This window comes from Electrophorus electricus, chromosome 7, assembly GCF_013358815.1.
Source record: "Electrophorus electricus isolate fEleEle1 chromosome 7, fEleEle1.pri, whole genome shotgun sequence".
Lineage (NCBI taxonomy): Eukaryota > Metazoa > Chordata > Actinopteri > Gymnotiformes > Gymnotidae > Electrophorus > Electrophorus electricus.
In genome coordinates this window covers 15,991,526-16,257,299 of record NC_049541.1, presented here as the reverse complement: position 1 = coordinate 16,257,299, position 265,774 = coordinate 15,991,526, and the positions used below count along the sequence as shown (strand labels likewise).

General features: G+C 40.7%; 12 protein-coding genes and 1 long non-coding RNA gene across 20 annotated transcripts in view; 6 read left to right on the top strand and 7 right to left on the bottom strand.

Annotated features, from left to right (window-relative positions):
• Nucleotides 1-11,032, top strand: part of btbd11a (BTB (POZ) domain containing 11a) — a 108,319-nt gene extending 97,287 nt beyond the window's left edge. Inside the window, exons 7-17 of one of the 2 annotated variants that reach the window (XM_027002218.2) lie at nucleotides 1,070-1,171; nucleotides 2,002-2,095; nucleotides 3,778-3,913; nucleotides 5,399-5,625; nucleotides 5,853-6,031; nucleotides 6,336-6,441; nucleotides 7,457-7,559; nucleotides 7,749-7,830; nucleotides 7,950-8,018; nucleotides 8,445-8,558; nucleotides 9,220-11,032. In XM_027002218.2, coding sequence (XP_026858019.1) covers nucleotides 1,070-1,171; nucleotides 2,002-2,095; nucleotides 3,778-3,913; nucleotides 5,399-5,625; nucleotides 5,853-6,031; nucleotides 6,336-6,441; nucleotides 7,457-7,559; nucleotides 7,749-7,830; nucleotides 7,950-8,018; nucleotides 8,445-8,558; nucleotides 9,220-9,441 — 1,434 coding nt within the window. In that variant the 3' untranslated portion in view covers nucleotides 9,442-11,032. The remainder of the gene's footprint in view (nucleotides 1-1,069; nucleotides 1,172-2,001; nucleotides 2,096-3,777; nucleotides 3,914-5,398; nucleotides 5,626-5,852; nucleotides 6,032-6,335; nucleotides 6,442-7,456; nucleotides 7,560-7,748; nucleotides 7,831-7,949; nucleotides 8,019-8,444; nucleotides 8,559-9,219) is intronic. The other variant, XM_027002219.2, reaches the window with a different exon arrangement.
• Nucleotides 11,033-24,015: 12,983 nt separating this feature from the next.
• Nucleotides 24,016-28,218, top strand: LOC113572533. The gene is made up of 2 exons (XM_027002197.2): nucleotides 24,016-24,027; nucleotides 25,811-28,218. Exon 2 carries the CDS (start codon nucleotides 25,819-25,821, stop codon nucleotides 27,616-27,618), a length of 1,800 nt encoding a protein of 599 aa, XP_026857998.2. The 5' UTR covers nucleotides 24,016-24,027; nucleotides 25,811-25,818; the 3' UTR covers nucleotides 27,619-28,218.
• A 608-nt stretch (nucleotides 28,219-28,826) lies between these two features.
• On the bottom strand, nucleotides 28,827-45,983 carry braf (B-Raf proto-oncogene, serine/threonine kinase). The gene is given in 24 exon segments (XM_027002195.2): nucleotides 28,827-31,872; nucleotides 32,036-32,189; nucleotides 33,180-33,314; nucleotides 34,660-34,791; nucleotides 35,294-35,412; nucleotides 35,776-35,822; nucleotides 35,971-36,147; nucleotides 36,802-36,886; nucleotides 37,374-37,491; nucleotides 37,955-38,012; nucleotides 38,014-38,074; nucleotides 38,077-38,088; nucleotides 38,867-38,986; nucleotides 39,473-39,482; nucleotides 39,484-39,513; nucleotides 39,723-39,743; nucleotides 39,746-39,884; nucleotides 39,989-40,108; nucleotides 40,401-40,549; nucleotides 41,802-41,904; nucleotides 42,413-42,516; nucleotides 42,795-43,055; nucleotides 43,487-43,588; nucleotides 45,807-45,983. Coding segments are annotated over 24 exon segments (2,442 nt in total). The 5' UTR covers nucleotides 45,969-45,983; the 3' UTR covers nucleotides 28,827-31,849.
• A 1,386-nt stretch (nucleotides 45,984-47,369) lies between these two features.
• Nucleotides 47,370-48,358, bottom strand: mrps33 (mitochondrial ribosomal protein S33). Its single transcript, XM_027002167.2, has 3 exons — nucleotides 48,150-48,358; nucleotides 47,767-47,983; nucleotides 47,370-47,686 (listed from the first exon to the last, which is right to left on the bottom strand). Exons 1-3 carry the CDS (start codon nucleotides 48,244-48,246, stop codon nucleotides 47,581-47,583), a joined length of 420 nt encoding a protein of 139 aa, XP_026857968.2. The 5' UTR covers nucleotides 48,247-48,358; the 3' UTR covers nucleotides 47,370-47,580.
• Nucleotides 48,359-48,482: 124 nt separating this feature from the next.
• Nucleotides 48,483-50,481, top strand: LOC113572515. The gene is made up of 3 exons (XR_003410121.2): nucleotides 48,483-48,626; nucleotides 50,131-50,267; nucleotides 50,441-50,481. It is a non-coding gene; the product is annotated as an uncharacterized LOC113572515 (long non-coding RNA).
• A 2,046-nt stretch (nucleotides 50,482-52,527) lies between these two features.
• On the top strand, nucleotides 52,528-118,807 carry tmem178b (transmembrane protein 178B). 3 transcript variants are annotated; one of them, XM_035528032.1, is made up of 5 exons: nucleotides 52,528-52,608; nucleotides 55,019-55,707; nucleotides 89,282-89,395; nucleotides 111,495-111,632; nucleotides 113,092-118,807. In XM_035528032.1, exons 2-5 carry the CDS (start codon nucleotides 55,326-55,328, stop codon nucleotides 113,340-113,342), a joined length of 885 nt encoding a protein of 294 aa, XP_035383925.1. In that variant the 5' UTR covers nucleotides 52,528-52,608; nucleotides 55,019-55,325; the 3' UTR covers nucleotides 113,343-118,807. The 3 variants fall into 3 exon arrangements, with proteins under 3 accessions (XP_035383925.1, XP_026858028.2, XP_026858026.2); XM_027002227.2 differs by lacking the exon at nucleotides 52,528-52,608 and adding an exon at nucleotides 53,815-53,914; XM_027002225.2 differs by lacking the exon at nucleotides 52,528-52,608 and adding an exon at nucleotides 53,986-54,283.
• cnot4b (CCR4-NOT transcription complex, subunit 4b) lies at nucleotides 118,298-145,606 on the bottom strand. 3 transcript variants are annotated; one of them, XM_027002184.2, is made up of 15 exons: nucleotides 145,419-145,606; nucleotides 139,256-139,315; nucleotides 138,949-139,132; nucleotides 136,901-137,075; nucleotides 134,213-134,410; nucleotides 131,939-132,025; nucleotides 131,658-131,759; nucleotides 131,432-131,557; nucleotides 131,220-131,344; nucleotides 130,846-131,049; nucleotides 129,160-129,217; nucleotides 128,788-129,043; nucleotides 126,840-127,358; nucleotides 121,876-122,100; nucleotides 118,298-120,418 (listed from the first exon to the last, which is right to left on the bottom strand). In XM_027002184.2, exons 3-15 carry the CDS (start codon nucleotides 139,002-139,004, stop codon nucleotides 120,102-120,104), a joined length of 2,448 nt encoding a protein of 815 aa, XP_026857985.2. In that variant the 5' UTR covers nucleotides 139,005-139,132; nucleotides 139,256-139,315; nucleotides 145,419-145,606; the 3' UTR covers nucleotides 118,298-120,101. The 3 variants fall into 3 exon arrangements, with proteins under 3 accessions (XP_026857985.2, XP_035383924.1, XP_026857986.2); XM_035528031.1 differs by lacking the exons at nucleotides 138,949-139,132; nucleotides 139,256-139,315; nucleotides 145,419-145,606 and adding exons at nucleotides 142,521-142,605; nucleotides 142,874-142,935; XM_027002185.2 differs by lacking the exons at nucleotides 138,949-139,132; nucleotides 139,256-139,315.
• A 398-nt stretch (nucleotides 145,607-146,004) lies between these two features.
• On the bottom strand, nucleotides 146,005-149,600 carry LOC113572559 (toll-like receptor 1). The gene is made up of 2 exons (XM_027002240.2): nucleotides 149,502-149,600; nucleotides 146,005-149,176 (listed from the first exon to the last, which is right to left on the bottom strand). The coding sequence occupies exon 2, from the start codon at nucleotides 149,173-149,175 to the stop codon at nucleotides 146,707-146,709; it is 2,469 nt and encodes an 822-aa protein (XP_026858041.2). The 5' UTR covers nucleotide 149,176; nucleotides 149,502-149,600; the 3' UTR covers nucleotides 146,005-146,706.
• Nucleotides 149,601-152,965: 3,365 nt separating this feature from the next.
• Nucleotides 152,966-162,217, top strand: mkrn1 (makorin, ring finger protein, 1). The gene is made up of 8 exons (XM_027002172.2): nucleotides 152,966-153,054; nucleotides 153,810-153,938; nucleotides 157,247-157,452; nucleotides 159,102-159,322; nucleotides 159,453-159,667; nucleotides 159,800-159,910; nucleotides 160,166-160,316; nucleotides 160,886-162,217. Exons 1-8 carry the CDS (start codon nucleotides 152,981-152,983, stop codon nucleotides 161,096-161,098), a joined length of 1,320 nt encoding a protein of 439 aa, XP_026857973.2. The 5' UTR covers nucleotides 152,966-152,980; the 3' UTR covers nucleotides 161,099-162,217.
• A 562-nt stretch (nucleotides 162,218-162,779) lies between these two features.
• Nucleotides 162,780-164,255, top strand: tmem121b (transmembrane protein 121B). The gene is made up of 2 exons (XM_027002173.2): nucleotides 162,780-164,059; nucleotides 164,172-164,255. The coding sequence occupies exons 1-2, from the start codon at nucleotides 163,088-163,090 to the stop codon at nucleotides 164,172-164,174; spliced, it is 975 nt and encodes a 324-aa protein (XP_026857974.1). The 5' UTR covers nucleotides 162,780-163,087; the 3' UTR covers nucleotides 164,175-164,255.
• A 2,449-nt stretch (nucleotides 164,256-166,704) lies between these two features.
• il17ra1a (interleukin 17 receptor A1a) lies at nucleotides 166,705-172,158 on the bottom strand. The gene is made up of 11 exons (XM_027002171.2): nucleotides 171,946-172,158; nucleotides 171,557-171,581; nucleotides 171,231-171,377; nucleotides 170,666-170,790; nucleotides 170,456-170,582; nucleotides 170,261-170,308; nucleotides 169,482-169,630; nucleotides 169,128-169,202; nucleotides 168,946-169,015; nucleotides 168,739-168,852; nucleotides 166,705-168,294 (listed from the first exon to the last, which is right to left on the bottom strand). The coding sequence occupies exons 1-11, from the start codon at nucleotides 172,045-172,047 to the stop codon at nucleotides 166,859-166,861; spliced, it is 2,418 nt and encodes an 805-aa protein (XP_026857972.2). The 5' UTR covers nucleotides 172,048-172,158; the 3' UTR covers nucleotides 166,705-166,858.
• A 14,193-nt stretch (nucleotides 172,159-186,351) lies between these two features.
• Nucleotides 186,352-189,841, bottom strand: rergla (RERG/RAS-like a). The gene is made up of 5 exons (XM_027002221.2): nucleotides 189,560-189,841; nucleotides 189,389-189,445; nucleotides 188,846-188,919; nucleotides 188,073-188,221; nucleotides 186,352-187,330 (listed from the first exon to the last, which is right to left on the bottom strand). The coding sequence occupies exons 1-5, from the start codon at nucleotides 189,609-189,611 to the stop codon at nucleotides 187,048-187,050; spliced, it is 615 nt and encodes a 204-aa protein (XP_026858022.1). The 5' UTR covers nucleotides 189,612-189,841; the 3' UTR covers nucleotides 186,352-187,047.
• A 10,685-nt stretch (nucleotides 189,842-200,526) lies between these two features.
• On the bottom strand, nucleotides 200,527-229,553 carry arhgef39 (Rho guanine nucleotide exchange factor (GEF) 39). 3 transcript variants are annotated; one of them, XM_027002222.2, is made up of 12 exons: nucleotides 229,498-229,553; nucleotides 226,872-227,064; nucleotides 226,097-226,191; nucleotides 222,464-222,584; nucleotides 219,944-220,062; nucleotides 213,295-213,365; nucleotides 209,799-209,927; nucleotides 206,595-206,824; nucleotides 203,548-203,636; nucleotides 201,886-202,015; nucleotides 201,609-201,733; nucleotides 200,527-201,517 (listed from the first exon to the last, which is right to left on the bottom strand). In XM_027002222.2, the coding sequence occupies exons 2-12, from the start codon at nucleotides 227,019-227,021 to the stop codon at nucleotides 201,478-201,480; spliced, it is 1,299 nt and encodes a 432-aa protein (XP_026858023.1). In that variant the 5' UTR covers nucleotides 227,022-227,064; nucleotides 229,498-229,553; the 3' UTR covers nucleotides 200,527-201,477. The 3 variants fall into 3 exon arrangements, with proteins under 3 accessions (XP_026858023.1, XP_026858024.1, XP_026858025.1); XM_027002223.2 differs by lacking the exon at nucleotides 229,498-229,553 and adding an exon at nucleotides 229,378-229,399; XM_027002224.2 differs by lacking the exons at nucleotides 226,872-227,064; nucleotides 229,498-229,553 and having other exon boundaries at nucleotides 222,464-222,603; nucleotides 226,097-226,151.
• Nucleotides 229,554-265,774: the final 36,221 nt, after the last annotated feature.

The window sequence follows — 265,774 nt, the reverse complement described above, 5'->3', positions numbered from 1 at the left end:
ATTCGAAGCACACAGGAATATTTGGAAAAGAATCACCCCTTTATCAGCAGCAGTGGTTTGAAGTAGATGCAATTATTGTGTCTCATTTAGGTCAAAAGCATGAAGTGTCCATATAAACTGAATTTACCTGAATTTACTTTCTTAAGATAAACATGAGAGTGAACTTTGATAACAAGAATGTCATTACAACTAATATGGTGGTGGATCAAGCTTCATGTTATTTGACTGATGTTCATATCTATACTTTGTTGCAGTTCATGTCTTCTAGTAGAGACAGTGATTCTTGAACAAAACACCAATTGCCTGTTCATTGCTATGAACCTTTGTAGTTTACAATTTAAATATACATGATATTGTACGAACAGAAATAGCAAACTCTGAATTGGCATAGATATTCTAAGATTGACATCTAAAAGAATCTTCTTAGGCTGTCAGCTTCAATGAATGTAGACTTTTCTAAAAGGTCACATCTGTCCAGCTGTTCACAGACAGCCACCTAATTTAATAGTGCTCAACATCCATGGCAGGTTCTGCCTGCACATAGAGCTCAGCAGGCAAGGCAGAAGGGGGCTACGCAAGGCCAGACGAGCCATTCCGAAGCGTTTGGTGCTTTGCTCAGGAGTCACCGCTTGCACAGCGCTCCAGCGTTTGTGCTCCCTGCCAATTATCTCTCCTGCAGTCTGTCAGATGCTACGATTAAAACTTCAAAGACCCCAGCAGGGTTTCCTCCGATTATGGTCAGGTCTTAGAGTAAACTGGCAAGATATGTGGAAGTCACCAGAGGGAGAGCAAGGAAAGGGACTGTCTATCGGCATTTTGGGTGGGTTTTTGAAAAGTAAAAGTTTTGGGAGAAAACTAAGCATCTCCACTTTTTAAATATCTGGGGTTAGCAGAAGGGGCAGATGGAAAAGAAGCAGGCTCCAGCTTTCTGCTCAAACACTCCACTCACTCATTCCGTCCTCTTTTTTTCCTGCTTCTCTTTTTCTTCCTCCTCCAACTGAAGTCTAGTGTACTCATTAATGGCTGAATGCTATTTCTCTCCCTGAACCTCCCCTATATGACTTCCCAGGTGCCCAGCTCAGTACACAGGCACCCCTCAGTTTACCCCGACACCAGGCAGGGGACTCCACTCACTTTCGCCGTGTTGCACGGACACATCCCTGTCGTGCAGGTAGTGACGACGTGAATGATTCGATGCCTTCCACCTCTGCACTCTCCCTCAATTATTATTATGCTTTAACATAATAATAATGGCAAATTACAAGGCCTGGTTAGGCGGCTGTGAACTGGATACTCCTCTTCAGGGTAGACTGAATGGGTCAGTCAACATGACTCACTTTAGGGTGTGAGGGAAAGGAGTCAGACACAAGGCAGGGAATATTATTTATTATACAACTTCCAGCAATATCAGTAAAAAAAATTGTTTGTGTGGGCCAAAATAGAGAATAGTTCTAACTGTAAATTTTCTTTACTTTCCCACTGTGATGAAAGATCACATGTTAAACTGCTCTCAACAACTATGAGTGTTCATTGTAATGAACCATCAGCAAGCTATTTTAGTCCTCCCACATAAAGACATAGTACGGAAGGCTTTCTTCTGAAAGCACTTGGATCTGAAGAACAAATACTTGGGAGTGCTTGATTTCCCAAGAACACCAGAACCCAGGAGATGCATTGTCATTGAAATGAAATCTTCCTTCTTGGTTCCATCAAACTTAAGCCATTTGCTTTTTTACAGGTAATTGCTTTTTTCAGGGGTTTGGGGGGGCGGGGATTGTTGGCTTTGTTTTTTTGGTTGGTTGGTTGGTTGGTTGTTGTTTTTTCACCCTTGCTTTCTCCCCTTCAAGCCCTGAGAATCATAGAAAGTAGTCAGATCACTTAGCTAGCTCTAGATTAGTGCAAGGCATAGGTGATCAGTTAGAGCCACAGTGATCTTAGCGTTGGTGTTTTGATTTATGCCATAATTCACGTGTTTTCTCTGTTATGTCCTGCTCGTCTTAGCTGCTGCTGGACGCTCAGGCCAATGTAGAGGGAGCACTGCAGGATGGAGCAGAGAACTATGCAGAGACACCCCTCCAGTTAGCCTCTGCTGCAGGTAGCATGCCCCACCACCGAGCCCACCTTTAGACAACATCAAAATGGAGGAGCTCTGCTTAGTGACTCAACATCAGTCCTCTTATGACACACTTTACAGACCTCTTATGGTCTATTTTTTTAATGGCTACAATTAGTTTCAAATGTCTTTGAGGCCACCCTCATTCAAGAAGGTGAATTTTGATTTAGTTATTTATTTGTTTATTTATTTGAGACTCATAAAGTCAACAAGTAATGCTATCCACAAATTTGCCCTGGTGAAAAATATATTGGCTTTATTATGGACCTATGCAATTAACACAGTAAATATTTAATATATTTATATCAGTATATCAGCCCGCAAGCTCTTAGTCAGATGGTGTGTTCTCAATGCAATGCTCACACCAAAATTTCCATTATCTGCCCTCATCACTTCTAAACAACAGCAAACATACAAAGAGTGTTATCCAGAAACTTCCTTTGGCATACTAAAAAGTGTGCCGATGTGCCTGGATGGAAAGGCTCAGTGTTGGGCGTGTATTTTGGAGGCTCATCACATTCCGAGCTCATCAAGCCCCCTTCCTCATGCACCATTTGCACTACTGCGAGTCAATTACCCCCAGTGCTCGAGTCTGCAGGCTTTTCACTGCTAATGCAGAAACACTTAGCTCCCCATTATTCTGTGTGGATGTGCACCAGACGAGCCACCGTTTCACATTAGCAAAACATCCAGTGGGAGGCTTCAGGAGGTTCACAGGGATGCTAAACTGAGCTCAGGGACCGGCAGAATCAGCTGCATGAATCTGGCAGCATGGATAGTCTTATCTAACTATTAGCATTGTTGCTGTACCAATAAACTCTTCTGACCCCTGACTTTAACAATAGCCTTTGAGCCTTTGAACCTTTCATCTTAACTTTAGCCTTTGAACATAACGGAACATAATAGTGTAGTTTTCAGGACGCAGCCTGAACCTGCAGTTAGTATTCAAAGGTTTTAATGGAAGCATCTCAGTGGCAATATAGGTATATTTAAGGTCAGAATGAATCAGTCAGTAGTCATGGCGATGGATTATTCTCCTTGGGCCTTCTGTGGGCAGATTTTGTAAATATGTACATTTACAAAATGTGATGTAAAATATCTTACATTTCTTACATTTCTTTTAGAAAGAAGTGTACACTCTGCAAACAAAAAGATACATATATCCCAAAAACATGAAACAAGTGCTGGATGAAGACTTGCAACATTTTGTCCAACATAAAACCTTTTTTTTTGCATTACTCACACTTGCATTACTCACACATATATGTAACGAAAGGCTATTGAACTAATGTCCAGATGCATCCACACCAGTGTCTTGGGCTCCTTGTCTGGGCTTCTGGCTTCTGAATGATATGTACTGTACATGCAAGATAGGAGAAATAATGAAGAGAGGAAAATTGTCTTGCTTTTAGTGGAAATCAAAACTGCCACTACAGTCTCTTGTCACATACAAAAACTATTTAGTTGAATTTGCTTTTTTAATTGAATTACTTTGTTTAATTGTATTTTACAAGTCAATTACTGTTGGTTTTAGATTTTGTCTAAAAATTTATTTTGAGCTTTTATCTTTAGAAATGTAAAAGAAATGCTATTTTCATTAAACTGAGTAAATTTAGAAATGATTACAGATAAAAATATTGTTTCTTGTTATTGGATGTTTGCAGGCAATTTTGAGCTGGTCAGCCTGCTTTTGGAGAGGGGAGCAGACCCCCTGATTGGCACCACATACCGCAACGGTATTACATCTGCACCCTTAGGGGATCTGAACTCATACAGCCTTGCTGCAGCACATGGACACAGGTAAAATGTGTGCACACTGATAGGCCATACCTAAGCACACATACAAGCATATGGGCTACACCTACATAAACCTGTACACAAACAGGTTACACCTACATTCATGCAAACATACAGGCTACACCTACACAGATGCACACATACATGCTACACCTACACAAACATGCACACATACAGGCTACACCTACACACAGATGCACACATATATGCTACACCTATACTCTCATGCATACATACAGGCTATATCTACACAGATGCACACATACAGAATCCAGCTACATATACATGCACACATATAGCCTACATCTACACAGGCATGCACATGCAGAAGCTACGTCTGCATACTGATACACACATACAGGCTACACCTACACAGACATACACAAGCATGCAAACAGCTACAGCTACATGCTTATGCACACACCTACACATGCATTTATGCTACCAGTGCAACAGTGTACAGTGTATTTCAGAGAGCAACCACCATTTTATTTTTCAATAAAGTCAGATTTTATCTCTTTCAACAGTTTTTCTGCTGTTTACCATAATTGTCAAAGTCCCATTCCAGAAATCTGAACTTCTGACCTGACGTTGTTGCCAGATATAAAAGACCAGCTGGTGTTTTTCTCTGGAGGAAACTGTATGAAATGCACCTCCATAACTTCAGCACTATCATTCCTCATGGCAGGGGAACTGTACACCACAAGTGTTGGCTGCCCACATGTTCACTCACGCTCATACTCAGCACTGCATAATGAGCGCTTATTGAAATTCACAGTGTATGCATTCTGACTGAGAATCCAGTGCATTAGGCAGCCAGTTCCCTCAGTGCTGCAATATTAAGGCAATCCGTTATGGAGGCAGGCAGGATTGGAGAAGCATTGCAGTTTGAACCAGACTTGCAAAAGCTGCTTCGTTGCTCCTCCAGCCCCTGAGACATTGGATTGTAGCTTGCACAAATCAAGCCAGTCATTCTCCAAGTGTACTCAGTCTTGAGTTATAATGAATTTACACTCCCTAATACCCATGCCCAAGAGCAAGGGGCAGTAATATGTGGAAAAATTATTTTCATGCATTGATAAATGAGAGTAATAAATATCAAAGCACTTGGGGTGTTTTAAGAATACATGCTATATTTGAAACAATTCCAAGCTCTGACTCATCTTTGTGTTGGCACAAATACAGGGCCGGTGTTATGTTAACAATCTTTAAATCGATAGCTGAACAAAATAGAGGAAGTTATGAAATACTTTGAATGCACACAAATAATGGCACATCACTGTGCCATTAACTAAATGGCTCTTAGAAGTCAGTGCTAATAGATTAATCATTTGCATTGTCCAAAATTGCATTTCAACGCCATGTGGCATTACTGCTGTCAATACTGTGTGTTTGAGGCTGGCTGAGCTATCGGTAGCTTCATAAGCAGTTGAGCGCTTGAATGTGAAAAATTAATTAATTAATTAGTTAATTAATGTGCTCTTCCAGGAATGTGTTCCGGAGACTTCTCTCCCAGGTGGATAAGGACAAGGCTGATGTGCTCTCTCTTGAGGAAATCCTGGCGGAGGGCTCAGAGGCCGGAGCAGAGAAGCGAGCGTCCCACTTGGAGGGCACCCTGCGGACAGGCAAGGCCAAACTGAGGGCCCTACGAGAGGCCATGTACCACAGCGCCGAGCACGGCCATGTGGACATTACCATAGACATCCGCAGCCTGGGTTAGTAGTCACACTGCACGCCTGCCGTCCACACTAGGGGGGCTTTTAGCACTGACTCCTTCCCACATCCACAGACATCCACTGCCTGGCTCAGCACAGTCACTGCATGGGCTAGCACTGACACACTGCAGCCAGCTATGGCTAGGGTTGGCTTAGACTATTACGCTGGAGGCACAGAGCAATAAGCAGCACGGATTGGCTGACGGTTGGACTGGTGGTGTGCACAGGTGTACCGTGGACTCTGCACACATGGCTGGAGTCTCTGCGGACATGTTTCGTTCAGCAGCGGAGGCCACTGATTCAAGGCCTACTGAAGGACTTCAGTTGCATCCAGGAGGAGGAGTACACAGAGGAGCTCATCACACATGGCCTGCCGCTTATGTTCCAGATCCTCCGAGCCAGCAAGGTTCGCCCTCCTCCCACCATCCTCGAACATGCGCCTTACTAGCTAGCTTTAAGAAATGTTTTCACATGATAGCCATCACGAGTCAGTACAACTTGTGCATTAATTAATAACCAAATTAAATATTCCTTTCCTATTTAAAAGCCAAATACATAGGATTTATGAAAATATTTGGCTTCATTTAGGCAGGCAGTAAAAGCTTGGAAATGTTTGATGTCATATATCTTTGAAGACATGCTGTTTTACATCTGTGCAAAACTTTGTGTGCATGTGTGGGTGTATTTTTGTTTGTGTTTATAATCTGCAGAATGAAGTAATCAGCCAGCAGTTAGCTGTAATATTTACCCAGTGCTATGGGCCTTTTCCAATCCCCAAGCTGACAGAGATCAAAAAGAAGCAGACTTCCCGCCTGGGTAAGTATAAATCTATCTCCAGAAAACTCTAATGCAGAGCTTTGCTTGTATCATTTACAACTACCTTGAGTTCTGTGCAACAGTAAGTTTGGGGCTCATACATCTGTGGGTTTCCCATAGGATGATGCAGTCATGAGTGCTTTTGTGTATTTTAACTGTCAAATATTAACAATAAACAGTGAAATATAAACAATAAAAAATTAAAAATTAAACAAAAGAGTGAAGACATTTTTTGGTACGTGGGAGTGGCTCAAACCACAGTATTTTCATCATCTGAGATAGAAGCATGAAGTGCAATAAAAAGCATTTTCTGTTCAGTTGAATTATCACTGACTGTGCTTTGGAGGAACGATACTGCCATCAATTGATCAAATAAGGTATTACTTATTAGAGCTGGAGACGCTACGTTCACATATTAAGTCTAATGACCTCATATTAATCTCGGTCTTGTCATGCATTTTTGCTCATCTTAACTTGTGTCTTGTACAGTGTGTTGAACACTGTATTCTTGAACTTTTTCCAAGACCATAGAACATCAGATCCAAGGACAAAATAATATATTATGTTTTTATTCAGAATTGTGGAATTAAAGAATTAAGTTATTGTTCCTTGGATAACTTGATGTAAAGGCAATATTCCAAAGTGACAATACACAATAAATGTTTATGTTGTTAGGAAAGAAAAACTGTAAGATTTATGTTTAATATATTATTTAAACATTAAAATTGAGATATTTCTAAAAAGTCTAAAAGTCAAAGCCAGTTCATAGCTGGAATTTGAACTGAGATTCATGGTCTTGAAGTGACCTCACATTGTTCTGGTATCTGTTGTGTCTCATTCTCGCCCCCTATTGATCGTGGTCTTGACTCAGTCTCCTTAAGTGGTCACAAACACAACTCTAAATACACCTTGCTCACTGATTAGCTTGTGCTTTTCTCCACCTTCAGGGCAGTGAAATTGATGAAATTACTACTGAACCTGGAATTTCAATCTGTTATCTCTTGTGCTCCTTCAGATCCACACTTTCTGAATAATAAAGAGATGTCTGATGTGACATTTCTGGTGGAAGCAAAACCCTTTTATGCTCACAAAGTGCTGCTCTTCACAGCCTCATCCAGGTAAGATGGATACATGGTTAAAGGTTGCATGTACCACTTAACCAAAATTAATGATTTATTTACTAAATGCTAAACAAATAATTATTTACATATATTTAATCAATAAAGAGACTGATAAAAAAGTAAGTGCCCTGTCTCAGCAATAATGTTTGTTTTAAAGAATCTACGGTCTTTCCCTTTACCCCCTAGGTTTAAGTCTCTACTTTCCAACAGACCTGCTGCTGAGAACACTTGCATCGAAATCAGTCATGTCAAGTACAATATCTTTCAGGTTGGAGTGTTTTGGGGCTTTAGACATACACATACATGCATGCAGGAAAGTGGTAATGCATTATGTGAAGTTTTCTAGGTGTGTGGCATGTTGTGTACTAAGTGTGTGGTGTGTTTCAGCTGGTAATGCAGTACCTGTACTGTGGAGGAACTGAGTCTCTGCACATCAGAAACACTGAGGTCATGGAGGTATTGCAGCAGTGTCTCACTTTCTCACTTCTCTCTTCTCCAGTCTCTTCATCCTCTGGTTCATTCCCTATATAGCTACTGAAATGTCTTATATATGTTGTGTCTAGCTGACTCTAAAGTTATGCCAGCTAAGCGTTATAAGTGTCTGTCCACTGTATCCAGCATGTGTCTCATAAAGATGTTTTACTTTAACTGGGATGTGCAAAGACACATATCAAAGTGTAACCATAATGGAAGGGCAAAAGTACTCTGTATTAAAATAAACACATGCATTTTCCCTCTACTTCCACATGGTGGCTGCTCCACTATAAATATTGCTCAAGGGGCCTTTTTTATCCTCGTCAGTTCATTTTCATTCTTACTGACCATTTCTTTTGTGGTATGTAAAGTCTGATAATTTCTCCCCTGTTTCCTTCTCTTCCATAGCTCCTGTCTGCAGCAAAGTTCTTCCAGCTTGAGGCCCTCCAACGACACTGTGAGATCATCTGCTCCAAGAACATTACTATAGACACATGTGTGGACATTTATAAACATGCCAAGGTAACACAGCATATCTGTCTACATACAGTGCTGGGTGTAGACACCCCTGCTGCAGTACATATCTAATAGCTCCATTGCTGGTTCTGACTATAACCCATAGTCATCCTAGCTATGGGTTATGGACAGATGAGGAGTTTGATTATTTTGTATGCACTCAGGATGATGAAAAGGTTTAGCACAAAAAGGCAAATTGCCCACGGCTTGTTGTAAGATCAGTTTAGTCTAAATAAGTTGTTTTTAAATGAAATTGCGCTCAGCATAAACAGAAACATATTTACAGTATAATGGCTTTTTAATTTTTTTTTTACTTAACAATAACAATAAACTTAACAATAACTGCATCTAATAAATAACAATTTAATGTTTATCTAATAGGTAGTTGTTCAATGATTATTTGTTTTATGCTCATTGTGAGCGAGTCAGAGTTGGAATAGAGAACTTCCAAGCATCTGAGTGCTTCTGAGTGGCATGAATTTTTTTTCATTTATTAATGCTTGCAAAATTATTAACAATTGAATTTCGTTGTTTATTAGCACCATTAATTCTAAGGTGTTACTAAGAGTTTCTGCTTTAAACATTTAATGAGTATCAGATCGGTAATCAGATTAAATTTAGCAGACTAATTTGGGAGTTTGATTCGTATGATTTGATTCCTTTTCAGTTCCTGGGGGCCAGCGAGCTCTCTGCCTTCATTGAGGGTTACTTCCTGAAGAACTTGGTGCTCCTGATCGAGCTTGAGAACTTTAAGCAGCTTCTGTATGAGCAGCACGCCGACAGCCCTGGCCCAGGCCCCTCTTCTGACATCCTCCATGACCTGGAGCGCACTCTAGCCGCACGCATCCACTCCATCCACCTCTCGTCCTCCAAGGGCTCTGTTGTCTAATACCACGCGTCTAAGGTTTATACCCACTGGGATCTGCTGTACGGCCATGGACTCCGCGTGGGCCCCTTTTTGTGTCACAGTTCAGGGGGGGTTTTGATAGCAGTTTGATACCTGCCGAGCCGTGGGCAAGTGGGACATGCGTTGGCCCACTCATATTGTTCTCCTTTCCCAAGCCAATGTCTGTGTACTGTTACTGCAAGGTTAACCTGCTGTTACCCCATGCCATTTCAAGGGCTGCATCGTATGTCTTTCTCCTAACATCCTCAGCATCACAGCATCCTGGCAAGGTAACCCCTCCCAAACAGTACAAACACCAAGGTTTTGGCATTCCCACCCCAGTCATGCTCTTGAGCAGGTCTTGCGGACAATGCAGTCTGTTCCAGATGCAAGAGCCCGTGCTACCTGTTCTTTGAACAGGGTTTTAGTAGCTATTTCTAGCACATCAAAATACTTTAATTTCTATTTCCTCTACCATTTATATAAAGCATTTATTAGCCTGGTCATCTGATTTCTATCTATTTGCCCAGTCTTAAATGTATATGGAACCAGATGAGCGAGTGTTGTTAGGTAGGTAATACCCAATATCCTCTATGGCTCCTTCCACCATTCACATCCCAGGTGTATACAGCTTCTCGAAAAATGCTCTAGTCATAGATGCGTAATGGTCAAAACATTATGCTATTATTTTTGTGGTGTTCAGCAATTATATTGAATATATTATTTAAATAATGTGTATGGTTTTACATTGTTTGTAGCAATGAATAATGAGTAGTTGCCAAACTTCAAACTATGTGAAAACAATTTTCACAGCAAATTATAGTGTGTATTTTGTACAATAAAATATGTCTCATTTGGCATCTAATCACATTTAATGGTGATTTTGATCTGTAGTTGATAAGTGAACTGTCTTACTGGATTGGCTAACTGTGCTCTCCTAGGCAACCAATTATTTGCTATCTTGTGGGAGATCAAGTCCTCAATGTCCCAGTTATAGCCCAAAACTTTTAATGACCCATGAAACTACCACTGTGCGTAGTACACTGAAAACTGAGCAGCTGATCCTTGCCTTGAGGGTTGTGTAAAATCAGCATTCTCTGTCAATAATCTGCATGGGCCCTTTGCAGCCTACGTATGACTTTTGTAATAAAACACAGAAAGGGAAAAAAGCAGTGCTCTTCACCTTCACAATGACCTGATTTAGGGATAGAGTGCTCTACTTGCATTCCAAACTGTGGGCACAAAGTTCATGCCAGTGTGGAACTCACCAAGAAGGGATCTACTGTGCAAGACATGGCAGCAAATCTGTCTAATAGTGTTTACAAGAAGATGATGCCAATACACTGGTCGCCACCACTATGACCAAATGTATATATTCCAGATCACTATCTTCCCCTCTGCTTATATGTGATGCCAGCATTACAAGTATTGCTGTTTAAATTGTGCAGTTCTGTTACTACAAACAAGCATGTTCTGTGTTGTTTTGGTTTTCATTTGTTTTTATTTTCTATAAGTATGTCTATAATGTTTGGGATGTATGTTTGTATAAAACTGTCCTGGGAGTGTAATATCTGTGTGTGTGTGTGTGTGTGTGTGTGTGTGTGTGTGTGTGTGTGTGTGTGTGTGTGTGTGTGTATGTGCGTGTGTGTGTGTGTGTGTGTGTGTGTGTGTGTGTGTGTGTGTGTGTGTGTGTGTTTGTGTTTGTCCAGGGCTAAACCCAAAGTAACTGATGTTTAAGAGAAATAACAGTTCATCCAAAGAACATCTGAAGTTACTGTTAGCATCAGAAAACGCTTACCACCACCACCCGCTTGTCCATTTTAAAGTCAGTCATTTTGATAAATTGCACCCGTGATGGCAATCCACAAAGAATTTGCTTATAGCATCTATCATATATTTTCTACAGAGTACACATACTAATATACAAATTTATAACTAAGGCTAAGTATGCGATGTACTGAAAGAGTCATTGAAGAATCGTTTTATGGTTCACATTTTGTATTGGGAGTTGTGCAGAATGGAATGTTTAATTAGATGACAAGGATGGTTTATCTTCCTGTTTCTAAAGTGTAATAACAGATTTTAAAGCAGAGGTTATTCATATGTAGCTAACAATAGAATGATCATGATGCAAATAATTTCAAACTGTGAAGACAATTTTATTTGAAATCATGGTATGGTAGCTTTATTTTCTTACAGTATATGTTTTGTTTTGTTACACTCCACTCAGCTATTTTGTGTAGCTAAGACAAAGATAATCTTTTTTTTTTTTTCTTCAAATGTTCACACTTGCCTGTCGGATGTCATTGCTTCAAGTCCTTCCACATGTGTGCGTTCCAAAACTGAAGTGGAACATTTGCAGCTGAGTCAAGTCCATGCCAGTGTGTTTTTAACCAATAGATTGCTTAAGGAGCCCATGGTGTAACTCCTTTACAAAACCCTCTGTTGACTTTTTTTCATTACACCTGTAAAGCCCACAGAACTGCTAGAACTGAATTGTGAAAGCAATATGACACATTTAGGCAACTGTTAAAGATGCAATCTTTGTATTCTACTGCATATATTTCACAAGTGGTGGATACTGGGAAGGGTTGTCTGTGTAGGTCTTTGTTAATTAGTAAAGTAGTCCTGTAGTTCAATACTACCTGAATTAAGAATTCACTAAGGACCAATAAAAACTAGAGGCCATTGTGTTGTAAATGGATCCTTAAAGGCACCTTCTTCAGAGTATAAAAAGAAAAGAAAAAAAAGACTCGCTCAGTGTGTCTTGGCTTTGACTTTATCTGCTTTGGCTGCTACTAAGACATGCTTACAGACAACTCAACTCCAGTCCGTGATTTCCTTTGATGTCTTTATTAGACAAAATTTGCATGCTTTGGTGGAATCTAATTTTGGGGGAATTTGTTTGCTATCTTTATTTCACTTGATTGTAACACTGTACATTGTACAAAAGATGCATATATAGAAATATATTAAACCTAGTGTAAATATAAGGGATGTTGTTGACTTTACCAATGAAAAAACGAATGTCACACTTGTGCTACAGTGCAATTGTTCAATGACATGCATTTGTGTACAGCCAATAAAACAATGATAATTTAAGCATCATTGAATTGTTATTTTGTTTTGCTTAAGAAAGCCAAATAGAGGCAAAGATGTTGTAGCTGAAATGAAATATTTATCACTTCAGCAACCCCTAAGCTTGAGAGAGTTTCATTCTACTTAACAGCGAAGAAAATAAGTAAAATAAGTCTACAGAAGGAAAACATCTATTAGGCTATGACCTCTAGGGTCATATTATCACTGCCTTTAAGAGCTGTGTCCCCTCCTCTATGTTAATGTATTCTAGATCCTGGTAATGTGTATACCAAAGTCTGCCATTTTGTTGTTTGTTTCTTTTCCTTTTTCTCTGGACTAGCTAACATATTTTAAAGTTACTTTTATATTCTTTGCATTGTATCAATCATTAATCTTTATGGACAGTAGTCACCAATGTTAGTCTGTGAGCCTATAGCATTTTGGTAGTGAATCTCACCAGAGTTTTCATAGTTGAAATGATTCATTTAGTCTTAGATTCCATCACCCTGACAACTATGAGAGAAACCGCACCAATACTCATAAGCTGTAACAAAAGAATTACAAATAAAAGAATAAAATGAAACTCTCACTCTACAACATAAAATAGACCAAAAAAACACCTTCTAAGTAAATATACACAGAAGTGGTAATATATTTTGCATTTTACCACTGTGTGAACATTAGTTGAAGGACTAACGCAGCCAAGCTCTTAGCCTCCTAGAGCTGTGGAATGTTAGCCGCACTAAAACTGCAAACAAAGGCTGCAGAAGAGACAATAGGTTGCTGCAGGGATATAGATGGGTAGCCAAGCCCGTGTTTCCACTATTACACAAATCACTGCCTAAGACAGCAATAGCAAAACAAAAAAAAAAGGCAACACTTGAATCCAACTGCAACAGCAAAGGGTATTTGGACAGATTTTCATTCTATTCAAGTAAAAGCAAAAGTTTCAAAGAAGAATACTGTTCTGATTTGCAAACACTAATTTGTGAGTTACACAAAGGGAAGATATCTGAGGGAGTTGTCCAAGGTGGAGAGGTTCCTCTCGCTCCACAAATGGAGGCATGTGGTAGACCCTGGATTGACCATCGTCAGAGCAGGTGGCTGGCAGTGGGCGGCAGTACATGGTCCACAGGCCTGGAGTGAAGCCCCGTGTTAGGGAGTCAGCCAGCCTCAGCCGCAGGTTGCAACTGGAGCACACGATGTGGTTGGGGCAGCACAGCTGGACAGGTGGTTGCCTGTGGTGCTGGAGAGGGATGAGACCGATGGGGTTGGCTGGGGGAGGGGCTGGAGGTGGGGCCAGAGCAGGACGCACTGAAGGCCCAAGACAGCTCAGGCGCTCCAAGGCTCTGCATACTCTTGCTAGCTCCCGCTGGTGCTGCAGGCCCAACACATGCAGCCTCCGGCACAGATGCACACTCTCGTGCCATACAGCATTGGTCAACCAGCGCTCTTGGGAACATAGAAGATTATAATTACAGCATCATTAGGAACTTTCATCATGACATTCATCGCAATGATAGTTTTTACACTGCATTATCAAGAGGTGCTAGAACTTAAACTAATTAAACCTCTATGGCTAGATAAATATGTGCATATGTGCTTTTTATTTTGTTATTAATGCTTTATGTTTCATTGCATTTGGCACTGGTGCTGAATTAGACTCTCTCTAGTGGAATTACTGATGCTTAGGTATGGCTACTATATCTACTGGTTGATAATGACTTTGTAAATCAACATATTTTTACCTAGGGCATGGCAGTGTGGTTTATCAGTTTTAATTTGTAAAAGTACCATTGTCATGTCTGCTATTCCATGCAAACAGAGCTGTAAAATCAGGCATACTCGGTATAGGTGAGTTTAAGATAGATTTTCCAGAGTAAACCTCTTCATAAGTTCTTTTGTGATCCAAACCTCACAATCTATTTTAAACCCAGCTCAAATCCTAGATCAGAATCCACTGTCCTTCCTTTGCAAATAATCACAAAAATAGTTACAGAACAATGCATATATACAATTCGTTTCTTCATTTTAAGAAAGTTTGACATACATCTCAGAAATGCAAATGCTGGAATCACATTTAAGGTGATTTTTAGGAAGCTGATTTTTTCAGTTCACTGAAAAACCACTCAGAGAACATTTGGAGTATTTCAAAGTTCATACTGGAGCTGTATTACCAAATATCACCTAAACAGAACAGTATTTAAAAAAAACTGGATTGTTAAAGACACCTGCTTATGTGATATTACTTACTTCCAAATGAAACAGTTCTTCTACTTTGCGATTAAGCCAGCTGTTTAAAAGTAATAAAAATTCCTTGCTAGGAGTCTGGCTACGTACACACTGGTTAATAGTTTCCCAGAGTTCTGGCTAGACTGAACACATTCTCCTCTTCCTTTTACAATACAACTGGAAGTCTTCCATGAGTTGTCACCAAGGGGAGCTAGAGTAGTCATCATGCCATAAATTTTTGCAGGGGCAGTAACCTATCATGATCTCAGGAGGAGGGGAGGGGGACCCCAGTCTTTTGCCTCATACTATTTGGTAATGCTTGCGATTCTTGCCCATAATAGCTATCCACTATATTCCTCCCAGGTTAAACACAAACTACTTTTCATTTTGTTCCATAGTGGGAATGTGGTCACTGGCCTTTGTCTGGCCATTGCATTTCATCCTCACCTTGTATTTCTTCTTTTATTTGTAATCCTAAACTTCACTGTTGGGTTGCCATCCAAAGCCATCCATTATCAGAAACTATTAGAAAAAACAAAGGTCTTTCTTAAGGGGGCTCATTTCACTTCATAAAGACATTTAAAGGTTTAAGCCAGGCTGTAGCTATTAATAAAACCTGGAACACAGACCTAAAGGTTTCTATTAACTGGTACACAGCAGGAGAAATATCACCCAATCATCATATAACCCTAGTCATGATATCTACTTGATATGAAACACCCCAAAGACTTGAATTTTAACTCTGTCACTCACTTTTTTATTCATATTTAGCAGAAATTCTCCACAAGGGGCTTGCTACTGGTACTTTAGTAACTCTAGTAACACTCTAGTAATTTGCAGTCACAAATAAATATTTACTGCATTATATTAAGCTATAGGACCTAATCAACCCTTAAATAAGTAGCAAACCCTTTGTAGTACCGAAACCCTTGCAGTATCAAAAACAAAAGTCTTCATATCTACATCGGAAACTCAAGGAGTCTAGCATATAAGGACATAAAGGTATCTGCTCGACTGGCAACAAAAGGCATGTTGAAATCTTAAATTTTCAATTTTGTAATTACAATATGCTTGTTCACACCTGAAAAAATTCAGCAACAGAGTACTATATCATTGACACTGTGTGCTTATTTTATAGCTGATATCAATTTTAAATTTATCCATATATTTTTTAAATGACAAGATATGTGTATTATTGAAGCTTGGTCACCTTCTTCTGGCTATGTCTTATCTGCCCCAAACCCAGAAGGTATATTATATTGCCAAAGGTATGTGGAAAACTGACCATTACACCTGTACAAGATAATTAGATATGCCAAAACTATGGACATTATTATAGAATTGCTCCCCACATTTGTGGCTATTACAGGCTCTACTCTTCAGGGAAGACTTTCCACAAGACTTTGGAGTATGTCTATGGGAATTATGAGTCCCTTCAGACAAAAGAATATTTGTGAGGTCAGGCACAGGGATGGACGAGAAGGCCTGTCTTACAATCCATGCTCCAATTCAAGGTGTACATTTGGGTTGAAGTCAGGGCTCTGTGCAGACCACCAGAGTTGCTCGACACCAAGCTCATCAAATTGACGTAATAAAAAGAGTGTTAACAGGAAAAAGAGGTTTAAACACTTAATTAAAAATATTAATAACATAAAACATAAGGATCATAGAGATTTCCTTAAAAAAGGTTCTGTGTACAGAGCAAGGGCCTCTGCAGAGGCCTCTGCAGGCTTCAGCAAAGGATTCTTTGTAAGCCCCTGCAGACCTCTGTTTAAGGCAGATCATCCCTCCACCAAGTATAGGATGGTACAGAAAACAACCTTATATTGAAGATGGAAGAGTCATTAAAAAATTCTCTTGGAATCCAATGGTACAAAGCTCCAAGTGGTTTAGGTACTGAATATCAATTTGCATAAGGTAAATAATGGATAAGTTGGACATAACGGTGGAAATTGTAACGAGCAATATGTAAAAAAAAAAAATTATATAATTGCCCTTGAGAAAGTGTATAAAAATTAAAACTCTTGTGTACCTCTCAGACTTTTTCTGGAGGATGCCTCAAATACATATTACCCTTAACATGCAATAAAGGACTAGACCAGCTATTCTCTTCAACTAATTTTGTAATCTGCATGTTTTGTTTTGTTTTTGTTTGCTTGTTTGTTTGTTTGGGGGTTTTTTTTAATTAACAACTTTAAAACCAGCAAACTGGGAACTTAGGAACAACAAAACCGTGTCTTTGCTTTGTGCACAGGGACACAGTCATGCCATTGAAGAATGTTTTAACTGCTTCAGAGTCAATTGGTGACATGCTTTTATTACTTCAGCACTTGCTACTGACCAGGGCAAATATCGCAGGGCAGACATTTCACAAACTGTGACAAAGTTAGCATTATATTACATTGCCACATTTAAAGACCAATCTTTGTCTATGCATGGCTATGTGTATGATTTTAAACATTAAAGCAATGGGTATGGCTCAAACACCTGAACTCAATAATTAGGATGTCTGCATACTTAGGGTCATATAATGTACTTTCTTAGATATTACAGGAATGTCTAACAATTTAACTTTTTTAACACAAAGTTAACTTTTTTCGCTTCAAATATCATATGTACTGATATACCTTGCTCTCCTAAAATAATGTTAAATGACGATATCTAGACGAACCTTGCTGTTAATCAAAAATGGATTTGCCTATCATCGTATGCACCTAAGGTATGTTAGCCTGTAGGACAAGGGACAGAATAGAACTTTCTGTTGTCATAATTACTGGCTAAACAGAAGACAGCTAACATCTAGTATAACACTCTTTAGGCTGTTAAAAATAGCCAGGAATTTCTGAAATGATCTTTTAATTTTTTGTTTGGAAGTTCTAGTTTTGTTTATGCTTTTAAACATTTTAAATGCTACAATTTAAGAAAATCCTATATAGATTCAACAGGGCCATTCGGGATTTACATTGATCAGCCATAATATTAAAACCTCCTGCCAAATACTGTGTAGATCCCCCTCATGCTGCCAAAACAGTTCTGACCCATCAAGGCATAGATTCCAGAAGACCTTTGAAGAGGTCATGTGGTACATGGATTCCACAAGACCTCTGAAAGTGTTCTGTGGTATCTGGCACCAAGACGCTAGTAGCAGATCCTTTAAGTCCAGTAAGTTGCAAGGTCGAAAGAGGCCACTGCCTCTTTACCGGTTGCCATAAACAGGAGTACATGGTCTGCAGCAATGATTAGGTACATGCTACATATCAAAGTAGCATCCACATGAATGCCAGGACCCATGGTTCCACTGCCCAAGGCATCACTCTGCCTGTGCTGGCTTGCATTCTTCCCATAGTGCATCCTGGTGCTATCCATTCCCCAGATAATGGATTCACATGCTCCCAGCCATGATGTAAAAGACAACATGATTCATCAAACCAGGCTACTTTCTCCCATTGCTCCATGGTCCAGTACTGTTGCTCATATGTCTATTGTAGATACTGTGAACAGGGCTTAGCATGGGCACTCTGACCAATCTGCTGCTTTCCAGCTTCATATACAGCAAGCTGTATGTGGGTCACCTGACACCTTTCCAACATAGCCAACATTAGCTTTTTCAACAATTTGTACTACAGTGGCTCTTCTATGGGATCAGACCAGAAGGGCTATCCTTTGCTCCCTGTGCACATCAGTGAGCCTTGGGTTCCCATGATCCTGAGACTTTCCGCATAATATTCCTAGTACAGTACATCTATAACATCTTTCCAAGTCCCTCTAACATCTTTCCAAGTCCCTCTAACCTCTTCAGATGGGGAAAGGTGAACTCACTCTTATGCCCTTTGTGCCTCAGGAAAGCAACACTCAAACAGATTCTTAGTTGCTGCGCCAAGGTATAAAGATGAAGGTTGTTACTGCTGGTGGCATGTCCAGATAATGAAGGCTATTGATGATACCATATGCAGTGCCAAAGACCAAGCCAAGCACATACAACCATCAGGGCAGGCAAAGCAGTGGAAAAGCACCAGACCTAGATGAAGGCAACACTGGTGCTTTTTGGAACATGACTAGCAGATGATGTAAATTTGGTAACTAGATGTATTTTAAAACTACAGTCATGACCAACTGTATTGAGACTAGCACAAATTTTGGTTTTCACAAAGTTGGCTGCTTCGGTTTTTATGGTTGCATTCTGCATTAAGAGTGATCAGATGAATTGCAATTGCAAGGCTGCAAGTCATTCTTTCTATGAAAATTAAAACAAAATCACAAAAATTACTGCATTCCAGCCACTGCGTTTCAGCCCTGCCACAAAATGGCCTGCTAACATCATTTCAGTTTTGCTGCACTACAAATTTTCTGCTTTGCTAGACCTGCAATTATTGTGAACAGGAAACATGTTGGCACAACAACAAGTCAGCCACAAAGCATTAAAAAATGCAAACTCACATAGCACATAAAAATTGTCCATCGTGTGTTGAACCACACTGAGTTCCAAAATGACTCTGAAAGCATTATCAGCACAAGAATGTGCATTAAAAATTTTTTGAAAATGGTCTTCAGCAGCTGAATATAAGCCTAAGATCACTATGTGCAATGCCAAGTGTTAGTTGGAGTGGTGTAAACCCTATGTCACCATTTGACTCTGCATTAGTGGAGAGGCACTTTTTGGACTGGTGAATCCTGCATCAGAATCTGGTAGTCTGATGTATGACTCTAGGTTTGGTGTATGCCAGGAGAATGCAACTTACTGAAATGCATGCTACCAAGAGTAAAGTATGATGGAGGAGGGATAACTGTCTAGAACAGTCTTTTTATGATTTAGGCTAGGTCCTATAGTTCCACTGAATGATAATATTAATGCCACAGCTTTCACAGACATTTTAGACAATTATATCCTTTCAATATCTTGGCAGTTTGGGGAAGGCCCTTTCCAATTTCACCATGGCTGTGCTCCTGTGCAAAAAGCAAGGTCCATAAACTTTTATTGAGTTTGGTTTGGAGGAACGTCCATGGCCTAAACAAAGTTCTAACCTCAGCCCCACTGAACACCTTTGAGATTAATTGGAACATGACCGAGGGCAGGCCTTCTCATGAAACAACAATGCCCAGCCACAAATGGCATGGTTTTGGAATGGGATGTCCAATAATATCATATATGTGTGATGGTGAGGAGTCCACTCCAACTGAAGACTTTAATGAAACAAACGAAAGCTAACATAAAAATGCACTGAAGAAACAACAAAAGAAAGCCAATGTAACAGGATTAATGACTGACAAAGGTCATGCAAACAAAACAGGCTTTTAAAATAACAAACATAATAACATAAGAACACACGGGTGGTTCTGCAAATGAGGCAACATTTCTCACGCTTCAGAATAACAGAAACTGAAAGATATAGTAAGGCCCGTAAAATTAAATGCAATTTTGCAAGCCAGAAAACTGAAAGACAGAATACAAACAAAGAAAAGCAAACATTTAAAGTATGATTTTAATATAGAATATTTAAGCTACTAAATGTTCAATATGACTTTTACACATTTTTAAGAAAAAGCTACAAGAACAGATGTAATAAGATTTCTTTTTTTCTCTTTTTTGTTAATCACAGTAATTGCTTCATTCTATATTCATAGTTTGTCTGTAGTTTTTATGTAGCCTAATAAATAATGCATTACAATAGTTCAGGCAAAAGAAAGGAAAAATTCAGTTTAGCTTGTTAGTAGTTTAGGGTCTGAGTTCAGTTATATTTATGTTTTACCCAAGTTGTCATATAGATTATATTCACTTGTCCTTGCACATTAGTCACTGTTCAAAGTTTTAAAAGTTTTTTTTTTTATTCAAGATGCTGTTATGTTGGGAAAAAAACAGGGATATTACAGCAGTCAAATTTACTATAAAGTGAGTTTGAATATGTGGTATATGAGATACATATAGATCTAAAGGAATACCAAACATTAGAAACCTTGTGAAACACATTTTAAAACAATAGTTGCACTCATTACACTTCCATATATGGTAGAGTAACTACCATATATGAACTATGGACCCAAGAATATTTTCTGAGCATGTGAGGAGTCTACAGAGAATGGTTTTAGAGTATATATTTATGTTCTAATACATTAAATGTAAACAAAATTGCATTAAAAAAGAAAATGAGTAACTTAAGTATAATAGTATAGCATAAGTAAAATTGCAAGCAATGGATTTGGGGATTCACCAATGATACTTTAATATAGATCATTCAAAAACAAGTGAGCATTACACACATGCTAGTGAATGTTCTTCAGTTGTAAAACAATACAATGCTGTCTGGGGATTGCATCAAATATTTAGAAACTAAGCACAGAGGCAGTTAGAAACAGAGGCAGAGGCAGTTAGAAAACCACATATTTATTTTTCTTTGTTTATTCTGTCACAAGGTATCCATCCCCAGATATTTTGCTCCAGTCCTATTGCCCTGAGTAGAGTTCTCATTTACATTACAGCTCAACTTGTCATATCATTATGTAAATATATTTGGGGGTTTTCTACATTTCAGTAATAATGTAGCAAAATCATGATTCGGTTCTTGCATTTGGTTCTTGCATTTAAAGCTATATTTATTATTTGGTCACATAATTCAAATTGTTTCCTTCATTTTATGAGAGTTCTTTAGTATGAGAGAAATATCTGAATTGAATAAATATAAAGAGGAATCATTTTCAGTGTCTCTCACATTAAAAAAAGAGTAAGCATAATTACTTCTACTATTACTTCAACATCTCTGGTGTTTTGTGCATACTCTGCAGCAAAATTAATGCTGTGAAAAGTAACATTTGTTCATTAATAAGTGTGATATGTTTTGTTTGCGAAAGCACATACGCAGTGGTTTCACTGATATGTGTGGTTAACACTGGCATTTCTTTTCCTGAACAAAATGCATGCAAAGCATCAACTGAGGAATTGGGCAATGGAGGTGTCTGTTATGAGGTCTCCATTTTGAGGAACTTTTTATGTCCTCTTTATTCTTTTTGTCACATTACTGATCCCTTTATGTCCCAATATATTAGTTGCAATTTTATTATTGATTGCAAATGTACTTATGCTATACTGTTATACTGAAGTCACTCTCTTCTTTTTAAAGTAATTTTGTTTGCATCTAATGTGTTGGAATATAAAAGTATAAAATAATATATAATATAATTCTCTGTAAATTACTCACAAGCTCACAATATCCTTAGGTCCTTATAAATTAATATATAATAGTTATTATTTTTAAAATGGAAGTGTAATGAGTGTAGCTATTGTATTGAACTCAGACCTTAAACTAAACTTTTAAAGATCCCAAGAAGCTTTATTGCATTTCTTCATTCTCTTGCCAGAACTATTGTAATACATTAATCATTTGGCTAGCTAAACATTAAAAACTCGGATACTGTGATACACAAAAAAAAAAATCATATTTTAAATGCTGATTTAAATTCTTTCCTTCAGTTTTTTGGCTTTCGAAATTGTATAGCTATTTAGATGAACTCTTCAATGGCAGCAGTATCACTAGGCACAGTTACAGCCTGCAGTTTTATGTACTGCACCTGCATATTTGTGATGAGACTTTTCATGCCCTCATCATAGAGAAGGCGATCTTCTCTAACAGTTTCAGCCAACTTTATGAGGTTCTGCAGCAACTTTATCATTGCTTGTAATAACACAAATAAGCGTGTTTGCAACTCTGCCACATTGGCTATCCCTACGAGACAGCCAAGGTAACTGAGCGAATTCCTTATCTTAGCCTGGAAATCAGCAAAAAACTTTTTTTGTATTAGGATATCATCAATGTTTTGGGCTATCTGATGCAGCTTCCATTCTGTCCGAGATATTTCACTGCGTGTGTCCTCAATCATTCTTCCACAGTCAGACACTTTCCAGGAGAACTTGCTGACCTGCCACTCAAATCCTTGTACCAATTTCGCAGCCTCGCTGGCTTTGTAATTTGCTTCATTTATGTCATTTTCAGCTGCACTGATCATTAATGGACCTGTTTCAATGAAAAGTGTACAAAAAAAACCCAGCAATATAATTAGGCTATTTCTTTCTTCAGTTTTCTATTGCAGTTCATGAGAAGAACTATAAGCATGGACTATTACTCTACAATGGGACTATTGCTTAAAATTAGAGGACAGAACTAACATCACCTTAGCTGCACAGGACCAGACATTTCCTAAATAAAAGATGAAAGGTTAAAGTATTTTAGTAAAAACCAAAAAAAATAATTACCAGCAATCCAACCAAAAATAGGAATAAATGTTATTCCAATTCCCACATTCATTTGCTCCTCTGCCTCTTGCTTCTGCCTCTCCAGATCCCAAAGTACTTGTTGCATTGTGTTACGATTCTGTACTGCAATATCTAATGACATTTTGAACATGTCTAAAGTAGATTTGTTTGTTTTCTGCTGATTTTTCAAATTCTGCAGTTTGAGGGATTTGCTTTGTTGCTCTACACTGAGATTGCTTCTTTTAACTGTGAGCTCCACATAGAATTTATCCACAGTTTTGAGCTGTGAGGATGCTGCCAGTTCTGCTCCCTGCAGGTTTTGTTGTGCAGCAAGTATTGCACTCCGAATGTTTTCAAATCTGCTGTCACTTCTAGTCACAAAGTCTACATCTACATTTAAGAGGATTATGGATAAGTCACTGAGAGCACTAAATCCATTTTTAAGATAAGAGTTCACTGCCTTTATAAATTCTCGCCCAAGATTTTCTACTTGGATTGACATGTTGACTCAAAGCCTGTGGGGGGAAAAAAATAAAAAAAAATAAAAAAAATAATAGAAGAAACTTCACTACTCACTTTTCATATATTTTCAAAATTGTATTTATTTATTTATTTATTTATTTATTTTTGGTTATCTGACTAATTTTTCAGCATTCATCAGAGCTGATTTATTTTGCTTAATAGACTATTTCAGTCATTGCATGCTATTAATAATGATATAAGTGATTTCATACAATTCAGAAGAACAAATGGGATAGTATGTAATAAAATAGACTGCGAAGAACATTTGCACTTGAATGTTAAATTAAGGTATATTGAAAAAAATATGTCTCATATAAAGGTCTACTCATACCTGCTATAGTCAGCTCAGTGTCTAGTAGAGTACAGACATCCTTTTTTAAACTTCTAAGCTTATATATGCAAGTGTTTTCACACTTATCTTACTGAGATTGCAAAAAGATGTACATAAAAACAGCAGTTCAAAAGTGTGTTGCTTGCACCAGATATCAGTACATGTGCTGAAACTTCACACAAAGGTAAGGGTATCACACTTACTTTTAAGAGAGTATGCAAACAAAATGCTTACCATTTGTAGAACTGTGTAAAAAACAATAATAATAAAAAAATAGTAGAATGTAAAATCTCATGAGCCAACTTTTCTTACCACTCTTTCATATAGGATACAATGGTATATTTTTCTGTTTATACAAATTTCAGTGCTTTTAATTAATTAATAATTGTATTTCAAGTATAATTAACCAGTTAAATGTAATTATTTAAACTGCTGTACCATTATTAAATTAAATTTTAGAACAGATTTTAAATTGCTTCCATGTGCAGCCAGTTATATCACTTGCTTCTCTGTGGGAATATTCATTTGTTCTTTTACACGGTGTTTAAAAACATTTGTTTAAATGAAACATTTAAAAGGCTACAATGAGAATATGGTTTGGAATTTATTTAATCTCGCTACAGATATCTCTCTAGAATAGTGCAATGTACAGATATAGCTGTCACTGAACACTCGCCTCCCGCGAGTCACGTGGTTTGGCCAGCCACGTGTAGTGAGAGGATCTGTTTGTGGCCACGCCTGCGCACAGCTGCACCTTTTTTCTTTATATGTATTTAAGCTCGTGTCGAAGTGTGTAGAGTGTTGGTCGTTGTTGTTAATGGCAATGTTAAATGTTATACTCGTCGTTGTTAGATGTATTCGTGTTTGTTTAATATTAATCGTTTTATGTTAATGCTCTTTGTAACACGTGTGAGTGCCATTGTCTATGTTTTTGAATAAATATTCGTCCACGTCGTTGGAGCCTGTGCGTCCTGCCCTTCCGCACTCGGGCCACCCCGCGTTACAATAGCCAATAAATAGTTCATTTGAAAGTAAATTTACATTTATGATCTTACATTCATGTAAAACATGTACATGCTTTTATATATATATATATATATATATATATATATATATATATATATATATATATATATATATATATATATATATATATATATATATACATATACATACATTCATACATTTGTTTTCACAATTTCAGCATAACTGGCCCAGCTCATTGAGAAGTAATACACAATTATACTGAAAAGAAAAATAGCCCAATCTAGAAAAGTCATCTGTTTTTCAATCCTTTAAAATGTTTATGATAGGGATAAGGGATTACAAAATATAAAAACACACACAAACGAGATATTTTGCTTTCTACACAACTATCAGTGTTGATGTACATCTATTAGGTTTACAGATATGGATAATGCAGAGATGGTCATCTTTTGTTGAATATTATGAATTGTTGAAAAATAGTAGTAAACATCTTTTAGGTACAGTTTATTTTTTCGGTACTATTTGTTCTGAAAACACCTTGAAACTAGCTCATGTAGACCAAAACTGAAACCATATTCAGAACAAGGGTCCCAGGTACAGCTTTGATATGGATCTGGTTCAGAACGAGTGCACCCATGCCAGGTCATAACCAGACCTATTCCAGAATCTTCTTATTTCTTTGAGACATCCTTAGAGGCTTCAGTACCATGGTTTTTCTCATTGCTGCTATAAACTCTTCTGAATCCTCACTTCTCACTGAACCATTTGTAATATTTTGAATAATCAATTAATTCCCCCTTTAAGAATATTTTTTAAGATGTGTGCAAAATTTAGAAATACCCAATTACAACCTTTGGTCAGGCGCTATATTTTTTTTTTTATAAATTATGAATTTATACTTTATCAATTCTATAAGATTATAGTATCAGAGTATGTTCCTGTTAAATTAAACATTTTTAATGTTATTCACTCTTCAATAGGTCAAACCATGACTTCTGCAGACATTATCAAAGCTACAAAAAATATCACTAAGGCATCAAGTTGCAGAGATGACACCAAAATGATAATGCAGCCATATGCAAACTGGGAGGAGTACTTGACACCAGGTCCAATTTCCATTGCCATCTTGGGAGAACTAGTCTTCATTTCATCCAAGGTGGACTTCTCCATCAATAAAAATCCACCAAAAGATGGATTCAAATTCATCAAGTACCCAGAATCTTTCAGAGCTTGTCTTATGCAAATTTGCAATTCTGGATGGCGTGCTTTCAATGAGGCCCATAAGAACATGGATCAGATTCGCCTCCACACTGGCAACATTCCTGAATACATAAAAATGTGTGTGAAAATTCTTCTTCAAGATAAAGATGAACTTGTCCAAAGCTTTCTCCCTTCTCAACTCCAAAACATTGACAGTATAGCCACTGACTGTTTGGAACTGGCAGCATCAACTGAGAGGAAGTTCATGGAAGTCATTGAGCTGATCCAGGAGGTTCTGGAGGCTTGCCTAAATGCCAAACAAAGCTACACACAGGAGCTCAAGGAAGTCAAGCAAAAGCTGGAAGCAGCAAAACTTAAGAAGGAGATATTAAAGGAAATAAATGAACAGGCTGAAAAATCTGTAAATCAATTTAGTAGTCAACTTAAAGAGGCCCAGACTATGTTTAAGCAGTCAATGGACTCTTTACCAAATGGATGGGAAATGATTGGAATGGATTTTGTTGAGGGTATGACAGGCTCAGTGAATTCCCTTTTGTCTGGAATAACCTCTATTTGCACAGGGGCATTTATTACAGATTTTTTAAAAACAGAATCAAATACAAGCGTCAGTGGGGAAGGCATGAACCAGAAGCAAAGTGCAAAATCTGACCCAGTAGCCCTAAATGACATATTCTCCAGTTCAAGTCACATTTTAATGTTGAGTCAAGCTTTTAACCAGGTCATTGCTAATGATAAAATCAGCTTGACAGAGATAAGAGATGAGAGCAGTGGAACCATAAAATCAGATTTCCAGAAACATAACTTTGAGGCAATTAAAGAATACATCAGCAAGAGGGCAGAGTGTGAACCAAAACAAGAAGTCCTCTCAATCTGTGAAAATGGCATTTTGATTTGCAATGATTTGGCCAAGTATGCAGAGAAGGGGGAATTTGACCAAGAGAAGAACAACAAGCTGGTTTCTGACATGCGCAGTCTAATTAAATTGGCACAAATATTTGATTCAAAGAGTAAGGCTGTAACCAGAACTCCAGCATTCGCTGCAAAACCTCCCCAACTTCTTCAAATACAGTCTAGCAGCTCAAAGAAAACTGCTAGCCAGACAGCTACAGAAAATGCTCGTTTCAAAATAGAACAGAGTCGGGCTCAACTGGAACATGTGAGAGCAACTTATGATAAGTATGTGGATGAAATGAAGAAAAAGAAGGAGGAGCTAAATAAGGTCCTTCAAGACATGAGAAAATGCGAAGTTCAAAAGATTGATTTTGACACCACAATCATGTTTTTGGTCAAGGGTCTTGATGCCATGGGACGAGTGAAAGAACAGTGGGAGAAATTGGTGCGTTTCTTCCAAATGGTATCAAATATCATCAAGACGTGTTTGAGCACCTCCCTAAATGATTTCACCAAGACTGTTAATGCAGCATCCAAACTCAAATATTCACCAATAATGTTTATCAAAGACATGATCTACACTCAAGCTTTCTATTGCTCCAACATTTCCAGTTTGGTGAACATGATTGCAGGCACCTACACTGAGGTGTCCAAAAATATCTTATGGATAGAATAAGTAGTCTTGGAAAGCTTATGGCCTTGGACCCCAACAACCCAGATTTCAATGTTCAGCGCCAGCAACTGCAAAACTCCTGTGAGGAGGCTCAAGAAGGCATACTAATACTCATCGAGAAAAACAAACTTAACTTTGAAAGCCAAACTCATGCAAGGCTGGCAAAAATTGAAGGGGAACTGAAGGCAGTCATGCCACCACCATCTTTAGAGGAAACAGAAAAGCTCCAGGAGATTGTCAAAGCTGGATTTAAAGAAAAACAGCAGGATCTTGAGGACCAGTTTGATTAAATCTTCATAGAAACATCCATCATGGCTTTTCTTTATATAACAATAATGAGCTTTTTATTAATATGCTTTTTTTTTGCTACATATTCCTAAGATTTACCAATTTTAAAGCTTTTTTTCCAAATAAATTAATATAGAGTATTGATGCTTTATAATCAGGTTTTACTGTTCTCAAATGCTTAGAAAGCACAGTAAACAGCTAATTTGAGTGAATGATACTTGTGGGTTTCAGGTGGTTTGAAATAAAATTCTATAAATGTTCATGTTCACTTTTTAATGAACTGTCCTTTTTTGATTTTAATGCTAACAAATATGTGGAAACAGATTGTCGTATACTGATTTACTTACCCTAATGCAAACAAACATTTGCTTTTGACTTAAAATTTGTTTTAAGTGATATAATTCATTTTAAATTAAATGAGGTCCTTTGATGTAATAATCCCCCTATAAATGTGTGGAATGGTAATTACTGTTAAGTGATGACTTTATTAATACACCTACTCTATGGCTGTATTTAATTCTAAGACATATTACTTATATTATGCATTTATACAGCCATGCAATGCACAGCATATACATATCACCTGCTCATTTATTCATTCCTGAAAAATATAATTTATAAAAGAAGCAACTGAAAACATAGCAGTTAGCATAAATCAACGTGCTTCAGAGTTCATAGACCGAACAAAAACAGACCTGGTATCTTGTAAGAGTATATGATCTTTGCCATTATTATGAGCTATAGGGCCAGTTGATTTCATTTTTCAAACCAGATAGTTTGGGATTAAATATTTCATTTTAAGTGGATCTTGTTAAAAGTAAAATTTCATTGTGTTCTCTTCATGCCTGTTACTTAGCTGCTTATATGTTGTAAAAATATAAGATATGAGCTTTTAATGATAATAAAAAGCCAATAAAATGACATTTTTCATGCACATCTTTAATATATCAGTTTTTCATATTCACAACAAATACATTAAGCTCTTTCCCCTCTTATATTATAGTCTTAAATATTTTTACACTTTTTTTTCAGAATTTCATCTATCAAAATGTCTTTTCTTAACCTTTATTTCTTTATTGGAAACATCTGTATAACTCATTTTATTGGTTTTTTAAACTCCATGCCTCCTAGCAAACAGACAATATTTTCTTTGTACAGCTATTTACAGGTGAAAAGAGTCTCCCAAAAGCTTTAATGATGGTTCTCATGTGAATGAACTGCTAGGGCTTTAAGGTGCAGGCAAGGCAAAGGAAGGAAGGTGCCTGGGGGGTATATAAAGGAGACACAAAACAGGAAAACTAAGAAATAAGTGGGAGTTGAGAAAGGCATGTGGGGGAAAATTAAGTTTTAAAAAAAGGTCCCCAAATATTTCATAGTCAAGTGAGAACAATCCTTCAAAAAGATAAACCTCTTTAGTAACATTCTCGTATAAAATAAGAAAATCTTGCAAATAAATACAGCACTCCTAAAAACGTGCCATCTCTTTCTGTCCTATTTTAGGTATGCCAACTAAAATGATTGGGAGTCAACAGCATGTGGGCAAGAATCAGTATAGTCTCAAAAATGGATGCTAAAGGGCACCACGCATAATCATATACACCATAATCCCCTCAACACCCGCTTGTTCTTCCTTCGGAATTATATGTTTAATTGATTCAAACTACAATATTGATATTCCTGGGGGAAAAACAAGACACAAGCAACTGGGTAAAACTCCTTGTATGTATTAGAGTGGAAGGGACAAAGAAACCGAGAAGCCTCTAATCTCTCGAATAAGCATTTGGGGGATCTGAAGGTTTAATAAGACAAACATGTGTTGTCCTTTACATGAGAAATCATGGACATTTTTACGTTGGGAACATAACGGCAGATATTTGCCAAAAAAAGGCACCTGCAATCTGTTTAAGTGTGCAATTTGTGTTATATCAGAAAAATCCAACAAGGGTTCTTTACCGTCAACACAGTGTCACAAATGGTGTTATGGTCCATTTTTACCTAAAGCTTTGGCTTTTATAACCCATGGCCATATCGTATAACACACAAGTTATTTAAATCACATTGTGATACTGAGTTTTAGTCATGCTTTGAACACTCTGACAAAATGTTTTGTCTATAGAAAGGCAAATTGCTTGTTTGCATCAATCCATTTTACAAAAAGTGCAAAGGACACACAGCTTAACGCCCATTTACTCAATCACAGAAAACAACTAGCTAAAAAAAATAAACCTCTCCTAGAGGCAAGGAAAAAAATGCAATAAAATTAAAGCTACATAAATAAATTTAATTGTGCAGGCCTGCCTGTCCATGAAAAAACAACACAATGTAAAATTCTCTTAAGTCAATATACCGCAATGAATGACTCAAAGGGCAATGGAACAAATGGCATGACCCTCGCTGCACCAAACCTTACAAACCTCAAAGATGTGGTCTCTAAGGAAGGTCTATTTTCATCAGGTCTGAGACAAAGAACATGGCCTAGCTTTTGTGTAGGGGCATGTATAGAAGCATGACATTTCACACGGCCACTTCACAGTGAGCATGGCAGCAGCACTGAGGAAGTACTCCACTAACGCAACATAAAAGATACTTGTGGATTGCAGGGCACATGAGTATCAGTTGTCCAAGTAAAACTGCTGAGCTAGGGGTAACCTGCATTCGTTTAGGATGTTACACATGAACTGATCCCATATCAGCACTTAAGTAATTTTGATACACAACCTTAATTTTTGTAACTAGCAGAACTCCCTGAAGGTTTGGTGAATCCTACAATACAATAAATCAGACCTTAATCTTACTTATGTTACTGAAGCTATAGCATTACAAAAAAGTTGAGTTTTCTTTCATCTCTCTCATAGCACACCACATTCATATGTAACTCAGACATAAAAAAGGGAGAAAAAATTCCTTGGGAGTTCATCTTATGAGAACATGTATACTCCTACTCAATGCTGATCACAGGAGAACAATAATCTTGACCACTGGAAAGGAGCATTATGTGCTTGGGCAACATTGGACATCTGTAAAAGTGTAGAATATCTCATCATCTAAAAAGAGCCTGATAGGTGGTAAATTAGTTCTCCTCTTGATGCATAATTTACCTCTTTCCACAAACAGATGTGTGCTAGCAGGAATGTACTGGACCCATGTTGATGTCCTTAAAAGGCAAAGGAAAAAAAAACAAAACAAAACTGTACAATACCAAAGAAAACAGAAAAAAAGAATGAAAAATAAGGGTAAAGGAAAAACATTTATCAGCAGCTCCGGCCATAGGCAACATTGAAATGTAACAAACATAGTACAAGAAAAAGAAATGTCTGTAAATGTCATTCAAGTCATCTTTCAGCATCCTCTCCATGACTGATGACCTAACTTCAGTCCCACACATTATCCAATTAACTACTGCTGACCAGGCAGTTCTACTGCAGAAAACAAACCATTGGTCAAGGTGTGGCTCCTGTGCTCTGGTTGACCAGTACTGCATAGTGCCCCCAGCAGGGGAGCAGCAAGGCAGGACATTGCTCAGCTCCATCTGTCAGACGCTTCCATCATACAGTCTGTAACCCAGCAGTCCATGCTCGCTTGCTAAGACTTCTTGCCAACTTCCTGGATTTATTCCTCTTTCATATAGCAGCCACCTTCAAGGGTTTGCAACTCATTTCACTGTCAATTGTACTTTATGTGCATCATTTCAAGTTTTGTTTTTGGGTTGTTTTTTTTTTTTTTTTTTTTCCTTTTTCGTATCACCAAATGGTGGTCAGCTGTAGGTTTTTAATAGGTTTGTGTGGTGTTTTTTTTGTTTGTTTTTTTAAGTGATTCCATCAACATCTTTGCTCTTCAGGTAAAGAGGAAGAAAAGTAGCACATTCTTTGAAACTAGCTGTTTTTTCTGTGTTATGGATGAACCCACTGTAGGAACATGAGACATCTTAAAGGTGACAAGGGCAGCACTACTTAAATGCTGAAAATTCCCCTACAAGGGCAGAGAAAGAAAATAAAAATAAAAATTTAGTACTGATATTTTAATTTTAAAAAAGTATACACACACACACACACACACACACACACACATACATACGTGCACACACAAATGTTTATACATATACATATATATGTATATATGTATAAACACTTACCATAGCCCCCAGCTTGAATGGGAGTTTTGGGAGAGGCACAAGCATACAGACTGAAGTCTTCCGTCTGGAAGCCAGCCCGATTGAGGGATGGCTCCGACGCACTCCGATGGATCTTGGGTAATGAGCGGGCCAACAGCTCAATGGATGCCAGGATCTGGGATAAAGGACAAATTAACTTAATTGACCACTTGTCCATTTCTAATATGGATAACAGAACATTCTTATAACACATGTATAGAGTATATGCAAAAGGATGATTATCAAAATCACACAACACAACATGCACTCACCAGCTGCTTAGAAACTTAAATGCCTTGTAGGTATACATTCAAAACTGCTAATTTATATCTGTTGCCATCTACTTCACCAGGAGTCAGGTTCTCCCAGGTGGGAGAAGGTTTTTGAGGGACAGCTCTCTCCCAGACCAGCAGTGATGCTGAACGTAAACACTGCAGTATTATTACTGGGTCTGATGAGATTTTAGCATCAACACCCATACCGACACAATCACCATGTAAATGCTGTTGAATGAGGAACAGAATGGAACAAAGATTTGATAAACTTTGGTGTCATCTGACTTTTTCCAATCAGATTCAAGACCAGTTTCAGGTCCAATTCAAAAAGCTTTTTTGCCTTTTTTTGGTCAGATAGGATTGTGCATGTTCCAGCCCCAACCTCAGTCCTAATTTGGTGAGCAGTACTTATTTATGTCAGAATTCTGACAAGGTCTTAAACAATATTGAGGAAACCCTGCATGGACAAATATCTCACACCTAACCATTTTACCAATTATGACAACAATAAACTTGGTGTGTGCCATACTTTTCTCTGCTGTTGCCTATGCCAATAAAATCAGAGGAATGACTAATGTCTTGTTAAACCAAGGCAAACTCCATGTTGGTAGCTAGCTTGCTAGCTTTAGCTGCCCCATACTACTCTGTGTTAAGCATGCCTGTCATGGTAAACTATGACAACCAATGTTGATATGTGAGCAAACATGATCACAGTCCAAACAAGCAAATTGGATCTACTACTTGTAACTTGCAATCTGGACACAAGAAAATTGACCAAATAAATCTGATTTACTGCTGGCTTCAAAACAAACTAACACAAAAAAAAAACGCCCAGGTATGTCATTGTTTACCTGAGGAAAGAGGGGTCGCTCCTCTCTTTTCTTCTTCAGGCAGTCAGCCATGAGCCTCTTCATGGCCTTGGGGCAGTTGCTGCGCACCTTGCTCAGGTCAGGGGACAGGTAACCCCGGCCCACCATGAAGATGATCTACAGCGCAACAAAGACAGAGAGAGAGCCCTTCTCAGCAGTAGGTTTACACACAGACCAACTCCGAGGTCTTAACCGTACAGACACTCCAGTGTGTAGGTCCTGAGTTTCCTTTGTGTATACTGGTGCAGTTTATTCAGTCTGCTGTCTTTGCTGAACAACTGAACAAAAAAACAAAAAAACAAAAACACAAAACAAACAAACAAACAAACAAAAAAAACACATGGGAGAACAGCATAGAGCGTCTCTGGGTAGTTCTTTGGGTTTTATTGCTTTATTTACTTTGAATGACTAACACTTTAAAAAAAATAAAATAAAATTTACAGCAAAGTATGGCATTACATTACTAAAGGTAAACTTCTGCTTAGAACCAAAAGAAATATTTAGTAAAACAAAAAACCAACAAAAAAAAACAAAACAAAAAAAACCAAACAAAAAAACAAAAACAAAAACAAATGAAGGCTCACAAAAGGTCTGTGAGCTTAAAAAAAGTCCTTTTCACGATGATGGTCAGAAAGTTGATTCTTCTACAGGACTGCTTCTTTATAATGCAGAACAGCCATACAAAGTCTGCAAACTTACCTTTAGTGTTAGTGGGGACACACCAACATGAACAGCTATCTATAAAAACATATATATCCAATTTGGCTATTGAAAGAAAATAACTTCTATTTGTAACACTGAGCATGATAAATGCTAAAGATAATAAATAAATAAATAAAAAGGAGGACAGTTTTTTTGTTTTTTTGTTTTTTTTTACTTCAGCAATAATCAGATAAAAGTTAATGCAAAACAGCCATTACCATCTCTAACCTCCAGAGGGGAGGGATAATTTACCGTTAGTAAAATATTTTGATAGCCAAATTGTAAAGGTCACACATTAAAGTGCAAATTCCCCTTATTACCAAAAAAAGTACAGGTCATAACTCCCTGCATAGTGATAAAATGATGTGAAGAAAAACAAGCACACGAACACAAAATAGCAGATTCATAGTATACATATTGATATCTAATATAGTAGAGATAGCATAGCAGTCTCTAGATCATCATTATACGTAATGCAGCTAAAGCAATTACTTCAGAAGTGTGCTGAATCATCTCATCTTCCAATTTCCAATTAAATGCCTCCAGACTCAATGGTCAGCACTTCACTGTACAGAAAGACAATGACTCAAAATACACTGCCAAGGTAATCAGGGAAACTCTTCTTTCCCTTGCCAGCCTGCCATGTTCCTCCACCCACTGCATCCAAGTTTCTTCAATTTGAGTTTTATGGCTCCAGAGTTTCCTGATGCTCTGGATGGAACAATATGGACACCAACTTGGACTTCCAGAGGACTCTCACCTGGTCTCTGTTGTTGATGTTGGAATAAGGCAATGTCCCCGACATGAGCTCATACAGCACGATGCCAAAAGCATAGACATCAGACTGGAAACTGTACGGGTTCTTATCCTGCAGCCGGATCACCTCTGGAGCCTGAGTAAAGTGAACAAGTTCCAAGTGAATCTGCATTCAGTAGCAGTAATACTGCTTCACTGCCGCAAAGATCAAACGCAAATGGGGGTCACTGAGTTGGATTTGCAGTTAAAGGAGCCAACAACTGGTCTAGCTCAGCGCTGCTGGATTTGGCTCTGAAAGCCCGGTAGACTTTTTTAAACTAGGTTACTTTGGGACCACCTTAAAACAAAATGCAAAAGTATGCACTTTAAAAAGGTTGAACATTCTGAAACCTCAAGTGAGTGTTCTCCACCACTCCTGTAGTCCATATTAGGCTTTTGTCTACTATTACCACTTAACCGTACGTAAACTAGAAAATTACAAATCAAAAAAGTAAAAATGTAGATACAAGCATGTTCTCAAGAAAAAAAAAAAAAAAAAAAAAAAAAAAAAAGCCTAAAAAATATTCTAAAATGCACTCCACATAACTCAGGCAGACTTGGAAAAGAGCAATGTGAATGGAACTTGCAGTTGCACCCACCATCCACAGAATGGAGCCAGAAAGCTGCTCGAACTGGTGTGACCCACTCCAGCGGGACTTCACAGTAGCGAGACCGAAATCCCCGATCTTTACTGTCAAGTCCTCGTGCAAGAAGATATCTGAAGAGTGGTGCAGTTAAGACTCGTCTCCACTACAATACATGTATCCTAAAGATCATAACTAGGATGCATTATAGGGATAAATCACAATACCTTTTAAAATAGAGTACAATTACAGTGTCATGGAGATATACTTTGCAATATATTAACACTCACAGGTGATCCCTTGATGTCACATGGAAACACCCACTTGAAATGTCTGGGATTGGTTGGAATCCTCACAGCACGCAGTAAAATCTTTTGTGATTTGTTACATGGTGTATTTTAAATAAATAAATAAATAAATAAATAAATAAATATAATAATAATAACAATAATAATAATTCATTATGTACCAATGCAAGGCAAATGTAGAAAGGATACTGTTGCTCTTGAGGTCTCTGTGAATGATAGACTTGGCATGCAGATAGCTGAGAGGATAAAAAAACACAATTAAGAGTTATAAACCTAAACGAAATTTACACATATCAGCAGTTATTCTGAGACAAGAAAACCTCTATCAGATTGGCCAGAACCTCTTTAAATGAAAAAAAGGAGCCCTTGTTCCTGAAAACTCACTCCATGCCCTGGGCCGTCTGCCGGGCGATGTCGATCAGTTTGATCATCTCAAACTTGGTCTCGATGATGTGCAGGTGGTGGTAGAGGCTGGAGCCTTCGCACCACTGTGTGACAATGGCCAGCTGTGGCTTGGTAGTGTAGCCCATGAAGAGCAGGATATTGACATGCCGGGTTTTTCTGCAAGAAAGACAGAATTCACATGAAAGGGAACTGCTGTACAGACACACGGTATAAACAAAGTGTCCTTTCAGCACCAGCAGAAACTAGGCAGAACCTGAGCCCAAGCTCTGAGTTCTAGCCCTTCAAATGAAAGGAAGATCTGCACCAAATTATTAGGATTTTTCTTTTTTTTTGGACAAAATGTCACTGCGTGGATTAGTCACAGCTGTTTCACCTAAATCAAAGACTATACATATGGTGCTCCCTGTAATTTAACAGGCATGATTGACCCTGTAATCTAGCAATCGAGCATCAGATCACTCATGAACCAGTTAATCGGTATGAAAATTCATGCACCAACAAGAGGAGATGAGTAGTTGTATTAGCATGGACGAAGGGCAGAGCTTGCAACAGACAACCTCGATGGACACATGCATCCACAATGATCCACTTATTAGCATAAGAGCCATAAATTAATCTGAAGTTGATGTTAAGGGTCTCCAACATAACAGCAACCCATAGGCCCAACTGAAGCACCTGCAGAGAAATGCCCCCATCTCTTCTTCATACAGCAGCACCATCAGGTTTTTCAGGTGTCAAAGTTAGATCCATAATGACAGACAGACAGCAACTTGGGATGAGGTCATAGAATAGGAGCAGATCTGTCCTTACCTGAGGACCCCAACTTCATTCTTGAAGGCCTGTAGTTGTTGAGGAGTGGGAGCAGTCACATTCAACATCTTTACTGCCACATCACCTGTGAAGGTAATAACAAAACAAAACAAAAACAAAATGCTTGAATAGCAAATGTAGTCAGCCAGATCTGAGGGATTAGCATAACCGGAATGGTGCATACATTGCAGCAGAGGTTATGATGTCAGTTGGTAACTGGATTCACTGCACCAGGGAAACAGACTCAGGCCTTCCCCTTTTTGGATGAAGAAGGCATGTTAAGGCCAATGTCCATTACTTCTTTGAGAAGTACAGAGATATCTGAGATCTTAAATCCCACTTTAGTATGTTTCACTGAAACACATCAGACATCATAACTAATGATGTCTGAAGTAGAAATGTCAGGCAGCGGGGAATATTTAAGAGTTCCTGCATGAGAGTAGTGCTGAGATTCCACTTAACGTGTTCCCACAGTGGAATTCCTTCCCATCCATCCCATGCCATCCTATCGCTGTGTACCTCTGCAGAAATGAAAGGCAGGCGGAAACCATGCAAGGTTTCTGAAGACGTACCGTGCCACTTCCCCTTGTAGACAGTTCCAAAAGAACCTGATCCTATCCGCTGGCCCAGAGTGATCTGACCTTCTGGAATCTCCCAATCATCACTAGAGTCCCGCCTGCCCAGAGTTTTCTTCCAGATAGCAATGCCATTATATATATATATAATATATATATATATATAATATATATATATATATATATATAAAATATATATATATATAGAACAAACAAACAAACAAAACAAAAAAACAAACAAACACACACACACACACAACATGGATTATTGTCATAAATAAAATGTCTTTGCAACCTAAACATGGTGCAATGCCTGGATAGCATATAAAACAACAATGTCTTTTGGGAGTTCATTAAGGTGTACCCATGCAAACAACACAGCTCCTGACTTCACTGAGCAGACTCAGTGAAAGGTGCAAGAATGTGCTGTGTTTGAGCTAAACAAAATAAAATCAGCCAAATGCATGGGGGTTTAGCATCCCACCGAAGACCTATGCTGAACTCTGGTTATCTGCAGGATCAAACTGATCCGGGTACAGCAGGAAGTAAAGAGCAGGGTCACAGCAGCACCCCCTCACCATTTTACTGCGGTCCTCAGATGAGGATGACGACTTGCGCTCTCTCTGTTGGCACGGGACTTCTGCGCATCTTCACATTAGTCAGGGAACCAGGCAGGGAAGCAGGGGGTGTGGCTGACAGCCAGTGGTGGAGCCTGGAAAGGATTTTATTTATATATTTAAACACCTAATTTATTGTGTTTTGAAGATATTAAGGACAGAGAAAGAGAAAAGGTTATGTTAATGACAAACAACAGTGTGAGAGGCAAGAAGAATAAAGAGTGACAGACACAGAGAGACTGAAATAAAAGTGTCTGAACATGTGTAGTGGAGGAGTCATATCACACAGATCATGCAGTTTGATGTGAGGATAGAGATCAATGAGTTCTGGAAATGTAGTTTATAATGTGAGTCCAACTAAACTCTCTCTTTTTTTAGAAGGGTCTGTCTAGCAGAACTATTAGAAACCCAGCTCAAACCCCCAGTCTACCTTAAACCAATCCAATTTCACAACTGTATTGAGTGTACTTTGATACACTCACATGTATCCAGGCTTTTACAATCGAAAGGTGAGCTGCAGAGGTTAGTGCGTGACTTAAAATGATTGAGATTATTCTGTGTCATATAGGTATCCCCATGTATATGTATGTGCATGTGCATGTAAGCAACTCCACTTCTCCCTTCAGCAACAATTATTATATGATCAGACTTGCATTATTATTGTGCAAGAGAGCAATGGACCACATAAGATCCAAATTGAGAGCAAGCATCTCCAGCCTTTGACAAGACACTGCAGGAGAAGTGCATGCACAAGAAAAATTCACACTATAGCAAAAATGCGGAAAAACACTGGAGGCATTGATCACCTGTACAGATAGATACGCACGCATGCAAGCAGACATGGGGCACAGTGAAGCACAAAGGCCTAGCTACCTTGGAAAATAGGCTCGGGCTCAAAATCAAACACAATGGCATTGGGGTAGGAGTACAGGATGGGGCTAGAGGTCCGTGTTCGGTGCTTCCTTGAGCAGCGACCTGGGTGGGTCAAGGGGGCTGCAGGGGAAGACAGACACACACAATGACTGCCCCCAAACACCCCTCGCCAATCATCAACTATCCTGTGTCTGTGCTATAAGGTCACATTGAAAGGTTTTTGCTGGGGGCAGTTTGTGCCACTATTTACATACTGAGGACAGGGGCAGGTGTGCTGATGTTCACTTTAAAGCAAGCTGAAGTGCTGATGGTCACTTTAAAGCAAGCTAGGGCAGTTTTATGGCAAAGCTTTTGTTAAAGACCCAGAATGGAGAGGGAAGCAGGGCTCCATGTGTTTAGCATCTTAACTGTAGGGAGAAACAGGAGGTATGGAATGGTCTAGCATGAAGGTTTTAATGCCAATGACACAGCAAAAAAAGTGTGATATGAGGGAGAAGCTTTTGAACCTCTGTGAGGAAATGAGCAAAATATGAGCAAAGTCTTGCTCATATTTTCAAACCTCTGTGATGTGAGTGTTTATGCTGCATTTTATAAAGAACTCTATACCTCCATCTGACCCTCTGTGAACCTTGATCACGAATCAAGTCCTAAAACAGAATGTGATGAAGATTTACAGTCTTTAAAAAATAAAAACACTGATTCTACACAATACTGAGAACAAATTTTAATAATAACTATCAGCATCCACTGCTACACATCTGCAAACACTCCAAGTTTCTTAGAAACTCTGCTAAGTTTATTTTCTCACCACAAAAGAGAGATTAAATTAGTGCGTGTGTGCCTTTTAATCACTCACATCAATATTAACTGGCTGCGATCCGTGTTGATATGAACATTGGGGGCTGAGGAAGAACGGTCTCTCTGGCCAAACTGGTTACGGTGGTCCTCCTCTCCGGGCCGGAAACTTTGTGGGATGGGGATAGATTTGGATGGGGACACGGCCGAGTGGCAAAGTGACCTGGAGGAGTCAGATGCATGCTCATCAGCATGATGACATGAGTGTAACAGCATGAGCATGGCGGTTCGACAGCACTGCAGCTCAGGCTCAGTGGCTGCTCTTACCCCGCAGAGTCAGATGGCAGGATGGATGGACACACCTCTGACACGGGTGTAGTGCCCTCTGATGACACCTCCTCTTGGGTAATGGGGTGGTGCACCAAAAACTTGGACGCTAGTAATAAACTGCATAAAGAGAAAAATAAGACATGTCAGATTATTTATATAATAATATTGCACATTAGCGCCTGGTAACAGTGCCATCAGTCTGTAGAGCTGCTGCTGTCACAACCCATGATGGGATAAATCATGGATAATTCTTAAAACTGCAATTTTGAATGAAAAAGATGACAAATGTTCACACCATTACCCAATATCTGAGTATGCGAATAAAACGAACAACTGTGCAAATTCAAACAAACTATGAGAACTAATACTCTATGACAGGCCTCAGACTACATTTCCCATGAGCACTCACTCCAGTTGGTCGTAGTTGACACACATGAGTGGGACTTCTGTACTGCACCGTTGGTGGAACTTGTAGCCACATGTCTGACAGCGGAAGCCCTGGAACAGGAGCTTCCGGCAGAAGTCACAGAAGGCCAAGGTGAAGAACGTCTTCCTCACCTGGCAACAGCAACCATGGCAACAGTTAATAGTTCAGATCTGTGCTAGGCACCTTAGTCACAAGTGCCACCTAAGCATCACCTTAGAACTTGTATGGTAATAAACAAGACCCAACTGGGAAATCTACCTAGATGGTCACCCTTTTATGCCTCAGAATTTGAGGGTCACAAGAAGTAAATATGCTAGTCCTCAAAAGCAAAATAGAGATGCATCATATTAAAAGACCAGAAGGTCAAAGGCCAGACAGTCTGGAAACATGCCAAACAAAAAGCAGCTTCCATCTTCATTTAAGAGATTGACATTAGCAAAATAAGGTTCTTCAAAATCTTTGGGTAAATCCTTATATGGTAAAAAGCATTGCTTCATTTAAAAAAAAACAAAAAAACAAAAAAAAACCACCACCCACAACAAACAAACACCACCACACACACAGTCAAGGTGACTTGAATATGTGACCCGCCCTCTAGAGGAAAAGTTGACCTTTTCCCCATAGAGCTTCCCTATTATGGACAGGCCTAAGGTAAGCAGATCTCACGTTTTAAAAATGAACATGCTTAGACCTTTAACAGACACAAAGCATACATCTGTAGATCTCACTCACTCACTCACTCACTCTCACTCACAGCAGGATAGACAAGCACTCCAGAGGGTGGTGCGTTCAGCAGAGCGCATCACTCATACAGAACTTCCTGACCTGCAGACCATCTATTACAAGACCAAGGCCAGGAGGATTGTGAAGGACCCACCCATCCCAACACTAGGCTCTTCTCTCTGTTGAGGTCAGGGAAGCGCTTTTGCTCCCTGAAGACCAATACATAGAGACTAAGGAGAAGCTTCATCCCACAGGCCATTTGGGCCCTGAATCAGGGCAACTGATAAACTAGGGGGACCACCATCATGATGTCAATAATATCATGACTGTAAATTGTAAACTGGAATTGCACATTGTGTACATACACATATATGCATTGCGTGTATATATGCACACATTATACATGTATTGTTATATATTTTTGATCTTTTGTATATATTTCTATATACACTCCTGTATCTTTCCTCAGGTTGGACACTCACAAAAACCATTTCACTGCGAATTATATCATGTATGACGATGTACGTGACAAATAAAACAAACTTACACACACACACACACGAACACACACACACACGATTCATCTTTGTCCCTAACCTCAGCAGGATCCATGTTTAGATTCATTTGCACAATTTTCCAAAGCGTTGATGTCATACTCACAAAATTATGGGTTGTCAGGGGCACATTCTCTAGAACCTCCACATGGAGCTCCTCCCCTGTCAACCAGGAAATGTCTGTGTCCCAGCCAATGGGCTTCTTCTCCCTGGAGAGAAAAGAGAGAGGTTATGCATGGCTTGATTATAAACAATCGTCAGTGTATTTAATGCTTCTTTAAAATGATCACACACAGCATATCCCTTAAAGCAGTGGTTCCCAACTCATTAAAAACAATTGTTAAGAACTAATTTCCTACTGATTTAAAGCTAGCAGGCAGGGCTGGTACATTACTGGTTATTAGCAAGTGTGTGTAGATTAAATATCACCTCACAAGATTTCTTCCCCACCCTGCTTAATACTCTGCAATGCTGATAAACACAGTAGTTATGTACTCAGATTTCCAGAACCACACCACCCCAAGCTTGACAGAACACTTCTTCAGAATTCATAATGTATCTGTAGGACATGTTCTTCAGTATTTACTATGCTGTTATCACAGGCTTCTGAGTCAGGTATCCTATGGAACTGCCTTTTGAGAACCACTACCCTTGGAGAAGAAGCAGAGCATTATTTGAGTCAGCTGAGGCAGATGAATGTGTGCTATATGCCATTACCCATCCTGAATCCTGTAGACAGCACAGCATTCTGGAATCAAGCCTCGCATCATCAGCGCCTTCTTCAAGGAGTCCCTCACAGTCATCCCGCAACGCGCTGGGACCTAAGACAAAGGAAAACAGGAGATCAGTGAGACCCCGCGGCAACTCCCCTGAGAACTCACTCAGCTCTACAATTTGAACGTAGTAGAAAACCAGTTCATAGTCCTTTCCTTGAGTTTCCTTTTGAGCTCAAAACATCAATACCAAAGTATGAAAAATTCCAAAGACTTTCTCAGTTCAACCCTTGACCAAAAAAGAGCCACCCTAATTCCAAACTAATGGAACCCATTTCAAGGATGGGGTAGAACTCTTCCCTGTGCAGCATGCAGCTGCAACTCACCACTGTCCTCTGCTTGTTGGGCAGAAAGACTCTGACGATGGGCTTCTGAGGTGAGCGAGGGTTGACCCGGGCAGCGTCGCTAGGGGTTTGCAGCATGGTCAGGGTGTTGGGTGCAGCTGGGCCAGCCTGGAGACCCAGCTTCACCTGCAGTGGGGTGGGGGTGGGAGAGGAGCAGAACTCCGAGCTGTTCCCAATGGCCTCCAGGAGCTGCTGCTCTCTCTGCTGCAGGGCATCCAACTTGCTGGTGTACTCTTCATAGGCCTGGAAGGGACAGGTGAGCACTGAGCTGTGGACATGTGCTTCACTCAACCTTTACATCCACTCACGCCTACTTCCAAATGACAGCTTCAACAGTCTGTGGCATCCCATTTGAAAGTGTACACAATTTTGTGTTATTCAGAATCCATTTAAAACATGAACATGCTCTTAAGGTAGGGCTACCTACAGTATGCTGCTCAGAGTTAAGTCTCATATGTTCCCCAGTACTTCCTTGGGTTCAGAAATGTTTTAATTATAGGTCTTAGTCACTGCACTTTGGTCAGAATCTTTTTATAAAGACAAATTAGTGCTCTGGGCAATAATGACTATCTGCCAGTCCTCATTGCAGTCTTCCATTTTACCAGTGCTTCACCATATGTCATCTCTCTCACCACAGCTGAGGAGTGGCACTTTTGCATATCTTGTCTACTTACCTCCAGGTATATAGACGGGGGGTTGTGTTCACCACCAAACTTGTCCAGAAGTGCTTCTATATGCTCTTGAGTCAACTTAATCATCTGTTTGATGTTCCATATCTGTACAAAACAAGAAACATAACTCTACTTTAGCAAATCTAAAGTGTCTCATTCACATCCTGGTTACTGCATCTTTAGCCTTAGCATGAATGCCTGTAGATAATGCATATACTTTACGTTTAGACTTGCAAACCAAAACTTATTGCAGACTCTTTTCACTGAGGTGTAAAAGTTGATCCAGAATACTCCATCTCTGGCCCTACCCAGGGGAGCCACAGCAGCAGTGCTTAGCTGGATGCTGCGATAACTTCCAGGCTTCCCAGCCAAATATGACCTGAGCTCTGAGACTCATGCCCTGACAAGACAATGCCATCTCTCCAGTAGAGTCACAAAATGGTCATGCATTCAGGGGCTGGTCAGATATAAAAGTCAGCAGCCTGAACAGGAACACCTTAGCTAAGATGCTAAATATATGACAAAACCTGAATATAACTTAGGTCAACACTGAATTTTAATATACATAGTAATGCCACATTTAATGGAAATATTTATACCACACAGAGAGGACATTTAATTTCTGACAATAAATATTATTTTACACCCCCCCCCCCAATATGGATAAATAAGTTCCAATATCCTACAGCCTACCAATATGCCCCTTTGCACATTGGTCATATGCAAGACACAAGGTCATAGGAGAAAACAAAACACAGCTAAAACCATCACAGTTGCTTTAAAAGCTCACTGAAAATACTGGAATGCTTCACAGATTAATTGTCTTATCAGAGGTTAGGCCTAACGAACCAGTCTGTCTAAAGAACTGTAATAGTCACAGTGTTCATGGGCAACAATTTGGCACTTGATCATAATCTTTGTATATAAAATGGCTTTGTTTTAAATTAAGAGGAAAGCCCCCTTCCTCTTTCAAGAGACTAAATACATAACTAATAGGAAAACCAGTTTACCTTTACTTTGTATTCTTGCTAGTACAAATAACTGTGACAAAGCTGACCTGACTTATTTTTTAATTTTTTTATTTTTTTAAATAAAGGCAGCTCCACATTATTGTCATTTGCAACATGCACCTTGTGACAGCAGGCTGCATGTGCCTAATATGGTCACAAACCAGTAAGAGAACTATTGCAAAACTAGCTGTGACCAACTCCATCTGCAGTATCTGCAAATGTGTGAGTAGGCCTAGCATCAAGCAAATCACGGGCAGGCTAAAAGTGGAGTTAAAATATTTTAAAGTAAGTCTTGTTTTAAATTAAGACAAGATCCCCGGGCTCCATATGAGGCCAGTAAGGGATCAAATTAATTACTTATTATTTATTAAGAGGTCTATTTGGATTTACCTTCCTCGCTTGTATTAGTAAGAACGGTTTTCATAAGGGTAACAGTAGCACTAGCATGCCTGGTTCCAACGTCAAAAAAAAGGGCCAATTAAATTTGGTATACATGTAGTCACCAGTAATAATATAGTATATACGTACCAGGTACCCATAATAATGTAGCTAGCTAATGCAAAGATAAGTAATGCCACAGAAGGCCCTCACTTTAACATAAGGCTGTCAGCTGGTTGGGAAATTAAACCCTCATGATGCCAGCAGAGCCACCACCTTACAATTTTATTTCAGAATGTTAATGTATTATTCCAAATAAGACATGGCATCAATAATTACAATCACATAATAAAATCATGTACGGTTAGCAAGCTACAGAAAGCAGGGTTTCACAAGAAGGATGACAACACAAGAGATTTGACACACGCACAAAAATGCCTGCGATAACTGTCGCGCGGGTTCGAGACTGCAGTTTAGAACATAAAGAAGACAAACAAGGCACGCGCAGAATGAGGAGCTAGAAGTCATTAGAATGATTTCAACGCAGAGCGCTAATGAACTAGCGCGGGTGCTAACGAGCTAGCCTTCGCGAGCTGTTGGCTACAGCTGCAGTAGTCTCAGGAAAAAAAAAATAATAACGCGAATGAAATATGGGCAGGCCCTGTAATAAACATTGGGTCAGAGAACTGCAGTAAAAATGGAAGAAAATAATGATTGCCTTTGCTCGACAATGCACCTTGCGAATATATATTTGCATATTTATCCACGCACGACATTAATTTCAGTCAAACAGATTTTTGTGCATCATCTCGCCCCCCTGCAATGCATCCCCACGATCCATATTACAGCCGGTGTTTCCTGAAGATCTACATCCACCAAGCTCCACTCAGCACCCGACTCCCTAGCTCTTCTCTACCCTGTCACACGCCGCGTACCTCCTCGGGAATGTCCTGCTGACACTCACGAAGCCCCCCGGAGCAGGTGGACCCAAGCCCCGCGCCAAGCTCGTGTAGTCCCGGCTCCCGATCCGGATCACGGTCCATGGTGTCTCCGTTGAACACAGGCGGTGGGGACTCGGCGCTGCTCAACGCCGCCATTTTAAACTGCGAGAAATAGTGGAAAAAAAAAATAGAAGAAAGAGAGAACAAGACAGGAGGTGGAGACAGATTTCAAGAACTGTAAACCCTTTCAGGAGCAAATGGGGATAGCAGAAATCTGGGCATTTTAATTGCAATTTTAATATGGGTTTATTGTTAATATTAGCAATATAAACAGCTAAATAAAAATAACAACGATTAGGAAGTATTATTCTACGAATGTTTAGTTTACATATAAAGTGTTACTTCCTCTTGTAATTTACTACTCGCGTTTTTTTTAAAAAACTGCTATAAAAGTTATACATCTGTTCAAATTTTCTTTACTTGCATGGTACATTTTTAATAATTGTCCTCTTGTAAATCAAACTATGGGGAGTACTACTAAGTAAGCAGTACACCCGAAACCTTACTGGCGTGCAGACTTTAAGCTATATTGAGGACAATAACAACAATGATATTAGTTCGATTATTGAATTAAATTATTAGCTCTAAGGCAACAGCTGAGAGGACAGGTCAAAACATCTAGGAATGGTGAGTTAGCTGCAGGGCAGGAATATGATAAACGGAGTAAATTGACCAGACGCTTTGGTTTTCATTCCCTTGGCCAGTGCACAGCCAGCACTAACTTGTGCATGCTTGGGATCAGTCAACATGTTCTACTTGATCTCATTTTTGTAATACAGCAAGGCTTTAAAAAAGCAAAAACACACTGGATAAGCATCTGGTACTTCACCACAGGTAATTTAAAGCCTACAATGAACCACTCTTCCTTAGAACAAAGCAATACCTGATAGGTTAAAATATGAGCACTCCTTACCACGTTCTTTAAGCACAAACAGATTAAGCATAGTAATTAAAGCATTATTTAATACTTAGATTAAATATGGTAAAAATTTAAATTAAGATTTCTTATTATTGGACTAGGTTTGCCCATGTTACACCATAAATAGCCATTTATATATGCCTATATAGTACAAAGAAATCAACAGCTAGGTAGAAAGTTATGTTGTGTAGAAAACACAAAATGGCTAAAAATGCTATCAAAAGGAGTGTCCTGCAAGATGTTTACCTATTTTGTAGTTATTCTAAATCCTGCAGTAGCGATTTTCTTCCCCTTAGAATGAGACCTGTAAAGTCTGACTTGTTTTTATAAATAAAAATATGCTTTTATTACATGCTAAGCATTTCTTCCCTTCACCGGTATAAAATTAAAACAATTAAGGCTTAAAAATGATAGTGACATAGGGTGAAGATCTTAGCCCAAGTGGTCAAGATCTTTCTAAACTTGCACCCTCAACTTAGGTTACATCAGGATCACTGCTAACCTGCAAACATGAGAGAACTACTGACAAGTAGTAGGAAACTAGCTCCTACTGATCAGATCAATTGGCAAGTACAAACTTGAATGATAGTGAATATTTAATCCAAAAAAGATACAAGCCAAGGATAATTAAAATCTTCAGACACATGTACTGAACATGTACAGAGAATTCAGCAACACAGAAGTCACTACATTCAAAAGGAATGTGCTGCAATCCATTTCCATACAGTTCATCTTCCAGATGGCTGACGTTTTCTCCTATGAAAAGGTCCTTGTATACTAGGATTTTGCCTATTTCTTCTTTAATGCTCTCTTTCCTTCTCCTTTCTTGGGTTTTCCTTTCCCACGCAGCTTCTTGAGACGTCGCATTTCGTCCTTGAAGTCTTCATGCTCATCTCTACAGCAAAACAGGGCATGCGTCAATATCACCACTAATCACCTATATCATCACAACGTCACTTAAGTAACACAGCGTACCTGAACAGTCCCATGAATCGAAGCTTCTGTGCTAAGGAATAGTAAATATTGTGCTGGGGATACCAGTCATACACCTCCTTCCTCTGGGCCAAGGGGGGCTCTTTAAACAGCTGCACCACCTTCATGGATTTGGAATCCGTAGTACGCACAACGTCTCCAAATATGCGTGCACTAAGTCGCGCCATGCGACTGGCGTAATTTGACAAATTAGCCATGACTAGATAATGAGAAGATGTTTATGTTAGTTTATACTGAGGTCGGGGGTCATACATTATATTCTATCCAAGTGTAATTTAGCATCGAGCATCTATAACGTTGGTTAAATTTACAACAACGTGAGGGTCATTCAGACTGTCCGCTGGCCGAAAGACAAAATGGCTTACCTTTCACCGAAACCACGAAAGTCACTCCGAAACTTAAAAAAAACCAAATTGACAAATGAAACAATTTTACAGTAAAAGCATAATACTGCGTGATCATACAGCTATGTTACGCTCGTAGAAAGACTTACTAATTGCTAAATTAACTTAACAAGAGGCAAGCTAATCGTCCTGCATGCTAAAACATGTGAGCTGCGCAAGCGCCCGTGGGTGCTTCTGATTGGTGAATTGGCGACCAAAAACTTCCTCTATTTTTTTTAAATAACCAAAGCTTGTCAGTGAGAGCTCAAGATGTGGCATTAATCTACCATCTTTTTTGAAATCCGATAAATCGACTAAAATTTCTTAGTGTCGCGAGAGGGACGGGATATTCATTCCCATTGTGCAGACAAGTCAGTTACAATAATTTCTACAAGATTCTCAGGTTTTCATCAAACATTATCAGTCCCTTTAATCTGCACTGATCCGTGAGCGCATGAGGTAATTTTTATGATTACTAAAATGTTAAGATAATTTGAGTATAAACTACAATTTTACTAATGAGCTGACTTAAAGAAATACAACTGAAATACAATTGGTTCAGGTGTGTGCCGCTAGAAGTCATAACTGTTTGCAACGTAAACCCAGAAATGAAAACAATAACCGCGAGATGCATTAATTAAATAAAAGAAAGGTCTATGCTCCATCTTTCTCCCTCTTTGCTGTAATCTTGCCAAATCAGCCCTTTCTGGAATGATCCTATTTCTAAAATCCCAAACACTGTATATATTTGTTAGATATTTCCTCGATATTGTGTTATATCTGAGTATGTACAGTATGTATTTAACTCATTTTGAAAGCGATCACAAATTTTTAAGTTTGCAAAAAAACAAAAAAAACAAAACAAAACAAAAAAATGCTTGTCAAGATTTGAGCCTGGCCTGGGGAACGTTAAAAATCTTTCACTATCATCTTTCCATCCTTCTCTGTGTTTCGTGGAGATTTGTGTGGGTCTACCACACAGCTGGACGTTTATTATTTAATATATTGCGGTTAATTTGTTTACTTAAAGTATTAGTCTAATAGCCTAACGTTTTATGTAATAATTAAGCCTATCTGATGACGTCATGAAAAAGTACGTCTTTGTATTGACTCCGTGAATCCCACAGGCTCCGAACGTAGTTCCGAATTGATTTCGTCAAAAAACAAACAAACAAACAAACAAACAAACAAACAACAACAAAAAAAACCAACCCTCAGCCTTCAAACCTTTAGCTACAATTTTCACATTAGACACATCACATCACATTCAATGATCATATTTATAATGACCAAAATATCATTAACTGACTCTGTAACTAATAACCCCTACAAGCAAATAATTTGTTTGGAGAAAGCGTCTTTCAACATAAAAAGACTAAATTGCTCTCTCCATAGTATTCCTATGTAATCTGTCTGACTTGCCAAGTCTAAACTATAGGACTGCAGAACCGTTTTCTCCGTCTCACGGACACCGGACATTGGAACGTTCACCGACCTTTATCTAAGTGGTAATGTCATGAAGCTGAATACACGAGACTGCGTGGCGGCCAGCGTGTACAAAGTGCTGTGAGACTTCAGCTCGACTCCTTTCTATGGTTAACAAAATATGATGCCAAGATGTACAAAACCATCACTGTTGATGTTTACGTTACTGTGCATTTAATAACCCCAACTGGCGCTCAGAGGCAGAACGGTTTATTGTTGTTATACGTGATCCAATTGTTTAGGCTCTTACCACCCAGGGCTATGTAATATATCTTAGTAAAGGTTACAAAATATGTTACACTGTCATAACCAGTGGACCTATTGTTATCGAAGATCAGCAGATATACTAAAATTTAAAACAGTTACATTGTAATACCCCTATCAACAAGGAAGTTCGTAAAGCTAAAATCTAGATGAAGTAGACTTTAGATAAATTACACAGCCCTTCAGCCCAGTTGACTATCTCGGGAACTTGCAGGTTAAGCCCACGAGTCTGCAATTCCGGAGAACCGAAAATCCAGGCACCTGTCCATCCATCAATCCGTCCATCCATCCATCCATCCATTCATCCGTCCTTTCATCAGCTGGTTTCACAAGAATAAGACAACAGCTATGGTATATGCAATGCAAAATATGATGTGTTGTTTGCAGATACAGTTATACACAAATTATATATGCCCAACAAAGAGTTTAATTTAAAAAATGCCGTGTGTTTAAGTCATGGGCTACTGAGATATTGAGATCTGGCACATTTTTAAACTTTTGTCATGTGTTTGTTTATCCACTAGATGGGGATATGCCCATGAAATCAAAATCCGCCTAAACTAATATTAATACAAAACTGATAGATGTCGCTTCTCATTGGTAAGTGAATCACGTTTTTCGTCCTCCCACAGAGGATGTATCTATTAACACAATTCTGGGGATAAAAAAAAAAGAAAAAGAAACCGCATCCAAGATAACGCATCCTTACACCGCACAAGACAAATTGCTCTGGTGTATCTGCTGCAGTTGCAGATTACATTGTCTGGCACCCCAAAGTGCTACAAATAAGTTCCAGCCTTGCCGGAAATATAATTAAAATCTGGCTGTCAAGCTGTCATTCATACTGTCCTAAAGAAAATTACTGTTGCATACTCAGAATTCAGTGTAAAGTGGAAAAATAAAAACTGTCCAGGTGGCTTGGGAGTGATGGTGGACAGACAGACAAACAATGAAACCTTGGAAGGTAAAGATTAGAAGAATGTTCTGTACTCCTTTTTAACTGCCACACTAAATATATAACTATTTTATCACCCTATGTGGAATAACAATATTCTACCATTCCAGCTATAATATTCTGACACTCTAGTTCTCTTCGAGGTAAATAAGCAGTCTTGCTGCTTTAAAGTCAAGTAATACAAATTTGTCCTCTCTCCTCTGAGAGAGTAAAATCACAAAGACATGACAACTGTCACTGATATGACATTTTTTTACATTATGTGAAAAATGCTCATTCATTGTGCCACTGAATATCCTTAAAACTTTTAAAGGCATTCAGTTCAGTAAACTTTACTGGTCCGGTTGCATTATTTAAGTGCTGGGCATACTCAAAGATTTATTATAAGTTTGACAAATTTGTATGGAGAAAAGAAAAAACAACAGCTAAAGGTTGTGAATGGGATGTAAATAATGTAAATAAACCTCTCTTCCATTGAGACACATTTGAAGATATCTCCCTTTGGATCATCTAGCCCCATACCCAAAGGGCCCTCTTTCAGACAAAGTGAGGTGGTTGGACTTGGCCATCATCATGGTGTCAAGTATGTTCTCAGGGTGGACCCAGTAACAACTGGCCAACTCTGTGGCATGAATTCAGGATGGCATGAAGTGCACATCCAGGCTGTCTTTGCATGATGATGGAAGGACAAGTTTCTTCTTGGGCTGCCATCTCTTGCAAGTGATCAGGAACCACTGGCATGAGGAGAGACTCTAGGTAACTGAAGCATATAAGTAAGCTGCTTGAGTATCATAAATGGACAATTGAATAGAGAAGAGTGTTGGGTTTTTTTGGGTTTTTTTTTTTGGTAACTGGAGATTGATATTCTGGGGAGGACAGTCATATTTGACATCCTGGGCCAGTATTTTAATGATTCTCTGTGGTATTGATTTGCTTGCTGTCTGGTCCTTCACATGGTTCATTGTAGCTGTCATGTGCTTACCAAAATTTCTAACTATTGTGGAACCACTCAGATACTACTGGTATGTCCTGACTGATCAGTTTCCAGAAGAATATTTTGGTAGATGCACTAGACAAGGGTTAGTCCTGATAAAGAGTTATCAAGTGAATTCAGGGTAACCTGCATCAAACTCACTATCTGTCACTGCAGTAGCTGCACTAAAAATGATCTCCTGGTTTAGTTGCCACATTTGGCCGAATTGATGTCTGCCATCCCCAACCTCTCTATAGAGTAACACCAAACATGTGAGTTAAGTTTTAGTATTCTGTCAGTGATGGTATCCTTAGATGTGAATCAAAACCTTGGTGTTTTGAAACATGGGTATTCAGTCTGAGTACTGGCATCATACAGTACACCTTTAAAAAAGAAGTTCACCTCCACGTGGATTGTGGTGTTGCCTCCAGAGATTGTGAGTATAAACACATGAATCCAAGGACAATGAGAGATAGATAAGGGTTTTAATTTACCTGCTGGCAGGTGTCAAGGTATCTTAGCCTCGGGAGAGAGTGTGAGGATGTAGCCATGTATGTCACTGTTCATGGGAGGCTACCTGTATGGGGCAGAGATGAGCTGGTGCATACAAATGGTCTGGGGCAGTTGGGAGTTCGTGTAAGAGGATGTGTGCAGCCAGATGATAAGCCATGCTGCAGGAGCCTGTGAGTTTTTCCACTGGTCTGGAGTCTGTGCCACCTGACTGCAGTATTTCTTGAAAATAGAAAATGGGAGCAACCAAGAAGGTAAGCATTTTCCTTGGACCCTGGGAAGACTTAGATCAGAACAAACCAATTGTAGAAGCTTGCATGAAGAACATCATGAATGTCTGTTTGTCTTTCAATAACAGATGTTTCAGAGTTGGCCACTTGCGATTCTGCCCTCACATGGTGGATATGTTCTTACAGGGATGGGAAATACACCATAGTGTGTAATATTAGCATGTTATTGATGCAGGCTATTATGAAACACTGCACATAATTGCTTTAACAGGTGTTTTTAAACAACAAAGTGTTGAATGCTTCTAGAAGGTGAGACCCGGTGTTGAAGCTTGTGTGCCAGTGCAAATTTACCAGCATTGAAAATAACTAAGTCTGCATCAGATTTAATAGATTTTATTCTGTGGCACTGTGGCTGTTTATTCTGCATTGTGGCTAGTAATTACCTTTAAAATTACAATGATCTATCAGAGTAAACTCGATACATGCAGTAGCAAAATGTGTTCAGAATTGTCATTCCATATAAAGACATTTAAGTCAAAATACTGTATGAGCATGTGAAACTCTCAAAACAGTCTATAGTGGCTGCAAAGTAAGGCAAATTAATAAGTGCAGTGGTGTGATGTCCATAACATAACCATTCATAAAGTTCACATAAACTTTCTTATGAACAAATGCTGAAAGTTTGCGCTATGTGCGCATGTTTCATGTTTACCATTCTTAAGAGTGACATTACAAGTGATTTTAAAATAAATAAACCACTTAAAAGTGAAAATAATTTGAAAGTAACTATCTGAAGTTATAAATAACTTGCATGATTTGAAATTAGATGTGAAATTAGGATGACATTACAGATGTTTGGTTGCCATAAAGTAGTGAAACAGCTACAAAATAACTTGAATAATTTTAAAACTCTACTGATAGATTTCCTATACGGCAGGAAAGCCTGGAGTTACAGTTGGCATTAAAATAATTTCTGAATGGTATTAAAAACATTAGCCTAACCCATAGATACGCTGACACACCATTTCAGTATCTGACAGATGACTACTAGACTAATAAATTATTGAGCAATACACTGCAAGAAGATATACTGCAAGATGTGGACGGTACAATAGATGCATAATGGATCTGTTGTGGGGAGAGGAATTTGCTTAGTCGTATCCTATCACCGCACGTTAAACTGCAATATAGGCTAACGCCTTGTCTGGACAGCAACCTGAGCATGAAGCAGCTACGTGTATAGGTTCTCCTCCGATGAGAGATGTGACTGGAAAATACTACAACTGTCTGCCTGGTTCAGAGCCATAAGCGGCACTATTCCTTTAAGAAGGTGCGTTAATAAACAATGAACGTCTTCCATTGACAGCATGACATCACCGCTGTATTTTCTGGAGACAGAAACATGCACAGAGAATGTCGAGGCCATATTAGTCTATCCGCGGAGTCTGCAGCAGCCGACTTGTAATACATAGGCCTATAAATATATGTATAATTTTTCGGATTTTTTTCCACGAGGTTTTTGGAGATGTTGCGTCTGATAACAATTAACCTACGTGTTTGAGTGTGTTGCGTTGTCCAAGATTTACACTGATATCACGTTTCGTTCAGCTTTACACTATACATTACATTATAGTGGACCGATAAGGAATTAGGGAAATGGCCTGAACCCATAGCTCGGGACCAGAATTATTACTGGACGGTGAGTAGGAACGACTGCGATGAATCAATAGCCTAACTACTAGAAATCAGGCCCGTTGATTTTTGATGTGTGTGCAAGCGCTGAAAAACGCACGCTTTTCTTATGCCCAAGCATTCCTTTACAGTAGTCTGCAAAACGTTTTTATTTAATGAATGGAGATCTACGTAGACGTATAAAATGTTAATGATTCCCTTGAATTCCCTGTGTTCATCTTAGCTTACATTTACAATGAAAACCCGTTGTCTTGTTGATCTATCTTAGCCTTACGGAAATAATCAAAACACGAGAAAAACAATAATTGCTTACAACTCTGATACTGTCTACAGTAAGAAGATCAGAGTCCACGTAACGATACAGTAGCCTGCTACTCGGGAGCAAAGATGCGGTGTGTCATAGATGTGAAGGGGTGGGGTGTATGGGCACACCGACAACAAAACATTTAATTAATTATGCGAAACCCTTTTTTTTTCTTTTTCAAAACATTTATCATCACACCATAGTGCGATTATGCTGTTATTTGTATTATTATTTCATTTAATTACACTGGTATAGGTATAGCATGTGTTCAATTTGTTTGTTGTATATATGTAAATATAAAAGCTAATAGAATGTTCTCGTACATGTTTGAAAATTCTGTGGTCGTCTGACTTTTCCCCCTTAATAGAACAAACGTGTTCATGGACAGGCTTTAGTGCTCTAAATCCCTTACCCCCTCCCCTGTCTTGTTTCATTCAGACGAATTACAAGGACTACGGATGGACATTAAAGCCGGGATACGATAGGAATCTTTTCTTTCGTCAGGCAGCCGCACAACCGCTTCAGTTCCCTACACTTCTCTGCGCAAGAAAAACAAATTCCGGAGCACCGACGAATATCAGTCATTTCTGTCCGTGTATTTAGGGTAGACTGCATCCTACTTCCCCGATGATGGTCTTGCTATTGGTACCGCGAGGTGATGTAAGCTGAACAAGTCGATGCGTGTGCACGCCAAGGAGCTGTCCGAGCTGTTTGTGGTGCTGATGCGGCTTTGAGGAATGCGAGTATGGCTGCCGGAAAGTTACTACTCTACGCCGGTCTTTCTCTTTCCCTGTGTGCGCTTGGTATGTTGGCTGTGGCTATCTGCTCTGACCACTGGTACGAAACGGATGCCCGAAGGTACCGGGAACGGTGCCGAAGTTTCTCTAGTCGCCGGAAAGACCCGGGCTTTATTTACATTCCCAACAACAGCCTCCCGCTGCGCGCTAGCCGCTCGCGTCTGGACCGCTGGGAAGAAAAGCTCCTCCTGGCCCGAAATCGACGGCAGCTGTTCGCCATGAGCGCCGCGGACGAGTGCAGCAGGCAGTATAATTCCACTAACATGGGTCTGTGGAGCAAATGTCACCGTCTTGGATTCGACCAAGATATCGAGGACCGCATTCGGAAAGGTAAGGCTTACTGTGATGCTGTGTTTGGTTGTAATTTACACTCGTCATTTAGAAAGCCTTAAATTATTTTTATTGTAAACTGACAGTGTTTTAGCAATTAAGCATTTAGGGTTGCCTTGTCTGTTGTGTAAGTAGTTCACAAAATACTAAATTGCAGTTGATGTAACTTTCACTGCGTTGCACTGTATGTGTGAGCTACCTGAGCTATTACGACGTCGACCTAAACCTTTAACATAACTGACGTAAGCGCTTACGAGGCCATTTATGGTGACTCTGAGACTGACAGATAACAAGACAAGGTAGTCTACCGTTTTCATTTTTATACCGTGTAGCCAGGCAAAATCTTGGGGTTAAGCAAGGTTATCCTGCTGAGTAAATATCATTCTCCTGACAAGGTTAATTAACTTCCCACACCCAGAGTTCCCACATATTTTGCATGTACATTGGTTGGTTCTTCTGGTCACATTACTCTACCACTATAGTTACTAACAGCAGCATGCATTGGTTATATATTCATCATAATAAAACTGAACAGGCCAAAGTATGGCCTGTGGGATGCTCCTCTATAAAAAATCAGCATGCCAAGATGACACGGCCAGTTCTCACAAACAACAGACAACATTGCCAAAGCTACCCTCCGGCTCTGTCTGCCAAGGTGAACATGTTTTTATCTGCAGGTGGCAGCACAAAATGGACTCTGTGAATCTCTCTCTCTCTCTCTCTCTCTCTCTCTCTCACACACACACACACACACACACACACACACACACACACACACACATTTAAAAACACAAAGCACATAAACAAGTGTGTATGTGCAGGATTATGTAATTGGTTATCTGTGGTGAGGAGGCATCGACTTTCTTGTCGTTGGGTATGCTACAAGACTGCATAGCACGAGCTGCTTGTGTTCTGTTTGATCAGCAAATGCTCTTCTCCTCTCACATGGGGTCCCTGTCAGCTACATTCAGAATCTCACACCATGATTGGCAGTCTAATTCAGGCACATCACCATCATTTCAAACCACATACTCGACGGTGAAACAAACAATATTTGACCAAGTTGTACTGTATATATGTCAGTTACAATGTACATTATGTAGTATAATTTGTAAGTCAGAATCTGTTGCAATATGTGCATTGTAGAGGTAACTAGCTGTCAGACACTGCTTGAAATGTGATGAAAATACATCAGTGTATGTGGGGGGTGTTGAATGTGTGTAAGTGACTGGTGCCTGGCAGAATTTCATTATATGTTATTATCCTGACAAGCGATAGGTCTTGAAATCTGCTGACTATACTCAACTTAGCAATGTCCTTACCCATAAGAAATTCTGTTCCTCTGATCCTACACTGCAAAAAAATTCTGTGGGGTGGGGGGTCAATGAGTGATAGATGAGGCAGAGAAATAGCAGGGGAGAGTGGACTAATGAACAGTGAATGCATTGAATAACATGAAGAGGTTTAAAAAAGAGGTTCATATTTTACATGAGTGAAAAATGAAGGCGCATTAAGAGGGATTCTGCTTATCCATCACTGTTTATTAGTCCTTACAATTTGTACCATCAGAAGCCAATACCAAATACCAATACTCTCTTTCATAAAGCCAGTAAGTTATTATAAGAAACAGAGTTAGTCAACACTGTAGCATAACAGAATAAAACAATGTCACATTTATAAAAGCACCAGTTAGAAGTGACCTTTATTTGAAATATTGAGATTCTTCATCCTGCACTGCCCCTATGAAGGAAGTTATAGAATCATTCAGAAAGAGTAAATAAACACAATCATAATCAGGTTTTGTTGGCCAAGTATGTTTGCACATAGAAATATTTTGTCTTTGATTACACGGCAGAATTTGCAATTATGTAAGCATCCATTCCTAAATCTTCCACACACAAAATAAATTAAGAATATTAATAACATTAGGAAAATTCAGACTAGTCAGTAGTTATCACTCTAGATGTATGTGCAGGTAATGTATTGATATTGGGATAATGGTAGAAGGAAAAAATAGCTGATAAATGAGTAAAAGGGAAATGATGACAGTGAGTAACTGTGATGGATAGGGAAAAGAAGAAGGTAAAGGTACAGGGGAAATGATGCACGAGGTACGGGCATCTGGAAGAGACTGAAAAAGAGAAAAAAAGAAAGAGAGAAATCATGCAGGGAAAGCCAACCCCTTACATCGTCCACCATCTGTCCCCAGTTCCCCGCAGGAAACCCATCAGGAGATGATGAAGACATTTAGACCATAGAGCTCAATCACAGGGAGCAAGAGCCAGAGTGCGAGACAGTCAACCCCCTACCTAAACCACATAGCCTGTCCTCTAATCTAATGCATGAGACAGAAGACAGACAGAAAGGAGAGTGAGAGAGAGAGAGAGAGAGAGAGAGAGAGAGGAGAATAGTTAGATGAGATGAGGATAGGATTACCTTCCAGTTCCCCAGGGACATTCCTTTTCTTTGGGCATCTAAATTGGACCCCATGGGCAAAGGATGTTCTGCCGTCCTGGTCCGGTGCCTGAAGCCCTGATGGGACAGGAACAATGACACTAATCAAATGAAAGGCCACTGGGCTGCATCTCCAATGCACCTGGAATTTCTAATGAGATACAAGTTATAGTGTTTTGAATTTCACTTGGAAATTCCCATAGGAAAGTTTTATGGTGAAAATCATTTTGCTAAGTTCGGTTTATGAGTGCCTGACTGGGTTGAAATGTCTGAATGAAAAGTGTTAAGGCAGGAGATACCATTTCTACAAAAAGCCTAAACTAAATCCATTTTAGGGTTCTTTAGGTGTTAAATAAAACTTTTTTGTGCAGACTATATAAAATATTTTAAAATGGTCCTAGCTTGGCTTGTGGAGTTCTGAGTAACCAAAAAGAAGAAACTTTTTTTTTTTTTATCACTTTATGTCACATCTTTTTCTGGTATTCGGTCTCTTTCTATTATTACACGGAGAAGGGATTTAACTTTAAAATCTTGTCCGTTTTTTTGAAGAAGCCTACCATTGTGCCACTATCATTGCTCAGGCAACAGATACCAGAATTCATAAAATATTATCATTGCTATCTTGCCTCTTTCATATAGCATGGAACCTTAAGCATTAAGGAGGCAAAGTTGTTTCATATATTTAAACTGATGCATCCAGAACTCCACAACTCTACTGAGAACCCTTTCTTGAGGATTTTCAGTCAGAGCAGGGCAGCAACCTTACTTCTTAAGACACAATAATGAGAAATCAACATTGGACAATAAAAGCCAAAATAATACTAAAATAATTGTTTCACATGCTTATGTGATGACTTGGCTCATTGTCTGTGGTATCATTCATATATATATATATATATAATTTAGGCTGCTGACTACAGTGGTATACAATGGTACATATATATATATATATATATATATATATATATATACACAATGGTGTATGTATATGTATATATATATATATATATATATATATATATGTATATGTATATATATATATATATATATATATATATATATATATATATATATATATATATATATATATATAATTTAGGCTGCTGACTACAGTGGTATACAATGGTACATATATATATATATATATATATATATATATATATATATATATATATATATATATATATATATATATATATATACACACACACACAATAGTGTATGTATATTTATATATATATATATATATATATATATAAACATGTAAATGCATGATGATGTTTTCCTTTTATTTTGAAATACAATATATTAAGCATTAATTTAGCAATTGGGATAATGAGTTCTGAAGGCTTTAAGATGAGTATTTTAAAATCTGAATCTAAATATGGCTGTAGTCAGCAGCCTAAATTATGTTTATTTTCACTAATCTAACAGTTTAACAGTCCCATCTGTGCTTAACTATCCACCTTGAAAGTTAAAATTCCTGAAACACTCACTGCAAACCACAACAATGGATTCAAATGAATGGATTTTCATGACATTTTAGTGTCACAGTCATTTATGGGCAAAATCTTGTGTCTGTATTGCGCCAAGGGCATGTATAGCTCTTCCAACTCAGCTGTGTAAAGGAAAAGGCCTGTGTGATTTTAAATGAGCAGTGTGGGCAGAAGTCATGATAAATGTTGTTATTTCATATGGCCAGGAGCCAGAGAGCAGGCATCAGTGTTTCATGACCTGAAGTTGTTCCACTCTTTTTTCCTTGCCTTCCCCGGTGAGGCCCATCATACCTCTGTCCTCAGAAGAAACCTTGCATGGTAAACGCTACACTGTTGAGGAGTGGGACAGAAAATAATTGAGAGGGGACATTGACTAGAGACAATGTTAATGCCTACTCGCATTATAGGACCCGGCTTGTTTTTTGCATTTACAAGTAGACATGGAGGGAAAAGTAAGGACAGATAAACTGGAGGTGGTGACCCAACGGCACCTCTATTGATCAGCTGGAGCAAAGTTAGATTAAAAATGTATTTTGTGTCTGATGCACACCTACACCCTGCTTTTCCTCTTTCCCATTCACATCTCTGAATAGAAACAAAACTGAAAAAACACATCATTGGCGCATAAAGCATCATTCTCTATTCTCAAGGCTGTCCCTCTCACAATGATGTGCACCTTTATGTATGGCATTTCCATGGCGACAAGTTGCCAAGAGATTGAAAGTATGGGCAGCAAAGACATTTTAAGTGTCTCATTTTAAACTGTTATAAACAGTGAAACAGAAACTCAGCTGATGATTGGCTTGTCTTGAGTTTTGAAATAATGGTAGGGACAACATGAGTTTCATTTGAGATTTAGATCTTCTGATCACTGTATCATGAGGAGACAATTGTGCGAAACTGGAGATGGGAAACAGACACGAAGGAATGTAAGACTGCAGGGGAGATATCTGGGCAAATGTGAAAATGACCAGGCAATCTGAATATCTGAAGACCTGAAACAATATATCAGTGGTACAACTGGATGGACCAGGGCTGCAAAGCTAAATCCCAAGTAAAACTACACATAAGGGCACCCATGTGAGCTTTGACTGACTAGATAATGTTGGGGCACAAGCAATAACATTGTTGTATTCCGATCCTAAATTTGTCACACTTTTGATATAATGTGAATTCCTTTGGCTCTGCCATATCACATTCAGCAAAGGCTCTGTTCATATAAGAGCATGCATTCCTGCAAACTGTGAATTAGCATATTTGATGCCAAAAAATACCTTATAAGGCTAAGCACCTTGGCTGATTTGTCTGGACATCAAAAAAATGCTATCTGCAGGTACAAAAGAGAAATATTTCTGTTTCCAGAGATCAGTAAATGAAAACATACAGCTACAACAGTATCACTTTTTTTTTCAATCATATTAAGAGCTGACAAATCCAAGAAATGGGAAACATATGTTACTTGAATTGTTCATGCTGGCTCTTAAGATGCCTACCATCACATAAACATGATATAATAGATAAATTCAATTGTGTAAGGGAGTGTCTCTTAGGCAGTTTAGTTCTTACCAGAACATTCTCAATATTCAGAACCTTCATACATTCAGAACATACAGAACATGGTGAATATTGGTAACTTTTTCCCTTCTCTGCCCACACAACCTGTGGTGTTCCACAAGGGTCTATTTTAGGGCCTGTCCTGTTTTCACATGCTCCCATAAAGGCAAATAATCAGAAAGCATAATGTCAGTTTTCACTGTTATGAGGACAGCATACATCTTTATCTCCTCATGAAATCTAAAGAAAACTGTTTCAAAGGCATTAAAAGGTGGATGGCTGTCAATTTCCTTCAGTAAAAATGAAGGCAAATCAGAGGCCATTTTATTTGGCTCCACTTATTCTCATTAAAAGCTGATCCAATAACCTTGGTCATTTGTCCTAATGTGCAAAGTTTCTAGTGAGAAATCTGTGGTGAGAAGCAGTTTCTTTCAGCTTAGAAACATTTCTAAACTTGAGCCTTTTCTTTTTCTGACATAGAAAAAATCATCCATGCATTTGTTTCCTCTCAAATTGATTACTGTAATTATTTATACATTGGGATTATATAGTCCCTGTTGTACCATTTACTGAATACTGCTGCTAGGTTACTTACTAGCACAAAGAAAATAGACCATATTATATCAGTTCTTACTTCCCTTAATTGGCTTCCAGTTGAATTTAAGATATATTTTAAAGTGATTTTATTTGTTTTTTAAAGATCTCAATGGTTTATCTCCATCTTATATTTGTAATTTGAAACTTTTAAAAAAAATTTCTGTACCTTTAATTTAGAATTTCCATCTAACCTGTTTATTTTCTATGCCTTTATTTTAGAATTTCCATTGAACCTTGCATTTCCATTTACTTTGTGTACAGCACTAGATTCAACACAAGTTGTTTTAAATATGGTGTGTAAATAAATCTTACTAATATAAAATAAGATTAAAAAAAGTCTAGCCAGAGCTGTACAAGACTAAAACAGGAGGAGGTCAAGGAAAAGATAGATGAGAGAATATGTGTAAATTATAGGGTAATTTTTGCACTGTCATGCACTGTAACAGAAGTTATGAAGGTCCTCTGGACAGCAACTCACAATATCATCATCGGGAACTATTAAATGATGGCAATGAGTTTTAGTTGATAGCTATTATTTTTTTTAAATATAAAGCCAATGGGCAGTATGAACAATGTGCAGGTCAAATGAATGTCTATTGCAATATAAAATGTCTGTTGCAATATAAAAATTAATTAGTGAAGTTAAATACTACAAGAATTAGAAAATTATTATTCATCAAGTTTAATATTTTTATTTAAACACAAATTTCTTCAGGCTAATGAAATAAATATCTAAAAGCAAAATAGTTTATTATTCCATGCAATTCGTGAATGTGAAAAGTCCTCTTTCGTCACTCATGTGAATAGCAAATCTGTTTGTAGATGTTGCATGAAACACATTGAATTGCTTGCTCATCACCTAACAAATGCAGAAGGCTAAAAGCATTTTTATTTCGAAATAAAATGAGAATTCATTGTTTTGCGCGCACACACACACACACACACACACACACACACACACACACACACACACACACATAAAAAAGAGGAACTTTCATCTTTATCCCATCCACACTTCCTGTACCCTTGACCAGGCCTCAATAGAGCTGATTGAGCCACTGGCTGGGATCATGACCAGCTCTGATCTCTGCTGTATGACCTCTCACTTTTCCAGGTGGGCATTCACCCAGCTCCCTTCATTCCTCCCCCCCTCCCTTTTGATCAGTGGTTCATCAGAAGGGCTGGACTTGGCTGAGGCCAAGCACACAGGGATTTGACACCAATCAGCTTCCTATTCAGGGGAGGGGAAAGATGAGTTGCTTGTTGAAGGCAATACAGAGCGGCAGAGCTGGCCTCTCTTAATGATAGCCACGTCCACTGCAGCTGCCCTGCTGAATGGGGACCTTTCAGATGGTCCACAAAGCAAGAATTATGCCAAAGAGAGGAGCCATACAGCTGCTCAGGCTTCTTAGCACCAAAAGCGCTTAACAGACTGGACTAGTGTAGTCTAGAGTCAAGGCAATACTGTCACCTGGGGAAACTGAGTTGTAGCTGCTGAATCAGGCCTCCTATTTGTGGAGATTAGGTGAGTTTCAGACACAAGTCACTAATTTTCTTCCTGAGAATCACATAACAACAGAGGCACAATGGGCCATTGAAGTGGTGCCATTTTTCCTCTGTGCATGGTACATGCAATTAAACAGTGTATGGCCCTCTGCACTTCCATAGCTACATTCTAATGACTCTAGTTGTCATCACAGCTGTCTGCAGCAGGGGTAGGCCTAGCCTACAGACTTTGTGTGGTAGAGAGAACCACAGCGATGTTTCAAAGTGGCCTGAGGGTTGTTCCCTGCTGCTCAGTGAAACAAGCATGCCTAGCCTGAGCCAAGCTGACGTCATGCATTAGGAACAGAAAGAAAAAGTGTAATCATTCTTCTGCTTCTGTTGTCATGGCAACATGAGGACACTGACAGATGTTATTTCTGCACTCTGAAGCAGGCGTTCATCCCCCCCCCCCCTCCCCAAGCTTTTTAATTGCTTTGGTATTTGCAGAGCAGAACTGAAGAGAGACAGGAAGCATGAAATGTGTGTGTGTGTGTGTGTGTGTGTGTGTGTGTGTGTGTGTGTGTGTGTGTGTGTGTGTGTGTGTGTGCGTGTGTGTGCATGCAATTAACATAGATGTAAACATTGCTTAACTATAAGTATCACATGATGATGAACAAGCCTGTATGGAAATCTAAATGACTAAACTGTATCATCAACAAAGGTGTCCTTGTTATACAAGCATCTGTGAAGGTGTGTATGGTAATGATCCAAACTGCATATGTGTTGTGTTGGCATTGTATTGACTAGTGTGGTTCAGAGAAATTGTGCAAGAGATTCTAAATGTTAATATAAAAAGACAAAGTGTTAAGTGAAGAAAAACCTTTACAGGGATTAAGTGGTGTAGCTTTGTTTCTTTTTGCACTGACATTAAATGGGTGCAGGTACATTTGCCATATCTAAAGTATTTAATCAAAGAATGATTCACATTCACACTGAGCCACTGATTTTAAAATCAGCAGTGTGAACAAGCAAGTCTTCTTTGTTCATATACATCATTCACTTTGCAAAACTCCCATAGACAAAATGTGCTAGTCTCATGCACACAATAAAAATGAGTTTAATTAAGAAAATGGCTATGAAATTTGAGTGACATCTATTTCCCAACAAATAATTGCATCAGTCCCTGCCACTGATGATAATGAAATAGATATTGGCTTCCTCACTACTATATAGTCCATCTGGAGCTGCAAAGTCGCCAATAGTGTCACAGTAAAGAATAAAGAGATGAAAGAAACAATCCCATACTAGATAATGATTGTTATCATAAAATAAAGACAGAATGCTGTGCTGGCTGTTTCTGAAAGTCTTTGTCCAATATTGATTATCTTCTAGTTTTAAGACCACATTTTCTCATTCACTGCCACACAGACTCTGACTCTGGATGTGTCTACAGATGTCTGCTATTGTTGGAGAGGTGCACTGATATTTATTTAGCTTGTAATGTAAAGTCTAGCTTTTATTGAATAAGCTGCTACTATCTGCATCATATTCAGTTTTGATGCATTTTTTACTATGTAAGTTTTAAGTTAGCCCAATTCACAAAGGCATAATCGAAAGCTATTGCTCAGGTTGCCTTAAGATTGCATTTAGTAGGATTTATGTGTTGCTTTTCAGCAGAAGTAAGGCGTTCTGTGTTATCTTAACTGGAAATCCTAGATGGGTAAAAATGTAGGAAATTATATTGGTCTATTATTTCACAAATACATTTTCAAATATCATCTGTGGTTGGAGAGTTCCTGGTTGGAGAGTTTGTGATGGAGAAACAACTCATTAAAAATAGGTTTGTGGTCTGCTCCTGTCATGTCCACTGAAAGAACGTAAACTGAACCTGCTAAAATGCAAAATCTCTACACACACCTCTGGAGACTTAAATGTTATGCACCAAAGGTTTAGAGTGACACTGCTTATTTTGCAGCAGGCTATTTGGCTGATTAGTTTGCTAATGACCAAGCTAGGTTCAAAAGGCCAAAACTAGGCAAGAGAAATACGCAGGAAAGCCTTCCTCCACAACACTACTCAGCACGTTAATGCCCTAAAGTGCAGTTCTATTAAGGAGTGCCTATTCTGAGAAACTAAGAAAGGCAAAAATGTGAAGGTACTCATTTATAAGATGACCATAATATGTAATGTTAATTAACTGAAAAATAGATTTATTTAAACTTTCATTAAACTTCATTTTAAATAACTAGATTTGATGCTTCATAATGGTGGAATGTTGAATTTGTTGGCTTTGGTGAAGTGATGTTGTTAAGGACTATTCTCATAGCAGTGAACAATACCAAGCTGCTGGACAAGCTTTTTTAAAAAACAAACCCTTGTGCATTTCCTAGAAATTCCTCTACACATTATGTGTAGTACCAAGTTACTCTCTACCTGTAGTGCATGGAATGAACAGAAATATACAGGGCTTCTGAGCAATTAGCAAAAGAAAATCCTGGACAGTTTTAGGAACTTTATCAATCCTGGTTGGATGGAAATTTTAGCCTTCATAATGAGGGATTGCTTAGAGAAAAGGCTCATTTACAGTTCGGCCTTTCATTTGTAAATATACAGTATCGCATACCAGAATGCATAGCAAAGACAGTGATACTTCATACTCAAATTCTTCATTTTTCAAAACATTTGCAGTGGAAACTAGGGTACTTTATAGAATTGAAGCATTTCTAGTTTTTCCTCCAGTATGTAATGGGTCACAGTGTTCATCTCTAAATGCAGCCTGACTTTAGATGACAGCTGATGTTTGACATTGACACAGTATAACATCTCTTATATGAAACCTGGGAAATTCTTACATAATTGTCATTAGATGTGCTCAGAGCAGACATTTTAGATCCCTTCAAAACCGCCTTCCTCTTCCTCTAGGTTTTGGCGTTGGGCTTTGAAGGTTTTTTATCTGTATGTATTCAGAAGAATAAAGCAAGAAAATAGTGCCAGGGGGCAAATTCGCCTACAGGTCAATCATTTTTGCTCACTAATGTGCATTTAAGGTCCCTTGCAATATGAACATGTTTGCGTAAGCTAATCTAGGCAGATCATATTGAATGTGGAATTCTACCACCCACAATGTGCATACAGTGTATAGTAATGATTATTCAAGTATTCTTATAGTGTACTCTGTCCAAGAGCAAACTGTGTTGTGCATTTGAATGTGAAAATCATTTGATTTGTGTGAGACAACACATTTCTTTAAGAAACAGGCAAAAAAAGTGTTCCTAAGTATCAAAAAATAAATAAATTAAAACATCTATCAAGGTTTGAGAGAATAATTTTTATCATTTAGCCATTATTGTAATGATAGGTGATGTTAGCAATTATAATTACATGAAGCCCCAGTATAACTGGTAATATCTGTGTGAAAGAGAATGACCTTGATTGTTAGCAGTGGCAGTGTCAAAAGGTGGGCATTGAGTTTTAAGAGTCTTGCTGGGACTAAGTTAGTGTGTTACCTGAGTGATAGTAAAATAAAGCCGAGTCTTCTCTGATTGTGGCTAAGAATGTTGTGTCGTTGTTTTTGTGGCCAAGAATGCATCTATAAAAAAGAAGAACACTATGATTATACTGTGATTTATGGTAAATTAAAAACATTTAGATGGTATCATATTTGAATGCCTCATTTTACACATCCCTTGAGCCCTACTGTGAGTCAACATAGTGGAGTTTTATGAAATGCAAATATAGACCAACCACTTGGTCTGAAATTGCTGATTAAGCAAAGCAATGCTATACTTATAGAAGAGCCAGTTACAGGATAAAGCATGAGCAACATGCATTAAATGATGAAACAGATTCATTAGAGCTATAGATGGTGAATCGGAGCTAGTTTCTGGATGATTGCCTCAGCCTTTCACTAGAGAGAGATCCTCGGGCTATGCACAGACCATTCAATAGGGCAGTGCTTGGCAGATGGAGAAGTCAGGAGACTCCTGTCAAGACTAGAACAAATTGATGGACAAAAGGAGGAAGAAAAATAAGAAGGTACACCAAATAAAAAATATGTTTTCTGAATCTACATTGAAAATGGGGCAATGAAAGAATGGACAACCACTGAGAAGCGTGGTCTAAGATAACAAAAGACATATTTTAAAAGAGAAAGAGAAAAGACTGGCATCAAGTTTCCATTTACATCCCCAGTGATGGAGCAGGGCCTGACTGTTCTCACGCAGAGAGAGGAGATAAAATTCTCTCTTGCCCGAAGGAAGTGCCACTAACATGGCATACAGTGATGGGCAAGAGACCATGATGTGCAGAGCTCTCTTTCCCTCTCTGTCTTTTTCTCCTCACAGAATAAGACTCCTGTGTCATCTGTCCCCTACAATATCTATTATTTTCTATGTCTTTAGTGGAACCTGTGAGAATGATTCTTTTGGGTTTCACTTTGCACCCCAAATGGACACTGACCTTATTCTGTTTTCAGTTTTACAACTAGTGCTCATATCCCATTCAAAATGCATAACACCAAAACTACTTTCAATCATCCCCACCTAGGCTACACAACCATCATCAAATATTTCAGACATGATGTTTAAACAGTGAAAAAACATTGGGTCCTGCTTATTTGTACAAAGAGATTAATAAGAACTGAATTGACCTGTAAGGTAGGTTAAGGTTACATTTGACTGCATCTTGACCCAAGGTTAGTGATTCAGCAAATAAACAACTTTAGTTACAGCTGCATTCAGGACAAATATCTAGGTATTTTTGTCTGTTCTGCATGAGATATACTATATATTGCAGAAATGTGCACAAAATACATGCGCACACATGCATGTACATATGTACGTACACACACACACACACACACACACACAGAGGGCAGATAATCAGAGCAAACATTCTTCTCACTAATTTGATCTCTAAATTATGCAACTGTTGCATAATTGCACACTTGATAAAGTTATAACTAGAAGGGCAAACAGTGTCAGGGCCGCCTCCACACAGCACTCTCAAGGGAAAAGAAAGATCTCTTCCTCATCACTGCTTATTTGCAACCTGCCAGTTATCTGCAGTGAGTGCCCAAGAGATATTACCAGTGTAAAGAGCTTTGAAAAGCACTTGCAGGGCAAGGCATGTTTATTTGCGTAGCACATTTCATACACAACAGCAATTCAACGTGCTTTACACAAACATATCAAAACACTGAAAAAAGTATTAAACAAAATAATTACAAAACAATTATTACAAAATAATTAAAGTACGATAAAATTATAAATGGAGTTTTGAGATAAAAGATAAAAATAAATCAAATAATTTTTTAAAAAGTAAGTGCTACAAGGGCTACAAGAGACCTAAAATGTAAATAAAAATGGAAAATAATTAAAAAAAACAACAACAACTAAAGACTAACTAAATTAAGATGTTATAGAAATGAAAGTGCATTTTATTGGTGGCAGCCAGTGGCCTTTTGGCTTTTACCAACACCCAGATTAAAATGGGAATTCAGGTAACACAGATAACAATTAACATGTTATGATATGCAAATTTGTTTGCCTGATTGTGCCAATCATATAATAACATTAAGACTAATTTTTCCTAGAGGTGCTCAACGTTTTAAGAAAATTCTGCAACAAACTGAGCTTGGGCAAGTTACTGGCATACCACGTGTCTCACTGAAAGGTCTTTCACGTGCTCTACCCATTTGAGTATAATTAAGAGACCCAGCCTCCTTCCTTAGTCCTTCCAATGAACCAGCAGTCATCAATCTGCCTCCATCCATCCTCACTGACTTGTTCAGGAGTGGCAGCTATAAAAGTAAATTTGCCATGCCATTCCATTCTCATGCCATTCCGTGCCAACCTGCTGCTGTGACAGCTGTAAATCAAACTGTGCAGTCAGAAAGAAAAACCCCATCAGTTATAAAGGAAATGGCGGGGGGGGGGGGGGGGGGGGTGAAAATGTGTGAAGGGAGAGTCTGAGAGAGGTGATGTGTAGCTGAAGAAAGAGAGACTGGTGAAAGCTTAGTGGATAAACAGAGATAGAGAAAGATGTTTTGTAAGCATTTTCATTCTAGCTCTCTTGCACTCTGCTGATAATGAAGGTGAGGCTGATAACTGTCTGTCTAGCTGTATCTTCAGTCGACCAGCAGTGAGGAGCTTGCTGGATAATTGCCTTTTCCTGCGGCTATCTGGACCTCTGGTATGGCTCTCTCTCCTCATCCTGCTCCACTCTCTTTTCCCCATGTGCACACACCTGCACACTGCCATGTGAGATCGCCTCATAATAGCACCCTGCTTCCTCATCTGTGAATGTGCCTTGGACTCTCTCAACTTTGACATTCCTGACCATGCCCTCTCAGATCTATGCTACATTACAGGTATGGTTAAGCATTGCACTATATTCACAAGCATGCACAAACCCACAAAGACTAGTTATTTTTGGTTTTCCTGGAATATTCTTACATGCAGACATCATCACAGGCATGCACCTATAAACATTTCAAGGTCAGGTCCTAAAGCAATGCAGCCAAAAGCTTTTAAACAAATGTGAACTCTCTTTTCTTAACTTTATTTCCACCCACTGGGAAATCAAAGTAGAGATCAAAATGGCAGACTTGGGCCATTCTCCCTAATTAGCTTCCAGCTGCTTTCAGCCAGCTGAGTTTACATCCAATCTGCAATAACTTAAGAGCCCAGGCCTGGCCTACACTGGCCAAGGTAGAGTACCATGAAAATGACAACTGGCCAGCACTCAGTTAATTAAATCTGATTGCTTGTTTTGCTTCCATCATGTGCTTTTTCCAAAAGTAAAAAAATGACCGTGTTTGTTTTTCCTGAGGGAACACTTTCAAAATGAAACCGAATGCTAATGCTAGGCCTGTAATTATCAGCAATCAGGCATTATTCACCCATCTAATTCATCTGATATTTACGGCCTCCTGTTAGGAGTCCTGCAGTGTGTGGACTGCAGTGCAATGCTGTGACGTTAGATCAATCAACTTGGCGACTTTTCAACTCGACAAGGTCTCCACTCTGCTAATGACACATTACAAACCCGATTACAGGCTAGAGATTCGCTGGCTGTGCCTAAGGGAGCCCCAGAGGGACACAATTATCTGCAGAGAAATTACCTGAAGGGGAGGAGTGGATGGGGGTTGAGGAAAATCTCGGATTGAGGCAGGCTATTGATTTTCTCTCAGCTCCTCTCCTCTAGACTAGGAAGGGATGTGTATAATTGGCATCTCTGTCCAATGTTCACATACACCTACTAACATATTAATGTGAAAATGAAAGCTAAAACAAGAGTCTGTGAGATTGTGATTTATGGTCACAACCAGCACTTAATTTGTGCCGGAGCTTTCTCTTGCACTTCTGATTTTAAACTATGTTCCACGACATGCTGCTGCATTCTGAGGTCTTGAAGTTTACATACGTCACTTTTAATTCTTTTAATTTTCTCTGTCTTCTGCACCCACTAGTAGTTACTATGAGCTTAAGCACCTTTTGATTTACAAATTAAGCACTGGCCACAACTGTTTTTTTTCATGTGTAAGATAAAGGCTGTGTAATCCAGACCTTGAATGCATTATTGTTAATGCAGTCCAGTAAACATACCCACATGGGTTTTCTGTGAATAGTGTGGGCTAGAGCACACCAAAGTGATCATGCACAAGATGTCCAAGACACTGTGGATTAACCTTTGGTGAACTTCCTACACTTACCACACATATGAGCAATGGTGGGCTTTCTATGGGCATTGTAGGGCAAACCCAGAAACATTCTACACATGTACACAATTGAAATATGCAGTGCCTTTTGGTCAATGGGGGCCCTTTTTGACTAAATGTAATGTTGTGTATGAATCAGAATTAGAACCACTTTATTTGCCACATGTACTCAGTACATACATAGTAATGTAACTTTACAGAACAGTGAAGAACATATTGTGCAACAAGCAAATGTGCAAACCCACAAAAGTGCTTAAAAAATAGAATCAGTACAATACAACAAAATAGTACGCAGATGCCAAGATCACATACAACACTATATATAAAGCAAAGGGTAACCACCATTGAGGAAAAACTGTTCCGGTACCATGTGGTTCTGGTTTTGATGGAGCAGTACTGTTTATCTGAAGTGGGTTTCTGAAACAGGTGTTGGGGGCACATGGCGATGTTTTTAGCTCACTTGCTGGTCCTGATGTCATGCAGCTCTTGAATTAAGAGCTGCTGCTAACCAGTCAGCCTTTCTGCTGTGCTGATGATCTGCTGCAGTCAGCAGGAGGAGGCGGACCCGAACCACACTGTTATGAGTGAGGTTATGATGCTTTTGAGAGTGGATCGGTAGAACTGAGACAGGAATGGTTAAGAGATGTTGAATTTCTGCAGCTTCCTCAAAAAGATCATGAGATGAGTTTTTTTGATGATGGTTGGTGTGTTAATCTCCTTGAAATCAGTGCCAATGGTGGTGCTAGGAATTTGAAGTTCATATTCAAAATCACTGCTCAAAACTGTCCTGAATGCAGCTCTGCCATTGAGTCAGAATGAACATGATTGGTTAATAGTCAACAGGCTAAGAATAAACATATTGTTCAGGTACAACAAAAACAAAATTTTATAGTTATTAAGACATTGTTACAAACATTAATATCGAGCTCAAATTACTCTCTAGGATAGAAACGTGGCTAATATCAATACATGAGCATAAATAGCACAAGTAAAAACAGTGGATTGATTAAACAAAAAAACAAAAAACAAAAAACAACAAAAACAGCAAAAACATGCCCTCTCTCACACACTGCACAACATTAAGACTGCCAGCATGATGTCAAGTTGCCATTTAGCTAGCATTCCTAGCAGTTAATGTTAGTTTACCTGCACAACACCTTGCTTGCAAACAACAAACAAGCGAGTAAAGAAGATGCTTTAGAATCTAGCTAGGTTGCCAGGTAACTTTCCACGAAACTAAACCCATATAAAAGGATTGATTAAAACAAAAGGAAAAACCACAATTAAAATAGTGTACATTTCATATAGTGCACATAAAACTTAGTTACAGAGGAAGCACATCGTTTTACAAGGATAAGATCTGCCTACAGGCTATTTTGAATGACATTGGTTTTGGTCTGAACCAATTAGGTTTGTTCTCCCTCCAAGGCAGAGTCACTTTCAGAAGTTTTAAGTAGTGATTTTGCACATGAGCAAATTTGAACTATATCTCACTGCACTATAGGTAGAAGGATGGATTCCTTCTGGAAATCTATCACCATCACTACTGTTTTCTTTGTTGGGCTCCATGTTGTTTGCAGCACATTACTTAGCAAAATGAGCTCCTTCACTCCTGTAAGTGATTTCATTCTTGTTACTAGGGTTGTGTCAGTAGCCAATTTTATCAGTATGATGGTCACTGGAAATGCACTCATTGGTGTCCCAGGAATAGAGTGGTGAGAGTATAAAGGTTTAAGGAGCCCCAGTGCTGATAGCCAGACCATCACGACCTCCATTATCTCTCCTGATAGACAGTGTTTAGATATTTCCTATGTGCACACTGGCTAGAAATACTAATTGGTTCTCTCAAAATAGTCTTAATACCGCTGTCAAATATTATTCATTTAAGTCTTATAAGCTACACTTATAAGTTTAAAGCAAGTTAAATGTAAAAGCAAAAGGCAGCATTATTATGTTTTGTCAGACTGCAATCCAGTGCGGACCAGAGAAGGGAGGGTTGCTATTGTAAGGTTTTTACTTCATGCTCTCAGGGAGTTTTTTCTGGCTGTCACCTTGGCTTGTTTATTAGGGGCCTGGAGCCGAATTCTCTGTATAGATGATTTCTTTGTGACAACAGGTGTTGTAAAAATGTGCTGTACAAATTTGAATTGAATTGACTAGGGGCTCTGACAGGTAAGGTCTCAGGCACACAAGTTGTCTCCTGTCTGACAGGAAGTCGACAGTTCACTGGCAGATGGACAGATCCACCCTCAGTGATAGCAGTTTATCATGGCACCATTCTGGCACAAATGTGTTCAAAGTAGAGCTAGGAGCCTGGAATGTGCAGATAAACAAAGGTTGACTGCATCAGCTGCTGAGAAGTTACTTTATAGGTGAACATTAATAGACTCAGCTGTTTGAAGCTTTTCATGACTATTAATTTTAAAGCTATTGGCATGTAGTTATTTAGGCAGCTTATATTGGCCTTAATTGATTCAAGGTTGGCAATGGAGGTCTTGAAACATGGATACTTTACATAGTGCAAAGGACTGGTTACAATATGTGCTAATTAATGGAAATCTTGCCTAGGCCCAGTATATACTTGAAATTGTACCTCATGTGGGCCCCATGTGATCAATTAGAAAATCGAACATTGGCCCAAGTGTGGGCAGCCTACAGTGGACTCCTTTCGATTTGGAATTTGGGCTTCTTAAGCACTCCATAATATAGAGTGTCCCATAGTGGACCATGCTGTGCCTGAATGGGGGAACATCATGGGCCTGTCACTGTGAGCTCCATGTGGGCAAGCATAGGGATGGAGCCCTTTGGACTTACAAAATGGGCTTTGTGTGGCCTCCTTACTGTTCACCCCTTTTGGCATGGAAAGCATAGACACTGTGGTATCTATGGCAAGGGCCATATGTGGGCAGACCATATTATGCAGGCCCAGTGAAAGCCTAGTGTGCTTTCGAAAATTGGTCCACTGTAGGTTGCTGATTGGGAAACATGGGTCCTTTATGGAGTGCCCACAGTGGACAAAGACACAGATGTGGTACGCTGTGCTGCAGACATATAATTGTTTTTCATTGTTTTCAAATACTACCCTGAATACCAGTGCCAAACTTACAAGCACTGCAGTGCTGATCCAGGATAGATTTTAATTCAGGTTTATGTTTGTCAGTGATGATAAAGCAAAACAAAACATTGGTAAATAGCAAAGAAAGGGGTAGACTTGTGTGCCAATTAATAATAAACAGCTCATGTTCTTGCTAGCAAAAGCATAATTTATAACATTGAATTAGGCCCATGTACTATGTAAATGTATATATTTTTAAGCACATCAGCTTCAGTGGAATGTGAAGAAGTGCATGACTACTGTGTGAGATCAAACTACATTATTACTTGGAATGTGTTGCCACTGCAGTTACTGTGCTGGTGTGTGGCTGGCTTAAAACATCCACATACACTATTTCCTGGAATGTGGGAACACTATGAGTCTTATATTGTGAAATGACCATGATGGACACCATTAGGCTGGTAAGTGGGAAGACCAAGGGCCCCACAATGTGGAACCTTATCTGGGTTCAACAATGTGCAGTCCTTGTGCAATTATTGACTCACCAGTTTCATCTAAAGCTCTGCACTTCAGACCTTTCTAAAGCCTGTAATGTAATGACACTGTTAAGTCCTCTTTAGAACAATTAAAATCTTAAGTCTGAAAAGTAGTCAGTATGTATGAATGTTAATCTAGGATTAGTTTTAATGTTCATTCCTTTAAAATTCATTCTATATTAAGTGAGAGCAACCAAGCCTAGATTATCACCATATTTAATATGCATGGGTCACTGCATCTAAATAAATGCTGCATACTCATCAGTTGTCCTAAAACACATGCCGGTAAATCCTGAATCATAAGCAACAGCCTTGGGGCCATAGTGCCAATTTAAGACTCCAGTCACACAGTTCTCAGACATTCTGGTCAGCTGCAGTTTATATCACCAACGGAAACATGACTTTAGTGACATTTACATCAAATCACCAATTAGTTTTCATGCCTGCATGAACAAGTTGAGAATATTAAGACTTTAACAATCGCAGTGTCTCCAAAAGCAGGCTTCATTAAGTTCAGTCTGTTATGATGAGAGAAGGAGTCTCGACAGCCTTACACATCACACCACCAGCTCTGGAATTGAATTGCTCTGCCTAGCATCAAGTGTAGGGTCATTTTAATGTGGTATCCATGACCAGCCGAAGGACTGAAGGTGAGCTACAGAATACCAAAATCTAAAATCTACCACAAACATGGCAGAGAACAGAAAATTGTTACCAAGTTGCAAATACATTATATTATTTTGTACTATTTTGTACTTTTGTATTACACCAGAAAAGGTTTTGTATCAAAATACCATTAAAATTAAACTCATGCATGTGGAATAACTCTTTCCAAGTGTACAGAATAGTTAATGTAATCATCTGGCTAGCTAGTGTTGGCCTAACAAAGTGTACCAATGAAATGTGCATCAAGATGTGCATCTATTGTGAAAGTCTACTGTGATATGAATTAAATGAAACTAGTCTTAAGGTAGAGAATGTTACCATCCTGGCCTGACACATATGAATATTAAGTGGTATGTGTCTGCATTTTGATAGCGCAGACATGGGGAGTATCTTTTGCATCCAAGATTTAATTTGCAACAAGGAAGGACATTGAGAGAACTGCAAGCCCTCTTTAATGAGATGCTAATTCAGAATGTAGTTCTGGTTTACAAATGTGCTGACAGTCCTGTAGTAACCTCACCCATCTGGAAGGTGACACAGAGTAAAGAGGCTGTCTCGGCAGTCTGCAGTCAAAGATGGCACCCGCCACAGTGTACGCCTACCCAGTGTCTGTATTTACGGACGCTTTCCTGCCTGTTTGCTAGTCCGGCCCACGCCTCCTACCCAGACGAGCTGAGACACAAAAGCAAGAAAACGCTGGGGCAAAGTGGCAAACAGTGAACATATCACAGCATGTGTAATTACCAGGGGCTTTCGGTCACCGTCAGAATTTGAACATCTGAGCCAGGTGCTGAGCAAGAGAATAGAAAAGAAAAAAGTTCAAGACCTCGCATTGTATCATGACTACATATAAAAGTTCAAAAGAGAATTTTGTTAATGAAAATATGCAATCCAAACTATCTTTTTTTTTCTTTAAACTGAGCTAATTAATTTTTTTTTCAGAACATAAATATTTGACTGAGATTTAGTACACTTACCTCCAGCACACCCCTGAGATCCTATTTCCCCTGTCTCAGCCATGTGCCATTTATTTTATAAAGAAAGTGGTAGAACAAGATATGGAAAAAACCCAAGAAGGGACACCACATTTCATGTCAACTAGTCATCTACCTGACATGTGGAACACTATAAAAAAGAAAATAATCTCTTTTCGATAAAATACAGCCAAGATAGGCAGTCTTTCATTTCATGCTCTTTTCTATTGGCAAAAGAAAATGTTTTCTGCCTTTTTTTTACTTGGCATGTAGGTCGTGCTGGATTGACCATGGAGTGTAGACTTGCAAGAGATCCCTCTGAGGAGCAGGGGTAAACACAAACATTTAAAGATATGTCCACAGTTAGTGTTGTGACAGTGTCCTGAAATATACTTTGCCATGTCTGTTTGGAGAGTGTTAGGGGTGTGTTTACACAGGTGGTCAAGAGGGATAACCCAGTCTGAAATTGCTTTACTAATCCATGGATCTGCTGCCTGTTTTGGCCCCTGAGCCATGCAGTATTCAAGCAAGCCTCTTCTGTTTTTTTTTAAGCTTGCAGAACCCACAGACAGCCACTGGCTTTGTGGATATATACCTTTCACTGACAGAAACAAAAGCAAAAATCTCCCAGGTTTATCACCCTCAAGAGGTCATCCCAAATCCTCTGAGGCTTCAGGGGTAATAACCATTGCCAGGGCTACATAGTGCTGAACAGATGGAGTCTAAAATGACAAGCCTTTTTGGAGTATTTATACAGTACCTATTTTAAGGTTACCACCTAGCAGAACAGTGAAAGACATCAATCGTTCTATAAATGAATGAAGCCTTACTTCTTCAATCCTCACCTTTCTTTAGGGGATAGAGCAAGCTCTATAGTTGCTACAGAGGCATCATTACAGATGGTAATTCAGACACTTGGTTGCTCTTATTTAATGATGAGGTTTGCTTCAGGAAAGCATGGAGACAGCATATCATTAAAATCTAGCACAAGGCAAGCCAGAAAAAGGCAGATGAGGAAAGCAACATTCTGTTCGCGTCAGTCGAGCAGTTGGCCCAAGTGGCTGAGCAGCAGTGGTGAGACATGGAGAAGTGAGGAGATAAATATAGAGGGAGTTAATGGCTGGGAGCTCTTGTAGACAGGAGAGAAGTTTTGAGACTTGCCATGTGAAAAGCAGATTTGCAAACAGCTCTAGGTTTGCATGTAACAGCGAATGCAATATATTAAGTGAAGGCAAGCCTGATCTGAGAGCATTTCTTGAGAATGCGAGTTGGTGGAATATCAGTAGGTGGTACCGTTGCCTTGTGTGTGTGAATTAGAATTATAATGGACATATGCAACCTGGAGATAAGTCCATGCTCATGTTCCTTGCTGTATCAAGACTGTCATGGGGACTGACTAACCCAGGACCAGGCCTCTTGCTATGAAACTTGCAATCCTATCAATCAATTAAGGCACACTCTGTGGATGGACAGGTCCCATTTAGAGTCTGAGGGCAAGTGCAAGTGTGTGTGCTCCGCATCTACTAGAATGGGCAGAGGAGTGTATTAAGGACACTTGAATAGGAGATTTGCAGTAGATAGTTATCTCTCCGTGGCTGTGGAGTAATGGATAATCTTTTTTTCATCTGCTCTGCTTACAGCTTTCTTAGGAATACAGAGTTCTTGAAGTGGACTCCTTGTAATTCAAAACCTGCAGAGAGAAAGGCTATATGCCTCCCAAATCCTTTCCCCAAGCTCTCCCTCTCTCTATCTCTCTCTATCTCCCCATCTCTATCAGTCCTGCAATGGTATCCAAGTATTTCTGCATGAATGCGTGGCAATGCTGGAGCATGTACATGACGTGCTTGGATAGAGATGGCATACATTAGTGCACAGGGGGAGCATGTCATCCTAGGAGCAGAGCCATGGGGCCAAATGCAACCGCATGTGACAACATAGTCTGAGCTTGACTCAATGCCACTCTGTTTTCTAACCTCTCAGTCTGCTTATGTATGGGTGAAAGAGACACTTTGACCTATATCTTAATATACCATCAGGGAGCATTTCCAGGCAGTGGAGACTGTTACAGTAGAAAGCGCAGCACTGAGAACTGTGATGAAAATAATGTCCCTTTGTCATTTTTCCCCCTTTTTTTGTATGTAGTGATCTTGCACTGTCTCCCAAACTAGATTGACATTAGATGTCCACTGGGGTCGTCTGGTGAAGGGGATACCAACAGTTATTTCACCTCACTAATGAAACTTACTTTTCAGGCCTGCATTGTGAAGTCGATGTGAAATCAATGGGATTAACATAGAATGTGGGCCGCTGGAAGGAGACAGGGTAAGAATCCAGTGGAATATGTGTCTCATGGAATGAATAGCGTTCTGCTCTGACCATACAATAAAACAATGAAAACTGTCTTGTCTCATCTGTAGACTATGACTGCACTGTTCTCCAGCCCAAGAGTGCTCAACTTGCTCTATTAATGGCTACAGTGTCTGCAGATAGTTATTCCAAATGTACAAAATAGCCTTCAGAAAAAATAACTAGATTTACTCAAGATGAACTTTTGAAGTGTTTGCTTTAACAGTGCCAGATGCATTTGTGTTGTTTCAGCAACTCTACAGTCCAACAATAATTTATTAAATTGAGCCTCTGATTTGGTCTAGTACATCCAATGATTCCTCATTCCATTTTCTGAGTGTATGTGATTCCACTAATGAGTTCTTATTCCTAACTAAAAAGGAAACCTATTTAGTAAAATAAGTGAAACAAATACCCAGGTCTCTACATGAATCAAGTTGTGGACACAGACACTTGCAGTTTGGCTTCAAATAAATCAACATGCTCTTTTTTCCATATGCAATGTGTCATTTTAAGATAAAGAATCAGTTGGAAGCATAAAATCAAAAGCGCGTTTCATGACAGCGGCATTGCCCACATTTCTACCCTGGTTCCCTCTCTCCTAAATCTCTAATGGCAAATGATCAGTCAGATCCTCACATTAGTCCTTCTGTGGCTGAAAGCTTCCATAATTCTTGCCAACTCCAACCCCAAAAGAGGAGACACAGACATGGCCTGGAGCAGAGAGGGTGCTTCTGGGAGATTTAGCACAGTGGCAATTTCTCTGAAATGACTAGTGAAATGGAGAAGGGTTCTGAGGTGCTGGAGTCTTTTTACTATCCTCTTCAGCAGTTGGAGTTATAGGGAAGGGCAAGTATCATGGTAAAGGGAACACTCAGGCTTATGACGAACCAAATCTTCTTGGCATGGATTTTCATCATGCAGCTTGACTTGCCATGGGTTAAGTGGAAGCATTTTTATTAAATTTTCTACACTTAAATATAAATAAATATTCCCTTTCTTTGCTAGATGCCCACATATCACAACTCAACTCTGGGGGGGGGGTGGTAACTTGAATTTTCTGATACATGATTTGTATTTGGGGCAACTGTGCCAGGCAAGGCCATTCAGATCCTGAGGGACTGTAGTTTCTCTCTTCACTTACAGGGCTTCAGCATTCAATATTCCATCTCACATGCACCCCTGTGGTGCTCCTAGTGCATCCATATTTCCATGTACTTTTCATGGCATCTCCGTCAGTGCAAAATGGAATGTGTTTGCTCACCGACTCCATCACATTATCATTCTCTGGATATTTGAGCCTGGAACAGTCACCCAGCATGCATAAACACACACCCCCACCCCCCATCTTTCTGTCTCACTCTTGCTTTCTCTCAGTCTAACTGTGTCCCTCCAATAGCAGTTTGACTGCATGTGGCAGCTTGGATGTTCAGCTACATTAGCATATATTTGTATGTGCACATATTTGTGACACATATATGTATCTTGTGCTGAGGAAACAGCAGAGATGAAGCAGCTATGAACTTCAAAGTATATTTATATATTTATTATCTCTAGCATCATTACTTATAAGGGAATTCCCTTAGTTTTGAGAACTGAAGCATCATCACTTACCAGAGAATTTCTTGAATTTTGAAAACGTGGGTGGAAGCTCACAGCATCAAATTCATTCCTTTTTGGGTCGTTTGATCTGTTCTCATAAACCTCACACAGGAGGTTTGGGACCAACTTTTTACAGATTCAGAGTTGGAAACAAAAAAGGTTACCTCTGCCTAATGGCAAGGTTTTGTACCCAAAAACAAGGAATCATTCCCTTTGTTTGTGCTCAATTTATTTTGATGAGTAGTTGGTGTGCAGAGTATATTATGATATGTTGAGATGCAAGCTTATAAAATTTGACTTCTTGTTATCCTTCTTTAGCCCAGTCAAACAACATGGGAACAATCAATTGGGTTATTGCCAGGCATTTTCAAGGAATTGGCAATTGAAAAAGTTTACAATATATCACACTGAACTGAGGAGCAGTATGAGTTAATTGTACAACTGATTAAACTCATCTATGAAATAGCACAACCCTGAAGAGTTTATTGCGTATCCATATCAAACTACGTTTTGATGCCACACCTACCAACCAGGCGAGAGGATCCCGGAGTTCAAAGGAGATTAGTTACTTTTCACATTAAGAACTGAAAAAAGTGAGACAACAAAAAAGGGAGACATAAAATCTCTTAAATTTGCCAACTAGCCTTATTCTTCCTTCACTTTGCCCTTTCCCAGCAACACAGAGAATGTTATTTCTGATCACTCTTACCTCTAAGCCTTGAAGAGAGCTTTAAGAATGTTTGGTAATGTCTCAGTTATATGAAGAACATGTCATATAATTTGATTGTTGAGCAGAGAGTGACAGGGATAATCACCTAAACTGCAACCTGGGGTATTTGACTATGCCAATCTCAGCAATTTGGGATTATATCTCTAGTAATAGCAAAAAATGACTGCCTTTTTCCACCTGCTTCTTTAGCTGGTCTCCAAAAGTCAGCTGACCACATAATTTATTATTACCTAAATAAATCTTTGATTTCTAAATTATGGACATCTGTTCCATAATACTTAGTGTAAACTATTTAAAGAGCATCATATATACCCTTCTTACAAAGCACTACCTCAACCACAACTTTAGCAGCTTCTGATTGCATTGTATGTCAAACTTACATTTACTATAAGTCAGTCTATCCAGTTCCTATGAGCATCAGTAAAATAGTAGTGTGCTGCTTATGCCTTTCAGACAGATGGACAGTCAAGTGGCAGTAGTTTTCTGACCTTTAATTAACCATCTCTCCCCCAGTGGCAAGATAGCATCAGCCAGTAATGGCTTCCTTTAGCTCTACGAACGGTTTACTACAGATAACAATAATGTGTCTATAATTATCTCATCCTCTCACTGTGCTATACTGTTAACTAATAGAAGCAAAGGAAACATCTGAATAATGTACAGACCCTAGAACGGTGTGTGTCTAAAATGTTATTTTAAAATGAACTTTAAAGGATTCTAAATAAATGAGAGAAATTGGAGTATAGTTATGAAATTGTAGCTCTAGGATTGCATCACAGTGAAATTGTTACCGAGCACTGCAGGTGAAGGATGAGCCTTACTGCCCACCCACTGCGTTTAATGAGTGAGTAGAATGGCTTTTTAATTGATCCCCTTTTTTAATGTGGTCTGGTTGTGCTCCTCCTAAACTCTCACTGCATGAAGCTGAAACAAAACAGTAGGATGATCAAGTCTACATGCCAGCTGTGACATTCATCTGTCCTGTGGTAACACTGTCACATAGAGATATAAACTTATCAGAAAAGGTTCTTTGTGGGTCTGTGGTGTTCTGGGCACCACCCTTCATATATAAAAAGCCATTTTGCCTCCTTATTGATTACATAGAGCACCTTGCTGTGTTGCTTTTGATAAAATGACTCATGGCCAGACAGCATACAATTGAAATGAGATGAAATGTTAATGGCAAAGTCCTACAGCCAAGGGAAAGATCATGATGTAAAGCTCAGCACTTCATGATCAAGGCTTTGAAAAGCCCTTGGCATCACGTTTCTATCAGGTAGAAACATTTTTTGTTGAGTCTTTAGAGTGAATCTTTAAATGTTCCACTTGAACTGAAGATCTATAAAACATTTTTTTTTTCATGTATACTATTGTTTAATATGATTAATCAGTTACTTGAGAGTCTTCTCCATGGAAAGGCACCATGTCTTTTTGCCAGGTGGTTATGAAGTGATCTATAGCATAGGCTGTATATAAATGCCCTCACAAGGGAGCATGAAGATTAATGTATATTAATGTTCTTACTCACTTGGTGAACATGAAAGAAGACTCTCAGTCAAGGTCAATGTTTCTATGTGGGTCCATCAATCATGAACTGTTCCTCCAGGGTGGGCTGGTGTGTAATCATTCACTGCATCTTTTTCCCAACACAGGTTTGCCTGCTATATATATGCACTAGACAGGGTTAAACTACGTTATTATATTTATTATACATATGAAGTGAAGTTGTTGATGGAAGAAGTGTGAATGTGAGAAATGTCCAACAGACAACCATTTACTGTCACTTGAAGAAGATATATGTTAACATAGGGGAGTGACCATAAAGCACTGTTCTTTTGACCACACCAGTAGATCTGATGCTGTTTCTAGAAATGTACTGAAAGATGCAATGTGAGTTCCAATCAAGCATCAGGACACAGGCAGTCAAATCCAAGTGGATGGGTTTCAAAAAATGTCATGATATATGAGTTATCAATATTATAAATATTAGCAATGCAATGTATTTGATGGTGGGTAGAATCCATTTTGAGTCATTTTCCAGTAAACCATCAATTTCTATTCACTGACTGGCTGAAGTGTCCATGGTATTTTCTCTGAGGTGTTGTGGTATAATGAACTAGACAGGGTGAGGGACACAACAGTGCACTGCATGAACATAAAACACTCAGAAACAGTAAACACCAGGAGTGGTGTTTATTTACACTCACAAGTGTTCGAAAGTGGAGAGATATGATGTGTTTAAGTGCTCCAGGTCAAAGGTGTACCAGAGCTCTAGGTCTCCTTCTGAGCCTCCAGCCATGTGTAAGCAGTTCCTTCTGCCTAATTGGGACAGATGCTGTTCTTCACTGTGGCTGGTTGCTCTCCATGGTCCTAAAGCGAAGGCTGAGGTGTGGAGGTGGCAGCATGAGTGGGTCAAGCGGGATTCTGGCCCTGTCCAGTATCACACCAGACCAAAACACCAGCTGGGCTAGAGCATTTGCTGGTTGTTGTGACATGCCTGCTCACCCACTGAACAGTTGCATCTCAATACATTAATCTCGCCTGCCATTGCTTGGGCTCAGGCTGAGGGTCACCAGTAATGAGGCCAGGCCACATGCCATGTCATAGTGTCCATCTGCCAGCAACACGTGCCCATCTCAGCCAGAGGCATAGTGGGCTAGAAAAGAAACAGGGCAGGAGAGAAAGCTTTTTGGTCCATCCACAACCACACATGTACTGGGATTTGTATACAAGGTGAGACAGATTCCACTATATGTGCTTTCACCAGCTCTCTGTGCTGTTGAAAGGATTACTGCTACTGACACTTATTGCCGATCCTATTCACCTGTCTTCCTATGATGTAACTAATTATTATTTCAAAAAAAGAAAATGGCAAAGCAAGAAGAGGACTCTCTTTTGTGCATGATCAGTATATTCTGAGGAATGATAAGTGGCTTCAAGAAGATTTTCTCTTTGCACTATGAAATATGATTTGAATAGATAATGAATTAATGTGCTAACCAAGATTTCCCTCACTTTTCATGAATTTGGAATTCAATTTGAAATCCGCATTTCTTATACAATTTTTGTGGGGTGTAGGGAGATGGCTTCGATAATTCTATAGACACATATGTAGGTCAAACTCTGGTCTGTGAAGTTGTATTCTCATCTAGCCCCACTGCTATGTATATCTGTAGTTTCTCATAGACATTAGGATACTCAAATCTCATTGGTCACTGACACATCCAAAATGGTTAGTTGTTATTTCTGTGTGATACATAATGGATGTCTTACAGTGGGGGATTTCACCAGTATGCGGTTACTTTTAAATGGTCAGTGGGAGGCAAACTCTGTACTTGGTCAAGATAAGACTGCAAGAATTCTGAGTCTTTGGGAGTGAAGCTGAGAGTGCAGCGGGGGCAGAGTATAACTAAATATATAACTAAAAGGCTTGTAAAGTATGCAATCTCTCCTGCACGCATTTACTAGCTTGAAACATAAATTATGATAGCCAAATGGTAAACATCTGATTGGTTTAACAATAAGAGTTAGTTTTGCATATTCTTGTAACTTACAGTAGGCTATACAATAGACAATGCTCTTCTGAACATAATTTTTGCTCGCACCTATTATCCAGTGGTTATTATTATTATTATTATTATTATTATTATTAGTTGCATATATATAGCACCTTTCTGAAACTCAAGAACGGTTTACAAATATCGCTTTTTTCTTTTGTAGGTAAGTAGTACAGTAACAAACCCCCCTATAGTTTACATTAATGCTTATGTGTATTATAAATCTAGTACTTAAGCTATGCCCAGAACATGATTTATCAGCCAATTCAGCCTGAAGTCTTGTGCAGTAACAGCTTGTGCTGTATGCTAGGCAATGACAGTGATCTATGATGCCCATATGGGCACTGGTGACAGGATAAAGTGGCTCTAAACACAGTCTTGACTCGTGCACTCGAAAAGTCTCCCACTATCTTTATCATCTCCATTACAAGGACACCTATCACTAGAGGCATTTTCATAATTAGGCCATGGAGCGCAGGTCAAGCACTGCCAGGCCGTTGGATCAGACTTGAGCTCAGAAACAGCTAGGGACTGCCAGGCTTGATTATGCAGCTACACTCTGACACTCATTCACTATCCCAGAAAGGCTGAGGTGCAGGCTCCTTGAATCACAAGGATCTAAATATGGATGAAATATAAATGCTAATTGTTACATTAATATCAATTCTTTAAAAAATTATATTCAAAGTAATTCAAAGGGTTTTTAATGCTTTTACCATTGAAAGTTGTTAGAAAGATCTTGGTACAGCAGTTGTCAGCATTACAAAGGTCTAAGGGTGAGTACTTATGACTTCATGATAAATCAATTATTTTAAATTAATTTTATTTGCAGTTAAACATTAAATCTGATGCTTTGCTATTTTAAGATTAAAGAATATTGTAAATATTCTTTGTAATTTTAAGTTTTTGACTATGACTATGACTTTTCATTCATCTATAAACGCACCAGCCACCCAACCATTTACATACTTCTATCCTCAGCTTGGATAGGAGAGCTACTGCAGACACAGCTGTACAGTCCAACCCCACTAGCTCCTGTACTGAGCAGCAGAGTTTCATGATTGATTAGGAGATGAATGAAAAGCACCACCTTGACTGCAGCTTCTGATTACTCCTGCTGTCAACACCATATCTCTGTGTGGCAAGCACTCTGCATCACCAGAATGAATGACTGTGCACAGGACACTCAGTGGAAGCAGCAGTAATAATGCAAAACATTTACCTACAGAGAGATCTTTCCAAAAGGAAGGAATATGAGGTTTGATGCCTACCTATGTTAAAATGTCATCTGATATTGAGTTTTCGCTAATGGATCATATTCAATAATGCAAAAGTTAAAGGGTCATTTTGCAGACACTAAAATGATTCCTAGCTGTAATCTGCAGCCAGAATTTTGATTGAGAATACACAGTGAACGTTTCAGTTTATGCTTCTGCAAATCTGTCCTGTAGTTCTGAGGAACACAATCCCTGCTTTCGATGAGGATCATACTTTCAGAAACAAATGGATAAGACTACAGAAATCATTGATCCCCTTTCCTATTCAATATAGGATACAAGTGATGAAACACTGTCAGTCTAACCACCAGTGCCTTTGACAGAGAATACGTAGATGAATGTGTAATTGGCTGTGCTTGTATAAATATTTGAAAAGGAGAGAACATTGTGCTCCTGGTACCAAGTTTGCAGCAAGATTGTTTCCAAATGCAGAGGTGACCGAAAGTTCTTTTATAAATATTTAAATGAGAAGACTAACATGATTTTACAGAAGCGAGAGCTGTGTTTTATAAAAGAGACCTCTGTGAATTAATAATGCATGCACATGCATGTGTTCATAAGAGATCTTTTAGAAAATACTGTAGAGTTGCATGATTGACACTTGACCCACATGTCTGCTGTTCAGCTACACATAAAATCTATTTTAAAAAAATTTCATGCGCTGTTTATATTCATATTCAAATGAGATGTCTATAAGGTCGATGACAAATCCAAAATCTGAATAACTGGTTATAATAATGGATTAATATTTTTTTTACATAAGCTTGATGTTTTGAAATTAAAACAAAATACAGCATTTTTTACCTTTAGATTTCAGTAGAATTTCTGATGCTAAATGTGATCTGGACTCCCTGCTTCCTTTTGGATGTTAAGTTAGAGGAGCTAAAGACACAATGGTCAGGCTTACATATAATAGGAACACTAGACAGACTCCATCAAATGCAGCTGCAAGCAGAAATCAGCCAACTGTTTATGTGACTTTTTATCTACAGACATGCACTACTCAGCGTACTTTGCAATATCACACTATGTAGCACATTGTGAGCTTATACCATTGCAACTGTTTTGTTTGGCTCAGCAGAAGATGTGCATTGGCCAAAGTGATTTCAAAAATTCAGATGGATATAGCTTAAGGATGTCTATTAAAATTGGCCAAAGTCACATTACAAAATCACAATGCAGAGGATCAATGGGAAACTCAAGGATAATTAATTCTGCAGTTGTGACTCTGTGACAAATTTGGAATCTGATATGAGGAAAACAAGGTCGTTTAATTTGGGTTTTGGTTGACCAGTGCCAACAACTGCAAAAGACTCCCATTTTATTTCAGAAAAGCAGGTGAAAATGCCCTTGTGATAAGAGAGAAGCACGTATCAAATCCACCCTTCAGAAGAAAGGTTAAAAGAATTACACTCGATAATACCTGACATGTGGGATGGACTGCAGTAGATTAATGACTAGAAGAGAGCCTCTGCAAACTTTTCGAACCCCTTCCTAGGAACATGGGAGTTGTAACACAAGCAGGGGCACGTAAGGGCTGTCTTCTGGGCTGTTGCACTTTGAAACAGGCTCACACAGCCAGGTACTTCACTGGGACAAACATAACATAGAAATGAGAGATCCTATTTGAGAGACCCAGGGCTGAAAGTAGGAGGCACTGTGCCAGGGCTGCGACAGACCCACATGGCCTTCAGCTGGACCGAGCGGCGTGACCTGTCCCAGTGGCAGGCTACAGATGGCTTGAGAATGCTAACTATCAGCACTGCTGTGGCGTTATGGGCAAAAAACGTAGAAGGATGTTGCAGGAGCAGCTGGGATGAATCCACCAGTGAAAGAAATTGCTGCCCATTACAACAATGATCGTTTGAAGAAGCTGCTAATTCTATTATTCCACTCTCCCTTCCTTAGATAACTTTTCTAATCATTATTTAATGGGCCTCATTTAAAGAGGACTATTAAAGAATAAGCGCATTACCAGCCTAAGTCAACCTCAGTCACCATTCCGAGCTTTTTAGAGAACCCATCCAGTATCTCAGGCCCATCAGCTGAGGCAAAGAAAAGGAATACTCTCGGTTTACACTCCATGCACATTAGCTGCTGTTCCACAAAAACCGGCCACTCTGACCATAATGTTGGGTGAGTAGAGGGCTGTGTAATGAGAGATGCCTTCAGAGACACTTGTTCTTTCCCACATAAGCCACATCTAAAGAGATGAGTGTGGAGCATCTAGTTATTTTAAAACTCATTTTTGAAATGATCTAGTTATTCACAACCCAAAACGTACATTGTGTTCCCCATTCCTGCATCACTGTAAGACATTTATATGAGTCTATAACTTGAAAAAGCCCAAATGGGCCCTTACAGAATTGAGACAACAATTTTCAAACCATAACACTAATCACTAGTTAATCAGTGTGACACTGGAATAGTCCTCTCAAGTACTATATACAGTAAATTAGAACTGAGGCACATGTTCCTGGAACAGCAGGCCAAGTACTGTAATTCCCTACTCAGGATGAAAGGAAGTGCTTGTGCCCAATCTGCATAGCATTATAATTAACAGGAAATGATATCTTAGATTGTGATGCAAGCTAGGATGATTCCTGGCATATACAGTAGCAAGGATTCAGCAGATAATAATTACCTTTTTCATTATCCATATTCCTGGGTGTGTGTGTGTGTGTGTGTGTGTGTGTGTGTGTGGGTGTGTGTGTGTGTGTGTGTGTGTGTGTCTTTTGGACAAGCAAGAGTATTGCCCTGCTGCCTACAGTGAAGGCAGTGGGTAGTTTTCATATTCATGCAGCAGAAGATTCAAATGGTTTGTTCTCTATTGAAATCACTTTAGCCTTGAAGAAATATGTATAGTATCTCTCCCTCTTATCCAAGGACAGGCACGTCAGTGTTCACAAAATGGTCACTTATGGTTGGAAACCTGGCAGAGGCTGCAAGAACCTGCTGTCAGATCATGATCAGCAATGCAACTGTCTTACTGTCCAAAAGAGAGAAAAATTGAATTATAATGCTTTTTGAGTTTGATGTCTGGGAAATAACTTCAGGAGAACACTAATGCTAGTATGGAGGTGCTTAGGGCAAAAAGAAACAGAAAGGTAAACAGACACACAAACAGGCAGACAAACAGGCAGAAAACAGGTAGAACAAAAGAAAGAAAGAAGGAAAGAATGAATGAAAGAATAGCATATACTGTTACTTATTCAGATTTTGAGAAAAAACAATAAGATAAAATCACTGAAAGAATTATGTATCAAAACAGGTGATGGTTTCACAACAAATTCACCAAAGTGGGCAACCATTTACAGTCAGATGTGCTGTAAATCAGAAACTGACTTCATTTGGATAAAGCAGAAAATATCTGTTCATCCACAGCATGTGTTGCTGCAGCCTTCCACACCTGGTACTGTTTGTAATGGAGTGTTTTGTTTTTTTTTGTTTGCTTTAACCTGCAGAATATGGTTACATGTGGCTGACAGGTGGTCTCTTAACTGTTTGATCTCTTTTTGGTTATAGGTGCTATTGCAAGATGCTCCTATATCAAATACCACTATTCCTCAGCCACAGTTCCTAAGAATCTGTCCTATAACATTACCAAGACCATCCGGCAAGATGAGTGGCACTCCTTGCGTAAGTAACAGAGTTTCTTTTTACTCAAGCTCATGATAATTTTGTTGGATTGTAGCATGTACTTCATTTGACTTGCTGCCACTATCCTTGCGAGAGAGCCCTCCACAAACTGTTTTGTCCTCCAAAGAAGGCAATTATGTTAGAAACAGTGCTAAAGTCTGGCAGAGACACCCTCATGACTCACTTTCTCAGAACGCTGCGATTCAGGTTAACAAAAACAAAATCAAAACCAAAAAAGGGAGCTAGGGAAAGTTGTGGAACTGTGGGTTAGCATTGTGTAGTCAATCATTTGCTACTGAGCTCCCAATGGAACCAACTAATTCAATATAGTCATGGCAGTCTGTTGTTCTTTCTAAATAGGATGCTAGTTCCCAGTCCTGATGCCACAGGTCTTATACAGTAAAGTTAAAATTGCTTATACAGTAAAGGTCCTACTGCTTTTAAATGTTTTGGTAAATTAAAAGTGATGCAAAAGCTGTCATTCATATTTTATAAAACATGCACAGAAGCATTCAAAAGCCTTTCCTGGCAGCTGTGAGTATAACAGAACTGAGCTGGTTTTGAAGACTGCAGAGAAGAAAGAACAGAGTAACTATATGACAAGCCAGCCCAACTCTCCTCTGGGCTAAAGGCCATGGTCACGCAAAAGTCAGATTTTTCTTCACCGAGTAACGGTAAGCTTTTTTGGGAACAATTTGGTCTACCATTTTGAAAGCTGCCATTGAGCAGAAGTGTGAATGAGAGTGCTGGAGTAGGGCTCATCCTCCGAGGGTGCTGGCCTGTCAGAGATCATTGTAAAGGGCAAGTTCGTGGCCGGGGTCCACACGGCAACAGGACAAACGGAGACGGTGGAGGGATTAGAATGTGCTATACCCTCAAACTGTCAGGATGTCACACTTCACCGCGCCGCAAAGATCGGCCTCTGTCAGGTGACAGGAGAGATGACATTCCTTTACCCCCCAAGCCTCCTGTGGCTGTATCTCTTCCAGTCTGATGGAGACCCAGTGCTCAGTGCGGTCAAGTGCTACCAATGAAAAATGCATGTGTTCTGCAGTGGGATGCTTTTCCTATGGTTTGCTTTTTCCCCCCGTATTGCTCCGAACTATCACTGTGTTCAACGTGAATCAGTGTGTGGTGAAGCCCAGCTCCAGACAGCTTTAGTCCTGTCACCACTCACGTAACTCACTCCTTTCTAGAGCATCTCTTCCTAAAGAATCTCTCTTCTGATCAAGCTTACATTCATAAAACATTGCCAAAAGCAGCTCAGCGCCATAGAAAAATAATTTGCCTATTTTCAAAGCCTTCCTTTAAACGCATCTTTTGTCTGTTGAGTCAGAAACCCTCTTGACAGTCGTTTAGAGTCAAGTATAGGACAAGAGGGGCACAGACATTGTTCAGTCAGCAGGGTGTTGGATCTAAGAATGTTGAGCTATCCAGTGGAGAAACATACTGCCCTCAAAAGAGAAGGTCAGTCTCATGGTCATGGTAGTGTTAGGCTGAGAGATTTAACACCCTCATTACTAGCCATGCTGGCATGTCATTTGCTCATCTGAAAGGGCCAAACTGCCACCATTGTAAAAATAAAAGTAATAAAATATAAAATAAAAAAGGCCAAATAAAGAAAAACAAACCGCTTCTATGAATCCCACATCACTCAGCACATCAGAGTGAAAATCACTTCATTACAGAGATGAGGAGAAGAGGAAAGAAAGATAGAATGACACAGAGATAGTGGCCCACAGTTAGGACACTGCAACCGGTGTCCACTCATGGCTGGCAGAGTGGTATGCAACAGGTAGTATCATATCACGCCTGGTCACTTTCAAACTCTGTTCTTCTTGGTTGACAGGCTTAGACTTGACTTTCTTGAAGGGAGTGAAACCGCACGATGGCAGGTTTGATTTTTTTTTTTTTTTTTCAGTTCTGTAATATGTATTTGAAGCAACCCTCGAGTGACATCAGCTGAGCTTCAAAGCTTGTGAAATGTACACAGAACTTATTTGTACATGTCAGTCAGACTTCTGGAAGCAGCCATGGCAGCAATAAAGTCACAAATGAAGATGCTTTTTCTATTACAGCTGAATATCAAAGCAACAGATGAGAACACTCTATCTGCATGCACACACATGCCTACATCTTTTGTTTCCAGCCATGGACAGCATTGGCTATTTATTATTTAAACCTACTCGATGCCTTTGGGTTTTTTCCTTTTTTTTCCTCCTCTTTGTCTCCAAGAGAGATGGCCTTGCTCCGTAAATATGGCATCTTAGGGATTTTGTAACATCAAAAGGATGCACACAAAATGAGCTGTCAATGAACATGACAGGGTATAATCAGAGAGGATGGGTAAAGGTGTTAGACTAGACTAATTATTCCCCTGGAAGCAAAATCGCCCCCATCTCAGCATACTGATCACAGACAGGACTGTTTGCTGATGATAAATGCACACTGAGCACAAAGACAAACCCTACTTTTATTTTGGTCAGCAAGGATAATAAATTCACACCTTTAGATAGATTTACCATTCTGAAGCCTAAAATCATATTCTACAATATATGGCAGTTTGAGACAGTTAAAGGAATGGAAGTCATTACAGAAGGTTTTTACATTAATTAATTGCTAACTTACATCATACATCTAAAGAAGAGTAGGAGAGTATATGCTTGGCTGTTCGGTCTGTTGAAGTCAATTGCCCTTATCATGTATGTATAAAAATGTTGTTACTACATTAGGAACATATCATACAATTGGCAAGAGGGTACTGCTACTGTTTGGCTTATAAACAGGCTATGTAACAGAGAGTTTGTCTTGGTCTTAAACATGTTCTGAATTTTCAGCAGAACAAAATTTATCTTGGAGAATGTGCCAAGAGAGCAGCAGGCAGGCCATGAAGTTATGGTTACAACTTTGGACATTATGTGTGGACATAAGCAATATCTAGAGACACTTAGCTATAGTAATAATGAGATCAAAGGTGACCTTGATCAAGCCTTACTTTAGGATACCTTGTGGACTAAAACAAATCCAGACAGTAGTACAACCCACAGAATGAAATGTCCATTGCATACAACTTGTTTGCGGTGTACATTACATACACCCTGTCCTTCAGCTCACTCCATCAGTACGGTGGTACATTACATTTATGGCATTTTAGCTGACACTTTTATCCAAAGCAACTTACAGTTATGACTGAGTACAACTGAGCAATTGTGCATTCCAACAGTGGCAACTTGCAAGTGGTAGGGCTTCCCATTACAAGTCTAGTACCTTAACCACTGAGCTACCACTGCCCCAATGTCCTGATATTACAAATCCAATATGACACTTGATCAGTAGAAATGATGCTAGAACCACAGGCCATCTCTACACAATAGGGAAGCAGCAAACATCACATTCCCCAACCTTAAGACCATACAATTACACTTTTACCTTCCATTAAAAATGCATTTGGTGGTTTCATTGTTATTGTCTTTGGGCTCTATTACCATCTGATTACTCAGCATTGTAATTTAGTACGCCCATCTGTAATGGCAACATTCCAAGCTGTAATTTAATCTCCTTACCCCAGATTGTGTTACTCAGAGGAAATAGGATGTTAAGAATAATTAACTGTCACTGGTACAATCAGCTACTGTTAAGGTGGGGTAAAGTAATTAATGTAACTGTACTGACTAAAGAGAATTGCAGTATTAACTCATTCAGTACAGAAAATCAGGAAAGAAGTGTAAATTCATCATTCTCTATTGATCTACTATTATAAATTTAAGGGTTTTGCCATATTAAAGCTATCGTTCAGTGCTCCTATTTGATTAAATTTCCTTCAAACAAGATATTTCAACAAGCTTTTTTGCATCAATAGGTAATGAAAATGAAAATAGACTCAGGAGACAAGTGGGACCATCTGGGGCTGACATCAGTGTAGCTGCCAGTGTAGTAGGTATGAGTCAGAGAGAGGCAACAAGAGAAGGAAGCGAAATTTCAGCTGTGACTGGCCATTTTGACATTTCTGATCATGACAAACACCCCCCCCCCCCCTCCAAAAAAGAGGCATGAGACCTTTTTCATTTTTCCATGTTACGTCTGTTTGAAGCCCTCAACCTTTCCAATGGCCAATTCATGACAGTAAGTGGGGGGATCTTAGAGACAGAACCTGCTTCTACAATTTATCCCCAATCACAAAAAGATGTGATGCAAAAAAGGCAGGCAAAATGTTTTGCATACATGACCACACATCACTATTTAAGATCTTTAGCTGAATGAGACTGTCTCTCTGTATTATCCCTTGTCTTTCTCTAAACTGTGTGATGGAGATTGCCACGCAGGAATGTAACATGGGTGCTCTGGCTGCTGTGTTAGTGAGCCAGGTCTTTGTTCCTGTGGTTAGCACACGTTTATTGTCTACAAGACCTGGGTTTGAGACCAGGTGTGGTTGTTCCCATCAATCTTTGCTACAAGCTGGTACAGCCATTTGGAGTGAGACTACTGTATTGGTTGTCTGTATTTAGTTTTCTTTGCTGACTGAACACCTGAGGTTTCTGTAATTTGAATATAAACCTCAGTAATGCAGCACAAGTGACATTGGTGCCTTTGAGAAGCATGGTTTCCTAACAGTGGACAGAAGATTACTACAAAGATAAAAAAATATATTCCCAAACCAAGATAATATTGTCTTAATGGTGTTTGAGTGCAATAATATGATCATTTATTTTGCTCATTTAAAATGCTTATCAATCTGCTGGAGCAGCTCTTTGATAACAGAAAATTAAGTTCTTCAAAAAATGTTCAGTTTAGCATTACACCCCCAATTACACCAAACAATCTTGTCAAAAAATGCACATTTTCAGAACTATAACAACAGACTAAGTTAATTATGCTGAGCACACAGCTGCTAATCACTTTGCAATTCAGTTCAATGAAATCAGTTGCTGACTGATCTTCCATTTTCAGGTGCAACATTTTTTTTTTTAGATTGGCAGTTACCAGCACTCATTCACAGTGAGACAAATGGACTAGAGAACAGCAGACCTTGCACGCATTTAAATCTCACTTGTTTGCAAATGATGGCTAGGAAATGTAATCAAGAGTAATTAGCATGGGGGGTAGGGAGGTCCAACATAGCAGTGGTGCACACCGATCATTCGGTCCCAGATCGATACACCTCATTACACACGCGCACTCTATGCATTTTGGATTCACCAGAATCCCTTTTAGTTTGACCAGTGGCAGCCCAGCCAGAAGCGACTCATGGCCAAAGAGATCAGAGATGTCCTGGATCCCCATACCCATGTGGAAAAATATGAAAGGCATAAAGAATGGTCTTAGCATGGCGAGTGCTGCGGTTGCTTGGTCTGGCTTTTTGATTCATGCTAACATCATGGGTACCCACTGTGTCTGTGATACCAAGTTGGAATTAAATTGCATCTTTACTGATGTCTTTTATGGCAAGGTCATGTTAATATGATGGGTATTTCTGATTTGCCCTATTATTTTGAGCTGCTTTTGTTTGCATTTTGACCACAGAACAAAATTAGCAGTTTTTTATATGTTGCTGTAAAGTGGAAAGTCTATATCTATATCTATATCTATATCTATATATATATATATATATATATATATAATCTCTCTCTCTCTCTCTCTCTCTATATATATATATATATATATATAAATATATATAAATATATATATCTATCTCTCTCTCTTTCTCTCTCTCTCTCTCTATATTATATATATATATATATATATATATATATATATATATATATATAATATATATATATATATATATATTTATTTATTTTTGTGTTCCACATATCAATGTGATAGCTTAGCCATTTCTTTCATCCTTAAATTGCATGAATCCTTTACTCTTTGCAGTGTTTATATAACACCATGCAACAACTTTTTGAGTACAACTTTAGACTGAATATGGTTGTAATAGTTGGTATGTAATTTATATTTTTCCATTAATATTTCTGCAATGTACTGAGAAGTGCAACTGTTTGGAGCATAACTCAGGGGTCAAGCCTGTTCTTATTCACTGCTGCCTGAAGTGTGTGCTGACTAGCCAATTCTGAACCCTGTTGTGCTCCAGCATATCTTCTGATTAAATTAAGCCAGGAACTCTCCATGAAGCCCTGTGGCAGCAAACGTGACAGGAGAAAGCAAGGTCACACTGCCAGCCCTGCCCCCCCCCCCCTCTTTTTTATTGCATTGTTAGTGCAGGTTGCCAAGGTCAGCAGCTTTGACCTATTGCTACAATAGTGAATAGCCCAGTACTTCTATTGAGTGTACCTTACCATGCAGCAATTTGAATATGAACTGCAAATATCCTCAGGGACATAATTTCAGTATTTAACAACTGTTTAACTAATGAGGGATCAGGCTGAGGCAGAAGGCAAGAGTGACATGGCGTGAACAACCCAGATCTAGTCCTGTGTGGATGAAAGGAGTGTAAAGGGGATCTCAAATGACTGGCCTCCCAGTGGGATTTTGGGAGAACTGCATAACAGCTAAGTAATGAGGGGGGAGGGAGCCACTTGTGCACAAGACTTTGTCACCTCCATCCCCAAAGGAGAGCAAGCAGAGGCTTCGTTGCCATTGGCTACCGCATCCTCAGAGACTCTCCTGGATTAGCCGAATTGCTCGACTGCAGCTGTGGCTTCCCGAGTTCATTAATCGCTTGAGTGGGGGCAGCCTAATGACTGCCATCCTAATGACTCATCTGTTTGGGGTTTTTTTTGTGTGTGTGTTTTGTTTAGTGAAGACTAAGCACTCCTCAAGATGCAATTCAGTCCAATTCAATTTTATGTGTATAGCACTTTTTACAACAGACATTGTCACAAAGCAGCTTTATAGAAGTCTGGGTGTAGACCCCTAGTGAGAATGCCGAAGGCACCAGTGGCAGTGAAAAAATATCCCTGCACAGCCATATGGAAAAAAAACTTAAGAGGAGACGGTGTCAAAAGAATGCACTTTCCTCTGGGCAGCATCAAACAGTGGGATGTTTGTATGACATTAACAGAACTAGGACTAAAGACAGTTAGTAGTGGATGACCATATATCTATTGGCAAATCATGAAACTCTGACTGTCCTCCCCTACAATTATGCTTCTCTAAAATCAGGCAATTACAAAAGCACATTGGATTTTGGATTGGATTTTTATATGCTCTTAAAGTCAAGGGATTTATTCATCTGATGCTAAGATCTCATGAGAAATCCTAAATGTACTTTTTGTGGTCATACTGGATTGTACAGTAAGTGTCTAAAATTCCCAGAAATTCTACTTGTTCATGCTCTTGGGATTTTGTTGTTTTCTCTCTGTAATGTAGCAAGCAATCTCTCATGAGAGCAGAATCAATAGGCTGTCTTTGAGTGAGCTTGGGTTGCATTTCACCAGGTGTAGCCATTACCCATTGCACATGCATTACATTAGCAAATGACCAGTGATATATTTGAGTCCTTTTCAGAGACATCGTCCTATAGGCATAATCAATGCATGACCCTGCCATGATATATGGCTCTGAAGCCATACAGGGCCATGTACCATCACTGATCATGTCTGACTTTACTCTTGAGAACATCCATTATTGATTTTTTTTAAATGCTATGCGAAATCAGATATCAGAAAAATGTGACCTTGATGATTTTATGACATTTTCAGTTTCTGCATGAGTTCTGTGTATTTGGAATTTATTTTCACTTGAGGGAATGAACTCATTGCGTAAACAAACAAGCTAAATAATAAATAGGCAAAGTAATGTAGCATGCTTTTGGAAGACAAAACAGACACAACCGGCGATGACTAAATCTGCACAACAGAATGGCTGCAATGCATGTGAAGCATAATTGCTTTCTACTGTTAATCCACTCATCACTGCTCTATATTTACCCATATGGATAATCTCTTTTCTGCAGTGCATCCCTCAGGCACAAAAATAGCTTAGACTGTCCTGTATGGATAATTGAGAATTCCACTACATTTCTCTATGAGCTATAAAGCGATGATGACTCACATGCCCCACCATCCAATTTGTAAAGCCTTTATAAGATCAGCACTTCAAATAGTCCAGCATGTCTTTCCTTATGTATGTGCCCCCTTTTTATCTAGTGATCTGATGAATTACAGGTTAGTATTAAATGGTATTCTGTAGCTCTCTCTTGTTGCGCATAAACACCCATGGCTCACAGACTATATTCATCAGTGGGAATTAGCTCTGCATAGACACCCAAATGAATAATTCAGTATTCAGCTCACAAGGGACTAGAAACAACTAAATGTATCTGTCCTGTCATGAGGGACATAATGTTTAGTTCCTTAAATAGAGTCATGTTTCCTAGCATCGAGTTTACTTCTACTGCACCAGAGGACCAGACTGGCTAAGTCTAAGTCTGAGGTGCAGAAACTGGGATTTACAGCAGGGTTGATTGCAGGGGTCTCTTACACCGGCTTCTGTTCCCGTCTGGGTGACACATTCAACAGCTCCCTCCCATTATTCATGGACCCTCAATAGCCTAATCCATAATTACTAATTTATTTAAAAATGCCACTAGCAAAACTGTAGTTTTAGGGCTGTCAGCAGTGAATAACATGTTTGGAATTTAGCTGTTGCACTGTGATCACTGGGAATTTTCAGCACAGCAGTGGTAAGGTCTCCCACATCATCCTCTCAGGGGAACAGATGTTATTTCCATGTGATAGGAAGGGCAGGAATTGTTGTGGTATTTGTGGTGTTTGTGGTCTGTGTGTGTGTGTGTGTTTTGCTCTGCCTGAAACTGCATGAGTAAGAGCTGGAGGTTGGAGGTGTGCCATGTGTTTGCTCAGCATTCAAACACTGGTGCTCCTCTTAAGGCACTGGGGAGAGAGGATATCCAAACAGTACTAACCCTGGCAACTCCAGCAGACAGAGATATGAGCTGCTCGCAGACAGCTGAATCCTGCTGGGCTTTACACAACTCATTAATCAACCATTAATCACTCCATGTTTTTTTCTTCTTTTTTTTTGTCAGAAAGAAACATGTCATTACTGTGTGCAATATCAATCAAATGCTAATCTTTTGACAACCCAAAATATAATGCATAAAATGGCTTATTTAAACTCAGACATGCCTCAACTGTTCTTATGAACAATTCCTGGTTGTTAGCATAACTGTTTTATGAGTGTAGTAATAAACCTTTCATTTACTGCATGGCAAATGCATACAAAAAAAGGATGCATAAAATTAACCGCTTATCACACAAGCCACTGGAGCAAACAAAAGCGCACTCAAACATATCAGTGCCAAGTGGAATCCTTTCGATATGATGAAAGTAAATACAAATGCCCAAAACATTGGCTAACTAAAAAATGTAGAGCACTTGGAGCTTAAGTGAATGGAGCCCTCAGTGGAATCAGGCAGATGCCCATGTTCTACATCAGTGGCAGTGATGACTAGGAGCAGGCGATGTAGACAGACTGTACAAAAAATAAAATAGGGACATAGACAAACCCCTCCCTGATACACTGAGCGCAAGGAACTCACCGTTTGCCTAACTCCATGTGGATTCCCTTTTGGTCCCAACATGAGCTACTGCTCTGGGCACTCTATCCCTCCACACAGCCACTGCCTCCATGGCTACTTCCTCCGCCCCGAAGGTAATCTGGTTAGTTACATTGCAGGGCCCTGAGTGTCCACTGACTGGCAAATCCCAAACTAATTTAGACTTTGGAGAGGAGGATGGGACTTGTGGCACTTTTGCTGTGTGCCACATTGAATTTCACACTGCTCCATTCGGTAACACTCCTCTTTTTGCTGTCCTTAGATTAAAGCTCTCCTCCAAGAACCACCCCATCACTGAATGGTTTAGCTGAGCACCCACCTCAGAAATACACCTAATCTGACATTAATGCTGATTAAAATTCAGCAACCCGCATCTTTAGAATTGCGGCCATATACTTGATAATAGGCACTCTGTGCAATCAATGCATGTGCTTCTTTATGAATATTAATAGGATGGCCTAACACATTGTTCAAATCAGTATGTTTTCCACATGAAGAGAAGTGTCTGTCTGGCTATAATGGTATTATATTACTGGAAATGCATATCTACAGTATGGAGAATTTATTCTTAAAAACATAAAACTTGAATTGCAGGAGTATTTTTTTACCCTGATTTTCCATAATAAAGCTGCACTGTTCTACCTCATAAAGGCATATTTAACATAGAGAGCAGAGAGGCTGTTTAACGTGGCATATGCTAAGAACTGGATCCATCCTTTGAGACAAGTATGACAATATTTCCCAACGCCAGCAGTCCAAGGTCACCCAGCGCTAAGTCTTTTAGCACCCTATAGGAGGTGGAGGAAACTGACAGGTAGCAGCCAGGGTTGCTAAGTGAAAGGCCTATTGATTTACAGCAAGGTTTTGGACCCTTGTCTTGCTGAGTTCAGCCGAGGGACATATATGTGATCCAGGGTACACCTGGAGCAGAGTGCGTGGGGCAGGTGACAGCATTGGAGGAGCTTTGCCCAACATACACTTTTTCATATCCCTCGCCATCTGTTTGTAATTTCCACTCTAGGGAAATGGGTCACCGAGCCCTCCTCAGATCCTTTTTTTAGATAGCGGAGGTAGGCATCTCCTGAGCTGTGATGTGTTGTCAGGAGATCAATATACAAACATCTTATGTGAGCCAAAACATTTTTTAAGTTAATGTTTTGAAGACTAGATAGCATAGCTGTTTACATTTTTTTAACCTTATAAGCGATTCATTTTTGGCATCAGACCACAACAAAACATTTCAAGTGCATAAATAAACACTTGCAGAGGACAACCAAATTCCAAACAAACAAACCCAAGGCATATCAGATTTTTTGTGCTTTCAATTCAGTTGTTTGTTTCTTCTTTGTTTTAAAGAAAACACCACATAAAAGCCATTCTCAAGGGGATCAATTAAAGCAGTTTCCATTTTGATTCATGGATACATTTTATCTCCTGATAACTACAAAACCATTTATGCACTGTATGCAGGCTTCATGATCTCACAATTGCAGAGTTCAACTCAACTTGTTGGGTCTCTTATTCAGATCTTTTCTTACAACGTTGCTCATACAGAAGCCAACAATAAATATCATTTTGGAAGGGATCACATTCTCTTGTTTACATGGGTGGGGGAGGAAAGACAAAGGTCTTTGTTCAAGCCTTTATGATTTTGTATCTTGCTGTGGGCAACTTATGATCCATGGTGGTTGGGCAGCTTATGGTCCATAGTGGTTGACAGTGGGTCTTTGTGAACATGTTTCCATCGATGCAGATTCTTTGCCCTGTGAACATATCAATAGGATCACCACCACTTACAACAAAAACACTGCCCCACTTTGCTGTATACGTAATACAGTTGTAATACAGTTACATAATACAGTTGTCTCGCCACTATAGTTGGCAGGATGTTGTGTGTGGATTAGAGATTAGGCCTGATTTATGGCATCAAGGCATGAGTCTGTATTAAATGGTACTACACTATAGAGTGGTGTAGCAGACAAAACCTTGTAAGAGTATCATCATCTGGTTGTTTCATACACATATCGACCTTCTCAGTCATGAGTCAATAACACATGATCTAAAACAAAACCAGTGAGCATGTTCACGTCTACTTGGTGAAGGCAGCATCATAGGATTGTAGTGTAGAGCTGCTTCCTCTGGGGATCTGACTACAAGCATCAATTTTTCAGTCATCAGATAGACACACTTCGCCAATGTAACTGAATCAAATTGAAGTTAGATGGGAAAATGGAAACAACATTCCTCTGAAATGATTTCAAAAGCAACTCAAATTTCCAATAATCCATTTAACAGCACCATAACAATCTTTGGCCTGATAAATCGAACATTTCTAACCTACTTGTTCCAACGTACATTGAAATTTTAAGTGATGTCAGTGATAGATATGTTTTTAGGTTGTAAGTGGGTGGTTGAAATTACATTTAAATGGTTCTGGATCCAAATGTTGTTGCAAATAAAGGCTCTAGGAGGAGAGTGAAAGAAACCTGAATTCAGTTTCAATAAGGATAAATGTATGATGAAATCTACACTTTCCTATAGTCTTCAGTCTACAGACAAGGCCTTGAACAATTGAGGAATGCATTCTTTAGACTAACAACACACAAGCCATGTTCTTTGAGCCTATGACATAGTATCTTCTCCCAAACGTTTCCTAGAAGAAGCATATATTTTCAAAGTCCAAACCCCCTCAAACAAAAAATGACAAGGTATGTAAACATTACCACATGTACTGATAGAAGCTGTTCAAGGCCCAGAAACAGAAGTAAGATAAGAGCTGCTTCCCCAGAGAGTGACTGAAGAAAGTCCTTCAACAAGACCTTGTCAGTCTGGTCTGTGTCTGCAACGGCTCTGCGAGGAGCTGTGCAGCATCATCACCCTCCTCTGGCTCTTTGCCCACCTGTGATGCAAATGGTCCTTGTGTCTGTGCACTGCCCTGACACAGCTCCTGACCGGTGTTTGGAGAGGGGGCAAGCATCAGTGGCCACAGCCTTATCTCCTCGGTGCACAGCGCTGAAGGAGGGTCAGGAACACTCAAGGTCATCTATATCGCGCTCCCTCGCTCTCTCTCTGTTGAAAGTAGAGACTATTTGAAACTCGGATGATGATGCATTCCAAACAAAGGAGCTGGCAATGTTAGGATTCTTTAAATTTCTTTTAAACTCTGCACTACCTGCCACCTGATTCCACTTTTACTATGTGTGCGTGCTGAATTAGAATCTACTTCCCCTTATAAATACTCAACTGCTAAAAACCTTTAATACCAAGAATCAGTTATAAAAGAGAGAAGGCCATTTGGAGGCCGAGAGTGTTGTGCCACAGGACAACAGTGGGCTTCACACCATCACAGCTGGTGACAAATCAACTGTGCAAATGTCAGCGTCTCTCAGCCCATCATGCTGTGTGACAAGTGGAGTTCCCCTACAGTTGCCTATGCATATCCCAGAGTGCTTCAGTGGTTTAGCAGGATCCAGCGCTGGCAATGTAGAGCATGCCTTGCATGCTTTCGCCAATCAGCAGAACCAATGAAGTGAGACACAGTCTATAGCAAGCATGGCAAAAGGTGAACCTGAAAGCGAATGGAAGCAATGGACTATGGTCAATGAGCAAGTGTCCTCTGTTTCACAGCTGCTGGGTCTCCCAGCTGTAGCTGTGTCAAAACAACCACTCATAAAACCCAGGCCATTAAATAAAACAGAGCAGTCGCTATGACCAAATAGTAGCTGAAAATTTTGCCTGTCCACATACCGTGGACTCTGTGGGTTTATATATGCAACACTTACAATTCCTCATGTTTATTAGCATTCATGATTTGCTTATTGCCATCTAAGTGAGAGGCAGAAGCAATTAAAGGCCATCTTTTTAATGGCTGATAATAATGGTTATTACATATCATGAAGAAATTATGAGCTTTTTGCTGTTCTTGTACAGAGATATTAATACTTAAAGCAAAGCAAAAGTATTACCGCATCCAGCAGTCACATCTTGACAGAATGCAACACCCTTCAATCCATTGAAACATTTAAAGGGTCTGTAAAAATCCAAACGATTGCAAAGTCACTAAGTATGAGTGTTTGGATTCAAGTGGGCTTGAAAGAAAAAGAGAAAGAGAATCAATGAATGGGAAGTAGAGTTAGTGAGTGTCTCTTCTTTCGAAAGGACCATTCTACTCTTTCCCAATTGCTGTCCTACTTTTCCTCAGGCACAAAAACCCACTTGAGGAAACCTGGTGTCAAACTTTTGACACAAATTCTTGTGAGAGCCGTTTGGGAACTGCTGGCCAAGGAATGCATTTTTTTTTACTTAGATCCTGAGGAAGTTCAACAGACAGACCAAATCACGTATAGTCTATGAATCCACATCTTCACCCTAGATTGGACATACTGCTATGAAAACTTTCCAGAAATTGTGTGTGCCCACAGTGCTGTTCACAGCAAAGCTGACATTTTCACTGGTACATCAAAGGTATACATTTCTCTGTTTCAGTTTCTGGCCAGCAGGCAAGACACTTCTCTGGATTATCTGGGGGACCTAACGCTCCTCGCTCTTTGTGGTGTGTTTATCAGCTAGCCTTGCAGCTCTTGTCTGTTACCCAGATTCAACCCAGCCACCCATGTAAATTTGTGTATAACTGTCCGGAAAGCTGTCACACAGTGTAGGAGAGTCAGAGGGCCCACCCAGTCCCTTAAGTTTTAATGTTCCTCACAGAACTCAAAAAGAGCATAATTACTTTCCTGTCCTTCCCTCTCCATCTCATCTTCTTGTGTTCTGCTTCCATTAGCTTGAGCTGCTTGGTTTGTCCAGTAAGGTGAGGGAGAATCTCAGTGGGCCCAGCAGGTAATTTGAAGCTCAGTCGGCTGCTGGAAGGACAGGAGAGGTAGGTTCAGATGGATTAATGGAAGAGAAAGGGCACAGTAATTGAATAGAGGGCACAAACGCTTCCTGGGGGTGGTGGCCCCCTCTTAATCAAACAGCTGTTGACCTTAGTGGGACACTGGTGGCATCTAGAAAGCCCTTTGCATTTCAAAACATTTACATTTACAGCATTTGGCATTATCCAGAGCGACTTCCAAAAGTGCTTTGTCATTTACTCATAGAATACATCCTAGCCAGTACAGTAGGTTAGAGTCCAAGATACCAATGCTCATGCCTAGAAGTGCAAAATACATAACCTCTATCTCAAACATCAATCAATGCAATAAACAATAAGTACTAGAGTTTCAGTTAGTCAACATAGGAACAGCTAACATCATTCAATGAATGCAATAAGTGCAATAAAGAATGGAATAAACAATACCCTAAACAAGACATGTGCAGCTCTTAAAGTGAATTTTGATAAAACAAAGTAAGGACATACCCATTTTATGCTTCTTGTTTCTAGGTGAGGTAGACTCGCACATCTGCAAAGGTGTGGTCATGCTGATGCAGCATACTGTTTAATGTACCATCCTGAAAGAAGGGGTTGATGAACCACCTGACAGCTGGGTGTCGGCGCACAAACACACGGGGCTTTTAGGATAATTTGGTTGCGAAGCGACCAGTTTGGCAAGTGGAGTCGGATACCCTGCTCCAAACAAAGAGCAGGGTGTGGGTCAGCCCGTGAAAGAGGCACTGTCCCACCGACCACAAGCCTCTCTCTCTTGCTCTCTCTCTCCCTGTCAGCCTCCTGTGAGCTCCGCATGGCTGTCCCACTCTGAAGTGGCACAGGGCCTGTCTGGCTCATGCTCCAGTGCCAAGGCCCCTGCCAAGTGGTGGTGGTACGAGGTGTGTGTGATGGTTTAACACACAGAGGGAGATGGGTTAAGCCCACAGCAGGACAGTGACGTCCAAGCCCGCGGCAGGAAAGTGCCATCCAAGCACAGGACAGTACTGTCAAAGGACATGACAGGACAGTGCCACCCAAGCACAGGACAGTGAAGTCCAAATATGTGGCAGGACAATACCATTCAAGCACAGGACAGTGCTGACCAAGCACATGACAGGACAGTGCCTTCCAAGCACACAAAATGAAAGTGATGCCCAAGCACGCAGAAGCACAGTGCCTCCACCACATGTTCTTGTGGGCTACGCTTGCACACCTTTGCGCACTGCCGTGAGCTTCAGTAGCAGGAAGTGCCACTTGACGGACGCTATATTTGCACTACCACTTCGTGCCAAGACTTAAACAGCAGGTCGACATTCTAATGGTTTTCCTGCACTCCACCATTGTTCGATGCCTTACACACACTGTCAGATTTGTCTGGTGTAGTAAAGAATAAAAAGGTGCCCATGGTGAAAAGCACTTAGCCCGCACATAAAAAGTTACATCAGTGTCATGGAGGTAATGAAACATAGCATGTTGTTCAATATACAGACAAATGTATTGTAATAATCCACAACCACGATACAACATATAGGATCATATATGATTTCTGAAACAGCATTATATCATGGCTTTTCTGCTTTGCTCTGTGTTCAGTCCTTTTCTCCCTCCACCCTCATAAGTCCTCACCTCCTCAAAAATGTACACATTTCCATGCTTGGATCCAGGTCAATTATCAGTGCGCTCTGAGCTTTCAGTGGCTCCTCTCAGTGTCTCTTTTCCTTTCCATCACTTGCCTTCACAGTCTCAGTCACTCATGTTGGTCCATTGCTCAGTATGGAAATCCATGACTGGTCTAGCATGCTCTCACACCAAGTCTGCTGACAGCAGCATGTCAAACTCCCCCAATAATCCCCTCCTACATTGGTCTGACATGCCAGTCTTGACCTTTGGCCCCTCCATGCCTGTGACCAGCAGCAGTGACTGGCATTAAGTGGAGAGGGGACCCAAGCCACCAAGATGGCTTCACCTTCAAACGCTGTGGGGGCACGGAACAATTTTGCAGCGTGTATGCAAGTGTTACCACACACCCGTCCCCCTACACCCGACCGTCTGCCGGCCTCTGAGTAAACAATGTCAAGCGGCTGTCACTGTGAAGCACAGCCCCCTTGCCCAATTTGGCCGCAGCTTCGTGCCTGCGATGTCTGCTCCAAGCAGCTGATGAAGAGTGGATAAAGTGATTGACATCTGGCTCCAGTGCCAAGGCCCCTGCTGTGTTCCAGTCAGCACTTTCTGGAGATGCCAGCAAGTCCCAGGTCACTGCCAAGAACATTAATAGGGAGGCTCATCCAAGTGAGATACAAAAACATTGGAGCAGTGTGCCTATATTTACCATGACATGCCTTGCTAGATTTCATGTCCAGCAAAGCATAAAATAGATGCTGTTGGGGAGTTTTCCTCTGAATTAATAACAACGCCTGGTGTGGACCTGTACACAGTATAGCCACAAATGCAAAGTGTGTAAGTGAGGGAAATTCAATGGAGAAGCGCTGCCAGCAACAGCGCTGAAACACATCCGGTGTCTTCACCAGCCGGCAGCCAATGACCCCGGTGCTGAGAAGGGTTCCCTTATTTCTGACCAGACACCCCTTAATGCAAATTGATATTTCAGTGAGGTAATGTATGGAGACTGCAGCACAGTCTGAGTGATTAACTGTCTACCAATTCCTTCCAACCCCCCACCTCCATCAGCACTCCCCCAGCCAAGCATGACCTCATAAAACCACTAGACCTCGAAGCTTCATTAAAAAAAATTATTAATCCCCCACTCCCACACTCCACTATGCAGAAGATGAGGACAATGAGATAATGCACAGAGGTGAGTTATTCTGAATTTTTCTAGAAACATCCTCAGCAAAAGTGATTTTTCCCCCCATGTTTTATAGGCCGATAAATAAATGGCATTTTTTTTTGAGTCATTTAAGTAGAGTGCTGTGTAAGTACTTGGTTCTGAATTGGATTTTCATGTCTACATGAACAGCACAGATGACACCAATGAAGGATCTGTAAGTGACAAGAGATATGGAATACAATGGATTTTTAAAGACCTTCCGCAGTTGTTCAGTATGGCCTTTGGGAGTTGATTCTTTATTAATCAATCAAAACCTGGTGCACAAAGCTTATGTTTAGGTGTACTTGTCCTGCAATTTCCTTGAAACAGATAGTCACCGATTACGAGCTATAGCTCTTATGATGCCATTATTTCCTATTGCAGAACTGAGCAATATTTCAAAGCCTGACACTTAACATCGATTGCAATCATTGCACTCCATGGTTGCAATCACTACAATTTAGACTAATTAAATGGGTGGTGGAAAGGTTTGGTCTGCTGCTTAATAGTCTTCTCTACAATCTGGCTGTGAGACAGAACAGGTCAAGACATGCATGCTCAGCTGCTAAATGGTAGACGCTAACCCCACTATCCGATGAAGCTGGGTGTAGGCTTCCCACTAGAACAAGCCTGTCTTCTCCCCTCAACATCCCAATGTCAGTGTGTCACCACAGAAGACAACCAGAAGGCCAGGTGTGCTGTTACTCAACACTTTCCCAGTGGGTTTCTCCTTGAGCTTTGGATTGAAAGCCCCATGTCCCACTTTGCTTTTCTTGAAGTGATGGATCTGACTTTAGCATTGACCTGCACCCACATGGATTTGTACTCTCTGACTGGCATATTCCAATGGACTGGCCAAACTGCTCTCTAAGGATCTTTTAGCGCTTACTCTAAAGTGGGTGTTTTGGTCCTGGGTATGACACCTCAGCCTCCCTTTCCTAGGAGAAGGAGGGGCCAATATGCAAGTGGGCCCCAACCCTGGGCAGTGCTGCGACCCCTCACCCCATGAACCGTCATACCAGCACTCCGCCGGAGGCTACAGTGTGCAAAGACGGCTGCCACTTCTACCGTCTCCTGGGTAATTCAATTCCAGGACTGCAACTGTTCTCTCCCTGGTGGCTCTTGACATGGGGTAATAAAATTAATCTCTATTATCCTCCCAGCGAGTCAAGGTGGGGCTGGCCTCTGTGGCAGTCAAAGCAGATGAAACCAAACACACCAATAAAGTAAGTCAGCAGCTCTTTGTATGAGCACTGCAAGGCTGCGCTGAGTGCCACCCTCGAATGTGTCGAGTTGTTCCAAATCCATTCCTGCAACCGCAAGACATGATGGCTCATAGAAGTAGCCAATCAGTCAGAGTTGTTAATTTATAAGAGTGCCAATCTGGATGAGGGACTAAGGGCAGTCTGGTCTCCAATCTGGTCTCCAAGTCTCCAATCTGCTGGAAGATATGAATGGAAAGTAAAATCCACTTGAGGTTTAGGAAAGCCACTGGCAAACCAAGTTAACTTTTTAGTTATGGCACACAGAGTGCCATCGTTTGAAACTTCCTTGAGGCACATCATTATGCACATCTATTGTGTGCAGAAGCACCACAAAAAGAGAGTCCCCTTATCTAGACATGCACCCACTAATCAGCAGCAAAAGAAACCAAATTTCCATTTTGCCCCTAAGAGCTTTTCATTTGCAGAGTCAACTTTGAGCACAGCAATATAATTAATTAAAAAAAAAAAGCATTAAAGACGACAGCGGTGCAGGCTCAAACAGTGTAGGCTAACAAGCCAGATAGGACCAACAAATGCTCTGCAGCCTGTCAACAGCTGATACTGTAAATAAATGAACAAGACTGCACTAAGCTAGGGCTTACTGGGCCAGTACTGGAGGAACAGGCCAGGGCTGTCAGCCTAAGCAAAGCAGTCCAAAGCCGAATTACAGGAGCCGGCTGAACGGTGCAGTCAAAATACCATCTCTCTCATTCTCATTCAGCCCACAGGGCACTGCCCGCACATCTCCATGTAATGCATCTCATGCCTCTTCATGACAATGATGAGTCTTTGCGCTGTGTCATGTTAGAAATGTCAGGAGGAAATGGCAGGGTTGCATTTTCTGGCTCTGCTTCTACTTTGTGCAGTACTTCTATATGCACATATGTACACACACAGTGGTGCCTGAATGGAGTATGTCCAAGAAAAGCAACGGCTGTCTCAGCAAAGAGTGGCCCAGGGAAGAGAGTGATTTTCACATCAAGCATTGGCCATGCTCTCCAGCTAAGAGCCTAATGAGGATAATTGTAAGTGCACAGGCATTAAGGAAGGAAGCTCTGGTTGCTAACTCCCACTTTACCATACATCTTCTTCCATAAAAGGGTGTGTACGGGAAGCAGGTGTGTGCTTTTGATCAAGTGCAGACACAATTATACGTTTCTGCTTCCTTAGTTCTGCTTCATTTGGCCTGCTTGAATGGTGCTGTTAATTACCACCAAGTGTATTTCTTATGGAAGAATGGCTAGGCACAAGTGGGAATCTCATACATTTGTTCCTTTATCCTCATCTCTGAGTTTACTCATGAGCAGTGTTTGATGCCTCCAATTGGGCAGGGTGGCATAAAAGATACAGCCCTCTTCCTAAACAAACTCAGTGTTCCAGAAGAGGAATAGCAGTGATCATACACATGAGACAACATAGGTTTTGGCAAAGCCAATGGGCCACTGTAGAGCCTTTGGCAGTAACCTGAGCATGGCCCCATCAAGCCTGCTACCGATCAATGCGAGGAGATGCATGAGCCCCAATCGATGCCCTGTTTAAAGGATCACATTTTTGGCTAGCATTATTGACCAGATTCCTGGGCATCTGTGGTTTCTCAAATATACAGCATATTCCAAGAATTCCCAGGTACCACACAACATACTCCAAGAATTCCCAGGGTCCCCACAGCAGGATCATGTGGAGCTGACATATTGGATTGCAGGGATTGTGATTTAAAAAAAGCTCCTGCATCAACTAATAGTGGAAAGAACATATTTATCTCCCTGCCTTATTCACACTCTCACTTGTTCCATATTCATGGGAGTTCTAATTGCTGGATCTTTCCACACACATAATTACACAGCTCTGCCTTAGAGGGTTTGAGTGCCATTCTTCACGCACAGGAGAGCAGCCATTATTATCTCATCCTAACTCACTTTTTAAGAATTAAAAAAAAAAAGAACAGACAGACACATCAGCTCAAGAAGACTGGCTATAGAGATTCCTGGTAGCTTGTTTCCAGAATTGTAACAGACTAGGACATTTCCGTTTCCTCCCCACTTTCCTCTTATTTTTCTCTTGCATAACCTACGGCACAGTCCATCAGAAAGATGCTGATGCCACTTTGGTTGGCCTCCAGAATGAACCTTCCTCCACAAGCTGTCGCCAGCAGGCCTGTGATCTCTGTATGCTCTGGGCTGATATGCGCTTTCTCAGAGAGCACTGCAGGGACACCTCCATGCAGTCACAGAAAAGACCATTAGATGCCTCCTACCAGGTCAGGCAGCCATCACTCACAAAACACTCATCACTTCAGCAGTGAAGAGTCAGAAGACTGTGTTGATCCTAAAATACTCATTGTTTATTTGCACATGTAGGAAGAGAGACAGGAGGAGAGAAGGGGCAATAGGGGGTGGCAGGAGGAGAGTGGAGGGGTAGGGAGAGAGACAGGAGGAGGAGAGAAGGGGGGGGGATAGGGAGAGGGGTGGGTGGGGCCTGTCATGGTATCACCTCCTGACTTTGCTGGCTGCTTAGATGCACAAGGAGCAGAAAACAGTAACAGAGACACTCAGAAAAATTATAGAAGTACAAATGTAACATAAAATAGAATCCAAAACAATCACAAAATCAAACAATATAAGGAATATCAATTCCTTCACCTCCCAAAAAGAATCATACAAGTTATTCATATCGCACTACTTCTTTAATTCTGTTTTATTTTAGGCAAACTCCTCTTCATTCAGAAGTCAACTTTATTTCAAACACCAGCACCTTGCTAGAATGGGGTGAATATGGTTTTCCAGTATTTGGTTCTTGGTTTTGTCCACTGGTGACTGATCTTCGCCATAGGGGAAATTCTGTAACCTTTTCACAGTTGGCTAACTTAGGCCTCTGTCCCAGGCATTTTGGACCAAATGCCTTTTCCATACTGAAAGAACTCAACTTTAATATTAGAAAGAACAAGCGAACATGGAAGCTGTGTGACCTGCCCTGTATCTGGCCCTCCTACATACCCAGCCTGTGCTCTTAGATTACTGCTTTACACATATGCATACACATGCAAACACACGTGGGCACTCGCATATGAGCACGTGCATGCAAACACATGCAAGCCTTGGATTGCTCTACTTTGCTTAGGGTTGAAAAAGTTCCTCACACAAAACAAAACTCATAGTGGACTTTAAAATTAAAGCAGTTCAAACCTAATCTGCATTTACTGTGTCCTATGGTGAGCTATTTTTTGAGAAAATATGTAGCCCTTTAAAATTGCTTCCTATTAATTGTTTCAAACTAAATTGCTCTCATTTCCATAAAACCATAGTGTGATTTACATAGTGTGATTAGCATAACAGTGTTCGAATATTGAACAATGTTCAAGGCTAATCTGAATGTTAAGTCAATAAAAGTTGACATTTCATTTGAAAAACCACTGAAAATCCATAATTCCCCCAGACCATGAAGACGAACAGGAAATTCTTATAATCACTGACTTCTCGCACACCGTCGTATGCTCCTGACCTCAGCCCCATGACCTTCTGTATATTTTTTTGTGTGTGTGTGTGTGTGTGTGTGTGTGTGTGTGTGTGTGTGTGTGTGTGTGTGTGTGTGTGTTCGTGCCCATGCAGACCTGCGCAGGATGACAGCAGGCTTCATGGGCATGGCTGTGGCCATCATCCTCTTCGGCTGGATCGTGGGCATGCTTGGCTGCTGCTGGGACCGTGGCCTCATGCAGTACGTGGCAGGCCTCCTCTTTCTCATGGGTGGTAAGTGCAGCAACACAAACACGCATGCATGCACACACGCTGCTCTTCACAAAATGGTAACTGCTACCAATAGACACTGTATATGAGGGATGGTGGTGTAAGGTGTAAACACGGCATAAACTTCATTACATATGCACTATAAAGAAACTTTAGAACTATATACAATATTGCACTGCCAGTCCTAGCACGTCAAACAACAAGTCACCATTTATAGTGACAACATTCTCAATATATTTAGAAAGAGAACATTTGTGCACACAATGGTGTAAAGTCTCACCTCGGTGCGGTTGGTAAGTGTTTAAATTTCCACCCCTATTCATAAGGAAACTGTGTTTTGAGACATTTTTTGCCCGTCACCCATTGAAGCATTTTAATTGCAGATTAGAGTGGCGAGTGGCGTGGGCGTGCACTGCTGTTGATTTCACGTTTTTTTTTTAAGTTGACAGCATTCTAGCACATCTCACCCCTTGCTGCAGCTCACTGGCGCTTACAGAGAGGTGTGCCAGTGTACATTTCCTTTCTTTGCCGCTGCTCTAAGTGCACCACAACAAGCTACTCATCCCACTTGTTATAGTATGCAGCACTAGGCACTAGGACTAGAGAGTGAATGAATAAATTATGACACAGGTGTTGAAAACACCTCCAACACTGTTTTTTAACATATGAATAAAACAGTGGCAGGAAGCATGCAGATCCCTGGGCCACACAAGGTTAGACAGTCTCATGTGTGTGTGTGTGTGTGTGTGTGTAGTTTCATAAACTCAGAGAAACTCTTGTTGCAGAAATTCAAGAAAATTAAGGCAAGTGCCTTGGATATGTTATAGCACAGAGCAAAATAAAAGAACTTCATTTATGGGTTGAGGATGCGAAAAATATCCTAAATTCTATAATAAATCAAAAGTCAAATAAATAAATTAAATAAATCGAAAATCCCAAATGAAAGCATGTTGAGCTGTGAAGGATTTGCCCTCCTAGAGTAGCTTTCTCTCACAGCTACAGTGAAGCCTTGTGTCAGGCCGTTTCTCCCACGTGTAATATGCGACTCCAGCACTGCACAGAGAAAAGCGAAGACGCAATTAAGATGCGCAGGATTAATGCAGCGTCTTGCTCTCAAATAATGAGAAGGCAATTAAAAAGCCAATTAAGATGCTAAGTCATAAAAGCAGAAGGAGCGTTGAGGGTCAGATTACGGGCGAGCTGAGTTCCAGCTAAATGCTTGCTCAGTCACACCACGTGGAAAATGAGTCCCCAATTAGAGGTGGAGTCCTTTCTCCACTAATGTGTGACAACAGTGTTATCTGTGAACCCAGCAAGCAGAACAGATTTTGCGTGTAGGACGTGGTTTGAATGCACCTTCTGAAGAGGCATGAATCATCAGTGAAAAGGATATGTTAAAAGAATAACAGCAGTTACAATTTGTCCTTATTGAAATGTTCTCTCTTTTTTGTGGTCTTTACAGGTACATTCTGTATCATCTCGCTGTGTACCTGCGTAGCAGGAATCAATTTTGAGCTGTCCCGCTACCCGCGCTACCTGTATGGTCTCCCGGATGACATCAGCCATGGTTACGGCTGGTCCATGTTTTGTGCCTGGGGCGGACTGGGCCTATCGCTAATCGCTGGCTTCTTCTGCACATTAGCGCCTTCCATCCAACCAATCCCTCGCTCCACCTGCCCCAAGTCTCGGCAAGAAAACGGCACGGTATGTTAGATGGAAGCCTCCCAGACAGGTCTCCCACAAAGCCTCTGTGGTGAGCGAGGAACATATATATAAGACATCTGATTATCAAAACTATACGTCCATTTAGAGTCATTTCTAATCACACCAACAAGGCCACAGATGCCATTTTTGTGTGACTTTGCAAATGAGTGTCTTGATTGTTCAATGAAAAATAAAATGAAAATTAAACGTAAAAACGTACTACTGTAAGCCAATATGTTCGTGAACTTCGCCGTTACTGAGAAGCCGAAGTGGGGACAGAAAAACTTTCCTTTCATGATTATAATCCTTGGCCACTAGAACTTGGGAAGACAGATGGCGACAGAGACTTGTCCATCAGTACAAAGTCCAGCAGCATAGGATTTGAAAGGTGTGCACCAGAAGTTTCCTAGATGGTTTTTGTTGTCGATGTAATTGGTGCTCGGGACTGAAAAATGAGCACCAAGAAGGGGCGTGGAATGGGAACAGTGCCAATGTGTAAAGTCAGCAGGTCATGATGGTTGACTGTGGAGAAGAGCGGAAACGCTTCGGAAACAAGTACTGAATTCTGTGATAACTGATTCTATTACGCATGAAGTGACAAAAGCAACCATGGACACTGGAGATACCACATGAACTTCAGGGTGCAGCTACCGGTACAGTAAAAGTTGACGTTTCTGACAGAATATTTTGAGGAATGGGATCCATCTGCTGGTGCCAGTATCTCTCAACTGCTGTACACTATAAAACTGTAAAAAAAAAAAAAAAAATCCAGAAAAAAAAAAAAAAAAAAATACAATGAGGACATATTTTGGATCATTTACTTTTCCATGCGAGAGTTTCATTCATCCATCCTGAAATGGGATCAAACATTTTTAACATGGTGGTTTTTCCATGTGGTTTTGTTTTCTAATACTGAAAAGCATCATGAATGAATGTGTGCATGTCTGTCCTCTCATCGATAAATGTTTGTGTGGCAGGGTGGATGTTCATGATCTATACATAAAAAAAAAAAAGGAAAAAACAATTCTGTCATAAAAAATATACTTTATACTCAAAACCTGCCTTGGGAGAACAGTAGGGAGGTTCTTTGATGAATAGAAAGCTACTAAAAATGAAAGATGCCATATCCTGTTTAGGAGAACTAAGCAGAGAATCTCTGGAAGTCACCCCTCTAGGCAGCACTGGCAGAAATGGAAAGAAGACTCAGCATCGCACCGTCGCTGCCTTGAGCTTGTCTGTGAGGTGGCACTTATTCCATTTGATAGGAACACATGCTGACTCTCATTTGAGAGTGCCTGCAAAAGCAGCACTCATTTGATGTTGGCTTCCTCTGCAGTTATTGTGACGGCCCATACCGAAGGGGCTCTCTGAAAGGACACGGTATTTTTGTGCTTGACGATTACATGAGATAGCAGTGATCAAGAAATTGCAGAAAGTGTGCAAAAAAAAAGCCTCGAAATGGAGGATAAGAGCTCCCATTAAATAAAGCACAAGCTTAGTGCAATCAGCTAAACCCATAACACTGTTGGGCTCCTCTGATCCCACATCAAGGTGCAAAGCTTACAATGATATAAAAGCATTATTCCTACCCTGATCACAGCATTCATTTTACAATCAGATGCTTCTCATTAATGTTCAGGATTCTTGAACACTCTTTTTTTTGGGGGGGGGGGGGGACGGACATTTCTACCCTTGACAAAGAATACATAGCAATTGGGCTGGGGTAGCTCTCTTCCACAGGTACTTCCCTCCACTACCATGTGCTACTTCTTGGCTAATTAACACTCCCTTCAGGTGGCTCAGTGGGTGTGTCAGAGCACTGTAGAATGTTCAGGGCAGGACTGCTGCCTGACCAAAATAGAGAAATACTGCTCCAGCCTAATCATAGTCTGAGCTGCTATTGTAATTGGGTCACTATATGCATCTATAAAATGTACATGCCCATCGCTGCCAAAATTACACATTTGCACAGCTGAAATGAACACTCCTCTCTCTACAAGCCATCAGGACAGCAGGATTGCTTTACGAAAGTGTCTCCCTCAATCTCTGGGTAGGGTAGTTTTCTTTGGGGTGGACTCTACAAGTGCTGGCGTTCATCCATTTGCACTCTGTAGTTGCAGTTTTTTGGGGGTTTTTTTTGTTTGTTTTTTTTTTTTTTTTTTTGGAAAAGCTGTTCCTTGGAATGCTAGCTAATAATGCAATTGGCCATGAAATTACATTAGCTCAACTGGCTACACTTCAACAGCCCCTCCCCCACCGAACATTTATCAGAAAAGGCATTACTGAAAATCTGCTGTATCTGACAGAAAATTCTACAACCAGTCCCACATGGACAACACTGTCTCTGACTAGTGTATTTTCCCAACAGGAAGCATCAGGGTCATGAGCACTGTAAATAAAGAAACCGTCTGCTCACAGAGGCTCCCTGAATTAAGCCCATCTGGCTTTATATAAGAGAGTGTTCCTTGACACACTTAAGATGGAAAATATTTTAGTCTGCAAGGATTACATAACCATGCATAAATGTAAACGGGGTCAGCAGCTGCCTGCATACAACATTTGCCTCCGTTCCTTGCAGCTATATAGTAGCTCAGAAGCTGCAGGCCAAAACCGTGTCTGCCTATTCATAGTATTGCAGAGGGGTGGACTTTGACTTCATTAAGTCAACATACTTTATTCATTTGCTCTTCTCCTCACTTTCATTCACTTACTTTGCAAAAAAGGTCTGTATGGGAACAGATTGAACTGATGTACTTGGGTCAGGCATTTGCTTTCATTGCTAAAGCACATTTCTGCTGTTTTAAGATGGTTAACATCTATTGCTGGCAGATTAGCTGAGCAGCACATTACACTGCATTCCAAGAGCTTAACACAAAATCAGGGTGAGGTCATTTTTGGTAACCTTTTATGCATTGGGTCAGGAACCCAAGGCCAAGAATGCTCAGTAAGACACTATTTCAAGTACTGTATATCTAATACTACAAAATAAAAAGTGACAAGTTCTAGAATATGAACGCTGTATTATTGGCATTAGAAATAAATAGCGGTTCTCATCTATAAAAGATTGGCAAAAGAAACTGTCATGTCATACCATCACCACATGAGATCTATGTGTTTACATGAAAACAGCCAAACATTAGTATTGTATAATTTTTGTTTAATGGAAATTTGGGGATAAGTGTTTGAATGAGTGGGAATATTCTTTTCAAATATGATGTAAAATAGCAGAATCACAGAACCTGCAACTCTCATTTTTATGGGACAGTTAAAAATCTAAAGATTTATCAAATCTTTTTCATCAGTAATGTGTCTGTTGCGTAAATATAAAAATGTACAAAAGTTTTAAAAAATCCTGGAAATGTTAAAACTGTGGAATGTAAAACCATAAAATAAAATCTCATTGATGTGTTTATTTGTATGCCATGTTAAATCATCTTACACCCTGCAGAAAACAAATGCACACATAAAACTGATAATTCCCATTTGTTGTGGAGAAAGATCCAAATGTGCTTATTAATTTACCATTAAATCAAAGTTAATTGATTTTGGGGATCCCCCCCCCCCCACATTCTGTGAAAAAGCGCCATAAACGGACACCATACGGTAAAGGGCAGACAGATGAACCTGAATTCTGCATATGACCTTAACTGGAAAACAGACTGTGTGGCTCTGAATGCTCTGCAAAAGTGTAGAGGCACTAAGAGGCCCATTTAAAGAGATGAAAAGCTCATGTTTAAGCGTTAATGAATTCTTCATGAAAGTATTAAAATGGGTACGTGCTTATGAATACCTGCTGCTAATTAGAAAGGGCCAGCTCTTGAAGTGTGCTCTAGAAGGCCAAGAAGTTGCAGGCTTCTCCTGACTCATAGATCCCATCCCACATTTGATTACCTATTTATTGCACTCTGAAAGATTACTTTGGCTCTAAAATGTCATTAAGGTAATTCTTCTCATGGTCCAAAAGTGGAAAAATTATTATTATAATACTAATAGTATATTTAATCCTAATACTAGGTTTGGACTATGCAAACCCTGATGTAGTTCAAACTTAAAACTAGTGTGTGGTAACTTTATAAAGAGCATTTAGGTCACTGGTGTCTTATGTGTTTCACCACCTAATGGGCCAAACAACTAGTTTAAAAAGTTTCTTGCAATGACAAAACATGATCTCCCTACCAGCTCTGACATTAAAGTCTGTACAACATTCCTCAAATCAAAGTTTCATCATATGAAAAAAAGAACAAGTCAAAAATCTTTACAGCAAGCTCAAAGTCTGTGTTTAACCTCTGGGTTGTCACCAACTAGAAGCCGAGAAAAATACTTATTATAAGCATGATTTCAAAAATACATATGTGCTTGTTAGGCATAGTACTCTCGTACAGTACTCCAGTAATTTCTGGAGTATGAGAGAAGCGGCTAAGACTCGTGCCAAGGGTTGAGTGCTGGGAGAAGCTCATCACAAGGTTCTAATGCATGTGCTGGGCTCTGCTGCTTCCTCACTCAGATACAGCTAATTGCCCAGACTGAAAGCATTTGAAGCCCTGTTCGGAGGTTGGTAGGGACGCCCACTAGAGCAAATGGCATTTAAAAACAAAAACAAAAAAAAAAACAACAACAAAAAAAACCCCCACCCATGTCAGTTATAGGCTCCAAAAAGCCTGAGAGCGCAAGGTTTCAAAAGGATGAATGCAGGCACATGAAAACCTAATGCTGATACAAACGAGAACATGTGCACATGTTTGCTTAAGAGCGTGAACATGTGATAAACCTCTCAACTGCACGATGACGGATGGTCATCCTCTCTGTCCATCATGCACTGATGAATTAATGGGGCTCAATATATGCAAAGCACTGTTAGCCTAGAAAGGTTTTGGCAGACATTCAATGCTAAATGTGTTGTTTCGTAAATGTCCAGTGAGAAGTGTGCTATGCAGAGATTAAAAGATGGGAAAATGCTCAACATCTTCATAATTCCTCTTTTATTTAAGATTGTTTTCTTCCAGACCTGCAGAGAGGTACAATGCCTTTAACTCATTTTTTTTTTTAAACGTCCTTATTGTTTAGCATCAAATAAAACCCGAAGTTAAACTGTAATGTTTTTTCCTTGGAATTTCAGTTCAATCATTTCTCTTGAATACTGTTGAATACTGAACAGTTGGCAAGACCCTACACAGCTGATACAGGATTAAGACCATTAAAAGAGGAAGATAATTTGCAGTGGGAGGAGAGAGTTGGTTGTTACATGGCCCTTGGCAAGACCCTGCTTTCAAAGAATGATTGATGCCTACCAGTACTGCTATCCCAGCTTCCACCATCAGTGTGGCCAGCTCATCACTTTGCTCAGGTATTCAAGAGTGGGAGGAACAAAAGTAAGATGATCATTCTCCAGTACTTTTCAGACAGTGTTAACTCACCTTTAAAACAGACATTTTTTAATGAATAAAGGAACAGTCAGTCATTTTCTCTTGCACTACATCATTCAATCAAAACTTGTACCCATGATTTGTTTGTTTCGGTCAGACACCCACCAGTTCAAAGAATGCAAAATTAAGAGCTTTCCTCACTGATGTTACAAGCAGAACAAAAACAATGGCTTTGGGTTTGTCTCATGTGTCTCCTCAAAACAAGTCCCCTATCTGAGTGTGGACACAGCACACCCAGCAATATCTCCTACAGCCCTTCACCATGTTGCAGCCATCGTTTCCTGAGGGAATCTAACCCTGTAGCACACACAGCACTTTCTGCATGTCCTCTTCAGGTATGGGCAGCTATTAAAATACACCACACAGTGGTGCCCTACCTGCTGCACCTACCCTTTGCTTGAAGAGATTTTACAGTTTCGCTGCTCTTCCAAACTGAGGCATCTGTCTTATTTTTGCAAGGCACCACCCTCTGATACAGAGGTTAAGTGCAGTGTTGCAGTTAAAAAGCTCCCTGACCTACCTAGTACCAGTCATATGGGTTGGAAATACACTCCCCAAAAGGCTGTGCCAATAAAATGGGGCGCGGTCCAGGGCAGATCCTGTTCGATTTTATTTTAAAGGCTTGGCTCATAAGAGTCATAACCACATTCTAAGAGGGGAGTGCACTTAGAACCCCCACAAAGCCTTACTGCTGCAACCAGAACAGAACAGTGTTAAAGTCCAAACATACAGAGGGAAAGATTTTTTGCATTCTTTTGCTTTCCAATAAACCTCTATAGCAGAATGCCAAGTAAGTATGATTTTTTTTAAAAAGGAGGATTTTTTGGATATTGATTTGAATGACTTGGCCTTAAAGATTTGTGGAAAGGAGCATATTCTCTGTGCAGGCAGGTGTTAAATGGGTACTAATCTTTTTGGTATAGCTTTAAAGGCAGAACTACTTGTTTCAGACCAAGTTGCATTGCTTCAATGGAGTCTTCTCCAGTACTCTAATCCATTCCTTTTACAACACTAATTTCTATACAACACATTTCACTGGAATTACCACTTTCCAATTTCCCCATGCTAAAAATCCTCAAATATTTAAATCTCTTCTTAAATATGATGTGTTAGAGAACTCAGTTGCTTATGATCACTGAGGCCTGGAATGCTGGGATAGAGCACCTGGTGAATACAAAGACTGAACCAAGAAGACATGAAACTAAGAAAGATGTAATAAGACAGGAGGAAGAAAAAAATACATAATCTTATTTTTGTTAATTGTTTTGTATTTTTGAATTGATTTGGCTTGCTGTGTTTGTTGGGCTTTTTCAAAGTAAAGGAAGAGGTGTTAGTTTCACATTCCCTAGTGGCGGTCCATGGCAGCACTCTGGAGCAGGTCTGTGGGGGCCTGGGCTGAGGGTCTGAATGCTGTCTGGAACCCTGGTGGAGGAGAGTGGAACTGGCTGGCAGGGTTGGCTGAGGGTGGGGGTGGATAAGGGGCCCAGCTGGCTCTGTGAAGGGGGACCTGGGGCCCAAAGGATGTGCTGTGCGGGGGTTGGGGGGGTACTGTGGAGCCAGATGGGACGTCCATCTCTGTGAGGGCCTGCAGGGACTTAAGCCAGTGTGGAGGATTGTCATCCTGAAGAGAGTCCAGACTCTTACCCGAGGATGCTGGGATACCTGCAGCACAGAGGTGAACAGCAAGTCAGTCAAGTGGTTCGAGTAAACCATACCTCCCTGGTTAAAATAGTTAGAGTCCATTTTCTTCTCAAGACCTCTTAGAATGCAGGGTACCAGGCACTCCTACCAAGGTTCTATTAAGAGATTAATTACCATGGAAACTGAACATTTCTAGATACCTTTATGTTACATTTAAGGAAGTTGAAAATGTTCCCAGCTCAAAGGTTTCGCTGCAAATCATTAATTTCAAACCTCCTGGAGATGACAGATGTCGCCCGGCAGCCACCAAAAACACCCAGACAACAGACGTGACTTACAGGCAGATCAACCTCTGCTAGCTGCTGCCGTGTTTATGTTTATGACAGAAAGCCGGATCAACTCGCTTAAAACCAATGCCTACTCGCAGCTTAGATTCTACACTTGAAAAGAGCCTCTATCTTTGATCAGAAAGGTATCTTCATAACTTCACTGAAGCACAGATGAAAACAGACTCAAGATGGCAGAGATTCTAATGGATTTTCTAACACATTCTCACGGAGTGCCACAGGGTCTGCTCTGAGGATCAGCAAAGCTGGTGTGGTATTACATGCCATAGGAGCATGCCAGCTTCAGTTCTCATGGCTGCATTTGTACACCGCGTAGTCTGTTTAAAACTTGCAAGAAGGAAAATTAATCTAGAACAGGTGCCCTCCTCTCTGACCCATATAACACCATTACATATGACATTTTTAGTGAAAAGGTTACAGAAAAAAAAAAACTGCTAAATGCATTATTTCTACTTCCTTGCAAGGCAATTTTAATGCATCATTTGTTTGTTAAGAATAGGCTAAATATTTTGTTTTACAAAATGTCAGCCCAAGTCCCTGTTACATGGAAGGATAACAGTGTTTGAGAACTGAGGACAGAGATATCAGCGTAAAAACAGTGATTGATCAAAACTCTGAAAATCTGGATAAAGAGCAAGGAAAACAGAAGCTCATTTGCCCTTCTCTTCATGACTGCACAAACTCTAGGCAGAGTCAACATGCCATAGATAACTTCCGCAGTGACATGCGCACATGCAAAAAACTCAACACATAACAGGGACTGGCCATTTCTGTCAAGCTCAGAAACGCTACAGGTAGCTGGAGTTCCACTTGATATAAAAAGGCTGTAAATTTGTGCACATTTTTTTTTAAACTAACCGAACACACACTATTCTGGAATCTGGAAAGTAAGCATTACAGTTACTATGACACTCATCTCTCTGCAAAATTAGTTAGAATTAATTAAAATTAGACAGACCATCACCCTGATATTGACAAAAAAAATTCACATTCGCAACTGCAAAATTCAGACTGAAAAGCAAAGAATTCCCCTGGTGGACTATGTATGTCATGTTCTAAAACACTGGCGGTGCTGAATCTTCGTGCCCTGCCAGCAATGGACACTTGCCTGTGACCCTGGAGGTAGCCTACCTGTGATGATGGCAGGATCCATCCAGCTGGCTGTGCCATCCCAGCTCAAGCTGTGTGTGATGCCCCCTGTGTGGTTCACGCTGCACGAGGACGAGGAGGAGGAGGAAGAAGAGGAGGATGAGGAGTTGGGCAGCCCTCCAAAATTTATGTTGATGTTGGGTAAAAGTGCTCGGAGGCCGTCCTGCCACTCTTTCACATTTATACTCTCTACTGAACTGCAATTTTCTGTAAAAAAAAAAGGTGAAGACAGGCAAAAATGGGGTAGCACATGAGGAACAGATCTAGGTTGGAGCACATCAGTTAATTCCATACTAGATTTGCCAATATAGAATCAATACTCAATTACATCTAAGCAAGCAAACACACTATTACAATAACATAAGAAAAGTCTTCTTCCATAACACAACTCTCTGCCAGGACTCAGGACAAAACAAACATGGAGCCTGTTTGTGTCCCCCCCTAGAACCAGCACTGTCTGCCAAAAGCAGAAAGAAAACCCACTACAATACACACTGGGAGGCTAGTTAGAAAGCACTGTGTGGAAAGATCTTCAAACTGTAATAAACTTTCCTGCAAAGACAGCGCCAGACGACAAATGGAGCCGACGTGATGAACACGTGTGACAACAGGCAACATGTTTGTAGCAGTATATCCAGCAGAAGCTCAGACCTTCTCTTACACACTTGCTGAAACAGAATAAACCATGGTTGCATGAATATTAGCATAATCTGAACACTGCATGAATACTCAGATGAAGAACTGTCAGACAGATTCAATGGCCCAATCCAAAATTTCAGAAAGTCAGTTTAGGAAATTGTTTCAGTCAAGCTTAGTGACTTACACATGGATCCTATCACCCAGTTGAGCACTTTAAAGCTGATGAAGCAATAATGTTCACTTTTTCAGTAGTTTATATGCCCTCGCTCTTATGTTTTCCATTGAAATTAATGAAGGAAACTGTTATAAGATCAATTACTCAATCTAGAGTGCACGTTTAATAAAGGAAGAAACATTAAAACTGACCAATTTTTAGCACAGAAAATCGCCAGTTAATGAAACTAAGCAACCAATTCCTGAACCCAGGAAATTGGAGATTTATGATACAAAAAGTCCTCTTTTAATTAATTATGTCAAATGGACAAGCTATTCTGTAGGTCGCCAAGTGTGATGGTTTTGTCACTTCAGAGTAATTTGCATAAGGCCCTCTCAAATGACCCTGAACTAAAAGAGCAGCAGCTTGGTCACACTGATGAGGGTAGAGGTGAGAGACTGACTCTCCAGAGTAGAAAAATGGGAGCATCTTAAACCAGCATTAAAACAGTCAAAATGAACATTCATTTTAAGCGCAAAGCAGTTAACAATATCTGTTTTGTATTTGTTTTTATTATCCATTTCCTGTGTTGTCTAGTGTGCTGTGTCTTGAATTATTTAATTCTATTAATAAAGTCACAATCCTTTCTAAAAATGCTGTAAACAGGGTTTTTTCAAAGAGAAAATGTGTAGCTGAAGACACTGCTCATTATGAAGGTTGTCAGAATGACCTCACTTCTGTGAGCAATGGTTAAAAACTAAGCAGGCAACCTAAAACAAAAAGGTAACAAAACACAAAGTTAAGGATTCAGCATTACCACCAAATCTCTCCCCAAAACATCCTGCTTTTCATTTGAATGTTCTTGAGAGTGGAGTGCAGCAAGCAATAACACAATCACCCGTCTGGCTATTTGCATGCACAGATAACAAGTGGTGTAAATGTTTAATTCATGTAAAATGAGATGATGGATGGACTTAGAAAGTCTATTCCAAGTTTAGAAGCCAGAATGTTTCACTGTGCCTGAAGAAAATCAAGCATTCGATTCTGCAGGTTCCTTCCAATAATACTGTTTTTGTGGAGAGTCCATTTGCCCACGTGGGCTTCTGCTTCGCTGTAATTGCCTTGTGCTCCCCCAATTTCTCTAGTTTGAAGCGTGTTGACTTCAAAGTGCTAAATTGTGCTGGTGGCTTCAAAGTGAAGCCAAATATACTGCAAGATGTCTAATTTGATCTCTGCTACCCACTTCAAGCAACACTGTCAATTTATACATTTGTTTTGCTGCCAGGATTTTCTCGGCTTCTATTACTCTTAGTGGCCATGTTAGCGATTCAGGTTCATAGATTTATTAATATGAACAATGAACAAAAAAACATTCGAGACCAGATGGTGTAAAATGCATTTCTATGATATCAGGATATTGGATGTTTAGTTTCTCCAAGAGGGTGAGCATGAGCAATATTACAAACAGAAAAAAAACTGACCACTGCTGTAGTCAGTGAAAATTCTGTAATGCTGCTAGTCATGAAATGCAACACTAAACTTAGGATGTCTATATTCACTGAATTTTCCATTCATCCACTTGAACGAAAAGGCAGGCATTTAACAAACAGCATTTTAACAAATGAAATACCCCAAAGGCAGCAGCATTGAATTAAGTGGATAAACTACTAGTTCACAGAACATGTCTGGGAGCTAGCGTGAAAGAAAACGCAAACATCATTAAACGAGGTGAATTCAAGTCATTGATTTATATGAATTAATTGCTATGGCTGCACAGGAAGATCCGGGGACGAGGAAATTCTTCTCTGGAAGCCCTGCCACATATATGACATGCCTTCAGAAACAATAGTTTTAGATGCGAGGCACCTTCTAGACCTAGCCTGAACTCACTCACTTCTGCATGCTTAACAAGCTGAAGATTCCTCACTAAATGGAGGTCAAGGTACTCGAGCTGCTTCCATGCATCTCATTGAAAAGAAGAAAACAGACACGAGTCCACAGCAGCAGGACCCCACACACATGCACGCACTGTCTAGCTGGTTCTGTATGACAAAGATTAGACAAAAATCTTACATTTTCTACATTTTTTGCTAAGAAAGAAGTATCATTCACCATTTAGGCATCATACATTTAATTTCCAGATCTTACGAAATGTCATGTTCTGAATGCAATTTTGCACTCGTAACTATTACACCCTTGGGTCAGAAAAGAAATTCAGTTATCATATGTAGAAATCAGTTCAGCATTGAGGCTGATGAACTATGTTCATCATAGTGCACCCTATGTTCGTCAGCTAGACTGTGGTTATAAGCACATGGAGGAAGCACAGGCACCAAGGGTGTTTACATGAGGGGAACTCCGCATGAATGACGGTGCGTGTCCTTGTGATCGGCTGACATTAAGCATGGAGCTTCAATACTGGTATGTGGTATTTCAGATTTTATTCTCTGAAGTGTTGCTAGCTATGGGGTCAGGTTAGGGCTTGAATAAAAATGTAGCACTGTGCCCTCCTGAGGGAGACCGCATCTCTACCACAGAACAGTTCAACTCAGCAGTGGTTGGGAATTCAGGTAGTGTCCTGCATAAAAGGTCTGAACAAACATTTTAAAGACTCTAACACATGGTATTAAGATGAGAACTGTATGAGCATATGGTATTTAGATAACAAGGATTGCATGTTAACAACATCCATTAATGAATGCAAGATAAACTGTTTAGAATCTAATGAGGGAAACAGTGCCACCCTCCAAAGGTGCATAGGAATACACAGTACTTGGATGTACTTGGAAGTTAAACATTTAAGACATCCCTAGTGCTGCAATTTCCCTGCAGTTTCCCCCAGGATCAATAGAGTTCCATCTATCTGTGGGTTTACCGAAGATCATTCACTGAATAGCATGAACATTGTTCTTAAAAAATGACCTGCTGTGGTGGACTTTGGGATGACCTATCACAGGGCATATTTGTAAAATGCCAGAGAAAAGTAATAGTGTAACTGAACGCAGTTAATGATTACACTACAATACGTTTGTAACAAATGTTTGATATATTATCCATCTTTTTCTCTCTTTATATTATAGATAGATAGATAGATAGATAGATAGGTAGAGAGAGAGAGAGAGAGAGAGAGAGAGAGAGAGAGAGAGAGAGAGAGAGAGAGAGAGAGAGAGAGAGAGAGAGAGTTATATGCCCAATAGTTTAATATCAGTGAATCTCTAATGAAATCACAAAACACAAGGCATAACTACACCACACTGCATAAGAACACACCACAGTAATGTATGGGGCAGATGATCCTAACTATTCAAAAGTTACTGCCACATAGTCTAGGCAGTGAGATGATGATCTTGGGGCAAATCTACATAATGCACAACTGAACTGTGACATTTTTAAGAATTCAGTGGGATACACTGCTTACTAAAGCAGTTCTGAAAGAAGAGGACTGCTAATGATGCACATGTGTGACAAGCAAGGACTGGGGGAACCATGTGTCCTTTTCTAAAACTTATATCGCTGAGCTATTACACCTTTCCACCACTGTAGAGCTTGATCAAGAAAATTCTGGTAAATATAATCCTAATGAGGACAACTGATGCAGTCTACATGTACAAGCTATATCCTATTACCAACAAAGCAACACACTGCCACCTAGTGAATAACAGTGCCCCATAAGAAATGCATTCACCAGACATAAAATCCCTTTTTTTTAAAGCACATCATATTAATATTTACCTTACTACGGAATTCTCAAAGCTTGGAAAAAATACATAATGCATGAAATTTCAGCATAATACCCAAAGAAGAAAAGGTACCTGTAACAACTAAAAACATTAACTTTACTGGCCTTTACACAACACTGATACCATAGATATGCAGCACCATTAAGTGATTTTACATTATTAAAAAAAATAATAATAATAAAATAAAAAAAACAAAAACAAAAAAAAAAACCCCACACTTAGTCAAAATCAAGCTTTGCATTCCAAGCTTATTGCTTGACCAGTGGCCAGCACTCACTCTCACCAGTCCTTAAAACCATTTTTCCCAGAAGCCTGTGAACCTCTCACGGCCAAAAGGCTTCTGTGTGCCATCTCACAAATGTCAGGAAATGACAGCCTTTCCCACAAGCCCTCTAGCCACCCGCTAAACTCACCTGTGATGGGTATTCCTCCTAGCCCCGTGCTGTGCTGCTGTGGGAAAGTCAAGTCCAAGAAGCTGCTGTGCTGTGTGGCGGAGGGGGCAGCGGGAGCGCTGTGGTTCAGGTGCGGAACTGCCCCACGCACCGACATAGCCAGCCAGCTGTGGCGCAAGGCCTGTGACTGGCCTGGAAAGCTGAACGAGCTGTAGACGGCCCGCTGGGGGAGATGTGAGAAGCCGCGTGGAGGCAATGCAGAGTTTGGTGGGAAGTGTGCATGGGAGGTGGGCAGTAGCGGGCCCTTGCCGCGGAAAGGGCTGTGTGCAGGCCCATGGGGCAGTCCCAGCGAAGGGGTCATGTGGCCCATGGACAGTGAGGATTTGTCCTGCACCGACAGCTCCTTCTCGATGAGGTCAGCCAGTGCCTTGCGGGTGATGTCGAAGGGGTCAAACCCGAGGTCGTCCTCTTGCTGCTTGGTGGACGAGCCGAAACCGAATGCTGCTTGCCAGTCTGTAGAGGATGATACTGGTATGGTATCTGCCAAAGAATATGAAGCATGGTCTTGAAAAAAGCCGGATTAAATCAATATACTCTTTTAGACTCTCAAAAAAAAAGCTTGATCAATATGTGTAAATCAGTGAGAACACTAAAATGGGGCTATTTGGTACTGTAATCTCTGATCAATTTCCATGAGTTGTTCAAACATGGATGCAATAATGTTTTGTACCATTTTACAAACTATGTTAACCAAAGTCAATCCTATGTGGAGTGTTTTTTGGGGGGTGGGGTGGGAGGGGGAGAGGGAATACATGACAATGTGGCACTAAATAATTAAAAAAAGAAAAGTCAATATCCATAATTAAATTTGACAATTTATGCATTTAATAATTCATGTAACTAATTATGTATGTATATATTTCTTTAATTATTTATTTCAAAAGTTGCTTCCAGGAACATGAAACAAGCTGTCACTTTCACCCTTCAACTCTAGGAAGACAGAGTGGCAAATTCATTAAACACTGCACTTGGTATTTTAGTAGTATTGTAGTCACCTAGACAGACTGAGGGTAACTGAAGCAATGTACCAGACTTGGAGAAGGTGTTCACCTTGCCTGCCTTAGAGGCCTCCTGGTATTGCTGGAGCACCAGTATGGTCCAGATTACAATACTTCTGCTAGGAATTTCTAACAAAATATGCAGGGATATAACTAGTCAGCTAAATAACTAGTTAATGTTAGGTAAGCTAGCTAAACAGATCAGTCTGCTGCTGCATACCACTAAACTGCAACAACTTACATTTTATATAAAGCTGTTTGCTTTCAATAATCTTATCTAAATAAATGAAAAAGATAAAAATCTGATTCTTTACAAAATATGAATACATATCAAAGGGTAACAGTTACAGAATACAAAAGGGCATGTACATCTATGATAGCTGCCTAGCTATGTGGGGCCACCAAAATGACCCTGAACAGGAGTTACGTTAGAATTAGGAATCAGGGTGGATATACGTGCTTGTCTCACATGTTTCAGGTCCAAACTCATGCAATGATGTATTTAGCACCTGTTGTATAAAAGGTAACTATTCTCTGAGTGATTCTGGGCAGCTATTCCCAGCAGTCTCCATGTACGCTTTTGCTCATCCTGGGGCTCACTGTTACACTGCTGCACACTGCAGCTGCTAAAGGCAGGACTTTCTAAAATATCCAACCACTCAATGTATGTTGATTTGACCAAAGGGGACAGCTCAAATTTTAAAGCTTATTTCATGCAAGTCTGTAGTGTCACTGAAATATAATTACATAAATTATATTATTTAAACTCAATTTGTGTGTCACATTACACCAATTATTTAATTATTTATTATAATCTGACCAGAAAACCCTCTACATTCCTCATGTAATTAGATAGAGAGATATATACACTGGGCTAATTAAATAGAGATATATACACTGAGTCTGCTAACCTGAGGTGAAGAGGCTTTGTGGTTCGGGAGCAGTGGGCCAGTCCGTGTTGCTGTTTGTGGAGCTGGGGAAGGCTGCGAGGCTGCTGGGGATAGGGTTAGGGTGCCGGAAGTTACTGTTATCAGAGAAGAGAGACTGTGACTCAGCGGCTGCCCCCTCGAAGGGCGAGCGTGCCGTCAAGCCTGCTACACTGATGGGCACCACCAGACATGGCTTGGGCAAGCCAGGAGGTGGCGATGGAGAGTCACTGCAGGGGATCTGAGGGGAGAATGAGCAAGCAGGTGTGTGTAAGCAGAAGGAATATCACAAATTTTTATTTACTATATTAAATATTTCCAAAATGAAGCCTGGAGTTGTACTTGTCTAGAAATTACCTGTGATAATGTTTCTCCGTTCCCTAAACTGATGGCTTCTGGAGGTTTGTCACTAGGGCTGAGTAGGAAGAGACATGATCATTCTATGAGAACTGACACAGTCCAACTTGCGAATCCATATGCAAAGGCAACTGCCAACAAGATAATTTGGTGTAATGAACTATAAATTTTTTGAGAGTCCATCAGCTGCAAAAAGCTGCTTGCTATATATACACATGTGGTCCAATTACAGAGGTTCATGGTATGATATCCTGTGTAACCAAAGTTATGGTACTGTTTGACAGTACATGGATACAATTAATAACCTTTACAGACAAACAGTTGTCATAAAGGATGATAAACTGCACCATTCTCTTACTTTCTATATAAGAATAGGGTAAGAGAGGTGTAAACAGGCAGTGTTCGACAATAGCAATGGTTCAATTAACCAGAGCCATAAGGAAGAAGGAGGGGAAAAACATTTTTTTAAAAAGGTTGTGCAAATTGATTGAATTGTAAGTGCTAGTGATGGTGTTTCCACCAATCACAGTCAAGAGTCAATTCATCAGTGAAGCTAACTGGTTGAAGCTAGTTATCAAAGCATAGCTACATTTCATGGCATTTATTAAAGAACAATTAAATGTTACACAGCTAGACAGCTAGGACAGTTACTGACCCTTGGCAGAGCAGCCTGCAATGCTAAGCTATTAGCCTACCTTAATGGTGGAATAGTAAGCACTGAACATCGGGAGACAGCGCTAGGCTTCATTCTCTCTCACTTGTCCCAATTTTGATATGTCTCTCTACGCAACATAGAATTTAATAGCCAGTGCCATGCTAAGATTAGTTTAGCAAGATGCTGGAGCCTTAAACAACTTCCAAAACCTCAGCAATGTTTGTAATTCCAACTAAAAAGTTTGTCAAAACCAGGAATGTCTGTGTTTATTAAATGGAAATCTACATCAGAAATCAAAAGGTTACCTTGTGCAGGTCAAAAATGTGCAACAATGTGATTTGCTTGACAAACCTCTTCATAGCATATCTGATTTTTTCCCCCTCCATATCAAACTACAACAGGCCAGTAAAATGCTGATCTAATGACCTGATCAAATATTCCAAGTTGTGTCAAATAATGTAATTAAATTATGTAAGAGATGTGCTGTTTGTGAGATGCATCCGTGTGCTCATTGCAGCTGTTTAGAAGCCAAGATGATTAATGACTGGCTGAGGAAGTACTAACTGATCACCACAGCCTACTCTATAGACTGCCTTTCACAACATCCTTTGCACATACCGTTCAAAGATGCACCTGTGCTTATATAAACAAAAATTGTACCTGCCTTCTAGATACACCTTCATTTATGCAATTCCGTACGCCATTGTGACACAGGGTTCTGTGTCTAACGTTACATTAGGATATATTACATTATGGTCAGCCTAAAGGACAAAGAAACTTCGACTTCCTCATTTTGGACACTGGACAAACAGAATTTAAAAATTAATTAATTAATTAATTAATTAATTAATTAGTGTCTGTGCAGTAGATAAACTACAACTAGAGCTCATCAACATTACCAAAACAGGAAATGAGCAAAGGAATACCCACTCCTATTAAAGTTTTTTTTTTGCTCAGTCTGCTAATGAGCTTTCTAAAAATACTAATTTAGCACTGTGTAAATGATGAAAACAGTGTGTTGGTATGTCTACCTGGAAAGTTCACAGTTTGAGGAGTAGGAGGAGAGGGCAGGGAGGGGACCGAGGCCCAGCTCAGAGTCAAGCCCATCTGGAGTCAGCTGCTCACAGTCTGAGCCTCCATCCAGAGGTGGGCTCTTGCGATGTTCTAAAAGCCCATTGGTCGTTTTTTCCATGGGTTGTAATGATGGCCACGCCTCTTTGTTGCTACTGTTGGAACTGTGCATAAAAAGGGGGACAGAACATCAATTTATGGTACCCTCTGCTCCTTCCGATAAGCACAGAAAAATACAGAGCACAGGAGTCAAATATTAGTCCATGACTCCCAATTATGAAATAATATACAAGGTAAACTGTAAGATCTACACAGGAATCAGGAAAATGCAAACCTCTGTACAGAGCCTGATTTGCCCTTTGTCTTTTCTCCAGGACCTGTAGAACTCTGTAGGAAGTTGGGGTTCATTTTGTAGAGCTCCTGTAAAAGTTTTTGTTCATATTCCTGATGTTTTCCTGCCTGAAAATGAGACACACAACCTGCTTTAGATTCAGGCCTGGCATATATCAGACAAGACGAGGCCAAAAATGTCCAGGCCTAATGTACCTGCATCTCCTCTTTTGTGAAACTAGCCGCCTCATCGCCCAGCTCATGCAGATACATGCAGTCCGGTTTGGGACACTGCATGCTTTTTAGAAAGTAGCTGCAGTACTTTGTTGTACCTAAAGACGCCTGCAATAAAACTGGTAATGTCAGTTGCCTGGACCATAAGATGACATCTTTTATTACAATACATTATAAACACGATCAGATAACCTTTACATTATATTACCTTTAGTGTTCTGCCATCTACTACTACGTTGTTAACACACTGTATAGCTCTGAGAGCATCCTCTGAACGAATGTAAGTGACATAGGCGCTTGCGCTGGGACCCTAAGGAAGAAAGTGGAGTGAATTGTACAAAGTCATGCAAAAAAAAAAAAAAACTGCTTCAAGCTTCTGCCAGTAACAGACAGTATAAAAAGACTGCCAGTAACAGACATTTTAAAAAGACAACAAAGGTAGGCTTTTAGGGACATTGAAAGCTGTGAAGACGACACTTCATGGTTCACCTGTGAGCCAGCATAGGAGGTGCTGTTGTTGATGACCACTTTATGGATCTTCCCAAACTTCCCAAAATATTCTGGTCTCTTCAGGACCTGGGACACAGTATGGAAGCTACATTTAAAGGAGCAATAATGTAAAAATACTGTGCTCAAAAGGGAAGAGAGAAACAAATAATTCAAGTTATTTTTCCCACCAAAAAGTAGCAAATCAATTCTAGAAGTGATTATTTTTTACAGATGAATAATCAAATCACTTTGAAATCCTCAAATGAACCAGTTTATGCTCCATAAAGCGGCGCCCAACGAGGAGGTGGCCATGTTTAAAATAGATTTATAAAAAATTATCCATTGTACGTTTTAATGCTCTTTATATGGCCAAAGAGTAATAATCAGGAAATGATAATCAAGATGATCAAACTTCATACAGTAAAAAACAGAACATGACATGTGGTAAAGCACAAAGAAATTACCAAAAAAGAACAAAAGAATAAAACACAAAGGTACGATTTGAATAAGAGTGTTATTTTGGAGGGCATTTTATAATTGAACAATTTTAATCTTAAATCCAATAACCATGTTTCTGGAGATATCAAACCCATAGTAAACAAATAATTCTGGAGGCTGCACATAAAAAGAATGCTACACCCACAGCCATGCGAATAAGAAATAAGAATAATAAGAAAAACTGGGTCTGTGGAGTGGACAAATTGCATTCAGAATTGAGGACCTAAACATCAACAGGATGTTTACAATGTGAGCCATATCAACACTGTTAAAGGAATAAAACTGTGGGTGAGCCTCCCAGAATGAGACACCACCGAGCCTGTGGGCTTTGAATGTTGTTTCATTGGCAAAACGATTCGGTTTGACAGAGCAATGCTTTTGAGATTCTAGTCACTCTTAAAGCAGAACCCAGGAGCCGGAGCTTTCTTTGTGGCCTTTGTTTGGCCAAGGCCACCCGCTTCTCTCGCCATTTCCCCCCCCCCCCCCCCCCCAAATCTTCCTTCAAACATGAAGGGAGAAATAAAACATGAACAGAACAGAAGAACTAATAAAGTGAATAAATTAATTAGAATTCATAAAGTGTGCAAAAGCACAAAAGCCTGAAGGCATCAAACTCTGAGAAAGAGGACAGAAAATAGAGAAACTTTCAGCACTTAAAGCTGAGCTTTGCTCTTAGTCCCCTAACGCCTTGCATGCCTCCCTCCGTCTGAGGGTCTCAGCTTTGTGGAGCTAATCTCATTCAGACTCTCTTGGAAGAGGCATACATATTTGTGCTCTGCCTTTCCACTTTTCGCCGTGAATAATTTGTTCTGTGCCGGGAGCTATTCAGGGCACATGACGTCAGCAGCGATCGTAGAGAGAGATGGAAAGAAGAACGTCAGAGAGAGAGCGAGAGAAAACCGGCAGTAAGAGAACACGAGAGGGAGAGCGAGAGAGACTGTAAGAGAAAGCAATAGAGAGAGAATATGTGAGAGTGTGAGAGAGACCGATGTCCGTGAGCACGCTGCCAACAGAGTCTGAGAAGAGCTGGTGGGCAGTTCTTTTCCAATTTGTCAGAGAGCAAATCCACAGAATATTCTTGTCATGACATATGGAGTAAATCATATCTCGAAATATAATTAAAAATGTGTTTTTTAACAAAAAACCTCCATCACACTTGTACACTGTATATTACCATCAAGAGATGTGTAATATTGCATAATATGATCAATAGTTATCAAAACTGATAGCTATGACAAAATAAATGAATGAAAATGTACAAATTACATTCAGCCTGAAGTCAACATTACTTGGCATTCATAAAAAAGACTTCAAATCTTAAACATTCTAAAATGTCTGAAGTCATTCGTAACCGTGAATATTTTATTCTGATGACCATCATTATTACAACAACCTTATTATATTTTTATTCGCACATAACTGTGCAATGACTGTTGCACGTTTTCCATTTTTAAAGAGCTGTTTTTTCACGAACTGAATAGCTTTGCTGCTTGATGTGATGTCACACTGAGCAAATGCCCCACCATGTTTGAACAATCACTCCCACACTGTGGTCATGATTTCAGTTCACTTCTGTAAATATTGCAATGATCTGCAATACAGCTCAATATGAAGCCTATTGCAAGAGCATAAAGGAAGCGACTAGTGATTGCATGTTCTCCTCGATTTCTACTGTGTTCTGTGCCTCTTCTCAAAACTTGTTAAACAGCGAGTTTCTCTCCTGATTATTATTCAAATGGTCTGTGTGTAGGCCATGTGTGTGCTGTGTTAAATCACCTCTGGGTCAGCGAGTCTCTGTGACAGGCCCACGACGAACACCAGGTTCCTCTGGACGACACGCACACTGCCTAGGTGCTTGCGGTTCTCTGTGATCTTATGCTTGCGCTCGTTCTGCTTCTGCTTCTTCTCGTTCTTGATCCTCTGCAGCTCCTCCTGGGACAAGGGCTTATACACAGCCGGGTCCTCTGGGTAGGGCTGGAGCAGAGTGATCACATCGTTAATAGTGCACGTCTTTAAACTCTGTCAGAAGGTACGTCTTTAAACCTTGTCAGGTTGTCCATGTCACCAAGCAGTCACCTGCTGGACTTACAAAAGGCAGGACTGGAGCAAAATGCCTGAGATTTGTCCTCTATAGAAGCATTATGTGCTAGAGCAGTTTCATTAAAGTGAGGCACAGTAAAGTCTGTGTGTAGGACGAATACTGGGGAATGTCTTATTGATTACTGAACAAGGAAGATGTGTTTATGACTAAAAGAGTGAAAGGAGAGTGTTCAGTTTGTTACGTTTCCCAAGACAGCTGCAAAGCACCACATCAGTGAAACTCAAACACTGAGGCAATGGGGCAAGTGTGAATTTTTCTATCAACGTTTGCCATGATGTTGAACACCAGTCAAGGGGAGCAATTTCCTAAAAATAAAGTGCTGCTCCACAAAAGACCCATATGGATATCCTCTGACTAAGACAATTCTAAAAACATATTAAGAGAAAGTGTTCTGAATGTGATCAAATCTGGATCACATCTATGCTTTTCAGAAATGCCCAATTGATGTCCGACAATCTATGTAATGGAATCTAAAGATTAGGTGAGAACCAATTCAACACTTCTTAAATTAAATCTCCATGATTAGCAAGCAACCAACAACAAACAAAATAGAGCAGTGATTGTATTAGATGTTAAAATCAACATAATACAGCAAAGCTCAAAATGAGAACTTTTCCTCCTCAATTTCAAACTCTGCTGGTCTTTCAGACAAATCATCTGTATCATCACAGGAATAGAAAGGACATGCATTTCATAATTTTAAAATATTCTACATCAACATATAAAAAACTTAAATGTGAAATTTGAATAATCTGGCTATTTCCTTACTGATCTGACCTTTTTATTTGGCTGCTGTTTTTATCTGGCAACAGGTGCCATCATTTTACAAGCAAGGTGCCATCATTTTATGAGCTGCTCCAAGGGGTCTGAAACCCTGTGAAAGGATGACCCTTTCAGCCACTGCAAGATAAGTTGGTCATTCCAAGAGCAATAGTTCCATATTTCTGAAGCTTTAAAATGACATTCAAGTAATTAATTCAAGTCCCCAAAACATCCTGGGTGCCCACATAAGACAAACGCACAAGAGCTGAATGATGTAGAATCAGCTGGAATCGCTCCCCAGTTCAGTGAGGTTCTGCCTCAGCATGCAGTATCTTGCCATCTGAAAAAATTCAAACTAAAAGGCCCACTCCACAGTAAGAAGAGAGAAGCAAAAGGCTAGACTAACCTTTGCTGATAAGCATACTGTGGATAGAGAAGAATTTGTCCAAAGTTCACTTTAGTGAGGACAGCAAGTTTAAATATAGTTGGGTTATATGGGAGACATTATGTTTGGGGGAAACACTGAATTCAAAGTGTGAAGAAGTCAGTTAAGATTGGAGGAGGAAGTGTCATGTTTTGGGGGATGTTTTCTGCAGCAGCAGGAGTTGGGTCTCTTATACATGTGAATTTTACTCAAACTTCCTTCAGCAGCACAGTTTCGTCCCTACAAACTTCTGCCAATTAGCAAGCAATTTTTATGCAAGTCACTGACCTGTGTCACAGTACAAATAAGGTAAAGCGAATAATTAAAGGACTGGCCCCGTATACTGATCTGAACCTGATCGAGACTCTCTGGAAGATCACTGGTTAGAAAATTATGGCTAAGAAACTTGCTAAGGTTACCAAACTGTGGAAGAGACTGGAAGAAAAGTGGAACAAGATCAAGTCTGAGCAGTGTGAGAAATTAGTGATGTCCTATGAGTACAGATATGCTTAGTCATTCAAAGCAAGGGCCTCTACAATTCCTACCAATTCCTGAAAGCTGTAGCCATCAAAAAATTCAATTGTAAGATTATTTTCTTGGTGGTTAGAGTTCTCTGAGTTTGATTGCCTTGGTTACTTTCAATAACATGTAGGGATAAGATTAGGCTAACCTCACCCATAACCCTAGGTGCACACTGGTATAATCATAGCTGATATTCCTTCATATTTAGAGGAGTGAAGAAGCTCACCAAACTATAGTAAGAAATATAGTATTCATAAATCATTCTCCAATCCATCTCTGCTGTAGGACACATCATGGCATTTAATGTGTGCTTTAACACTCAGAAAAACATGAAAATCTTTTTTTTTTATAGTACATTTTATAGTACATTAAATGATGCTCAAACTTAACTGAACTGTTTTTTTTATGTTAATAGATAAAACCATGTTTCTCCAAATCTTGTCTAAAAAGCAGGCAAATAAGATTCCTAAGCTTTTTTGACACTTTCACAACGAATAAACCAAGAATTCTGCGATGGGTAATACCAGACATGGATCACATTTAAAGAAACAGCTTAATTACACAAAATAGCTAGCTGCTAGCTTTCAGTCTCTGCGCACTTCAGTGAACTCTTTTCCCTTTTAAGAGTGGTGGCACGGGGCAGACCCGCATCTACCTTCCTGCAGGCGGGGCACAGGCCGTTCTCGTCCGTGCGGATGCGGTGCCAACAGAAGCGGCAGATCTGGTAGCCACAGGTGCAGGGGAAGAAGTTGATGTCATCGATCTCCAGAGGCTCCATGCACAGGGGACACTCCATGGGGTCCTCCTTGACCTCAGGGCTACGGGACATCCTATGGCACAAGGTGGTAAGAAGCAACATTGTAACAGGAGTAGAGGGCAAGGCAGGCACGAGACTGCAGAGGGACAAAGAAGGAATATTTTTATTCACTTCAAAATGGTGCACAAATTCAACAGTAGCACTGGGTATTCAAAGATAGCCCGTGGAATTGGGCTATTACTCATAGAAATCAGGGTGTGGAAAGTTTATAAACTTGATTGAATAAATCTAAAATGTAGCCGTATCTTATTTCTAATAAAAGGGAAAGCATTTGAATGTAACAAGAAATCTAATTAAAATTGGGTATGGATTGGCGACAAAACCACAGTTACAACTTATTCAAATTGGGACCAATGTATGTGTGACTTGGATTAAATTATATTGGGGTAATGAGGTGGTGCTGGTTCCCTATATAAAGCCAACTGGGCAGCACTTTCCTTCCCGGCACATTTGAGCACAGTATCAACAATTCATCAAGTGTCTCAATCAGAAAGTCTGACGGTGGATGGGTCTGCACATATATGCGACTCAGAGAAAAGGCATAAATGTCCCAGGATAAACCGAAATATCGGTGCCAATCCAGGGACATTCTAATGGATCTGGATTTGCTATTTTAAGTATGGTCCTTGTCTGATCCATTGTTACCGTTGTCAGTGTGTCATTTACCTAACTAGCGTGATGTACACAACTTGCGGTACTGAAGCACAATATCAGGACCTCACAAGCAGGGCAATGTGTCAAGTGTGGAATTATTTCGAAATAGAAGCTGAAAACAGCACAACAACCACTTGGACTGGATGAAATACCAGTATTTCATGTGGTGGTAGCAACAAGGGAGCTTTCAAAACAATCAATATAATAAAGCATCTAAAAAGAAAACACTCAAAAACATACATAGAATACAGTTTTATGCTGTACACTCAAGAAAACAGTGATCAACAAATACTTTAGATTGTTTTCAAATATTAAGGAAACCAGTGACAAGGTATGAAAATTAAGAGTTCAGATGAATTCACTACTTTAGATGACTAGCCAGTGTCTGAAATAGAGAATGTAGGTTTTCATTGGCTTCTGGGGTTTTTCCATGGTACATCACTCCCTCTTCAACATTAATAAGATTTCAGATACTGCCATGCCAGAGCTTTACAGTAATGTTTAAACACAGAGACTCCAGTTTTTCTTTAAAATGTGCAGTGTTGCATGCTAGTCAATCTCATGGTTCTCATTCAGCCAAGCAGGCAATCAAGCAGTTCTTGAATATGTGAGACATGGACAAAAAACAGGTTCACATTATTTTGAGGGACAATGTAAAAGAAAAGAAAAGAAAAAAAGCAGTGAATGGTATGGTGGTGCTTGTGCCGTATGTATGGAACACCAGGTGTAGTTGGTTGAGAAAGCAGATGCTCATGTACAGTACAGTACCACATACAATTGCTAACAAAAGAAAAATACTTGGGCTTTTACTGGTTTTAGTATACTACATTACTCTGTGCAATACAGAGTGCTATTAAGACTACTTTTAAGCACAATTTTGCATGAACTGGTATTCTCAGATTGTTCTATAAATTTTTATTGTTTTAAGGCATTATATATATAAAGCAGTTATTTCAGTTCAAGCATGATGCATTTTGCTTTATTTGGATTGGTTTTACTAACAATTGGTGTGCAAAAGTATATTACCAATGAAAATATAAGTATTGGATTGGACTCAGTACCATCATATACTCACTATTAAAATACTCGAATGAGGATCGGGGGCAAAAGAAGTAGATTGGGACATCCCTGAGATAGCCAAGATGAGCAGGAAAGCAACACAAAGAGAAACCTTTATGGGTAAACAGGAGAGTTCATAACATGCTCAGGTCACACACCAGACTATAACTCACACGGAGTGACGTCTAGAGTGCAAGAGGGCTTTAGTTGTGTCTTTAGTACAATTCATCCCTCCATCTTTAGAAGCAACCTTAGCATTGAGCACTTCCCTGTGTATGTGGATCTTCAACTTTCCTCACAGGGGAGACTACAGACAGTGAGCGTTGACAGTCATCTCTTCAACTCTCATCCCGAACACTAGTACAGGACACAGAAGTCGTCTGCTCTGTAAGACTTCCCACAAACAGCACCAACAATAATGTCAAATTTGCTGACAATGCTGCTGTAGTAGGACTCATCAACACTGATGAGCAGGCCTACCTGGAGGAGGGAGAAAGCCAAACACGGTGGTGTCAGGACAACAACCTGCAACTTGTACATCTGCAAATAAAAAAAACTGCTGGTGGACTTGGGAAAGAAGCAGAGGTTAGGAGCTACAAACCTCTCATTACCAATAGGACCCCAGAAGAGGGAGTAAGCACCATAGCAAACATCCTGACAGGAAACATGTGGTATGGAAAGCAGCACGTGTCCTGTGTAAGGTCCAATGTAGGGTTGTGTAGTCTGCTGAATGCATTACAGGAGGAGCTCTACCAGTTACAGGACATTTACTCAAGACTTTGCAGGAACAAAGCACAATGGGTCATTGCAGACTCCAGACAACCATATTGCAGCAACCTCTGTCTGATGCCATCAGTAAACAAACACAAACATTGACCGTTTTACAAAGAGCCATTTCCCAAACACTATTCAGCTTCACAATGCAGTACATACAGTCTAAATGTTATTTTCTATGCACACAACAGTTATGCACATTGCACTTGTAATACTTCAGATAAACTGGATTCTCATTTCTATTTATACAAAACATTCCAAAGAGTTTCTTTAAACCAAATGTCTATTGCTCAAACCATATTGTCTTGGGTTGCATATCAGTGTAGTTGAGTTTTGCTGTCTATTGTATACCGTCTACTGAGATTTGTGACAGGTATTGCATTGCTTACATTCATGCACTGCTAGAGAGCTTGTAGCCAAGCTTTTCACTGCAAGGAATGTACAGTGTGATGTTTCTTGGGTGTGAGAAATAAATTTTAAACTAGAATCATGCAGCACTGGAATGAAAAAAATTTTTTTAAAAAGCATACGTCTCCCCATCAGAGCACCAACCTGTCTAACAGAATAAGGACAGCGAAACAGAACCATAACAGATGCCTGTAATAGGGAGAGAGGGGTAATTAAACCTTTGTTAATATCCTAAAGAAGTAATCCACTTTAATTGAGGAATTAATATACATTTTAAAGAGCAAATGAGAACCGGCCATCTGTTTACATCTGTCTTGTATGTCCTGATGATCTTCTGTTATTAAAGATGATTCCTCCTCCTCCTCCAATCTGGGCCAGTGTCATCTGTAGGTTTTGTTTCTGTATACAGGCTTAAATCTCATTTTAAACAAGTTACTAAAATGAGCCAGCATAGCTGATACACTAATGTTTGGTCACGCAAGGAAAGGCCCTCTTGCTCATCTTTACTATGACCACGGAGGCACAGAACAAATGTACAGCTTGGGGTGAGGCATTTCCTCTTCTAAGCTCTCAAACACGCCACACCATTTCCTCATGACGACCATAGTTTGTCACTTACTGAACAAAGCTTTCAGTGGCACTTGTGAGAAAACAAAGCTACCCATCAGTAAAGAGCACATTGAACCAACATTTTGCATAGGGCTTTCATTCAGATAGCCTTTACCCTGCACTATATATGAGGACAGCATGACTCAGCCTTGCCAAACATCCGACAAATGTGCTGCATCACACAAGCACAACAGGTCACTCTGACCAGAGTACAGAGAAGCTTTATGTTGCACTGAAAAAAAAGTGGATGCTCCTGCTCCTAACATGGGATTAATTCCTCACCATTGCCATTCTATGACCTAGGTGTATCTTTCTATTCTCTGCCCAAGGCAGTGTAAGGTGCAATGTAGTGTGCACAGTGCATCTGCAGGGGGAGCACCAGGGGTGAGTGACAAGATGGGGGTGGGGGTGGGGTTTAGTAAGCTAAAAATACCTTGCTGAAGGCAAACTGGCTGTCGAGAAAGATGCCAGCACCTCTTGTTCACTCTTTAAAAGGGAAGTGGCGATGGAAAGCTAGGAAAGGGCTTGGCGGGCCCTCCCTGTGTCCTGCTGCTTTACATGTAGGGACATGAGTGTTTCTCCAGGCCTAAGAGGTCATGAGCAGGCAAGAAGGGCCCACAAGCTTATTGAAATAAACCATCTCCTGAGATCCTGGATTGTCTTAGCAGCATGTGGATGTTTTTTTAAACCCCTGAGGCAGCACGGAGTCCACGCAGAGACCCATCCTGTATAGCCCACACGAGGGCTTTAAGATGCAATATTGTTTTCATCAAAACTTCAAGCAGTTTGTCAACTCCTATTTGCATTATCACAATAACTCACTCCTACACCAGCTCTAAACTAAATTAAGCACAAACTACAAGGACACTTCCCCCAACAAACACATACTGCAGGGCAAACAATTATGCTGTCAAAATAGTCTCAGAGAGGGTTTTAGCCCAGCAGGAGACAAAAGCCTATTGTCAACACACAGAGGTCATCACTCTCTGACAAATCATTATTGATGAAATATTATGATTGGAACTTTACGTCAATTTGCTCAAGGTCTAGTTGAGCATATTATTCAATTATTTAAACAATTGTCTGCAGCTTCCCTAAAAAAATGAGGTCCAGCACCAAACCAAAAACATGTTCTTTAAATCTTGTGACTGTACTTCTTGCTGTGTCTGAGAGAACAATGAGAATAAAGGTTAACTGAATCTTATTTGAGTAATAAGTGTATAATAAAATTAATATAGTTTGCTTTATTAGTTCTTTATCATCTAACTTTGGAAAGTCTCATCAGATCAGATTCCTAAAAATATTCAGCAAAAACTAATTTAGCAGGTAATTGTGTAATTTCAGATCAGTGAGAAAAGACCTTTTCTCCAAAGTGGCCAAGACTCAGGGAAAACAAACTCTCACTGATAAGCCTTTTTCCAGATAAGCCTATGCATTGTGTAAGCCAAGAGGATGTACATTCTTCTGTTATCGTAAACCTCTTTGAAGCATGAGGGAACATCTTGCACAATAGAAAATACAAGGAATGGTTGTCATTACAACCATTGGTTGTAATACAAGAAACGGTTATCATTATTGTGGTGTTGACATTTCGTGCAACAAATATATACAGTCACCAGGAGATTGAGCCGAAATTAGAGTAAGCCATCACCATTTGCTATTCATGTTTACATAGTGGCCATATTTTGCTTGTTTATTACAAAAGTAAAAGTCTCCATCTAAGAGGCCTATTCGTCCTTAATCTGTTTTTGGGATGAATTAATGCTCAAAGTATATTTCTGCTAGTATTTGGTATAAGTATTAAGCCATAAGACATAAGCCGCAGTAATTTACAAACAAGGTTGTGTGGTTACCAATTAATTTGTCTGTTTGATATTATAAACAGCTAATGCACTGACAATTCTGACAAAACAGTAATGTGATATGACTGAGGATATTTTGATTGCTAGCCTACCTGAGTAATTGAGCCAGTGCAGATAATTGAGCTGTGAGTCAATAGGGACATGGAGACCCAGTGGAAAAAAGGCTTTCATTAGAATCTGGAATGTTTTGCAAACAATAAGCAAGGTTATTGATGAAAATGCCAACCAGACAACAGATTCCATTTCCAATGAATGCTGCATTCTTTCTAAGACAAACAAGCAAAAGGAAAGAGTTTTGGTAGCTACACAAAATAACAACAGTTCAACACCAAAATAAAAGAACTGCAGATCAATTACAAAGCTCTGTTACCACTGAGCTACAACACAGACATCAAATTGTTATGAGAAATAAGGCTAAATTATTATATGTAGTAGTTACACTTACATTATACAGCCCATGGTGCTCAAAAATGCATCTGAAAGGGTCTCAGTTTCCACATCTGTGATATCAGACATTCAGTCTTCTCTTTATATATATATATATATATATATATATATATATATATATATATATATATATATATACACACACACACACACACACACACATATATACACACACACATATATACACACACACATATATACACACACACATATATACACACACACACCTCCTAGCAAATTAAATGTTTAAAGACGACGAGTAAAAAGCTGTCAGACACTTCATGTGTAGAAACAGAGCACATTCCATGTTTACATGGAAAATCCATTTTCATTGTGTGTTCATTTTTATTTTCATATGATTGGTCAATAACAAAGACTATGCATCCACGTCATGTTGCTGCCACAATATAAACATCCTATAACAGCAGGCTAGAAAATACACTAACATGTAGGAAAAAGATTATTGCTGACCTAAGGATTTGGACAGGCCTGCCTTTCAATAAAAGCCAAATATGGTTGGGAACAACTGGCAGGTTGCTGAACAAGCAGTCCATCCTGTGATGCTGATGCTGTTCTCCCTTGCAACTACATTTTATTAGGATTTCTAACTTATGAATCATTTTTCTACCAAGAGGTGCCATCCTAAAGCAGAAGTCACTAATTGTAAGAGTAACAATATGAAAAGACAGCAAAAGCTAGCTTACTTCCAGAATAGTTCTGTATTGAAGTATCTCCTAAACAAATATTACAGCTGCCTACTGATCATAAGCAATGAACAATGCTGAATTGAGCTTTCATTTTAGATGAAAGTTTTACAGATATGCATAACTGATACGTCAGACATTTAGGAAAGGCAACCAATTGTTGCCAACTTATTTTAATTAGGACTATTCAGACTAAAGAACTAAACCTTTAAAACCCAAGATGCTCACATAAGTCTAGATGTTATGATTAAACTATCAGAAAGCACATACTTGACTTCAAGAATCTGATGTCTTTGGGAACACAAATGTATGGCTTTAGAAATAAATAGTTCACTATTGGATATTACTGTATAGAAGAATAAGCACGTTTTCAAAAGGTTCAGAAAGCTTAATAATAATAATAATAAATTATTATTGTTATTATTATTAATTTATCAAGCTTGTTTTAAATAAGTTATTTATGCACAACACTGCTGGCATAAAATACACTTAATTTTGAAAAAGGAAATGTTACATGTTATACAAAAATGTTATAAATAGCTTTTATCATAGGAAAAATAGCTTTCAATACAACACCACATACACTTCAGAGTCTGCATGTTATGATCCCATTAGAATGAGCCAAACAAACGGTAAGCATAAAAAGTGCATTGCCAACAAACTGAAGGTTCAATTTCACAGTTAGCCGCATCGGCGAGTGCAAACTCAGAGTATCTGACAATACTGATTAAGCCATTGCTAGTCAACCACATACATACACACAGATATAAACACGCACGCCATTTATAAAGCTTTCATTGGACAGAACTGGCTAGAGGCAGCTGACCAAACAATTTATCATCAAGCTAGCCAACTACTAACAACCTATATGACCGATAACACGCCCACGGCTACTAGAATGAAAATATGAACTAAGTCATTGTCTAATTTCACTGAACGAGGAACCAAATCATATCTAGTACTACTGTTGCCCTTTAGCCATTTGGTTAGCTAAATTAAGCGATGGGCGGGGACAGCTTGCTAACCTAGCATGCTAGCAATTAGAACAAGTTCTCAAAAGGACCTAAATTCGCAGAAATTGCAATATACTGATCATGAGTAATCAACTAACACTTAAACACACTTGTAAGTAATATTTATGTTGCTCTGCCCAACAGTGTGAACACAAGCCGGTGAGTGGTTGCAGCGAGCTATTAAAGCTAGCTAGGTAGGTGGGTGGGTGGGTTAAGTTAATTGACATGGTTGTTGTTTATAGCTAGCTAGCCGACAGACAACCAAAGTTAGAATGGCAGGCAAGCCACTTTACCAGCTAGCCAACTGGCAACACGTCACCTATCTAGTCAGACAAAACATCAGACTTACACATTTACAATTCAGAGACAGAGTTCAGAGAAACAGGCAGACAAAGCACAAGACTTGCACAAAGTAAACTAGCTAACAACACGACTACGGTGGAGGCGGCAAACAAGCTAAGATGGCTAAAGCTACTTAGCTTAGCTTGCAAGGTTTGCTGGCTAACTGTGCCAAATGCTAATCAGTAGAGTCGCTCTGATCTCATTATTTTAGTAGTGAGGCCTGTACTATCCCGGCAAAGCCTGACAATCTCTCAAGATGAATATAAGACTTTGAAAACTAAAATTTAAGATTTTTTAATCAAACAAAACACAGAACAACAAATAGATAATAATGAGAAGGGTGTCTGTTTGGTTTGGCTTAAAACAAACACTTACATAAAGTGCACACCAAACTTTTGTCATTCCATTGGCTAGCTAGCTAGTGGTACGGTATCTGACGAGTACTATTTGCTAGCTAGCTAGCCTTAGCTTTTGGGATACTCACCCTGTCTAAATCTGTTCTTCTTAAGATTTATTCACAGCAGCTGAGACGTGCTTGTTAAGAAATCTTTATGATTTCCGAAGTTTTAGCAAACAGGGACCTGACCTCTTTAGGGAACTATTTCTCTGCTGTTAAGTGAAAATATCAAGCCTTTCTCACAGCCACTATGAACATATACAGCAGCTGCACCTTCCCACCACCATCTTATGTGAAATGGGGAGGAGGGAGTGAAGGAGGGTGAGGGCGACAAGTATAAACTCAGAGCGCATGCGTCAGTTGAAGGTTTTGTGGGTTATGTAGTATCAAGAGTAAACGTCCTCCCTATTATCTTTCTTGAGTTTAGGGAAATAACTAGCTTGAATTAATGCAATTAATGGCCAGAATTTGTTTTTATATCAACGATGGAAAGTTTATACATATATTGTTCAATTATCCTTGATTAAATAAAATGTTAATAGAATTCAATAAATTGTAGAAAGCCATATATATTATTATAGGCAGTTTAATATTCATTCTTCTTAACCATTTTAATGAAAAATTAAATTTATTGTTGTTTAGGTAATAGATCCTATATTTCCTTAACATTTCACCTTCAGTGTACAATATTTTCAGTAAAACTTTGTCCCACTGGTGTGTCTGTGGTATAATGATATTCAATACAATCAGACAAACGTCTTCTAGTTAATTAGAGATTGGATCATGATTTCCTTCCTAGCAGAATGTTAAAGCCCATACTGGAATAGGACACAAAGTTACATGTGACTAGGAGAGATACATTACAAATATCTACTACATTTCCTCTATTAAAGTACTTTATTAAGATAAAGTACAGAATTAAGCTTTTCAGTTTTATTCTGTAAGCATTTTAAATAGCTTTCATTTTTTAATTTAAAGGCATAATAATTAATGATATCAACATCAAAATAAGTAATAATGATATTTTCCGTTCAAAAGGTTAAACAGAAAGTACTCTGTGTGCAATACTATGTGCTACAGACATTTAACAGCAGGTGGAGACATTGTCAAACCATTAGGCATATAAACTGTTCATGATGGACAGTAAATATGCTGAATACCTGAATAACCAGAGTAGTTTATGGACAAATAGGCTTATAAACAAAAAGAGAGTATTTACAAAATAAAATAAATCACACAATTTCGTTTTTGTTACATTTATCTAACTAATGTAATTTGTAACATGTTCAAATATGTTCTTTTTTAACTATAGCTATAATTAATGCAAAAATGTGCTCATAAAATCACAAATTCCATTTCCAATTTGAAGGGAAAATTACCCTTGAGTACTCAGTAAAGGACAAGTTTCAGTCATGTCTAAAGCAGCTTCCTTCAGGATAATGCTTTTGTCTGCAGCCCGAAGAATGGCCTTAAGACTAGACCAAAAAAATGTTTTCTTGTGTTCATCCTTTGGCCACTCCAGATAGGTTTGTTTTCTTAGCAAAGTTCTCAGCTTCAGAAACTTCTTGGGCAGAGAGTCAGTCGGGATGGGCTCCAACAGAATAAAGACTAATGAGTCCTCGTTTACACTAATGGCTCTGTGTTGAGCAAAGAAGAGCTCATAGTTACACCATTCACTCTGAACAAAGCTATTTGAAAGAACAAACAGGGTTTTGTAGCTACCTTCCACACAGCTAATAATATTGTCGATGATCCACTGGCCAGGTACAAAGTCTCGCTCATGAATGCAGATGGACAAACCTGAGCCCTCTAATCCTGGCACTAGCTGGGTGTCCACCCACGCTGAGTCATGCTGGCTGTATGAAATGAATGCATGGTAACGAAAAGAGGCATTCATCAATCGGTCTGCCCGTTTGCTGCTACACCTTTTCACCCTTATCCATACCCAAAGCATTTTAGTGTACCAGATGCCATCAAAGGCATAAAATATGATGCCCAAGGCAACTGTAATGACAATAACTACTGGCAGAGCCACTGCTGCCTGGAGTCCTGGCATACAAGAAAACTTGTCCTGCTGGTAACTCTCCAAGTACTTTCCTGCTTGTGATTGTGGAGTGCTGCAAGTGTAGTCTAAAGGCCAGTCAGGGAGAAGGGACTTGTTGAACACTGTGACAAACCAAAAAGAGTCACAGTTACAGACAAATGGATTATTGCCTGCTTTTAGAGTCTCCAGGCTGGTGAGGCCCTTCAGCTCATCCTGGCCAATAGATGTCATAGCATTCTGATCAACATAGAGTGTTTGCAGTGCATGTGCATGGAGATTGAAGGAGATGCATTGTATGCTGTTAAAGCTTAGGAAGAGATGAGTTAGTCTTGGGAACTGAGAGAGGACATCTTGAGAAATGGCACTTATGCCTGTTTTGGAGAGATCAATCTTCTTGAATTGAGGAGAAAGGTAGTTAAATATTGTGTTGCCCAAATTGTTATGGCTAAGATTAAGTTCAGTCAGGTGAGAGGGCCAGTAGCATGGTTCCCCAATGTAAATTGAGTTGAAACTTAAATCAAGGGATGTTAATACCTTCATTTCATAAGTCTTTTTAGAAATGAATGCTAGGTCATAAAAACGGTTGTGACTCAGTGATAGATGCCTCAAAGCAGGAAACACATCTTCATATGAGCAAGAAAACCACCAAAACCCAGTATCATCTAAGAGATTATCTGACAGGTCTAAAATTTGAAGCGATGGTATAACTGAAATTAATTTGCATGGAAGGATATTCATACCAGTACCAGAGAACTTCATGTAAGTCAGTTGAGAAATGAGGTCCATGCTCATGTTGACGGTAGGATACTGGTACTGATAGTGTTTCACACCATCAAAAACAATTGCTCGTAAATTTGTTGTGTGGTTTTGACTGGGGAATTGAAATCCATGAGGAGTATCCTCATTGTAAGTTATGTTTAGAAATACAAGTTCCTCAAAAGATGATTTCCAGATATTTTGAATTAGTTTGACCATGATGGAGCTGTTTATCCAAGTGTCTACAATAGTTATGTTACTAAGGATACGGAGCTCCTTAAAGATTTCAAAAGGATCACTTAAGATAGTACATTTATCTGGGAAGAGTTTGTGTAGCTTGACTTTCTTTGTATGCACTTGGTCAAGGTCCATGATCATTTTTGTGAATATATCGAAGCTTTTACAAAGTGTCACTCTCAGAGCCACTTCCTGTAATGACTTGAGCTGGGCAAAAGATCCATTTTCATATTTTTGCAAATCAGAACCACATCCAAAACTAAACCATTTTAAGCTTGTGTTCTGAAGAGGTGTCAAATCCTTAATGTCGACTGAAGTTGCTTTTGTACTTCCTATTGCAAAGGTGGTAAGATGTGTTAAGTTCCTAAAAAAGCCTGGAAGGGCATAGCTATCAAAACGATTGCAGGAGAGGTCTAGGATCCTAAGCTGTGGCAAAGGCAAATATGAAATGATGGTCAAGTGGTTATAGGACATGTTGAGAACCTTGAGTTGTGAGTTATTATAAAAGGCATCAGCAGAGATTAATTGAAGACCACAGTGAGTGATCTTCAAAGAGCACAGGCGGCTTAGCCTACACAGATCTGCCCGGACAATACTGGAAATATTGTTATGGGATATGTCTAAGTATTCAGTGCCATCTGGTAGGTCTTGTGGTATCCCTGTCAGGTTGTGGTAGGACAGGTCCTTTGAATTTTCCCTCATAGAGGAGCAAAGCTGAAATGTTTTATCTTCATTGATCAGAACAGTGGGTCTGAACATAAGAAGTAAGAGTGATGGAACTGCAATCACCCATAAATTGGTTGGCATACTGTGAAAAAAACAAGGATGACATAAAACTTTTGCGTCTGAAAAAAATGAATGTTAAATGAAAAAAAATAATGAAAAGACTATGTTAAAATTTACTATAAAACCTAAAGTTTAAGTGAGTATATTTATCAGCTTTAGGATGTACATATTTCTGAATGTGTATAGATTGTATTGTTTTCACTATAGGGTGATGAGTTTCTAATTGTAAATGTAAATTTAGTTGTCAACACAATGCAGTTTTATATCAACTCTCAGGAACACTAAAACTCTAACATGTAAATATAGTTACTTTTAAAAGATAAATCTGTACTAAAACAATCATTTACCTTAATGCCTTTTTTTCCGAAGGGTCTGAAATCAATCTTAATCTCTATAACAAACAACAGAGAGGTTGTTTCTTATTTCCTTATGCTCCAGTGGTTGAAAACTTCTTTTCTCAGAAGCTTATATAAAGCACAATGGCAAATGACCAGTATTTCATCTTCCCTTTTTTGAAAATGTGTGTGTTCATATGTGTGTGAGGCCTATGAAATCAGGAAGTGCTCATACATTTGAAACCTTTTCTTCATGATGTAGTACATTGGAAACCGTGATTATAAATATAAAACCACACATGTATAGAATGTTCAAATTTGTTTCTCTCAGAAAATAGGTTATATAAATATTATGTTCTTAAAATCAACAACAGGAAAAATGCATAGATGTGACAATGGAAGTAGCATTTTTAAAACAATACTTTTAGAAACATTTCACAAAATTTTCAGTCAGAAGTTACAAAACAAGGATTTCCCAGCATTACACTTAGTAGGAATGGTCAGTAATGCAGAAAAAGGGCATGGACAGGAACCTTCTGAATTATCTTTGATACATTCCAAATTATTTTAATCTCATTCATCAACATTATATAAAAGACATTTTATTTTGTTTCTGCTTTTATGGAATATGGTAGTTCTTTCAGACTTTTTCCAGGTTTTTAAGGAATCCACCTGTAGCAACAATAAATATAAAATAACCAATTATTTAATAATCAAAACCATCACAGCATAGTTACATCAGAAATGAAATGAGCAAATTTATACTAGCCCATGTAGGATTTTAAACTGAAGGATTTAATTAGCAAAATTTTAATGTATTTTAATATGCTGCACATATGAAATATTTTGTTGACATTATTGTGATGCATGTGCTATAGAGATGTTGACCCACTGGGAGAGTGTGAAAATCCCTTTAGTTTGCACTTGCGGACAGAGGCTTTACAGGAATACAGACCCAGACAACCAGCACAGTTTCATAGTTTAGTACACCTTCGTGACTCAATTCCATTGCAACCAGACTGTAATAAATGAGAAAACGAGAGAGAGATACATATGATGCAAACATCTAAAAGTGATCCTGAAATGTATCATATACGAAACTTTTGAATTTATCAACACAAATTACTCAAAAATACACAGATAGATTAAATGTTTTATATGCAGTGAATTGATCTGACGGTTGCTTTTAATTGAATCATACTTTCACACGTGCTGTACAATACAAGCCTTACCATGTCAGAGTTGAACTGACCATATTGCTCACTGCAAACATCATTACAAAGTCCTGAGCCAACACCTTCAAAATATTCAGAATCAATTCTGTAGATTGTCCCTCCACTAACTTTAAAATCACTCAACATGTGCTCTAATTAATCCAATCTGCGCCCCATCTGCCTTCTTCTAAGCAATGCAAACCTTCCACCACGTGCCATGGACATCCCATCCTGACCACTTTTCTTCACTCTAACACCCAACTCAAAAGTGATAAATACTTGTATTGAGAGCAGGAAAAGAACGTAACTGAATTTCATTCTTGGATTTTATAAACTTCTGCACGTCATACTCTTGCTCAAATCTTGGCAAATGCAGCAGTACTGTCTGAAACAGAGTCTTTTACATGCTAACTAGCACCACACCTTCCTACCATAAGCCTAGATGAGCAAGTTGTCAATGCACTGAAAACAAGAGACAGTTGCTTGATGAAAGTTATTAGTTACCATGAATAAATAAAGAAGAAGGGAATGGGAAAATATTGCAAACTGTACAGCACACTTACATAGGATTAAAAAATAACTGAGAACTGAGAATTACTATGTCTTCCTTTATTTGCTATGGAATCAATCTCACATCTCTTTTTAGAAATTGCCATATATATACACAGTTCTTGTGTTGTATAATTTTGTGAGCCCATGGCTGGTGTATATTTTGGTAACCAAGCATAGGGTTTTGGTCTTTAATCCATTTTCTAAGTGATAAAACGAACAATGCAGATTGTGGGTACTAAGTGACTGAAATGAAAGATCTGTAACAGGTATGTTCACTCTACAACATTCTTTAAGCCACTGATGCAACAAACCAAACAGGGATAAGAGATGTTATTGGACAGATGTTATTTGAACAATTCTCATTCCCATGACTAGCAAAGTTAAACATAGATTTTCAGTGGAAGAAGCTGAATAACAATGAAATTGTCATTTGCACAAAGCCAAAAGTCTAAAGTTATGAAGAGCACAGTTTGGAAGGCAAGAATTCCTGTACCCAATGACTTGCAGAACCATACACATCTGACTAAAATGACTGGAACCAATTCCAGGCAAAACTATTCTGGAGCTTTTCAGCTTGTCTATCTCGGCATCCAGGGAAGCATTTTGTTGTATGGTGGAACCCTTTCAAAAGAGGTCATGTAAAGAACCACCTGGTTCTATCTGACACTAGAGCACATCAAAGATATAAATTATATGTAGGACCAGCAGCCACATACCACCTGTGATGGAAAACTTCCCTTGGGCACATAGCCTACTATAGCAGCTCCCAAACCTCTTCATTCAATCTTCAATCCCAAAGAGTTGATCTCTTAATAAGATACATTTGTCTACCTCTCATATTTTCTAATGCCCAAATAAAACTAAAGCCTTTTTTCTCTATATGGGTGTCCAGAGTCAAATTCAGGTGCATGCTACAGATCCCCAATGTTTTGTTCAAGCACATCACTCATGTCCTAGATTTCTCGTACTTCTGAAAACAAGTTTTCTCTATATTATGAATGAAAATCATTATCTTATCTAAAAAAGGGTATTATATTTGCAAAGTAATGGTAGACATGATTTACTGTGAAGATGTGCATTATTTGAAATACTAATTAAATGATGACTTGTTATAAAAATTAACAAACACTATACTATACAATAAACAATAATAATGAATTGCTGTTTCTGGCAGTATAAATTTAAATAGTCATTTTTACTGATACAGAACTTTACAACATCTGACCTTTGTCACATATTTAATTAACCACATAGCAACATAACACAAATGACATTAATTAATTCGTTAATATATGTATATCTTCTTGAATTCATAGTTGGATCAGTCTACAAAGATTGGTGGACTTGGCTAAAGGTGTTGGTGATTTAAGAGTCATTGCACTTTTGGCCTTATTTGCTTGAACCTTGAAGGATCATTGATAGCGGCTATATTCTTCTTCTTCTTCTTCTTCTTCTTCTTCTTCTTCTTCTTCTTCTTCTTCTTATTATTATTATTATTATATGCTGTTGTAAATATTATTGTTATTATTGTTAACATTATTTGAAATGTCAGTGTAGAAGTATATACTGGTTTATTTAAAATTGCGTATACAAGCGTGTTAAAACACTTGCGTGCCTCCTGACGGTGGTCACTGGCGTTAGCTAGCGTGTCGGTTTTCCGAAAACACCCGACACGGAGCGCAGCTTGCCGGAAGATCCGGGTGCTGGGCTTCAACATAAACAGCAATGGCGGAGGCAGCGGCTGCATCTACAGCGGCTCCAACAACAACAGGAGGCTGGACGAAACACGTAACCTGCAGGTTAGTTCAAATCCGCGATGTGTTTGTCCTTTTTCCCCCATTTAAAAATGCTCATATGTTTTAAACCGATATGTCGTCTCTTTGCCGTACACATAGGCTGACAAGACCGTCTTTTGTAGTTAAGAAGTAGATGTGTTTCTTGTGATATGTGGTAGCGAGGTCGGTTCACTTAAGTATAGTATCGAGCTGAGCGGTTCACTCAACGCTTTGAAGTAAACAATGCTTCCGCAATGTGTTTGCGAAACGACTGTTTTTGAACATGGCTGGGTGCTGTTTCACTATCAGTATTACCACCAGTGAGCAGTAGGTAATGAGTTACGTTCAAACCCATTTTCCTAGTTAGTCGTCTTGGCCATTTCCTTTATAAATCACAATCAGATTTATATGCGTCTAGCTTTCAACATCAAGTTTCTCTGCTTAATCTTGGTTTACAAGCCCCTATTGTTTTGTGCTATTATTACCACCAGCTAACACTGGGAACAATGGTCTCAACGATGGAAATGCTGGAAAATGTTAAGCCCATAAAACATTCATTGTTTAGTAAAAAGATTTTCTTTGTACACATCTCTTTACCCAGGAACATGCTGTACTTGTATAAAAACAAACTACTTTCACTTAGGCAAGTGACTTGCCAAAAAATGTGCTATAGCAAAATTGTGCTATGCAGACAGTTGTGTGATCCATAATATCAAAAACATACCAGAAGAAACCAAAAAATGTGGATCCAGACAAACACCTCTTGTTTATTTATTAAGGTATTTCATGCATGGTCTTTGCAAAGAGGGGAACAACTGTCGATACTCCCATGACCGTAGCAGCAGCAAACCAGCCATGATCTGCAAGTTCTTTCAGAAGGGTTGTTGTGCATTTGGAGACCGTTGCAGGTAAGACGTAGTATTGTTTGGAAATGTGTATGTGTGTGATGTATAGTAACATTTCAGAATGTTAGAATCTCTTCTTTGTGTTAAGAAATAGACGTGCTTTGTCAAATATACATTTTTATGAAGTTAACCTGTAAGGAAGTTATCAGGTTCCAAGCATGTTAGAATATGTTAATTGGGCAGTTAGCCTACTGTCTTATATCCATTTACAGAATTTTATATTGGTGTCATCTTCAAAACAATATATATACTTTTTAAAAAATTTTTTTTGTTTTAAACAGAATAAGCTTTGTCCTGGCTCCAGATGTTTACAGAGTTTTTGCTAAACTCATTTGAAACGGATCAGATGGCACTGATGTCATGTACTTTATTCTGTGTATTATCCTGTCCTAAAATGTTTTTTTTAAAAAGGTTTGCCAAACTGCATTCAAATGTTTAACAGACTGCATTAGCTCAGTAACAGCACATCATGTGAATGTGCAGGAATGAATTAGTCGCTGAATGAAGTCTATTTGAATTGTTATTGTGGTGTATGATGTGCTCCATTGCACGTGAAATCTAAAGTTTTTACTGTCAAAACGTTGGAAGTTTCGTGTCCATCTCTGCTGCTAGACTGCCTGTACAATTTATCCAGTTACTATAGACAACCCTAATAAAAGATCTGCTTTCTTAATTTTGTAGTTCTGTCTAGATAGTTATCCTTTATTTTGAAGGGTATCGGCCTTGGTTTAAACTGTAAGATATCACTGTACTATTCTATTTCTGACAAAATAAACCCAGTGACAAAGCATTAGGCTACATCCACTATTTTTCAGAGACACAGATCATCTTGCTTTCGACAGGGTTCTTGCTCACTTGCTGAAAACCCTGTGGAAGCAGCGATGCTGAAGTGTAGGGACGGTCTTTCTGTGCTGTCTAAGAATTGGCTTCCCAGCCAGACAGAACCGACAGTGTTTGCCTCATGTCTGTCTGCGGTCAAGTGCATCCCCATAGTAACTGCTCCTACCAGCTCTGCAGCATGGGAATGCCTTTGTGTGCTGCAGCCCTGCTTTATGACAGCATTGCATAATGTCGGGCGAATCATGCCCCCCACCCCACCCCCACCCCCACCCCACGCTTGAATGGTGACTTTTGGGTCTGGGTCTACAAAGACGCCTGTATATGTCTGATGGGGTTTGCTGTCAGGGTAGGTAGTCAGGCATTCCTTCACTAGGCAGCACTACATGCAGTCATGCTCGTCTCCTCATACGCTTCTTTCCTGGACTTTGTCCTCATTATTGTCTTTGTGGGAGTGCGTCCTCCAGCTTCTTAATAAGGGGGCCATACAAGCAGCACCCATGTACGCCTGACTTAATTGTGGATGAATTCTGCCTTTTATGTTGTCTTTTGTTTGTGTCTCTCCCCCGCTCCCCTCCCCTGTCTCCCCCTTCAAAACCCTCTGGGCCAGACAGAGCATACTGCAGCCTGCATCACAATTACATAATCCTGTGTGTTAAAATGTTTTTTCTCTCTCTCGTTCTGTGTCTGTCTCTGCCCCCTCCCATTCCTTCAATTCTGCTGCTGCTGGGTTCACCCAGTTCATGCTGCCATTCTGCAGAAGCTGCAACCACCAGGCCATCACTTCTTTTGCATAAATGAAGACACACACCACACATACAGGGATGCAGTTTCTTTAGAGGCTCCAGAGAAACATTTCTGCCATTGTGAAATGAGGAACAAGGAACGAACAAGCATGACTTTTGCATATATTGGTGAAGTTACAGTTGCCAGCTTTCATCATGTCAGCTTGTTATTCTATATCGTCTTTCTGAATAGTTTTAGTTTTCTCCCCTCGAATGGAAATGTATGTGTGTCTGCCGCCATACGTTTTTATGGTGTTTCCTGAATTCGAAATCTAAAATTCCTTTGGCAGTGCGACGGTGAGATTAATTGTGATCAGTTGCATGTTTTAGAATAGAAACGCATACAACGAAATGAGACTGACTTGCGTGCATCCTTTGACAGAATGCGAATTCTGTAGTTTGAATGGAAATATATTCTTCATTCAAACTGTTGTAAATTCTATGAATTAATGTACTTTTGATATTAAATAAAGCAACAGGTAGTCGATAAGACGTTTCAGTGATTATCGGTTGACGTTTTAAAGTCAAGGCAAACTGTTAAACGGAACTAGTGTGGGCTGTTTAAATCTTGCGCTTCTCTAAACCCTACTGGATACAATTCCAAAGAAATGCAAGATTATTCAGATCCATTTAGAACTCCCGCGGGTCCACAAACAAATTAGCGTAAACAAATTTTCTTTCTTTCTTTTTGCAAAAATAAATTATTTTAGGAAACTTTCACGAAGGCGTCATAGTAACGTTATTTTCGTTTATGGTTTATATTACGTTGGTGGTTTTGTCGCTCAGCGCGCTTGATGGATATGTGTACGGTACGTGTGTATACGTGATTGAAATGGTGGCCGTGAACAGCTAAACCTAAGTTTTGTCACTGACGCAGTGTTATGAAAACTGAGGCGTGGCACCATGGGCAGGAAGCTGGAGACGATGCAGTTAAAGAAATCCACGACTCCAAAATCGTTCAAATTAGTAGTCACTGAAAGTACAGGTGACCATTGTGATTCTGATTGCCGAGTTCTAGCCCCTGCAGTTTAGGGGTTTTGCTTGGTTTAGGCTCTAAGACCGCCTTATCACTGTCTAATCTTGCAGCAAACATTGTAGCGCTAAGAAATGTGTCATCTTTGCAGTGTAGGAAGTCAGTGATTGTGTATTATCAGGAATTCATTCCTTTTAGATTTTTTAAATAAAAAGATTGCTGTGTCTGATGTAATGACTGAAGAAATTGTTCTTTGATATTACATATGACCTCATTATGGTGGATTGTATACATGGCTATAATCTTTAATTTTAGGGGACTAGAAGGTGTCATTTAGGTGGCTAGAAGCAAATTAGCAACACTGTTTGAATCTTGACTCTTAAAGATTTCATTAATGTACAGTCATTTACTATTCATATGTACTGTGCAAAAATGTATGAAATGTGAAAATTTCCTATTGGTGGTGGAGACGAAATAATGGTCTGCACTGTGGTATGGGTTTCCATCCTCACTCCAAACAAAATCTTTGTCATTTCACCAAGCTGCCTGTGTCACCTGATTTGCAAAAGGCTTCCCCAATGTAAGCCTCTGGAAAACCTGCCTGCTTGTCCTAATCGTGCCACCCCCCCCGCCACCAATTATAGCCCACATCTGGCACAGATGTATCTATCTATCTATCCTTTAGCTATAGTCTTTTCTTAATATTTTTGATGTAGGTATGAACACACCAAGCCATCCAAACAAGAACTCCCAGGGATGATGCCGCTTCCCACTGCTCTCCTAGCTCTTGCTGGTACCCCTGACTCCGTGCCCAGTGGGCCAGGTGGTACAGCCGATGATCAGGAAAGGCCCCACAGCTCCGGGGCAGTGGACTGGATCAATGCTGCAGAGTTTGTGCCAGGCCAGCCATACTGCGGGAGGGGTGAGTGTGACATCGGCAGACCCGTAATCACTTGCAGGGTACTGCAAGTTAAGCGCACGTGTTGCAGGGTTTACTACTTCTTCTTCTTCATTTACAGTCTGCTGTGTTATGTGGACAGAGTGCAACACTGCAGTTTGGGAAGTGGGAGTACAGTATAAATACAAGCCAGTGCAAGTCAGCCAGAGCCAGAGATATCCAACTGTGTTTTCATCCATTCTCTTTACTGTACTTTATGCAGAAATTGCAACTTCAGAAAAGCATGCATCCTGCTACTGGCAGTGGCCCTGCTCTTCATGTGAAGGAGCACATGACCTTCTTTGATTATTATAACCCTAGGCACTGGCCAGTGTAAGCCAGTGCCAGGAAATATGCAGTATCCAAAGTAAATGTTTGTTAAACGTGAATGAGCACGTCACATGGGCTGTAGAAATTAGAAATACCGAAATGTTGGTTTAGTGAGGATGCTCATAAAGGCTTCCACTGTGCACTATAGCTGAGTCTGTCAGATTCTGCAGTATGTTACCCATAATTTAAATAAATCCTAAACTCTATTGCTACCCTCTGCAAATTGTTTATTGCACCATTTGAGTTGGCACTCCATGTTCAGGAGCAAGAACTGAAATCTGAAACATCTTTCAGCATTTTGGTTTCTGAAGTGCACATCCCACCCCCAGTCAAAAAAAAAAAAAAAAAGAAGAAAAAAAACTGATTTATGATTTACTGTTCTTTGCTGTGTGTGTTTTAAACCCATAGTGACCCACAGACTGGCTATATGGTAATTGCAATTGAGAATTAGGAAAACAAACACATGCATGTCAACTATATCTGAAATAATTTCTAGGAAGATGATTACTCGTTTAGCCAGATACAGTTTTTATATGTTAAATCTTAAACATATGTTCTCGCTGGCCTAGACCAGAGTTCTCCCTCTTCATGCTGTGGCCTTTTTGGCAGAGAGCTGAGAGCGCAGCGCTGTTCCCCTTTCATGCATTGGGTGGTAGCCACATGCTCAGTTAGGAAAAGCAGGTGCAATTTTCTCAGGTTGGCAGACTTAGAACACAGTGAACTCACAGAATATTTGCAGGCACAGGAAAACAATATGAACCAATTTCAGTCACTGCTGTAACTGTCAGGAGCTACTCATTCTGCCAGTTGAACCTCATTTTTGGGATTACAGCTGGATTGTCTCATCCATAATCCGTATTAAACATTACATTTTCTTCATGCCAAGTAAAAAGCATGATCCTTGACTTGGTGGTTACCCAATTTTCCTCAAAATAACAAGCACTGCACATTGCTTGCTTGGGGTTTCTTATTCATTTTTTTTTAGAGTTTATCTTGATGTTGATTTTAATTTGTTAATCTCAATATTTGTTTTTAGACGTTTTTTGTTTTTGTTTTTTTCCCCGAATGTGACTTTTTTTAAAGAAGGATATTGTAAAGAATTTAAATCTATAGCTGTTTTGTTGGTCATGCTTTCCTCTGCTTACTTTAGGATGCAGGCCTATGACTATTTGTGCTCAAATGGCTTTAAAGTACCAAAAAAAAAAATCTATATATATATAATATAAAACTGCAAATGCTGAGTTTGCCTTCTTTGGTTTTATGAATATCACACATTAAACCACCCCCACCCCCCACTCCCTCAGTTGAGCCTGTGTTTGTGGAGGGCCCAGGACCTATCATTGAGGATGAGTATGAGAAGGAGCGAGCCAGCAGCCAGCTGAAGAAGCAGCTGTGCCCTTACGCCGCTGTGGGTGAGTGCCGCTATGGCCTCAATTGTGCCTATCTCCACGGCGATGCATGCGACATGTGCGGCCTGCAGGTGCTCCACCCAACCGACACATCCCAGCGCTCCCAGCATATCAGGGTGAGTGTGTCCTTCAGCTCTTCCTGCTGCTTTAGCAGCTTCTGCTTGGGAGTATCCTGCCCTTTCATTGTTTTTTCCCCCCCTAAATTCCTCTAAAGTATTTGGGATTCTCGTTAAATATCAACGGCAGGCGTGCATAGAGGCCCATGAGAAAGACATGGAGATCTCGTTCGCCATCCAGCGCAGTAAGGACATGATGTGTGGCGTGTGCATGGAGGTGGTGTTTGAGAAGGCCAACCCCAGTGAGCGCCGCTTTGGCATCCTCTCCAACTGCAGCCACTGCTACTGCCTCAAGTGCATCCGCAAGTGGAGGAGTGCTAAGCAATTTGAGAGCAAGATTATAAAGTAAGCCTTAGACTGATGGACCTTGTACAATTTGTATGCCCTTGCTCTGGACTTGTGCATCTGTGGTTTAAGAAGTCAGTGATAATCCCTCGTCCAAAAGAGTTCTGATTTGAGTTCTTCATCCTGTGCCAGGTCCTGCCCAGAGTGTCGAATCACGTCCAACTTTGTCATCCCAAGCGAGTACTGGGTGGAAGACAAGGAAGAGAAGCAGAATCTTATCCAGAAGTACAAGGATGGCATGGGGTACAGACACAGTCCACCTGCACTGTTTGATTGTTGGTAGCTGACCAGCTCATGAGTACCACAATATTCCTAAAATCATAACCAAAATGAGCCTCAGTCAGGTGCATGTCATCAGTTCATCATGATCATTCATGATTTGTTCTCTTAGAGGTCTTTGTCCGGTTATAAGAATTAACAAGACAAATATAGAGGTCATCTTTTTTAACTATATTTCTTGTTCAAGGTTAGGTTGGCCTTATGCTCATGTTTCAACAGGAGTAAACCATGTCGATATTTTGATGAGGGACGTGGAACTTGTCCATTTGGAGCCAACTGCTTCTATAAGCACGCCTTCCCTGATGGGCATCTAGAGGAGTCTTCGGCACCGCCCCAGCGAAGGCAGACTGCCTCCAATGGGAGGAACAGGGTAAGAGCTCTCCTGTCAGTGACTTGCCTTTGTAGTCGAATGCAGTCCAGTTTTCCAAATGCTATTTGCTCACCCATTCTGGAGAGGAAAACCTATTCTTGCTTTCAGCTGTGTAAAAATGGTTTTGTTTTTGTTTTTTTGTTTGTTTTTTTTGCAATTTTACCACCTTAATGAATCATACTGTTCTTGGATAAGTAACTATTGTCCATGTTTGTGATGTCTTTAAAAAGTATTACATTATAAATCATCTAAAAATATAGCAATAAAATATTGAACTTTAAATCTTGACTTTTAATAAAATATAATGGAAAGCGGTTGGTCCATGACTCCCTGCTTGCTGCTGCAGGCTGTGTAGTGACAGGGTCACAGATGTTACACAGAGCTCTGTTATTGATCATCTCTATTGCCACCATATTAGTTGAAATCAGTAGTCAGTGACTGGTGTAGGGAGCTGGGCCACCTCTTAAATGAAAGAGTCAACGGGGTTAACATCCTGCTCCTCTTGTCTCAATACTGATAAGTGCATTTTTTTGCCAAACAAAATCTGTGTTTTGACATCTGCTCTGCAGAACTCTAGACGCACTCCCCTCTGGGATTTGTTGGACGAGCGGGAGAGCAGCGACTCCATGGACAATGAGGACGAAGAAATGGTGACGTTCGAGCTGAGCGAGATGCTTCTCATGCTCCTGGCCGCGGGAACAGACGACGACGTCACCGACTCCGAAGACGAGTGGGACTTGTTTCATGAAGAGTTGGACGATTACTACGAGCTCTACCTATAGCGTCCCTCTGTTAATCCCACATTTCCTCTCTCCCTCACTAATCTTCCCTGGTAATCCTTCCCCTGCCCTCCATCCCAGAAACAAGGCAAGATTGTCTCGTGTGAGTGAGTTAGCGGTAGAGTCTTTCCCCATGTGTCATGGCAGTGCCTTTTAAGCAGGCCATTAAAATCATGACTTCAGTCCAGAGTGGAAATGAAATATATAAAAGATCAGATGAGACAGAAAAAGAGGGGGGAAAAGAGGAAGGAAAAACAGGTCTGTGTGCTCATGCTAAAACCTTTTTCTAGAAAACCTCTGTACTGCGGGTCTGTCTGTGTCCACTTTATGTACTAAAGAGAGATTTAAAAAAAAAAAAAAAAAAAAAAAATTTACAAAGTTCAAAAATTACAAAAAGACACTAAGTTATACATTTAAAAAATGAAATGATATTGCTAATAAATCTTAATGGTTTTATTCTAAAGTGTAGGTTTGACTTATCATGTACCCAGGTATGGTCCTGCTTAAATGGGACTTGGTGCATACTGCAGCTTTGTAAGGTTTCACTGTAACTGATTTCTGGATTATTCCTCTCTCCTCATGCACTGACTATGAATGGGTGGGGTCATGGAGATTAACTTTCTTGATGTCAAATGCACACATGCACTCTTAACGTTCATAAAGATTACTTCTCACTGAACATTAATTCCCCCTCCCTTTTCTCTCTCTAATTCTCTTTAATTGGCCTAGGGGTCAGTTGTGGTGTTTTTTTTGTTTTGGTTTTTTTTTTTAAATCTAGTTGACCTTTACAGGTTCAGGAACACCTGTGGTATCAAATGGAAAGTCTCTCCTCAGTGTAGCGATACATTTGTGAATTTGGACTCCAGAAAGCAGACTTAAATGCATTCAAATATGAAGCTGGGTGTTTCATCACTTTAACTGTCAATTACTTGTAAAATTTATGATTTGCTTCAGTATTGCATATTAAGCTCAGCTGTCAGTAGCCAATCCACAAACACACAATTGTTATTTGGTTCTTGTCGAACTTGGTTGAAATACATATGTTTATACTGAAATGTGCTTGTTTTCTATGGTCCAGAACCATCCAGCATAACTTGAAAATTAAAGTTTATTATCAAAGTATCAGTTTATCTTGTCACTTTAATGCATAAATTATAAAATATTCAAAGCTGCTCTTAATGAATACCTTTTCAAGATGACTTTTTGTGACAGTCACAGTTCTGAAGAATGGATTGCAGGGAAGAATCCTCTGTGCTCCGAACAAATGAGGTGGCCTTAAATTTAGTTAACAACAAATGATCTGCCATCATTTCACCCACAGTATTGTTATATTGGGCCATCGAAGAATTTTGCTTCATTGACTAAAAGCTAGGTTGTCATAACTATACTCACATTAGCTTTGCAAGGCTTAGGGTATCTCAATTTAAGAAACTTTATTTCTTGAGATAGTTAAAACTGCTGCTAACGCCAGGCCGTATCAGGTGGATTAAATAAGTGTTCATCAGTTTAATTCAGTTGAGCCATGACGCCCTACACGTTCCGATACACAGCGATGCGAGCATGTACATCAGCTAAATCAAGGACGTTTGGATGCCGTGTTGTTTGGCAGACCGCAATACACGCTTAGCAGTTTTGAATTGCTTATTCAGACGGTTATATATTTAGATTGGATATTCTGGTTGGCCTTGTGCCTTATTTTAACATCACAGCAAAAGGGTAAATAGATTTAAACCTCGGAGAAGGGAATGGCAAGGATCTCTGTTAAATGTTTTAAGGTTGCAGGTTAAGTTATACTATTTAGATTTGAATTCTCTTTGTATTTTATTTTCCTTTTCCAAAAAAGCGCTTCATTTTCTTTTCGCATCATTTTCTCACAAAAGCACACTCCATTCCAATGCGCTCCATCACGGGATTTACGCGCCCCTGCTTGTCTCCCCCTTAAAGCATCTGTCACTACGCGGGCAGAGACAAAACAAGTGAAGAAGAAAAGGCATGAATACCATGATTGCAGAAATTAGAAAAAACAATACGGTAGCTAGCTATCCTCAAGCCGAAGTGGCGATTTACCCTGACTCACCCGTCTCCTCAGCACCGGAAAACGGGCAGCTCTTCATACGAAGTGTCGCGTCCAGGAGGGACACACAGACGACCACCGGTAGTGCCAACCCGGAGGAAGGCAGCACCCAACCCCTGGTATCTTCAGCCACTGCTGCCCCGTCTTGCACCATGACATCGGGCGAATTCATGCAATCTACTCCCCTCTTTGTCCCGAGATCTAAGAAGAACCTATTTTATAAGATATTGTGTTTCATGTTGCTCGTTCTCCAGGGTGGCATCTTGGATTTCTACCTCATTATATTCACTGATTTGTACTGGTGCTCCTGGATAGCAACGGACCTTGTAGTTATATCAGGCTGGGGGATTTTCTTCATTAAAAACGCAAGGAGTAAGCGAGAGCGGGCTTGTGGTTTTCATCAGAAGAGCTCGATTTTTGGCTGCAATCTTGGGGAGTTCACGTTCGCCTATTTGGCATGGCTCATTTACGTGATTGCGTGCACTCCGAAAGTGGTACTCATCTTGGAGACCTCCATTCTAGATCTGATTGTGCTCAAAGTGCCATTTGGCATCACCGGATTCAAGATAACCATGTTGCTCACGGCGCCTTTGCTTTTCTGTCTCATCAATTCAGTTATAGAGGATCCAAATGGCGCGATTCGGTACCATTCCCAAAGTTGCTTTATGACCACATGTATAGACGTGCTGGACAGTTTCACCCTCGTCGAGTTGCTCCTTAAAAACGAGATTCCCAACGTATATTTGAAATATACCGTGATATCCGTGTATTTCGTCGCACTAGGCGTACCAGTTCTATGGCTTTACGAGCTAACGGCCTCAAGGATGCACTGCCGCTGGATTTGGGCGAGGTTCTTCACAAGCGTTGTGGTCAATGCACCGTTGTTGGTGGTAAGATGTTTCTTTGTGTTTCTTTACAAGATGCCCATATCTGTTTTTATGCTAAAAAACATATTCATCTTGGGGTGCAAGTTCCTGGAATTAATTGAGCAATGCGTGACAGTGAGAACTGTCCGGAGATTCGCACGTGGAGGCAACCCAGCCCAATTCTCCCACTGCGTCTCGGAGAACGACATGTGCCCACACGGCTATGTCAACACGCTGGCTGTCAATACTCAGTCGTAGATCCTGCGATGGGACGCACATTTGTTCAGAGGTCACACTGCATCAGCCTTACGAACAACGCCGGACGCTAACATCTTCAACAGGTGCTACAACCAAACGACACGACGTGCCAGTGAAAAGCCCACTCCCCTTCCCACGCCCTCGCCGGTAAAGCTTCTGGGGTGTGTTCGTGAACCAATGGTCATTAGTGATACGTGACGCGCAGTTTTTTTTTTATTTGCACTTGTATTGTGAGGCACTTTAATTAATTGATTAAGAATTGAATTAATGGAATGTCACAAGTGTGTTGTTAAGAAGCCAGTGATTTATTTTCTATACTGAAAATGTGTAACATTTCATGGATCTCAATTAACATTTTATACTAGTAATGTAAAGTGTCGTCTCTCAGTTGTTAAACTGTCAGACACATTGTCTGTGGATGTTTTTAAATGCACTGAGGTGTAAACATATCTTATCTAAACTAAATGTATAGACAATTTCAGATAGTGAACGCAGTGCAATCTTTATTCTGCAAATATGTCAGTAGAAGACATGATAAGGCTGGTTCTTGTGAATGAAAAACTGTATTAAGGTGTACAATAGGGGCTTGTGATGATTGCTAATACCTTGTGAATCTCATTACTTATGTGGAAAGATTACTCATCTTTTAATTATCTGTTGAACCCTAACTACTGGCCACTGCAAAATAGTGTTTTCTTATCATTTTTACAGCAAACGAGGCTACCTCTCTATGTGTACCTATTATTCATATTTCAATGTGTTAATCAATTTATTTATCTATTAGTGTACATTGCATAAATTTTCAGCAGCTAAAGGATGGTTTGGTTACCATAACTACATTTTGTATACTTTGTGTCTAAATAATAAATCAGATAAAAATGTACATGGACCATGGTAGGTCACTCACAGGAAACCAGAGTAGGCCTGCACAGAGAGTAAATGTAAGCAAATCTAGTTCAAATGGAAAGCCCCTGTTTTTTCTGACTCTTTATAACTTGTCTGTGGTTACTGACAGGCAGTCTTATGTACAACAGGGTGCTTTAAAAACTTGCCTGGTGACTACAGGTCCAACTAGACTAAGATAAAATGTCAAGGCAGATGATTGGACTGTGAGCACAAACAGCTCTGCAACTCTGATTCAGATTAAAGGAGAGGGCACGGAGTTACATATGCAGGCCAAAAGTGCATTATCAAAAATGGGAGTTTTGTGCCTCATTGTGCAGTGCAAACATGTTTAAAATGACAATTTATTATGTTGTTGCATACATGTAAATTAAATGTTCAGTTGCAAGCGTATACATTATTTTTCGCAAACTGATGTTATTTCTATCTGCAGTGTATACACCATCAAATAATTACAAAAGACTGCCACAAGGGCTTTAAATTTGTTTATTTATATGGTGTTTTCATGGGAAATTCTTTTGCACTATAAAAGTCATGGCAATTTCTTGCTAAACATGGAATAGTCAAATGTGCCTTTTCTTAAACCCAGAATAAAGGAAAAGTGCAAATAGTTTTCAGATGTCTACAGTAGATCCTAGAAAAATGGAACAAAAGCATACACACACACACACACACACACACACACACACACACACACACACACACACACACAAACCCTAAACAACCAAAGAATTCTGCTTTTGAGTTTCCAGTTATTAGTAATGTACTACTGTAATTTTACATTCAATCCCCATGTGAAGCATATAGTATTGATATAATGAAACTAACTGCATGAGGAGCAAAAAACTCCACCATCTCATAGATTTACTTTTGCATTAAAAGCTAATATCTGTTGTCTGCAGAGAAATACCTGCAATAGGATAGAAATCATCATTGTAAATTAAACCTATTATGTACCGTGTGATGATAAAGGTACCAAAAATAAATCCTGTGTTGTAATCTTCTAACCAAACACTCCTTGTGCAATATTTATTAAAAATATTTCACAGATTATTATGAGCATAAAATATCAGATTTGTTCCATTAACATTTTACTTTTTTTCTTTTGTTATTAGATGTTAAAACACTGTGAACAGCATTATTTAGTCCAGAAGAGATTGCAAGGTAACCATAAACGTACATAACACCTATGAAAGTCCTGTTCGGGCAATCCCCTGTTTATGAGATGAAAATGTAATACAGTGTTTGACTCTTGATGGGATGCGATAACAAAGGGAGAGTGAAAAATCCCACTGGAATGCAAGTAATCCTAAAATTAACTCTACATTAGCATGCTAAACATTACACTTCTAAGCAGATATATCTAAAGCAATAGATAATAAATACTTCCATAAACAGTAGCAGGCAGGTAGACTGTAGAAAGCTATAAATAATTAATTACTTTGTGTTCAAAGTAATAAATGCTACCAGGACAATCCCAATGGCTTTAACAAAGGACAAAAACAGTATCACATTCAAATAAATGTTTTAGTGTAAAACACATTTTCACTAAATACAACAAAATTAGATTTTCCAAAGAACAGCAGTGGCCAGCAGTTCTAGGTACCACACAAGATGGGTGTAAAAATGTGTAAAAAACCTATCTAGAATCCAATCAAAACATCAACTGTCCATTGTCTCTGTGCAAAAGCCAGAGGAGATGGGACTGTTCAAGTAGAGAGCTTCCTGTAACTTGGCCAGTGCAGCGAGAGAAGACGATGAAGGCTCCTCCCTTACGATAGAGTCTCTGGAACTATATCCCTGATCTGACCATCTAGATGGTCTTTCCCCTGAAGCTGCTTCCCTCTCATTTTCATCCATCTCCATTGGCTGGGAGGGGTGCATATCCCAAGATTCCTGGTTGGAATCATCCAGAGAGGGTGGAGGAGCTGGTACCTCCAAGGACGCCAGAGAAAGCTGGAGGTCGAGCAGTTGGTGCAAGGCCAGCTCATTGTCTTCTACTGAGCAACCATCTGCTAGTGATCCCCCCTTCACAACCACCTCATTCCTGCTTGGTGGGACATGGTCCTGTAGTGCAGGTTCAGCCAAGGAGCAGGCATGGCTGTCTGAGCCATTGTGGGCCACACCAGCTGTGTGTAAGCCAGGTGGTAGCTCCACAGCTGGACACAGGGAGTAAACTTGGTTGTGGGCTGGCTGGATACTCAGCACAGAAGGCTCCTCAAATTCCAGGTTAAGATGGGGTATTTCAGAAGTCCATACACACCGAGTCTTGTCCTCGTGTATTTCTACTTCATACTCACATATGGGGGGACCATGGTTTAGCACAGGCTTACACTGATGAATTGGAGGGGTGCACTGGTTAAGAAAAGGGCTGATCTCTGATACCAGACCCTCATCATCATTGTTTAGGCACTCCTTCTCAAACCAGTCTGGATTTTCTAACTGATATGCCTGGAAGGTTTCTATTGCATTCCTCAAGGCTTTTCCTGATGGGCAGCTGAAATACTCATCTATGCCAATGCCCTCAACTGTGTGAACCATCCCCCGCTGATATTTCTCCAGATCCAGGATTCTAAAGTAAAGCTCTTCAAAGTGCTTCATAAGCTTGTACTTGACTGCTAGGTCAAACAAGGAAGGGACATCTTGTTCACCACTTATATCTTCAAAATACGCCACCAGGTACTTGCCGTAAGAGGCGGGGCGCTGCATGTCGGGTGTGATGAGCTGCAGGGCAAGGGTAAGCATGTCCCCCATTGGTGAGCAGACGTCCTCCCTCAAGAGAACGCGGGGCTGCCCACACATTGCCCCCCACTTGGCCTGAACCCCCCGTGAACACAGTACCAGCACCTTGTCTGAAGACCTCTCTATTCGTCGCTTCTGTAGCTCCGTCCACTGCAGGCGGCCCATGACTCCGACGGAGGTCGTGTCCAGGAGGTCCAGGTAAACCTGCGTGCCACACTTGGCCCTCAGGAAGGCACAGAGCTTCAGTACTATATCAGTGTATTGAGGGTGGTCTCGGGAGTAGATGATCAGCACAGACCGCTCATCAGGTAGAACAGGCTCTGGGAGAAGGGACTCACTAGGTGTTTTTTCTACATCTGTAACCCAATGCATAATATTAAAATATTTTCTATACACATACACACACACTCGCACACACACTCACACAAACACACACACACACACACACACACATATATAATGCTAAATATATAGACATGGAAAGGTGGACGTTGATCAGATTGAACAGTTTTCAGAATGGTTAAAGTTATCAGGGTTTAAATTCTGCATATGGATTTTAATAGTGACATTTGACTGAGATACTAAAAATTATCCAGTCAGTTTAGATCTACTTTAGCTCCAGTATTAACTAAACAATTAATCCCCACTTTCTATGTTACATGAACTTTTATTCAAAAATTACAGACCTTGAATAAACAGCATCTTTGGTTTAATTTGGCTAGAGTCAACCAATAGGCAAATGTAACTTTTCTCCCATGCAGCATAAATGATAGCAACTAAGAATACCCTACACTGCTTACCATTTTGCTTCTTCTGCAAACAGATGGCGCAAACAGCCAGACTACAGAGCAGGAGAAACACCACAGCTAGAACAATCCACCAGATCTGGAGCTTTGGAGGTGGCGCAGGTGGCTCTGTTTATGAACACGAATTTTACGAAAAAGCAACATACAACTACTCATTTTAACAACACTGAAGAAAACAGAATTATGGTGTTCGTTCCATACCTGGACATATGTTAAAACTGCGGCTCTTTCGATGGCAGTCATTTCCACACATAATAAAAAAAGGCTGGATCTAAATGTAAAGACATTTACAATGTATATTTCACTGCTCAATCACTATGTCAGCATGTGCATAATAATACAGACCATATACAGTCTTACAGTATGCATATATACAAACACACCTGGACATTAAAAATGCAGCACGTGTGTGGCCAAGCCTCGAGGTCAAATGTAACATTTACAAATGAACTGTTGTTCTGTTAAGGGAAAAACACAAACATTTCAATTTCAAAAGCAATGACATTTCCCAAGTATTTACTAAGTATAGTGTTGCTGTAGTTACCTATGTGAACTGCTCTAAAAATAGCTTGCCAATTACTGTTGTTTTCTTATTGATGCTATGTTGCTATTTCTATTGAGTTAAAAGTACAAGAACAATAATACATAATAAAAACAAAACAAATACAAATTATAGTAATGATACTCCAGTGGACAGCTACATGAAGTGTCAAATAATTAAAAATGCAATGTCATACCTTTTTAAGACTCTTACTTTCCTTGACATCCTTACACTTCACAAAGACTTTATAGTTTTCAGAAAGCTCTGTGTTACTGAAGGTAACAAAGAGGGTCCTGCCATCTAGGTGAGTGGAATCCATGGTAATGTTGGGCTGCCATAGTGCCCCTTGGAACATGGATTAAAACATAAACCCACTGTGTGAGTTACAGTGGAAATCTTAAGCAAAGTTCATATGGCAATGAGGTTTGTTGAAGTATATTAATAAAATAAATATGATTGAAAAAGCATTACAACAAATTATGTAATCTAAAAGAAAACAATAACTCCATAAACTATGAATAAGCCAGTCTAATTAACCAGACCTTAGGAGCTATTGTAAATAAAAGCTCTTCTACCAATTAGGTTGCAAGCAATTCTAGAGATTAGCTGTATGGAGGGTTCAAAATATCACTCAGTTCTTAGATGTTGCCCTCATTATGTACTTTCACAAATTTTCCCATGGTCTAGCTACTCTACCCCCAATCAAAGCAACAACATGAGTTAATAAATAATGATAGATTCCGTTAATGGTGTACTGTTCATGAACTCGTTGCTCACATAGTCTCATAACAACCAAACAAAATTATCAAGGAAATCTATGGAAAGCAAGATGCTATATTATTTATACAGTAGTACATGAATTACATCACACAAATACTAGTAAGCCTAGCTCAGCTGAGCTCAGTGGTGGGTCTTGGAATGCTGTTGTTGCTTTTCTGAGGGTAGGTAAGATTGCTGTACCAGATGTTCTCTCACCTGTTTCTAGGCAGAATTTGGTCCGTTGTATAGCAGGGTCTTTACAACCTGTGGTCACATATATAAGCAATTACATTCCAAACTAAATGTCACTGTTGTATTAGTAATATGTGCTCAGGTACAGAAAAAATAGGAAGAGTGTGATTCATGCAAATTGTTCTTATTGGTACTTAACATAGAGTCTCATTAACATACCAGGCACAACAACAATTTTGGTGATGTTGTAGTTAGTATGGTATAGGTTTGGCTTGGGGAGGTTGGTGACAGACACAAAATATGTCTCCTCTGGCTTAACAGCCACTTTATCCAGAGAAAATGACCACTGGAAATAAAAACACAACAGATGTTAATACAAAAGAACATTTTTGCTTTATGAGTTTTCCTTTATTGTTTGCTGTGTTTTACCTGTTGACCATTGGGATTTCTCATGGATTGAAACTTCTGAAGAAATATGTAATGAACACACAGGTGCTGCCCGCTGGCTGCCTTGGACACTTGAAGCTCTGTTCCATTCAAAAAGGAAATGCTTCCTGAAAAAAAAATAAAAAAAATAAAAACTATACTTCACCTTTATTATTTATTCTACACTACACTCTACATGATTAGTTTAAATGAGATTAAATGCATTTGTTTTATGACATAAAATCTACTAAATGTAAACATATACAGATCATTGTCCAATTCCGTAAGACACACTGTCTTTACTTACCATCTGAATTTTATAGTTAATAGATAACCAACCATAAACTAATAAGTCTATAAAGGTGATCATACTGATATTGTAGATTTGGGATTGAAACAGAGCAAGAAAAATATTTTGTTAGATAAAAAACAACAGCACATTGGCTCAGTACTAAAGAGAATAAAGTATTTTTATATGTCAAGAGGAAATATGTTATCAGAAACCTAAATAATAATGATCTATTTTGTTCTCCTATGCCAATATAAAACACGAATTTAATATACCCACCATCGTCTCTTGCTTTCCACCGAGCAACAATTACAGGTACCAAGTCTCCATTCTCATCCTTCCTCACGTCTGTGTGCACCTCCAGATCTACAGGACCACTGGGGGTGAACTGCCACTCCTGCAGCCATCCTCTGTATAAACAGTTATCTGAAGGACAAACACGAGAATGTGCACTCCTTTACTGACCTGCGTGAAGTTCTGTGTTCTGACGTCTGCTCCTCTTATCTGTGTTAGGTAGTTTTTGTTGTTATGGTGATGGTGGTAGTGGTCTGTGAGTGTATGTACATTTGTGTGGATGGGTGAGTTGATAACTTGAAGACACTTACTTATGTGAACTTCACATGGCATTGCCTTTGAAGAAAAAAAGCACAACAAAAAGTTTAATCCTAATGCCATCCCAAGTTATATCCTCAGCACCATACACTGTACAACAGTACAGCAATTGTAATATTATCTTAATTACAACAGCGTAACATGGAATACACATAGCATTTAGAGTTGCAATGTATTTTAGAAATAATACACCGTAGATGACTAAACTAAAAAGATAACAACAATAATAATAAACCATCACCCCTCCTAAAGTCATTCAAGCTTTCTCTGTGTAATTTATGTTCTTTACTATATATCCTACATTTTAGGTTACCAGAGGAAGGTTATCAAATCAGATTCTCAAATGTCATATTTCCTTGTGATTACACGACACGATGCCTACCTCCGTTGTACAGTTCAGGGAAGGAGCATGTAAAACATGAAGACTTGATACTTGACATGAAAAAAACAAAATTAAGGCCGCTCTCAAGCCCATGAAATTCATTGTCCTCGCGTCATATAACTATGATTAATAGAAAATGATCAAATTTTCAAGATGTTTTTTCTTCTCGAGAACAATCCGTGTTCCGTGTGTCTAAACGAGACGTGCGACATAAACTTCCTGGTCTTTATGCAAATATACAGCAAACTGCAATCAGATGACTTTACTGGAAAGACTGCCTACGTTTCCTTAGAAGTGGGGCGTTGAAAATGAAAGTAGGTCTGACGTCTGTATTATCTTGGTGTTTTATCTACAGGTTTTCATCAAGCAGATATTTTGTAGGCAGATATTTTGTAGATCTGCTGATAAGCATTTTGTCTTTATAGAGCTCAGTGACATACTTTCGGGTTTTCCGCGACGTGTTACGTAGGCAGTATTGTAAACAATTGTAAGATAATATCGTAATTAATTAATATCTTAATTGCAATAAAAACACCAAAATGAATTAGTAAAAAAAGACGATTTAGGTCATTAAGTGATAACCGCAATGTATGTTTAGTACCGCAAGATGTCAGTGTTTTCTTTCTTTTTGTTTCCTCGTATTTTAACAGAAATGATTTGCTGGTATCGGTGCCCAATATTTTGAGATTATATGAATTTTTACATGAAGTGACATGCATCAGTAGTACTGGTGAAAGCTACTAGATTACATCTTCACTCATTAAGGTGAAGTGAACGGGGGGGATGTCAACTGAATGTAAACTGAGTGATGATTTTTCTTACTGTTTAGCGCAGGGGTATCAAACTCAGTCATTTAAATGGCCAAATTAAAACTCTCAACAAATCCGAGGGCTGGATTTTATTTCCTTTTTAAATAACATTTTGCCATGATTGTAACTGTTTGTTTATACAAAATATGCCAAAATTGCAAAAGCAAAATATAGGAACTTGAAATAGACTTTGAAGTATTTCTTAACTACGCCACGTTATCTCCGCAAACGAGACAGATATATTTATTCATATTAAGGTAAAAAGGCATTCGGGTTTCCACCTGCCTCGAAAACTCACTTTCCTTTCGGTCATTTTTAGCTAGCTAGGTGTTTTAGCTAGCTAGGTCATTTTTAGCTAGCTAGGTCATTTTTAGCTAGCTAGGTGTTTTTAGCTAGCTAGGTTAGGTTGGACTGCTGGTGAAATGCATTTGGTGAAATACTGTCACGCTCCCTAGCCCGAACTCCATCTCCCAGCATTCACCTGTTGCCAGCTCCCCTGTCACTCAATTCAGTTCCTCCAATTATCACTCTTACCAGATCTGCCTCCCCTGATTACTGGCCGTTTTCACTTGTTTATAATCACGTACTTGTCTGTTTAAACTTGCCAGTTTCCCCCTGTTCATTGCGAAGTATTGTAATGAGTATCACATGCGTCTCATCTGGCTCTCCGGTTTTCGTTTTGTTGCCCGATTCTTGCCTGTGCCTTACTCCTACCCGGTTAGTTTGCCCTGTTGGAGTGCCCTCTGGTTTTGCACACTCTAGACTGTTTTCCCGTTTATCTTTTTGCGTATTCCCTAAATTGTGGCTGCCAGCCTCTGCTTGTTGTACGACTCTGAATCCGGATGACCCTTTTGGAAATAAAGCAAATCCCGTTCTTCACCTCTGCGAGTGTCTGATAATCATCTGATTTGTGACAAATACATAAAACAAAGCATAAATCAGTTCTAATGAACGCAAACCATTTGTTCATTGTTGTCCTCGGTAAAACGATCGATAACATTTTAAATCCGATATTCTTTTTTAGTTGCTGTCGATTGACGTGGCTTACTCGTGGAAGGCTGTTCTCAGCAAATAATACAAATAATTTAAATATATTTCCCGACACGTCCCTACAACTCTGTTTAAACCCTTTCTTTACATTTAATGGTTCTTAATTAATTAATTAATTAATATTATTTTTTTACGGTTACTACTGTGTGTTAAATGCTACAGGGTGCAGGAGCCACAAGGGGTTGAGCAGTACTGTTTCCGGCACTAATACCTAAAGTAAGATATTTTAAACTAAATAGTCTTTTAATGTGAAATATCACACACAAATATAATGCCACAGTGGAAAACCGCTTGCATGACATAAATTCAAACATATTCTTTAAAATGAATATGGCCTGCACAAACATAATATCAAGCAATGTAACTGTCACCCACATCACATTTCATTCAGCAGTCATACACATTATGATTAATTGCTTATTTCCTATGCATGCACAAGCACTTCATGCAGAATGTTTCCACATTCCTCTATCTTTGTACATCGGGACATGATCTCAAGCATGGATCATGAAAAATGCATCCAGTGACCTGAGCAAGCACATACGATATGAGAAAACAGTAATAGTTGAGGGTCACTTAACTGTACAGCCCACTGACACAAACCCTCAGTGCACTCATCACAGACCATGAAGGCAAAGACACCACATAATCCCAATATGAAAACCCAATATGAAAACCCTGAGCCTGGCTGTGTGATCACTATAAGGGCTACCCACACCTAGCCCAGGTGTTCATCATCATGTTTTTATACCTTGTTTAAACATTAGATGGATTAGGGGGTGCGGTGCTAAAATCTTGCATCCTTGGTTTAAATTGAATTGTTTCGGCACCATTCAAAGAGGGTGTGGAGAGATAGAAAAAGACCCTGATAAATCAAAGAGCAACCCTTCACTAGCTCAGACTTCAGCTAATATCTTTTTTGAGATTTGGGATCTATCATGCCTGAACCTCCCAGTGAAGAAGGGGCTTTATTTGGTTGGGTAAAGGGTTAGCTTGGCAAATGGGGAGGAGCGGTTTGTATGGTTGTACCTGTTGTGATGGGGATAATACGCTCCCTAGGCCTGACCCTGTGTGTTTGTCAGTGTATGCAGGCTGTGGTGTCCCTGTAGGTTGAGTGACTTGTTTCAGTATCTGAGTATTTAAGCAGCAATGTGATATACTATTAAAGCTGACCCTTGAACTGCCCGCGATAATGAGGTGTTTAGAGATAAAAGGTTTCCTAAATTGTTTCCTTTTCTAGATAAATATGATCACTCCATTGAGGAAACTTCTGGTTGCATCGGAATTTGATAACTTGGAAGATATGTGTGGGAAACAATGTGTAACAATGTTTCTTAATGTACTCAGTATTAACAGATTCTCTTAGAGTTCACATTTATGGTTTGCTTGGCTGCATAACAAGAAATGATAACAATACCACATGACTAGTGTATTATAATAATGTCATCAAGATATAAAAGAGTAGCATCAGTAGCACTAGTAACTCTTTGTAACTCTGCTTTAGCAACAAAGAGGCCCTGCTTGCCAGAAGAGGATGCCCTCCCCGCCAACCCCTTTGAGTCTTGGTTTCTCTCAAGGTTTCTTCGTCATATTTTAGGGAGTTTTTCATTGCCACTGTTGACTTTGTCTTGCTCACTGGGGACTTGGACTCGGACATGTGTAAAGCTGCCTTGTTGTTGTAAAAAGCGCTATATAAATGAATAAATTTGACTTTGACTTTGACTTTGTCAGAGGGAAAGAAGGAGTTTAAAGGTGGTGACATCAGTATGTGGTTCTAAAGGAAGTATGTACTGTGTCTGCAGCAGAGAAGTGCTGCCTGCTGTGTGGTCTAGCAACTCGGCTCCCCAATCCGGGACTGTTAAATAAACAACCTTTGCTCACTCCAGTGTGGTGTATGTCCTTCCCAAACTGGGAATCAGGGATTTGGGGAATAATTTCTCCAACACAGGAGATCAGCAAAAGCGGGGGAAAAGGTAAAAGCAGTTCTGTACACGTGTGTCATGGCTTGAAGGTACTTAACACTTCAGTGTAACTTCCACAGCATTGAATGAGCCTTATTTCAGATGCCAGTTCAGAAAAGGAAGCATCCCTGTAGTTTAGTCCAGCCTAGTGCGTTTTTGTGATCAAATCAGCAAAAGACACCTAAATCTCAAATGAGACCATGATTGCAATCGCAGAATATGTGGAATGCTGCATGTGTTAACTCAACAGGGCCCACCATTTTAAGAGGTCGAACCATGGTTGGAAGTAATGACATCAGCTACTGTGGTAGATGAAAGGAGCCGGTGTGGATGTACTGAGCCATACAGGGTGGCAAGTGATGAGGTGCTCCGTTAGAGACGGCTGGCCACTGTCTTCACCAGTGGGGTAGTTTCCTGCAGAGCCACTCATATCCAGGTGTATGGTCTACATGCCAGCATTTGACAGAGTTGTAGCTAAGAAATGTCAAACATTTGCCCAAACTATTACAACCTTATCAGTGTAAATGTGCCTGGCATGAGTTTCTGTTGATTGTAGTTGGGATATATAGGGAGCTGTTGGTTAGAAATTGTGACGAAGTTCAAGCTGTCCATGTACTGTAGAAAGTTGCCTTCCAAGCATCGAGTTTCATTTCATGTTGAATGATGAGTACCCTGCTTGTATTTTGAAATGCAGACAAACTGAATTGCAAACTTCAGGAAACCTTCAGTCAAACTCGTTCATGTGTGAGGAGAGGGAGCAAGCTTCTTATATGACAAACTGCTCACTTCTCATCTCTGACACAGACTATCATGCATCTGGGCTTCGGCTCTTTAATCTCCTTATTATAATCAAATAGGACAACATGGCAGTTTTAGACATTTGAAAACATATATTTATATGACAAATTATGAGGAATGGCTTTTTTCTGTGTATGGAGTAAATTTACTTAAACACACACAGGAATAACACAAGATTCTCTATTTCTGGCATTAGGGGTTTAATGACTTACCTTGATGTTTCCCTGGTCTAATTCAAGTCATCGTGTTGTGCTTTTTCATCTCAACATTTTTTGACACAGCGGTTGTAAGTTTAGTGTCTGATCTTTAGACCAGTCTTACAGAAACACTGAAACTCTGTCTGATTGTTAGTTTTGAGAGTACCCTACTGTCAGCAATGTCTGATCAACTAATACCATGTCTATTCATCTTATGGCTTCCTTTGTGCTTTCCTGCTGACTGTCTGCTCTCCAACACTCTCTGTTCCCCACTGCATCCTCCATACTGCGCCCTCCATACTGCATCCTCCATACTGCGCCCTCCATACTGCATCCTCCATACTGCGCCCTCCATACTGCATCCTCCATACTGCGCCCTCCATACTGCATCCTCCATACTGCGCCTTCCATACTGCATCCTCCATACTGCGTCCTCCATACTGCATCCTCCATACTGCGCCCTCCATACTGCATCCTCCATACTGCGCCCTCCATACTGCATCCTCCATACTGCGCCCTCCATACTGCATCCTCCATACTGCATCCTCCATACTGCGCCCTCCATACTGCGCCCTCCATACTGCATCCTCCATACTGCATCCTCCATACTGCATCCTCCACACTACATGAATGAAATACTTCTGATCTAGGAATAATAAATATGTGGATAGGAAATGTAATGCTTGTTGTTGGTAATGCTCCAGTTGTGTATCACTGCCATCACAGAGTAGATACAACAGCTATACTGTCGAAGAGTAAACACACTGGAAAGTGGATAGAGAAGTGTACTATTTAAATCCAAGCAGGTGGGGGAATGATGTGGAATAGTCTAGCTCTCCCAAACAGTAATTCCTCAATACTGCCAGAAGTGCAGTTAAGCTCTTCAGTGGGAAGGCCAGCAGCATTCTTCTTGGTAACCCAAAGCACTGTGAATATTGCCAAAAATACATCTTGTATAATCTAAAAGATATGGAAGAACCTTAACTAATGTTGATGTAATCATTTTTTTTTAATGTATATGCCATCGGCTCATTTATATCAGTAAAGATAAGGCATAATACACAAAAAGCGTGATTATTAAGAAAAAATGGAGATGATAAAGTACATAACATGATGAAATTGAAAAAAATGATTAAACTAATCTGATTTACTGTACATTGTTGTGAGCATAGACGGTTACATAAGTCAGATAAAGAATGATTCTAACTAACACTAGAATTATCATTTATAAACTATTAATAAGGTAAACAAAATTTCCCATTTTTACATGATTAGTACATACATTAAATGTAAATACATAGGTGTAAATCATGTTAATGTCATGTGAGTCTGTATCTGTCAAACCATAGATTCTGTACAGGATAAAATTTGAAAAGTTACTGGCCTTTCATAATTTAATATAATCCATTTGATTTCACTAATTAATTCTACCTGCTGTTATGAGTTATGGAACAAGATCCTCATGGAGGACTTTTACTGAATCAATGTCAGTGCATAGATCTTTCTATTTTAACCATTCTAGTGTTATTGGTGGAAATGTTTCTCTTATGTAAAAGAAATGTCTAATATGTGGACCAAATGAATTGATGGAAATGTACTAACACTCACACCAACCAGTCCCCCCAAGGCAAACATATACAGCTCTGTTATTTAAGAAGCTAGACAAGGATCCACAATTCTTTCCAAAATGTGACAATTAGATGTCTTGGAGCAGTGTCAGGTTGTGGGAAGCCAAAACTAGTCTCCAGATTTCAATTGGTACAGGACAGAGAGGACAGACACCAGGATAATTTTCATACACTTGATTCGCTGTATTGCCACAGAACCAGGCAAGCAACATTTCAGCAATATAAGACATATGCATTCCTCAAATATAAGAATAATAAAAATAAATGAAAACAACAATGAATAAATAATACCATATAATAAAACTAAAATAATGTTCAGGTCAAACAGCTTGGCTTAATGTGACACATCATAATATACTGTAATGTTTTTCATTATGTGTGTTGTCCCTGCTAAATTAATTAATTAAACCTTCAATCAGTGAAAAATTTACTCAGGAGCCATTCAAATTGCATGAAGGCATAGGGGCGGAGCTAATCCTGATGTCCCTGGGCCAACATGCAAAATTCTGCTAATGTGCAAATTTAATTTCGTCTAAACGCTTATGAACACATGTTCACACGTGACACAGTTATCTTTTCCGAGCTGTGTTTTATAAACACTATTTCCTGGTGTTCATCAAACGTTGTATTTCATTCTCATGTTTGTCAGGCATAAAGTCACAGAATACGGCCCTGGATGCGGCTAGCAAGCAAGCAAAAACACAGACTAATCAAGAGATTGTAATGTACGGAGGCTTAAGCAGGATGCGGGGATGAGTAACGCTGAAAAACATTTATTTATACACTTAAATGAGACGTAGCACACAGGCTATGGTTATCAAACACCGACAATGATCCACAATAAGACAAGGTACTTATACACGCACGACAATGACACAACAAGGATCAGGTGAGAAACACGAGAGGGCGTGGCAACAAAAACGAACACAGACACGTGACAGAGCCACCCCAATGTCACAACTCCCGCTGCGCCAGCCTATCGGGCTGCGGCCCCAAGACCCACGCCCAATGGCAAGAGGACTGGATAACCCGATGTGGGCCAGCGCGAGCAGGACAGCATCGGACAGGGACCAGGACGATGACAGACAAAGGGACGCACACACTAACGGGGACAGGCACAGACACAAAGGAGAACAAAGGGAAAAGGGGGAAGGAACCCCAGTCATTCCCCCAGTCATCGGCTGGGTTGGAGACTGACCAGCCTGGGGGGATTGTCCTTCGCCGGCTTGGGTAGCAGCGGCTGTTCTGGTTTTGGTGCATGCGCATCGGAAAGCGCATCGACTGTATTGACCGTTTCCGGTGTAGGCACTGGTGCTGCTGTCTTTTTGCCTCTACGAGGCTTAGGAGTAGGCGCATGTGCCCTGGGGCTCTTTGCCTTAGAGGGAGGAGTGTCCTCCTCTGACAACGACACCTCCTTACAAGTCACCTGGGGCAGCTTGTTTGCTCCGGGGCGGCGTGCCCTGGGCAGAGCCTTGGGTGCTGCGGGCTCATCATTCTCACAGTCTGTAATGTCGCTGTGAGAGGGAAGATCCCCATGAGGGTCCTCCTCATGATCAGACCCCATGTCCGACCTCAGACTGACATCACTATATTCCCCTTTCTCTCCACACTCAACGTAGCCCTTATATCCTTATATTCTTCCATGTAGGGATCATAGGACCCAGTGGAGCCAACCTCCAAGTGCTGGTTCTCGTAGTCCGGCTGGTCTCCGTAGGACTCCGCAGAGTCCAACCCTGGACCATACACAGGGCTCCCCCAAAATCGTCAAGTCGGTTCCTCCCCCATTGTGGACCCATGGAGTGAGGCCAGGATGAGTGAAGGTCTCTCTGCAGGAGGAGTCCACGGAGTCCGAGTCTGAGGACTGGAAATCATTATACCAGTCCCAGTAGCCAGATGTGGCTCCACACGACTTCCCCGCTTCCACACGACTTCCCCTGTCTGTGTGTAGCAATAAAACATACATTTCAACATGACTCGTCCCTGCATCCTGCTTGAGCCTCCGTACGTTACAGAAACACTCTCTCCTTTTGTGGGTGTCAGGAGGGTGACTCAGAACACAGGGGGCTTCCCTGCAAGGGCTGTTGGACGGCGTTTATTTCCCTTCTTTTCCTCCTTCTTTTTACCTTTCCCAGGCATCCTTCATCGATCGCTGTTTCTGTAACGTACGGAGGCTCAAGCAGGATGCGGGGACGAGTCATGTTGAAATGTATGTTTTATTGCTACACACAGACAACACATCTATCACAGCACATATGCTGTGCACACCTCAAACACCAACAAACACATTACGACACGACGTATATACACTAAAGACGATTACACATAATGCAAAACAGGTGGACAACACGAGAGGGCGTGACAACATGGACGAACACACACACACACACGCACACCAAGACGTTTGAGGAGGTGACACGTGACGTGACAGAACCCCCCCCTTAATGGCACGATTCCCGGCACGCCAGCCTAACGGGCTGAGGCCAGAGGACCAGGCAGTCCAGCCACAGGCTAGTGCGAGCAGGACCGTGGGGGGGAACACCGGGACTAACACAACGACAGACACAGGAATGCATACACTGAGGGGGACTGACAGACACAGAGGAGAACAAAGGGACAGGCACGTTTATGGTAACGGGGAGAGACACGGTGACAGGGACAAGCACAACACCACACATATTAAACAGTCTGGGGAAGAGTGAGGAAACCCCAGCCAGCCCTCCGATTGTCAGCTGGGTCGGAGGCCAACCAGCCTGGGGAGGAGTGTCTCTCGCCTGCTCGGTGGTCGAGGCTGTCCAGACTCTGGGTTCTGCGCGTCAGGATGCGCAACGGTTGTGTTGTCTGGTGGCGGAGCAGGTCCCGGTGCCGCTGCCTTTTTGCCTCCCTGAGGCTTAGGCAGTGTGTTTGTTGGTGTTTGAGGTGTGCACAGCGTATGTGCTGTGATAGATGTGTCGTCTGTGTGTAGCAATAAAAGTATGTTTGAATGTGCCCCTTCTCCGCATCCTGTTTGCCTCATCACGTCACACATTGTTATTCATTTATCACTGAATTAGCTTAATGCATCTAGTCCCTTAAATAACTTGAGTCCCCCAAGATGAAGGAATTGCTTATGGTGCCACCTCTGTTCTCTCTGTAGGCTCTTTAAGCAGCTGGAAGCAGCTCTCTCCGCCTGTTTAAGCAGCTCTCTCCGCCTGTTGTTTGCGTTCTCATTTTGCCCTGGAATGGAAGCTGAATTCTTACGTGATGGGTATGAGAGGCTTGCTGTAATCAGTGTGCTACACCTCCCTCCCCTTCCTTGCTCCACACAGTCAGAGAAGAATAGATGCCCTCAAGGTCTGCTGAAAGTAAACTGTTTTTCTGGAGGAGAGTTGGCAGCATTAGGGAGAACTGGTTAGGGCAGTTAACACTACAGATCAGTGAGGCCTGTTGCCCACAGCAACATACAGAAGTGCAAATACATTTATGTATACTCAGACACACACTCTCTCTCTCTTTCTCTCTCTCTCTCTCTCGCTCTCTCTCTCTCTCACACACACACACACACACACACACACACACACACACACACACACACACAAACAGACAAAGCTATGTAAGCTTGGTCTGATTATTGCCCCCACTTTCCTAGCTAGATACTGTTCCTGAAACCTCACTATGATACTAAAAAGCACAATAAAGAAGCAGGCTAGAAGGCAAGACTTTAGAATGAGAGCCCATGGCTAATTCTGTGTGTAAAAGTAAGGTTATGGTTAATGCAATAAAACTGAGGATGTTTCTTGCTATTTGGCTGAAGGATTAGGTACATTTACTCAGAGGTTTGTTTTTCCTGCTCATCCACAGCAGTACACATCGCAGTTCAGTATGCCTCTGTCCTCAGGAGCATTAACAAGGCTTTTCCTTCGTCTACTTTCAGCCGATCAGGTATCCCCCTGACCAGGTGGATGCTGCAATCCCACCCTTACCACCTCCCCCTTCCCCATTTTCCACAGCACACTGTGTCCATGGTTGCCTCGTCCAGATGCCTGAGATGTTTGGGCTGCCTTCCCGAGTCTCCCCACTCTGCAGTGCAGCGGGTGCATTCCGGGAATAGCAGACGCGCACTGTCCCCTGCACTCACGCTGGAAGAGCAGCTGCTCATAACAGTGCCCTCATACCCCTGCACCTTTGTCCACTCGTTCCCTCGCTCCCTCCTTGCCAGGCCTTACTGGAGGGCTAGGTGCCAGGACCCCCTCTTTTTCACTTGGATCCCTGGAAGAAACTCCTTCAGGATGTAAGCTCAAGCTTAAGCTCCTCTTGAGTGAGAACAGCAGTAATGCTTGATTGCTTTGTCAAACACATGCACACTCAGCACAGCACAGATTAGTTACAGAGCACTTGTTTGCTTACTAATGAAAAGTGTAGGTTGTGAAAACAAGTTACACTTTTATTACTTTATTACAGGTTCTTAAAGTATGTAGCATGCTTGAAACTCCTCTGTGTATTATACCAGATACCATAAATAAACACAGGCAGTGAAATAAAAGTGCCTCTTACTCAAGTGGAATATTATGTGCAAAACGGTTCCTAGAAGAGGACAGCACTCAGGAAAGGAGGAGATCCTAATAGCCTTAGATAGTGTCTAATGTTCCTGAGTTTATATTCACAATTAGCACGGTAGACCCACTCACATGCTAAAAGCAGTCCAGATACACAAAGCCCTGCTATTGTGAAGGAGTCCATTAGTATGACCATACCAGACACAGGGAGGCACATTTCAGACACCTCGTCTCCCGGTGTGATGCAAAGGGCCCAAACAGGTCTGTGGTTATCAGTGAAGAGGGTCAGATCAAGATGACATCATCCTTTGGTCTCAATCCTAATTTGTGATGGTGTAATCACCTCCATCTACTATGTCAGGGATTCGCTGGAGACATACAGGAACCCTGCAAGCACCCCAAGGCTTTGACCGACCATGGTACAGGGTTTTACTACCGATTTGCAGCCTAGGATGTATAAAGTGAACAAACTTATGAGCTCTCTTCCTGGACTCCAGCTTCATGCATGACAGCACGTACTCTCTGCCTTAATGTCTTTTCCTCAGGCTGTCTCATCACTACATTAGAATCTATCACACCCACAATGACTCACGTCCGATATTGCCTGGCTCCCGAACTGTGTGTCTATCCCATAATCCAGATGGCTTTCCATTTGAAAGGTCAACGCCCCTATTGGCAATTGCAATGGCATTTTTTTACTTCTTTGTTTTTGTTTTGCTATATTGGAGTATCACTTTTATTTTTTATTATTAACTATTATTTTTTACCCACTGTGTTCCTGTAATACCTGCTGATAAAGAAGATTCAGCCAAAAAGAGACATTTTGAAGGACTAATGCAGCTTTTAAACAGATTGAAACTTCACTTGAGGAAAGTGGGCCCATGGTGAATGTGAATCACCAGCCCCATACCTTAACTGCTAGTCCACCTTGGGAAACATCTCACACCTGGCATCCCTGGTCCCATTCAGAATGCTCTCCGAGACATTCGTAGCACGTGACATTCGCCTCCCACGTGACGAGGGAGCAGGAGCCATGTGATGTTGGAGGCCATGGCTGGGAGTATGAGGGCTGCCCAGCTCATCCCACAGCCCGTGGTGTGTCTCCGTCATGTGGGGATTGCTGTCCCAGACCAGGCTCTCTCCAGTAGCAGCCTACATACACCACCTTATGTGACAGGTCTCAGCTGTCCTCATTATCGACTCAACAGCACCCTGCTGCAGTTTCATTTGCATATCTGGCCGACACAGTTAATGAGGCATTTGAGCCTCACGTCTCTGCACTGAGATGATTCAGTATCTCATTAAATGAGTTTGCCTCTCTGGCTTAATAATACATTACATATATTTGTCTTCTGTGGCATAATGTAGAAAATCTTTAAACATGGAAGCAAATATGATGTTATTAAAACTATTGGCATAATAACAGAGTTTCAATAATAAACTCATTCTAATAGCATTTCTGTGTAAATACAGTCAGTACCCATGATGTCAGTCTATATCTGTCCGTTGCTTTGCAACTCTAGATTGCATCCACACACCTGTTCTTTCTCCATATTCCCCCACATGTGAGGGTGATACCCAATTTCATCTCGAATGTAAACCTGTCACTCTGTGGTCAGGTAGTCCTGCATGAGACCATAACAACAGGGCATTCTCAGTGGCCATGATGAGATTGGCTGGAAGCCAGTGTTCGCCATGGCCTGCTGGAGATCCTTCCCACTTGAGTTCACATCTGGAACTGGACCCCCCCTCGCACAAAAACCCACCTGCCCATCTGAGCTTGTTTGCTCCCTGACAACACAAGAACATTGCCATTCTCTTGGAAAACAACAACAAATAAGCAAACATATGTGCTCATGCTCGCACATACCCATATGGACAAACACACCAACAAGCACTTCTTAGTGCTTTCATACCTTGCCCCCACACTGGTGGAAGTTATTCAACACCTCTTCTATGTTTGGGCAGGAAAAAATCCCAAAAAACCCAATATTATTAATTCTGCCTGATGGCCATATTTGACAAAAAGCACATGATAACCATGATACCTCACACCTCTAAATATAGATTTAGCATAACCAACAAGAGAAGAAATTGCCTGCAGATACAAGGGCCAATGTTTGAGGTGGAAGCATGACCCAAACCGTCTGTGTTGATCCTGGACAAGACAAATGTTGACAAGGCCTCTATAAGAAATGTTGATTATTTTTCTTCATATCTCCCTGAGAATCAACAGGCATGTTTATGACCTCCCATTAACATACTTCTTTTCACTTGTCCCTTTTTCCCAGGTATCCCTCTGCAGGTATGAAAAATAAAGCCACTCCATCTGCCCACACCCACCAGTACATATACTTAACAAGTACTGACTTCAGCTTGCTCTCAATGGGACCACAAATGCTGGATGCTGTCGAGAGAGGCCTGGTCTAGGGGAGGAGATAATCTCAGCTCTGTCAGCCTGAATTAACAGCTCTACATTCACCCTTCATATTTACACAGTCAACATGCCTTATCACTTTGGGTTTGAGTTGGTGGATGTTTTAAAGACCTTTATAGGTGGGTTCAGTGGTTCTTCCTGCTATTTGCACAAAATGTTAAAAAACAAATTAAAAAGTGATTTAAAAAAAAAATTAAAAGCCCATATGAAATATATTATAATTGTTCTATGAATAATTAGGTTATTCACTCATTGCAGGTAGGTGCTCTCAGTAAAAAAGTAATGATTTGCATAATGCAAATTATCAGGGTCAATGATTAGCATATCAAAGAAGATGCATGGTATAAATCTATTCCTTTACACCATTAATTCATGAGCAAGTGGGTGATATTACAGTGGATAATAAATACATTATCTACAACCTCACACTAAATCAAACAAAGTCTGATTTATGAGACAAGATATGAACAATGCCTGAGACAAATAGCTTATCTGCATTTGCTCTGTCTTTTGCTCACCTGTAAGTTATCATATCTCAGTGAATATGTCAATTTAACTTTGTAATGGTAGCTAAAGGATTTTCAGAAACGAAAGCAATCAAAAGCCAGACCCATCCAGCACAGGATCTCACCTTTTACTCTCGGTGGCTTTGAACAGCTCAGCTGTGTTCATTCTTCAGCATTTATCACTGTTCCTGCCTGCAGTATTTGAATTAGTAAACACTTGTCTATTCTCCATGGAAGTGGGATCATTTTTAACATCCCATTTCACTCCAGTGGCTTTCTCGACAATGCTCCTCACCTCTCATTATAGCACTGTGAAAGATTTAATGAGTGTCTTGTTCAGTATTATTTGCTAAGTCCCTCTGCTCTGCCTAGCTGCACTTCACTCTGCAGTTAACTCATAGAGGTTTACACATTAAGCCCATTAAAAGCCGTCAAAACATGGCTGACTAGTCCAAACACGTGTGAGAGGAATCACTGGCACACGCAGGTTAGAGAGAAAAGCTGGTTTCATTTTATTCTAGGAAGGGGAAAACATTTCAATCCTGCAGAAGAGTTTCCACACCGACAACCTATTGTTACACACCATTAAACCCATATTTTTTTCACAACACTGATGACTGGTCAAAACATGTCAGTGGAGAACAATTCTAGTTCAGTGAACCAACAAAGAAGAAACCTTTCTGAATGCTGCTTTAGTCATTATGTAGTAACACTAAAGGAGTATAGCACATACTGTAAAAATGACATGCAGCAGTTTACGGGGGGGGGGGGGGGGGGGGGTGAGTATTTCTATCTAATCTTTATGTGACATGTTTAAAGTTTGAACTTGGTTTACAGCAGTCTCTGACATTCCTCAAGTGTATAAATCAAAATGTAGAATGTTTGCCCTTTTTGTTATGTCCAACATTGTATATATGGTCAAAGAAACATTGAGAGTGCAGGACTGGGACATATATGGCAAAAAGCAGGGACCATCACCTGAGTTGCACTGCATAGAAAAGCTGCAGCACACGTGGACCTTCAGGAACACTCTACTGCTGTGTCTCGGCTGTGGCATCTTTAAAGAAAATGGCATGCTTTAGCCAGAAACATAACTATTCTGCTCTTGGTCTTTATCTTGTCCATCTCCCTTCCCAACAATGACAGCGCCATCAATCCGTGTCTCTATCTCTAGCAGTGCACCGTCACACGGATTTCCGCCGCTTGCCGAAGACATTGGTGATGAGTTTGGCCATGGATTTGGAGCCGCTGGGCCGTCTCCGCTCCTTGGCTTTGCCGCCCAGACCAGCGTTGCGCACAATCTTGGTGAACATGAGCGCCACCTCCTGGTAGTGCTCGGCAGCAGAGAGCTCATAGAACTGACAGTGGCCGTCAGACGCCAGCGCCTGGCCCTCTTCCTTGCCCACCTCGCGCATGTGGCATAGGTCCTGTTTATTGCCCACCAAGAAGACCACCGAGTCAGAATCCCTAGACAGGGGTTAACAAATCATGCAAAAAGACTGAAGGAGACTCACAGTGTAACTAGTCATAAGGGTTTTCTCTAAAAGTTGAATGAGTATAAAACATATAGTGGCATAGACCTTGCAATAAATTAAGGCATAAAAAACTTTTTTCTTTTTCCAACACAGGCAGTTCAATATTTATGATGTTTATTGGAATGGTTGGGCAATCCATCAGCAAATTAATTTTGATACACTAAGAACCAGCCTCAACCTCTGGAGCATAAGGGAAAGTTCCCATTGGTTAGATTAAGTCAGTTCGACTGGGTGTTTACATTTCTGCTTCAGTTTGTCCTTTTAGAACAATATTTGTAATGCTTTACAACAACCAAACTAAACAGTTCCTACAAGTTCCCCGTCTATGCCCATGAGGAGAAATCATTAATAGTAAACTGCCAAATTTGACAATTCACAAATTCATTGTCAGTGCTTTCAATCTTGGACCCACCGGCACAAAGTTCCTATTTTCAAGGCAAACAAGATGATTAAAAGCATTGCTGGCTTTCGCCATTGAAGATAATTGATGGCTGTGCTAAGCTGTCATTTCTTAAGTTAACCATTGAACCCACTAATCCCCTACCTAAGCACCTACAGTCATTTTTCTGTTCTCCATAACGAAAACATGGTCAGTTCATAGAGGACTTGTGAATGGGGGACAGAAATAGTGCCCTCCCCAGCAGCCCCACACTTGCCCTGGGGCGGAGCGCTACCTTTTAGCCACTCCCAGGTTCAGCTCTCGAATCAGGTGCACGATGGTTGTAGCTGTGAGGAATGAGGAGCGGTCACTGATGTCATACACTACCACAAAGCCGTCGGCCCAGTGTATCTGTTCATTCAGAGTGGACTTGCCATCACAGGGCTGGAAGAAACACCAACAGACCAAACAGATTTAGAGACAAACTTGATATCAGAATGTCACTCAAAGGATAATGAGGGCAACAGATAAACATTGTACACTAATTTAAAAGTACACTCTGCTGTCTGAGTCTTCTGGTTGGTGGAGCGATTACATAAAGGCCTCACAGTGTGTAAGTTTTCAAAGCTGGGAAAATATAAAGAGACCGTATTTGAACTCGTTGTGTACAGTAAGGCCAAACCAATCCTTAACTCTGGGCCAGATTTCATAGAATGAGGCTTGAAGAAAAATTCTGTAAACGGGAGAGCTGGCGGAGGAGGTCACTCCCCCTGTGCACCACTATGAGATGAAAGCGACAGACTCTGCTTTCTGCAGTCTGTACAAGGCTGAGTTATTGCCCACACACCCCTTCCCACCCCTTCAAACTCCCTCATATTACGCAAGTAATGCAAATCAACTGGTGTTATATCGCTTTTCATTACAGTATTTTAAGTGGATATCATATTCACAACCTTGTTTTCCTGCATGCATCTATTAAGCTTTACGAAGGTGTTTTGTTCCATAGCTTTCAGACCCTATTTTATTATAATGGTTATTGCCAGTTTCACAACTTCTGTAAACACGTACCTGAGAGCAGGGGTCATAAAGCTCCAGATTCAGTTGCCTTCCATCAACAGACATGCGCTTTCTGTATATACATTCTGAGGACAAGTTCCACAGAGTCAGGCAATTTAATCAGCGTCAATGAGCAATTTTCCACATTTTATTGCCACACTAAATAACTCAGTGTACTTAGTACTTGGCAGAGCTCCAGTTGTACTCTACCATATAAAATATAGCCTAGCTGCTCGTTTCCCTGACATCAGGTTATCATAAGGTTTTTTCACTTCTGAGTATTTATTTCTGCTAAGTATATATATTAACTACTCTACTGTCTTGTGCCCTAAAAGCTATACACTATCATTAACTATAGAATAACAATTCGTTGCGCTAAATGGGTCAGTTTCATAATTAATCTATCAGTTTTATCATTATTAATTAGGCACACTAAGCATCCGAGAGATCTTTAATTTAAAACTTTGTATACATAAACTCTCAAATATCATAATAGCCACATAAGGGCTGTGCAGAAATATATGTGTAACCATACAGTGATTTAAATTGAGGTACCTGAAGATGACGCGTACTCGCCAATAAATCTTCTGGTTAGGAATCTAACAATGAGTGCTATTGAAACAGAACAGGATGGATGAATCGAAACATATTTCATATCAAATCAATGCAAACAAACAACCAAAACAAAACAAACAAACAAAAAACAATTATCAGACAATAACCTACCTGATTTTCCGACACCCTCACCCCCTAAGACAGCCACTTTGATGTCATTCATTTTGCCAGCTTCGCTTTGTTAACAACTACCAAAACTTTGCACTGTTAAAATATAGACGTCTTTAAGTCCCTTAATATGCGCTCCGAGAAAGTACCTGATACAGAAATCTAGCGATTTGAGAGAATGAACAAACTTGAACTGACATCCTGTCTCGGTGTGCCCATTTGTAATCGTTTCCCAAAAACACTACTGAGCAAACGCAACACTGCCCAATCACTTGAGCTCAGTTGCTTTTCAGCTAGACCGTCTATGGCGCGTGTCGTCATGATGACGAAAATCTCAATTGGACTGAAAACACACACGGTCAGATCTAAGTGACTTATGTAATTCATATTTACGAGCATGTCTTTTTTAATCTGCCTCACACGTGCTAACACCACTGAACGACAAACAGGAGGGAGTTTTAACGTTTTGGTTTTATTTCATTTCTATACCTAGCTGTATGTATGCTGATAAAGCTAATCAAAAATACCTTTTGTCATAGAAAGCATGAAATTCGTATTAGCAGATTATTAGTAATAGGCTGACATGTCTACTGCAGTAAACTTAATATGGTCTACTATCAGCGCTGCTTCTAAAAACGAAACGTCTTCGCAAGGCATCTGTTCTTTATGCAGTAATCATGTGTTTTCTGTCGAAAACAAATAGTGCGTATTTTGTGTATTCTGTTAACTAATCGTGAGTACATAAATCAACTGTATACAATGCAAATTGTAGTGAGGAAAATAAACAACATAATGTTTCCTGTATCGTAATATATATTGATGTCTACAGAGATTAAATGTTGGCACAGATGTTGCTCATTGTATTAGAAAGAGGCATGATTAGCTAGCAGTAATGAAAGATCTTTATCTGGATCCATTATACAGCGTCTTTTATCATGCTTCACAATAATGATGGCAAATGCACTGAGAAAAGCTGTACCAAAGCCTGATGATGATCTCAGTAGAGAAGCCACAGTGCACAGTGGAGACAATTTTCACCAACAAGCAGAGTGGTGATATTCAAACAGTCACCACAGGGCAGTGGGTTGGGTCATTTTGTGCTGGAAATTCACTCTCTGTCACCCAGAGATGAGCAAGGCCTTCTTAAAGGCCACAGATGCGTTACTTTAAGGAGTACCATGCCAAGCTAGTCACAAGCCACATGAAGACACACCAATAAATTCCAACTGTAGGCTAAACATGTATGTTTCATTACATAAATCACATTATTGTATAGCTACTCCACACTAGTAAATGTTTAATTAGTGGGATTGCATGTTATTTCTCCCAGACCTGCCTTTAAATCCTATAGATTTTTCTACTTTTTTTCTCTATTTTCAACCCTACAGATTTCTGTGTTCCCCCCTTAGACAATACTTCTTTTAATTTGGGGCCACAGGAAGAGTTGCCAAGGTCTGCTCCTATTGCTAGCTTAGTACTGATCTCAGAAAAGGATGACCTTTTTCTTGTCCCATCGTTTATCTTTCATATATCTTAACAAATATTCCTATAGGAAGCTTTAGGAAGCTTTACCAACTATATATTTTTTTGCAATGAAACTAAGCCAGCTATGACTGTATAAATCCTTTGTTATGAGGTCTCTAGTAGAGAGTTTTCCACATTTTGAGACACCATGCTTATTTTTAATAAAAATATGAATTTTGGAGAAAGACACGAATATTCTATGACCAGTCTCTTCCAAGTCCCTCTTAATGTTTTGAACTTTAATTTTGTTACATAATTTTCTTGCTAATGACATTTGGCAGTTGTTGTGGTGTAATTGAAAGAGATTTATTGCTTGATGTGAGAGAACACATGGGTTTAAACAATAATCATCAGTAGGTGAAGATAAGTTTGCTACTCAGTCACATGTATTTCTTCTTCATAAACATGGCTATGCAATATTGTTGGATGAATGTACTCAGAAGTAGGTTTGCTGGGGTTTTTGTTTGCCTTGTCTGGCACCTTAAAGTACATCTCCAAATTGAAAATAGCTGTGAGAAAAAGACCTCACAATATTTCTCTGACTAATCCATGAAGACAGCAAAGCATGAAAAATCCCAGTGAGTGTGAACGAGTGGGAAGACCAAGCTCTGAGCCTTGTTTCTCCACTCTATCTCCCATTTGCTTTTGATCACCACACTGCTTGTGAAGGGAGCTCAGGCTGAGGTGCTGCTCCATCTCCAGCCTAGTGAGAGTGCCAGAATTATGCTTCCCCCTTACAATCCATATCCCATTTGAACAAAAACATCCTATCAATAATACACTCTCAGGAACATTGTGACCTAGCCAACGATTATCGTCATTGAGTGTGTATGAAGATGTTCTCCACTTCCACTTTGGAGCTTGCAGTGATCAGTTCACCTATCCAACAAGTGGGCATTATCTGAACATTCAAAACCACCAGGCCATGCTTCGCTCATTCAAGCCTTCAAAACCTGACTTTTGCCTAAAATTCCTTTAAATATATTTCTTTCATTTCCTACTAGATCATAATGTTCAAATTTAGACAATGAATGATGTGGTTGTGAATAAAACAACATCTTGTAGGAAATGAAAGAAAAACATTTTTGTATGCTTCAGAAAGGAAAGTTACAGAGTTCATGCAATTTCCTTTTATTAGATAAACCTTTCTGTGGGCTCATCCAATGAATTTAAAAGGAGTGTTGCCCATAGTAACAAGCTAATGTTTCGCAAATGGTACTGTGTTTTCAGTACACCCATATCTCTAATATTTTCCAGTTGGCCCAGACTCTGGCACTAACCGGGCCCTTTGAATTGCATTTCATCAAGATCAAACAATGTCACAGGATTATTTATGTCACAAAGCCATTTTTATTTTCTATTTGAGCTTTTCTTTTTCAGCAAAGACCCCATCATTTACTCCTTAAGTCAGTTGCTGTGCTGTCAGGTACCCAAACCACTTGTCCCCAGCATTTGGACCTTCCATTCAAAACAGAGCTAGAAGATTCAAGTAAAGGATCAGTAAAGGATCAGTAAAGTTCTATCTACCTCTAATACCTTGTAACATAAAGATGTGGGACAAAGATCAAAGGACAATGATAATGACAGCTACTTTTCCAACACACACACACACACACACACACACACACACACACACACACACACACTGAGCAGAGTACCACTCAAACATGAAGTTCTATTGCATTTGGCTGAAATGTCACGTCTCTAATGGCTCCGCCCCCTCCCCTGCAGTTCTGGTGAAAGTAAGGTCAAGCATGTCTCATGCCTGCACTTATGCAAAACAAGCATGACATGAAGTATGGTGCAGTAATCAGATTGCTTTTAACTATTGTTGGAAAAGTTATTTTTATACTCTAGAAACATTCTGACCTTTTGTCCCTGTGCAATCTCCCGTCTCTAGCTCCCGGTGCTATCAACAACAATGACAAAAGCAATGAAAACCACAAAAACATCCCAAAGCATCTTATTTTGTCAATTGGTGGACAATGCCAACTAAAATTCAGTCCACTGTTTTTAAATAAGATTGGAATTCACAAACCCTCAATCCACTGTAATATACAGGCGAACACGAAAACACCACCAGGTGTTGTGCAGTGCGTAATTATGCAAACGCTACCACAAGACATGATTCAGCTTCAACATAGAGGGGTGGGGGTGGTTAGGCAAAGGCCATTCTCTGCCTGTGGATGGACATTAACACTGCGGGCTTTCAGCATGGTCTCTGCTCACTCTCACAGGCCTGAATATTGTGCCACAGACAACAGCTACACGTGACTGTGCTGCCATGAAATGAGAGGAAACACTAATTTTTACACACAGTGTAAGCCACCTAGGATGAAATTCAATACATTACAGAAGTAATACTTACAGTTTTGACAGGTCATTATGGAGGGGGGTAGATTGAATAGCTTGAAGGTTTACACTGGCCGTGAGTGTTTGGGCTAGTGGCGAGATATTCCAGACAGACTAAGTGCTGTACTCTTTTAACGTGTTACATTTGTAATCAAGACGTTTCTAGTCGGCCAAAATATGGCATCAGTTCCTTATAAAGTAGCAATGGAGGGTATGGGTACCATTCGATTAGTTAGCACAGTGAAACACACACCATATTGCATCACAAAGGAAAACTTGAATTTCAGCAATAACAAGCCAATCCATCAAAGCCTGATGAGCTAGACACTGAATTCTGTGATGAGATAATCCACTGGGTTTTTTTTTAATCAGTACATACACACCACCCTGCACTCTATATTACTAGTGCGTGTTTCTGTGTCTGTGTTCCTGTGATGCTCACTGTGGGGTAAAACAGAATACTGTGCTTTATTGATGCAGATGTTTATTGCTTGTTGTCCTTTCGTAGGACAAGTGGCTCTTGTAACGGTGTTTGCTGTGAAACCCTCCTGGAGGCAACACCAGCAATACAGAGATAAAGTGGCTCTTTTAGTGTCCGTGTGCTGAACACTAGAGCTTGTTTCCTCAGGCTGAGTGAGGATCCATGGTATCATACAATATCTTGTGAAGGCAGGGCAAACTGCCAGGGGAACCTGACTTTAAGCCCCATTCGTCAGACGCGTCTTTGAACAGAACTACCCCCCTTACTTGAGCCTCTCATTGTCCTCCCTCTCAAAGCATACATTTCATGTTTAAACAGGTACAAATTATTTTTTTCCTAGGAAATGTTTTAAGCACCTAGAATTGTCCCATGTGAAGTTGTATAGCATTAAAAAAGAACAGTGAAGTAAGGTTTAAACCTTTCTACCTGGTTCTAAATACATTCATGAAAACAGGTACAGAGAACAGAACAATTCTCATTAATATGCCATTAATCTGTATATATACAATTTATTTTGTAACTTAACCACACACTGTCCAAATTCAGAATATAAATCAGATAAAATTATCTTATTAATGTATTTTTTAGGACTATTATTAAAAGGAAAAAGAGAAAAGAAACAATAAATGTAGTTAACTGACAAAAGCAATGCTGGAGATGATGTTCCAGTCCCAGGTGTGCCATGTGCTCTCTGTGAAAGGTTCTCGAGTCACGCTGTCATTACAAAAGGAGGGTGTTACTTTCATGTTTCCCCCTCCAAAAGATCTACCAGGCACTCAGCATGTTTCTGTGTGGTTGAAAAGAACAAAACATCGCAACTGCAAAAATAATACATGAAAAAGCAATAAAATAGCCCTGTAGGAGACATCAACCCTCATAGTTGCCCAAACCACACTACGTCTTTAGGGGTTTTTTTGGAAAGAGGTCACATAAATGTCACATGAATTGAAAGGCACCAGGAGTTGAGTGCAAAGCAGCCAGAGCAGGCTGTAAGTAGGCAGGTGAACAGAGCTTGGCACTGACACACTGAAGCTGACGTGGGGTCCAATCCTCGCCACGATGTTTGATCTATCCCATCAAGTCTGGAGCCAGAGGGGGAGTCATAGCACTGGGGTCCTACTGACTTACGTCACCACACACTCCATGTAAAGGTCACAGAGTATGAGTGTCCACAGGAGGTTGGGCCACTGGTTTCAAGCTGCCAGGTGACATAAGGAAAAGATAACTGAAGATTAAGGTCACACAGCAGCCATACTGTAACTCCAAAAGTGGTTGAGCGGTTCAAAAATAACTAAAAAAAATTAAATACAGCCATGCAAACAGTTTTTTAGGTTTTGAAGTTAAAGTCAGGAATATTTCATTAAATGCAATTAACTGGCACCTATCTATGTCCAGTGCTGTTGCAGACTATTTAGTAAACCTCAGAAAGTTTCAGTATAAAATAACATGGGAGATGTAATTGGAACATGTAAGCATGCTTAAAATATTCTTTGTGTTCATGTTAAAGTCTCCGCTGAGCCATATGCTGCCTGTTAAGTGTTCTCAGGGAATACATGGGGGTATCTTTGCAACATGTAGCACAGAATCAGTGTAGAACATAAACATGACATTACTGTACCACTGTGTGTAATTGGCCAAATGGATCTTAAGCAAGCATGCACCAAAGAATACACAAAATAACAAGTGGCAATACAACCTTTGAGATCATAGGGAGAGTGTTGTTTTTCCATAAAAGCATATCAGTATGCTTGAGTACTCTCACACTGGCATGCGATGAAGGCCCACAGGAAGCAGTGCATGACAAGTAAAGAGGAAGACGAAGACAAGGGCCACACAGAAGACATCATCCCTGATCGGCTGTTGAGGTATTCTGGTTTTTTTACTATCACAGAAACAAAATGTTCCACCAGTGTGAGTAGTTTAGGTGAGCAGAAGCCAGAGGACTGAAAGAAACACCTGCCAAAGTGCTTATGTAACTCACAAACTCTTCCATGTGCTACCGAAATGAAAATATCCACCAGGAACAGCGGCACATCTGGACAAACAGCACTGTGCTTATATTTAGCTGCAAAACACGCTGGAGCAGCAGTGTTCTAGTAGGTTGTGGTCTCCAGGATCTGAATCTCAGGCACAGTGCCAAACAAAGCTAACTGCTGGGTTTACTGGTCATTGGGCTATGTGCTTAACCTAAAGGTGCTCCAGAAATGCTGCAACCTTACATGGATCTCAGCACACTTCCAGCCTCCCTGAGTTAAATAAAGCTCCCCTGGTCAAATAAGAGAACACAAAAAAACAAAAGAATTCATCAAGATTTCAGATTGCATGTGATGTGACTCCAGCATGGCCTCTCCGAAAGATAGACATCTTCTCCAAGCATGCCTTCAGTGTATGGGAACATGAAAACAAAGTACAAAAAATATAGTGTTCTTGAGATATAGTGTGATTCAGTGAAAAGTACTAATACTTCTACTAGGAACTGCATGAGAGTTATGAAAACACTACTCCTGATCATCCTAAATGGATCCAAACAAGAACCATCGAAGGAGTGTGCACTATCAAATGCAAAAAAACCAAAAAAAAAAAAACCCTCATGCCTCAAAAACACTGCAGTAAAAATTGTCAACAATCTTCTTAGCTGTGGTTCAAAGGAAGGCATTGCAAGTAAGTTACCAGTTTATTCAACAATTCTTGCATTTCATATGTCCCAAATACTGAGAGAATGTCCCATGCCTGTGTTACAGCATGTAAGCACATGCATACAGTGAATGTGGATCTCTCTCAGAGGTACAGAATTAGGGGCTTAACCTGAGGGCTATGGGTCCCGACGACACAGTGTAATGCCCAACCTAAGGGGCACCACCCATACAGCTGAACTGTATAGTCAAAAAGGAATGAATTGGAATGTGGAAAGGAAGAGTAAACCCTTCAAGACGTTTGGGGGAAGGCTCCTGCTAAAGCAGCCTTTCCCAAACCTGTGCCTTAGCTGCATTTGTGCAATGCATAGACATATTCTTCAGACATTGTCACTGCAACAGTTAGAACATAAGGCCTATATGCTACAATGCCTAAGTTGTACATGTGTTAGAAAGACATGATGATGTTCTTCATGATGTTCTTAGCACCACCAATTCATTCTAAATATAGTTATTTATTGCAAATGTAAAATGAAGTATCCTTTACTTCAGTCTAGATGAGTTCCTGAAGTATTTTTCTATCAAACTTTGCCCATTTTACTTTTTGGAAAAACAATCAATTCTTGGTTCTTTAGAATAACTAAACAATGATACTTGAATGCCCCATTGAACATGCAATGTAGGGAACTCAGAGTAGGCCCTGCTTGTGTCAAGGGAGTAGGCTGTCTCAGCAATCAACAGCATGATGTAGAGGAACTGCTGAATGTGTTGCAATTTAAATGTAAGTCATATAAAGGCTGTAAGGTTTTTTTTTCTGTTTTTATGGCCTTGTGCTTAGTTTCACAAAGGAGAGAGCTTGTGCCACTCTCAAAGTAAGGATTTGAAAGGAGCCCCATGGAACCTGGCCTGATTCCAATGTGAAAAATAAAACCTCCCTCGTTTACTTCCGCTCAGAAAAATCCATGAGGTGGAGATAAAGAGTTTCTGTTCATTCCAGCTAATTCTAAATAACTCATTTAGTGAATGAGATGTAACCCTGATTTCCTAGAAGTTACTAAGGGGAAACATTACATTAGCATTATATAATATGAACAGAAATTTGTTTATTTCTATTTGCTATGTTAAATGTGATATGAGAGATAAATCTTAATTTCTTTTGGTCACAATAGGACCTCGACAAAGTCATGCTGAAGTCAGAAATTAAGAGAAAGGCGACATTTGTTCATGCTATTTAAAAAAATGAGAGCAAAATATTAAATGGTCTGACACCACTTGCCAACATTTCTAACTAGTGCAGTAACCCAAGTACGTGGCACGTTTGATTTTCCCACAAAATATGAAACTTCCTTAACCCCTCGAGAACAAAAATCCAGGAGCTGCACTCTTATCTGTCTGCACTGCAGCCCTTTAACTGCTGCCTGAGTTTAGCTTCCTTAAGCCTGTGAGGATTGCTTCTTTTGCAGAGCAATGAGCCACAGTCCCTGACTACCATTCTGCATGGTGCAACCACTCATTGACGTGGACATATGAAAGACGTGTGACACAAGTGCTCAAAAGCACATAAGGAAGGTAGGAGTATGTGAACACTGCTTGCCGGTTTGTCTCCAGTGACCATCCTCACTGAGCCGTTATGCAACTAGAGGATTTCTGACTTGTACATTTGGAGCAGCACACAGTGGGATAAAGCCAGGATATGTGCAGATGAGGGATTCTCTGTGATCCTGGGGATGATTTATTTAAGCCTTCCATCAACATGCTTTGATGCCAACACTTGGATTGTCTGGCCAAACAAGGGAGCATTTCCCTTTCAGAAGCAGAGTGACAGATTTAGGTAAGATGTGATTTTACAGTGCAGGAGTAGGGCAAAGGATGGGCATGGAAAAATCACAAAATCTATCTGGCTTATCTTCTTAGTCCTAGATATAAATCTACATATGGAAAATGTACATATGGACAAATTGCATGCAAAAAGCTACCCAATCCATTACTAAGCACAGCCAGTGACTGGAACCTCACCAAAAATGTACTGCTTGGTTTCAGTTGTGAGTCATAAATGTGTATGTTCATAAGTATGCATATTTAGCACAGTTCAGTTTCTGTTGAGAAGTGGTGCATTGCTGGGACTCTGCATTTCCTGGTGGTGGTGATTTAAAAGGCCACAAGCCCACACAGGCACATACTGCACTGCATCCCTGTATGAATCCTTCTGTTATAAGGTTGGACACAGTAGTCCCAGTACAGGAATAGATCAAAGATACTAGCACTATCTATACAACATCACGGTTACAGTACACTATGACCATGCACTGGGGGGGGGGGGGGGGGGGGGGGGGGGGAGTGAGAATATGCTATAGTTGAAGTCAGTGGCTTGCATATACTAAACCTTTAGTCAATCACCCTAGTTAGAAGGGCTTGTTAGAATGAGATAATATCAAAGCATTAAATCCAGATGATTGGTAAAACAAAACAAAGACCGTGATGCTGTAAACACTGGTAACCGCATTATGATCAGTGTGAGCTGTGCACAAAAACAAAACAAAAAGGAGCTATAAAATGAAGGAATGCTGCCACTGTGTGGTCAACTTCAGCACCACAAAGCAATAGCACGCAAAGCTATTGATGGCACTTTCAGGTCTTTGGGAAAGGAGAATTCACCCAATAAAGGATGAACACGCAAACGCAGGTGCTCTGTACAGCCTGCAGACTGATCCTGGAGATGTTCGCAAACAAACATCACTGTTTTTTCCTTGCTGGCTTTGTTTGCCACACATGTAAGCAAACAACTGTGTGGCTCAAGGAAAGTGTACAGTGAAAAACAACAACCCATGTTTGTTGAGGGAAATGAATCTCACAGCAGGATATTGCTGTCATATAAACCAAGGTAAAATAACAAACAATGCTGAAAGCATTAAGATACAAGCCTTGTGTTGATGTTTGGGAGCATGACTTCAGTACCTTCCTTCAGAGTAAAATGGGGCCTCCCATTTGGAGCCCAGCCACAGCCTAGTTCTAAGCTACCACCAACCATTCTCACCCTGTGAGATCAATGTGTAATACATGATTAAAGTGATGATGACAAAGCTTTGCTGACTAAAACACTGAAGAACAGATGGCATTCAAGCACTCACAATTGTAACCACCTTTCAGAGAAATTGCCTATGGATTCTATATGGGTTAGATGTTTGGTCAGCTTCAGTATCAAAAGTAATTATATTATCACTTATATCCATAACATTCCCTCTTGAAGTGTGCTGTAGTTTGAATGTGGGACAGTGCTGTATAGCGTGCCAATTAAGACCATAAACAAAACGCTGTTCTCTAAAACAATGACATCACATCAAGTAGCCAATCCAGACATCTTGCAGAATCACATGCATGCACTTCACGCACCACAATTTTTTGCATGATGGATAGAACAATAAGGCATGTACATCTAAACTGGCAAAGGAAAGGATTTGGTTTACATCTCCTTAAAGTTGTTAAATAATGCCAGAACACCCCAATTTTTTTAGTAGCTTGACTGCAATTCAATGATAAGATCAACTATTTTAAAGAATTTATTTATTTTCACCAAACTAAAGAAACACATCAACTATCTCGTACTGGAAGTCGAAATAATTTGTCTCTAAAGTTCTTTTAAGTTTCAACAGCGTCTGACAGGCTCGGGTTATTAAACTGGCCAAGAGATGGCACTGTTGTTCATGTCATTCATCCCAAAACATAAGGCAGTTCTTTCAGTAGTACGATGTTTGTGGACCTGTTTTAAATTATACGAACAGTACTAAACAGTAAAAAATATTTTACACTTTTAAATATTACTTTAAACATATTCCCTTGTGTGCCTCACTGGGTAACTGCCTAACCATTTAAACTTGCTTGATAACATCCTTCACTAGCAAAAAAATTACTTCTGTAAACTGTAATAACCACCAATTAGTCATCACATAAAAGGTCAAGTCTGGGAATTCTCATTACAGGGCATTTTATTGGTTCAGAAGGAAAACTAATCTAATATTGACCAGTTTAACAGATTTCAATCGCAATAATGCACCCACAACAAGGCAGACAATGTGTGACATATTTTAAAAACAGGAGCAACACACAAAATGTTACAAAACATTACAATGATAAAAATAGAGACTGGAAAACACTTTGATTGCTTCAAGACAAATCAGGTGACTGTTGATTTTAATTTGTGTTGATTTTCCAGTATATAATCAGTAATGATGATTTAAACATAATCAATAGCTATGAGCAAAATACCACTTCCACCATTAGTAAGTTAATCCTGTAATCTTATAGGAAATGAATCCTATGAACTTGCTTACATCATATACATTGCAATACAATCTCCATACTTGCACTGTATGATATACCATGAGTTATAAAGAAATGTTAAAGAGGAGTGTATACTATCCTTGATCATAAAAGTGAGACATTAACTGAGTATATGTGATATGTAGATAAATGTTGTGTGTTAGAATTTAAATGTTCTTTAAATTACATTATGGCTTAATGTGTTTGGCACTTGTGTCTCTATGACTGATCACATTTTAGTCAACATCATTATGCATAATGGACATACACCATACACAACAAAAAGAGTTCTGAAAGCGAAGGGTAAATTTTAGCTAGGGTTAATGAACCCACAGCCTACTAGGTTCTTTGGCATTTTGAGAGCACAAAAAAGTATTCAAGCAAAAATATTTCAGAGAAACTCTTAAAAAGACTACAGAGCATGACCTACTGTGTTTCCTTTTAGATAAAATTAGCAGGAACTCAGAGAGTACACACAAATGATGTTGGAATGTCACCAATCCGCCTCGCCTCGCCTCGTCTCAGCAGCAGCACCAGCTCTCTGGGTCTCCAGCCTCAGTCTGGAGTCTCCATCTTGGGCCTCTTGTAAGTGATGTAACAGCTCCAGAATCATCTCAGAGAATGATACAGCTTGAACCTGAGGACTTCTGCAACCTGTGAAACATTCAGCCATCGTTTAACCACAACACGGTTCTCGCAGTGAAAACGCAACTGGGCATCAGACCATGGTGCTCGGAAAGCCTGCCTTGCTGTAGGAGCCTCGGAGAGCTTCATCCTCTTGGAGGCACCATTAGCACTTTCTGCAGCGGGAGGCTGCGAGCTGCAGCTGCTACTGGGTCCCTCGCTGCTCTCAGTCCCTGCTTCCCTCACCTACACGGGCACAACACACCACTGCATGCACGCGTGTCAACTCTCCACAGCGGTAACAGGGAGCATCGCGTGCTTCACGCGGCACGTGTGGTTCAGAATGAAGCATGTGCGCCAAGTCTACACGGCTGCATGTGCGGGTGTGAGACACTTACCATGGGCCTCTTCCGCCTAGCCGCAGGTGGGGAGGCCACCTGCCCGTTCTGGCCGTCTGCAGCTATGCGCAGGGGTGTCCGGAGGAGCTCCTCTCTCCTGTGCACCACTGTGGTTTTCGACTTCAGCTGTCTGCCGGGGTCAACAGACAGAGACAGGCACTTAAAAACAATTATGCTTCATCAGAGCTCATTTAAGCAATCAAGCAAGTTGAATTTTCTCAGCATCTCATTAATTCTGCTGTTAAATATCCCTGTTCAGTTAGTATAAACACACACACACACACACACACACACACACACACACACACACACACACACAGAGAATGGCAGTGTGCATCTATAGAGTGCCAACATTGTTCAGGATGGGCAGGAGTACGTGAGACTGTTTGACCCAAAGCTCTCTATGGCTCCCTTGCAAAGGCTGATCAGCCTACTGTGAGAGATGGGCAGCTGTCGCACGAGGCTGTTACTTAAACTGCATCCACCTTGTTTGTGTCACTTTAACTCATCGATCTGTCAGCAAACACAGTCCATGGGCTGAGGAATGTGGGTAGGGCGTGGGGGATGGTGCTTGCATACTTGTGCGCCACACTCAAGTTTTCAGTTTTAATGCCGACTCTGCCGCAGACCTTTTTTGGGAACTGATCTTAATGAGGACAGACACAGACACAGACACAGACACACACACACACACAAAGTATGTCTTTAACTGCTACATTTTTCTATAGGTTTCATTGCTATCAAACTCTAGGGCTCTTGCTTCAGTGAGCTTGCTTTGAGTCAATAATCCGTGACATTAAGACGACTGGTACGCAATAACTAGAAATAAGCGGAAGGATTGGATTTCTCAACTGCTAGCGATACCAACAACATGACCCTGTATTAATAGCAGAAATCTGATAGCAGCTCATGAAAGGAAGCGATTATATTTGCATTACTGCTCATCACTAGGGGTAGGGATTCTGAAAGGCAACTGCAGCAGTGTGAGCCGGATCAGGAAACAATAGCAGATCATGCAGTCACATTTGTTTGAGCAGAAAGATTCTTGATAATCTTGAGAAATTAACATGATGTAGGATTCCTGGGTTAAGTGCTTTTCCTCAAGGATTACATTTTAATAGAAATTTGTTTATTAAAGCACAAACAGCAGACAAATCAGACATTTACATTTCCATGTAACGCATTGTACATGAACACTCGCTTCACTACACCTCCACAGGCCATTTGATTTTGCTCCCTGCTGCCCCCTCTCTTTCTCCCTCACACACACCTCCCCAGCCACCTCTGACCTTGGTCACCCCAGCGCTGTGCAGCTCAGTGGCTAATTGCGCTCCCATGGGCTTGCGGTTTGGGCATAGAGCCAGTGGTGGAGACTCCTCACTGTGAGGCCTCACACCCTGAGAGTCCCTTCTTCCCTGTCCCTCAGACAGGCCTATAAACTAATTAGCCTCATCACCAGAGCTGGGCTACCTCCCTTGTGAGAAGCTTGCCCCTGCTTCTAACCTCACCATGCCCCGGTCCTTTGAAAGACTGTGACCTGACTTCTGTAAGTATCTCCTGCCATCACTGCTGCTCAGGTTGAGAGAGTTGGAGGGGTAGTGTGCGGCTCACGGTTCATTTAAACTTTAGCGGAGGGAGGAGATGAATGAAGCACGGACGCACCCGATGGCCAGGCAAAGGCTCCGGTACCAGTCATTAATGTTCTCCTGATCACTGGACATGAGGAGGAGCTTGGCTTGTGCGAAGGTCAACTGGAAGACAAAGAAAGTGAAGACTCATGAGAGAAAGACCGTGGTACCAATATAAAGAAAGAAAAAGAGAGACAGAGAGAATGCTGAGACACAGACCACGTCATTTTAAGCTGAGTGTAAAGCAATCTTCTGTCCCCTAGACATATGCTGGCCATTGACCTACTCATTTCTACCACCCCATACATCAGCCAGGGCAGAAAGTGACTTTGCCAAATCTGTGCAGCCCATAGCAGCCTTCAGCTCTTAAAGCCAGTCCATCACTAGAGGGCAGCTCTGAACCACCAACACCGAGCATCCTCCATTGACGCTACTGGTGTCAAACACATGATTGAGTAGACTGCCTATATTAGATGTGTTTTTTTGGTACGTGAACAGAAATCGAGTGGCAGAAAGTGGCAAAAGTCATTTAATTCATTACTGGAAGCAAGAGCACACAAAGCGGCTGATCCTCCGTGCGCTGGGCTTCACATACCACATGCCCTGCCATAACCAAGCAAAACTGTTGCGCCAACCTTCTACCGCAGCCATTGTTCACATGACAATGAAGATGCGACTCCAAACTATGTAAGAAAGTAGGTCATCAAACGGAACAGAGATGGAACAGGTGGAGATAGACACCTTTAAACCAAAGGCACACAGCTGTGCTGCTTGATACGCTCAGATGCCAGTCTGGCAGTGGCGCGTGCTTGAGGAGCTGTCCTCCCGTTCTGTCCCCCTCCCTGCTCCTCTTCCCACCGCTATCAGTCGCCTCATCCAAAGAGTCAACAGTAATTACCATCGCTCATCCACGCTGAGGAGACTTTACCCAGAGATTATGCATGTCAAACAACACAACGGGCACCGTCCAAAGCCCAAACAAAAGGCCTGGGCTTTATCCCCGAATAATTACAACCACAGCCCATTAGAGCGGATTATAATTGGGGGGCCTGGAAAATATTAAATGACCCTTCACATTTACCTGGGGCCATCGGAAGTGAGGAAACGGCGGCAGTTAGTGGTGGCGTATCAATAATCAGTGCTAATCTTTATTACGGTCGGGAACAGAATGCTAACGATGAGAAGAGAGGAGCCGGTCAGGAAGCAGAGGCCCTAATGGATACCTGGTAAAAATAATGGCACTCTCGTTAGATTTTAGGGGGAGGGGTGTTTCTTATTATATATTAAATGGATTAAGATTTCAAATGTGCCATCATCAAAAGTATTATCTAATTACAGAGTTCAGTGAGCGAGGCCTAGGTTTGCGCAGAGCACGATATTAGGCGGCCGCCACTTGGGGGACGGGAGGGCTTGATTTATGCACAAATAGATCCTGCTTCTATTGCCATGCGGTAATTAGGGATTTGTCAGGAAATCTGACCCTCTTAGGTAGAAATTACTTTGTATAATATGAACGGTGGAGCATGGAACCTCCTTGCCGCACATAATTTCACTTGATTATTTATACATCAAAGGGAATCTGCCAAGGATGCAAGATAATATTCGGGGTGGGGGGGGGTGTTGCAGATGGATAGAAGCGTGAGAGGAAGATGGAGCCAGGATGAGAGAAAGAGAAAACAGGGGAACGAAAACCTCCAAATACAAACATTCACTCATCTTAACACATGGAGAAGAGGGGAGAGAAAAAAAAATATATATACACAGCGGAAATTTTCATAGTACGTTTTTTCCCCTGGAATGCCCAGTGCCTCCTTCTTCTACTTCTTTCAAACTTTGCATATAGATTGCCATGGCATTTCCAGCTGTCAAATTTAATTTGGCTTTAATTCTTCATGGCATGGATGAGGAGGGGCCTGAGAGTGCTGACAGTCTTTTCCTCTCTGGCCCAGGTAGGGAGTGTGTGGGGGGCTGCACCAGGGATCAATAATGTGTCCTTATGAGAAATTACGGCTAATGCTATTGCGTATGCATTTGAGCCCTCGGCGGGATAACAAGCTAATGAAATGCCATTTCTTGCCATTAGATAACGCGCGGCACAAGTGGCAGAGATGCAGGCAGTGGGGAGGAGGGAAGAGAGAGAGGAGAGGGGAGAGGTGTCAATGCTTGAGGAAGATGTATTCGCTGCTGGGTGGGAAGAGATGGCTCGCCGGCCTAATCTGACGGAGTGGTGCGAGTCCCTTCTCTTTCGCTTTCGGAACAGCTGCCTAAGCCATCCATAAGCGAGCTCTAAGTGAGGCCTGAACCATACAGCACAGTTGGGCTGGGCTTGTCATGTGCCTTCTTGACATAACAGAGGCTGAAGTGACTATACATAGCAAGATAAACAGACAGTCATCTCCAGATTTACTTTACAATCATTTTGATGATGAACACAAAAAAAACAAACAAATAATATTAGTAATAAACTTTATCCAGAACCTAAAAATGAAATGCAGTGATTTTGTAAAGCTTGCCAAGGGACATGGATCAAAATGGGGGTAAAGCACACTGGATCAGCATGGTTAGGTTCAAACTTGGCTGAACGCGTTCAGTGAACTCGTTTGGCCACGCATGCAGGGATGGTGAGCCCACTCGGCTGAACGTTTCATGACATCATGGAGATTATTTAGATGCCACTCAGTGGCAACAGAGGCCTGGAAAAGGATCAAATAGAGGAGACATATTTAAACTTGAGCCCTTATGAGGAACCAGAACAATGAGTGTGAGAAGAATGAGGATTCATGTAACATTTTCACCAACTTGGGGATTAAATCTGTCTAAAAACAATTCATCTTTTAACCCCAAGCCTGTGAAATCAATTCACATGATAGAGAGAGTCTGAAAGGATGGTAAAAACATAGGTATTAGAGATTGAATTGAGAAACATTTCTTTCTTCTGAATATATGCAGAACATGACCCTGATCTTAGAACACCTGCTACTTTGAGATAAAAAAAGCCATCAAGGAATCAACTGGGCAAACAGCTACTCACTGTACTGTATTTATGTTCATGCTACAGTGCTGCAGTGGTGTCACACTCACACTAATGAGGCCTCCCTGGCTCTTGGTGTGGCCGAATACTTTGTCTACAGTGCATTCTCTGAGCGGGTAGACCCGCTGGCAGGTGAACTTGTTGCCGTTGGTCGGGTGTATGGAGCTGCACAGCTTGGCCTGGACCAAAATGTCTGAGAAGAGGAAGAACATCTTGGGCTTGGCCTCTGTGCCTTTAGAGGGCACCATCTTCAGGCAACCTTCTCGAATATACCACCGACCTGGGGGGGAGGGAGAAAGAGTGAGAGTGAGAGAGAGAGAGAGAGAGAGAGAGGATTGATTTCCCTAATGTCATCACCTGGATTCCTCATTAATGTTAGTATTGACTCTTACAAAATTTACATCCAACATACAGTTTGAGATGAATGCAATGGTGGGTGTTTATGAAGCCTGACAGAGGAGAATACTAGAGGCAGCCCCTGTACAATTTCCCCTCTGACTGACTGGCAGGTATATGACGGCTACTAAATTAGATGCTGACATTTGGAGAGATAAGATGAAATTTCAGTCTTGCCACTGGTTCCTTAATTGCCCTGGTGCACCCTGTGATTGCACCTCCAGCGACAGGCACTGCACAGGGTTCAAAATGGACACTCTGAGCAAAAGACAAGCTTTCTATGATTAGCAGAGGGGCCAAGCAGAGGTCAAATTGCTTTTAAAATGCCACAGGTTTAATATATGATGAGAGGATGTGGCGTACAATACTCCCAGGTGGCATGTGCAGATTGGATTTGATGGCTTTGGCAAATTGGTTAAATCCATTTAACTGGGCAAACTGCACTGGCTTCACGGTGAACAACAGCTTTTGGATCAGAACCGCATCCCTGATCACAGACTTAAGGCTAACACCATGGAGAGGGGATTCCAACAGGAAAGACACTACAAATGACAGAATTTGCTGAATAATGGAGCATATGGGTACAGGTGCATCTTCTTTTCTCCATACATCATGCACTAAAGAGCACCAAAACACTCTTCAGTCCTTCAGACGCTCATAGCCTCTTTCCCGCACCCCGTTTCTCCACGCTTCGGACTGACGCATGCGAGAAGGTTCCTTCTGACTTATCAAGAGAATCCAGCTCAAAGAGCAGGAACTTCATTCTCCCCTCTCCATGTCATTCGCTTTCAACTTGCCCTGTCAAAGAGCACCTCTGCCTGGCTACAAAAGCCCAGCAGAGTTCTGGGTGCTAAAGGTTGCACTACAAAGGCAGAGGGTGTCCTACTGATGTGACCGGGCCAAAGAATGGGAGGCACATGAAAGTGAGACTCTGTACATGGGGGAGGGAGGAACAGATGACACTGGGTATGATCATTGTTAATTTGAAGAGGGACTTTGCTTGATAGGTTATGCTTTCATGTCAGGAATCTACAAAGCCTTCAAGTAAAGGCTTTTCAAAGCACACGAGCCCAGTCCTGACATGCACTAAAATTCTTCCTGCTTTTTATTATTATTATTATATATATATATATATATATATATATATATATATATATATATATATATATATATACACACATACACACACACACACACACACACACACACACACACACACACACACCTCTCAAGTAATAGCATACCAACCAGCCAACATAATGGTACACATCCTAATGCAGAAAACAGCAGTAGCAGTCCCAAGTGATGGAAACATCCAAATCCAAAGGAATATGAAATATTTAAAAAATATAAGGAACTATATAGAGAAAATGTTGAAGGTTAACACCAAATTTGTGTCAGTGATGTTAGGGGCACTTTAGGTCGTGACCCCTAAGCTGGAGCAGTGGCCCGAACAGATCCCAGGAATGATAACATCAACCTTAGTTTAGTATAAGAGCACAATCATACAACAGCAAAAACACTGCAATGCACCCTCAAACTCCCAGAGGCCCAAGTGTGAGGAGGGAAAAGAGAGAGAGGGGAAAAAAACGTGTGTGTGTGTGTGTGTGTGTGTGTGTGTGAGAATAAACACACATGCACACACGCTGGAAAGACATCAGGTATCTTTTATGAGAGGCAGGGTTGTGGAAGAGAACTAGCTAATCAATGATCTGTTTTCTTACTGTTCTTTTTCAATGTGGGAAGCCAGGGTAGAGTGTGGGTAGAGTGAGGGGTGGGTGGGGGTTGGGTGGGGCCCGTGGATGCCAGTTGTGGCGGCAGAGGCCCCGCTCTGGGCTCCCAGGAAACAGCCAGACAGTCTGGCGCATCAATGTCCCATTGATTCAGGCTTCGTGTCTGAGACTCGCTCACCCCTTATCTGCTCGCTCGCCACTTAATATCGCTGAGGGGCTCCGATGCCTCTCGCAGAGCATCCGCCTCTCTTAGCCACATTAGAGCAAATGACGGCGAGGGGTGGTGGTGGTGGTGGTGGGGGGGGGGGGCGTGGCGCACCAGGGCAGGCACGTACGTGTCTGTGTTGGCTCTCAGAAGTCAGTAGAATGAGTGAGCAAAAGGTGAAAGAAAGGAGCCTTATTGGACAGGAGCAGGGAGCTCAGGAGACGTCTGGAGGCCTGAAAAACTGGCGCAAGAGGGAGGGTGCCCTGCACTTCCTATGACCGGCTCGGCGTGAAACGAGATCGAGGCTTGTTGGGTATTCATCACCAGCCTCGAACCACCTTTGTGCACGCACACGTACACCCTTGCTCACACGCCCTCCCTCTCCAGCTTCCAGCTTGCTTTTCATCTGCCGGTCGACGAGATGAGGAGAAGCGCTAATTGGTCCTGGGGGAGATTGGCAGGCCAAGGCATACACGACAAGGCCCTCTCATTCTCCCTCTCCCTCTTTTTCACCCTCCTTCTCTAGCAGTCTCTCATTTGTTCCACATGGGCATTCTCCCCTGGGACAAACAACAGGGAAGAAAGGACCTCCAATCCACAAGCAGCGAAAGAGAAGAAAAATGGCGAGGACTAACGAAGGGCACTCTCCACCTTTCCAATTATCAACAAGAACTTGTGAGCTTATCAATAGTTTCATTTAATTCTCTTCTCAGGGATTGGGCTTTTGCCATGCCAAGGTAAGCTTGTCTCACCTCCGCTGATTACAGAGAGACGGACATGTTTGAAACGGGTTGCAAGTTTCAACTTAACCTCCACCCCTTATTTGCGTCCCCCCCTCTCCGTGATGCAGAGATGGAGGAGAAAGTGAGAGCGACAGAGAGCGGGGCAGATGAAAGGAATAGCAGATCACAGGCGCCGACCTGGAGCCAGCAGCCTGGTCGTTCGGCCCTTGAGCAGCTTCTGAACGCGCCGCAGCTGTAGGTGATTCTCGTGGCTGCGGGCGTTGTCCTGGATCCGCTGGGCCACCTCCGAGACAGCTGCCACCGCACCTGCAGTGCCGCGACGCGGCAAGGACAGAACACGCGCTCACACCGCTGCACAAACACTGGACACATGCAGGTATAGAGGCTCACAGGGAAGCGTTTAGCTTCATGGACATCGTGAAATAAAGCCATTGTAGCCTGAACGTATTCAGTGACAATTTCTGTTGTTTTGCCTGTGTACTCCAGAATGATGGATTTAATTAAAACAATGTCTATGGAATTAAGTGACTACAATAAGCTTTAATTTAAGGGTATGAATGTCTATCTTGCTTTAATCAGTCCTTTTTATTCAGAGTGATACCATTTTAGGGGACAGATATGCTGCTTGGTTTTGACTTGACAATGATGTTATTGCATCAATAGTTTTTGCCCAAGTGAGCTAACCAAAGGTCTAAAGTTGATTATTTAGATGTGGCATTTTCATTCGGGGTCTCTTGCTGCTCATCTCCACAGAGTATGTGTTTCACCTACTGAAGTAAAACTCAAAGCAAAAAAAACACTCTGAAATAGGAACCAAAAATCGCTGGATTTCAGGCCTGGCAGAGGATCTCCAGGGAAGATCCCAGCATCTGCTGATGTCCATGAGCAACAGACCCCAGGCAGTCAGGGACAGCAAAGGAGTTCTTAAACAAGAAACAAACATGATTTTATTTAAAGTTATGTTAATATGTCCAATTATTTCTGCCCTCCTGGGGCACTATGTATAAAAAGGGTTGTGGTTCCTATATGATTCTTCCAGTATACTTTAACCTTATAGTCAAGTTTCATTTCAAATAAACTGTGCTGGAGCAAAAAAGGCAAAACAGCAAAAATTGTGGCACTACTAATACGCTTAAACACGTCATCATTTACTAAAAACCTGGCTAGACAAATCAAATTAAAGAAATCTCATCTTGATCTTAAATAAAAATTTGTATTAAGTTTCAGTAAAGCACTGTACAGTATACCTTTTACAATGTATCTGCATGATCTTGCAAGAGTAAGCGTTGTTTAAGGTTTAATTTGACACTGAGCATCCAATGATGAGCAGCCAATGATGAAAATTAATGTGGAGCCACTTGGAATTGTTCAATACAGCAATTTTTGGTGAGGCGCAATGATTTCACACGTGCACACACTAAGATGCATTGTGCACACATTTAACTACGCACAGCCTTTGCAAGTTTGTTTTAGCGACTCCTCACCAAGTTTGATTTCGCCATCAACCCCCTAGAGACAGATGACCCAGCGAGCGCGAATTAACACATTCTGACTCTGCTGATTGGATCTGCCGCTGTGGGGTGTGTGTATATGTCTGTGTCTTCCTTAATTAGGCCAAACCGTACAGCCTGCTACAGGCTGTTATTCCACCTTTAAAAGGCACAAGGCCATGGACAAGACCAGGAACACTTTGTTTGATGGCAATTAACTCTTACTACAGTTGAGCAAAATATGAGAATCAATTAATCATTAATTTGAAAATCTATGTGATCTCCTGAAGATCCAGAGAACTTATTTGTACACTTTACTCCTCAACAATTCTTAAAATGGTGTGAATATTGTTCATGAAGTTTACCAAGTTGTTCATTTGCATGAGCCAACTATGTTGGGGGGGAAAAACTGGTGTAACCGAACAATAGCAAGGCTAAGTTTTCTGTGCACCAAATAAACTCTCAGTTGCGAAACATGGAAGCTGTAATCAAACGATTTGGCCAATTACTGCGCACCGAGCACATTTTCAGGCACAGACATTAACGCAGTTGAAAACAACAAGAAACAGATGGATACTAATTTTAAAACTCCACTCCTTGGTCTAGTAGCCGAGGCAGCAGCAACTTGCAACATGGAGCTTCGGGCAGTTTCTCCATAATAAAATAATCGTAGCCTAATTGGGTTGCTTATCTTCAGAACAATTACGCCAGAAACCAGAGACGGTATGTGTTTGCGCCCTTCAGAGCGTCTCCTCGGCCCCTTGCTCTTAAGAAAACCTGCTCCATAATTGTGTTTCAATAGAGCCGTGTCTGACGCATTAATAATACCATTAATAAAACCATCTCATTTCACATTCCATGGACACTTTCTCCCAATCCGTTTCCCCCGCTATATGATCCACTGAGTATGTTTAAACAGTACTTGGTTGTTGGAGCCCCTTCAGTGTTTACTTGATTTTTATTTATTTATTTATATTTATTAACCATTTAAGGTTTCGAAGTGGTCACGCGGGGGAAGTTGCGATGGTGGTTATCATTCAGAAATGAGCGTCGAGATGCACATGCTTTCATATACAACCAATGAGGAGCATGAAGTGTAGCAATTACCACAATTAAAGCAAGGCCTTTCCACATGAAACACTGGGGGCGTAGAGTTTGGAGAGCGAGATAGAAGCATCTCCACAACAAGGAGAACTTGAAAACAACAGAGCCGACCGCGACTTCTCACGGCTGGGTTTTTTAATCAGATACAGCATGATTTGTCTACGGGTTGTTTTTAAATAATTCCCTTTACAAGGTACCCATACTGGGTGCGCAACGCCCCCCCTGCCCCCATAAAAAAAAAAAAAAAAAAGGAGTGGTCCTAATGAGAAGGGGAAGAACTGGCAGAGAGGCAAATTTGGCTATGTACCTTCATCTTAGAATCAGGGGCTGTTTTAATCTGTAAGCAAAAGCAGCACGCAACCAATGGGATTTTAATTGATACACATAAATAATTCCTTGTGTACACTACCGCTTAAGTCGGATTTGCTGTTTATTTGACGATAGAAATTTGTCATTATCGAGGCTTCTGTTGACGTTGGAGATGTTATTTATTTATATTTCACATGCTTGATATCCTCTGATCTGGTCCCAATTAATTATGTCAAAATCCACATGGGGAATTTAGACTCACGTTAAGCTTCGCCGTACTTTCATCCTCGGTGAGCGGAGCAGCGCTGTGACAATAATACCAAATAAGCGATGAAAGGAAAGCCCAAAGCTGCTCCGTTTGTCACGCGAACAAAGACGAGGGAAAGTCTGCTCCATAGCCAGTGCAAAAACTTCTTCAGACACAGATTCGTGTGGTTGTGCCACAGCACGCACCACTTTCGGCACCTTCTTCCCCCCACCTTTAAAGGGCCGAGCTTGCTTACTGGTGAAAAGCACCCTGAGATCATAACAATGCTGAGTGATCTTTCTGAGGTTCATCTGAAGCTGTCAAACTAGAATGGATGGCAAATTTGACAAGTGTGCATAATAAGTGTAGTGTTGGATGAGTGTTTCTGTGGCTTGATATAGAGCTTGAAAATAAAGAGATGAAAAAAAAATCTAGGTTGGCTGAAGCCATCAGCCATTTTGTTACTAAGAGCTAACAGGATAAGAGAGTGTTTGTGGAGCTGCGAGACAGCAGAAGCTCTTACTTGAAAGCTGTTGGAACTCTGGGTTGTCTGGACTAGTGTTCTCTGTCAAGTCCCTCAAAAAATGCTTGTACCTAGGGAGGGAAAAAATCCACATATAAACAATTTTAAAACAGCAGCTTATCGCAACATGTCTAAAAATACATCCTTACAACAGAAGAGGGATAGATGGAGGCAGCAAAGTAGGGGTGAAGAGGTTGGACAGGCGTCGTCTGCTCATCATGGGGTTATTCGCAACAAGAGATCTCTGGGTCACAAAAACAAATGTTTTGGTTTTTGAAGATAAATTGAAGAGCTATTCGACTGATGCTAGTGAATGTTTGGCTCAGATGTGCTGCTTCACTGCTACAAAGTGATACAGAGACCAAAGTGAGGCAGAACCCCACTTTGCACCATCATACAGCTATAGTTGACAGGGAGAAAACCAGTGAGGACAGGAGAGAAAACAGACAGACAGAGAGCAACAGCAAGGCAAATCATATTTCCTGTCACCTATACCACATAAACAAGTGAATGAATTTGATGGGGTCAAGCTCCACACATTAAGGAAAAATTAAATATTGATTATTGCACCATCATCATCCTGTCTGAAGAAAAGGATATTAATATCTGGCCAAATCAAGGGCCCCATTAAGGAAATTACCCCCATCCACAAGATAAGAGCAAACTGAGAGGGAAGGAATTTTATTTATTTATTGGGGGTAGAAGTAGTATTCTTTTGCTGTTTGAATGGCTGAGACAAAGACATTGAGCCTTAATACTGGAGATTATAGCTCACTTAAATAGAAGTCTAGCATCTGAAGACATCAAAGACATCCCTTGAATGAGATGGCACTTAGAAAAGTTTGGCTCTCTGGCAACGTCAGCACTGACGGTTAGATTCTCCACAGGTTTTCGCACTTTGATTTTCAAGAAATTTCAACCATACTGAACTGGGTATTCAGCAGTGGAGATGTACTTTCTTCAGAACAGGGCTCACAGAAGTACATGCTAACAGTATCTATGCTAAAACATTTCACAATAAATGCTCAACTGTCCATTCCAATCATGAATTTATAAAAACCTAATACAAAATAAATATGATCCAGTTACAGGCATTCCATCAACCTGCCATCAGCAGATAATGCTTTACTGCTCCTTCCCCTGTACAGCACTCCTTGGTGAGTCATGCAGCTAATCCCTCCAGGGCTGAAAATGTGGATCTTAAATGCTCCTGTTCCAAGAACGCCTGCGTGAAGTTGCCGAACAGGGCCCTTTTCACCTGGAGGACGATAGCGGGGGAGGAAGGGTGTACGGCCGGGGCCCACTGCTCCCTCCGGCCATGTCGGGTGATGTAAACAACAATGGCAGGCGCCACGAAGCCATGTCACCCCATCAATCTGGGAGGACTTAAAAAAACAAAGCAAAAAAAAAAAAAAAAAAAAAAAAAAAAAAAAAAACACACTGCACTTTTAAATTCCACTTCTGAAGAGCAGCTTTACAAGCCTGAGACATCAAGATTTTGATGAGAATGAGAGAGTGCTTCTGTCATAAGGCCCTCAAATTCTGACTCACCTTTTGTCACTCCCTGTCGCTGTCTTGGAGCAGGGAGTTGAGATGATACAGCCTGCCTACAGTTGCCTGTTCAAGTCAGGAGTGCATGATGGGTATTTATCCACAAGAGTGACTTGGGATGTCAGTGCAAAGCTTCCCACTTTAAAAGCTGGAGGAGGAAAATCCCACACTGTGCACGCTCATTTATTGAGGTATTAATTCATGATTACGTACTCTGTAGATTTGCTCCCCTGCTTTTTAAAAAAGCTTCGCAGCATTCTGCCTAGATTGCCAAGCCCCTTGCCTAGAATCTGAAAAACAGATTATTTTTAAAAAAAAGAAAGAAAAATGAAAAAGAGGAAACACAGATGCGTGTGACATCTGTTAAGAAGCTGTGAAACACCTCCCAAGTGAGCTGAACTAGAGCAGCTGCTTACACAGACATCGCCTATCTGCATGTTCCACACATAGATTACCACGTTCTGCTCATGTGAGAAGTTCTCGCCCATACCAATTCCAAAGCCACTTGCTTCAAAACTTTCCTAGGGAGAACCCTTGTGTGTGAAGGTAGAGAGAGGGGCATCAGGATTCCAGGTTAATACGGCTCTGAAGGGTAACCTGAGATAGACACAAGTAAGTGTCAGGAATTTATAGCCTAAGCAAGGACTGTCTTTTTCTGAACTACTGAAAAGCCAATAAGGGAGCTACCGCTCCGTGACAGTGAGCTGGATGTCCATCGGTGAGGGGGCACAAGAGGTCATCCGCAAGGAGAAGACCTCTGTTGCCGTTTGAAAAGTAGTTTTGCTAAGCAGTCACTCTCTTAATCTATCTATTCATGGGGCGCGCTGACCTTGGAGCGCATTGACAACTGACATTGATTTCCACTGCGAGTCAGTCAGTCAGTCTCTCTCTCTCTCTCTCTCTCTCTCTCTCTCTCTCTCTCTCTCTCTCTCTCTCTCTCCATGAGGTCAAGACTCCAGTCCCCAACTGTTTGCAGTATGTGGTGGCCTGAGCAGATGTGCAGATGCCCAGGTGGCTTATAACGGCGTGTGTGAAGATGCCTCTGTCTGCACTCTTCATCCCAGCTACAGCAGGAGACATGGAGGGGATGTGCTGACAAGCAGGAGCCCGAGAAAAAAATTGATGTACGTTGTCCGACGCCATACCCAAACTTCACTATACTTGCGCCGAGCCTTGCGCAATGTTCTTCCTAGCATGATTCCTTCACGGTAGATTATTAAGACAACAAAATGCAGAACAAATCCTTCCACAGGCCTAAAAACAGTCGAAATGAAGCTGAACAGAACACGCGAGCCTTTCTGAAGGCACGGGGTAGGGAGGAGTGAAGAATGCTGTAGTACTCATTAGGAATCAAAGGCAAACCAAACAAGACCCAATTAAGCCTTCGTCTATTAAGAGGACTTAAACAAGAGAAATGATCTTACTTCTTTTTCTGCTTGTCTCATGTTGTAGTAACAAACACATTACAGGCATTATCAGCCATGAATGCCCTTATTAGGACTGGGAAATGGGGGTGGTGGCGCAGCAGAGGAAATCTAATTAAAGAACTAGTAACAAAAAAGAGAACAGCCTAATGAGCATTATTAAAGCACATGCCAAATAATGTAGATGGAACTTGCTCGTTTAGCCACCCTGTCCCGCTCATTAGCACCAAAGCAAAGAGAAGATAACGAGACAATAACATAATCGGAGCCATATTCATAACAGTACAGATATTCTAATGAAGTGGCTCACCATGCTGGAAAGCACGGCTGGCCTACTTACCGCCGCAGACACCCCACCACACTAACGCCTTTGTAATATGCAGATGAAGAGAGCTTCATGTTTTTATTCCCCCTCATCTTCTCGCCCGCCCCGCCGCCTTGGCCCCCAGCAGACATGGGTCATCCTGTACTTACACACACGTCAGTGCAGGAGAAGAGAGGGGAAATATCTGTCTAATTATTTTTCTTTAAATACGTGAATTAAGGATTAAAATTCCTAATTAAGAGACAACAGAAACTGTCAGGCTCCTGCATGGGTTATTGAGCACGGCACAGGCGGCGGCTCAATTATTCCGTTTTATTAACTTCCTGCGTATGAGCCTAACATTTCCAGGCAGGCAAAGATGGAGGGGGCTCTCAGAGAACTTCCGCAATTAAATGGTCATCGGAAACCGAAACAGAACACGATCGGTCTGACTTGAAAAGGAAAAATTGTGCGTGACAGTTTGGCCTTGTCAGTTCATTGGACGTGGCCTCTGCGACCTCTACACAACACTCAAATTATTTTTTTTTAAAGTAATATTTTAAGCCTTAGGTAAATACAAATCCACAATATCCCCTTAAACTTTCAATAATGTCTATTGTCAATGTTTACAAAGGATGTTATAAAAAACAACAGGAACATGGAGAGCTAGAATAACCACACGCCTATGACTCACATCCCAGTTTATCAAGAAAATTACCAAAAAAAAAAAGAAAAAAAAAAAAGAAAAAAAAAAAAGAGTAAGGAATAATCCAAATAGATTGTTCGATTGCTTCCAAGAATTTTAATAAATCCTCTTTCAAGAGCCAGTCGTTATGGTAAGAAATGGCTACCTGAGGCAAACATATCAAGGTCAAGGAGATGAAGGTAATGTTACAGAGCATATAGGGGATCAATAGCAGTGGCAAGCATGAATGAATGATATACAAAGCTCTTTAATGAGACTACAGACTCCAGACCAGTCCATTGTAGCACTGCTCCTGAACATGCTGAGTTTAATCAGCCTGGCAGAACCTCACACTCCCCCATTTGCAGATGTCAAAAGAAGTGGACGGTCAAGGTCATCCTAGGCCTCGCCAAGTAGCGCCTATGGACTAATACCAGGCCATTATCCGTCAGCTCAGCTCGTATAAAACAGTGACCATCACCCATTAGTGGTGGGAAAGCAAATGAAAAGCAATGTGTGCATGATTAAAAGGAGAAACTGAACAGATGCTCTCAAATAAGTTCAATCAGCGTTCTTTCAAATGGTCTTTAAATGAAGGTGGACTAGAAAAAAAATCTTGTGACCTCCAGGTATTTTATTCCCTGTGAAGCTCAGACTGAAGTGACCTCAGCAGCCGTCTTTGCCCAAAAACAACTTGATGTCTAGATAATCCCATTCGTCTACATTAGCACGACACTGTCTGACTGTCTCGTCGTGTAAGAGACGCAGCTGAGACCCCTTGACCCATTTCAGAGGTACAAGCCTCACAAAAAAATTGGTGGGGGGTTGGTGGTGAAATGGGGGTTAGCTTCTTCATGGATCTCTGTCTACATCTATGTCAGAGTATTGCAGTTCCACAACACGGAAACAGACCATCATCTTCAAGCATAATGCGGCCACATCTGCTTCAGTGTAAAAATCACACTCTGGCAATAGACTTTGGCTCTGTTATGGGTCATAGTCACTATAGCGGAGGGGTCCGGGCCCAGAGAAAGGCATAGCAATAAAAACATTTTTTAAAAAGTACAGAGAACGATGCGGGTATCGGCGGGGGGGGGGGGGGGGGGGGGGGTTCCCATTTGCACCAGCAATGACAGAACAACACTTAATAGGAATAATGATTTTATCCACACACACCCAAACCCCATGTCACTGCTCTCCTTCATAAGTAGCAGCCATTCTATTGTGACGGCTCTTTCCTTCCCCACCGCTGCTGGGAGAGGCTTCCGATTATCTGCCCTCTCCGCGAGCGCTTCTGCTGCGGCCCTTAAGATCATCACACAATTAGGTGTCCCCCCACGTAATTGTACAATCACCACTCGCATCGAGGTTGGAAAGGAGGCAGATGAATCAAGGAGCGCCTTTGAAGCATGCAGATTGACGGGCCGGGGTGCTGCAATTCCAAAGGAAATTAGAGGCTATCCGTGCATGAGGAAAAGCAAGTAGTGAGGAACTGGGATAATTATATGGGCCCTACAGGAGAATACAGCCTATTCCAGATGTAGTTTGCTGTAGAAAGAAACAAAAATCATACTGGGTATGTCATACTTCTGAGTTCTGAGGTCAGTGATTTTGCTGCATTTACTACAGCATATGGAAGTGCGAAGACAGAAAAAGCGACCATATAGCGCCCTTCATAAGAGAAAAGACATGCTGTTCCACAAATCGAAGACATTTAAACACATAATTATCTCCACTGCAACACTGACATCACGTCGTCTTCTTTTATGTTCGGAACTACATTTACAAAGTATGAGTGACACGAAAAGTCTAATTAAGATCGACTTCGGCAGCCTGATAAAGCAATGTCACATCATTTTCACCGCTTCTTAAGCGCGTTTCAGCCCATTTCGCACCCGGTTACACTAATTAACGGATGAGACCACAACCGCATGAAATCACAGCCGGCAAAATCGTCCTCTTAACAAAGGGAATTTTGACAGTTCTTGGGCAGTCTAGGCTGGCGTAAGCATGACATCAAACAATAATTATGTCTGTCAGCAAAAGTCACCCCCCTTACGTGGTGCCGGGGCGATTCCTCCAAAGCAGCCGGACAGGAAGCGAGAACTCAAGCATGGAAGGCGTAACCTGATGGCGACAGCTTTACGCACCGCTACAAGCGAGTCCTAACGATTCCCAAAATTTCCATCCAAGCACATGCAGTCGGACGAGGGAAAGAGAGCGTTGCGGAGTGATTTGACAGCAAGCAAGAAGACTTTTGTCACATCAAAGGCAGCAGACTGGCCAGTGTCAGAAGACACTGATGCATAGCCAAAATGCATTACGCTCGCTTCAGGAAATGACTGCATATCAGCGGTGCCATCTTGCAGGAGCTGTCGAACGGCTGCAATCTCTCTGCAAAAGCAGATGGTTGAAATGCGCTAAAACTGCACTGGCGAACAATCTATTTCATTTGCACGTAATATGGAATTCAATGCCTGAGTTACTCTGACAACTGATAAGTCAAAGTTTTCACAGCCAATACTAGTCAATGCTTGACAAGCTCGTGAAATATGTTCCACAGATCCAAAGCATTTCTCACTAGGAGTGCATGTGTGTGTTTGGGTGATATTGCTAACCTTTGAAGTCAGACTGTTGCCCTGTTTCTGTCTGTGTGCGTGTGTGTGTGTGGACAGTCAAACTTACTGCTGAATGCGCTGTAATGGAAGAGGCAGCAGGTCTTCAAGCTGCTGCTTGTGGAACTCAGGTCTGGACTCCTGGAGCTTCTTAAATCTTCTGAATGCTTTGTTTTTCTTAAGCTGCATCTGAGAGAAATAGTTTTTTTGTTGTTGTTTGTTTTGTTTTTTAAGGGGGTGGTTTGCTGCTTTTTTAATTATTACCAGGCTTCAAAACAACATGGCTCTATGAAGATTAATCTTATCCCATGTCAAAAGAGGATCAATAATGCTGTCCTTAAATAGTAAGAACAAGAGTGAAAATTATAGTCGACAAGTTATGAATTCCATTAAAACCCATTAAATCTCCTTCAGTAAAAGTCGTACGTCAAAGCATCATCGAGCAAGTTGTGCTGGCAGCAGAATCGAGGCAAGCCTGCTTAGCCCATGAAATGTGCATCTACACGCATCTCTAAACATGGGAACACATCTGTGGCAGCATGCGAGGTGTCATCACGCTCTCGACTTGAACCTCCATCTGTGCTTCTCAGAGCTTGATTTAGGCCCGGACTGTCTTGGTTTATACTCTCCACTAAAACGTATAAGCTACAGCGCGCTGAACGACGTCTCGTCCGCGAACAGCCCACACTCCACATGCTGTAAAGGGCGCCGAACTGGCCACACACACCTGCTCGGTGAGCTTTACGGCCGAGCCAGCTGGGATCTCCCTCCGAGAGGCCTGACAGATGCTAAATCACGGGCTCCGGCCGCGCAACGAGATGAATCCTTCATTTTTGGCTGAAGGAGGGGGTGAGCGCGAGTTTCCCGCCATGCTTACACTGTGGCGCGATCAAGAGTGATAATTGCGATCGCACCAGCTGATTCGTACGTTTCAGTACAGAGGGAACCGTGTGTGTCAGGTTTCACAACTTACGAATCCAACACCGTCCCTGCAATTCAATCATTCGCACTCATTTGTGCGCACACTTCATGCAGCGCGCCAGGGAGGCCCAGGCGGCTGTTAGCATTCGTCACTGGCCTAAAAGGGGCTTTTGTACCCTATTAACACATAGAATAAATATACCATTATAAAGGCAAGAATGGAAGGATGACATTTTAATCTAGCTGGATAGTTGTTACAAAGCGTTTGCTAAGGCTTCTAAGTAAACAAAAATAATAACTAAGTACGTTCATATGACTAAGACGATAAGCAAAAAGCTAATATGCCTCGGCTTTAAATACAAATAACCTCTTTCTCTCTGCAAGAGAGCCATTATTCTGGTGCCATGCGAGTAGTGTCACGGCAGCGATCCAGAGGGACAGATCGCCCGTGTCCGAGGCTCACATCAAGCTCAAATACGCTGCTGTGCGTCCCTGCAATTAATGCCATGTAGGTCTGGCGAAGGGATCGATGCTAACTTACACAGCTCAGTCCCCGATCAATGGGAATCAGTCAATTTGCCGCAGACATATCCCTCCTCTTAATTAAGACATTAATATCTGGGAAGCTGCAGGCTTCGCATAGATAAATAAGAGAAGGTGTTAGCTACACCCTGGTGCTACAGCACGGCACGCTGTCCAGCTCCTGACGGGTGAGGAGAAGCAAGCCTTCTGTACTTCTTTCAAACATGTATTCAGTCTAACCCACCCACCCAGCCAGAGACTGTGATTAATTTGATTTCAGCCTGTTTAGTACGGGGCTAGCGCATTCATGCTGGATGTTCATGCTGGGACTAGTGCATCCTGTGCGTAGTGCAGAGATAATTCTTTAACCACTATGTGATTTGGTCTAACAAGGAATCAGTCATCCATGCATGGGGGGGGGGGGGGGGGGGTTCAGGTGCCTTTCTGAAGGAGGGGCTAATTAGCGCAGAGAGAGATTCCCTGCTGCCCTTTTTTTTAGTGGGGGGGGGGGGGGGGGGGGACTGATGGAGGCTGCCCACTTAAGTCAGGCCTAATGAGATGGGAGGGTTGGACTTAATGGTACCACTGGGCTTTGCCTGAGAGGGATGTGTTTGCTCATGGTGTCATCCACTAGCCATAATCAGGTAGGTGACCATTTTTTTGACTGCTCCAAATGTCAATCATCTTTGAGTTAGTAACCCTGCCATGACTGTTCTTTTCATCACCCTCATCGTTGAATACAAGTATATTGTGTAATAAAAAGGGAGGGGGTGTCCTCTCATAGATGAGAAACAACACAACAGCTTAATAGGTTTGGACTAATTAGATCTGGAGCATGATATACTGTCAATTCCACACATTACCATAGATCTATAATGAATACATATTCATGAATTCATATTGACAGGCATGACCACTGACTTGCATATGAGAAGATGACCTCTATCTGGATTTCTAACCCATGCCAGCTCATGGAGTGGACTGTGATGTACAGAATTAGTTCTGAAGCTGTACGCAAGAGCCACCAAGCTAGGTTTATGGAAGCCAGCACAAGGTCGTTCCACAAGCATCAACATAGTGATGTGACAGTTTCAACCACTTGACAATGCAGTAACAACGATGCCCCACAACACTACCTACAACTTACCATAAGAACCTTCTTTGCAGTCTGGAAGTTGTCGACGTATGTAATGTAGAAGTGAAGGTGTGGGCAGAACTGTTCAAAACCAAGCCCGACGTTCCCCTCCTCGAGATGAGCCAGCAGTGTCCTGCTCAGAGCACCAAACACTGCAATATTAGATGCATTTCATTCAACAGGTAAAACATCACACAGGCAGAAGGGACAGAATGGTTCATCTTGCTCATTATATGGTCTCTAATTAGCTTTGAAAATGTATGCGGCCCACAAGTGAAAAATATTCATCACATTTAAACACACGAACATATACACGCTGCTGGCAAGTATGGTTTAGTCACGGTCGCCTTTTCCTGATCTGCAGCCACACCTCCACTGCTTTGGGAACGGTGCCTTTACTGCACAAATCAAGCCCCTTCTCTATGAAAATGAAGGACAGATTAAGCGGCAGGGGTGCCCACCAGTGGAAGCATTTGCCATGCGCGCTGTGCAGCGCCTGGCAAGGGCCTCTCCCCGTGGGGGGGGGGGGGGTCTGTTTGGGGGTGGATCCAGTGATGCTGCAGCAGCCCAGGATGGTGATGTCATCATTTTCCAGGCGAGTGTGCTCCTTACAAACACCTGGAATGGAAAGTGCTGGGGTGGAATGCAGGCATGCACGTCTGAGCTGGGGCGCTTTACAGCATCCTGGCCAGTGTGAGGTTGCTGACACTTGTGAGGAAGCTTATTATTCAGACTTGGAGAAAGGTAGCACACACAACACATGCACACACACAAACTCTAATGATGTTCCCTGAGACTTTCTTACATGCTGGAAGAAGGAGCACTTTGCGGTTGAAGTTGATTTAAATAGATTTTAATGAAGTTGCAAACCAAGGTAGCCTCTGTTCGTAATCAGGAGATGCTGAAGCAGCCGGGAGAGTTCTAACGAGGGCAAAGGGCGGGAAAACACTGCGTTTCCTCACACAGCCAGAGGCTGTTATAGTAAATATGAAATTATGAATTACATTTTTTATACTTTTTTTAGAGCAATTAAATTCTCTGGCCATCATGAAGATGACAAAGATAACATTAGCATTCCTACTGCGTCACTTTAATCCACATTAATTCTTAGCAGTAGTGACATCTGGAGTGAGCGCAGGCTCTGCTAAACAATGGGGGCCTATGTGGCTTCATTTGTGGAGAGCTGGAACAGAGGAATACCAATTAATGTCACTGGGTGGTTAGCACAGCGCAAATGTACACGAAGAGAAAACCAGAGGAGAAAGCAGCACATTTTAGAAGCCCAGTGTGTTCACTCTGCACAGGAAGCACTCACCTCAGCACCAGTGGTGACAATGACTGACTTCCTTTATATGGGATGTTATTTGATCTATTTCCACACCACATCTACTGCCATAAAAAGGTGCAATGCACTTGCTGTGAATATTTATTATTTGGATGTGTTTTTGATCTGTTTTGTGCTACTTACTAAACGATGCAACAGTATTATCAAATAGGTTTGTTATAGCAAAGGTTGGGATAATTGGAAAGCTGATACTACAGCCTGATTCCTTCATAAACAGCTACAACAATGACAAGTGTGGCTTGGTTTCTGGTTTAATGTTTAATGAACCTGGAACTTAAATCTTTTCTAGTGCAGGAGCATCAAAGCTGTTCAAACAAATTAAAACAAAAATCTGGAAATAGCACTTCAATTCCATTCTTTAGCCAGCATCACTTTTAGCATCAACATACCTGACAGCGTATTTTTCTATTGCTTGTCTCTTTTCACTTGGGAGACCAACATTTAGAATGACATGCAGACATTATTCCCACTAACAACAAGACATAACTTTAAAGGAGACTCAATACTTTGACTCAAACTGACTAAATCCAGTCCCTGAAGACCATCTGTTCCACCATTTAGTTTGATCAAACTCTAGCACACTTAATTTCCCTAGCCAAATAGCACCAGGGCTCTGATTAGCTGACACAGGCAATCTGTGATTCTTGACTAACTGGCGTTTTACTGAATGCAATGGGTTGAAAAACAGCAACATCATTCAAAGTGAACAATACTACTGTGTGTGTAGTACACCTTTAAAAAAAACAAAAAAAACAACACACATTCTTTTTAGTGTAATCCAAGGAAAGGTTCTCCAATTTCCCAAAGACATCACATGCAAAGCATATGCACATGTTTAGGAGTATCAGAGCACTCTATTCATTTTAATCAGTCAACCACTACTGTCTGTTTGGGGATCTAAATTGAGAGGCTGCCATTACGGCTCACCCGGCAATTCAATAACCGATTCTAATGATGATATATGGTAACTGAGTACCAATTTATCCAATACATCAGGCTCTGAAATTCAGCCTTCCATCTTCATTCAACGCCTGCAGACGGAGCAGGCCCATCAAGCCTGCCAGTGACGGCAGCCTCAGGGACCCCCCCAGTGATTCATTATTCAGACTGTAAATATAATTCTCAATCAACAAGCTCGGATTGAAGCCCTAGCCTCCTGCCGCTGTCACTGCTCTCCCCGTTGTTCCTAAGGCTGCATGCACACAGAGTCAGCATGTGGCCCCATGCTGCCCAATCACACTGGAGCTCGGGCAGGTCGCTGACGAAACCCCACTAGAGGCTTACTGCCACTAAACAACGCCTGTCCAAAAATTGAACGTGGAAGTGCCGACATTGATCATGTTGTTAAATATATCAAATGCCAGTCAGGCATCGAGCAGGGGTAATCTCGCCGGTGCAGCCCTGAAGGTTTTAAAACCAAATAAATAAATAAATAAATAAAAATACCTGAAGGCTTGTTTGCTCCCTGACTATCGGACATTACGAGAGGGATTTGGCTTGCATGTTGCCTTCACTTGCGCTAAACCTTCACTAGATCAAAAAAAGCACAATACTTCATGAGAGCACCATGTTCAACCTGTGCAGTGCACTCAGGGAAAAGAAACCAGCACTAACAGGAGGCGGCTTCTTGACACTTGTTGAGTTAATTTGCTGTTAGTTTGTTCTACCCAAGCTGGAAGATCAATGCCAAGGCTGGACTTGGAACCCCCAACCGGTTGTGCTATTTCATCTTTGCCCTCTCATTTCTCGCTATCCTGACTGCTTCTGCAAGCAGCAAATGCAGAAGACCTGCAGAAGAGTCACAACTGGGCTTCATGAATTAGTACTGAGGGTTCCCACCCCATTAAAAACAGCATGCCTTGCATTGAACAAGTTGCTTTCTGCAGCCTACTAACCTCCTACAGAAGGCATAAAATGGTTGGAAAATAATTAAAAATGCATGCAGCTCTATTCAAAACATCAGCATTTATAAAAACTTGCTCTAATCAATGTGTGAAGTGGTAGTGGTTATAAGGCAGATGAGAAGGTGTAGTACAGGTTGGTGCTCTTAAGAGAAAGTCAGCTGAAAGCCTAAACGCAGGGCTCCTTGATTCCAGATCCCAGGCTAGAGAATCACAGGAGTACCAGGTTAAAGCTCATCAGGCAACCACCAAGGTTCTTTTCTTTCATTCTCAAGACAGCCCCCAATTAATAACCTGTTCTGTTTAGCTGGCACCACAGACATCCACCCGCATTCACCTCCATCCAGCCACCCCTCCCCAGAGCAGTGATGTCCAGTTAATTATGAGGATTATACTTACTGGTTTACTAAATGAATTGATTTAATTGAACTGAAGATGCTCTCTCTAATGTCCTGCCTCAGGGTTCCTTTGGCCTTCAGAATCTCCACAAAGTACTGCAGGACAGACAGGAAATAGGAAGAGGAGGAAAATTAAATCCTTCACCGTCATTTCCTCATAACTCTTACTAAGTGGCACCTTACACACTGCAAACACCTGAGACACAGAGGAAAACATTTTACATCGGTGTCCTCTCAGTTACTTCTAAAAGGTTAGGAACACAGCTAATTCAACTCAACCTAAGGGTGAAAGAAAACACGCAGTAAAATACACATATTTGCATTTGAAAAAACTGTGTGGGTTTTAACAACCAGCCACTTAAATAACAAGGCATGATGCAGCTCTGTGTATGTGTGTGTGGCACAGCTGGAGGGAGGCAGCACACAGGGTTAGATGGCGTGCCTCGAAGGGTCAGCAGCACCCACAGGCCATTCGGTAATGAAACGCACAGAACTGAACTGAATCGTTCGAGACCTCTGGAAAGTAGCAAAGCACAGAGTCAATCCATGCGCCGTGGCATCGGACAGAGCTCCAGAGTAATAAATGAAAACTTTAGCATGACTCCTTGATGTCGGAGAGACTCCAAGGCAGCCTAATTGGAAAGTTGAGCAGCCACCATTCAATTTGCACCTCAAAGGCTTTTGTATCTCGAACACTTTTGCACTCTGCTCAGCGCGTGGTCATGTTCACTTGCATAATGTAAAGAGCGAGCGTAGAAGGCCGAACCAGGACTCACCGTGGCAACCAGGTCTAGCTGCTCGCAGTAGCGCTGTTCGCTCTGGACCAGCTCACGGCCAACACGCCTCCTCTTCCTCTCCCAGCGCTCACGCTGCTGCTGCACGCTGCGCACGCCCGCTGCAGCAGACGGGCTCAGGGCACAACTCATAACTGGCCAGGTGAGGGCACTGTTTCCAGATCAAGGCGGTGACCTATGTTCAAATAATTAATTAACTGCATCGGAGGCTTGCATCACAGCTAAGGTCACATGAGAGTATAAATACAAGCTAGACACCAAGAAGGACCCAGGACATGGTGTTTCATATCCTGCTTTTTCATTTGGAGGTGCTTGCTGGTAGTGTCTCAAACATCATCTGAACCATATAAATGATCAATATTTTATAACTTCCAACACATTTTCTTTCATATACATTGTGTTGATTATCATGATGGAAGATGATGACAGAAACAACAATTTTTGTACACACAATCTTACCTATAGGAACAGCATATCTGATTACATCATAACCAGCCAAACTGCCCTCGCTGAATCCATGATAACAAACATGCCTTGTGTAGGCCATAAGCTGAGCCTGAGTCTCCAATTAAGGCAAGCCAACTACACACATTCACCACACACTTTCTCTAACACTCCAGCACATGCTTGATCTATGACCCAGTGTGGGCTCTCTCTCTCTCTCCTAAGCACAGTTCTTCCATCAGTCTCCCTCCCTCCCTCCCTCCCTTCTCCCCTGCCTGCAGTATGGTCCCCCAGCTCTGGGGTGTCCTCCCTGCACTGTCTCATTAGTGTCAGCTCTAATGGAGCATCAGGGCCAGGGAGAGGGACGAGGCCACCACTTTAACAGCAATTAACCCCTGTGCTGTCCCCAGGGAGGCCAGCGTCAGCTGCTCTCTAACACACTGTAAACAAGCCACCTCGATCAGTGCCACCAAAGGCGGGTGGGGGGAGCTCACTCTCGTCTTAAGAGCCGCACAAGATGGCTGCCAGCAAACATGCCCATTAAGGGCTTGCATCGGCACCCTGACTGGTGGCAAGAAAGTGGATTAACGGCATGCCTTAATAATCTGTTACTTATCCACTGCTGGTGGGCACTACTAGTGCAAGCAATGTCAGTCACCCCACTGTCCATTTCGGACGGCCTGCAGCGAAACAGCACAAATAACTGAGCTATAAGCCCGAAGTGATAAGTACACCATGTAGCCTTGGCTATAAGTACGTTGGGTTAAGCCAAGATAATGTTTTACGAGCAACTTACTGTAAATTGCATCATTCCCCTTGCACACATAATCTCCCAATTTTGAGAGATATAGCAGGATTTTTGGCCCAGTGAAGCCAATTAGAAGCTAGCTGAAGATGTCTGGGATCAGGAGTGAACAGTACGCAAATCGGCAGTAATCAAAGTGCAGAGAGGGGTAAACTCATCCTATTCAAGTTACAAATTACTTTCTGATGCTCAAATTAGGACTTAAGAAAGTATTTCATTACCATCTGACTTTTCTACTTTTCTTGAGACAAAAGTTTTCAAACAACTGAAGTGCATGTGAACATGACCTGGCAACATGAAATAAACTATGCCGGGACCCACAGCAAATGCTAAAGTGTTGCTTGCACTGTGTAGGGCTCACAAAGGGTAGGTCCAAAAGACTGCAGCTGTAAAGACAGCCTTGGGGTTAGAGATGCAACGCATGGACTATGTGGGGCGCAGCAGATGAGGTATGTCAAGCAGTTACTGCAAATGCATTACAGCAGTTTGTACTGCAACTAAAGGCTCTAACCTTTTTGGTTTCCTTATTTGATTTTTCTCGATTTCTAAAACTGCTTAAAATAGTCATATAATAAAAACTAAAAACGTATGAAATTAAAAGACTTAAAGGCTATGTAAAAAAAAAAAAAAGCCAATTTAGTTTGAGAACCAAATTTAACACAATTACTCCAGAGTTAAGTTCTGCAATACAGCATTCCAACCTGCGTTTATTTTAGATTGCTGAACAGGCATTTTCAGAAACCTCGGAAACACAAAAGTTTCTTGTACTCCCGAGACTACCCTATCTGAACTACGCTATCATTTAAGTAATCTGGATTGTTTGTTAGTTAGGTTTTCCTTGCGCTTAATTAAATTAAGGCATCTAACGAGATTTAAGGTCAAAGAAAAAATATTGTTTAGTGTTGTATATAATGCAGTCTACATGTTATCGAAGAACTGTGGAACAATAGCTGCTGCATAATGTAGTCACTGCATAGTATCAGCGATTTACTGAAGATGAGCGAATTTGCGATCCTCTGTTGGACACGTTTTGTTCTGCAGGTTTTAAATACGCATTATTCAGATCAGAACTATGCATCTAGTCAGACACTGTACGCTAACAGCGAAACTGAAAGTAACCCCCCCCCCACGTAATTAGCATGAATTAGATAAACTTGTTCACACATTTAATTACGCTGCCGTCGTCGCTTGCTCGTTAGCTTTCGTTCACCATGAGGTAGGCTAAGAATAAGTACTGACCTTATTCGACAATGGCATTTCTTTTACCCTAAAAGACGGATCAAATTTCAAGCAAATTAATTAATGTAGTCCTTTCATAATCGTGTGGAACATAATGTAATATTAGTGAAACAGACTAACCTGGCAGCGTATATCCTTTTCAAATTTAATACAGGCGGTCTTTTTTTTCAGTCTTAGAACTTCCGGGTTTGCGTCGACTGCTATTGGCTACCGGATGAAAACGTAGAAACTCGTCAGTATGACTATGACGTTGCTGGTGTTGCGCTGGGATCTCAGAGTTCAGCAAACCTGACTCTTGCTCCTGTCACGACCGACCAATGGCGTTGGTTTTCCTTCAAGATCACACGTTGTTTAATTTCCTACTATCGTTTAAGTACAGCTGTAGCATTAAGAAGAGTTGACGACGGTGGTAAATTTGCCGTTCAAGTGGCAGCAGGCCAAAATGAAAGGGATAAGAGAAAAATAGGAATTTCCCCTGGAAATTTAGGAAATTTAGGACATAGCTGCTTCCCAAGAGTTGATAGTACACATTTTACATCACAAATAAAAATATAAAAAAATATAAAAATGGGAGTATGAGAAAACATCCCAGCAAATGCTTATTAGTCTGTACTAGTATGGGTCAAGATCAAAGTGATGCCCTCTGATCACAGTAATAGCTGCAACCCCTCAAACACAGTCCCTTGTAGACAAGGAAGTCCAGCAGCAGCTCATAATCCTAAAGTTCCACCTTTAACCATTTTTACCACTAGATTTCCAACAACCCAACCCCAAAAAGCTCATCCAAACAAGCAAATGCTTACAATCCACATTAGCGAGAACACTGACATCTAGTGTTGCCCGCGTGGCTCTGTGAAGATGATGAAACTAAACATCCTTTAGATCTATTAGTTTATGCATTTGAACAATAGACATCTTCCTTTCCTTTCGCTTTGTGCTGATAATAAAACATACCCAAAGTCCAGCCATTTAGTCCAGTGCAGCATAGGATGTAAACTGATGTTTAATAAATGTGTCGATTAGAACAAGAAGTAGGCTTTGTGTCCAAAATCTAATGCATAAGTCTGCAATGCTTGCAGTGTAGAAAGCCTGAGAGTAATGGCATAGGCATAGTATTTGAAGTGCCAGATGGGACTAAGTCCTTGAGTGATGATCGCTCTGCAAACAGCAAGCACTGAATGAATCCCGACTGTATCTGAGATGTCAGATTCCGAAGCTATAACAATGTCATCCACATATATAAGATGTAAATCTCTGTTGTATCCTCATAATTTCTAGCCCAACTTTTCTCAACTGCAACATGTTAAGTAGCTTCAATAAATACAGGTCAAGATTGGATTAACTGAGGTTGAGAGCAGGTTTCAGTTTCTGCATAATTTCATTAAAAATGTCTAGCATAACCCTTACAAAAAATAAAAACTCATAAAATGAGTTAGGGCCTAATGTTAACCACTGCAAAGAAAGTGTATTTTGAGTCAACAGGCTAATAAAAAGCACTTTTAATGAGACATTCATTAAAATGTATTATGATATTGATAGGTCCAATATTTATTTATTTTTTTATTTATTTTTATTTATTTACTCAAATATTTATTATTTTTTTATTTATTTTGTTTCGAAGACATTTGGTATTATAATAATTGGTCCCCAAACAGACCTGTGCAAATTAGGCCCATTTTGCCTTCAGGCTACTGAGGCAAGAGCAGTCAGAGACACCACAGACAAAAGGTCCTTTTTCACCTGAGGAGGTGTGTGTGTGGGGGGGGGTGGGGGATTGGTATGAGCGTCAATAATCTGCACAAGCAAAGCAACTCTCTCAAGGTTTTTCAGCAATGCGGTGCATTATTCATCCTCACCCTTGCCAGAGGACTCTTAATTGACCCTTGCTCCTCACAAAAACTTCATGAGATGAAAGAATGCAATGTTTCTGTAATTCGACTCTTTTTGAGTTCCCTCACTCCATTCCAATAGTATTGAATTTTATCTTATGAATCATTCAAAGGAATAAGGGAAGGTAACCATAAGCTTGAAGATGTCATACACAACAACCCTGCATCTCCAGAACACATTGCATCACTTGGGCTTAAAAACAAACAGTTTTTATCACAGTGCCGTTTATGGCCTTCCCGTGTGGGACACTTTGAAGAACTATGAGTGTCACTATTTTTATTAGACCTCATGTGCCTAGCCTGTAACTTTCTCACCCGTGCAGAGTTAGCTAGGTCATGTGTATAGATTCCTGGCAGCATGGTGGTAATTTGTGAGATGGGAGATTAAGAGTTTTGCCTCCCTTCCAAAATATAAATTTATTGGAAAAATATGGTTTTTAAATGCTTTTAAATATTTTTTAGCTTTTTAAGTTAGCATTTTTATTTATTTAATTAATTTTTAACATTATAAACCTTTCTGGTGAAGAAAGTAACTAATTTGTATTTTCTGCACCCCACCAGTACTCTGCTTAGACTCCTTTATATTCAATCACTTTATATTCTAATCGCACAATTTCATGCAAGTTGCACTGCACTAACATCAAGAGAGATGCAATTAAGAGATGATGTATCCCCTTTGCCCAAGCACAACCATCATTTGATAAATGTTAATTTTTATTTGTTGCTGATGCCTCAGCTTCCTTTTCTGGGTCACTGTTCATTTCCTTAAAACATCCAGAGGTACTATTTGCTAAACAGATAACTTGGTATGGTTGCTCTAACTGGACTTTGACTTGACTTTAACTTTGACTTGACTAACTACCCATCAGGCTGCCTTTGTCTTCACTTTCATGTTTATCTATTGCACAAGGAGGCAAAATTAAGGTTTTTCTGTAGGATCAGGGCAATGTTAGTAATGACATATGTGAACTATTTGACAACCACTTTCATTACAACACTGTTCTGTTAAACCAGAACAACTTACACAGGTTGTGAAGAAGGACAGGCTTAAATTAACTTCTATAGAAATGTTCAACTCACCCCCTCCAAATTTTCAACCCAAATCTATGTCCTTGAGCTAGGTTGGAACGATGAACACTGGCAGAGCACCAGGGGTTATATGTAAGAGTGGTGCTTCGCATCTATGACACTGTATGTCCTTGTTCAACTAATGTAATAAGTAGCAAAGTGAAGTGTTTGGTATGGGGCTTACAATGCAAATGGATGGAAAGTCTGCAGAGGATTTTCAAAAGCAATTTGCTGGAATTGCCTATTGTCTACATTTGGTGGCCTTGATTAAAGCTCTCAATCAGCCTGTGCAATCTGCCTCTCAATACTTGTCGCTCTTTCAGCACATTTGAAAACAGCATGCTCATTAATTCTTACCTGCAGCTGAAAAATGCAGTTTTTAAACACTCATAAAACACTCATATTGTGCTTATTCTGTCTAAATGGAACAAAAGCTACACACCCTAGTACATCTCTCTAAACTTTGTGGTAGTACTGTTGTTGGAGGGAAAAAGCAAATGGGATTAACCATCAGTTCTAGGAACTGAAATGAGATGGCGTCCTCTTTCTTTAGGACTGCTTTTCCAAATAAATGTGCAACATGTATAATACATTTTCAAATGAACAGATGCTTTAAAATGTAAGAGTGAAATAAACTTTAGTAATAGATAAAAGAAAAAAAATGTATATTTTGCTTAATTTCATGGTGCCTTCTGAATACTGGGAAACTGGAACACCTGATCTTGATAGTCATTTTCACAACAATATCACTGGACAACTCATCTGTAATTGGTTTATTTAATTGGTTATTTACTGCCAAATGAACTTTTTGCCACAGACTACACATAATAAAAGTATAGCTCAACAATACCTTTTGTTTTATTTTATTAACACTGTGTTGTTTATTAACACTGTGTTTGTGTTGTTTAATATTATTATTAATAATAATAACACTGGTTTACAATTATTTTTCTTCTGCAAAAAATACTATTTATTATGTATTTTTTACATGCTGAATCTAAAAATATTTTCTGAATTTCTCTATCTCCAGTTTTTTCTGCCATTATGCTTGCATATCATTATGGATAGTTTGGAAAAGTAGCACCAAGGAGAGTGGATTCCTTCTATGGTGGCAGGCTACTGCTGGACACTGAAGAGGGAAGCTCATGAGACCAAATATAGGCAAAACTCATACACCCATACATTTTAGGACTATGTTTGCACATATTTTAAGTGTATCAACCTTATTTATGAATAGGTATTATATACTTAATGTAAAATGCAATTACCTTGTCACTTAAAAACCATACATGATAGAAAAGTTCAAAAATCAGATTTGAATTCAACATAAAATGTACTGTAAGGTCCATTTGTTTTAGTTTGTGAAACCTAGTCGAGGAAGAAGACAAGAATAAGTTCATTTATATACAACTAAATCCTATAATGTTTAGTTCTAAACAAAAAGACCCACTCGCTTATGTTCATTATGTTAGTGACTAAACCTTTAAAAGATTTTTCTGTAGTCAGAAAGGCAAAAACAACCTGGTTTCTCAGGTTTGTATTTTAAACATTTGAATACATTCGTCTACAACAATCAGTGTTGTTGAGTCATCTGTACACAAGAGCATGGACTTAGCAACAAAGTGGTAAATCCTGTTACTATAAAACTCTGTGGTTGCATTTGCATTGTTTTCCAAAATTGTCTCAGAATATAAAACTGCATAAACATTTAGGGATCAGAAGTCTATTAAAAGTAATTTATAAATGAAAAAAGAATCCAGCAATAAAATCAATGCACGGAAAAGTAAACTGTCTGTTTGACCCTGGGAAAAAATAATCATATGGAAACAAATAGCAGAGGCTCTACAGTTAAGGAGGGATGTTGAAAAAAGCAAGGTGCTTGCAAAACCCAGTGGTTTTCATGGATAATGATAAACTGTCATGGCTACAATTACCACAACCATGGGATGGCTGGGTTTTATGCGTGTCAATGAGGTTTGCTCCTAATTGACGATGGGGGACACTAACTCTCATGAAAGCTGTCATTCAGCCATCAAGCGTTAGAACAAGAGCATACTGAATGTGTGTTTGTGTGTGTGTATGTATGTGTGTATGTGTGTGTCTGTGTCACATTTGGGAATTGTCTGCCTCTGTGCTTCTGATATGTAGACGTCCATCACTGTTACATTTGTCATAGGCGTCCACTTTTGGAATGAAATCAGAACAAAAACTTTTTCAAAATCTGCACTCCATTCAGGGAGAGGCGCCTGTCACCCTCTCACTGGAGACACATCTAAAGTTAAACTCCTATCATGACATTAAATGTCCATGCGCCTTGTTACCTGTGGGAGAGAGAGAGAGCATGTTTAAGGGTTGTGCTTGGCTTGTTTCTGCATGTGTTTAACCAGATCATCCATCTTTGGGCTGCCACTGAAGTCATAGTTAGACATTCCAACAGTGCTAGTACAATGAAAAGACAGCAAGCAGCTAATTCATTTCACTGCAATCTTATTTTTAGATTTCTGTTATCTCACTATAATGGGTATATTCTCTTGAGATATTTTGTCTTTTATTTCAGGATTATTCTATGCAAAGGAGGCCTGGATGTGTTTTTGATTCATTTGAACATATTATTAGCACTCTGCTGGTCCTGATACATCTATTTTAATTATCATTATTGCTCTCTATCATATGAGACTCAGCAACACAAATTGAGTACAGTGAGTGCTCCGAAACAGCCGACGAAATATTTCAGATGGGTATGCATGCTGAAGAGAGCAACCAACCGCCTATCTGAAGTGAGGGGGTAATTTTTGCCAAATGAAATGTCATGTAGCACTTGAATGCATTTTAACAAGTTTTGACTCAACTTAGAACTGCTCGTAACAAGGATGTTTTCCCCCCGCAGTGTTTCCCAGTCTGTGCGTTTGGTGTCACACAGTTGTTAATGTTTCCTGTATGTTTTAAGATAACATGTAGGTGGCATTCTGGTTAATTAACTGAGAGCTCCCAAAAGACCATCCCTAGAGGACTGAATCACAGACGGTTGCCATGTATCAAAAGACTTTGACTTTACCACAGTTTACAGAGCCTGGAGTTGTATCTGAACCTTTTACTCTCGATAGGACACTTTGATTTAATAATTCTTTAAGAAACAATAAACCTGTAGACATTAATATTAAAATTGTTTGTGTATTTTTTTAAATATTCTGGAAGCCCCAGGGTTGACATGCACAGAATTATTCTTAACATTTATTGAGAAAATATTTAAGGTAAAGCCTTTACCTTTAGGCTATTGTGCAGAGTTTTTGTATGTGTGTCTGTGTGCATGTGAACTTGGAACTTAGGTAGAAAATCTGGTGTTTGCATGGGTTGGTTATGTGAAACAACAGTGTGTCTGTTCAATAATTCGATAATTCAGTTCTGAATTAGGTTTACTGCTAACTGTGCAAAAGGGGCCTTGTCTTCATAGGAATATCTGTTTTGCTAAACTAGCTGCCGAAGCTGTTGATTGGTACTCCCATTCAGTGGGTGAATCGTGATGAGAACACTGTGTGTGGGTCAGTCTTGTTATTGTCGTGAGTCTTGTTTGCAACCATATCCTTCCTCCTTCTTTCCTTCAGTGCACAGCCAGAAAACAAGGTGCCTCCTCTTCTTAATGATTTGTCCCAGGCTCCCAGTACCTCTCCATGGTTAATTCCCCCAATGGGCACTGTGCCTTTAAACTCAGCAGAAAGCCTATTTACCCGCAAATTAAAGCGCAGCATCGGTGTGGCGCTGCATCCGCTGCATGTGGAAAAACAGGGCAATTACTTGGGAAGAGCGTGCCTTGGGAATAATGCTCATTGCGGGAGAGTGGGTGCGAGACTTAGCTCGGGCAGACTCCAACTCCGAGCACACACCAGGAGAAAGAGAGAGAGGGAGAGAGAGGGGAAAGAGAGAGAAGAGATAGTGCAGTATTCCGAAAAACTTTCCGCCTAAAGTCAAAGGAAAGCACGTCCCCAAAAGCAGAGTGAAGAAGAGGAAGAGAAAGGCATTTTTTTTTGGGGGGGGGGGGACCAGTGGGGCAGGTAGAATAAAGCCTTGCAGGTTCATTACATCACAGGTGTGGAGAGCAGCATCTTGCAGCACTTCGGCTTTGGCTGCTGACGATGGTGGCCTGGGATTTCTCCGCTGCCTTTGTTTTGGGGTGTGGAAAGGAGGGCTCCTGGGACGGCATGGGATGCAAAAGGGAAGATCGTGGGGGTGGATGAGGAAACGGAGCCCTCGTCTTTCTGAGTTTTCTTTTTTTTTTTTTTATTATACTTCCACATACCCTACCCCAACCCCCTACACAGCTTTAAATGCAAAGGATCCTGAGGAAGAAGGGATGAGCAAAAGCTAGCTTCCCAGCCCAGCTCCCTTTGGAACGGCTGGCCTTGGGGAGGGCTCCCAAATGGAGGCACTGGCAGGGATACCAGTCACTCAGAGAATAGGGGAATGGGAATGTTGAAAGTGGAAACTTTGCTGTTTGATCCTGCTTAGTACGTCATGAGTCATCTAAAGGGTTTTCAGAATTATTTAGTATCAGTCGATGGAAAGCGTATTGGTAGAGTTTGTGCATAGCAGTAGTTTAGAGTTTCAGTTACCATGGACACATTTGTGTCTCACTGCAAACTTTTAATGTGAAGGAAGCTTTGAATTTTGAAGAGTGGAAAAACACCCTAAGCCTTTAGTTTAGTGTTTTTTGCATGTCAGCTGGCAGGATGATGCATCTGAAAATGCCCTTTAAAACTTATCCTTTCAGAACTATAACAGACCAACAGGAGTAAAAGTATAATGTGTAATGCAAGGTTTCAAATGAATATGTCAAGGTCTATCTGCATAAGTACAGAACTAAAAACATCCCCTTTTTATCTGACACCTCAATTCAAACTCAGTTTGCTGTAGGCCTGGCTGATCTGACCTTTCATTTAGAAACATGTCAATAAAAGGCACACCATTTACAAACATTCCTTTTCTATTAGATGAACATCTGTTCAGATCTTTTACAAATATTTTCCAGGTGAAAAATGTATTTACCTTCATAGGGTAAGTGAAAACTACATGCATCCATTCTCTTTTTTTTTTGTCCTGACACTGGAAGCCATGTCTGTGCAAATAGAGTGGTTGAAATATTGGGAGGAAAAAAACTTGCATGCCTTTGTGCTTGCATCACTGGCCTTACCGTCCCTTTGGCCGCTTTGCCATTGACTCAAATTATATATCTGGTAACCCTGGTGCCCTCTGTTCAGATAGCTTTTGACTGTAATAAATTGCCTTCCGAGTTTGTGCCTCATAAATGGCTCTTAAATCGAGATCTGGAGTGGTCTGATGATGTTTTAATTGTAACTCACAGAATGTATTAACCGTGACCTACAGGCTTTTTGTGGCAGCTTCCATTCAATATGTATGTGTGTTCCGACACTTTGGGGTTTAAAAAGGTTAATTAACCTCTGGTGGTAGACCCTTCCTTTGCACTTAACTTGGTCTGTGTCCTGATAGTACCATTAACCCATGCCCTAGCCTCTTAACCTCCTCTATCATTACCCACATAAAACCTATTAAAACTTCCTATTGATTTTTTCCCTCCCTTAAACTTTCACTTTTTCATTGCTGGTTTGTGATATTTTTTTTTTATTCCTGGGAGGTGAGTACCTCACAAAATGGGGATAAGTGGAAGCGCTAACAAAGCTTTCGGATTAAAAGTGGTAAATGCTCTAATTTAAAGCTTTTTGTGTCCAGGCACATTCGCAGTTTAGCCCGCAGTTCAACCACTAAAATTCTTACAGTGAGGAAGGAAGTTCATGGAAGGTGTATCAATGCGTTCACTAGGTCTCCCCAAGCCCTGAATGAGTCAGACCATAATTGATTAAAACATTCTCTGGTGGGGAGGTGCTACCAGTCGTTAATGGAAACAACCCCAACTAAGTTTGATGGAGACAGCGCTCTAAAATGGGAACATCGTCTTTATGAACAGACATCAGCCTGAAGCCCTCTTGCTCTGCCTACACTGTCTGAAACAATAAAGCCCAATTAGCGGGGGATCGGGCGCTTGCTGTTTGTTCCGTTGCCGTGACAACGGCATTGATTAACACTTCAGCAGTCTCCAAATTAATGAAGTAAAAGCTCCCATAAACAGCTGCTTAGTGCATGGGCACATCAGTGCTTCTATGCAGGTGCTGCATTGGAAACACTCCTATTAGAAACACAAGACGGTCTGTTGGGCTGTGCGGTTCGCAGGCGGAGCCTACTCTCTACAACATTTTACATTCAATTGTTTAAAAATCAAAATCAAAGATTTTACCCCTTTGCAGAGTCGCCTTCCTCAATTTTCCTCATCGGATCTTGGGCCAGGCTTCGCGATGCTGTTTACTTATCATATGCTATGTTTCATACAGCTTTAAAAGGCCTTTGTTTTGCTGTGGATCCACAACAAACTTATCTTTGTCCTTCGGAGTGAGGTTAATCACCAATCTCCCAGCACCGCACGCCTTCAGCAAAGCCCCAACAACGTTTAGGTGTTTTCCTCTCTCTGTCTTTCTTTTAATCCATTGATCTACAATAGATTTGTGCTGCAGAAAAAAATGGCCATGTCACCTTGAATGGTCAGAACCTAATTACTGCCCGGGTACATGGGCAATTGTGGATTGTTCGATGCGGTACAAACTCCTGGGCAGGCGAGAAGGCAGCGCTGGACAGACATCCTTGGCCCACACTATACAGTGTGCAGCGATGCTCTAAAGCACACCTCCACACATGCTCTTGTAATCACCATTGATGTGGGCTTAGCGCAGCACTCTGCAGGCAACACAGCCAAGAGAAACATTAACTCCTATTAACTACAGCCTCTCACCAGGATAGAGGCAACTGATCAAAGGTGGAACACTGGGGAATCAGAAATTGCAGGCTTTGTTGGGAAATCTGAAAAGTAGCAGGGATTTAATTATGCCTGGGATTAGCAATGGCAGTATAAAAGGATGGGAGTCCGAAAGACTTGCTTCCACTGGCTGGGATACAGAAACATACATGTGCAGGCAGTCTAGAGCAGTTTCACTGGAGACATGATAGAATTTTCGCATTCGCTGGTGTAGCTGAGATGGCGGTTGTTTATTGTGTCTGAACTGCAGATCGTGCGGTTCTACTGTCGGTTTTGAAACGCCTGCTTCGCCCCACGTTCAGCTTAAAGTCGCAGCATGAGCCAGTGGCAGGCCCCCTTTTCACCGCTCATTTAGCCCAGTTAATTCGAGACACACGCCAGCCGTAACAAAGTGACAGGTGGGACGCACGGCAAGACAGCGCGCTCGCAAAGGTTGACTCTCATTAGGTCTCCAAAGCCTCACCGACAGGCACTTGCAGCTGCTGCGAAGAGCGCACGCCCATCCGCACCTGCATCTGTGAACTGCGGTGAGACAGGCAGCCAGAACAGAGATGGGAGAGCTTAAAAGGGGAGAGAGAGAGAGAGAGAGAGAGAGAGAGAGAGAGAGAGACAGAGACAGAGACAGAGACAGAGACAGAGAGAGAGACGTCCTTAAGTCGGCTCGCTTTTTTGGATTCCCTCCCAACAAAAAGCAGCGGGGAAACTTCCTATCCTCAGCCGCCTAGCAGGCCTAACCCCTGTCAGGCGTACCCTGACATACTGTGCACTCGGCAGCATGCATTTTATATTCTCTAATCCCAATTAAAGTCCAGGAGGAATGAGGGAGAGAGAGAATCAAAAGAGAGGCTGTCCCAGAGATGGGGTGCAGGGTGGTGGGGGCGAACCAATTATTTTGAAGGGTATTAAGTCATCAGATTTACTTTTATCTTGATTGCATTGTGGAAGTCGTGCATAATTAATGTAGGGAGCTTATTAGGAAAAGATGATTAGGCAAATTACACAGGTGTCGGATGCATTTTTCATGATGAATTTTGCTGGGACAATCCTGTATTTCCATCTGTTCTGCTCCTATCAGAATGTCACTGCAGGAGAAATTAACGCGACGGCGCTGATACCAAACAACTGAAGGAACAGTGAAAACATAAAAAGTAAATAAGGCTTAAAGGTTCATGTATCCCTGAGCATAAACACAGCATTATCTTTTTAGAGGCAGCACAATCATTATGGTTGTAGGAGGAATTCATCCTAAAACAGTATTCTAGAGGCCATTTGGGATTTCCATTTAATGACTACTTAGTGCATAACCCAGAAAGTAATACAGATTTGTGCATGGATAATAACTGTGCATGGAGGTCGTTTATGACTTTCTGAAATGCCCAAGCTTTTCTATAGTTGTAATCAAGACTCTTTTTTTTGATTAGTCCATTGTGAAGCCGCAAGGTGAGAAAACTCAATGTTGCCAGCCTTTTGTCATTCTGTTGTCCTTGCTGTTTAATGGCAATCGATTTCATTAAACACAGATATTGATGCACAGGACCCACACTTAAACCTAGTTGTCTTCTACTACACCCCCCCCCCGCCCTTATAAATGTGACGTTGAAAAAGACAAAATGGCTTGGTAGAAATTGCTGGACACTGCCTTATATTTTGACAGTTCGTCAACCACAGCATTTAGGAAGGGTGTTAAGAAAATATTTCAGCAGTGAATAGTAACATACTGTAGCACATAAACCTTTGCTTACTTTTCTCTCAGTGGACTCTCTCAGAATCTCTGTCCAACGCATCATTATTTGAGACATCTCCCACTCTATCTGACCATAGCCTCCTTTCACTGTTTGATTCTCCAATCCTGTGTGTTGGGGTTCCCCAAGGACCACTTCAAGGACCCCTTCTGATCATTAGAGACACACAGAGATCTAGTTCTCACCTCTCGCACCTGTGCCACGAGTGACTCCTCATCATGAATTCCTCCTCACTGTGTTCTTCTTCTACAGGCCAGCTATTACTGCACAGTTATTTATGTGTTCTTTCTCTGTCCTCTCTACACACCTTCACAGCTGCAGCATTCATTTGTTTTTGTCTCAGTCATATTCTTGGTGTAATTCAACACAATCAAGCACACTTATTTAATCAGAATAGGTAGATGTTTATGCACCACTGATGTTCTCATTGATGTGACTAACATGTAGGTGTAAGCCATCTGTCTCTGGAGATGGTGAATGAGTTTGTCTTCTTTGTATTATCTTTCCAATAATATGCAGCAAGAACTGTACATGACCTATATTATCTCTTGGCTTCAGTAAATAAAGTGCAGCTCTGATAACAATTGTAATGACAGATAGATGAAGAAAGATTTGCCTGACAAATGAGTGGACAGACATGTAGTAGAGAAGAAATTGGATGTGGTCCCTGTCCCCTGCTACTGGCTGTTGTTTAGCTCCGTAAACAGGCTCATGCCATTTCCATTTCATTTTTTTTCCTACAAAGCATGAAATTAAAGCTATTTATAACCTGGACGATAATTACATTATACTTATTCCGTCGTGATTAGATTCCTGCTTTTTATGATACAGTGTCACAGTTTTAATTAAAACGTCTCTCAGGCAGCGCGGCTGGCCAACTGGGCTGTTTGTTCATTTGCTCTCATTTGCAAAGGGCTCTCTCTGAGAATCCCATGCTGTCACTGTCATGCTTTGCTGAAAGCAACATATTTACTTGATCGAGATTACAGGAATTAAAATCATAAAGTTAATGTGCATAATTTGCTTTAGCCATTCATACCTTATCAGATATTTGTGGCATGCAACTATATTCACAAGCACTTGAACCCCTACTGCCTGTCAGTCTCTTTGTGTACATTAATTAACATGTTTGGATTATGTTTGACTGCAGGTCATGCATTATTGGAGCACAGCTGGTCACGTGACTTGTCATAACATCAGATCAGAAACTAACCCACAGTATTCAGCTGCCACAAAAATAAATAACAATAATAGAAAGAAAAGAAAGGTACCTCACCAGCTCTGACTGTTATGAGTCTTCATATCTCCTCATAAGATGACAATGTTGCAATATTGTACCACCATTTAAAGGCTATTGATAAAGAAACACCTTTTGTAAAAGAAACCTCTTTTTAACCTCAATAGACTTGCATTAGAATTATGAAACAAAAACTCCCAGGGTAGTTTCAAAAAGTTTTGAGTTAATGTTAGCAGTGATACTTGCAAAAAGAGAAGAAAAAAAAAGAATTGGAAAATACCCTGTAGGTACTGTGCACTGAGACCAAACATAGGCCAAAGACAGAAGTAGGCAATACTTCCTACATTTTTTATGGGTGATATATACTCAATAATAAATCGCTGATAAATAAAAGATGCTTACTTGTCTTGATTAAGGTGTGTGTATTCCTTTCCCCTGATGCCAACATGCCTTTGATTCATGTATCTGTGCGTGTGTGCAGACCTCCTTCCTCTCTCTATTCAACATTTCCACTTTATGTAGCGCACTTGAAAAGAGAACGCCTCATGGCTGGGGGGATGTTGTACAGAAATGAGCCAAAGAAACGTTTCGCCGAAGGCATTGACTCAGGGCATTGTTAGAAGCTGAGGCCACCCCGGATGCTCATTCATGTTTTATAGTGGAGAGGCTATTACTTTAAATGTGTCCCACTTGAATGAAATCTGGATATGTGGCACTGGGAGACAGAGAAGAGCAGTAATTAATACCTTGTGGATATTCTGTGTTTCTGACGATCGATTAAATCATGCAAAACACTGCTAATTATAAAGCCCCCCACTGGATCTGGGTGTTGAGGTTCTCACCGCTGACTGCAAATGTCACGAGAGCGTATGAAGTGTCAGCATGTATCAGATTAATCCTATAGTGCTGATACATGCTGTTACCTAAGCAAAATGAAGTCATATACCCAGTCATAAGGCTATCTAAAGTAAAATCTGTCAGGCTTTGATCCAGTTGGTGGGGCTTAGCTAGGGATTGAGAGTTTAAGCGTGGAAGTTGGCATGCAGTAGCTTTGATCAGGTCAAACTTTACAGTCAGGAACTGAGACACATTTGTCGTTATGTGAGCTTGGGAGCTGTGTCTGAGTACTGAAATTGTTCTTTTTTTGGCACACACAGTGTTGTCACTAAATATGGCAGTGTGTAGTGAATCCTCCATCTGTACAGCAGTGTCATGCACAATGTGGGCCGGCAGCTGTCCACACCTGCATAAATCCACCTGATTTTCAGTAATCTCTTCGTCAATCAAGAAGGGAAGAAAATAAGGTGATGTGATGCATGACTATGACAAATTTAAATCAACTCACTGCTTCACTGAAATACAAAGGCTTGACTGAAAACCAGGTCATTTCCTAAAAAAAAAAAAAAAAAAAAATTTAACTTAAATGTAAAACATTAAAATGCACCCCAGTACCTCTAGCCACGAGATGTCCCAGAGAAGACTTCAGTTCCAATAGATATTCAAGTCAGCAAACACCAAACCCAGTGAGAGAAAACTAAAGGGTAAACCTGCACAGCAGCATATATGGCCTTTAAGGTGATGTTAAGGTGAAGTAGGCAGTGCACCTTAATGCTTGGGCAGTAAAGGTTGTGCACCCTTCTCTTGACAGGGACCCGTGCAGTTTTGACAGTCCCTCAGCAAACGCCCTTCCTGGTGGCAAAGCGCAAGGCCGCAGAAGCTCTTAGCCAACCGTGCGTCTGACCTTTTCCTTGGCGCTTGCGTATGTGTAAGGTGGTGTTTGAGGGAGCTGCATCCTGAATCGCCATGTCCTGCCCAGCTCAGCTGAATGGAGCAGCCGATCCCACATGACAGCTTCTGCTGAAAGCCCGTTAGATGGTTAATCACGCCAAACAACAGCATGACCTTCTCATCAGGCCCAGCTCACGCTGGTTATGAGATGACAGCTATTGACACCTTGAGCAATGCTACAACCTTATAGATGCAATATATATTTTGCTGGGGTTTTTTAAAGGAATTTTTTTAGACCCACTTTACTTTTAGATTTTTTATAGCCTGTTTTGTTTAGATTTCATTTCTTGTGTCTTAATTAGTCAGCGTGACTCCCCACAAAAGCCAGAAATTAACTACGCAACTTAATTAGAAGGATCAAATTGGAGTGAGATGAACTGAGATTCAATAGACTTTAGTAAGCTGTGTGGTCTTGGTGGCCATGAGATAACTACAGTACATTCTTGCTATTGTGAAAGAAAAATGTCATCTTTAGAATTAGTTATGCTCTTACCATAGAATACGCTTAGACAAAACCTTTGCTCCTGATTAGCTGTTCAAAGGCACCCTTTCATGATAATAATGAAAATACACCCTTCGTAAACAAAGCCTTTACTGGCAGGAAAGGCCATTTACCAATTCATCATACACTGAGGCATGCAGCAGAAACCTTCCTTTTAATGGACGTGAATTCCATCGTGCTGGAATGCCTCATTACTAGAGCTGTGAACTGAAAACCGTGTCTTCGATTTTGGATACCATTCCTCAGAGTGAGCCTAGTCTGCCTGTTTCACTCAGTTTGGTGAAGTGATTACCATATGAATCACTGTTATGAATTAAAAAGTTCAATATAGTGACAGGGCTAGTCACACTTTTTTTAAAATATAAAATCTGAAATACTGGTAAAAATGGAGCGATGTTTTAATGCAATGCTGATGTCTTTTAAAATCTATTAATAAGGAATGAACAGTAGTCTTACATAGAGATTGCTAAGCTCATTATGACTTTGTCCATGAGACATTTGGGAGTTAAGCATAAAATTGATCTGGTAGTTTGTGGTTACTGCATCTGTTCAAAGGAATACTTATCCGTTACAGTATTTCATAGCTGCCTGAGTCATATGCGCAAAACACACTCTCCAATACATCTATGAAACTTAACCTTCACTGTAAAATATATAAATAAATAAATACCTGACAGCAAGGAGCACAGCAGGGAGATTTCTCGTTCTTTATTAGCTACACCGGCATACCCTCCTGCAGAGCAAACAGCAGCAGCCATTAGGTGCTTACTGAATGTGCACTGCGACATAGTCTAGAACAAAAAAAGTCCTGCTTTCTCTGTGTGGGCTCCATTGCAGTCGGCCTGTAGTCGTTTTCTCACTCTCTTGCTGGTGTGGCGGAAGGGGAGGGCACCACATACAATCACAAAACCCTAATAGCTCAATCTGAGAGCTGCCAGTAGTTCTATTTCTAAAGGCAGCCCCTGCGTTTTCGCTAATGAACACGCGTACACCGCTCGCCGCGGCGGCCGCTGCCTCCATTGTGCGCGCTGCCGCTTGCCTTTCATTAGACTCCCACGCTCCGGCGGAGACAATAGAGCAATTCCAAGGTAATCTTTATAGAAGGTCGGAAAAACAATGGGGTGCCGAGGGGGAGTTCACGTGGCAATAAGTGGACAAACCCAGGAGCGATTAACTCCGCTGTAATCCCATTGACTCCAATCAGAGGGAGGGGGTGGGGAACGTTCAAAAATCAAGCTGAGAGTAAAGAGCTGACGGAAGCGATGGGCCGATGGGCAGCTGCTATGGCAGAGCTGTGCGGCCGAAAAAGACGCGTCTGGTCCTCACTCCCAGTCTGTGTGGCTGGGGAAGAAATGGCATGGATTAAGTTAATGTGACATAACATTTTTAACAAAAGCTCCCGTTGTCAATATATTAAGCAGACTTGGTTGGTTTTCTAGTATCGGAATGATGAAGTATAGTCACTAAAAATAATTTCACCCTTTTGTATCCATTATGGTTTGAAGCTTTTTGATATATACGTAGAGTGCCTGGTTGCCCAGGCAGTGGACAGCAATTGCATAGCTCTTACACAGAGTATTACATCTGGACAGAAACAGCAGAAGGTCTGTTCCATTAACTGATACACTCTTACAGGCTCCTAGTGTAAGATCTTTGCTGGTATAAAATCCCAGAAGGATACACGAAATTCAAGTCCACTCATAGATTTCATGTTTACTGAAATTGTATGCTACTTTGGTATTTGAATATTTGACCATTCTTTGTGTCATATAAAGCATTCCCAACAGGAGGCAGGTCGATTCCTAATCATCACAATGGCAATTCATAGAGACCCAGAGTTATTGATTAGTGGGTGTGTCTGCAGACCGTTGGAGACCATTGGAGACATGGATATAATGAGAAATCATAGAGCAGTGAAACATTTGTTTTGTTTTTGACATAAGGGGAAGTATGACCCTGGGATCAATAAGGGACAAAAAAGATTGATCGAAGAATCTAATTTTTGTCATAACTTTCTCAGCATTTCTTTCAGATTAAGGTAACTGATGCAAGATGAATATTAGAATGTTTATGTATTTTATATCTAACTCCATGTCATAATGTCTTCATCTATTTGTGTCTTCAAAGTGATCTAAGAAAAATAATGTTTCTTTCACTATCATTTTAACCTTAATATTTTGGCTGGAACTTGAGTTTGTTATTGGGGCAAACATGCCCCATGTTCAAGGAGAAAGTTTCCTTCATGTTTTTTTCAATCATTACTCTACAAACAGGACTCTATGCTTCATTTATGTATTTTCATGCTTCCTGAAAATAAAAATGTCTTTCAAAACACAATTAACTTTAATATGTTTTACTTTAATAGTAACACGTTCGACTATAAATCACCTTCAAAAAACATTTCAAACCAACTTATTCAATATTGCATGGAATTAAGACTTCTGTCACTTTGTTATTTATATTTTACTGTAAAGCACTTTTTAAAACCCCTCCTTATTGTATTTGTATTTATTGTATACATTATATTTCTTGCTTTCTCTCTCACTCTCTCTATATATATGAGAGAGAGAGAGAGAGAGAGAGAGAGAGAGAGAGAGAGAGAGAGAGAGAGAGAGAGATTTTCAGTATTGTAATGAAATGCAAAAGGTTTCTAGGAAAATAGGATGTTTCGGTCCAAGATAAGTTATAGGAAGAGGAACCAGTTTATATTGGAAAAAAAGATGTTAAAATTAAATGTTCTAACATTCATTCCAGGGGTTTTAAAAGTTTCAAGTATGTACATCAGTTAATTTTCAAGCGTTCCTAACTTTATTGCTGCCATAGCAACAACTGGCAATGTAAAGAGTTGTGTCATTAATGCACCGTAAATATTTAAACGCTTACCACTGGAAATGACAAATCTGTAATACTGATGGTCCAAAGGTGATGAAGAAAATGATCAGAAAGCCTTCTATTGGTTTCTCCAACATAAAGCTGGGTGATAGCAATTGATCCTTTCATTGTAATTGTTTTAGTGGCTGTATTAATAAATTTGTATGTAGAACATCTAACGCTGTTGTAGGCTACAAAATCACAGTTATTACCTGAATGGCAATTTATTTCACTCTTGACAAGCATGTCTGATGTTTTTGTCTCATCTGTAGATTAGTGGAGGATCCTTAAAATGGAATGTGATCTCTGTATCATCTTGGAAGATTCTGAAATGTTTAGATATAATATCAGCTCCTTTTTTATTTGTAGGATGATAAGTCAACACCAAAGGAATACTTGTTGTTTTAACAGTAGATTGTTTAAAGATCGGTGCATCCATTCTTTGAACAGGTAAAACACAAGCAAAAGCTAATTATGACTTTCTTAGGAAATCTACAGTTATGAATTTATTATATCACATATTTCCATACTTTTGTGGAGGAAGTCTTCATTCTCACTGCAATGCACTTAAGTCTTAATAGCTCTAAAAGAGTAAAGAGTTTTTGCAGGCCTTCAAATGTGAAGAGTTGCAAATAGGAATAAGAGTCCATAGGTTAATAATAGATGGTGGTGTTTAAACGATAATTTCCAGACTTAACTGAAACAGGACATGCCATGCTCCATGTATATTCCAGAGCCGGGTAGAACATGGAGAACCAAGAAATAAACTGTTGAAGCTCTTCAAATGTGCATGTAGCAGTACCAAAAATGGCATCAGTGTATCACAGAAATACTTAGGATACAGCTCCAGTGTATTGTTCAAATATAATTTCTCAAAAAATCCAATAAAGTAGTTTGCATATGATGGTCCCATTTTAGTAGCTACACTAACTCCTCTTAGTTGTGAGTAATACTTGGAGTCAAAGGTGAAGCAGTTTAAAGTTAACACAAGTTCCAACCATCTTAAGAGAATATCTGTAGGGGGGTTCTTCTCAGGTCTTTCATCAAGAAAATATTTCAAAGCTCTCAAACCATCTTCATTAGGGATGACCGGGTATAACCTTTTAATGCCCATTGAAAACAGTAGGGAGTTGGCAGGTAGCATTTGTTCTTTCAGGTGTTCAGTGATTTGTAGAAAATTTAAAGTCTTTAACATATGTAGGTGAGGAATGAATAATTGGTCAAAAAATGTCTTCCAGAAACTTGGATATAATTTCTGCTGGACAGAAACAGACACAATATGACATCCGGGATTGTTTTCCTTTTAGGGTGAAGATTTTAGGGTGAAGATAGAAACAACTACAACAAGAATTATCTAATAATTCCGTGCGGAATCAAGAAGGAGTCCTGTTGAAATAGTATTATTAATATTGGATTTAATGGAAGACTGTAACTGGTAAGTGTTATCATAGATGTTCCGTCTATATAAAAAATAGTATCAGAAAGCTCTGATTACTGTCACGGAACGCGCGCCTCCCGCGAGTCACGTGGTTTGGTCCGCCACGTGCAGTGGGAGGATTCTCGTTTGTGGCCACGCCCGCACACGCCTGTACCTTGTCCTGTCTGTGTATTTAAACCCGCGTCAGCGTGTGCAGTGTCGTTGGTCATTGTTGATGTAATGTGTTAATGTAGATGTATTCCAGTTTATCGTGTCTGTTTAATGTTAACCGTTTCATGTTCCTTGTTTGTAATACGTGTGAGTGCCGTGTTTATATGTTAATAAATGTTCGACCACGTCGCTGGAGCCTGTGCGTCCCGCCCCTCGCCCCTTCGGTACTCGCGCCACCACGCGTTGCAATTACTTCCTTCTTGTAAAGGTCTATTCTCCAACCAATAACAGCTTCACCCTTATCAGCTGGCTTAATAACGTTGTCACTACTTTTTAGTTTTTGTTTTGTTTTTTGTTTTTTTGGTTTTTTTTTTTGTAGATCAGTGGAGGATAATAGTTTGTTATTATTATTTGCATTTATATAGCGCCTTTCTCAAACTCAAGGACACTTTACAAATATCACTTTTTTCTTTTTTACGCACTCACACCTGATGAGAAGCAGCAGCCAATTTTGCGCGCAGCATACTGTCAATCAGCCCCCTTTAGCTTTCTTAAGTTATGTTACAAATTTCTCATTTGCAGGTGTTAATTAAAAAAAAAATCTAGTGCCTTGAATTCTCTTGTTGAAGGTGTCCATGAAGGCTTGGTTGGGGTTTATTTAGATAAGTCAAAGTTTCCACTAGTGTAATGATGTGTGTATAGAGTATCCTGGCCATTTTTTATTAAAATGAGCATGTGGCCTTAATGTAGTCCTAATCACTGGAAAAAAAATCTTTAGTATCAGTAATGGACACAAATTCATTACAGGTAGCACTTGTAGGTACAAATTATAGACATTTTAATAGTACAGATTGATCTGGAGAAGTCAATTCCAAATCACTGGGAATATTAACATCTTCAAATAAATGTGATATGGCTGGCAAGTGTATATATATAGTTTTCTTAGTTACTTTGGCTGTGACCATGAAATATTGTCCACTTGACACTTATTAGGAAGATGCTGTGTACCACAAGGTTATAAAAACCACTGGTGACTGGAAGAGACAGGGGCCAAGGTAGCGATAGTATTGATAGTATGAGAAACACGATCACCCAATCGCCTGCCCCAGAAGAGAGGAGGAGAGAGAGGCAGAAAGAAAGAACATCAACAAAAAAACACCAGGCTCTGGTTAAGGGAGCAGGCTGTTCCCCTCACCTCCCCCTCTCCCTGCACTCCACTCTAATCACCATACAAGCGTCAGGCGTCCTGTCGGTGCAGCCGCTTGGCTGCCATTTCTTAGGCTATTGATGGGACTTTGGGGCAGGGGACCGCCCACCCCAGCACTTTCTCATCTAGCACTGGAGTCAGGCCGTCTGTCCGCCTCCCATCCAAAAAGAGACGCCCTGAACTCAATCTGAAAAGGAGGGAGGGGTGGTGGCAGGCAGGAGTCGGTGTATCATATCAAGCTCGCCCGATAATGCCTTCGCTATGCTCGTGGTGAGGGACTGGAAAGTGGCACCACTTTTTAAGCCAGACTGATCAATAGCGCTTATGTATTGGGTCGAGCAGCATGGGGCAGATGTATGGTTCCACTCCGCTTGCAATTAAAGAGGGGAAAATAGATTGGCAAAGCATTGTGAAGTAAGATGAACCCGTGCTGGTCGCAGGTCCCGCTGGAGCCATTCGTCTTCTACATTTGAGTGTGAAAAGGGAGACTTGCCTTCAAGGGTGAAACCAGACATACACCCATTCTGTTATCATTATTAATTCCTCTTTTTTTGATTGTCGGATTCATTGCTTGGTTTTAACAACTCATTTTAGGGGCAATCGAAGAATCATTTAATCTAGAATTATGGGAATGACTGTGCAGATGGCTTGCAGGCCACAAAAGAGCAGGCTCAGCCTGGCCAACGTCAATGCGCACGAGGCCTCTGAAGTTGCAACACGCCCTGTCAGCAGAGCCACAACTGGGTTACGGCTCCAGTAATGAGGCTCAATTATGTGGTGTTTGCGTTGATGGCGTATTGAGTGGGGGTCATCTGGAGCGGGTGGCCATGCCATCGGCACACCCACAGGCCACATTGTGGGTAATTAGAGTTCACGTGGGAGAGGGGTTAACAGAGCTCACTCAGTACAGAAGACCACGCCACTGCACCTCCCTTTTGATGTGTGGACAGTTGGCTTTCCCCTCTATCTACCTGAATGTCAACCAATTGGGACGGCACAAGGGCTTGACATTATGTCTGCGGGTTATCATTATATGTGTGGCCCCCTTTTTTTCTCCCCCTTCCTCCACCTGATCGATTGGCTTTCGTCCACAGTGGTGCTTCTGGGGGGAACTGTCATTGCTAGTTAGGGATTGACCAGTGGGGATCATTAGGAGAGAGCCCAGGCTTGGGGGAGGCTTTGTTGGGTGGTGGAGAGGAGAGAGGGAGGGCAGGGCTTTCTGAAGAAGCCAAGCCTTTCTCTTTTAGCCTCCTGGACTTGGTTGACCTTTCACTTATGGAGCAGCTGGAGCTGAGAGATATTTAATTGAATGGAGTCTTCAGATGTATTTTGGAAAGAGCGATGCAAGAGAGTGAGAGAGAGAAAGAGAAGGAGACAGAGTAAGTGAGAATGGGAGATACCATGCGCTTGAGATGAGGGAGTCAAGGGGAGGAGGTGGGCAAGAGAGGGAAGAGGAGAGTTTGCTTGACCTTCAAAGCCTAATTGATAGGCTTTTCATAGACCTTGTTTGAGATGTGCGTGGTCCCTGTTGTTCCACAGACCCTTACAACTCCTGCTGAAGTACAAAGTCAACTGCAGGTAGGGAACCCCCAGTGGCCCGCTGCAATCAATAGTGAGCAGGCATGGCTAACGAGGGCTGCAGTCGCTCTTAGGCCTCTGCTGGCGACATTAGGAGACAGAGGGCAGCCTAATTCCACAGCCTGTGCCCATTAGCACAGCCAAGTTCAGCAGTGTGCCACAATTAAGCAGCAGTCCGTAAATGGTCAGAGGTTTGAGTGAAACACATTCGGAATCCAAAACAAATACGCTATATCAGACAGGATGCCAAATATGAAATCCAAGTGCACAAACCGAGGTACATCAAAACAAAACTCTCGCAGCCCTGTGCTTTTGCTGCCATGACCAAGTCTTCATCCTCCAGCTTTCTCTATGCCATCCTGCTCTGTATCAATTTCTTTTTGTACCCCCTTTTCCTGAAAATGAACTGTATTAAGCGAGGCTGAAGAATGACAATGACAATTAAGTGTTATTTTTTTCTTTGCTTTCTTTTTGGAAAATCCCACCAAGCTACTAGGTAAAAGCCTCAGGCTTAAGGATTGTTCAGATCCCCCATGGAAGTGAGATGGCAGGCAGTCAGGTGGAAGCCTGGTCCTTATTGTCTTTGAGAGCAATTTAATTAGCCCCAGTTCCCCCTCTCCGAGGACCAGGCGAGAGTGGGCAAGGGGGTGGGGGGAGATGAAGAAGTGGAGGCCAGGGAATGGCTCCTAGAGCTAGGCTCTCTTGCGAAGGCAGCAGCTTTGGACACACAGAAAGGATTTCACAAGGATCATGTACGGAGATCAACAGATAAGCAGCTAATTTTGTGTACTTAGGGGAGCAAACGATTGAGCGCGGCCCCCTCCGGAATTCCACCAGCGGAGAGGATGAAAGGCGGGAACGGAGCAGAGATCTTAGACTGTTTCGGCCATTAATGCTGATCTCTAAAATTAAAGATTTATACCACTTGATAGAGCTTGCTAACGGCACACGCTGGATGGAAAAGAAACAGAGTTTGTTTTATAAAGCTGGCGTTTGAAGCATAGGAGCAAGGGCGGTGAAGGAATCTAATCATAAGGATCAAGTTTTGGGCTAATTGAGTATCTTAGATTAAAATTCTCATTTCTTGGCTTGGATTCCACCATGCCTATTTGGGAAAAATAAGTATCTTTGAAAAAATAAATAAATAAATTGTCACTGAGTTTGGATAGTGAAGAGGTGAAATCAGAATGGTTAAAGGGTCAGTAAGTCATTTTTCAAATGATTCTTATTCACATTATGAAATAACTATTATACTCACACCTATTGGCATGGATGTGTCAGCGATTCTGTACTATCTGTTTTATCTGTTTTAGAACTTGGCCGCCTCCATGTGGGGGACCTAAACTATGGAGCATAAACTGGTTCATCTGAGGACTACAAAGCAATTTGATGTTTTATATGACTCATGTATTTACTACAAATAATGACTCTTGGTTAATCTTTCATTTTCCACCAGTGTGTTCAACTGTGATGAGTATGTAGTTTCATACTTTCCACTAGCCCAATAGCTAATATTCCACTTTTTTCAATGTGAAATAATATAATAGGATTCTGATTTTAAATATCTTGTCTTTTGTGTCAACCTTTTGATTGTTTTGTCTCTATATGGGTAATATCATCAGAGAGACATTGTTATATCATATCAAGACTAAAAGATAGAAGACAAAAAAGACTATGTTATTCTTGTACGTTTCTTCAAAATGGGGCATGTTCTACCTAGGGACACTGTCCTTGCAGACCCAGTAAATCCATGACAGACATGAGTCAACATGAACTTATTAATAAAGACCTTGATATCCAGCATATGGTTGATGCTAGTGAAAAGCAGCCTTGTGCTACCCTCCATGTTGCCATGTACTCCCACCTTCCTGTGACAACTTTTTGAAGCTTACACTTTATTGAGTTTTGTGTGGCAGCGATCCTAAATCTGAACCGGACACTGGACCATCATTGGACTGGAGCAGCCAATGAGCATCTTTGAGGCTCCTAGTTGGCTGAGATGGTTGGTGGGCAGTTACTAGGGGAGGGACTCGTGGGAGTCCATGGCAGCAATATATGACTCTGTTCTTTACAAGAGGCAATCCCTCAATGTTTAATCAAAAGGCATGTCATTAGCTCTTTCACCATACTCCACTTTCTTTCAGAACATGGGCTCCCTTCAAAAAGATCAAAACGGCTGAATAATATGATCTGTTGCCAAGTTTGATAATGAGCCCATAAATGAGTTTGCCCCATTAAATGTACCTCTGGATAATGAATAAACCATTCACCTAACAACTCTGATGTGGTCCCTAATTGGGTTATGAAAAGGGAGATTCCATTGCTGGCCTAGCACTTTTCAAAATAAACTCAAAACACTCTTCAATTAGTCTGCTCAATAAGTTAAATAATGCAAACTGTCAAATGAACACAGGAACACAAGCTCAGATCTGTGCTGTGAATATTTTTTCAATTACAGGGCAAATGTACTTTTCCTTTAGAAAAATAAATAGCTTGCATACAGTATGGTGATGTTGGTAAGCGCCACTGTAATAAGATGTGAGTGGAACAGAGGTCCTTGTGAAAGTGTGTCATGCAGGTAAGCAAAGCCTTTGTTATTGGTAATTCACTAAAGCAATCAGAGGGGGAAAATGTGTGTTGCAAGAATGATTTATTCCCTTCAGGTTAATTAAGAGATGCAGTCGTCACACAGCAAAAGCCACAGAGCCTCAAGAAACAGAAATGGAAAGAATAAGAGCAGTAGTTTGCTAACCGGGTGAAGCAGTTTCTGCAGAGAAATCAGAGCAGTTGGTTTAGAATCGTGTAATTTACTTCAATTGCTTTCTGACATTTGGAGAACTGCTCCTGTAATCACTCTGCCACACCGCTCTGTCCAGTAATTATTCAATTACAAAGCCTAATTCACACTCACCATTGTTTTTTTTACTGGCTGATTTTTTTTAGTAATTGCAATACCACTAAGACAGGCACTTCACCCTTGGTTGTGAAGTGCAGAGTAGTTCTGGTATCAAGGCCCTCGTCGTGCCCACAGACTGGGGTGACAAACAAAAACCAAGAGGGCTACTCATCTGTTGGACAGCAGTTTTGTTTATTTTTATTTAATTTTTTTTTTGGCATGAATCATAATTGCAGTGCACAAAAAGACTGTGGTCTGAACTCTAGTGGGGGGACTGTTATAAAACTTTGGAGTCAAGTTCTAGAGTCCTTGTGTTTAAGCCTGTGCCCAATGTAACAATTGGGAGCAGCGATGTTAGCCTAGCACCTGGTAAAATGTCTTTAACTGTGAGTCAAAGGTTGTTCAGTAAGGTTCTCGAGTGAGGCACTTAACCATTCCCTTGTCCTTCGCTTTGGAATAAAGCATTTCATTCCTCTCAATGTGTGAGAGGGACGTGCATGTGCTTTTCACTCACACACACACACACACACAAACACATGCATACACCTCATTTTCCATTTCCTTTGATGACTAGCAGGAGAAAGTTTCCAACTGCAGAAGCACTCTTGAAAATAATAAATCATGAGTGCGTCTTCCTGCACTAATTGACATTTGACAACATCATTTGCATAATGATTCAAAACACCCTCAAGGGAGATGCTTAAAAAGAGGGAAACATTATGGATTTACTAATTAGCTATCGTCAGTTCCTTTTTTCGCCGTTGTCGTCGTTAGTTTGAATGCAATAACTTGATCAGACAAGCGTAGCTTTCTCAACACTCATCATCACTATTCAGTCAGGATTGCTGTCGTACCGAAGTTACTTCTGCCTCCCGGAGGCCTTCATCATCGAGTTTCTAGGAATGGCTTCTCGCTCATAACAGTTCACACTTGTTTCCAAGCCATAAAACTGTATAGAGGTCATACAGTGTACCAACATAATGGGTTACATGACATTCATCCCCGATGCCCGTGATGCCCAAGTGCAGTCCTTGTGTTTAGTTAATATTAAGATGCCACTGAAGGAGATGATGACCTGGTTCAGCTGGGTTGGAACAGGGTTGGAAATAAACTCTGAAGGGCAGTAGATCTCTAGGACCAGACTTGTGCACCCCTGACCTAAAGGCAGACTTTAAAGTTCCATCTTTGAGTTTTAATTACCACATTTTGAAGCTCTAGATGGTGGTCGTAAGGCCTCATCCTGCAGCCGAGGGCATTCCAGCAGTGCTGTGAGTGGTAGATCCCTGCCCCCGCTCTCTTCCGCCAAATCTGATTTTTGCTTAAACAATGTAAGCACCAATCAGGAGAAGGTTATCTCCCCTCACCCTCTATGGTTGGAGTGCCATTGTGTGTTTGTTTACCTGTGTTTTTGATTGAGAGCCACTCAATACTGCTTGCTGCCCCGCATCACTGCAAAGGTTGAGGAGGCATCTGCTGCCAAAGTGAGTGTGTGATCTGGGAAAGCATGAACTTGTTTGATAGAATGTGTTGCATATTATATTGGCCCCCTGCTCGACTGTGAGCTGCCAACAAATTCTTCCCCTGTAAATGAAATATTATGAGATCTCATTTCCTAGGTGTGACTCACTTATGAATTTTGAACCACATTAGTTTGGTAGGAAGACGTTATTTATTTACTCTTCATATCACGTGCCATCCTGCTTTTGTCTATTCACAGTTGGCCTGTGTAATTGGAGGAACATGGCAATTTTGCACATGAACTTTATAGTTTATGAAAGTTGTCATGGTTGAAATGAAATACAGACACTGTGGCACAGGTATAGACAGCAAAGGCAGAATAACAGGGACAGCTAGAGTATGTGGTTTATATGTAGAACTGAGATTAGAATGAGATGCCATCCTTACAGCCTACATGCATGCATATTGTTTAATAGAACTAATCGGTGGCTTATGCTACTGCAGCAGTATTGCTGCTTACTCTTATGTAATAATCTTATGAAAACAGTCAAGTCACTTTGTTAGAAATGTGCGGAAAATCAAAGTAACATACTTACGGATTTGCTGTTCAAGCAGCCTTCCTGCTGTGTCCCCTGTATCAGTGGACTCTCTGTCTCCACCCTGAGGAGCTTCAGGCAGTGGACACAAGATATCAGTGAGGGGGGTTGGGTAGGAGTGTTAGCCATGCAGCCAGACAGGTCTGGCAGCAAGAGGGGAGGGCTGGGTGGACCCAGGGCTGTCAGAGAGCTCCTGATAAGGGCAGAGCTAGGAATCTGGATGGGGCCCCAGTGTCAATGTCAGAAGGGACCTTGGGGCTCAACAGTACATAACAACACACACACACACACACACAAACACACACACACACACACACATACTTACATTCAACTATGCTAAAGACATCACTTCGTATTACTTCATATCACATTATGCTCAAACTATACTCCAGGTACTGAAATCTAAGTAGGAGCACATTAGCCTTTTTACACTGGGTGACCTTGAGATCATGGTTACCAAGTTCTGTTTTATACTAATTCTGTTCTATACTAGAACTCTAGTCTGAACTTGATCAAATGTGCATCATTATTGTAGAAACACTGCGAACCACAGAATGGAAGCAATATTTTGGTCTGAAATGTGCTCAGTTTATTCTTGTAGGCCCTGATAACCTCTTCCAATCAATAAATACAGCCCCATATTTCATTAAACTCTGATGTGATGAGCTGCAAATTGCTTACTGCTCTAACAATGTGCGAATGCTGTTTGTACACCTCCAAAGTTTTCAGACATATGCAGTATATACTCAATTGTAAAGTGAACTTTTCATCTGATTTGTTTGCCTAACCAGAATTGCAATGGTATGCATAGTGCATACCTTTAATACACATTTATAGAGTCAATAATGTCTTTTTTCCATTATCAGTGCAATTCTACATTCGATTTACTTTCTGCGACTTGGTACATACTCAACACAAAGGGCAAATATGGGAAGAGGGCAGAATAACAGTGTGCTACCTTCCTTCCATTCTGCCTCAGCTGTGCCTCCACTGAAGAAAGAAATTAGTTGAGCTACCCGTTGAGAGAGGCCTCAAAACACAGAATAAGTGTTTATACTCGAAGTGAATGTGGAGGCCAAGTTATTTTTGTAAGGTTAAGAAAACACGACCATTGGAAAGAGCAACCGCAAGAGAGGCTGTGAAATAATTTCCTGTCAAGGGCATAAAACGTCTCTCAATTGAGGTAAACATTTCTACTTTCAAAAGCAATTTATTTCCTAACAACCACTGAAAGCAGACAACATATCTTATGTTCCTTTCCCCCCTGAATTTTCGTTTTGTAAGTCTCTCCCTTTAAACCTGCTCCCACTCCTGCAACTTGCTGTTTGCTGTCGCCTGCCTCTCTTGGTGCCAGGATCTGAAGACTGGCAGAGAAAAATTGCTTGGTTTGAGGGGGGATTTGGATTAAGGTCAGCGTAATAATGTATGATCTTGACGAGAATAGACCTGGTTGAGATTCTGTTGTTTTTTCTTCCCACTTCAATTAAAGGAAAAATGTTGTCTACAGACAGAAAACCTATTACAGGCATTGCTGTTAAAGACTGGCCCACATATGCTGGCCCATAGTCTCGTATTAGGGTGAGGTCACATATGCTGTATTTTGAGGCTTCAAAATATTAGCGATACACGCAGTCACAAGCCTGCCACTTGCCTTCATCTGGAATAACCTTTCGTATATAACCACATAAAATGGAACAACATAAACTTCAGCAGCTGTAATTGACCTTACAGGTCTATGCAAAGCCTCCTCCAAGTCCCCCCTGCGAGCCATTGCACATATTCATATTGTGTTCTTGATGGGGTCTTGGACCTTTCTCCAGCCCTCGTACACACACACACACACACACACACAGAAACACACACACACACACACACACACACACACACACACACACACACACACACACACACACACACACACACACTTCCCATCTGCTACGGCTCTCGCAGGTGTCTCTCTCCCGCCTGCTGGAGGGTCAGTGGTCTCCGTGCCACCTCTGTGGCCTAGCGGGCAGCACCCCTTATCTTCTTATTTATCTATTTGGTCAAACTGCATCCTCACCTAGCCAAGCCGACCTGTCTTCAGTCTCTCCACTCCAGCCATCCGGTGGCTTAAAAAAAAAATCCCACTTTAACACATTAGACTTCCCATTTCACCCAGATAATTACACAATTATCCGGCTTCAATCCAAAAATAAAAAAAAAAATCCATCCTGGGGTAATTGGTGAAGCGGGGAGGGGTGCTCACCCTCTCGCCTGTATTCCACAGGCAGCCTGCAAATGGGTCTTGAGGAACGAATCCTGATAAGTCAAGCAGAAAAAGGAGGGATGGAAGGAAAAGAGGAAAGGGATGAGGAAGAGAGAGAGAGAGAGAGAGAGAATCTGCACTTACTCGATTTTAATCTTGCCACTTTGCAAAGCATTTAAATAGCCTTCATGTGGCTCCTGGCTTGCCGCCCCCACAGTAACCTGTTATCAATGTTGAAAATGAAAATTTGAAATGTCAGCGTGGACTCCGAATTGAAGTGCAGTAACAGGTGCTTAGCTCTCGCTGAACGGCAGTAATGTTCACATTATTGCTTTCTCATAGAGCTGTTACATGTTGCATTGTCATCGCTCTGGGCGATGCCATTCTCCTGTAAGAGAAAGGCAAGCTCAGTAATTGGGCTAGTAACAGGGGACTGATGCACAATGTCTGCTTTCAGTGGGTCCGAATTAAGGCTCACATGGGCAGCATCTATCATGTATGAAATAACCTTGATAAAAGTAATTGAATTTCACTCTGATAAGATTAACTACAGGTAATTGTGAGGAAGAGACGCACTAAGAGAAGACTGGAAATAATCACGTGTGCATCCTTCTGTCCCCCACACACATGTGTGTGAGCACACACACACACACACACTCACACCTTTTGCTCAAAAATCACAAGTGAAACAAACGTGAGGGTCTGAAAATAAAATCAAGCTGAAAATAAGATTTACGCCCAGTGCCCAAGCAGCCTGATTACCATGCATACACGCAGGCCTTCAAATGTGCTGAGATGCTCTTTAAGCAAGATTCAACACTTTTAAACCCCAGCAGACTTAATTAAGGGTGGGACTTAGCACATGCAGGGGGAGAGAGAGTGAGAGAGAGGGAGAGGGTGGGGAGGAGAAAGAGTGTGGAGAGGCCGCAGGAGTGCAAAGGCAGGGGTGTACATGCCAAGAGTGTTTTGGTTGACATTTCTTTGTATAGCCTATAGACACCAACCAAGCTGTCCCCACCCACCCTATGCACAGTGCACACAGACACTTATACAGAGCTCCTGACTTAACTCCCTCTTACGTTTTCAAACCTGCCTGAAGTATCAGCCGATGTGCAGTCAGTGTGTGTGTGTGTGTGTGGGGGGGGGGGGGGGGGGGGGGGGGGGGGGGGGCTCTCAGTGTGGAGTTGTACCAGGCCAGTCTCATTTCCATACAGCTTTACATGTTTCCAAAAGATATGCATAATTACAGGGTTTGTACATAATTGCTCCAACACATTGCTTGGAAAAAGCCAGGTTTGTTCTTTTTTTAAATACTCGCTCTGAGACTTCTCTCTCCCTTTCTTTTCTTCCCTTTCCCTCCATTTCACAGCTCTAACAATTAAAACAATGCAGCCTTCTTGGAAGGAAGCTCAGCTCTCATTATCGCCTTCTCTTCTCCCCTGTCAGAACATTTACTGCTTAAAAGAGGGCCCCGGCACCTTGGCATTGAAACACGCGCTTTCATTTTCCGTCTGTTTTATTCCCCCCAATTTCCTGGAACTGTGCAGCATATGTGTGGCAAGAAAAAAGGAAAATGTAAATAAGATAGAGTTCTGCAACGCCTCTGTTCCGTTCCAGGAGAAAACGTCTGCATCAGAGGCAATCAAAAGCCTTTTCTTAACACTGGAGTTTCCCCCGTCTCATTCCAACTCTGAACACATGCACACATTGTTTGACTTGATACCCGCGCAAATTCGACTTTGAAAAAAAGTAAGAGGTTTAGGCAGCGGGTGAACATTTTGACTTGAATCCCTAATGTGATGGCAAATCATAACAGGCCTTTATCTCTCTCTACAAAGCAAAGAATTGCATGTGTGAGGGAGATTCTGGTTGAGATCCCTAATACTGAGTCTGAGCAATTGACTAAGCAATTTACAAACTTAATAATACATTTTATATAATAACTCTCCAGATAACCCATTTGTTGTCAGGACCAAAACAACATATTTTATTTCATCATCATCATCATCATCTTCTTCTTCTTCTTCTTCTTCTTCTTCTTCTTCTTCTTCTTAGGAAAAAGCTTTGGAGCTGATACCACTTCATTTTATCATAGTTAATAAGATTGCAAATGAGGGTGCCTTAATTAATGATAATGTTGTCCCTCTCCCCTCAACATGAGGCCCAATCCAATTACCATGCAGAGGGGAAATTACAGAAATGTTGGACTAACACTGATACTGCAGTGATACTGGTGTTTTAATGAAAGCTGGCATGTAGGAGACAGAGTAATTGTTTTTAGGAATATTCTAGCCAACTCCAAGAGTTAGTTCTAATTTTAAAGTTATGGTCAAAGTCTTTTGGTCCTAAATTGGTCTCAGAGGAGACCCTTCAGGCAATGTTTGCAGTTGGCTTCCATGATGTTTCAATGCAGTGCGGAGATTCCTTCATCCTGGCACAATACTCACAACTCTAGGGACAAGGCACTGGAGACAGAGGGAAGAAACACAACCTTTGCAAGAAAAAATTACTTTTGCCCCTGAAAGTCAGAAAAATGATCGGAAAAACACACTATTCATGCCACTAGACAGCAGGAGGGGCGACTCGGAGGCAGAAGTCACTCTCTTTTTAGCTGCTTTCCCCCGCAGTTCTCAGATACCCCACTGCTGACCAGTGCAGAAACCCAGGGATTCTAATGTTTAAAAAATAACACCATTATTGGGCACTATTGAATCCAATTGCAAGCAATGCAGGTTGTAATAGATAAGGAACTGATGGAATCTGTCTTTGCACTATCTGAGCCAAAGTGGTCTCCATATGAGTCAAATGGAAGAGGGCCGCATTGACAATTCAAATCGGACAGCAGCTTTGCAGGCAATTCACCCTACGCACACCTCCCGCCAGCAGGCCAGGTGAGATTGCATTTTATAAACACAAGGCCTTCTCTTTGGAGGACTGTTGCCGTAGCTTGCAGTCTAATACTGTCTCCCTGGCTTACATGTCTGGCAATGACAACATGCACAGGGGACTTGCAGATGTTGCTTGCAAATCAGATTATTAAAAAATCAATAGATTGTGATCGTAAATGAGATGTACGCCTGTCCTTCTATTATGTCATGGGAGAGGCCACCTATGGATCACCTATGCCACCTAAAGTGTGCAGTGATATTTGTAGGCAACTTTCAAACTATAATCAGGAATAATTTGCTTCTATTTTATTGAATAGTATCACCAATTCTAGAAACACATTTGAGATGCGAATGTTTATCCTCAAGTAGGCAATCGTGAATTAAAAGAGTAATAGTCTTATATATGTGATATATACAGTATATTGCAATATATTAGTATTGTTTGCCTTGTTTATGAACACTGCAGACATTCTGGCTACTTATATCACTGTTGTTTTTTGCATTCAGAGCTATTGTCTATCTACTGTCTACTGTATACTGTACGTATTTGTCTGCTTGAGTTGTGATTTCTCTAGCACAGCTTAGAAGAATATATAACTTCCAAAGAATATTTTGAATAGAATATATAGCTTATAAGGCCACCCAAACACATAATTTCTACAGATATAAAGGATAACTGTAAATTATCACTCTAATATCTTATATCTCAAGCTCTATACAGTACATCATATAATTCAGTTGGCTGATGTATTATCACAGTGATGTATATTTTATCTTATCAGATGTGACATCAAAATAGTCATTTAAAGTGCCAGTCTGCTATACATAGCACACCTACCTATGAAAGAAAAGCAAGCAGTTTGGATGCCAAAAAACACCAAGGCAAATAAAATCCATAACACAGAAGATACATGGCAAAGCAAACAATTTGAAGCATTTTGCTAAAAGACACTGGTGTACAGAACAATAATAAAATCCATAGAAGCAAGGGAAAACTAGCCTTTGCAAGAGACTGCAAAACACATCAGTAAACATAAAAAATTCTACTATGGATGCAAAAAAGGCTAAAGTATAGAATGTATTCTGTGGGGCTGTGGAGGTTTTCTACACAGAGAGGTGATGACCACAAGAGTACAACAGGAATGACTAAGAGTCAGATTATCTTTACTGGTGATGTAAAGATGGCCAGACTATAGTGCAGGGTTGTGCAGGGAAGGCCGTCCATTTAGCAAGGACCATTCCTTAATTACTTTAAAGTTTAGGTATCCCAAAATTTAACGCAGCAACAAAAGGAACCATTACTTGAAAAATGATGAAACATACCTATATAACCAGATGCCTAGAAATAGCCAGATAGAAAAGGAGACAATCTACACTTTTGCTTCATCCTTCATTTTTATTCAAACCTTCTGAAATATTTAGTGAAAATAATGGATATAACTTCACTGTCCAAATACTTCTGGAAGGCACAATAGCTTGGTGTTTAATTTGAAAATGAACAAATGAACAACTACAGGAGAAGCAAGGGGGGAGGTGGTGAAATTAAGCAGTACAGTAGGTATCATGCACACATGCATGAGGCATGCCCTTAACACATGCAATTTGTTTTTTGGTTCTTGCCGAAGGGATAACGGCAACCTCTGACCCTGCTGCAGTCTTAAGCAGGTCCCCCGATGCCCTGGCCTTCATGAATCTTTAAGGCAAATGGAGTCTGGAGTTCAAAGTTCCTGCAAACTTGCAAAATAATAGGCTTCCTGATTAGGGCTGGCAAGAATGCCGGTCCAGCCAAAAGCAGCCGGGTGGGGAACTATTGTCTGACCCGTCTGCGTGATCCAGGGCCTTTACTGACACGGAGCACACAGAGAAAGCCCACCTCCTCCACTAGTAAGTGGACTGATCATCCCACACATTCACCAGTGAAAGGTATGCGGCTGGAATCGCTGGATGACAGAAGATGCATTTCTCTCAGCTGATGTTTCTAATCTTTCATCCCAGAGGCTCACATCAAGCTGGCAGAATACTGGGCCTCGATTAGCAAGCAGCGCATGCTGTATTTCCACTTGCCGCATCGGTGCTGTGACGTTCTACTTATTTGGGTCGGCATATTGTCCTTAAGTGCCCCCACAGGGATCTGTGCAAATGGCAGGTGAGAATTGTCCTGATTCTGCTCTTTCGTTTCGGGTATTTTTCGCCCGTGCCCTGTTTTACTTGATTTGAAGGGAAATGGTTGAAAAGGAGACTTCGGGCAAGGTAATTTCAAAGCATGACGAGACCCTGCCTACCAGTTTTTAGACCCCCAGTCTTTCATCACCATCACTTTTTCCTGCAAAAGAACAAGAGAGGACAAACTCTCTCTCAGCCACACCAAGGACAAGTTTGTGGAGGAAATGTTGGTATTGCTTCGACTGGACCCATTCATTTTCCTGTTCCAGTTCCAGATTTTAAGATACCATATTATCTGATAATATTAAAGCAGAAATTAGGTGCCCCTCCCACCACTTTCTTTTTTTCTCCTCCTTTCCATCCTCCCTCCATCTCTCTCTTCTTCCCTCCATCTCTTTCTCTCTCTCCTTCCCTCCAGCTTTCTCTATTTCTCTCTCCCTCCCTCCCTCCCTCCCTTTTTATATTTAACTTCAACCTGTCAATTAAAGAGTGAAAGGGCAAGGAAAGCAAGGAAGAAAAAAGAGATGGGAGAGGGAGACAGCGAGAAGCACAGAACTAATTAGGCAACTGTGTAATTTTAATTAGCTGTTTTGATAATTAAACTAATTAGTTCCCCTGTGTTTCCACAATGTGCTGCCGACTGGAGGGTTTTGTACCACAGCTTCAGAGCTCCACTCCGTTGGTTAATTAGTCACTTTTGCATCAGAAAGCTTTATTGATAGCCTTAATTTGCAGTTGAAATGAGAAATCTGCTGTCAATAATTCAGATAATTGCCTGCTGTTTGATTGGGAGGAACAAAAAGTAGCTGCCTCGGTTCAGCACTGCACGAAAATCCCAGGGGTCGTTTCCTGGACGCTTATGGGTTTTTTCCCTGATCTACATATCAGCAAATCTGCCTGCCTCCCACCAGCCATGCATTTTTGACCTCACTAACAAAAAGAGAATCCTGGCTGGTAAGGAACAGATTGACCCACCCCACCCATCCTTTTCTCTCCTCTCCTTCCTCCATCCCTGCCTTAGACCCCTTCCCTGCACCAAGTGTCCTGCATGCTCAGTGAAACAGAAGGGGGAGAGGGGCGCAGGGGTTTGGGGGGCGCAGGCAGAAAGTTCCTGCTTTGCTTTGTAGCTAATTAGTGTCCTTGGAATTAAATGAGCAGCTCGTTGTGCACCTCCAGCTCCTGCGGCCCATGTTTGCGAATTGAATAATTGATTCCCCTCCACTAATCAGAGAGCGACATAATGAGCCAGTTTAATTAAATGGGGATCTAACCTAGCGAACACTGGGAAAATATTTGCTCGTTTACAGCTAATCAGAAATAACAGAGTGAGATGGGAGGGAGGGAAGGGAAGGTGTGGGGCTGCGTGCGGGATGCAGGGGGTGAGAACAGAGAGGAGTGGAGAAAACTCTGCATCTCTGCATTTTATTTGGCTATACAGTCCACTGCACAGCAGGGCTAGCAGGATCAAGAAAGCGAGCTCAGAGAGGCTGGGAAAAGGGAGACACCTTGAGGAGTGCTCCGGCTCACGGTCCTGTCCGCCTGCTGGGCCCTGGGCCGCCCTCTGACTGCTGAGTGTTGACCTTTACTTATCGGAGGCACAGCGGGTGGAGGACGGTCTGACATGTCCCCCGCTGTCGTCCCCTCAGGAGCAGGCCGAGATAGCTGCTCTGGCCCTCAGCGCTGACCTCTCCTCCTCCTCTCACCTCACTGATGTGCCACTAGAGGCCTGACTGACCCCGCGAGCTCCATGGACCCCGCAGACCTCTGGGTCTCATGGACAAAATAATGGAAGCTCCAGGGC

Coding starts and splice junctions, on each gene's coding strand:
- cnot4b (XM_027002184.2), bottom strand. CDS start 139,004: ATGAATTGTACTAAAGACACAACTAAAGCCCTCTTGCACTCTAGACGT. Junction 137,076..138,948: donor CACTCTAGACGTCACTCCGT/GTGAGTTATAGT, acceptor CTTGTGCCATAG/GATGTCCCGTAGCCCTGAGG. Junction 134,411..136,900: donor TGTGCCCCGCCTGCAGGAAG/GTAGATGCGGGT, acceptor ACTCTGCTCCAG/CCCTACCCAGAGGACCCGGC.
- arhgef39 (XM_027002222.2), bottom strand. CDS start 227,021: ATGAGTTGTGCCCTGAGCCCGTCTGCTGCAGCGGGCGTGCGCAGCGTG. Junction 222,585..226,096: donor TCAATTCATTTAGTAAACCA/GTAAGTATAATC, acceptor TGCTCTGAGCAG/GACACTGCTGGCTCATCTCG. Junction 213,366..219,943: donor CCATTACAGCGCATTCAGCA/GTAAGTTTGACT, acceptor TTCCCTCCCTAG/GTACAAGCATTTTTTGAGGG.
- mrps33 (XM_027002167.2), bottom strand. CDS start 48,246: ATGATCACGCAGTATTATGCTTTTACTGTAAAATTGTTTCATTTGTCA. Junction 47,984..48,149: donor TTTCGTGGTTTCGGTGAAAG/GTAAGCCATTTT, acceptor CTCATTATCTAG/TCATGGCTAATTTGTCAAAT. Junction 47,687..47,766: donor CGATTCATGGGACTGTTCAG/GTACGCTGTGTT, acceptor GTTTTGCTGTAG/AGATGAGCATGAAGACTTCA.
- tmem121b (XM_027002173.2), top strand. CDS start 163,088: ATGAATACCATGATTGCAGAAATTAGAAAAAACAATACGGTAGCTAGC.
- mkrn1 (XM_027002172.2), top strand. CDS start 152,981: ATGGCGGAGGCAGCGGCTGCATCTACAGCGGCTCCAACAACAACAGGA. Junction 153,055..153,809: donor ACGAAACACGTAACCTGCAG/GTTAGTTCAAAT, acceptor TTATTTATTAAG/GTATTTCATGCATGGTCTTT. Junction 157,453..159,101: donor CCAGCCATACTGCGGGAGGG/GTGAGTGTGACA, acceptor CCACTCCCTCAG/TTGAGCCTGTGTTTGTGGAG.
- LOC113572559 (XM_027002240.2), bottom strand. CDS start 149,175: ATGCCAACCAATTTATGGGTGATTGCAGTTCCATCACTCTTACTTCTT.
- tmem178b (XM_035528032.1), top strand. CDS start 55,326: ATGGCTGCCGGAAAGTTACTACTCTACGCCGGTCTTTCTCTTTCCCTG. Junction 89,396..111,494: donor AGATGAGTGGCACTCCTTGC/GTAAGTAACAGA, acceptor GTGCCCATGCAG/ACCTGCGCAGGATGACAGCA. Junction 111,633..113,091: donor CCTCCTCTTTCTCATGGGTG/GTAAGTGCAGCA, acceptor TGGTCTTTACAG/GTACATTCTGTATCATCTCG.
- il17ra1a (XM_027002171.2), bottom strand. CDS start 172,047: ATGAATTTCATGGGCTTGAGAGCGGCCTTAATTTTGTTTTTTTCATGT. Junction 169,631..170,260: donor CAAATTCTGCCTAGAAACAG/GTGAGAGAACAT, acceptor CCATGTTCCAAG/GGGCACTATGGCAGCCCAAC. Junction 169,203..169,481: donor AAAGTAAGAGTCTTAAAAAG/GTATGACATTGC, acceptor TTCCCTTAACAG/AACAACAGTTCATTTGTAAA.
- rergla (XM_027002221.2), bottom strand. CDS start 189,611: ATGAATGACATCAAAGTGGCTGTCTTAGGGGGTGAGGGTGTCGGAAAA. Junction 189,446..189,559: donor TGAGGGTGTCGGAAAATCAG/GTAGGTTATTGT, acceptor CTGTTTCAATAG/CACTCATTGTTAGATTCCTA. Junction 188,222..188,845: donor TTTATGACCCCTGCTCTCAG/GTACGTGTTTAC, acceptor TGTTTCTTCCAG/CCCTGTGATGGCAAGTCCAC.
- LOC113572533 (XM_027002197.2), top strand. CDS start 25,819: ATGACTTCTGCAGACATTATCAAAGCTACAAAAAATATCACTAAGGCA.